Source organism: Pelmatolapia mariae, linkage group LG8, assembly GCF_036321145.2.
Source record: "Pelmatolapia mariae isolate MD_Pm_ZW linkage group LG8, Pm_UMD_F_2, whole genome shotgun sequence".
Classification (NCBI taxonomy): Eukaryota; Metazoa; Chordata; class Actinopteri; order Cichliformes; family Cichlidae; genus Pelmatolapia; species Pelmatolapia mariae.
The window spans coordinates 5,346,173-5,633,298 of NC_086234.1; the positions used below are offsets into that span (position 1 = coordinate 5,346,173).

The 287,126-nt window shown below is 40.9% G+C and overlaps 14 protein-coding genes across 28 annotated transcripts; 7 read left to right on the plus strand and 7 right to left on the minus strand.

Moving 5' to 3' along the window:
• Nucleotides 1-5,402: 5,402 nt before the first annotated feature.
• ndel1a (nudE neurodevelopment protein 1-like 1a) lies at nt 5,403-19,950 on the minus strand. Of its 6 annotated transcripts, none has more exons than XM_063482558.1 (9): nt 19,851-19,950; nt 17,727-17,823; nt 14,628-14,781; nt 11,502-11,650; nt 10,427-10,563; nt 10,123-10,296; nt 9,610-9,704; nt 9,374-9,510; nt 5,403-6,500 (listed from the first exon to the last, which is right to left on the minus strand). In XM_063482558.1, exons 2-9 carry the CDS (start codon nt 17,810-17,812, stop codon nt 6,410-6,412), a joined length of 1,023 nt encoding a protein of 340 aa, XP_063338628.1. In that variant the 5' UTR covers nt 17,813-17,823; nt 19,851-19,950; the 3' UTR covers nt 5,403-6,409. The 6 variants fall into 6 exon arrangements, with proteins under 6 accessions (XP_063338628.1, XP_063338627.1, XP_063338625.1 ...); XM_063482557.1 differs by having other exon boundaries at nt 9,610-9,707; XM_063482555.1 differs by having other exon boundaries at nt 5,404-6,503.
• Nucleotides 19,951-22,708: 2,758 nt separating this feature from the next.
• tex47 (testis expressed 47) lies at nt 22,709-26,153 on the plus strand. Its single transcript, XM_063482722.1, has 8 exons — nt 22,709-22,839; nt 23,016-23,088; nt 24,170-24,273; nt 24,361-24,425; nt 25,173-25,248; nt 25,447-25,581; nt 25,669-25,816; nt 25,979-26,153. The coding sequence occupies exons 1-8, from the start codon at nt 22,738-22,740 to the stop codon at nt 26,014-26,016; spliced, it is 741 nt and encodes a 246-aa protein (XP_063338792.1). The 5' UTR covers nt 22,709-22,737; the 3' UTR covers nt 26,017-26,153.
• A 7,707-nt stretch (nt 26,154-33,860) lies between these two features.
• On the minus strand, nt 33,861-128,257 carry LOC134633642 (rho GTPase-activating protein 44-like). 3 transcript variants are annotated; one of them, XM_063482561.2, is made up of 25 exons: nt 127,983-128,257; nt 72,223-72,292; nt 68,109-68,148; nt 67,379-67,498; nt 65,719-65,795; nt 64,936-65,047; nt 64,257-64,333; nt 62,058-62,175; nt 60,967-61,035; nt 60,785-60,866; nt 59,244-59,371; nt 56,997-57,108; nt 54,355-54,436; nt 54,178-54,258; nt 48,813-48,926; nt 47,868-47,959; nt 47,572-47,752; nt 43,100-43,117; nt 40,761-40,952; nt 40,225-40,281; nt 39,475-40,008; nt 37,958-38,073; nt 36,009-36,392; nt 35,632-35,684; nt 33,861-33,971 (listed from the first exon to the last, which is right to left on the minus strand). In XM_063482561.2, the coding sequence occupies exons 2-24, from the start codon at nt 72,285-72,287 to the stop codon at nt 35,677-35,679; spliced, it is 2,859 nt and encodes a 952-aa protein (XP_063338631.1). In that variant the 5' UTR covers nt 72,288-72,292; nt 127,983-128,257; the 3' UTR covers nt 33,861-33,971; nt 35,632-35,676. The 3 variants fall into 3 exon arrangements, with proteins under 3 accessions (XP_063338631.1, XP_063338632.1, XP_063338633.1); XM_063482562.2 differs by lacking the exon at nt 72,223-72,292; XM_063482563.2 differs by lacking the exon at nt 40,225-40,281.
• A 5,851-nt stretch (nt 128,258-134,108) lies between these two features.
• On the plus strand, nt 134,109-144,150 carry stx4 (syntaxin 4). The gene is made up of 10 exons (XM_063482564.1): nt 134,109-134,283; nt 134,634-134,726; nt 137,048-137,147; nt 137,311-137,385; nt 137,465-137,535; nt 137,865-137,973; nt 139,099-139,172; nt 139,485-139,622; nt 139,703-139,813; nt 142,819-144,150. Exons 1-10 carry the CDS (start codon nt 134,254-134,256, stop codon nt 142,897-142,899), a joined length of 882 nt encoding a protein of 293 aa, XP_063338634.1. The 5' UTR covers nt 134,109-134,253; the 3' UTR covers nt 142,900-144,150.
• A 1,196-nt stretch (nt 144,151-145,346) lies between these two features.
• Nucleotides 145,347-185,450, minus strand: srcap (Snf2-related CREBBP activator protein). 3 transcript variants are annotated; one of them, XM_063482565.1, is made up of 33 exons: nt 184,909-185,450; nt 183,420-183,496; nt 179,252-182,169; nt 178,015-178,278; nt 175,901-176,086; nt 175,617-175,757; nt 174,254-174,443; nt 172,531-172,700; nt 169,590-169,683; nt 169,373-169,462; nt 168,945-169,118; nt 168,560-168,783; nt 168,262-168,439; nt 168,023-168,159; nt 163,190-163,359; nt 161,630-161,959; nt 161,285-161,471; nt 161,022-161,191; nt 160,703-160,854; nt 160,409-160,621; nt 159,683-159,847; nt 158,911-159,066; nt 158,485-158,817; nt 157,995-158,170; nt 156,408-156,721; nt 156,122-156,324; nt 155,404-155,573; nt 155,083-155,279; nt 154,360-154,474; nt 153,776-153,901; nt 152,112-152,288; nt 151,914-151,997; nt 145,347-151,744 (listed from the first exon to the last, which is right to left on the minus strand). In XM_063482565.1, exons 3-33 carry the CDS (start codon nt 181,793-181,795, stop codon nt 146,879-146,881), a joined length of 12,696 nt encoding a protein of 4,231 aa, XP_063338635.1. In that variant the 5' UTR covers nt 181,796-182,169; nt 183,420-183,496; nt 184,909-185,450; the 3' UTR covers nt 145,347-146,878. The 3 variants fall into 3 exon arrangements, with proteins under 3 accessions (XP_063338635.1, XP_063338637.1, XP_063338636.1); XM_063482567.1 differs by having other exon boundaries at nt 158,758-158,817; nt 184,909-185,449; XM_063482566.1 differs by lacking the exon at nt 158,911-159,066.
• A 1,698-nt stretch (nt 185,451-187,148) lies between these two features.
• Nucleotides 187,149-213,989, minus strand: fbrs (fibrosin). 3 transcript variants are annotated; one of them, XM_063482571.1, is made up of 18 exons: nt 212,187-213,989; nt 208,962-209,129; nt 208,670-208,696; nt 206,834-206,863; nt 206,608-206,656; nt 204,600-204,924; nt 204,276-204,484; nt 202,144-202,379; nt 202,010-202,054; nt 201,792-201,902; nt 200,309-200,374; nt 200,119-200,160; nt 199,638-199,709; nt 199,404-199,542; nt 198,228-198,308; nt 198,003-198,086; nt 192,935-193,151; nt 187,149-190,114 (listed from the first exon to the last, which is right to left on the minus strand). In XM_063482571.1, the coding sequence occupies exons 1-18, from the start codon at nt 212,487-212,489 to the stop codon at nt 188,566-188,568; spliced, it is 3,753 nt and encodes a 1,250-aa protein (XP_063338641.1). In that variant the 5' UTR covers nt 212,490-213,989; the 3' UTR covers nt 187,149-188,565. The 3 variants fall into 3 exon arrangements, with proteins under 3 accessions (XP_063338641.1, XP_063338639.1, XP_063338638.1); XM_063482569.1 differs by having other exon boundaries at nt 202,144-202,382; nt 204,276-204,481; nt 212,187-213,988; XM_063482568.1 differs by having other exon boundaries at nt 202,144-202,382; nt 212,187-213,988.
• A 4,177-nt stretch (nt 213,990-218,166) lies between these two features.
• Nucleotides 218,167-219,934, minus strand: mrm1 (mitochondrial rRNA methyltransferase 1 homolog (S. cerevisiae)). The gene has a single exon (XM_063481987.1). It carries the CDS (start codon nt 219,772-219,774, stop codon nt 218,644-218,646), a length of 1,131 nt encoding a protein of 376 aa, XP_063338057.1. The 5' UTR covers nt 219,775-219,934; the 3' UTR covers nt 218,167-218,643.
• Nucleotides 219,935-220,638: 704 nt separating this feature from the next.
• Nucleotides 220,639-224,760, plus strand: chmp2a (charged multivesicular body protein 2A). Its single transcript, XM_063481915.1, has 6 exons — nt 220,639-220,791; nt 222,016-222,183; nt 222,266-222,445; nt 222,549-222,679; nt 223,735-223,796; nt 223,875-224,760. Exons 2-6 carry the CDS (start codon nt 222,016-222,018, stop codon nt 223,994-223,996), a joined length of 663 nt encoding a protein of 220 aa, XP_063337985.1. The 5' UTR covers nt 220,639-220,791; the 3' UTR covers nt 223,997-224,760.
• A 1,699-nt stretch (nt 224,761-226,459) lies between these two features.
• Nucleotides 226,460-232,912, minus strand: msl1b (MSL complex subunit 1b). Of its 2 annotated transcripts, none has more exons than XM_063482573.1 (9): nt 232,509-232,912; nt 231,305-231,976; nt 231,003-231,199; nt 230,365-230,678; nt 230,154-230,218; nt 229,985-230,052; nt 229,362-229,486; nt 229,203-229,275; nt 226,460-228,151 (listed from the first exon to the last, which is right to left on the minus strand). In XM_063482573.1, the coding sequence occupies exons 2-9, from the start codon at nt 231,899-231,901 to the stop codon at nt 228,061-228,063; spliced, it is 1,530 nt and encodes a 509-aa protein (XP_063338643.1). In that variant the 5' UTR covers nt 231,902-231,976; nt 232,509-232,912; the 3' UTR covers nt 226,460-228,060. The 2 variants fall into 2 exon arrangements, with proteins under 2 accessions (XP_063338643.1, XP_063338642.1); XM_063482572.1 differs by having other exon boundaries at nt 230,323-230,678.
• A 1,254-nt stretch (nt 232,913-234,166) lies between these two features.
• Nucleotides 234,167-237,511, plus strand: gip (gastric inhibitory polypeptide). The gene is made up of 5 exons (XM_063482574.1): nt 234,167-234,248; nt 234,395-234,474; nt 236,831-236,962; nt 237,047-237,137; nt 237,428-237,511. Exons 2-4 carry the CDS (start codon nt 234,401-234,403, stop codon nt 237,135-237,137), a joined length of 297 nt encoding a protein of 98 aa, XP_063338644.1. The 5' UTR covers nt 234,167-234,248; nt 234,395-234,400; the 3' UTR covers nt 237,428-237,511.
• Nucleotides 237,512-238,345: 834 nt separating this feature from the next.
• snf8 (SNF8 subunit of ESCRT-II) lies at nt 238,346-242,690 on the plus strand. Of its 2 annotated transcripts, XM_063482578.1 has the most exons (9): nt 238,346-238,449; nt 238,617-238,688; nt 239,091-239,141; nt 239,660-239,798; nt 240,486-240,590; nt 241,061-241,133; nt 241,278-241,419; nt 241,868-241,942; nt 242,197-242,690. In XM_063482578.1, the coding sequence occupies exons 2-9, from the start codon at nt 238,638-238,640 to the stop codon at nt 242,332-242,334; spliced, it is 774 nt and encodes a 257-aa protein (XP_063338648.1). In that variant the 5' UTR covers nt 238,346-238,449; nt 238,617-238,637; the 3' UTR covers nt 242,335-242,690. The 2 variants fall into 2 exon arrangements, with proteins under 2 accessions (XP_063338648.1, XP_063338647.1); XM_063482577.1 differs by having other exon boundaries at nt 238,354-238,688.
• A 1,009-nt stretch (nt 242,691-243,699) lies between these two features.
• calcoco2 (calcium binding and coiled-coil domain 2) lies at nt 243,700-254,408 on the minus strand. 2 transcript variants are annotated; one of them, XM_063482575.1, is made up of 15 exons: nt 254,306-254,408; nt 253,624-253,804; nt 253,437-253,539; nt 252,624-252,784; nt 247,744-247,869; nt 247,516-247,641; nt 247,348-247,440; nt 246,701-246,798; nt 246,540-246,609; nt 246,113-246,277; nt 245,839-246,027; nt 245,071-245,208; nt 244,844-244,973; nt 244,482-244,498; nt 243,700-244,183 (listed from the first exon to the last, which is right to left on the minus strand). In XM_063482575.1, exons 2-15 carry the CDS (start codon nt 253,789-253,791, stop codon nt 244,028-244,030), a joined length of 1,740 nt encoding a protein of 579 aa, XP_063338645.1. In that variant the 5' UTR covers nt 253,792-253,804; nt 254,306-254,408; the 3' UTR covers nt 243,700-244,027. The 2 variants fall into 2 exon arrangements, with proteins under 2 accessions (XP_063338645.1, XP_063338646.1); XM_063482576.1 differs by having other exon boundaries at nt 254,282-254,377.
• Nucleotides 254,409-262,594: 8,186 nt separating this feature from the next.
• Nucleotides 262,595-279,757, plus strand: ttll6 (tubulin tyrosine ligase-like family, member 6). The gene is given in 14 exon segments (XM_063482287.1): nt 262,595-262,743; nt 265,054-265,094; nt 265,922-266,040; nt 268,411-268,541; nt 268,930-269,086; nt 269,176-269,319; nt 269,621-269,706; nt 269,796-270,021; nt 271,356-271,534; nt 271,633-271,821; nt 277,109-277,268; nt 277,547-277,840; nt 278,819-278,901; nt 279,523-279,757. Coding segments are annotated over 14 exon segments (2,193 nt in total).
• Nucleotides 279,758-284,576: 4,819 nt separating this feature from the next.
• On the plus strand, nt 284,577-286,127 carry hoxb6b (homeobox B6b). The gene is made up of 2 exons (XM_063481916.1): nt 284,577-285,027; nt 285,871-286,127. The coding sequence occupies exons 1-2, from the start codon at nt 284,577-284,579 to the stop codon at nt 286,125-286,127; spliced, it is 708 nt and encodes a 235-aa protein (XP_063337986.1).
• Nucleotides 286,128-287,126: the final 999 nt, after the last annotated feature.

Below are 287,126 nucleotides of genomic sequence, written 5' to 3' on the forward strand. Positions count from 1 at the left end.
CCACCTGTACGTAACAGACATGATGTACGTGACATGTGCACATGCAAGTGTTTACCGCACACCTAAATAAACATGCAGCTCCGAAAGAGCCGATCAGAAGTGAAGATTATAAAAGCAGCACGACTTCGCTGTTAAAAGGTACTACAGGGGAAGCAGTACGACTGCGTATTATGCCCATTCTGCAGTCCTTTAGAAGTTAAAGAGAAAAAGCTTAGAATTTTAGAAATTCGGCAGACTTACGAGAAAAATGGATAATTTACTAAAAATAAAAGAAGTAAATTTTTGATGAAAGAAATGGGCAAATTTACATGGAGAAAGCATTCAAAGTTAGGAGAAAAAATGCCGAATAAATGAAAAATAAATGGCTAGTTTATTGTTTTAAAATGGCAAACGTATCAGAAAAAAATAGCAAATTTACCAGAAATAATGGAACAATAATGAGAAACAAGGACAAACTTATTAGAAAAAAGGAGCAAATTTATAAGGGAGTAACATGCTATATATATATATATATTAGGAAATGAATGTCAAATTTCTGAGATAGCAATGAGCAAAGTTCAGACATATTAAATTACAAAATCAAAAAAGGTAAGCTTATTTGAAAAAAATAGGACATTTTAAAGAAGAAAATGAACATATTTCAAAGAAATTAGCAAAGGATACATTTAAATTTAGATCATTATGTTTCCAAGAAAAAATGAGCAAAGTTCCAAGATAATAAATACCAAAATCTTAAAGAAAAAAAAAAAAGACACATTCCCAAGGGGGGAAAAAAACAAAAGAATACATTTCAGAGAGTCTGGCGGAGCATTTGCGAGCGAGGAAACTCAGTATGTGGTGATGTCCATGGACTCCCTGACTGACAAATAAATTTCTAGTTCCCATTTCCCAGCTATGAAGATTTGCTTCAAGGTTATTACGAGCTCTCATTAAGTAAAATTATTGTAAGAAATGCCGACAACGCCACGAGTAAGGTGTAACAGGACCTAGAGCTGCTCTGTCCCCTGTGCAGGAGCGTTAAAAAATTAGTTTATGCGATATATTTCCTTATGATTTTGTATATTTGGTGTATTTTGAATGCAGATTTATTCTCCTTGTTGTTTTTGTATTGCTGTTTGTGCATGATTTCTGGTAAGCCTGTCTGTAAACCAGGTTTAACGGCAGGAACAATAAAATGACTGAACTGAACTGTGAACAGCTGTCTGTGTTGGGCCTGCAGCAGACTGATAACCTGCTCTGTAACAGCTGAGATGGGCTCTAACCTCCTGCCTGGCTGTATCTAAAATGCCTTTAATCATATTTAAGTCATGTTAAAGGTATTGAATTTGCAGATGCTGTTTTTAAGACCTCTAGAAAAGCCCTATCAATACAATTAATTTCAAAGGTTTTTTCATTAACTTTTAGTACCACTAACTCGTTCGTGCTGTTAGTGCACCAGAGATTTTACAGCACAGTAGAGAAGCTCTGCAAATTGAACAGCTGTGTTTTTTCTGACCAAAAGTCCAAAGAGAAATCTTTACTGTTCAGTGCTGTGTTGTACGGACTGGACATTTTGACACAGCTGGTTGTTTCTTTTTAATTGACATCCCTAAAAGCTTTGAAGGAGCCCTGAAATAACCTCCTTATTGAAACTTAGTGGAGGAAGAGCTTCAGTAACGACAGCAAGCAGACTCCTGCGATGAGTGTGATTAGATTTCTTGTGGTTGAAAACGTGTTTAATCCTCACTGTTGTCTTTAGAATCACATCAGGTGACCCAGGAACGGTGATCTGATGTGTTTAAGTACTTTCTGTGCTTTTATTCATGTCACTGCTACCACTTATAGATTTTGTGTAGATTTAGAGTTCATGGGATGAATCCTGATGATTCCGGTGATTCTTTGGTCAAAAAACAAAAGAGAAAGAAAAGATGAGTATTTAGTTACACTGGACAACTGCTTGTTTTTTTATTGTTAGAAAAATGGAAACAGAGTAGGTTTCCAAACACACTCTGGAGACTAATTGAAACAAAACTGAGAGAAAGTGAATATGCAAAACATTTTCTTTGGTAAAGCTATAGTTTAATATTTTTCCGTGAAAGTAAAATCAAAATCTGTTTTTTCACACTGAACCACCCACGTCACATTAGAAGAAAGGTTTTACTCTTACCATTTTTTTCTGGTTCTCTAATTAATTCTCACTTGTCATTTGTTTTCATTCGGTACTTCTTCTGTTGCGCAGACACAGGTTTTTCGAGGACGTCGTTGAACTCAGGGCTCAGGAGCGAGCGCGCAACGACGCCAAGAGGTTGGAGGTCCTGGAGAGGCGGCAGAAGCAGATCGATGAGCTGACCGAGAAGAAGCAGCAAGGAGGGAGCGGGTGAAGGCGGCAGCAGCCTGAACCTCAGTGCCTCTGCAGCAGACTGTGATACAGAGCAGGTCTCCACAGGTGGACGCTGCACATGTCCACATGTGCAAAGATGGCTTTGCTGAATATTTTTACTGAGGCCTGCTTACAGTAATGGATTTATTGAAGTAACCCTCACAGATTTGTATAGACATCTGGGCTGGACACAACACTGTCCAAGACGCCCAGTAAATGAGCTTAAACAGCATCTTTCTTGTACTTACTTGTTTTTCCAGCAGGGGGCAGAGTTGACTGCAACCTAATGGACTGTATGAATGAAAATCTCTTTAACTATAAATTATTTGTGATATACATTGTTGAAGATCATTTATTTAAAATGCAGCCGCAGAGGTTTTCATGTTTATTTTATTGGTGTGAGTTTATTTTAATCAGGATTAAAAATCAAAGCACAGACGCTAATCCCGTACAACAGACATCAGCTCTGCCTTCAGTTTTTGCTCAATGAAGCAGGAAAATCAGACTCCTTAATGTTGGGATGTATTCAGTTTGATGGATGCTAACAAGTAATAACTGATGCTGAACAGTTAAAATAAAGGTTTTAAATTCGCTATCAGTGTGACATGAAATAATTATTCACTCAAATATAAGATCTGTAATCTGTAACTAATAACTAAACATTGTAGATAGAGAGAAAAGGCCATGTAGAGCTAGTCCAGCATTCCACCGTAAAGAAGTACAAAATTTTAAATTCTCAAGTAAAGGTTTCAGAAATTGTGCTTAAGTTCAGTACATGAGAAAATGTGCTTGTTTGCTTTTCTCCACTCTAAAATAAAGAAAGCTACTTTCAGTTTTTCCGTTATTCACAAGGGATCAACACAGCAGGTAGCGCCGCATATTTGATTTGGCAGATTTTTTTATGCCAGACGCAACCCACCAAGGGATTTGTGTCTCCTCCCGGGATCCAGCTGGGTATCTTTCGCTTGTGTACATCAGCAATTATGATAGTTAACAATAGAAAATAACAGATGCAGTATAACCATAGACTGTAAATACAAAACATGGATGGGTCTGCCTGTGCAGAAATCCCTTGACCAGCAGGGGGCATCTCCTCTGAAGAAGGCAGGCTGCATGGTGCAATACCACTGATTTCCTTTCTGATCAGACACCAAGTCAAATTCAGGGTGGTATGGACGTTACTGATCCGATGTCGATACTTTGTACAAAAACTTAATCTGTTATTGTATTTCAAATTATAGCTTCATAGTAATTACAGGACATCAGACTACTTGTTCTCATTGTTTAATTATGAAGAATTATCATATAGAAATAAAAAACCTAAATTTGTGTGTTAATTGATGCTGTTTGAACACATATATCTTGTCATTTAACATGTATGTACTTGCCTGGACGTTTCAACAAAAACATTCAACATTCACACTTTCCCTCATTCGCAGTGCTGTGCCACACTACAAATGTTGGTATCGATCCAATACAAAGCAAATACAGGGCCAGTATTGCCGATATCAGTACCAATAATTTTAAGTTATTCAGGCAGCTAACTGGGGGAGAGTAGCGTGCCATGACTTACGAGATGAATTCTCAAGTTTCAAATTCTGAACACATTTTAATCACCACTATGTCACTGTGATTGTTACTTTCCACAATAATTAGTTAACACAACAAAAAACACCTTTCAGCTTTTCATGTGTTTTGAAACTTGGTTTTAGTGTTGGTATCGATACTATCAATATTTGGATCGATCCGCCCACCTCTACTGCATACAAGTCTAATACTCACTGTGATGATAGTGATCAGTGTTCTGAATTTCAGTCACTAGTGTTAATTCTTATTGTATTAGGGTACGTACAGGGCTTTTCCCTGGTGTAGTGGTTAAAATAGTTGCCTTGCATGCAAAGATCCCCAGTTCAAGACAGGTAGGATACATGATATCCCTAGCTGGGGAGGGTGGTTAGGAATGTCATGTGGTGCAAAACCTGTGTGGCCAAACTTTACCTGTGTTTTCTAGTCTAAAAACTTTTTAATAAGCCTTTTGCATTACGTTCCACAGAGTTCTGCTATTCGAGAACACTTTAACACACAGCCAAGGGGTTTGAACCAATGACCTTCTAATTAGCAGACAACCTACACTACCTGCTAAGCCACAGCTGTCCACAGGTTCTTATCTACATCAGATGTTATGTCATCATCATGTTTCCTAGGAACAACCTAGTAACCAGCTAAAAGGACCTATTTTTAGCCTTTACGCACTTGTCACACATTTTAAAAGCATTGTAGAATTTTAATTTCATGACATGAAAATTAACTTTCAGCCACATAAGTTGAATAATAAAAACACTAAATGAATCTTATATTATAAAGCCATCGCATTGCCTGGCAGCCACATAGCAAGAGGCCAAAATGAAACATTTTCAGCATAAAATATCTACAACCTATTTCTTATTTATTCGGGGTTTTTTTTTTTGTTTTTTTTTAAACTTTTCCCTGAGAGATTAAGCAGAGACGGACCAAATCACTATTGTAGCACGGGCATGTACTAGTAGAATAAAGCAGGGTAAGATTCAGGGCGTGGCTACGAAACCTGCGACATCACAGTGGTTACTTGTATATTTTATCTGAAGTTCATTAGTATAGATATATGTAAGTATCTTCTTAGAGTATTTCTAGTAGTGGAACAATTTTATTTTATTATTTTTTATTTATTTATTTTTATCCAGAGAAATAATTTCCAGTTTTCAAGTCTTCTACAATCTTTTTAGACTGACATAAAAATATAATTTGACAGCATCAACACATTTGAGAACTGGGTATGGGTGTTTTTCCTGACTTATAGATTCAGTCAAATCTGATTTAAATAACATCTTCAGTTTTCTTGTTTTTTTTCCTGGACTACCAAAACAACACTAATATGGAAAGCTCACCGTATTCTAATTTCTAAACTGATACAACAGAAAAACAGCAAAACATTAATATTTGAGAAGAGAATGAAAAGGAGTCTTTGCCTTGAGAATAACTTCAAGAACCAAGTAAAACATAATCAGTGTGGTATAATTACATCTTTTATTGAAACATGCTATAAAAGAAATTTAAAATAAATTAAACCCACAAACAGGCAATATTGCACTCGAATGAAAAAAAAATGGAGGAAAAAACAAAAAAAAACAAAACAAGGTCAAAGTGTTTCACTTGCAACTGAGAAAAGTTTGTGCATCAACTCAAAGAACAAAATGTGGATAAAACGTTTCGACTACAGGCTGTAAGAATGCTGGTTAACTGGTCCGAACACTATGACAGCACTACTTTAACTGGCTGCCTGTCAATAACGATCAATATGACCAATACTGTACACGTCATGTCACACGGTTCAGAAGTTACATGGTGTGTTTGGCTCACTGAAAAACTCCCCGACTTTGTGGAACTAAATAAGAAGTCAAATACAAGCGCACGAGGATGACGCCAAAAGCCAGAATCACCCAAAAATCACTACCTAGACGCCAGGGATGATGCTTAAAACCGGAAAGGCTCTTGGAAACCTCAATAATTGATGGAGTCACAGGCCACATGGCACACAGTTATTTAGGACATCTGCATCCAATAAACCTACTGATTTTTATAATTAGAGGGTTCAGCAGTGGTTTAACTGAAGTAATTGAAGTTAAAGATCAGTGAAAAGGCTGCTTAGATTTAAAAACAAAAAAGCAACATTTGGAGCATCTCATCATCATTTCCAAGACTAATTGCATAATATTTCCCTTTCCAGATGATATGCTATTCTTTGAAACCACCTCACATGTCAGGGGAGATCCTCGAGGAATCAAAAGCAGAGGGGGGCTTTACAAACTGTGAGCAAACAGTGGATACAGTAACACATCATATACAGACAGGATCCCTATTTTACAGCAAACGAAGCACAAGTGAGGACAGACAGAGAGAGAGGCAGCGCGGGAAGACGAGGAGATGAGCCACAGTAACAGCAAGTTTTACAGTATTAGCCTTTCGTGTTCCCTCTTTTTGCGCCTTCTCTTCCTGTTGCGTTTCATGTTGACGTCACAAAGCCAGGGGCACTAAACCAGGGGAGGAGGCGGCGGGAGGCGCGGTGATGGCCATCCGGGTACCAGCTTCGAGTCCGTTCACGGTCCTGCTGTAAGAAAACAGACTTTTGAAACAAAAGGTCCCCGGAAGCAGATACACAAATCCACCCGTTACCAGCCACCGATCAAAGCCTCCACACAGTTAAAGCCGTTTAATTTGAATGCAAACAAGGTGGTCAGTATGGAAGCCCATTGGTGCCAGATCATGAAAGTCAGGAATCAGATATAATAAAAATGATCAGTCATGAAAATAAATAAAGATAGATCAAATATATTTTTAAAAGCAGCTGAGATAGTCGATATAAATGTGTCCAATAATCTGTATGTTCTCAATCATAAACATAAAAGTAATAATCATCAATAATCAAAGGGCCACCTGGTTGGCTGAAAAGGTTTTTAGCTTTCACTTAAATATGGATAAAAACAGCTAAATTCATGACATATGTCGGCTGGCACACTTTCTATGTCAGGTGCTACAACTAACATAAATACAAATATATTTATAAATTTGGTAGAAATGTAAATAATAATAGCAGTATCTCTCATCCCAGTACAAATATTTAATGTAGCTCTAAAACACATGATTAAGATTTCTCTACATCTACCTGTTATATACCCATCCACCTATAATTTCCTCCCGACAGCTGTTTTTAAGATGCACACAATTAGAAGAAAATTGGCTCAAAGTTATGGTGGCCCCAAAGGGAGAAGATGTCAAATAAATAAAGAAATGAAAGCTTGTTTGAGACAGAATGAACAGACACGCTGCATCAATACTCGGTATAAAATAAAGACAAATTATTTTCTACTCTAGTAGAGTCCAAGACTAAAAATATGGAGCTATAAATCAGTATAAGAGACTTAAGTATATACTTACTAAACTACTGTATTCAAGTAAAAATGTATCTATAATACAGTAGATAAATAAGGGAAAATGAGATCAGATTGCTTCAAAGCTTCGGTCGGTTTTACTTTATCAAAAACTGCCAACACAGGTTGAAGCACCGACCGGCACAGCGGGAGGTGGCTCTGTCCTCATTATCAAACGCCCTTCATCTCACACAGGACAACAGCTGCATAGCAGACATGAGGCACTATTAGCAAACACAGGCATGTGCTGCTAAAAATAAAAGTTTAACGCAGAAACTGGGAAGGAAGCAGGAGAGTCACCCACAGTCATCCAACTGGTTTCACCGCGTTCTTTTGTGGGTCACAGTTGGGGCATGAAAGGCATCCTCTGTGTGGTATGAGTTTGAAAAGCACAGAAATATGAGCTTTGGAGGAGTGCCAGTGAAAGTACATTTTCAAGACTGGGCTGGGCATTTTGTGGAAGTTTTCTTTACTGGTATCAAACTGGTGTTTCTGTGTATCCAAGTTCCTGTGTCGACGGAAAAGCACATTTCTGCATCAACGTTACACAAAGTTTTTCCACGAAGAGTCTGAATAAAGTTACAAAAGTTTGTCTGAATTAGGCCAAAAAAATAAAAAATAAGTCTACAACCCTAACTACGATGTATTGTCAATTATACCACCTGACACTTTTTACTTGTCATTTTTAAATAGATCTTGAAACAAAATGACTTTTATTGCAGCTCCGGTGATTTCTTGGAACTTCATTTATTGAAGTATAAAGTCATTTCTTAATAAAATGGCTGAATGTGATTGTACTCTTCATAAGACCTCCCTGCACTTAAGTCACCCAGACAATGCCCTTGTTGTGCACACATACTCTGCCTATTTATATTTCTCTCGCACAGCAGAAACACTACACTTCCTCTCGCTGCCAGTCGCCACAAGTAAGGCTCTGTTGGCAACAAGCATGTAGAGCAAAAAAATTCAAGCTGAACAAAACCGTTGTCATCATATACAACAATAAACCAACACCTGGATCCTATTAGCAGGTATTTCTGTGCCCAGTGTCATATTTATTTCTGCCACGGATCTCAACTGTTGCTCCAAAACACACCACAACTCCAGAAATGTAGATCTCAGAGGATGATCGAGACTCCGTGTACTCCAGTTGTTGTTGTGGTGACACTACACTACCTTGCATGCTTTTCACCTGCTTTCCTGACAATAATACAAATACAGAAAGAAACCAGCCTATTTTAATTATACTAAATCAGTCACTGTGTTTGTAATTTACTCATCCTTTGAGAGGTCATTTTCTCTTGGGAAACTGCAGGATGTGTTCTGTAGCAGACCTGGAAATTCTCCAGGATGAGCCATGTCTATTAGCTCATATTAGGTACTGCTTACTAATAAGATTCGTGAGCCACTTGTGGCTATATTTCCCATCTTCATCAGGATGTTGGTTTTCATTTTATGTTTGTTGTAAATTAAATGCTTAAATATGTACACATCCATGTGGGTGGTGTTAGCGCCCTAAATAAATTCAATCCGACTGAAGATTTAACCAAAGATTCTCTCGTGAATCATCTCCTGAGGGACTTCCAGCCATAAATTAAAACAAATAAAAAGGTATGGCAAAAAACTGACTTTGTTAATAGCATTACTGGTTAGATCTGGAGCTGAAAACAAACACTTTATACTAGTATAGACAAGAAAAACATGAATCAGGTCACTTTAGAGTTGAGAGATTATTCCAGCAGCACCACGCCACCACCACTAAATGGTTATCTAGCCCACACTTATTTCTACGAGATGGGAAAAGAAGCTTGTTAAAGAGCAGCGGCAGCATGCATGGCCCTCTACACACTCGCATAACAGGTGAAGGAGCTACAATTACCCCAAATTAATGCAGGGAATATGACCATCTCAGTCCTGCTGGGGGGGAAAAACAAATGCACACCATCTCAGATACTCGTCCTTATTTACGCAACAATACAACCATGCTGTCCACACTTACATGTGACAGTAATGAGCAATAAAACTACAGACTGAATGTGCTTTCACTCACGCTTTATCAAAATATGACGTATGGAGCGCTTGGGAGTAGTTTGCATTCAGCGCGTTGCTGTTGTCGAGAGCGAACACCTTCCGAGCTTTCTGGTCTTTGGCAAAGTTCCTGCAGGCGGCGAGCTTCGACTCGAGAGCCTGTGAGGACACAAAAGATGAAGAGGAAAGATAGAGGACTTCCGACATGAAGCCAGAGGTGGAAACGAGAACCAGAAACAGGAAGGATGAAAGACTCACCCCAACTTTCCGGAGCAAATCACTGACAATGTTGAGGGCTGATATTCTGGCCGAGGGGGTCAGAGGTGAGTTACTGCCATAGCCATTTGATAGCACTACTTAGAAAAAAGTAAAGAAACCAATTTATTCCTCCAATTTTTATTTTATTAAATCTTTCACAGAGTTCAAAATCATTACCCTTTTTAAGCAATTAGTTCCCCCTGTTTAATAACCTCTTGGCAGATTTCAGACACTTAATTATGAATATTTATTAAATTAAAGACATTAAAATCAACTGCTAATCTGCTATATTTTTATAATTGAGCCAAAATATATTAAAAGGTTTTCATGGGGTCTTTGCTGCACTTTAACTGCACAAGAACTGATTATACACCTGGGTCATTACAGAAATAAATGTTTTCTGCATGCAAATATACACGTAGCACAACATTTAAATAAAGAGCTACATGTCTGTACTTGCATGTTGAGGGAAAAAAGGCAAAATGCCTTCCCGGGAAGATGTTTTGCAGCTACCTGTTTGGTTGGCAAAGGCGTTGTCCAGACCTTTGCTCAGTGGGGTAGCCGGCAAGGAGAGGGAGGCCTGCACAGCCGTGTCCATCTTCACGTTGTCCTGTGTGGGTGAACTCGGAGCGGACATCCTGGTTACGTCTGCCTGCCTCTCTCGCACGGCAAGCTCCTGCCGCAAATCTTTTAAAAAAGAAAAGATAATTGTAACAAAAATATAGGAAAACCCAGATTTTAACCTTCAGAGGAGAAAGACTGCAGCAGCTGCACATTAATGAGCTCGCTGATGGTGAGTTCATGAGTGAGTAATCACCTCTGGCTTCATCCTTTAATCTTTGCACCGAGACCAGCAGCGACTCCTTCTCATCCAGCTCGCTCTCCAGGAAGGCATTCCTCTCAATGGCCTGGTTCAGACGCTGCTCGAAGTTCTCAAGAGACACGATAGTTGCTCTAGAAGAAATATTTTAAAAAAGAAAGAAAAAAAGACTTCATTAATTATGTGCAAATAACCTCAGAGGCATGTTCTCTGCAGACACTAGTGCTTGAATAATAATGAGTAAGTAATCAATATCTGAGGCTTATCTATTGATTTTAATCCAGCTCTGTCCAGCAATCAATTGACTTGAAGCCATTTGTTAATTGCAATGAGATCCTAGAATTTTATCTCTTGCAATTTTTTATAAAAATGTAACCAACATCACAAAGTAGGTAAGAAATAGAAATGTGTTTGCACTTACTTAAGGTGGCATCATTTGTTTATTATGCGGAATATTCTACATGATCCCAGCAACAAAGCTAAATCTTAAAAATCAAGTTGAAACTTTCAGAGGCTGAAAACAAATGAAGCCAATGTGAAGTAGCTACAGCTGCAGTTCCTCTGAAGGCCACTGGAGGCTGGCGCTGAAAGAGTCATTTTCTTGGCTATGCCGAACTGAACCATTTGACCATGTTTGTGGTGTTTATGCACCTTTAATGAAAATATCGGGCAAATAATACAGATTACTGTGCATTTACGTGCACTACTAGACCACCCAGTCATGTGCGCTTCAGTTTTGATGAGCATGAGTCATAGCAGTAATCTATCTCTGGTACAGCTTGCTAACATCGTTTTCTAACTCCACCCTCTTCTCCAAATGTGGTAACTCCAGCTAAAAAAACAAAACAAAACAAAAAACCCCAAAACAAAATAAAACAAAAATCACAACAACATCATTGTGGTATCCTGAAAGTTAAGTCATATCGTGATAGTTACATCCATCTTTTAAGTACAGTATATGATAATAATATATCACATCTAACGGTAAAGGGTGAAGCTGCAAAGAGCAGTGCACAAAGGAAACTTTCAGACTGTTTTATTTATTTAGTAAGTATTAAGAGTCCAAACAGACCTTTTGGCTCTTTCCAGATCATCGTTGGACTGCTCGAGCTCTCTGACGTATTTGTGAAGCTGCTCCTTGATGCTGCGCGTTTGGCCGAGGTCGTCCTCCAGCATGGAGATCTGCTTGTAGCTCTGAGAGTACTGCTGCTCCAGCTTCTCCTGAGGAGGAGGGCAGACAACATGTACTGAACATCTGACTGCATGCATTTAAACACATGATTGAACAGCTCCCAAAGCACGCCGCCATACATTTTTCAGTGCTCCATTCATTTTCCCTTTCCATTAAAAAAAAAAAAAAAAAAGAAAAAAAAAAAAGCAGCAGTTGTGAAGTGTGACCCATTTATCCACCAGCTCTGAGACAATTGGCATGATAAACACCACCGGGCCTGTCTGCGTGTCTGACCTACATCTGCTCATAAAGTAATGACTGAGCTGCAGCCAGCCACAGAAAGGCCAGACAGTCCTCTGCTTGGTCTCGTTCAGCATGTCCAATTAACAGAGTTTAAAAGCACAAACGCTGAGATAAATCTGAAGCTCTGATTTGTGCAGCAGTCTACATGCACAAACACAGCACGAGAATATTACTCACAAATCAGAAAATAACACTTAAGATTAGGTTATGTTTCATGAACATCTGTAAAGGACGGCTTTCTTAATCAATCGTTTTTAGAATGTTAGTATATTTTCTGAGATGTGATGCATTATGAATGCTTTTAGTTCACCATAAAGAGTTTGATAAATGTGCATTTCTAAAAAACGTACTTGGCCCCTCACCCAGGACCAATTTGCTTTGAGATAATCTGTAGAAAATGGATGGACGCAAGGAAAGAGGAGGATTATCCAGGATATGTTTGTTGACTTGTCCATTAAAGGTTTTTAGCCAATGAGCGTGTGCTCTCACGCTCGAAACTGCTTCCCACTCCTGCTTCAAACACCAACACGCTCAAAGAGTCAGGGATTTCAATCATCACTGGGTGGCATCGTGGCACCGACATCTTTTCTTACAGTCTACGATAAATATTCACAACTTTATTCAGTTAGTTTTGTGTCGTTTATCTTTGTGGTTTGTTAGTCAGTCCTAGGCCATTTTCTTTGTACCCGTGTTATTTTATAAGGGTTCTGTTTTGTGTCCTTTTCATGTTTTAGGAAAAATTCTATTTCTACATCCTGTTTTGGAAATGTTTCCTTTAAAGCTTTGTTAAGATACAAAGCTATGGTGCAGTGTGTAGTAAAATTAGAACCGTGAAGACATGCCCCAGTGTTGCGCCAACATCTCACCAGTGCTGCATTTCCTCCAAAAAGCAAAGGTGTGAAGTCAGCGCTGCTGAAAGTGAAACCTGTCAGACACCTTGGCACAAACATGTTTTCCCTGCAGGTGGTTCGACTCACCCGGCTTGAAACACGGACTCAGAAATGAGCCACTTGGATTTGGTAATTATGGAGCGAGAATAACAACGAGACACGATCCGATGCATTATTTATGAGAGTCGCACAGATCAGCTGCATCAGTATACAGCCAGATTAGGGCAGAACAGGTGGTGAGATTGGAAAGATATACCTCAGATACCCACTGCAGCGAGATTACCATTTAGATTGCACTTTAAAACATCTCATCTCCAGGACTGTACTCAGTTTTCATGGAGGCCAGTAAACTACAGGATAACGTTACAGCTAGAAATCCAACAAAGGCAGAGCCACAAAAATAAGAGGTGTTGTTCTTTGAGAAGGCAGCCAATAAACATTTATTCTGCAAGACATCGGCCATGTGTGATCGCCATATTCCCGCAATCTCTTACATAAACCACAAAGACAAAGCAAGCGCTTCTACAGGAGCAGCAGCTGTTACAGGCCCACTTCTCTTCACTCCCAGGAGACTACACTCAAGGGCAGGAGATGATAGATGGCGACGAAAAAAAAAGCCCTCATATTTATTTCAAGGATACGCATGAAGACACTTGCCAAATGTCTTGTTAATATTAGAAACATATATACATAATGCTGGCTTCATCATAAATGCAGAGTGAGAGAGAAAGTCACAGTCACAGTGAAGGTCTTCTTTAGGTTTACCACATAAATCTGAGAAGCTTAATGAGATACAGTTAGATTGTTAAAACAAGCCATTATGGCTCAGTAGCAATTATTCTGTCAGGTTTTTAATTAACCAATTAAAATCAGCTTGTTCATAAAATGCCAGAAAATGGCACCAAAAGCTCACAAGGATTTTTCCTGACCACATGGTGGCACGGAGTGGCACCGACATGTTGATCACCTGATTCTCAGCTCTGAAATCTAACCCATTAAAAACATTCATGATGACTAAATTAACTTAGAACATGACCATTTATGGTTTAAATAAATAAACTAGATTAAGAAAAAGGTTTAGAGGTGCTGGTTGATAGCTAGCTTTAGCATGCTAAGCTATGCTAAACTGCCAGGTGTTCTGGGAATCCATCCTACCTGACAAACCATCCTACCCGTTTCTGCACATGCGCACAACACAAAATTCAGTGCCAAACCGTTCTACATATTGGAATTTATGCTAGAATTATTGTGCGACAGCGGAAATGTCCATAAACCACAAACGGTAGGACGGTTTGCCAAAGTGCGAAAGTAGTCAGCTTCCTGACTGAACAGCTTCATTTGTTTGCAGGTTCAGACTCTAAGTAAATATTTCTCTGAAAGATTGATTAATGGTGCCAGTTTACGTATTGTGTATTCTAGCATGCAGGCCTCACGGTGAGCACAACGACCTATCAGATAAAGCAGTTACTCTATATAGATATTAATTACGTGGTGTCATGTGTATATTGCTGAAGTGTGGTCGGTCACATTGGACATGATTACAAGGGGAAATTGTGCATTTCCTGATGGGTTGGTGCGGTGAAATTGGTAGCGCTGCACCAAAGCTTACAGATTGCAACCCCCCCCGCCCAAAAAAAATAAAAAAATACACTGCTGTGCCAGATTAGGCCCCCAGGGCTTTAGTTTGACACAAAATAATGGATGTAGCCCATACATTGCCACCCACTGATTAGTAAAAATCACATTATGATGCCTCAAAATATCTACGTTGGAAGTCATGTCCATCTTTTATAGAGTCTATGGTCAGCTTTCCACAGGCTGTAGCAGCAGTTACCTTGAGAGTTTCAACCTCATTCTTGAGTCTGTTGTTCTCAGACTGCAGGTCCTTCATTCGATGCTCGGCATGGCCGAGCTGTGCTTCCAGCTCAGCCTCCAGCTCCCTGCTCCCCTCCTGAAACTCCAGCAGCTCCTCCTGAGCCTCCTCACAGCTGTGGGCAGACACACAGAAAGCCATTAGACGACAAGTCGAGACAGAAAGAGGTAGCCGTGCAAGCCTGGGAGACACGGCTGGTGGGTGCATTCATCAAACTTTACAGCTGGATATGGTTTTATTTTTATCACCGTTGCATCTCCTCTGGGCACTCGAGATCTGACCCAGATACAATTCCCCAAACTCGAATGCAATTTGTGTCACCTACTTTGTAAAGGGGGTGTTTTAAGGGTTTTAACCCTTTAATTTCTCCTAAGAGATGAACTGCTATAAAATATTAACTAAGGAATTAATATTTAAAGACTAACAAACAGTTGCTTTTGTGCAAAATTTACTTCTGCAAATAGTGACCACTTTACCCCACATCCACACACCCGAACTATAGCGTCACTATAAAAACTGATTTATTCCCTGTACTTTGCTCCTTTTCTGAAATCTCAGATTCAGCTTTTGTCTTCAAGACTTTTTAACTGGGGCAGTTTTTACTCGTCCTGCACACAGTCTTTATGTTTATGAGACAAGGGTTGAGAACAAGACTGAAGCCCATCCATCCAAGTACAGAAACTCTTGCTTGTCAAGTCAATTTTTTATGTAATCTAACACAACATAATTTACCAGAGACGCTCAATCAGATTAAGATCTGAAGAGCTTTCAGCCCATGGATCTGAAATGTTTTTGATGATCTCTGAGTCACTTAGTTATCACCTTCTCTTTGTGACATGGTCCTCGATTGTGCTGTAAAAATGCAAAGATTGTCACCATATAGCTTGAGGGTTGTTACAAGAAGTTGAGGATGTTTTTAATATAGTCAATCTTTAAAAAGCAGGCGGACAAGAAGAATCCACAAATGCCAACGAAACAAATGGCAACAAACCCTGGTATGCTTGGAATTGACGTCACTGTTGAAGCTGTTGCTAATTTATTACCATACCTTGCGAGTCTGTAACAGTCAATGATTTACCATCTTTACAGCTTTACAGGCCGCTGCAGTCGATCTTGTCTAGTAAAAACAGCTGACACTACTGTGCCAACTGACATGCTGGCAGTGAGGTCAAACTGAAATTTGTGTTTTAACCAAGAAGTGCGTCTCCGACTCTCCGATGTAACCTTCAAAACATACAACGAGCCACATGATCCTGGACCAGCTTTACCACAAAGTGCTGATTATATAAGTGTCTGCTAACGTGGTCACAGAGAGATGGATACACGACACACACACAGCTGTCTAAAAATGGCATCATGGGAGCTGAAGTGCTCGGGGTGGCACCGAGCCAAGGCATCCATTTGTTTTCAAAGCCATCGCGGTAATGTCGAGCCAGGCCGGGCTTTGAACTGGTTTCGCTCTGAAAAGGTTGGCTGTCACACATTTGCACACTGGTGCCTCCTCTTTCCCTACATTCAAAACCAGACAGCGTGACAAGGGAACCCTTTGTGGGCCAAACGCACTCATATCATATTGTTTTGCTCATTCAAAGTTCAAACCCGAGGTCCTCTGTGTTATCGCTGTACAGTGGTGCAGAATCATTTGCTACGTAGTGCACAGGACAGCACTGCTGGGCTTTGTGAACAGCTACACAGAATAATACAATGCACCTCAGAGACACAAACTGGGAACTGTCCTTCACTTATATGACCCAAATAAACATGGCCTCCACTCTGAAGGAAGCCCATTGTCTTACATAATCAGGCGTAGGACTGAGCTTGTTTCCTGTAGCACCTATTGTTGACATTTCAATCAGCTGATCTTAATCAAGCGGCATATAGAGCACAGAACGAGGTTTCATAAAAATGCAGCGATCTTTACACGATGAATGATGCCAACAGTGAGAATCTGCACAGAAAAATCATTCAAAGATGGGACAAAGAGACGTGGGAGCCTTTTATGTTTAATGTGAAATATGAGCTGCCGCTTTGGGAAGAAATTGAGAAGGAAGATTTCACTGCTTGTCTCACAAGTGTCACCGGAGATGCCAACAGCGGCTGCTAATTGAAAGTCTAACTGACAGATAGCAGATAAAGCATTTCTCCCACAGACACAAAGAGCTGACTGGTTACCATCAGATCTTGTGATTCAAATGTCGTTAACAAAGACGTCTCTCAGTTCAGAAATAGCTGCACAGAGATCATTTACATAGGTTAAAGGTTGCAGCACAAGTAAGAAGTAGTAGGATTTCAGCTAATGACTGCATTACACTTGACACAATCACATTTATGCAAGAGCTTTTTTCTATACTTAAGTGCTTTCAGCCTAATTTTAACACACTCACACTCTGATGGATGTGTCAGGGGTAACTCGGCGTTCAGTCCCTTGCCCAGAGATCCTTCAAAACACAGACTAGAGGAGCCGGGGATCAAACCCCTGGCCTACTGACTGGTAGACGACCTGTTCTGCCTTCTGAGATATAAAGGTGTATGTATAAAGATAAAATAACCAGTGCTAATCAACTGTAAACTGAAGTTTAATGCTCATTGTTTTACTTTTAACAATAACACTCTAATCAATCATATTAACTAAACGTGTAATATTACCAATTAAGTTTGTCATTTTAAAATTTTAAAGAATTATGAATTATATACATTATACTGTACAGCATCGCCATGCTGGTGATGGTACTTGGGCGTCAAGGTGCAAAATAACCAAATGTACCTACAGTTAAAAGATTAAGTTTAGTGCATTTTTCCTCCTGTCAATGCATCTTCTACCACAAGTAACTCTTGACCAAAGAGAAGTTAAAGCCCCAAACGCTGAATTAGCAGAGAGCAGAAGAAGATGGAAAAACTAGGCTGGACTTCACCAGACAATCTTTTCATGAGATTTGTTGATTATGAGTAAAAAATACAAAGCTATACCTGCATTATTATTTAACTAAGTGTTTCCAAAGGGCTGAGGCACTGATGTTACTGAAGGAGAAACAGAGCCTGCACAGTGTGTATTGTACATACCTTTTCTTGTACTTGAGGGAAAGAGCCTTCCAGAAGTCGATTTCCTCGTCTTTTGAGGAGAATTTCGGTATCATATCCATTTCCATGGCAAAAAAATCTACACAGGAGGGAATCGGGAAACAAGCGTGATTTCAGTGGGATAAAGACAATCCTACAAAAGACGAAAGGTTAACAGATGAAGTATAAACATTTGAGAAAAACCCATTTTCTTCTCATAGTCGTTCTTCTAAGCCTTAAAGCTCTCTCAATCCCCAACAAGGCAGCAAACATCTAAAGACACAACATCAAGTGAGAACTAGACTCACAAATCAATGATTCAAACTACAGCTGGGAGTTAATCATCAAAAGGACTCCCTACAGACTGCAAGAAACCCCACAGAGGCAACTGCAGAGCACACAGCATTCAAATGTGCTTTCCAGGCTTTAAAAAAAAATAATAAGAGCAACCACTCCTGAAAAACAGCATTTTTAATTTCATGTAGAGCCTTCCGTATGATTAAATATATCATAGATTGGCCCAAATAAGACTCCACAGGCTTGTTTAGGCTGTGTATAATGCCTCCCATGTGTAACAGTGTAGCACCCGATGAGCCTAGATGTTAATGCAAAGCACAGTTCACAGAGGTAACAATGGGACCGGGAGCCTCATTGATCAATTTTAGGGGGAATTTAAATCCCCAAACACCAAACCAGTTGTGAGCAGGAGCGAATGGGAACACTAGGCTGCAGATCCAGCAAGAACTGGACAAATGATTTTGGAGGATAGTTTTGCTCTCGTGAGATCTGCTGAGGTCTAAGTTAATCAATAGCCAAAATCAGTGAAAGTACCAGTCCAATTCCAACTCTGTCTCACCTTCTCTTAGAACATGAAGAATACCCGATGCAGACAAGAGAACACAGTGATAGTATGAAGCCTGACATTTTTCACAGGGGTAGCACAGCTTCTCTTTGGTGCTATGGATGTAATAGCTCCCACAGTGGGTCTACATTTCTAGTTTATTTGCCACATAAGGGAACAGGAACTGCTAAATGAGCATCAAAGCTCAAATTAATCTTTAATCACTCCTCTGTGCTCGACCACTGGGACTCACTCCTGAGATTCAAAACCACTGCTTTAAGCTACCCTTCTTTTTATTGGCTGCCGCTCATAAACAGAAAGGTTGACCGGTGAGTGGGTGGGTGGGGCTTCTGTGTCCAAGATTACCATATTAGCGACATCTGCTCTCTTTGACATCAAAGAGCCAAGAGCAGGGAAATAACTGTCTGAAATGAAGTGTTTAGAGCAGTGTGAAGTCTGGGCCATATCATATCTGGGCCAGCAGGTGGTTAGCTTAACTGAGGGAAACATCTGGACTAATTCCACTAAATCTAACAAATTAACAGTAAATTTCACATTTTGAGTAAAATAACAGAATCTAATCTTGAACTAGGGGATGCAAAAAAATAAAAATAAAATAACTTGAAGGCCATTCAAGCAGAAATCCTATTAACTTTTTATAGCACAGGATGCAAAAATGTATTCTGTCATCCTTTGAATAATTCAGCTTTATATTATAGCCAACACTCACGGCTCGAAGGAGAAATTACAGCCGGGGAACAGCAGCACACACTGGAGCCGCTGTTTTCTAAATTAATGGGATTATTATTTTTCATTTAGTTTTTATGAAGTCTGTCGATTTAATTAGGCTTAGGTGCAAACTAAGGGTGGTTTGAACAGGCCACATCACTGCAGGGTGAAATATTAACCTTTAAATAACCTGATCTCAATTCCTCACTCAGAAAAATGACCCTGTTGAACACGGACCATATGTCGAGCCAACCACAGCCCGCCGAAGGTGATAAAATAAACATTTTCACTACAAGAAAAGCAATTTAAAAAAATCCACCTCAAATTAAATAATCGGGTTAGCATTGGAAACATAACACAGGATTGGAGATGACACCAAGCTTGGCGGCTGAAAACGTGCAGATGATGATGAGGATGATGATGATGATGCACTCAGCTGTCAAAACTGGGTGTGCAAAGGAGCCGAACGAACCGACGACACGCTGCTCTCAGTGTTTCACCTCCACTGGTTTTCCACTACAAAAATAAAATAAAATAAAAGATAATGAAGTCGGTACCTGAACATCGCTTCGAACAGAGCTGTTTATCGGTCCATCCTGCACGGCTGTCCGAGCTGCCGAGGCCGACCGTCCCCTCCAACGTCTGCTGATCTCTGCTGCTCACAGGAGCGTTTAAAGGGAAACACACCCTCCACACAGATCCTACTTATTTCCGCACCTCAGCTATAATTTGGATCCTTATGCCAGAATATTCACAAGGCTGAGAATATGTGGAGAATATTTTACTGATAATAATAATAATAATTAATATTATTTTGTCTGTGAAGTGAAAGATCCTCATATTCAGTGAATAATGAGTAGATCAGCTCAGATGATAAAATTAAATATTTAATTTCTAACACAGTAAAGAGCTGTGTTTTTTGGTTGGCTGGTGCTTATATAAAGAAAAGAAAATACAATAAAAAATAAAAAGTAAAATTATGGTTTAGAGTGGATTTCATCAACTCGTGCCTTTCCTGCTCGCGAGCTTCACTGCTGCTCACGAACTGCGCATAACACTCAGTTAATGTTAAATTATCATCACCTGGCGGCAGTGGGCTAGAACAGCAGTCTGTGTAGCCTCTGACTTATGCCTAAAGTTATCTAAAAATTAATGCGTGCATATAATTAAGTATGCTTTTCTTTAGAGATATAAGTTATGTTGTACGAATAACTTGGGGGCCCATGACCCTCTTACGGGACACGCCCATCTGAGACTTTCCACCAGTTGCTCTTAGAACTGAAGAAGCTTCTGGGATGAGAGATGAAACGTCTTCAAGAAACTTAAAGAAGTGCAGACGCTTTTCTTTCCAAGCTCCTTAGTCTAATAGTTTACAGATTAAAATGAGAGAGAAGAAAATAACTTACAGATGCAAAATTACAACACAGTTCCTCAAAATTATTGCATGGATCAACGTTTTGATTCTGCAAGTTGTTTTTTTTTTGTTTTTGTTTTTTTACAAATAAATTAGTTATTCATTGTACTAAAACATTTTGAGATAAAGAAAATTACACTTTGTCACTTATGTTTTTCACTCTAATTAACAAATAAGAGCTGTTGAATGTAAAATCATAAAATAACAGCTTTTTAAATGTACACACATCTAAACGCTGGAAACTATGGTGGAGGGGAGCTCACAGACTCAGCTCTGCTGTCAAAAGGAAGCTTACAGGAAATAACAGTTTAATGTCTGCAGAGTCCACACTTTAGTCTGTTACACTGAGACATTTGACTGTTGTCTGGCATTTGCCTTATTTTAGTAAAACATTTTTATTTACTTTTATTTAGCTTTAATTCACATGTTGAGCTATTTTTGTACGATTTTTAAAATATTTTGCTCACATTTTCACTTGTTTTATTAATTTTCTTTATTATTTTATTCTACCCTATGTATATTTTCATTTATGTTTATGCTTATTTAAAACATTGCATGTTAATTAATGTGAGCACTTAAGAAACATAAGCAACATTTTAACTTTTTATTTTATTTTGTCGACATTTTTGTTTACATCCATTTCCTTCAGTTTTTTGTTGTTGTTTTTTTCTTTTTCAAATTCAGGGTCATATTTTGGCTGCTCTAACGGGAAGCTTGGGACAAATAAAGTGTATTAATAAGCGAACAGACTCTAGTAATTAATGACTACGTACACGTATCTGTGCCTACGTATGTACTGACGTCAAACGTATGCTGTAGGAGCGTGTTGCGATGGTAACGGACAACACACCGGACAAGAGCCGCTAAACAGGGTCGAGATGACCATGTCGCAGCTGGATGTCGACGGTTTTCCAATTTCGTGGAAAGATCCAGAGGATGCAGACACAGTATCAATGTTTGATGTGATTTACGGCAAAGTGAGAGAGGTTTGTGTTTTTAACGGACACGTGGGTGATGTGTGAGTGAAAATGAAGCTGAAAGACCCCAAAACATAAGCAGCAGTATATATACACGCGTTATGCTGTGAAATCAGTCATTTACATGACATCACACAGATGAAGAGTGAAGAGTGAGCTGGATAAGATTTAGGATCGAAAACGAAAACAAAGATTTAAATAAAGACATTTTACTATTTCAGGAAAAATATGATCTAATGGCAGCAACAGGTCTCAAAAAGGGAAGGGGGAAACAACAGACTGGTCAAGTAAATGGGACTAAAAAGAAACAGCTGGAGTAACATTTTACAAGTAATTAGGTTCATCAGTAACGTTATTGGGTATAAAAAGAGCAACTCCGAGAGGCACAAGCTCTCAGAAGTAACGGTGGGCAGAAAACTACATCTACAAATTGTGGAACAGTTACAGAATATTCTTCTTCAGTGATGGAGTCAAAATGAAAGAGTAAGTCACAAGGAAAGAGTATGAATATCTCATCATCTACGGCAAATAATATCATCAAAGAAATCTGGAGAAATCTCTGTGCATGAGGGACAAGGCTGAAAATCAACTTTAGCACCAAGGGAAATGGCAGCTTGCACATCTGGAAAAGCAGTGCTGGAATACGTATACAGGTTTTAGTGCAGCATTTACACCCATTCAAATGATGCTTTTTTAGGGAAGGCCTTGAATATTGCAGTAAGACAATGCATCATCAGCATCATCATAGTATAGATAATAAGAGTGTGTGTACAAATCACCATGTAGACACCTGCCATCCCTACATGCACTGTCCTTCTTCCTGTTGGGGTTGAAGCACCCTGATTATGAGGCTGTGCTGCTCTGCGATTGGCTGCTGTGTTAATCGCACCAGTGTGTTTTGCAGCAGGCTTTGTATAATAGGACCCGCAGAACAATAGGTTTCTAGGATATGCGCTTTTATAAACAGTGAAGGCGGGCAGCTCGCTTAGCCCTCACTCAGTCAGTGCTTCAATCGGACGGCGAAAGAAGTCAGACGGAGATTACAGCAAAGAGATGGAGAAAAAGGGTTTTGAGGAAAAGAAGGAGGAGGAGGAAACTAGGACTAGTTTATTTCACCACTTAGTGACACGGAGGAAGAATCTGGGGGATGATGCGGTTTGTATTTAGCTTAATATGGAAAGGAGCTCAGGTTGTAAATATTGGCACACAGCCTTAAATTTTAAATGTGCACCTGATAATGATCCTCCTTTTGTGCCTGGATTGCATGTCAGAGCTTATTCTGTTGTCACTCTGCAGGCTTTCTAAGTCTCCCCCCCACCTTCTCCCCACAGAAGATCATCCTGCAGCGGCTGATAATGATTTCTCGGCTCCGCCACGACCTTGCTGATAGGACAGACCTGGGAGGTCAGCCAGCAATTACCTTAGAGCTACAGAGACTGAGGGACTGATCACCTGATGCCAACTGAACCCAGTTTTTCTTTAGGGGAATGATCCTGTTATACTGGCAGGACAAATTAATACTCCTACTTAATTTGCTGCCCTGAAATACCGAGGCTTCTTGTTGAATCTGAACAAAAGCAGTGAAAGACTGTGTCGGTTCCTGTGTTTGGTGCTTTTATAGCTTTCACACCTCCATGTGTGAGTGAGTCTGCAGGCCTTCCCTGTAAAAAAGAAATAAATTCTTTGACTAAAGTTAGAATAGAAAGCCCACAGAAGCCCCCAAGAAAGGCTGTACCTGTGTGTCGAAAACAGAAGGAAGCCTGAATACAGAGTTTTTAAAAACTGTGATATTTAAAAAAAAAAAGCAGACAAATAAGGTCTTAATTTTTTTAATGATTTTCCAGTAATGAAACAAATAAATTATAGCAAATAAGATTCTTTTTGAAAATTATTTTTTTTAAAAACTTTTAACCTCTTAACCCTCACCAGAAGTGTGTGCTATGAAACAACATGAATGGGTTTGCTGGATTTGTTATGTTGCGATTAAAGTCAGACTTCTGTGCCGTGAAGGTGGCTCTCTTATTTACCTGGCTAAATCACCATGGCAACTGATTCTGAACACATAATTTGGTTCAGAGCAGGTCATGTTCAGAGTTTAAAATAATCTGAAAGTGCCATATTTTCTACTACACTTCTGGAATCGCAGCTAAGAGAACACGGATAAGACGTTTAATTAGTCTGTCTGAAGGATATTTATCTGAGAGAATATTAATCAGTAAAATCAATTTCACTTTGATTTGGCCAAAGACTCACCCCAGATCAAAGTGACTTCTTGAATCTCTGTTCAGTGGCCTAAAAACTGAAGAAATATGCCATGTTTGGTCTTATGCTTAGCTAGTAGTTGTGGCTCGTTTGTAAAAGGCTGAATATAATACATAATTCTGTAATTATTAGGTCTTGAAAAGACTTTAAAGGCATTCATTTTGCTTTTTAAAATGATGAACACTAAAAAAAGAGGGTTTTGTCTTCTGTTGTTTCCACACAGCTCATTATGAAAATCTCAACTTTCAGCTGAACAAACAGTACATATGGGATCACATAACAGGCCTGCTGCTGATTTATCCATCCTACCTGCTGCACATCATTGAAGTAAGTTCTCCTGCACAGAAATAACAAATGTATGGCTGAAGTTTGTGAAAGTGTGTGCTCAAAGTTTGCTGTGCCTCTCTCTTCCAGTCGTCCAGGGATATTCTGACTTCTGTTTTGAGAGACGTCAAAGTCATGCAACAACAGCCACACCGGTAATCTTTCTCATACTGCGGATGACTTCTATATATATATTATACGCTGAGATACGGTGCATCCCATTTCACTCATATTTATTGCTTGTCTGCTGTCTGTTAAGAAATTCATGCCACAGCGGCCACAGAGAAGGCAAATATAATCCTGTGGTTGCCTTGCATCAGTTCAGATTCACCAAATGTGACAAAAGCTCATGATGATGTCTGAGCAGTGGACTCCTTGCAGTGTGTTTTAGCATAAAGATGGAAAGCTGTTGCATCTGGGCTTCTCTGCTGCCGTCATCTCGCTCAGAGTGTCTGACCATTCCAGACTTTTTGTGCTTCCTACTGTTCTAACATGTCAAAACTAAGCTTTTGGTATGAAAAACGGCATTTAAACCTTAACTAAGTATCATAAATACATGTCTGGCATCTGTAATAATTCAAGCTGCATGGCAATTAGTACAAAATTTAGAAAGTTCTGGACTGAAATTATGAGGCGCTGCTGCCTCGCTCCAAAACGGCCACCACATTGACACATCCTTCCAGTCAACAGCAGTGACCAGTGTGGCATTTATGTGTATATTTCTATGAAGCAGCTCTAGTGGGTCGGCTGTTGCCAGTGTGGCAAACCCCCACAGTGCTTTTGTTGCTTTAGACCAACAGCTGCTTCTTCTGGCTGCAGGCAAATAAATATTTAAGCTTTCACACTCAGCCTGCTGTTCTGTGTTGTGTGAACCATAGTAATTATTAGCACATCCTTTTTAGCACCTTGCTGGAAGTAAAGATTGTGTTTTTGGATCACAACCCTCAAAGAAGGCTGTTCCAGCAGTGGAGCTACAAGGTTAGCTGTCTTTTATCTTTGCACTTGATTGTTTGAAGTATTTTAATGCATGAGAGGATTATGAGAATACAAACGTTTTGTTACATAAATGAGACATAATAAATACCTTGAGTTGTAGTCATATCTCATGTTTTTAAAGTTCAAGACATTGGATTCTCTGATTGTCTCCTGCGTGTATGTATTGCTGTGTGACTGAAGGTGCTGGGTGCAGATCAGGTGATCAGGGATCCTGCAGTTAAGGTACTGGAGGATGAAGATGTCAGCGTAGAGACCCTTGTATGCAGCGTCCTGTCAACGCTGCAAAATCTGAGCAAAAAGCTTGAAAAATCTAAGGTGTGTTTCTTTGCAGATGATCTTTTTCCATTTTGAAAACCAGAACTTTCTCAGAGTTTTTCTCTGACTTCCTGATTACAATCTAAGGCTCTTCCTGGGTCAGTGTTGGATGAGGCACCGCAGCTGATCGTCCATCAGAAAATTCTGGAAAGGCTTTTGGGTCGAGAGGAACTCCTGAGCCCGCAGCAGTACCTAGATATGTACAAATCCACCTTAAACATCAGTATTGAGTTTGGTAAGTGACAGCTTCCAGTTGGTGTAAAGATTTATAAGAACATTTCCAATATGAAAATATTAGAACTTAGTAAATACACACTGATCCTTGTGTTGGATCAGATACATATGAATGCAGATATGATACATACGTAACACTGTCAATGTTCTGATGGTTTAACAGGACAACTGAATCCAAGAAACCTTTTCTCCGCTGTTTAACCCCCTGAACAAAATGTCAAAGGCCAACTGTTTCCTGACTGACTGTTTCTCTGTAGTGTTTTTGGTTCCTACACTGAAAATATTTGCTGCACTTACTGTTCACTTATTCTAGTGATACTTGTGGTCGTCAGACATCCTCTGCCTTTCCTGTCTTTTGTGATAAATAGTATGTGTCCAAAAGATCCATTCACTCTTTGCTTCCCTTTTATTGTCTGTGTAGCTAGCCATGTATTGCGATCTAATACTGTGGCATTGTTTTTCCCTTCTAAAATAAAGACATATTCAAAAAATACATTACTTATGTCTTCCAACAAGTTTTTGTATTATAACAATCCAGTCACGTGCAAATTGTCATCTGCCACAGTACAGTGGTCCACTACATCCTCAGTTAATAAATGCCAATAAATGAAATGCTAGCATTCTGCTAATGCTAACACATACTTGTGCTCAGTTAAAGATTTATAAGGGCACTTCCTTGAATCTGGATTAGTTAAAACAGATTAGAAGCTTTCATGTGTGTATAAGAAGCTGGTGGTTATGCAGGTTAAGAAGGACAGTTAAGGCTTGATTATACTTTCCGCCGCTGTGTCTGCCTTGGTTTGAATGACATTGTGAAACTGATCACATGGGTTCGTCTGGACTTCTATGTGCCTCCCATCTTTTTGCGACCATAAACCTGTAGGCAGAGAATTTACTTTAAAACACAGCAGCTGCAGGTGGTGGAGTTCATGCTTGGCTGTGGTGTCTGCAGCTGTCCATGTTCCTTAAATCAAAATGGCAGATGCTGTAAAGAGGCTCCTGATGCTGTGGTGTCCCGAACACTCACAGGAAGCTGTTTTACTACAGTCAAAGGGGTCTTCATGTTTTGTCTTGAGCTCTTCTAATAAAAACGTGAAGAAAAAGTTTACCTACAAAGTTTCCAGTTTTTGTTCTATAGTTCAGCCGAAGAGTATCTTACAGGCTCCCTGAAACCGAACATCGGTGAGCGGGAGTGATATTAGAAGTTCTCTGAAATACCCCGTGAGGATTTAAATGTCCTTTTTCACTGTTGTACTTGCCTGAAATATTTTTTGCACTCCTGATATTCCAGAAAGCCTTTCTGTCATCAGTTACACCGATTTAAATGACATTTATTTGGAACAAAAAGCACAGAACATCCGAGTAATATAAAAAAAAACATTTTTAATAGTTTCAACATTCGGATGAGGATTAATTTAATTTTTTTCTCATTTTATCTTACACTGTGTTCCACTTGGTGACTGAGAGAAAGCAAGTCCAAGAAAAGGCATTTCATCTGTACTCCAAACTTTAAAGAGTCCACAGCATCACTACAGTTTGACACAAAGAACTTTTAAAAAAAAGATTCCTTGATCGATCACGTTTTCCCTTTTTGTTTTGGCCCCCGTTACTTGGAACTTTAAGTTATGCAAAGAAAAGGATGAATGGAGATGGCTGCATGCACCACAGTGTAATCTACAGACTGCGCGGGTCCATGTGACCCTACACGTCACAGTTTTTTTCTCATTTGTAGTTGATTTTAGCAGATGTTCAGTCCTCTGAAAGTGAATTATTCTGTCTTATCCTCCATGTTGTTTTGTTGTTGGTCTGTTTTGAGTCTGATGTGCTTTTCTTGATTTGCTATAGATAAAACCGGTGGAACATATGAGGATACGTGGTGAAAGCAAACAGGAAATCATGAATGATTTAAATAAACTCTTAGCAGAACTGATGGGGGAGCTTGACTCAAAAAGGTCAAAGGGCAGCACTGAATTTTCTTCTTTTCTTGCAAAGGTCGATCTATTCACTTATAAAAAATAAATACAAGCACATTTAAATAGGACCAAAGATGAGACGCATTTCATAGGCATGGTTAAAAAGCATGCTTCCGAGTTCCACACAGCACAATGTCGATATTTGATACCCCTGCACACTCTTACTCTTGAAACTATGTCACAACACACACAATCCGCCTTTATCACAACCTATGTGGTGGACATTGTCTATCAGTACATTCCACCGATGTAAAAAAAGGCCTTCGAAGTTTAGTGCTCAAAGGGCATGCTTGCAAAAGCTGCAATACTGAAAACTGTCTCTGGAATCTCTTGCCGGCTGTCTTTGCTCGACTGGGTTATTGTTAATAAAGTCGTGTTTGACGTGTTCTGTATGTACAGGCTTTGATCTGAGACCCTTTAGTACAAAAACGAAGAGCAGCACATTGTAACATAGAAACAAAGACAGGACAGACCATTCACCTCAGCACAGCCTAACTGCAACAGCAAATTTGAAAAAGAAACTTTTTTTAAAAATATTAAATTTAAATTGCTGTATTGATTCAAAATCAGCTTGAACAGCATTTCTTTTATTGCAAAAAATAAGAAGTTGGTAGATTCAAAGATCATTTGAGTACCAGGAAATTAATCTGAAACTGTTTTTATCAGTAATTAAATGGATTTTCCAAACATAACAGAGAAATCTGCTCAGAATTGACAACTTTTCTTGGTGCTAAGTGATAGAAAGCTTTCTTTTTCTACAGTTTTTGGAGGAAGCTTAATTTATAGTCCTGTGGTGAATCAGCCTATGCTAAAAGAATCAAGGCCCTGAAAATTTTAAATCCGGGCCACACATTTATATAGGTTCTTAATGTTCGGCCTGGCCAGTGTTCTTTGTGGTCTGCACAGCAACAAGCGTCCCATCAAAATGACATAGACAGGCAGACATCCACAGCACCTGCAAGCTAACAAGCTAGCCAACGAGGAAAGCAAGAAAGGGCTCGGTCTCGTAGTAATAGAGCTGCTTCATTCACTGTTATGTGCATCCAGAAAGGCTCGGCTATGGTACAGGGAAACAACACGATCAAAGATCATGATCAATCTACGTCTCATGACATGTTGACGGCTTTATGTCCACAAAGTGAGGAGGCTATATGAGTGATACATTATTAATTAAAACTACAAATTAAAAATGTCTGGACCCTCATGTGATTTCTCTTTCCTATCATGGTCCTTTAGTGACTCCCACGCCATAATGAGTGGCGTGGTTTTACATTTATACTTGTGCGCTGTTGTGTCTGCAGTGCTCTGCTGTGTTGGACTTGGAGCTGATAAATGCGGAACAACGGGAAAGAGAGAAAACTTCAGACTGTCAGAGCTGTGAAAATAGAAAAACACCACACGATTACGGTGGTAAATCAGACCCAGCGTTGCTTAATCTTACTGCTCTCATCAGCGTTGGTTCAGACTAGATCTCAGAACCAGTCACTATGAGATCACAGTGGAGCATTTAGCATCTTGACAGCCAGACATTCCTCTCAGGAGGTGGTGGAAAGCGGAAACACAGGTAAATAGAGAGCAAATAGATAAAAAGGAGCCAGAAACACCTGCCCAGCTGAATGGCAATGTGGCTCCGCAGCTACTGGATGTGTAAAAACCAACTGTTTAAAATGTCCTTGTTGGAATTACAGTCGTAATATAAAAAAAATAAACATGAATGGAGTCATTTCCCCAATATTCAATTCTATTAATTGTCAAAATGAGTTGTTTTTCAGTGTTACATTAACACTGGGTAATGAATTAGCACTGTGAGCACACTAAATGCAACTAGAGCCTATTACACGTTGGTTCACAGAGGCATTATCCTTGTAATAATCAATATACATTTTTGAGCATATTACCGCCACTGTAGGCTGTGTTGCCACAGCAGCAAGGTGGATGCCAGGCTATGCCAAAGAGGATACAGGGTCTCTACAGGTTAATGCAGCACTATAAATTAAGCTTTAGTCAGATAAAAGAAGCATCTTGATGGTTTGGATGACCTCCAGTATTTCTTTTTTGTACCAATTTAAAATTTTCTGCTTGTAAAAAAATCTGTTCTATGCAAACCGTTGTTTAACATCTGTTTTTTCTTAAATATATAACCTGTGTTGCGTTGCTGTCTGGTTCTGCTGTCTAAAAGACAGTAATGCAGCAGTTTCATGCAGAGTCTGTTTAAACCTTTCAAACTGTGATCGATGCATCACTGCAACTGCAGCACCCCACAGACACTTATTTTTATTTCTAAAGAACACACAATCACATTTCCATGAATCTCAAATATACCAGGAAATGTGCTCAAAGCTGCACGAGACGTCTTGAATTTTCACGTAGCTGCAGTGATGTGTTGCTGTTTTTTTGTTGTCTAAAATCAAATCTAAAAGTTCAAGAGGTTCATTCTGAGGTCAGAAACTGCAAAACAAGCACTAGATTTGACCTTTCAGTCTGCTGTACCATGTTAGGCTTCTGTGCGAAGTTTACTTGATGTTACTTGGTGTGAATGTAGCATTCTTGTGCTAGTTCCAGCAACATTATAATATTATACATATAGTATGGATGTTCATCATCATTTATCCTTTTCAATACAGTATTTGTATATATCTATGTATTTATATATATATATGAATTTCTCCCTTCAGTATATACAGAACAAACTGTATAGAGGCTTCGGTATTTACAAGAGTCCTGTGAGTGATATCGCGCTTTAAAGAAAGACACAGGTAGAGCAGCACAGTGACTTTGAGGCCATGTGTAGTGGATGTTCTCAGGACAAAAGGAAAGTCGTATAAATCTGGATAGGTCACAACAAAAACCCACCGCAAGGCAAATAGCAAACTACTGCTGTCGTACACAAACCTTGTTACTCCAGTTTAACTGATTATCAAGTTTCCTCTTAAACTGAACCTGCGATTCCTGAAAAGGTTTTGATGCGGCAGCAGAGCAATTCTGGTCCCACGTTTGAATACTTTAAAAAAAATTCCTCAGATTCATGTGCAGCGGAAACGACCACAGCTCCTCACACCTAGTAAAAAGTATTCAGAAATATATCTGTATAAATACTCTCATCAAAATAAACACATATACACACATATCTTTGCACTTGCCTCTGGTTCACTAAGATAGACCAAAAATATCAGCATCATCAGGCAGGGTTCCTATAAACTGTAATGTGAATGTGGCTGAAAATGACAGAAAAACTGTGCTTATTTATAAGAGACCAAGCACCTTTTTTCTGAAAGTGTCTCTAGACTGTTTTCTGGCTTTGCTACGATATGATAGGATGTTAAATGTGTCAGGGCTGTTGCTCTGAGAATGCTTTCCCAAGAATGGTTCAATATGTCAATACAAGTTTGCACTGTATGAATCCTGGAGTGTGACACAGCAGGTTCATAATCTCTAAAATCTTTGTTTTTTAGCATCTTTCCACCTGTTGTTTGCGTTCTGTGTCAGTCTTACTGGTTTCATCAGTGTTGTTTCAAACAACATCTGCTACGCTAACAGGAAACACACAAAGTTAGCAGCTGGCCGGTGCATTTAATGGAGTGTTTGGCACCTAAAGGGCCAGATATGTCTCCCTCATGAAGTGGTGGAGACCAAAAACTGAGCTAAAAAGAGAAAAAGTATAAATAAAAACAGATGAATTGAATGATATTACTTGCTAAGGGTGTACGGCAATCACACATGCCTAAATATGACTGCCTAGCAACCACTGATCGCTAAGGAAAAAGTTATATTGGCCGAATCGTTGGAGGTGAGTGATTGACGCCGGGTGAAATTGGTCACAAAGAGGGTGTTGCACCAAGAACCACCTCTGATCTAAATTATTATTGCATGGCACAAGCATGCAATTGGGTATCAGAGTGCAGTGAAGCGTATGCTACTTCCTATGTGAAAAGGAAACTGAGACTGTTTACCATCAAAGTAAAAGTCGTGCCTTACAACTGCATCCAACACCTTTAAAAACATGAAACTTTAATTTTTTACTTCAACTGTTTTGAAGGCGAATGATCTCTATTTCCACTTTGCATCCCACTTTCCACAGTTTCATTACTGCTCAGCAACCGTGGCAATCTGCAAGCAACCAAAGCAATCACAAGGTGGTCTTTGGTGCATTACCTATACCTCTTTCTGACCAATTTCACCTAGAGACTGCCAGCAATTTCTAGCAACCATTTGGCAACCAGTTGGGGAATACAAATTTTCCCTAGTGACCGGTGGGTACCATGGGATCACTGACAGGTCTTTAGGCCTGTGCAACTGGGACCTTAATCTACAGATAACTGCCAACTCAGGTGGTTTGATTATGATGCCTCCTAAGTGAAGTGTTGTCGGCATGTCTTACTGGGAGGTGACCTTGGCCCAAACCCAGGAGACGCTTTTCAGATTTGAGCTCTCGGCTGGCTTCAGAATTCCTCGGTTTCCCACCAGAACACCTGGAAATTGGGAGATCTGGGCATCTCTGCCTACCATGGCCTGAACCCAGATAGGCAGCAGAAAAATAATGGATGGGTGGATAGCAGGTCCAAAAGTGATACAATATAAAATGTTTAGGTTTGCCAAATTATTTAGCATAGTGTTTGAGGACAAGCATCGAATCGCTATCGAGCTAATGCTCTGACCAACAGTTAGTGGGAACAGCACAGCAATGAGCCCAGCAAAAGTAAAGAGAGACCAACTACATGCCAGCAAACTGCCAAGTGAACAATGCAAAATGTTTAATATTTAATAGGTTTCTGTCTAATGTCTCGTGACAAAGGAAACACACAAGAAAACCCCACAGGGCACCCCACCCACAGAGCTGGCCATTCAGAGCCTCCGCTACTGCTATGTGGATGAAGCTTATTTTATTTTTAAATTAAATAAATTTAAAAATGTGGTTATGCACTCCAGGCTTCATAGTTACAAACTTGTACATCCTTGAAACTGAAATGACGCCTAACTCGACAAAGAAAAATGAAAGATCTCATGCGGCTTTGTGTCCTGCCAAAAAATATTTCTGAGTAAACACAATTGAGTTTTTCATTTTTCATACTGGTGGACGTTTCATAAACTACAGCATGTATCTCATATACTTTATAGCTCCCTGACAGCATCAACTATATAGCTCTCCCGTGGATACAAAATATGATCTGAGTTAGATTGTTAATCGTATCATACACTCTGAAAATGTACAGTATAAACAATAAATATCCAGTGACTGATATCCTGACTGAATGCCTTGTTATAAAGAGAAAGGAGTGATTGGGCGTTTAACCGCTTCCCAACCTGCTTAGTTAACTTCTAAACATCTAAAACATTCATTCCTGTTTTTGCTCCACGACACCAACAGTGCAACATCATATAATACAATTACCACTTCACTTAACACGTCACACACACTAGCAAAACACACACGCGCGCGCTTTCCAAAACATCACACTGGCACACTCACAGTGAACGCTCAAGTTGGACTGAAATTCGGGGCCAGAGGCGTTTCAAGCCAAGAGGAGATGAACGGTGAGAGAAGGAAGTCAACAGGACAGATATACAGCACTGTGTTAGTTTGTTCTGAAATTCACTCATGAAAAGCAGCAGCAGCAGCAAAGAGCACTCATCCTCCCAGCAGCCTGTTTCCAGTCTCGTGTGAGTGAGGTTAAAGGCAATATTGCAAGTGAATCAAATAAGGCAGAAAGAAAAAGAAAACATTAAGTTAAATTAAAAAAAAAAAAAACATCCAGCCAATGCAAAATGTCAAATCTTCCCCTGACAACACTGTCGCCAAAACCGTGTGTATGTGTGTTCACCAGATTTTTTTATTTTACTGTATAGAAGTGCTTTTTTCTTTTGTACGCGCTGGCCCCTCTGGATCGAGCACAGGTGAGGCGTGATGAGGAGGTCCAGAGGTGGCCGCTGAGGCTGAAGTTAATGCAGCTGGAGAGGTGAAAGGTCAATGAATGATCGAGACGGCGCAGCAGTAGCTTGACGGAGAGGGTGGGGGAACTCGGTGGCGTCATAGCACTGTGCTCTCAGACTCTTCCTCTGAGTCCTCTTTGCTGTTGGCCGACTCCAGCTGTGCCACTGAGTTCCTGAAGGGGGAGATGTGGGTCAAGTCAAAAATACTGTCCAGTTCCATGTTAATGACGGGGATGTCCAAGTTGCAGAGGGAATCTGGCAGAGCAGAGAGAACAAGCAGAGGATAAGCAGACAGATAAAAACCATGCAAACAGAGAAAAAGATCCTTCCAGATGTGATTCATCAGCGCTGAATGATGTCACACACAGCAGACGTCCAAACCAAGGTTGGAAGCGTGAAGAAATAAATTAAAAATGCATGACAGGGATTCACAGTGTAAAAAGTGTATGTGGCTGTTGAACATCACCATTCCCTAATGGTGGGCAGGGGTGTCAAACATGAGGCCCAGGGGCCAGAATTGGCCCAGAGAAGACTCCAATCTGGCCCGTTGGATGACTTTGAAAAATGTAAGAGCTTGTGTCTGTGTGGAGCTAGCTCTGTGTAGAGGGGACAATGACACAACAAACACTAACAATCGATAAAGTTAGATCATTTTGACCAAACTAGCATTTTATGCAACGCAATTAAGATTTCCTGTCACTGAACCCTGTGGCTATTTGTCAAAATCAAAATCCTGCTGATGTACCACATGGACTTAATATATGCAGACAAAACAAAATCCAAAAAATATCTGTGCAGTTTACAAGCTCTTTTTATCCACTTCAAGCAAGCAGGCAACAAAGGGTCATGGCTTCTGAGGCAAGGCAAGTTCAGTGTACCCAGGATCTCTTTCTGTTATCTGGATTCACCCTAACGTCAACAATCAGGCTAAACCCCGGCGTGTATCAGTCTAACTATTAGAATCTGACCAGACACTTTTATCAGTAAGACTGGAAAACAATTGCTAAAAAAAACAAGGTTTAGTCTATATTAACCCACAAAAGAAAACTAAAAACTCAGACTGTAAGGCTGACAGTAAAAATTTGATGGTTTACAATCACGAGGCTCAAGGAAACATGATGCTATTTTACAGAGAACTGATTGGTCAGTAGGTGGTGACTTCATAACTGTTAATGTTTAATTTTAAACATTTTCTGCTTCGATCCAGGTTAGGTCTACGCCATGTTACCATGGTAATATACCCTAGTAAAGGCAAACAACCTACATAATACTGAAAACCCCAGGTTAGACCTGAAGTTACCTGGATAAGCTGAGCTCTCCCTTCATATATTACAGACCTTTGGTGCTTGTGCTTACCTACCTATATAATAGTATATAGGTAGGTAGAAATTTGGCTAGTATGCCATGCAGTACATGTGTACTTATATAATATATTACTATAATATTGACAGTGAAGACATCTAGTGTACAACATGTGATGGAAAACTGGTGCAGACAGGAAGTGCACTGGCTGAGGGACAGAGGTGGAGTCGGTGGGAAGCGTGAGGGGTGTGTGGGTGGGGTGACTAATGAAGCCAGGGAGAGGAGGGGCAGCTGGAGCAGGGCATTATGGGTGGGAATCCTAAGCGCGGGAGAGGTTGGGATCGGTGGACAGTCCGGTATGCACGCCCATGTAAGCCATGCATCAATCTCAGCCACCATGCAAAGGCCAACAAAATGAGTAAAAGGTGGACTGAACACAGCACCTGTATGGTCATATGAGTGAGGCTGCCGTAGAGCAGCGGATAATCTTAAACCTGCATCTACTGGCAGCTTCACTGTGTTGTGAGCATGTCAGCGGGCGGCTCCATGTTTAGGGTTTGAGGGTACCGAAGAGGAGGGGAAGGGAAGCTTTAGCACAGAAACTCCTGCTTACCCTAAAAGTCCCTCTCACACACAGAATCACACTGAACCTCTCGCCTCATACCGCTGCAGGTGAGACGATAAGAGGGGAAGAAATTACATGAAAATCATGATTAGAACCTGCAGGTGATGGAGAGGCAAACAAATGCATAATACATGACTCCTCTCCTGATGGAGAAGGACACCAAAGGATAGTCTGATGTTATCCTACATCTATCATTATTTCCAATAAATGTCATGAAAAGACCAAAAACAGTGCATATACATCCAAGTACATGAACTTAAATAATAAGAATTCATAATATTTGTCAAACTATGGCATATTATTTATAAAATCTACATATAGCAAAAAAAGTGCTTTAAAAAAAAAACGGTCAAGTTTAGCATTACCAGTGGACATGCTTTCCCCAGGAGAAAGACCGTCCAGGAGCCCTGATGAGTGCTCCAGAGGCTGGGGACTAGTGCCAGGTGTGGATGGAGGCTGAGGAGGAGGCAGGTTGGGTCTCTGCCGGGGCGGCTTGGGGGTCGGTCTGGCCTTGGTGAGAGTCCCAGCCAACGAGGGCGGAGAGGACAGAGACGGGGTGGTGACCGTCTGCAACTGACCCGGGGAGCCGATTGTGGCATATCCCTGCGGGTAGCTGAAGCCATATGGGGAGGGGGTGCTGGGAGGAGTAGGAGACAGGCTGACTGGAGACGGTTGACCTGTGGACTGGTCGGACATGGCTCCCGTTGGGCAGTAAGGGCCTTTAGGCGGGATCGGAGCCAGCTTCTTTGCTGTAGAGAGACCACCAAGAAAGAACATAAGATGATCAGGGTCTGCAATATTTCCAAAATAAAAGCCCCCGAAGGCATTTAGCAATCTGCTAGCATGTCTGTTTGTCAAATTAAAAGTGTTCAGTTTTTATAGAAATCTGCGGTGATGCTTTAAAGTACCAGATTTTCAACATAAAAGAAAAAAAAAATCTTTGACATGCCCATTTTTCCAAAGTAAAAGAAATTTGCTTTAATTTGCCAGATCTTCAATATAAAAGCTGACAGTTATATAAAAAAAGTTACCATGATAACAAATGTCTCTATATTTCTGAAATAAAAGCAACCAGTGTGCTTTAAGAATAAACAAATGTTTTGACATGCTATTTCAAAGTAAAAATCACTTTTTAGTCATAGAAATGTATCCGGATGCTTCATAGTACCAGATTTCCAACATAAAAGCTCCTTGTTAGCCACGAAAAAGTTATCAGGATGAACCAAAGTCATATTTCCAAAATAAAAGAGTTCTAGGAATTTACCAGCATAATCTGACATCTTTGTTTTTCAGTTAAAGTAATTTAAAAGAGTGTGGGAAGCTACGAAAAAGATGCCTAAATAAAACGTTTAACAGGATTATCACATTTGTATCAGTTTTACAAAATAAATGCAGTTATCAGGATTGCCAGAAATGTCAGATTTTCAAAGTACACCCCCTAGTTAGCTTTTATAACTTAGAAATATCATATTTCTAATGCGAAAGGATACATTGTCCTGGTGTGTTAGTGTGTGGTGCTAAACCAAAGTCAGTGTAATTCAAATGTTTAACATGTTCTGGCCATATTAACAAATGCACTAATGTTTCTGCATCGTGACCTTCATCAGAGCGCGACCTCTTGTCATTCTTTTCTTCTGTATGAAGCTGTTTTTTGGTCATATTTCCCACATATCAAATCATAGAAAACACAATTTCTTTCACAGGCCAACTCTGACAAGTGATGTGTGAAATCAAAGTTTAAGTGTAAAAGAGATGCTTGCCTCATCTTCAGTCTAATAAACTCTGAAGTTCCCCAGACAAATTTACCCATCAAATTGCTCATTAATTATAATACCTGCCTTAATTAAACCCTTCAATCACAAAGCATCAAGTCAAGTTTATTTCTTCAAACTAAACATCGCCCTCTTATCCTTCGAGTCTGAGGATATTTTAGCAGATAAAACTCTACTGCAGCCGTCAGTCAGTTATTATGTGGTTTTCCAAGGACCTTTTCCCCTCTTTTGTGCAGCAACCAGAGTGGAAACAATGAAGGAAAACACACTTTTGCAGATTTACATCCTCTCCACACGAGAGGTTCCACTGTAACTTAAAATGACCTAATTCACAGCACTGACTAATAGATTAGACAGATTCTTTTAGAGCCTGAGAGACAGCTAAATGAACACAGTGTGCTGCATCTTTTTTTTGCTAATGTCACAGTACTGGGCAAGGTGCAGAGTTTTTAAATCCCCAAAAGACATTACTTTTACTATTTTTACCATGTTTTTGAGACAAGCTGAGATCCCTGTCATACATGCCCAGTTAGTTGTATTACCTCTCCTCAAGGTGTGCGGACTGTGGTCAGAGAGCTGTGACTGTCCACTAGAGGTCACTGCTCCCTGGAGCCCCTTCTGTCCAATCACTGGAGACAGCTCCTTGTTCTTCAGAGTACTGAGGAGAGAGTGAAGGACAAAACACACAAACACACACATTACGATATGCTTTCTTCTGTAATTTACTAACCCTGCCTCCATAAATCTCTTTGTTTTATAAAAAATAAAAAAAGGAAAATATATGAGAGCAGCCATAATTCAAACTGTCCGGGTGACCACTGTTGCAGATGGACATGTAGCTTATACAGTTGAGCAAAAAAAGAAGGAAAGAAAATTCAAACATATCCTGACAGCTTAATAAATTTTCCTTACTCCTACAGCACAGTGTAGCCAGAATGCCAATGGGAAGAAGGTCTTAAGGTCAAAACATAACCAGTTTACTCTCTGATCGACTGAATCTCCTCAGCTACGCCTCAACACACTTTCACTCTTCAGCAAACGAGGCATGGAAGGCGACTGAAGCAGCCGGCATTCAAAGGGAACCTATTATGCCGATACGATATCTGGATTTTCATATTAAACATGGCTAAAGTTTCAAATTAATGAGGTCAGCATATGTAAAAGTAATATCTGTGATACTACTACTACTTACTTTCTGCCCTGTTTCAGCCAGTTTTTCCTGCTCTTAGCTCTGAATGATGTCAGAGAGAGTGGACAGACCACCTGCTGTTCAAATCTGTTTATAAGCGGCAGAAGATAGCAATGTTTTCTGATATTTACTAAGATGTATTTGACTATTCAATACCTCCAAACATCTCTTACAGGACTGTGACCTCATCTTTTTTAAAGGACGCTTTATGAGACTGTGGTTGTCTTTGGTTTTGTCTGACATGTGGTAGTTAGCAGTGTGTACTTCCTCCCTCTTTTAATGGTTGCTGGTAATCAGCTTGTAGATGTGTAATGCAACCTTATATAAGGGGAAAATATTTATTCTCTATCAGTGCAAATATGTATACAAAAAGCAAAATAGGTCCCCTTTAAACTCATATTAACATGTTGCTGTAAACCAAAGCAGATGTTTTTTGGGGTTTCCTTAAATATCAAACAGTGCTGTTTTGCTCCTGCATACATCATTGCCTTCGCATTCAAAATCTCACTGACTCATTAACGCTGACTTTTATAATCATTGACTGAAAGCTTTGGATTTCCTTTGTTGCCTGGCAACAGGCTCCTGAATACCCTGCTCACATGGAAAGTTATGGATTGCATACATGGCAGCAAAATTAAAGATGGATGTGATAATGGAATCCTTAAAGCGCTTTGATTTCTATAACTGGCAGCTGCAAAACAAGCGAGTTAATAGGACACAGAGTAGGGTGGCACTGAAGGGAGTTTCTTTTTTTCTTTTTAAAAAAAATCACCCCTCTCTCGTGCTTCCTTGTCCCTGCGGGGGCCTCTCCTTATTTGTGTGTGATTTGTGTTGTTAGTGGGAGTGGGTTGAGCAGGGCTCTGTATTTACCTCGTCAGCTTGGCTCCTCTCTCCCGGCTACAGGCACAGGCTGCCCATGGAGGTGGAGCAGGGAGAGGGGTGCTGGGGGTTTTCGGGGAGCCAAGGAAGAGATCGTGACGAGTGAGAACGAGCGGGGGTTTGATGTAAAGGGAGGAGCCATTCGTTTCGGACGGGGGCCCATGTGGAGCAATAGACGGGGAGGCCGGTTTGGGCAGATGCAGGGAGTTAGGTTTGGGGTTGGAGTTGACGTCAAGCTGCTGAGGGGACGGGCACAGGGAGTGAGGGAGCGGGGGCGAGCTGTACCCAGTGCGGCGGGGTGGAGGGGACGGGCCAGGGGGTACGGATTCGGGGCTGGGGGCAACGGGACGCATACCCGGAGGTGTTCGGGTGCGGAAATGGCGGTGAGGGAGCGAGTAGGAAGAGCAAGAGGAGGAGGAAGAGGAGGAAGAAGAGGAAGAGGGGTAAGGGGGAGGCGGCCTCTCCTCCTCTGGGGAGGGGTAGGCGTAACAGGAGTCCGACCAATTGGAGGATGCATCGTCTGAACTGCAATGATAGAAATATCAGTGATTCAAGCGGATGAATTCATTAGTTCTAGGACGAGGGTTGTGTGGATTTGAAACTTTAAGTTTGGTCCATAACGAGGGAAAAATCAGGGGGGAAAATCAGGTGAGGAGTAATCGTTGTTGGGACAGTGAAGTGAAGGCTCCAGGAGGGGAAGAGCACAAAGAAAACAAAATAATAAAACAGAAAATCAGCCACCTCATCCATTGCAGGCTCCTGCGACAATGGACCGTTATGCTGCTAATGATGCTCGGACTGATGGCAAAAGAAAAATAGAGATGTGATCCATGCACATGCAGCAATAAATCGTTTTCTACTGAACTGTGGATGAACCTTTCAACACATTTTGGTTAAACCCAGCTCTAAGTAGAAGTGAAATCTTCACATGATATGCAGTATCACCACTCAGGCAGAAAATTAACTCCACGCGTGACTCAGGAAGTTCAGGGGGTGAGGAGATGTTGAAATGAAAAGAAGTTCTAAATGACATGCCTCATCAGGGTGGGTTCACACAGAGGTGAGGATGAACAACAGACAAGAAAACAAGGGGTGGAGGTGGGGTGGGTGGGGGTTGGAAGGGGCAGACAGCGCAGTTCGGGTGTCATTTGCAGGGCGCGGCAGCAGACGCGGTGACGAGCGAGCAGCGGCAGCAGGTGTGTGTGCGGGCGTGGAGCAGGAGTAAAGGAGGGTGGGGAGGTGAAACAGGAGGACGGGTGGGGCCACAACTGCCTTACCTGGCTCGGTCGCTGCTAGTGGGAGGAGGGGTGGGGGAGGGGGAGGCTGAGAATTCCCCAGGCTGCTCGGGGATGAGCGCGTCAATGGGTGGGGTGGGGGGGTGCACGCTCGGTGGCGTGGACAAGGATTTACGCGTAGACGACGATCCCCTGCGCGACACCCAAGAAGTGTCCATCACCCTGACACCCATGCTGCAGTGGGACAGAGATGCACAGCCAATCAAGTCAAAGGGCGTGTTTGTGTGTGTGCAGTTCAGGGGTCAGGTTTCCACACCCAAAACACATCATCCGGGAGGGTAAAAGGGATCGGCTTTCCTGCTTCTCATTTATATCAGTGCATTTAAAAAAGCCCGACCCCAGACGAGCAGGATGGGTCGCTCAGCTTCACTGACATGATTCCCAGCATGCAACAACACACATTCTCCTGCAACATGATGGAAAATAACTAATATATATTTTAAATAACTCAACAAACAAAAAGTAGTTTGGATGAAACAGGATGTGCGTTTCTGTCCTTTTCATTTTAAGTGCAAATCAGCAGAATTAATTGATGGCTGCATGCAAGTGAAAACATCTGGGACTAAGGAAATGAGGCCAGAGCAGGACTTCGCGAAGCAGTGTGTGACATCACAGTTGCTACATCCATCTTTTGTACTATCTCCTGATGAGAACGGTATGTTGTTTCAGGGCTTCAACTTATATATAATTCAGACGGCTGGTGCTAATCCAGTGAATTCTGCAGGGTTTTAATGCATTTATCCCACTGTGGGCTTCATTCTGCTAACTGAGGAAAACAGTCATTGTCAAACTAATTAATTACACATGTACTTTCCAGTGTCATTAAGACAGAATTCATCGATCTCATATAGGTCTCTTGGCTGTCTAGAGTTTGAGGAAGATCGATGCCACACTTAAGGTTTGTCAATTCTTCTTAGGGTTTGAGGTAGTTTAACTTAATATGGCACAAAGTCTGTTGGAACAGCAGGCCCAAGGTAACCAAATCCACCCACCACTCCCTTCTTAGCTGTTATCTTCTTCTGTATAAAACCAAATGTGGTTTTATGTATTTTATATCTAAGGTGACCCTTGCCTGGAAACAAATGCCTATAGAAAAAAAAGAAAAAAATGTAATTGAATTCAAAAAATGAACGAAATCTACACAAGCCAAGCCAAGACAAACAAAATAAATAAATAAATAAAAATAAAAAGATGGATATGAAAAGATATTAAAGTGAAGCCAATGCATCAGACCTGCATTCTTTCAAATGGCCAGCAGGAGGCGACTCTTCTGGATCCAAACAGAAGTCAGATTCTATAAAAGTAAAACCTTTCCTCGCAAGTTTATGCTTTGAATCACTTTGTTTCTTAGCAAATACAACATTATTTTGTAAATTTTGGCCCTATTTAAAGTAAACTAGAGGATAAACCTTGGTACATTACCTACTGTACTTCAAAACTACGTGTGATGTCAAGGTGACTACTTTAAAGTCAATAACTGTCTCAAGTTGGATACTTTGTCTATACACTTACCATAAGTACACAAGTATACTACTACTAGTGTAGTAGTAGTGTTGTCTTAAATCGAACACAAAAGTAAACTAACTTTTCAGGGCGATGCTGCAGGTCATAAATCACTAAACCTCCTGAATTTTCCTTTGTTTAAAAGAAGTATCCTCTAATGAGTCTAAAATGCGTTTTGGACAAATGAATATTATCAAGAAAAATTCCATCACATGTAGACAGCTGACTCCGGCTGATGGAGCAGAGCTGTGCTGGAGGGCTGATCTAATTAGGAAAAGCTTTTTATTTAATTACTGAGAGGCTGCACACTGTACAGATGGTTGACCACAAGCAGCAGACGTCCCCCTACCCAATCTGCACTTAGACAATAACACAGATAATGCAAGGTCAGTAAAAAGTATAGTGTTTTACCCCAGCTAAACTAACTGGCTTCCATTTCAAACAGATTACCACAAAAACCCCTCAATTAGTACGATAAGACAAAAACAGTAACTGTAACTATGCAGTCAGGTGAGATAAGCAACAAGAGGCTATTGTATCCACAGGCTGAACGAGTCAGTCCAGTATCAGAAACTGCAAAGATGCCTCTTACTTACGTAAACAAAGAGAAACAGGCCTGTTTGTTCACGTCCCCCCACTCTGCTGAGACACTGAACTACAGGAGTCCAAATATATCATCTCACACACACCCCTATGAAGCAATACACACTCAGACACATGACAAATGAGAGACAGCTCCTTTCAACGTGCAGCTGAGACGAACAGATGATGAACAGAGTGACAAGAGGATGAGTGGAGGAAAAGGAGCTATACCGTACCTTTGTATCTTCCTAATGCTGCAGTGTTAAAACAGAGACAAGCACAGTGAGGACACGAGCAGAGACCACGAAAGACTCGTCCGCTTGGACTCGTTAATAGCATTGATATCAAAGAAGTGAAACAGGATAACACTTTAAGAGAGGAGAACAGTGAAATATTGAGGCTTTAACCATGTCGAAAACTAAGGAGGAATTTAGCTATAATCAGGTCAATGTTTCCCTGCTGGATACAGTAAAATCCCCCAAAACATGCGAGAGGTTTCCTGCAGCTGCAGTGAGTCTTTAGTAAGTGTGGTTTCTCTGCAGTGGTAGAAACACAAAGTAAAAATGACTGGCATTTTGTCTTGACATTCCTTTTTGTTGGTCTCTGATTGAGCAATAAGCATTTCTACTGATATTACCAAGCGTGTACACACAGCCTGGGAAGAAACAGGTTTTATGAAGGATCTTTCAGTGAGTTTTGCACAGACTTTCACTCCCAGTCACAACCAGCAGTGATTTAGTGTAGTTCACGATAAAGGACGTGTTTCAACAGGCAGCATTTCTGAACTCTCAACATCTGTTTTCTATAGAAATCCAGCCAGCAGTCAGACCCTTTGGCAAGTCTGTCAATGTCAATTCTCTCATCAAAATCAAGAAGTGAACAGATTTATATTACCAACACTAAATATAAGGGTGGCAGAGAAAACCTTAACAAAGATGATTTTGTAACCCATAGCAACGATTTGCTATAGGTTACAGAGACCCTAATGCAGCATCAGTCTTTCTTATCAGTTTACACGAAATGCAAATGTTATTTTGAGATTTTTGTAACAGTTTTCCTAAAAATGAACAACTTTCCCAAAAGATCCCAACAAGTCATCAAACATCAGTAGGGGTTAAAGTGGGATTTGGCAGGTGGAGGAGTCCTAAGATCTGCTGTAACAGGGCAGCAGGAGACTTAAAAAGGCATAAAATCTTTATGGATTTAACCGGCTTCATCATACAATATATATAAGCAGATGTCAGAAGAGCCATCATGGCTGCTGTCCAACCCCTGGCCAGTATGAAGCCAGTATAAAGGTGCAATTTGGAAATGTTGCTAAAGAGCATCACCAGCTTAAAGGACTTCAAGCAGTTCTTCTGGGAGCAAATCCTGCAACTCGGCAGATATCATGAAGTACCTCTATTTAGACCTCAGTAGAGTGAATGAGTCCTAAAACCTGGAAATGAGTTAGCATTTTGCACTTCTAGTTCCCTGAACTTGCAGGCAGTGGGTTCTAAAAATGTTCAGGGTTTTTTTTTTTAATGCTTTAATACATTCTGTAGTAGTTTTTGTAGCTCTGAACATTTTTTTGTTCTATTGCAAAAATTACGTAGTAAATACCTGACTCATGAATTTTGAAGCTTTTACTTCAGTCAAGCAAAATTAACATTCAGGATAATCGTGGTGCACATAGAAGCTTAGTGGTGGTGATTTAGCATTAGCGTTGCACTTCTTGTGATTGATTCAATGAATGAGTGCTTTCAATCAGGTTGTGTTGTGTAACAAAACATAAGTATCATAAGTTTTATTTTGCAGTGCGCCGAATAAGCGCACTGCAAACTAGTCTAATGGAAGCTCCACCCACCTGCTGTTCAGACCTTCTGTTTGTGTGGCTCAGCCAATCAGAAGAAGATGGGTGGAGCTTAAACTGTGAGTTTCAGACCGAGGATGAAGAGAAGGGCTGTAGCAAGGCTGAGGTAAGACAAACTACAATTATTTTGAACTGTGAATGTCATGCAAAGCTACTCCAGGAGAATCCAAAAATAAGATTACAGGGCTGGAAATGGGTGTAACAGGTCCCCTTTAAACTTACACTTTTAACATTAAGTGAATATAATGATTCTTGCTTTTTAATCCAAGCTGGGATCTAATTTGTGCTATCAGTGTCAAAGAAGAAGAATAATGTTGGGCTATTTGTCTAATCATCACCTGCTCTCCCAGAGTTGCAGAGAAGTGCCGCAAGTTTAGTATCTAAATATTAATTAACTTATTAGACTGACATAAATTAAGTAAGAAATTAAAGTGCACTCATGTCTGGTTTTGAGTGTAAAAGCAGACTTTCTTTTAGTGGAGCAACAGCCTCTGGTTCTAAGGACTGTTTCTACTGAAAGTTGAGCTCTATTGATCCGACCCACACGGTCCAGGTTTAATTAGTCGGGCTACTTGTGGCCCCTGGGCTGCAGAGCTCAGGCTCCCCCCAGGCCCTGATAAGACCATGGGTGTATTAAAGCATTAGAGAAAGACACTCAGATTCAGACAGTGAAAGAGAAAGAAAGCGACTGACTGGTTTTCAGCTAATCCCTCTTCACAGTTTGAGGATTGTCGGATTGCTCATTTCACAGACTAAATGTCAGCTCACCCTCTGTCTTTTTCTTTCTCACTTCCAGATGTCTCAGTGAGCTGCAGAGAAAAGTTTTGAGGGCAGGTCCTGTAGATAAAGAGTGAAACTGTATCGTTTTCTGTCCACCTCAGAGCGAAACTGAGCTTCTCACTGAGGTCACTTCTCACGGCAAACTTGTGTAATCGTTGGGGAATTTTCCTTCTCTTACTTCACACGTCCGACCCTGTCAGGAAGCAGTCGTGTGGAAAGTTTATGAGCCTCAATGTGGCCTTGTCTAGAAAAAATGTCTCTAGCTGTCAGTCAGCTGGATGACAGTGTACGCAGGTTACAGAGAAGACTGCTAATTAATTCAGAGACAGGTTTAAACAGGTGGAATCAGTGGAAGCTTTAGACGAGAAAGCCTATTTTTCCACTATTTCTTCTGCTTGAAGAAACTGTTTTATTTAGGGAGTCAGTCTGTGCACATATAAACCGTTTATATTTGTTTGCATTTTAAAATCATACTGCAACAGACACTCACCAGCCACTTTATTAGGCACACCTGTTTAACTGCTCATTAATGCAAATTATCTCATCAGCCAATCATATGGCAGTAACTCAATCTATGCAGGCGGGTAGAGATGCTCAAGATAATCTGCTGAAGTTCAAACCGAGTATCAAGAAGAAAGAACAAAATTGTGACTGACTGACAGAGAAGCTGGTCAGAGTATTTCAGAAACTGATGATCTTCTGGGATTTTTCCACACAACCATCTCTGGGATTTACAGAAAAAGACCAAAGACAAAAAATATCCAGTGAGCGGCACTTCTCTGGGCAAAAATGCCTCGTTGATGCAAGAGGTCAGAGGAAATCGGCTAAGTTACTCTGAGCTGATAGGGAGGCAACCATGAGGGACACAGAAGAACATCTCTGAACTCACAAAAGGTCAAACCTTGAAGCAGATTGACTCCAGCAGCAGACCACACTGAGTGCCAAGAACAGGAAACTGAGGCTACAATTTACATCAACTCATCAAAATTGGCCAATAGAAGAACAGAAAGATGTGGTCTGGTCTGAAAAGTCTTGATTTCTGTTGCATCTTTGCAGTAAACAGCACAAAAGCATGGCTCCATCCTGCAGGTCAGGCGTGGGGATATTTTATTGGCACACTTTAGGTCCCTTAGGACCAACGGAGTGTGATTTAAACACCGCATCATACCTGAGTATTGTTAATGATCATGTCCATCCCTTAATAATAGATGTCAGGTCACAAAGTTCAAATAATCTCAAACTGGTTTCTTGAACATGACAGTGAGTTGATTGTACTTAAAAGGCCTCCACAGTCACCAGATCTCAATCCAGTAGAGCACCTTTGGTGTGCGGTGGAACGGGAGATTCACATATTGGATCGGCAGAAACTGTGTGCCTCTATCATGTCAATATGGATCAAAATCTGAGGAATGGTTCCAGCACTTCGCTGAATCTATGCCTTTAAAAATGAAGACAGCGTTGCAAGAAAAAACAGGGTCCAACCGAGTAGTAGCAAGGTGTACTTAATAATGTGGCTGGTGAGTGTATATTCTGTACTAACCTACACTTTCATAACTTGCCCAAGCCAATCTTTCCAGATCTGCAGGGACTAAAAGTACATTGTAACCCTTCTATCGCTTGTTTCTAAGATTATGTGCATTCTTACTTTAGGCCTAATCCCAATACTGTTTTTAATGTGCTAAAAATGTACTGATACTTGATTTTAAGGCCGATATCAATATTTGGCGATTTAAAAATCGAATATATTTGCTATGTGCAGTTATCTATGAATCTATGACAGTACAGCTTAAAAGTAATCTCGTTCTGTGAATTATTTGTTTACGTTCTGCTTGGATCAGCTGATTGTTGTGTTTCAAACATATGCTGCCAGTGGGAAGTTGCAGAGCGCTTTCTGAAACAAATCATACAAAATCAACTCTCATAACATGCTTGAATGGTGTTTCTCTTCTTTACTTTTTAAATTTTCATCTATCAGCTGTCATAAATGCCAGTACCAATATCCGCAAATAGCTCATATCTGCCAACATATCGGTCGGGCTCTGAATTGCATCGCTAAGAGACGCAGAAGAGTCATACCCGTCCTTCTTATAAAACTCCAGCATCATGTTGTCTGTGGCGACGCTGAGCGGCCGCCGGCTCTGGTCGTTCTGCTTGCGATCCATCTGATCCATATCTGGAGACGGCATCGAGCTGTAGTTGGCGTTGTGGTTGGTGTGGACGGGGCTGCCGTAGTTTCCTGTGACATTGAACTCGATCTCTAACGAAGACAGAAGAAAACAGGAACAACTCAGTATTTTATTTTCTAAAATGCCATTTTAAGACTTCAAGAACAAACAAAGCAGGGCTGTTTCCTCTTCTTTTTCCCTCCTCACCTCCTGGGAAGAACCAGTCGGCGTGCTGGATGATGGGCTCGATGATGCCGACGATCTGTAGGGAAACTGTCGTCATCATCTCCGTGATGTTCCTGGAGCAAACGGAGAAGACAGACTTTTTTTTAATTGGTGGGGAGAAGTGTCTGTCTGTCAGTAAGAATTTCACACAGAGGGTGATTAGCACATTTTCATGATATTACCAAAGCATTAAAATGAGAAAATTAAAATCATTTCAGAACTGTGGGCTATTAAAGTACTAATTAAAAGTTAAGGGGGATGACGAGTTTGTAAGATTTACACAGAGATATAAAAGGAGATGTCCTTCACCCTATTCAAAACTGCCAAGTCATCATCTTTCTCCTAAATATATACGGTATAATAACAGCAGTCTCCTATGGATGAAGTTGTGTGTCTGCAGGCCTTTTTGTTAGTTGCAGCCCATGTTTTCGATTAAGGAAAAAGAGGAAGAGAAAATGAGCGGCAATGAGAGAATCCCTTTGAGTCCCTCCATTCGTTGTCTGCCGCCTTTAATCACCAAGTTACTGCATGAAAAAGTGATTTTAAGGGCCGAGCAGGAGGCAGTGCATGATAAAACCTGCAGCAATTACAATAAAACTAAAGTGACTTCACTCGCCTCTAATTAAATCTGGCCCTTGCTTTTGTTTGTTTAACTTCATAATTAAATTGTAACTGCAAGTCATGGTATAGAAGGTATCTCAGCACATGCATAATTCATGATGTGAAAATATTAGGATGAGATAGCAGGATGAAATAAGTGCACAATAATAATCAAATCAAACACACGGCACAACTCTTCCTCTCATCATGAGCTGATTTGTTTCCATGGTTCACTGGTACCAAGATCCAGCATTTTGTGTTCAGCTATGATCACACAGAAGAGGATAAGGTAACAAGCCACATGTATATGCATCTGCTATAACTTACCCGTCATTCTGAGTCCACAGCAGGTTGGGTCCAAGGACAATAGCAATGTTTCCAGGCGTCATCTTGTTCACATCCTGGTAGTCAGTCAGTTTGGACAGGAATTTGATTAAATACCTGTTAATTAAGGTGCAGAAAACAGATTATTCAATAAAAACAGAATTTAAATGTACATTCAACCTCTCTATTGTCTTTAAGACAGCTCATTTATTTCACTCACATGGCTGCTATCTAAACATTTAGACCATGAAACTGTTACTACTATAAATATTCTGATACACCAGCTGTCATAGGGCGAGAGGCAAACCCTGGACAGGTTGCCAGTCTGTTGCAGGGCTAACACACAGAGACAGACATCCATTCAGGCTCACATTCACACATATGGGCAATTTGAATTAATCAATTAACCTATCCCCACAAGCTGCATGTCTTTGGACGGTGGGAGGAAGCCGGAGTACCTGGAGGGAACCCATGCAAACACGGGGAGAACATGCAAACTCCACACAGAAAGACCCCGGCCTGATGGCGGAATTGAACACAGGACCTTCTTGCTGTAAGGCAACAGTGCTAACCACCGTGCCACCGTGCCGCCCGCATTTGTAAAAAATGTAAAACATAAATTAAACATTACTAAAGCAAAATTATTATTTAATCATTTAATTTAAAATAAAAACACTATTTATAAATCAACATTTTAAAATGAATTATTAATCCATTAATAAATACTTCAAAAATGAATTTCACAAAAAAAATATTGAACTCTCAATAAAAACCTCATTTCAAAAACCATTTTCAAATTCCAAAGTCACAATCTTTTTTGAAATACAATTGAAAAAAAAAGTAAATGGATTCAAAAATTAAATACTTATTTCTGGCATTTAAAATGGAAATTCTGCTCATTTGAAAATATATTTCCTCACTGCATTTCCCTTTCCTGTGAGCTCACAGATTACCTATTACGTTAGCAAATGGATAAGATTTGGTCTTAACTAGTGGATTAGCTAACAGATTATCTATTGGATTAGCTATGTCATTTCCAAAATCTCGAAGCAATCCAAATTAGCCACGAGGTGTGAAGGAGCTCACTGATTGGTTGGACAGACACCGGCTGGCTGCCTCGATTTTTCTACACTGCTGTTTTGTGCTCATAGCCTTGCAGTGCTAAGAAGTGTGTGTGCTTGTATAAAGGCACGGATATATGATGAACGAAGGGTGTGCGCCTGTGGACTCACCCTGACCACCTGTTTCAGGTAACGTGCTAACACGGCTAACGCTAGCGTCACCGCATGTTAGTGAAGAGTTAGGGGCGTGGCTGTTTTGACTGATTGGTGCTACTTGGTTGTAGTGATGGGATTTCCGACTCTTTTTAGAGAACCGACTCTTTCGGCTCGCCTCACTAAAAAGAGCCGACTCTTCCGGCTCCTAACCGCCTCTTCAGGTTGTTTTGCTGCTTTAATTAATTTATTATTAACAACAATATAAAATTATGCACAAAAGGGATTACTAATGTAAAAAAACAACAACGTGGTTTTATTTATATATGTTTATATATAAATATATACGGTGGCCCCTAGAGACAAAGCACGTACAAACTCCAGAACACATTTCTAGCGTTAACTGAACTTCCAAAACAGAGCTATCTAGAGCACTTAAATTACACAATTGAAAGCATATGTGTATTGTTTGTGTATTTATACACAAGCACTCATATATACTCAAATAATTTAAAAAAAAAAAGTTCATTTACCTGTTACTACCACACACCAAATCCGGTCGTTGGTACTTCCTGGCTTGTGTAGCCACTAGGTAACAAAAGCTTAACACTGCCCCTAGCATCCTGGAGCACTTCTGTTGTGTTTGTATGTGTTTTGGAGTTTGTACGTGCTTCAGGGTTTGTACGTGCTTCGGGGTTTGTACGTGCTTCGGGGTTTGTACGTGTTTTGGAGTTTGTATGTGCTTTGTCTCTAGGGGCCACCGTAAATATACTTTTATTTATTCACTCCACATAAAATGTAATAAATAAATCATATAATCCAAAAACCAACTATTTACATTTCAACTTTTAACTATTTAAATTTTCAGCTTTTCCCTTTTAAACAAATTTAAAGTGAAACAACACTAAACACCGCAAACCACAACACAATTAAATATAAATATGAAAAAATATGAAAACAAAAAGAAGATACACATTCTCTGTCATATGGGCCTGCATGAATAAACTTTCTGAATCCTTTATCATCCGCAACTGAAAATAGTTGTGGATGATTACTATACCTTTCTAATGTGACGTTGTTGTCCCTGGCTCTCTTTCTCTCTCTCTCCCTCCGGCTCTGTTCCTGTGCTACTGAGAGTGTAACTACTGCCCCTCCCCCCCTCTTCCCAGCGCAAAGCACAAGGCTCGTGTGCGGAGTGAAGCGGAAAAAAAGTGCGAGAGAGAGAGGGTGAGAGAAAGAAAAAAAAAACAAAAACAAAAACCCACGGCTCGCGTCGTTCACTTCAAAGAGTCGACTCTAAGAGCCGTTTCGTTCGCGACCGACACATCACTACCTGGTTGTGATACAGGCAGCTGGAGCCAACTGAGATGTGCTAACCCTCACCTCTCCTTCAACTTGGTAAGCTGGACCTCGTTTTGATGCCTTTTGGAGCACCTTAAAGAGTTTCTGTGCGGGTTTCAGTTTTGGTGTATTAGCATTATATTAGCCTATATACATGTTTCTGCGCATTATTCCCACACAGTTTATGGATACAGCTGTATCCTGCATGCTGGCATTTGCTGATAAGTTAGCAGTCCACGCTCTCATCCAAAATATGATCACTTCTGGCTCAAAAAAACATAATGATGACTACATCCATCCCAATATGTTCCGGTCAGTTTCAAACAACTGTAGTGTTACAGCTGCAGTCTGAATGATAACTGCGTGCCTGCTGAATGCACGAACCACACTGAGGCAAAGCTTATTATTGCAGCCAACCATTTCTGTGTCTGATGTTTTCAGAAATGGATGGGCTGGTGGATGTCTGTAGCTGAGCTGAATGACTCATCCAGAGCTGAACATCAGGCCGCTCATCACGGCAAGCAGCAATCATCTGGACAGGCCTGACAGGTCTCTTCAGAGGAGCACCGTCTAAAAATACGTCGCATTTGTGCGATTCGATGATGATGCTGACAAGTGCCGCTGCACCTCGCTCTCCTCATTTCTGTACCATCACTTCCTCCCTTCCTTTTCCCCGTCAGGCCTTTCCACTTTCTTCTTTTGATCAGGAGACAAGCCTTTCAGCATTCTGCATTTAATCCAGCAGCCAACACCTGGGATGCAACGCCTCTTTCTCCACACTGTTTTATAAAGGTCAGAGTCTCTTTTCTGGCAGGTGGTGATAAGTAGCGCACAATGAATCAGCCTCCTGAAAGCTGGAAATCATTTTTGAGCTTTCAGGAAGCAAACAGATACCAAGAAGTGACTGAAAATGAAAGAAGAAAAATCCTCGAGAATCAATAGAGGTAAAGCGATATAGCTATGAGTTATTATCTCCCGACTCCACAGCTACCCTCTGATCTACAGAATGGTATTATCTGTATTGTTTTTGGTTCACGCTCAAGTTTCTGAGGAACATTATTCCAGTGTCAAAATAAATAAATATAGTTGCCAATAGTGAAGTGATAGAAGGAGGCCTAATCACAGATTGTTGGTTTAATAGTCTGGCTGCCACCATCTCGGCTTTCATTAATCTGAACCTGACCTTATTTGAACCAGTACTAAAGCTGGCTAGTTCAGGTAGACAGTGATATCAAAATGGATGCTAATCACGGCTAAAAAACAGGTGTGAAACAAAAACCTTTGCATCTCCTCTGAACAGTTGACTCCTGTCAGTGTTATTTAGAAGAGAAATAAGCATATTTCACAGCCTGCTACAAAAAATATATTTGGTTTTGCCTCTTTTGCCACAAGCGTACTGAGGATGTATGTCATAAATCTCTAGTTTAGAAACTACAGTGCCCCCACTTCACACACTCACGCTACGTTCCCATATCACGTTTTTTCGATTTCTGTGTAATCTAACGATAAAGTTTGTTAAATCTTATCACTGTGTCCACATGAGTCTGCTTGTGGGTTCACTCCCATTTACTGGCCACTGTGACAGTAAACTAGGTCTGGTCAAAGAAGAGTATAGTCTAGTGTACTCTAGTTTAGTCTAAACAAAATGCTCCCAACCTGTTGTCCTCAATAGTGCATAACTTAAAGCCTTAAAACTTCAGTAAAAGAAATGTGTTACTGGCGGCAAAGACACTTATTTCTGCTCTAAATTTGGGCATTTTGAGGGGATTGATCTTAGACTGTACCAAAAAGATGGGCTTAGCCTCTGTGATACATTGTGGAAGTGTTTGGTCACCATGATGGTGGTTTGGAGCCAGAAGTGACCATATTTAGACAATAAGTTGCACTTCTAAATTATCAATAACTAGCTTTTTTTTTGCAAACTGCAATCATACTCATAAAATCTACATAAATATGTGCGACACATAAACACACATACCTGCTAATTAGCCTAAATCACATATATACACTGGAATTTCAGTAACTAAATGTGAATTACAAATGTCTCGGATGGTCTATTCTTCACAGCAAATCAAACAGTTTGTCAGATAATTCCATTAAAATGTTAAAAAAGGCACAAACCCTCTGTAAAAGTCCAGTTCATTGACTAATTAGCAGCCATGAGGCTCAGGAGAAAACAACTGGCAACAACTCCTCACCAATTAAAACCACTAAGCTGCCCTCATACAGTTTTTATAACTGGGGGAAACTGTGCCCTGAGACCACAGCTGGTTGTAAACATGTTTATTCCTGCTTTAAAGTTGGGCATTTTAACATGGGAGTCTGTGGGGACTGACTGCCTTTTGGCATTTGCCTCAAGTGGCCATTAGAGGAACTGCAGTTGTTGGCGCTGGCTTATTTTGCTAAGCCATTTTGATTAAGGCTTCTCTAAAGATTTTTCTTTGAACTATTTTACACACTAGAGATGCAACAGAAACACTCAGGGACAGTCAGCAAAGATACAGGTGTCAGACTGGGGACTCAATGATATGAACATTTGGCCCAGCTATTTCTGACCATCAGGTCACTTTGTCATGTCTTTGGTGGTTTCCTTCAGTTAAATGAACTCCTCTTTATAGGCATAGCCAGCCAGTCTTATATGCAGTTATATAAGGAGGTAAGGCAGAAAACAGACCTGACTCCTTCGATATGCAGTTAAAAAACCCAAAATGAGCCTGACTGGGATGTTTCAGCTGGTTAACCAGATTATTTGGCCCATATATGAAAAAAAGAAAGAACCAGGAGGGGAGTGAAACATGGAAACGCTGACTCACTTAAAGTTGGTGTTGTTGGCTGAAGGGAGTTTCTCACAGGCATTGAACAGAGCCTGCAGGCGCTTGTCTTGATCTTGAATGCTGCAGGACGACATGAAAGATTGGTTTGAAAACAACAGTAGAAGAAGAAATGTCTTTAACATGAAGATGGCAACATTGGTCTGAGATGATACACACTTTGAGGCTTGGATCCAGTCATTGTAGAGTTCAAAGGTCATTAATGGTTCAGGGAGCTCGCGCAGGTAAGACTTCAAAGCACCTGGAGAGAGCACGGCAAGAACCATGGTAAATACATGTCTGCACCTGTGTATTTTAGCACATAGAAGCAACCGTAGAAGGAAAGAAAGAAAGGGAGAAAGATGGAAACAAAACAAGAAAATAGAGAAGTAAGCAAAGAGGAAAAGCGAGAAAGAAAGTAAAAGGAAGCAAGTAAGGAACGAAGATAGCAAACAGGCAAGGAAGGAAATGAAGAAAGGAATGAAAAAAAGTAAAGTTTATCAAGAAATAAACAAACCACCAAACAAAGAAACAGAAACAAAGATGATAAACGTTCTGAAGCAACCATCTGCTCCATGATTAGTGCTTCAGCGTGGACTCTGTCTGATCCAGCCGAGCCCAGATCTGATCGTATGTACTGCATGAGAGTGAGTGTAATTTCCTGCAGCTCACTGCACAATGGCATTAAATCTGCTTTCCCTTGCCTCCATCACTAAAACCTGCTTGTGATCACACTTCAAATGTTTAAACGAGGCTTTACAGAGAAATTGTAATATTCAGCAGTGAAAACCATCTCCTACCTGCTATTTTCAGTAAGATTTCAGATTAAATCACTTTATATAGGAGCACATCTTTTGTGATGTATATATTCAAATTCCAGGCTGAAAGGCCTCCTTGCCAGCAGTCTCCATTACTCTGGTCCCCATGACAAAAAGCCAGTGGGATTTTCCATAATTACAAACACAAGTATGTTTATTCAGAACAGAAAATCAAAATCAAATGATTGTTTTCATGACTAGAAAAAGTTCATGTGCCTGTGAAAAGTCTGTCTGTGCACAGTTTGTCCCATCAAGTGCTCAGAAATGAGTCCCACTGCTCTACGCAGCTATCCTGTTAAACTAAACAAATCCACATCGAGCTTCCGTCTGACCAGAACTGAGTTTTCCTTTACTGATGAGGAAGGACACAGCTGACCGGGTTTCACTGCGACGTGTCGTCTTCTCTCTTTGGTCTGCCGCTTCCATTCCCCAGAGGGATGGACGACAAACAGCTGTGTATACATATGCATATATATATAGGTGGTGCACTGATGGTGCAAAATAAATGCCTGCAGTTACACTGAACCAGGGCTTCCACCTCCACAGTGGGACGAATTCAATTTGCTGGTGGAGCTGACCCAGTTTAATATGGGACCATTAAAGGGGAATACAGCGCAGAATAGGACATTTTCTCCACATGCTCCGGTGAGCTGTGAGTTAAATTGAGATTTAATGCTGCATTATTCTGCACTGGTTGAAAATGACTCTTTTTTTTCTGACTTTCATACTCGGCTGAGAAATTAAAATCTTCACTGTGCATCAGAGAGGTTTTCAGTTTGTTTGTGAAAGCAAAGATTAAACAGTTTGGTCATGAAACAATTAAGACACATTTTTCCAAAAGTAGTACAACAGCTAGGCGACCAAAAACAGACAAACAAACACAGGACTTAAATGATCTGGCTTATATAAAAAATAAATCAAAATAAAAAACTGCATTTTGCTACAATATTCTGTTGCAAAAAAACAACCCAAAAACACAAGGACATCCGTAGAGTACGGCGGTTTCCTCAGCAAAGAAAACCAAAGAAGCCACTGAACATAAAACAAATGTTTTTTAAAACACACTGACAAATAATTTACTACAAATGCTGCAGATGATTATAACTGAGAGCCTCGTCATTTTAGAAATAAAAGAAAGATTACTAGCGAGACACCTCTCCGTGCTGAAAGGATGCTTACCATTAAGTTTTATTTTTCAACAGAAAAATAGTCGGTGTGATAATTGTAATAAAAATGCACTTGTTTTTAAGATAAAAATATTTTCCACAGCTTGTAAAAAGCTTTTCATTTGGAGATGTATGGTTTTCATCTGACGACAGCAATATGCTGCTGCAGTAAAAAATAAAAGATCAATAAGAGCATCATAAAAGCTTGAAAGCTTTTCTTTCTTTTGTAGTTCGTCACAGTGCAGATTTAAAAGCTAATACGTGACAGAAACAAAAAGACGTGAAGAAGAAAAAAACCCCAACCTTTTTTTTGTTGCATCCTCTCCAGAAGATGAAGAATCTGTCTGACACTAATCCCAGTTATATTTGGAATTTATCACTGGGCATTTCTTGGATAGTTTATTGAAAGTGGAAGAAAAACACTTTGCTTTGTCTGCAGACACGCGAGCAGTGACCACAGAAGCAAAGTGAATCCGAGCCTAAAGTTCCTGTGTCACACCAGCGTAAGGCTTTCAAAATAACCTTTAAGAGGAAATTTACTGCAAACAGCAGCAGGAGAAACAAAGACAGGCAGCAGAAGGGATTAAAAATGTTCCTTTGATGCGAGCAGCCTGATTATGATTGTATTCATTCATTGACAACAGGAGGGTAGCTCAGCATAAGGAAAATAACAGAAATGTACAGAAACTAGACTCCAACAAGCCAACAGGGGCCAACTCATAAATCTACCCCTGTGAGGCAAATTTCAATGGATGATCAGTTGTCATGGGAACACATGATGTACAACCAGGAGGCAGGGAGAAGGTCTAGGTATGTGGCAGCGTTGTTGATAGCTCACCTGCGATGGCGTGTGGGTCTGCGGAGTATTCTTGAACGTCTAAAACCCCGCAGTCCAGAGACGCCTTCAGCTTTTTGAGTTTGGAGGCCGAGGGAGCGATTCTGAACAAACCCTGAGACACAGAAACGAAGCCAAGGTCACGTAACTCCAACAGCAGGAGAATTACACAGGCTGAATTTATTATGTGTTGTAAATGCCTGATTCTCTTAGTAGCAGAAGAGTGTAAAATGCTAAATTAAAAGTCCAGCTTTCAGAATTAAAGGGCTTATTGTTCAGTATGTCCCATTTCATCCATCCATCTATGCTCTACTTCTAATCTGAGTCACAGGGCAGCACTCTGAGCAGTAAAGGCTTCTTCCATTTGATACTGGCGCCCTCCTAAAACACCCTAAAGCCCTGGTGCGGGGTGGTTGACCCATAGTTTTGAGTTTTGGGCTTCTAAGTTCTGTTCTGTAGTTATCTTCATGTTGTTTCTTAGTTGTTGTGTTTTTCTGCTTTGTTCCAATTACTTTTATATCTATGCTAGTCCTCTGTTCAGTTTACTCTGCCTCCCTGCTGTTCCTCGTGTATTGTTAAGTATTCGTCTGTTCCTCTGTTTAGTTATTTCCTGTTTTATTTTGGTAGCCTTTGTCTTGTGCATTGGTATTTTGTTGTGCTTTTCCTGTCTAGTTTACCTGATTTGTTGCAGCTGGGCTCCCTGGTATTTCCCATCTCCCTAATTACCTGGTGTGTTTTTAATGTTACCCTCTCTGATGGTTGTGTGTCTCCTTGCCTTGTGTTCACTGAGTTTTTGCATGTTTTGAATTTCCTGCTCTGCATGTAATTTGACTTTCCCTGTATTGTAAAATACCAGGATTAAAGATGCATTTTGAGTTCATTTCTGGATTTGTGAGTGCATTTGGGTCCTGGCTGCTACACAACCAAACCTTGTGCTGGGCCTGCTGCGAGGTCTTCTGAAGCTTAGACATGTTTGAAAGACCTTGTCGAGAAGGTGTCCAGGAGGCATATTAGGAAGTTACCTGAATCATCTCAGCTGGTTCCTTTCAATGCTCCTGACCCTAATCTCTAAGGCAGGTTTGAAATGTATGTGTACACACAGGCTTTACCCCTAATACCTGATATGTCATTAATGGGTTACCTGTAGAATTTTTGAGTCGCGTTTTCACTTTGTTTCTAGTAGTTTTAATGAAAAGTTAAACTTTTCAATCAAATCACGTCATGTCATATTCAGGAAGTGACGTGGTTGCTTGTGCAGTTTGCCATCAAAACAAAGGAAAATTGATGTGATCACCTCGCTGTACAGGAACAAATATAGTAACCTGCAGCTAGCATGGCTCAGTTAGTTTGTCTTGTGAGTGGGTGATTGTCTGTATCACTTTATTCTCACTTTTCTCTCTTTTCCTTCACCCTCACCATCCAGCAGGTCACAGCATATATTTAACCCTCCATGAGCCTGGTACTGCTGGAGGTCTCTTCCAGTTAAATGTGGGTTCTTCCTTCCTACTTTTGCCAAGTGCTGCTCATTAGGGGATAATTTGATCATTGGGATTCTCTCTGTAATACTCTATTTACCTTACTATAACAAACACCTTGATGCAGCTATTGTTGTTAGTTAGATAGCCCTAATCATCTGGCATGTGTGAGTACTGCCCAAGTGAGAGCCCAGACATCCTTAGCACCCTGACAAAGCCAGCCTCTGCAGTTTCTCTTGTTTTTTTGAGTCACCCACCCACAGTTTATGGTCATAGATGAGAACAGGAACGGATATTGACCAGTAAATCCACAGTTTTGCTTTCATGCTCAGCTCTTTGTTCACAACAGCAGATGGATACGATTTCTGCTGCACCAATCCATCTGTCAGTCTCCTGCTCCACTCTCCCTCACAAGACACTGAGATCCACTTGGTGCAGCAGCACTCGGAGTGGGTGCTACATCCTTTTCCAGCTGAGAGAACCATATACTTGGACTTGGAGGCGTTAAACCTTGTTCCAGCTGCTTCATGTTCGGTTTCAACCACTGAATCAGTCGCATTTCAGACATATGACATTACTCAATTATACCTATGGATGTATTAATGTGTGAGCATTAGTTTAATGTTCCAGCTGATTATTCGTTTCAGGCTTGGCCCCCGATTAGATTTCCCTCTGGTAATTAAGACTGACTTCATCTCCGTGGTGACCTCTGCAACATTTCACACCCATAAATGTGTTTCTTGTGTGTCGTGTGAAAAGCGGCCGGTTTGTTTACCTCCTCCTGCATGCCACACTCCAGCAGCATGGTCACACAGGCCTCGATGGGAAAGGCAATATCTCTCCCGCTGAGCGCTAAGTGCTCCTCTAATGGCTTCCCGTAACACGGTTTCTCCACCCAGGTCTCTGTGAAAACACACACACACACACACACACACTTAGAGTTATACACACACAAATGCCCAGATCATTCTGCAGCAGCTCTGCTTTTATGATCTTATGACTGCAGCGATTCAGAGTTTATCAAATATTTTTTTTCTAGACTGCAAAGCGATGCCAAAACAAAGAGACTGAGTTTGAAAATGTGTTTTTTACTCACTATATGCAATAGTTTCCAACCCTACCATTATAGAGTTATACTGTGGATGCCATAGTTAACAGAGACAACAGTTATTTGACATTTTTTACTGGTAAAATGACAAACTGCGGTTACAACAAAGCTAACAAAAATGCATTCATGGATAACATGACTCAACCACTCGGTCATCCACTCTATCAATATATAAAGATTTAATATGATGTTGCAGAAAACAACACAGTGTTTCACACACAATTACTGTAATCACATTACATTTTCCTGTTATGTAGTAATCAAGTGCATTAGAGTACTAATTGAAGTTATTAAACTACACTTGGTAGTCACAATTATGTTGTTACTTGAGTTTTACAAGTTCTTTTCCCTCCATTGAGTCATTTAAAACCAGACTTATTTTACCTTTGAGTCTCTCGGATTTGCTCATTTCATCTCCTGTGACTTTTCAGCCACGACTGTGTATGTTTAGCATACACATGTAGTTGACTTATTTCTTATCTGTTCTGTGTTTTGTGGAGCACATTTAACAGCAGAAACTACTCTGCTCAAAATAAGTTAGGGAACACTTCATCATCACATTACAACACAAAGCCAGTTAAACTTCAGGGACACCAATCTGTCCACTTAGGAAGAATAAACCACTGTGGACCCATTTCCGCTGCCTTTGGTGCAAATCAAAGTGACAGCAGGAAGATTTTCCCTCTTTTTCCCTCCTGGCTGATTTTTGTCTAGTTTTTGCTTTTTGTTAGTTTCTTGTCTCTATGTCTAGGGCTTTTATTGTGAAAGGAAACACATGCATATCATCAAATCAGGTTTCTGCTACAGATTGGACATTTTGGTTTCTATTAAAGCAAAACACTGTACAGTGTATCATCAGAAATGTAACAATTAACAATTAAATGTAACAATTTATAAAAATTTAAATTCTTCATGTTTAGTGGTATATGTGAAGTGAATGTGGCGACACTACAACTTCCATCAGGCATGAAATAACTTCAGTTAATGTTATAAAGAAATTCTCAGCAGCGTCAAAACAGAAAACACAATGTAGGTAAACGGGTGATAAAAGCACTTGAAAGGATAAACAAGCACCACTTTCATTTGTACAGCCCTACACATTGTGTTTACCCATTGTCGCTGTAATATGGACTATAGCAGAGGCAAAGTAAGCAGTTAGAGAGAAAGAATAACAAAATAAGACTGCAGCATGTTGGTCTGAGACTCACCCTGATGAGCTTTGATCTGAGGCAGAACACTCTGAAGCAGCTCTAATGACTTCCTGTGGTACTCTGCCTGGACTTCTATCAGCTAGACAGAGACGGACAGAAAAAGGCAATCTGTAGGGTGTGTTTCTTTTTTTTGTCTGTTTTAGTCATGCGGCTGTCTGAAGAGACGTGAGTGCACTTACTGTCTGGAAGTAGCTTGCATAGTCAATTTCTTTGGCCACAAAACTGTACATGTCTGCTGATAACTGATCCTGAAAAATGAAAACACATTTTGAAGCACAGAACGCATGAAAAACAAAAAGAGACACAAGGCATGTAACAGTCTGAAAAATGTATTTTTGCAGTTCAAACTTTTGTCTATTTAGAGCAGGTGTATTATTATTATTATCATTTGATATACTGTCACATTAAAGAGTCCTTAGAAAGCATGGTAACTCAATTAATGTAGCTGAGAAAGAGCCATTAATAATGCCATTAGATGCACTGTCATACAAATCAAAATATATGCTTCAAAGTGTCTAAAATAATTATTAATATAATCAAAGTACTCTCATATTTTTGGGAATACCTAAACCCAGAACTTCACACTAATTTATGGCCACTTGAAGCCAGCTAATAGCTAAAAGTGCTCATATCTGTATGTACAGAAGTTAGGTTAAAAAAAATCTCTCCTCTTTTTTCTATTTGCTCAAAGTTTGAAAAATTTTGTTCTATATTCTTCTGCTGAAAGTGGAAAGTTTGTCTGTTCTCACCTCATATCAGATTCAGTTACACACATTTGTGCAGCGTTAGAATACCAATCAGGTAAAGCGGCAAACTGTGCTGAGCCAAAAAAGCCCAAAAACTCGATTTTGGTTTTGTAATTTCATAAATGACAAATTTCACAAAACTTTTGCCTTTCTTGTCTACGAGAAATAACATATCATGGCTTACTAGGATGCCTATAATGACGCGAGTCATTGCTTATTGTAGTAATTACACATGGTTTCCTTGTTTCCTGTATATTTTATACATAATAGGTCAAACGGTCCGTTAAAAGGATGTATATGCACATGCAGGATGTGGAAGCTTTAACACTCTTGGAAGCAAGAATGGGCTGTTTCACGACATTTATAAATGTCCTTGTAGGCTCACTTTACAAAAACAGCAACAAAAAAAAGATGACAACAATCTACTTGATACATATAACAAAAGCCTAGATAGATAGATAGATAGATAGACTATGACTGGCGCTATGTTAGTTAGTTTATTGGGATAAAAAGTGATCACTGACTCGACAGATCTCCATGCGGTTGGCTGCCTCCTCCATCTCTTCCCTGAGGTGGTCGGCCTTGGCTCCTGTTGGCTGCAGGTTGCTGGACAGTCCCGAAGATTTGGTAGACTGAGAGTACCTGTGAGCAGAACGTAGGTTTCAGTAAGAAGTGAATTTGAGTCACAAAAGTAGTCAGGATGTTTTTTAGGGCAGCATGTTAAACTGTTAGAAGGCATTTTTCTTTGCCTTTAGCAGATCTAGACTTTTGTTCCCGAGTGAGAAAAGCGTTGACAGCGAGACCTGACAGCTACTTTAACAAAGTGACTCACATAAACAAATCAAACTGTTGAAGGCAATGGATTAAGTCTGTGGCTGACAAAATACTAACACTTGTCTTTCTATATACCCTCATTTATTCAGCTTAAGCTGTTTTGTCTTTTAAGTATTGCTCTCAGACTCTCCTCTTCCCCCTCCATCCATCTGTCTGTCAGTGTAGATAATATGTAGAACTGCCAGAGGAGCTCAGCACACAGCAGCATAATGGGAAAAATTGCTTTAGATCTGGGTCACTAAAAAACTGGCTGGCTGGACCGCAGTGAGGAAAACAACATTTCTGCATGTCACTGCTCAAAATGGCAGTGAATCAGCTGAAAGAAACTGTGGTAATTGCACATTTCAAACAGGATCAGGCACTACTGACTTTATTCTGCATCAGCTAGACGCCATTAAAAGTTAAATTTACCTGAAAGTTAACTGAAGTTAAGAAATAGCTGCATAAAACCCCTCAAAGTTACAAAGCCAGTGCAGCTGTGAGACATCAGGCCAATCCTCTGCAGAGTAAAATATACATTTTAACGGATTATGTGGTGAGTGATTAATGCATGTATATATAAAAGGTGGATGCAATCGACTGGTTTGAAAGGCCACATTTACGAAGCCTCGAACAGCTGCCACCTTAGCTTTTTGAAACCAGACATCACGAGCCAGAAACCGTGGAACAGTCCATGCTCATATCGTGGACATACCTTGCTTTACTGCCTTTCTGGACACTAATGGGGACCATAATTTAAAAACTGAAGATGATGTTGTACTTATTAAGATATGACAGCAGTGTCAAAATGCATCAAGATCACAGAAGCTCATCGAAGTACATGGAGGACATTTACAACACACACCGCCTCAGCAAAGCCACCAGTATCTGTGTGAACCCCACACATGCATCAGCCTATCTGAACCCCTCCTCGCGAACACTACAGAGGCTTTAAAGCCCAGAGACATACGAGTGCTTAATAAGCCCATCATGTTTGGACTACCTCACTGCAGCCAATAAAGCTCACAATCACAGCCTCATCTTCAACAATTTACACTATATGAGCTATATTGGCAGATATTTTATATATTTTTTTACATTTTAATTAGTTTACCAAGTTTCTAAGGAGAAGTTGCTTTTGTATCTCATTGGACTATAAATAAAGGAATTATTTAAATCCATAAACTAATCAGGAAAACAATTCCTGAGGTCACAGATCAAGGGAGTCTATGGTTGCTTTCCCATAGACTTCTATACAACAATTGTCTTTTTGTAACCAGGGGAGTCGCCCCCTGCTGACTATTAGAAAGACTGCAGGAAGCTACATCCATCCTCTAATTTTATAATCTGATATAAAGCACTCATTATGTCAACACGGCCATAAAATCAGGCTTAGAAAGCCTTTTTTTCTATCCAATTTTATCCACTAGCATTTAGTTCTAGTCAAAAATAATAAACAGCACCCTCAAAATAAAAGTCCGCTTCTACAGCAGCTCAAGAAGTAAAGGTTTCATTTCAGTGTTTGAGCCTATTGCTTTAAACACCTTCACACTGATACACAATCTGTTTAACAGGAAGTGTGAGGAGGAATCAGCCAGTGGTCAGTGGTATTTGAAGCACGAGTTTAACAGCTACAGACATCAGTATGGAGGTCCACACTGAGTGTGTTCGTTACAGAAAAAAAGGACAATCTGGTTTAAAGTGAGGTTTTCACACACGGGCAGCAGTCTGCGGTGTGAGACAGACGGCAGCGTCACGGTGTGCAACAAAATCCCAGTGACATTCAGTGGGAAGCTGCACAGCCAGTCCATTCACAGCTGATGGAGTTTCTCCGATAACAGCCAAGCCTCTCTTTCACACACACAAACAAACACACACACACACACTCACACACAGAGAAACACGCTCACCGTGTGCGTGCAGAATCCATGTCCAGGACCAGCTTCGCTAAATGTTTCCTTTGTTTCTGGATATTTGGGATTTCCACCTGAGAGGACAGAGCAGAGATTTTCCTTCAGTCTGCTGTGTTAGTGTGAAAGAGGACAACAAACAGCCTCAGTATTGTGAGAGGCTTTGCACCTGTAGCAGCAGAATCAGTCTGGGCAGCACTTTCTCATTCTCATGGAGATTAGCTTACTGGCTAAGTTGCAGAGCAATAAGTAGAGTTCATCAGAGAAGTCCCGTGTTTGGGGACTGGAGGCAGGAAGCTCCAATCTTCTTGCTATCAGTTTCTAACTTTTATCACTTCAAAGTATTTTATTCATAGATACAGGGCACCTTAATGAGCAAAACTACACAACAGTCCTGTCATGCTGAAACAGCTCATACCTCGTGTGAATTACTTGTCGCCCCCTTTCCTTCTTTTCTATTTTTCGATTTAAAAAATAATGAAAAATAAACCATTTTTACAATGTTTTTCTGCCCTGTTGAATTTCAGATACTCTATAATCATATCACAATTATATTTCCACTTTTTCTTACCAGGACCCATTTTGGACTCCTTTTCTAATCAGATGCTTGCTGTTACTGCTGTTAATGTGACTGGAGCTCATTTATTAAACAGTTAGTCACACGGCATTGTTTCTGTACCTCTGCGAGCTCGTACAAGGGTTCGGTCACGTCCCTCTCAATGGTGAGCTCGAACAGGATGAGCTCCTGAGCGAGCTTTTCCTGCGTGTCGCCGCAGAGCTTCAGCATCTTTCTGCAACAGGAAACATCACAGCGGATTCACCGAGTGCAACATATGTAGGTCAGTCAGTGTTACAGCTCGCTTCCTGGTTTGTAATATTGAGGTTTCTCTTAAATCACTGTAACAATGATAACTACGGTGAAGTGCAGTACTGTGAAAAAGTCTTGTGTCACCCCTCATTTCTTTGTAGTTTGCTTCTAAAATATCTGTAGTTGGACACTGGCTGCTTTTTCACTCATGCTCAGTCCAGTTCTTGTACCTAACCATTTTCAAATTGTTGTTTTAAGTCACTTAAAGTGATTCATGACTCAATCACGCAATAAAAATGCAACTCAGACACTAAACCAGTGATGTATCTGCACATAATAAACAATTTAGCAAAGAACCAATTTTAAATTTTATCTTTAAGCTTGTTGCAAAAGCACATAATTTCTTCCCATTTCTTTAGTTGAAGCCGTCTGAAAGGCATAAAATACTATTTTTGCACCAACGAGGTGACTTCTAAAGAAAGTCATTATATATCATTACAGATATTATTATTATACTCAGGATGTAAAAAGCAAATCAGTTCTGGGCCATAAAAATGTTCCTCTCTGCATCAGCGCCTTTCCAAAGAAAATGTTTCCAATCTCATCGATTATCAACGATAATGTAAATTACTATGTGTGTGTGTGTGCGTTTACCCTAGCAGAGACTCGTCCCCGAGCACAGCTGCCCCCTCCACCATACATTGTGCTAGCGTTGCAAGCGGAAGCTTTTTCTGCACAGAAACACAAACAGTCGATGAATCAGCTGCAGTTCATAAATAAAACCACAAACACAGAGAAAACACAATAAAAGCATTTTTAATTAATGAATTTTAAAAAAGCTTATTTTTCTCTTTTTTTTTCCTTGGCCTTCTCACGAGTTACTGTCTTGGTTCCATCTTAAAACATCTTCATCTCAGGCTCCTCTAAGCTTTAGGATGAATACATTTTTAATCCAGTGAAGGATTAAAAAGATTAACTTTCCACAACACAAATGGCACATTATTGTGCAGCACTTGAATATTTTGTCACTCAGACTCTTGGTTTGCAGGAAAATAGTTCCTCTGTGTGTGTGTGTTTTTTTAACATTTACTGTAGGATGAAACATGCTTTCCAATATCGTTGCTAATCACCCGTCAGTCTCCTTCTGTCCTCTCTGAAAGTCTTAAAATTTAATTTGTCATTGGGAAAACTTTCAGTCTGAGTTGTTATGAAATTACTGAGAGCACAATGAAGAAAAACTGGATAGGCAGAAAATAATTCATTTTCATTATATTCCATTAAAATATAACAATAAATATTAAGTTGTGACTGGTATTGATTAGCATGCAATGTTTTTTAAAAAATCAATAAAACAAATGAAGAGCAGCCGCATACTCTGAATGTAGAAATAAAGCGTAAAACATGTCCAGAAGGCAGATAAGTCTGCTGTTTACACCAATCCTGGAACATTTGACTTTGTATACAAAGGTTTAACTGCATAAACTTCACTGCAGTATAACAACTATTGATCGATTTATTCAATTCATTTGAGCGTACACACAGGACTCGATTTGCTTTTCATGTGTTACTAACCATCGGTCACTAGTGGACATTCCAGACCCCCGGTTGCCTAGGTAACCCTCTAACGCATTTACCAACTTGTCGTATGTCCGTCAACAGTGTTCTTTGCTGTCACTGGTCAGTGATACCCAAATTCTTACGACCTCTCTGCCCTTTCATACACATAAATGTAAAGCCAGATGCAGAGAGACCAGCAGCAAGACCACAACACAGAACAGAGCAGGCATGAATGACAGCAGATGTGCCACTGAATTAACCAGCATGAAAGGATGAGCTAGGTAGAAGGTGGAAGTGGGTTGCAAAGTGGCCCGCAGATAACCATTAACTGTATGCAGACTAAAGCTGCCTAAAGAAGCTGCCCTACGTGAGATTAGTCAGTAGGATATGTAGAAAGGTGTCAAATGAGCAATCAGTTTCTTCTAAGTTTCAGTTTCTTCTTCAAGTTTCTTCTAAGTCCCGTCGTTGTTGGACTTTTGGATGAGTTATAAAAAGATTCACGTCTTCTCTGAGGATTGGACCTCCCAGTGATCGTTTATTAGTTAGGCAAATGTGTAAACCTACCCCATCATAAATATGGCTCCAACCTAACATGGCCAAAATACTAAGGCTGTACAAAAAAATATGTATATGGTTGTACATCATGTGATTTGTACCTTGATCAGCACACAAGCCCACACTGGTACGGTACAGCTCAGCTAAAATACCAGATGACAGAAAAGGTTTTATCAGATTTGTAGTGTTTATTTTCTCTCACCGAGGGCGACCTGACAGACTTCTTGTCCACGTCCACGCCCTGCTGGCCCTGCAGACAGGCGGTCAGCTTCTTGTGTGTGCTGTGGGAAACCTGCTTCACCAGCTCCAGACGTTTCTCCACCTGAAACACACACAGAAGGGAAGGAAGACAGAAAAGTCAGGGCACAGGCCTCAGCCAGAACCATGCACACACTGTGAGCTCCTTCCACTAATGCACAGTTTGTGTCAGCTTCAGTTACAGACATGCACTCAAACCTCAACCCAGAACAGGGTTAGATTTAAAAATAGAAACTCCATCTTTCCATCAGAGCTTTTCCCCACTAAAACAGCATCATTCTCAGTTGGTGTGAATGACGTCGCACCATTACCTGTTGGGCTTCAATGCGTCTCATTTCATTATTAAACCAGCTTAGTGGAAGCGATGTGTCTGCCACTCAGAGCATCATTAATCTGATCAATTACAATATCGCACCCCAAATCAATCAGCGAGGACGTTTTGCTTTTTGTCTCGCAAAGAGGTTCAATTTCAGCGTTCGTTAATGTTGCCCGAAGGCAGTTCAGAAAGCCATTAAAAATAACAAAATATATAAAAAAAATTTCATGCATGCTGAATATTTTGCTCCACTAATGATTTTTCTTGTGAGATTTTTCTTGTGAGAAGCAGCGAGCATCGAGCCAAAGAGGAAAAGCATTCGCACAAACACACAGATTCGAAGAAGACTCATTAGTACCTGCAGCAGATCTTCACTCAGCACTTCTGTTTTTTCAGCCCTGGAAGAAAAGAGAAGAGCGGCTGTTAGGATGACAGAGAGAGGGAAACGTTAAAATTACAGAACTTGTTATTGTGGGAACTTGGCAAGTAACGCACAAACCACTCAATCACTGTAATTGCATCATTTGCTCGACTTCTGTGCAAGAAATATAAAATGCTGCAGCTGCCTGGAGCTAATCGTGTAAGAGGAATGTTTATTTTCACAGTTGCACAGGACTCACGCTGGTCTGGTTTAATTACAAAGTCCCAAGTTGGAAATGTGACAGAAAACAGAGACTGACTGACACTTACAACATTTTTAAACTCTTTGACTTATCTTCCAATTATTTTATAGGTTGGGAATTGTTCTATCCTAATAACTAAATAAACAAATCTAAAATCTGGCCTATAGCTGTCTGCTAGGCCTCACCTCTGTCAGTTTAAGCCACTGAATGTGACCTTTCAACCACATTTGCACTGTTAGTTATTATTAATTAATACGTTTCACTGTCTTGGTGATGCACCCATACAGCTTTTCGATTCAGCTTGCTTGCGTTAGCTGATAACTTAGCACTCCTCTATCTGGATCAACAAATATGCAATAAAATATTATAAAGACTCTATGGTGGTGACTCGACAGAAGAAACTACCGGCAACTTCTAGTGACAACAAGAGAAAATAACCCTTTACAGAGGCAAAGTGGACAGTTCCCGATATTCTCAACCTTAGAGTGCAGGACTGATATTAGTGAAGGGGATCTGAGGTCGTTTAAGACGTTAGAGAGTTATCTAGACAACTGCGCACCTGGCATGGCCATCAGCCACCAGCCAGCTATGAAGCGACAATTACAGTGTATGTGTGCAGGGCTTAAAAGTCAAGTCACAAACCGAAATGCCAATGTTACCATAGAAACATGCTCCCAGTGGCAATGCAATGTTACTGATATTAAATTTGTGTACTGTTGATTATGTTCAGTGAAGATGAAAGGATGTAAGGAGCAGAGGTAGTGAAGGTGGATGAGTTTAAATACCTGGTGTCAACCATTCAAAACAGTTCAAAAGAGAGGTGTAGAGGAGAGTGTAGGCTGACAAAGACAGGATACTGGATTATTTTTACATTTCCAGAACTAAGTATTAAAGTATTACCCCAATAAAAATTGATTAAAAAATGTTAATGTTGCCTCTTTCAGAGTCAGACTTTCAGTTAGTATGCATCAAAGTAGTAAACATATGTATACATATTAGGATGTTTCTTATTTATCTTTTCTTCTTTTCAATAAATCCCACATTGACAAAAAGAAAGAATCGCCTCCTCAAGCTGACAATGGTTCCTACTGAAGACGCAAGCCTTTAAAAACAACCCACAAATATATAATTTCATTTTCTAGAAAAAAAAGAGCTTAGTATCGCCCTAAAACAGCTGCTCTCCGCAGGTTTCAGCAAATGTTTCTCAAACAAGAAGAAATGGAGCTTTTGTTGGAGACTATTATCTGCATCGCATTAATGTACACATGGTACTCTAGTGAGTTTTTAGGCAGCAGGATAGTGTGTTTGTGAGATTGAACCATTATAAACCAGTGTATGTGTTCATGATAATGAAGAAACATGTCACCCAGTGCAACACTGATGTGTTTTTAATAGTTTCTGCACAACAATGAAGCTCGATAGCACGCAGGAATAAAAACTCTCAAGCTTTAAATGTGCAGACAACACATGGGTGTTGTTGTTGTTCGTGGGTGTTGTTGATATCAGGCTTTAACTAATGATGAATGATTTTAATCATACCAACGATGTAGCATTTAGAAAAACATATTCTGCTCCATTATTTGATCACCAGTTTCTTCAGGAAGCCAAAGCGCGATGCACTGAAATAACACTAACAGACTGCAGCACTGCCTTCAGCAGCAGTTGAACAGCTGATGGAGATCAGTGTGGATATTTCAGATGCTAAGATGACCTGTAGGTTAATAACAAAGACAGCCTCTGGAGGAAAACGTTGCCTGGAGTGTCAGAAAGCCTTTAGACAATAGAGCTGATAAGATGCATAATAATAAGCTGCAAATTTAAAATAAAGTAAAACCTGCAATTACTGGTCTTATCTCACCTGGCTAACGTTTGCAGAGATATTTATCTATTGGCATCTTCTTTTAACGCTAATAAGGAAATTTTATGCATTTTTTAATTGTCCATTTCTTGAAAGTCTCTTAACATTTATGTCTATCTGCTGGTTTAGCATTGCTTACTCCTGCTTTAAAATCACGGGGGTCAGACAAAGACATCCGTGTCCAGTAAAGATGCACAAACCTACCCGTTTGAATTTCAAAATCAACCCAAACACCTGCTAAAACCAAATTTTTGCTCTTTCAAAGTTGACATGAATGCACGACAATTCAGTTTAAAAGATCAATCCTGAGACGAAAGACATGAAGGTTACAGTAAGTTTTTCCCCCCACATAAGTATTTTATTATTTTTTGACAGTTTGAATGCGTTACTGTTAGATTTCCTCTGATGGCTGTTGCAGTATTCCTCTATTGTTGTTCATAAGCAAACACAAAAAGTCAGAGTGTATAAATAGCCAAAATGTTAATTTTTTGTTGCTGTTAAAACTAAGCAATGATCAGAAATAGATCCAGCAGTTAAAGATGAACCACAGCATCCTCACCGCCGTACAGTTTCCTGAATCAGGTTCTTTCTTGGGTTACCTTTCCTTCTCTCGCTATCTCTCTTGCACATTTTCCCCCTGACAACCAGTTAGTTTAACAGAGTTCAGAGAACAGTTAAAACAAGTCACAATGCAGATACTCAGAGCTGTAAATAGAACAGATGCAGGCAGATGAGTAGATATAAAAACAGAACCAACAGCATTAAAACTACACACACACAGCTACAGCAGACATTTCTTCTCTCTGTCTGCTGCCATTTAGCCTCACACACACGTCGATTATACATCAGGCATCAGTTTCCTAAAAGCATCTTTAGAGCGCTATAATGCTCAGAGAGAAATTATGTTTGGGAGCTCTGGTTTCAGACTGAACAGCTGCAGACAGAAATGATTGTAGCTTCAGGAAAAAATCAGAGTACAGCAATGAACCGAGGAACGACTGAGTGGCTTATCTGTCACTTATGAGTAGCAAATTTGGTGGGATCGGCTTAGCAAGTGGTTTCAGGTTTCAGATCACCATGTGTCTTAGTGGATATTTTCACGTGTATTTAACACTGTGCACTTGTGATCTGATAGCCACGGATGCACTTGAAAACCAACTGTAAACAGGGCCAAGATAAAAAGACTAACTCTGTACCTTGTTAAAGTTTTTGTTCTGCTGAATTTTATCAGCCCTGATGTTACTCTCTGCTCTGAACAGCCTTTAGCAGGTGTTTCAGTTTGTATTCAAAATATCAGTAGCAACACTGATAAACAGGTAAGTGTGAATCACCTGCGGTGCACTTCCTTCACCCCCACAGACAGAGAAACCTGTTATTAAACAGGCAGATTAGGTTTTACAAGGTCACCTCCAGAGCCTGGAGTCTTAACTACAAGACTAATAACATTTCTGCTATTTTACAAGGTCATTACCTTAATGCCTAATGTATCATATTTGACAAGTTGAGTTTTGTGAATTTGACATCAGTGTCACAAAAATTAAAATTCAATGTACTGAATTTACATAGTTGGAATGTACTTACAGACCAGATTTGTGTGACTAAGGTCTTAAATAAAAAGTATTATTTACAGTTTTCCTTCACAGTAGATTAAAACTGTGTCAAAAGCATCAGTGAATTAAATGTCAATGCCAACTCTGTCTAAATGCTGGATTAGCAGAAACTGTTTGATGAATAGATGAAAATATGTTATTTTCAGTGTAACTAATATATAATATTAAGTTAACACATTCAGCAGCCCTTTGCTTTCTGACCGAGAACACGCACCAGACCAGTCACACCTACCTTACCTGCCTTTCTAAGCAGCACAGACACATGTTCCCCTGTAAATGTACCTACTGCCACATACCGGTATACATTTCACTCAAATTTAGCTCAAATTCAAAATAAAAAACAAAACACAGAGTGAGCCTGCTGTGGCCCAGTGGACTTACACAACAATGCTTTTTCTGCTCGACCTCTTAGTCTTGCGAGAAATCTGCAGCTTTCTCCTCCACATCCCCCCTGCTCACAGAAAGGAGATCACCTGTTTTCAAGCAGGAGTTCTGTGACAATAACCAGCCAGAAAACAAAGAGGAGAGAGGAGGTGGCGAAAGTGGGAGGAAGAGAGGGAGGGGAAGGGCGGCGTAAAGAATGAGACCTGACTATCTGGTCCTTTCACTCACTCATCGTCACCAGCCTCTGCTTTATTTTCCCCTCTGTCACCAGATTGGACTTTCAAATATGTACACATATGTACACATTATGTGTTTATGACTGAACAGACACATATTCATCCCCCCCCCAACACACACACACACGCACACACACATCCCATCTCCTCTGCTGGTGTCTGGTCTGCTGTGAGCCTCAGCATGATGGGTCTCTTGTTCTTTTCCATTCACTGCAGTTCTCAGCTAATGGAGCTTATTGGAGAAAGTGAGTGCTTATTTTAAGAAGTAGCCTCGCAAAATAAATAAATGAATTAAAAATCTATTTCCTAAGTAACACATATCTTCTGAGCCTCATGTTGAACTGATACAAACAACTCAAAGTATGTACAAGTGCTGGCTGCTCCATTTAGGGTTTGTCAATCTGAAACTTGTTGCTTATCTCGGGGATCTTGTTTTTTAAGATTCTCTCGAAAACTTTATCCTGGTTCAACAAAGTGAAACAACAAACAAACAAAGGTCTAAGCTCATGCATGCAGTAGTTCTTTAGGCTATTGAACAGAGGGGGCCAAACAGGCTGTACAGAAAGTAACCTTTACCATGGTCATGTTATTTTAAATATAATTAACTTAATATTGTGCACTGAGCTCATTTATGATAAATATGTGCACATTACATGAAAGATTTAGGTATTAGGATCTGAGGATGGACAAAAAGCCTGAAAATCCTGCTCAAAGTTTTCAAAAGAGATTTTCACACCAGATTTATTTCTCATTTTATTATTTCCACCCAAAGTACAGCTAACAAGAAAAAGTCCTGGAAGCACCCATGCTAAGACTAATGGTAAAAAATGCACACACACGTAAAAAGACCCATGCTCTGCTTTTATAAGCTGCGCTCTCAGATTCGTACCAGTGGGAACAAATTTATTTTTTCAAAGAACACATGAATGAATTTGACACAAGAGGATGAAACAGTGAGGAAATAATTTAAGAGAAATAAATACACTCACAGGGATGACATTAACACATAAGAGAAACACTAACAAAACAAAGAATCACATAGAATATAATTCCAATAAGCCAAAGACACCGGGCAAACTGAGTCAAGACTATGGCAAGAGCCATGCTAGCAGTTCTGTGAGGCTGTACTTAAATAAAGTTGCGCTATTAAGCCTACCCTTATCATGCTAACATGCTCACAGTGACAGTGCTAATATATCTTATGTTTAGCAGGTATAATATTTATCTTGTTCCATCAATTACTATGTTAGGATGCTAACATTTAAGCCAAGAGATGTAATCTCTCCAGCGTGTCCTGGGTCCACCCTGGGACCTCGTCCCAGCAGAACATGCCCAGACACAGGAGGACACAGGATGTCTGAATGTTTCACCTCAGCTGGCTCCTTTTTATGCAGAGGAGTAGCGACTCGACTCTGAGGTGATTGATGGAATTCATCACCCGTCTCTAAGGAAGAGCTCACGGAGAGCTAATTTCTGCTGCTTATATTGGTGATCTTATTCTTTCAGTCATTACTCAGAGCTCGTGACCACCGGTGAGGATAAGGGCATAGATCAAACCGGCAAATTGACACCTTTGCTTTTATGCACAGCTCTCTCTTCAACCCATCATCCTAAACTCCCACTCCCCTAATGCTCCACTGTGACTCATCACCTCAGTGTGGTGGAAAGGTTTGTGTGTTTCTGTCATTCCATGGGCTTTTATGTTGGTCCCCGTGACAGCTGAAATAACAAGGGACCAGTTTAGCCTGCCCAGGAGAGGGTTACCTGTGCCCCACACTGGAACCAGACCTGGGTAGGAAGCTTGAGAGAGAGTGCTTGGTGGTCTTAGCCCATGGGGCCTGGCTAAGCACAGCCCAAATGTGTATCGGACAGCAGTCAAGACCGGAGGCCCTGATGGTCCAGTCCCTGGCTGCTGATGCTGGCTACTGAGATTTACAGTTGGGATTTAATGATGTCTCCATGACACTGTGGTGCTGAATGACAGTGTTTCTGTTTGCAGTCACAGTTTCCTGTTTCAATAGCAAAACTGAACTTATTTCTGACACAATATGTACAAACCCAGGATTTTTTAAACTGACATTTAAAAAATCCTGAATTTGTAACCGCTGCTCTTTCTCTCTCTGAATTCGTCTTCTCTCTGGCAATAAAGAAGTCTAAGCAAGATTCACAGTCTCTGGATTTAACAACGAGATAATGATCCTTATGCAAACACAGAGATACACGCACGCACACTAATGATGAGGTTAGCAATTACTCACCCGTCCTGGAAAGCCAGTTGCTGCAGAGAGATGGAGATTAATGCACGTGCACACATTGAATCCAAGCATGCCCAAATTCAATGCACATTGTCTCATTCCCTTTCCTCAGTGACAGTTGTGTAGATTTCACCCAGGTACACACACAAACGTACACATCCACTTTGTCTCTTTCCAGGTGTGACATAATTAATGTGAAGGCTAACACAAGCAAAACAAACTGCTGTCTGCTGTCACGGTAAGTTTTTAAACCCAGGAGATAAAAAATTCAGACTGTGTGCATTATGTTTGCAAAAGTACCTGCATAACTGAGAATAACAACGTCTAACGGACAGTTGAATAAGTCTTCAGTTTGAACTGTCATGTCCTCAATTACCAGAAGGAGGCAAGATTCCATAATACTTTGACCACACTTATCCCAGATGGAAAAGGATGTATTATTAACTGTATATTAAAGCTATAATGTGCCTGCAGTACGACTGGACACGTGAATTTGAAGGTAGCTTTCTATAATGTGGGTTCGGTAACTACAGCAGCAGCAGAGCAAGCATACGGGCACACACCAGTCACCTTTCTGCAAATATAGGGGAAAAAGAGACATGTTTGCACACCAATGTGATCAGAAATGCCCTTTGAAGCATATCCATCTCCATCTAAAGGTTTAATTCTCCAGTTAAAATCTTGTAATTCCCAGGAAACACGTGTGCTGCTAGCAGTTCCTGATACTTGGCTGCGACTCTGCATATCTGCACGTGTAAGGAGAGGAGAAGGTCAGCTGTTTATGTTGTGCTGACGTTTCCACTCGGGGGATTTGGGCCTCGTAACGCAGCATGACTGGGGTCACAGCTGAGGAAGGGAGAGGCTAACAAACACATGGTTCATATTTTGGAAATGCCTGACTCAATGAAATAAGCAGCTACATGTTGTTGACGGCCGTGTTTGCACCAGGAAAAAAAAGTGGGCAAACAGGAGAAAGAGAGCCACGTATGATGAGTCTAAACCTCACTCGTGATTCAGCTTGCTCTTCTACCCTTCTCACTACAGTTTTTTTTTTGTTAACTGTTTGACACATCAAGGGCACTACAGCATCCTGAATCAAAGCCTCAGCAACAGAGTCGGTGCTTTACTGCGGCATCAGCTTCTGGCGTCACAGCCGGGATTCCCACCGGCACAGAGAGGCAAAGAGGGGGAGGCAGCGAGAGGTGATGAAGAATACAGGAGCAGAAGAAGATAACAGATGTGTAAAAGGGATTTTTCAGTCATAAATCTTGTGAGGGGGAGCTGAAGTGACAGAGGTTGGGAATACAGAGTGTTCTCTAAAATGACTCAACTCTGTTTTCCCCCATCTCGACAAAGAAAGTCTGTCTGAACACTTTTTGCAAAGGTAGTGCAGTAAAAAGAGTTTCTCTGAACAGCACTTGAGTTAAGTTATATCGCTAATAAAGTGCAATAACAGAAAAAGGGGTTTTTGGTATGAAGCAAAATGCTGATTTGTTTGAGGGAGTGAAAATAGAAGCATGTGGACAATTCTGCACAAAACATTTACAATGTGACATTTTTTCTCGCTTTACTGGAGTTGTCTTTAACTGCCTGAAAAATGTGAAAGCCCAATCCATCAGAGTCATTCAGAGCATTAAAACTGTAATGAAACAACATAAGCCTTGTTTCTTCCTCAATTTTTCTCCAGTAAATGCTTCCAGGGGAGCTTTTTTTTTAAAGCCTTTGTTTCTCTTACTCAAATATCTGTCAACATGCCAAAGCAGCAGTTATGTGTCAGCGCTGCTCTTAAGTTCTTCAATCAACTTTACAGAGCTTAACACTTGATGTGTTTTCACTGGTGCCGATCTAAACCTGCTCAGCAAACCAACGACCTTTTTATAAACAGCCTCAGTGTTGACATATTAAACAGTAATGCACGCTGGAGAAAAAAAGGAATTCAAGGCCACATTCAGCAGCTTTGACTCATAATGCCAAGCCACGCCATGTTTTCATCACTGGATTATTAAATTTTATTGAGGTTAATGTTTAAGCTACTCAGATCTTAATTATACCTGTTTGAAAATACATTTAAGATTAAAAAAAGTGGTGTAATGGAGTAGAAGTCTTAGGCTACGTCCACACTAGCGCGGCTCTATTATCCATTTGAAAATTTAAGATTGATTATTTTGTGTGATGATTTTCAAGATTATTTTCAAGATGCTTTTTAAGACAAAGTCAATCAGACTTACATTTTTTGTCAATTAATCAAGTGCATATGATTTCATTCACTTTTAATTCCTATAGAAGCAGTAAGACTATACTTAGTTTTTCATAGGACTGCACAGAGTCCTGTGAGGACTATAGAGGGGAAAACACATAAAATTGGGTGCTTGTATCCACAGCTGCACAAACCAGAATCAATGGCAAAGGACATCGTCCTTATCAGGATCTAGAGTCTATCCCAGCTACCACTGGGTGAGGAGCAGGGCACACCCTGGACAGATCATCTGTCTGTTGCATTGCGAACACAGAGAGATAGACAACCGCCTCACACTCATGGGCAATTTATCATTACTAATTAACCTAACCCCACTAATAGCATGTCTTTGTACTGTGAGAGGACACACAAACATGATGCTAACTCCACAAGGAAAGGCCAGATGATGAAGTCCAACTTGGACCTTCTTACTGTGAGTCAGCATTGCTGACCACTGCGCTGCTTCCTCATTTGCTGTGGTCAAGTGCTCTGCTGCTTGTGTTTAGACCCACAGACCCACAGCTAAAAGTTAGAAGCTGCTTATTTGTGTGGATTAGTTTATAAGTGTAGCTTATAATTATTAAATGTTTTCCCAATAGAAAACAGAAAAATACTACACTAACCTTTGTTGTGTTCTTATTGAAAATCAAGAAACTATTGCTGTGGTGATTTTGTGCTTTCAGATCAGTCATTCAGAATGAGATGATTTTATTCAAAATACATCAGCAGAATTTTCTCTGTAACCACCAGCGAGTGTTAACGAGTAAACAGGTGAACTGAGCTAAGAAATTCAAAGATTAGATTTATAAACTGAGAAAACATATCAGCGTTATTTTGACAGTTTGTGTCCTCAAAGGTGCTTTTTTTTTTTTTTTGCTTCTCGCTCTTCTCCTGCTGGGGAGTTTCCGTCAGTGACACAGAGATCCGACACACAGAAGCTTCAAAGAGGAAACTGAACAAGTCATCAACAGAGATTATTGTCCAAACTTTGCCTGTAAATAAGTCACTTTGCGAATGTTATAAGACAAAGGAAGTGCATTTGGTAGGCCTTGGGGATGTACACGATACTTTGTGAAAAGAAAACTGAACCTGGAAAATATAAATACTTGTAGTTCCTCGACTCTTATTGTAAAGGTGTTTCTAACACAGTGTTCAAATTCAGTCTCTACAATACACACAGTGAATACTATCAGCTAAACTACACTTCATATTCTAGACAACTCTATCAAATATTCATATTCATCATTGCAATTATACCTCAAAAGGCTACTAGGCAGAGACAAGCCATGTTTCTCTCCTTTTGTGTATCTATTATGAATAACAGCCATATATATATGGTCATATATGCTTTATCAAAAATGAAAGTTTTAAGCCTAATCTTAAAAATAGAGAGAGTGTCTGTCTCCCAAATCCAAACTGGGAGCTGGTTTCACAGAAGAGGGACCGTAAAGCTGAAGGCTCTGCCTCCCATTCTACTTTTAAATGGTCTAGAAACCATAAGTAAGCTTGCATGGGGCCGGATGCTTCAAGACTTTTCATGTGAGGAGAAGGATTTTAAATTTGATCCTATATTTAAGAGACATATGATGAAGAGAAGCCAATATTGCCAACAACGACGAGACGGCCTATAGAGAGGAGGTGATGGCACTGTACGAGTGGTGCCTGGAAAATAACCTGACTCTCAACATCAGCAAAACTAGAGAAATGATAGTGGACTACCGGAAACGACCAGTCAGAGAACACCAGCCCATCCACATCAACGGTGTCAAGGTCGAAAGGGTCAGCAGCTTCAAGTTCCTTGGAGTCAACATCACTGAGGACTTCTCCTGGACCCTTCACACAGACACTGCTATCAGGAAAGCTCGCCAGTGGCTTTACTTCCTGAGGAGGCTGAGGAAGTTTAGCATGAACGCCAACATCACCTCAAATTTTTACAGGTGTGCAATCGAGAGCTTGCTGACGAGCTGCATCACAGTTTGGTACGGAAGCTGCTCTGCCAGCAGCCGTAAATCACTACAGAGGGTGGTGAAGGCAGCAGAGCACATCACTGGCACGAGGCTTCCTGCCATTCAGGACATTTATCTCCAACGATGCCTCCGTAAAGCACACAGCATCATCAAGGACCACAGCCACCCAGCACATCAGCTGTTCTCCTTGTTACCATCTGGCAGACGTTACAGGAGTCTGTCTGCTCGGACTACAAGACTTAAAAACAGTTTTTACCACCAAGCCATACGACACCTCAGCCACAACACTTAAACACACACAACACAGCACTCAGAAGCTACGCTGCAGCTTCACAAGTACTCTGTTTAATCTGCACTGGTCACTTCACTTTATTGTTATTGATATTTATATTTAAAAAGTGCAATACTGTAATTGTCTGCTGCTCGTTCCTGTGCAATATCCCATCTGCCCTCCTGTCATATTTCTTTTCAAGATTTTCTTATTTAATCACTAGTGTACATATATTTATATTTATAGATACATATATATTTAGTCATCTTTTCTCTTTTACCATGTCTCTCTAATATTTTGCTCTTTACTATTTTTCTATTTTTTATTTTATTTTATTATATTTTATTATATTTTCTCCTACTGTATCATGTTCCTGAGTGACTGCTGCTCGTCAAACACATTTCATTGCAATGTTGACCCTGTGCTAACTTGCATATGACAAATAAAACTGAAACTGAAACTGAACTGAATATTGGAGAACTATGCTCCCAGTCTGCATAATATCTCCTACATGTGTATACAAAGCCCCTTTTTATACATAATACCATAAATAGTAACTTTTCAGCTTTTTATTTAATATCGCTGCAAATCAAAACTGTACAAATATACTTATTCAAAACCGCAGACTGTATATAAAACATGGACAGGGCTTTGAGGTCAGGAATGGAAGTCCTTAAAAGTGCATTCATTCTAATGGCCAGTAGGGGGCGACTACTCTAATCCGCCGCTTTCTTAATCTTTGATCTTGAATTTTTACCTTAGCTCAAATGGGAGGATAAAGCAGGTTGTGATTTAAAAGCTTTACACCGAGTCTTTGCCAACTATCTTTTATACACAGTTTAAATTTAAACATATTCTTTAGTCCATTCCCTGAAAGCATCACACAGTAAATATGCACAAATGTCTGAAATTTAACAAACTTTATGTCTGTAGATATGGGATCCTTTAACACGGTCCAAACAGATGAGCTTATATTTGAAAACGTCTTATATGCTAAATACTTAATTCAGTTCACCTCGGGCAGGAAAATTGGTGTATGATGAAGGAAAAATGGTTCAAGGACAGAAAAGTCCCCGAGGAGAAACGTTTTAGGTGAAGTCAAATTACCCAGCATGCTTCTCTCTCACTGCTAACCAGGGTGGGGGTGGTTTTGGGGGTTACTATGGAAACGGCAGAAGGATCAAGCGTGGAAGTGAAGAAGGAGGGTGAAGATGAATGAATAGCTGGAGTAAAGCGGAATCATTCTTCCACCGGCAGCCCGAGGTGCGGTGCCGGCGGTCGAGCTGTCGTTTGTCACAACGGCAGAACCAGCCGAGATGAGATCTGTATCTTTATGTCTATCACACACACACACACACACACACACACACACACACACACACACACGCTCACATCTTCTTTTGGCTTCAAGGTCATTGCCTCTACTCTTTTGGTGACTGTGGAGTGGGGGTGGAATAATAAACCGCCGTGAAGCCTTTGAACGACGAGTTCCTGGTGAGCTGACGTCTCACGAAGATGCAAATCTGTGAATAAAATGCGGGCACATGTGCCGTACGTGTGTGTGTGTGTGGATGAATAATAAACTTGTCAGAGAGATTCTCTCTCTGCAGATGAAAGCAATAAAAAGATCTTTTTCGACCATATTTTATTTATAGATGGCTCTATTTTCAGCTATTTGATCCACACTCAATATAAAACACTACGCGAGACAGATATTTCAAATTCAGCAGTCTTCAGAGCACAGTCAGTCTCTGAGCATTAAACATGCTGAACATTATCCACTGATTATTCACTGCTCCTTACTGCATGTTCATTAAACACAGGACTGCATATGGCAGGAAGAGTCAGGCATGAACTGCAACAGTACTGCTGGTAAAAACAAACAGTTTGTTTTTTCATGATGAATTTTAACATTTTAATTTGAAATTTAATCCTCTTGAAAACTCTAATGTCAGCTAAACCACGTTAGGACTTTGTGAAGTTTGAAAACTGAAAAGTTGTCTTCTCAGATGGTGGAAATGACATCCCTTTACATCTAAGAGGCAGAATTACTAAACGGGGTATGACTGCAATCCCCAAATGAAGCCTGTGTGTAAGTTCACTAAGGAAGATCTGTATTCACTCATCTGTCTTCTTGTCCAGGTGTTTGGCTGCTAGTATGTTAATTACATCACTTCCACTTTCCCACACTGTAAAACTCAACGACGACATCACTTCTGTATCTTCAATCAGCCTCCACGCTATAATCACACTCCTCATCTTTCATTCTCCCTTGCAGTGTGCTTTGTGCAACCCACCTCCTCACTCCATCCAAGCCTCCATCTTATCTTCATCACCACTGGCATCTAGACTCCAGGGGGGTCTTGCAATTCCCATCACCGCTGGGATTTCATTCTGCTGTGATGGGCCATCCGAGTCTAATCGCCAAATAGCATAACTGAATTCTGTATATCAATAAATGACAGTCAGTTCCTTCTAATGATCTCTCCGTATTGAGACAGCACTCATAGGTGTGGTGAGTTTTACGGGATTTTACAAAAGTTGTTTAACTGTTGGATGAAAGCCTCTGGGTAGCTCATCATGATGAAGATCAGGTAATCCTGATTCACATATACTGGGGTCACTGGTTTTGGGGATAATTATTACCAGGAACAAGAGATTTTTTTAGATTAAAATAGATACAAAACAAGACAACATGAGTAGTATTGCAATTGCAATTTATGCAGCAAAATCTTTTAAAACCTAAAACCTTTTTCTTTACAGGCTGTTCGGGCCTAACTGAGTAATAAAATTTAGTTCTTAGTGGAAAACAAAACAAAACACATGATGATATTCAGCCTTGTGCTGTCTACACAGACCACCTTGATTCAGATGTCCAAGCAGTGTTGCATAGTAATCAGTGGCCACACAGCACAGCACAAGATAACAACACACAACCGAAGGGGAGGAAAAGCCTGTTCCTAAGAGCACAACCCATCAAAATGCTGCTCACAGCCAAAAGTTTCGAACGCCCAGGTCCAGCTCTCCGGAGAGCTTTCTATTTTTCTCAAGGAGCACTAAATCCCTCCAGCTTCTCTCCGCTGAATACAATGAAATGGCCTGACTCATTCCAGATTCACCCGGAGTACCTCGGCCTTGTTGGCCCTCACAATTGACAAGCCAACAAAACAGAGCAAAGCCTGGAAAAATAAAATCCACCACAGGAGGTTGTGAACTGCTTTAAAGCTGCCAAAGATTCACTTTTCACCTCCTCTTACTAAATGTTTTTGCTTTTAAGTAGCACAGAGCGTACACACCTCTACTTTTAGGGGTGAAGGAGCCGAAAGCCTATTATACACAGCGCGCAAAGATGGATTAATGTGGTCTGGAAAATGAAGGTAAACAGAAAACGTATTGTGAGTGAACAGGAAGGAGGCTGAAATTAACATAAAAATCTCTTATTAAACTTCTAATTAGGTAAAAAGATGTGTTTGTGAAGGAAATATAACATTTTCATTCTTATTTCCTATTTCTTGCATTCTTGTATGTTCAAATTAACTTTGTAATGAACAAATAATTAAAAATAAATGTTGGCAGTATAACAAAGAACAGAAATATACTGTAAATCACTGCATTGTAATCTGTATTTCATCCTTATTTTGGCATTTGTGATTATACTTTTGCATAGAAGGACCTGGTCCACTGTTTATCACTGATTAATGTTAAATTCGGCCTTATTTCTATGGTAATACAAGACAATTTAAACCTTTTTTTCAGACCAAAGTAATATCTGTACACAGCTCCAGTAATAAGTCTGTATAAGAGGACAAATTCAGGGGCAAAATAAACCACACGGACTAGAGCTTGTAATAACTTGGATGCTCATTTTTTTTTAAATTATAAAAGTTAAGAAAAGTAGGTTTGTGGAAACTGAGGGGGAATTTTAAACTCTCATCCACCCTTCCTACCTGAGATTTAAAGGTCTTTATAATATGATCTTTTTAAAATGATTTTTTAAAGAGCAGGAATCGCTCAGGCAGAGGAGACTGAAACTTTAATGCTTCATGCTTTAATGGTATCAATATTGCAGCACAGCTAAAAATACAGTCATTTTAACATAGAAGTGAAAGGCTGGGAGCTGTAAAGATAAACCTCTGATAAATTGCTTTCTCATTAAATTACCTATTTATATATAAAATGCCAGAAAAAAATCTCCAAAACCCAAAAATAATTAATTAAGGTATAAAATAGAAGTGGGAAGAAGCACAAATATGTTTGCTGATGATTACTGAATACGCATTTCAGCTCTACACATGAATCACAAGCTTTAATCACAGATAACTTTAGGTTACTTTTGTAACCCTGGTTCTCCGAGTTGCATAATTGAGATGTCTCACCAGACAGCTCTTTTTGCTGGAGCAAAGTGATTAAAGGAGTTTATTTTGATTAATAGTAACACAAGTAACACTATGTTACTATTGTGTTAGTAACATAGTAAAATGTTACTTTGTTACTAACACTTTAGTAGCATAGTAACACGAGTAACAGAGAATAGTAACACAAGCTACCTAATAGTAGGAGGAACCTGCCCGACGTGGTTGTCTCAATCATACACCAATCACATGTAAGAACTGACATAATAAGATGAAAGGTTCTGAGCAATAGGCAGGGAAACGTAGTGAGACACTGAAATGTATGCTGGGAATGAGAACAGAAGCATGAATTAGTCACTCAAACTTCTTTTGTACCTTTTGTACAGTCATGCTTTCCAGCTAAGTCAATTTCAAAGAAAAGGAACAGAAAATAAACTCGATGGCTCTGTGGATCTCTGCCTAGGACCAACAATCCACTCTTCTATGAAAGTCAACAAACAAATCATCAGAAAGATCAAAGCTTTTTTTTTCTTACTTAAAATTATAGTAAATTCCCACAAAAATGTGAATGATTGGTTTCCACTGACTAAAGTGTTGCTAACGGGTGATCGCATTTCCTGTTTGGCAACTTTGTTTGCCACTGATCGACTTTTGAAAAGCAAAAATCCACATACTCTAATAATGCTCAGGAAGCTTTGTCTGACGATCATCCGAAGTCAAATTTGGTGAAGTCTGAAAAAACTTTTGGTATGCAAAAAATATAGATATGCCGTCCTAAAACGCATTTGTGGCAGAACACTGTGATTGAACTTGTTTTCATGTGAGAAATGCAAAAATAACTTAGTTCAAAAATTGTATGCATAACCCCACCTAAATTAGTCCTACTTGCTCAAGGCAGATAAGCCAAAATTTAAATGAAAAATGAAAAACGTTATGATGTGTTTACTTGATGTTAATTGGCAGCTCAGTGGTTCACAGCAAGAGCGTGTGAACCTGCCCAGAGCACGTCTGTGTGAAGTTTGTGAGCTTCGGGTTCCTCCTTGGTGGAGGTGACAACAGTAGTAGATAAAAGACAAATAAAATAATTAGTATACTATTAGAAAAAAGTGTTTTAAGCTTCTTTTTCACATTTCCAGCTGTTCTCAGTAAGATTTCAGCAATTCCTGATACAACAAATCAGCCTACAGCCTTGACTGCAGTTGACACACCATCTCCTCACACACGCATGAATGTGATGTGCGAACCTTGCTGTCACTGCGGCCACCCTGCCTGAACTCTCCCACACTCTGCATCTCCTGAGCTGTGAGGAGCTGATGCACACACAGAGACTGCGAGCCCTCCGACCCCATGGCTTTATTTTCATGTCTTTACACAGCTGGTCTGAACAAGACCGGTGGTTCTTCCTGTCACCAGAGACCCTGAAATATGTTGAAACGAACAGGCTGAGGACACTGACTACAGACTGACTGACTGGACATCTGTGTAGTGACGTTCTCAAAGCTTTTTCTAAAACACAGAAATCCTGTTTATTCCTAAGAGTTCCCAAATGTGTAGATTTCAGGATGTTTTTTTTTATTTTGGCTGAATGTGTAGCACTGTTTTATTTCTCTATCACCTTTCTTTGCTAGTAACTTACAAGAAGTTTTTATTATGTATCTACTGACAGTGTTGCAGACTAACAAGAGTGTTTGGTGGCATGCAATGTTGGGGTGTTTAGACACACGTGTGCGAGGTTTAAGCCAATATCATACATGCAATACAGCCCAGGACTTATCTAGTCACCGAGTGTATAATAATACTGGTTTATCAAATCTACCAGGTCAAGGTTTCATGATGAACGATTACTATAAGAGCTGGATTTGAACTCAAACCCACAATCTTTTCATAAACCTCAATCAAGAGATTTTTAATGATTCAACCAAATAAAACCAAATGGGATGTGAACCACTGGCTCTTAGCATATAAACCTACTACAATGTGACCGCTCCAACCAAACGTAGACTTTTATTTCAGAGGCCAGTATTGCTTCTGCCAATGCAGCTAATTATGCTTACTGTTATTATTATTAATACTATTAAACCTGTTTTTAAAACAGGTAGAACCATTGAGGTCAACTATGTAACAGGCTTATGATCAGTTCAGTTCAAGAAAATCGGGAGATCCAACCAAAGTCTTAAGTATCTTCAGCTTTATAACCATGTAGGGTTTGAATATGGACCATGAGTTGGATACTTTTAGGTGACCTTGTGAGAGATTTCTGAAATCTAATAAAAGCTGACTGCATATTTGCCACAGCTAGATTAAGGGAAGCAGATATATTATAACAGAGATAATATTGTTTGTGTTCAGGGTGAATAAAAGAGGTTCAAGTATGGATCCCTGTGGAACACCTGAACTAATGGAGACTTTACCTGAACTCTTAACACTCTACTGTCTAAGACCTGCCAAGTAAATATGAAATCAATTAAACAACTGATGATCTGAACTGATTGCTAATGCCAAAAGACAAACTGATTATTTGACAGCCCGAAGTGAGAACATGTTCTATTTTTTTCTGTAATTCAGGTGCAAAAAGTTAGTTTCATTTGAGGCCCTTCGATTTGTTGGCCCCTTGCTGAGAGGTGCTGCTTCAGAGAAGCAAAAGCAAACCTTTAAAATGTAAGACTAAAACACTTTGTATCTGATCAGGTGAAACCCCACTGAGCTATTAGTCTGCAGCTTAATTTGATGTTAACAGATCCTGCAGGGCCTTTCCTGGATAAATCTGAACATCTGGCGAAGTGGCTGTTCTTCAGAGAGCTACAGACATGTTTTGTTTATCCTGCCCCCCTCCAGCCACCAAGTCCAAAAGGAGTTGGGTCACAGCCAGCGATGGGTTCCACAAGAGCCTTGCATATTTTGGCAAGCAGGTCGACGCTCTGCTCTGTTCACTTGTCCTCTTTCGCTCTCATTTTTTTTATTTTGTTTGTTTAGTTTTTTGTCAGCTCAGTCCCTCCCTCCATAAAATCAAGCCATTTCTCTCTGAGCCTCTCGTCCCTCGTTGTAGCTCAGGAAACACACAGCCGGGTCTGGCAGCCGGGCTGAGGACAGCCCATTGGACTGGTCTCTGCAGGAGCGCTGATTGAGCAGGGGAGGCTTCTCTCCTGCCAAGTTCTCATCATACTCAGCACTTACAGGGAATGACTAATAGCTGTGAGAAGAGGACTGAAGAGGGAGGAGAAAGACAAGACAAGCACCCAAAAAGTTAGAAAATGCACTAAGGGTGAGAAATTCCTTGCTTGCAAACACGCCTTTGTATTAATGCTGCCATTGCCAAAGCTGTGAAATAACTCAAGCAGGTGACAGGCGGGACGAGACAATATGCTGCAGGGACCTGGAGCAGGAGCCGCATTGTCAAGCTGACGCGAGGTTTACAGTTTTAAATGGAGTGTTTTGTTGTTCATCCCACTGACGGCTAACAATAACGATGATCTGCGAGAGAGCAGGGATGAAAGGAGTCGGACGCTCCCTGAGCTTCCCTCCCTCCCCTCTCATATCTTCAGACTGTCTCTGTGAGGTTAGGCCGTCGCTGTGGATACCATTGACCTCGCTCATCCTCGGTCAGGCTCAGCCTTTTGCAATTTCACATTTCTCGCAGTGACATTTTATGATGAAAATCACTTCTGAGGACAGCAAGCTCTCGTGCAGGACCACAGTCCTAGTTTTCTGCATCCAAGCTGTGAGATCACTTCCTGTCACTGACAGCTCTGATACTTGTGAGCCAAGCATGAGCATACAAGGGTGTTGCATGGCTGGCAAATGTATCTGAAATGTTGCATCTGAAATGTTGCCAGCACTTGTAATCTAAGCGTGAGCTCACAAAAGGCTTTTGGCAAATTGGCATCTCACAGCATCCAGACTCATGAGTTCAGAAAAATAAGAAAGAGACTGGTGGAAATCTATAAACCTGTGCTGTGATAGGATCCCCCAGCGGCTCTCTGTGATTTTTAAACACATTAAAATCACCACAGAGGATAAATCGCACTCACTGCAGCCAGATACCCTCTGAGTAACAGCTTTTTCTATTTTCACGGTCAGCTTCTGGGTCTTTATCATCACTCAGACACATTTTAGTTTTTAATGTTATCAAACTCGAGCAGTGCAATAAAAAATCTGTACCATGTTATTTGTAACATATTAAAATAAATCTCTCAATCTATTTGTGTCATTTCATGTTTTCATAGTAAAACAATAATTGCTGGCAATGGTTAAGCATCCTTACTAACTCAAGGAGTGGCAACGCTGTGGGGTATAAAAGTGTGAGAGCACATCAAAAATATGAAATATTTTCATCTAAATTTAGAAATTATCTGAAACTTGTGAGAATTAAGAAACATAAGCTCTGACATGTGGAAAATGGGGGACTGTGGCTCACATCAACGAGGCTCTGGGTTCAAACCCAAGCAGGTTCACCTGTGTGAGGTTTGCATGTTTATCAATGGAAAATTCACTTACTAAACCATTCCTTGCTCAGGTCCCATCATTGCTCAATTCCAGTTCAATATTTTTTGTCCTTGGACTTAAGTAGAGCAGATTTTCATGATTTATAGCTTAAAATATGTATTTTTGTTTTGTTTTTCTTCGACCTTGGTGCAGCCCTGAGTTCATGCTTTTTCTGAAACATCAGCCCGATCTCATGTGGATGAACAACAAAACACTGTTCATGAACACAAATCTCTGCAGTGTGCACGACAGTCATCATGACTTTGTAAGTAACGTATTTAGAAATGAGGCATTTTTTATTATTTTGTCCAGACAAAGTGGGGACGTGTTACCACAGCAACCAATAAACCCATACAATAAACCAAAGAAGTGGCTACAATTGTATTATAACAAAAAACATGAGATTTTTCTAACCTTATCCAGTGATTTTAATGCTTAAACTTAACCGAGCAACAGTTTTTTAAATAAAATAATGTATTTTAAAAGATATTATACAAATGAAGTGTTAAAATCTTTGACGTGTATACATGAAATGTGGGTCTCTGGTGTGAGCTTTTAAATGATTTGGCCTGACACCATCCCCTCCAGCCTCCAACTGAACACCTTTGCACCTTGAAGACGTGGAAAATATAGGGACACACAAGAAAGGTGTAACTTGAGTCCACAATCATGGATCAACAGACCAGAGATCGTGTCTAAACTATGAAGCAGCCAGGCAGGAAGAAAAGAGGAAGACCACAGCAAAGGTTCATGGATGAGGAAGAGATGCGGAACAGAAGCAGGATACAAGGGTGAGATGGAGGCTTTGGTAACCCCTAAAGGGAACAGCTGGAAGAGACGGAGGTGAAAGATGAAGAAGAAGAAGGATGAAGAAGAACAGTGACAAAGAAGGAAGAAGAAGAATGAAGAAGATATTTGCCACGAGAAAGATGATATTTAAACTCCTTCCTCTCAAACAGAAGGGGTGGAAGCAGGTGGGTGGAGCTTCACAGCCAGACCTCTGTGCCTGAGATGCCACATTAGCGAATATTCACTATCTGACATCACAAAGAGCCAAGAGCAGAAAAAAACATCCAAACAAAGGAGTACAAACGATGTGTTTTGTGGTCACATGTATGTGGACACTTGAACATCACAGTTAAAAACTCTGCTGCTCTAATAGCCAGATGTTCAAGCAGATGTTGAACCTGCTGCAGGGATTTCATCCACAGGAGCTTTAGTGAGGTCCAACACTGGTGCTGGGTGATAAGCACCGACTGGCTCACAGTTGGCGTTCCACTTCATCCCAGAGCTGTTGGACAGAGTTCAGGTCAGGGCTCAAGTTCATCAGCACTCCAATATTATCAAACTGAAACAGGAAACTACTACACAAAACAGCATCATGAGCACTTGAGCCAAAAGCTCAATGAACTGATTAATCATCAGAGATAAAATCAATCTGCAACCATTTTAATTAATGTTGAAATATGTCAAACTCTTGCAGATTTCAGCTTATTGCACACCATAATTTTCTGTTTTCTTTAATATTTATGTAGGATGTATATGTCATAATACATATATGTGGGAAGAAGCTGAATATCTTTGGGATTTGGGGGAAACAAATGACTTAGAGATGTCAGTTTGGACATTTACCACTGAGAAAATAGCTTACATGCATAGCTTACAGTGAAAGCAGCTCCTGGCTGTGACCCTAACTTTGTGCTGCAGCATGTAGATTTTCCTTAAATTCAATTTAGCCTCAGACAGCCTCAGACTAACAAAAGCTTTTTGTACAATACAACTGTAGTAGGAAATCAGCTCTGGCATATTTTTCTCTGGCCTATTTTGAGGACACAATATAAAACATATAGAAATAAAATGTAATTCAAGTCAGTATTAAGTGAGAAATGTAACTGCTATCTTCTCATTTTTCCTCCATATATGATGTCAAGCCTGTTACTGAGCAGAAATAGATCTGAAGGCAGGGATCAGGAGACACAGATGCACAATTACAAAAACTAACACACACACACACACACACACACACACACACAAACACACACACACACACACACACACACACACACACACACACACACACACACACACACACACACACACACACACACACACACACACATATATAAAATATGTTTAGTATGCAGTCTCTGAAACGTCCTTGTGTGCATCGGACTAATAGCCGCCTTGGGAAATCCTCCACTCTTACACAACATGAATCTGTGCCAGCAGCTTTGTTAGCACTTAACCAGCCCCTCAGTAACAGCTATGCAGAAATCTATACATATGCATGTATACACACAGGCTCAGAGTCACACACACGTCACACTCATGCACACTCAAGCAGCAGAAAGCTGCTGGGGATGAAACTTAATGGATTTACAAGGCTCTTCACAGGAATGAGCAGTTTGGCCAGTTTGTATAAATACAGATCAACGTATGTTAGCAACAAAATAATATTTGTAGAGCACAAAACAAGTCTGCTCTCTCAGCTTTTTCCAGCTGTTTTGGCAGCTTCTGAACACCTGAGACTGCAAGCTTGACTGTTTCTAATAGGACCCACCCACACCTGGAGGCCAGCCAAACGCCAAACGAAGAGAAAAAGTCAAAAGTCCCAAAGGCAGAATCTGTATAAAGGACAGCATGTGATTTACAGGTTTGATGACGGGATGTCTCTTAGTTTAGCTTCAGTTGTTATGGATCTGCACTGTCCACTGTCCACCAACATACATATACAGTGGCTTGCAAAAGTATTCGGCCCCCTTGAACTTTTCCACATTTTGTCACATTACAGCCACAAACATGAATCAATTTTATTGGAATTCCACGTGAAAGACCAATACAAAGTGGTGTACACGTGAGAAGTGGAACGAAAATCAGACATGATTCCAAACATTTTTTACAAATAAATAACTGAAAAGTGGGGTGTGCGTAATTATTCAGCCCCCTTTGGTCTGAGTGCAGTCAGTTGCCCATAGACGTTGCCTGATGAGTGCTAATGACTAAATAGAGTGCACCTGTGTGTAATCTAATGTCAGTACAAATACAGCTGCTCTGTGACGGCCTCAGAGGTTGTCTAAGAGAATACTGGGAGCAACAACACCATGAAGTCCAAAGAACACACCAGACAGGTCAGGGATAAAGTTATTGAGAAATTTAAAGCAGGCTTAGGCTACAAAAAGATTTCCCAAGCCTTGAACATCCCACGGAGCACTGTTCAAGCGATCATTCAGAAATGGAAGGAGTATGGCACAACTGTAAACCTACCAAGACAAGGCCGTCCACCTAAACTCACAGGCCGAACAAGGAGAGCGCTGATCAGAAATGCAGCCAAGAGGCCCATGGTGACTCTGGACGAGCTGCAGAGATCTACAGCTCAGGTGGGGGAATCTGTCCATAGGACAACTATTAGTCGTGCACTGCACAAAGTTGGCCTTTATGGAAGAGTGGCAAGAAGAAAGCCATTGTTAACAGAAAACCATAAGAAGTCCCGTTTGCAGTTTGCCACAAGCCATGTGGGGGACACAGCAAACATGTGGAAGAAGGTGCTCTGGTCAGATGAGACCAAAATGGAACTTTTTGGCCAAAATGCAAAACGCTATGTGTGGCGGAAAACTAACACTGCACATCACTCTGAACACACCATCCCCGCTGTCAAATATGGTGGTGGCAGCATCATGCTCTGGGGGTGCTTCTCTTCAGCAGGGACAGGGAAGCTGGTCAGAGTTGATGGGAAGATGGATGGAGCCAAATACAGGGCAATCTTGGAAGAAAACCTCTTGGAGTCTGCAAAAGACTTGAGACTGGGGCGGAGGTTCACCTTCCAGCAGGACAACGACCCTAAACATAAAGCCAGGGCAACAATGGAATGGTTTAAAACAAAACATATCCATGTGTTAGAATGGCCCAGTCAAAGTCCAGATCTACATCCAATCCAGAATCTGTGGCAAGATCTGAAAACTGCTGTTCACAAACGCTGTCCATCTAATCTGACTGAGCTGGAGCTGTTTTGCAAAGAAGAATGGGCAAGAATTTCAGTCTCTAGATGTGCAAAGCTGGTAGAGACATACCCTAAAAGACTGGCAGCTGTAACTGCAGCAAAAGGTGGTTCTACAAAGTATTGACTCAGGGGGCTGAATAATTACGCACACCCCACTTTGCAGTTATGTATTTGTAAAAAATGTTTGGAATCATGTATGATTTTCATTCCACTTCTCACGTGTACACCACTTTGTATTGGTCTTTCACGTGGAATTCCAATAAAATTGATTCATGTTTGTGGCTGTAATGTGACAAAATGTGGAAAAGTTCAAGGGGGCCGAATACTTTTGCAAGCCACTGTAAACAATCATCAATAACACTGGTTTCAATCAGCGGTGTAATCCGCTCTTCATCAAATTAAAAACACTTACATTTAAAGCCCACAGAGTCTTTGAATTTGTTTCAAGCGTCCACCGAGAGAAAACGATGTGTTTAATACCAAAATGACAGCATCACGCTGAATAGAGCAGCACTGTGGAACAACTGCACAGAGGAAAAGAAAGCCTGTTTGTCACTGCATAAGTTCACACAACATATATAACATTTATGACAACACAAATCTATGAATATGAGGACAATTTGATTTGAATTTGGCTTTTCTGTTCTGCTGAGTTCTCTCTGCTCATCTGGATATGACTATTGTCCATTATTATTGATGTGCACAAATATTCTGTGTTTTTAAATTTATTATTATTGTATTTATTAATTTTGTATTTAATTTTATTTATCTAAATATCTAAAAGCAGTATTCAATTCAGATTTAACTGGGTAAACTGTTTTCACTTTATAAAGACAAAAACTTTGATTTTATTGGATGTCAGACATTCTCCACCATCTTTAAGCGGAGTACCGGCTGTAGTCCTCCTCCTGTCACCAGCTGTAGTCAAACATATGGAGCTGTAGAGCATCCTCGGGCTGAGAGACTCACTGCTCAGTTATTCCTCACAAATTAATTGGTAAATAATGTCATTTGGAGGGGAGAGACTTGTAACTATAAGAAGAATTAACCCACCCCACTATCATTGCACATGAAAAAAAATGACACTCAGTGCGCACGTAATGATACATGAAGAAGAAGAAATGCCCGTGTATTTGCTGCTTTGGTGCCACATCCCTCCTTAAACTGTCTTCTTCCTCAGTGCAATAAATTCCACCACGGTGAATCATGAAGCTGCTAATTTTGACTTTTTGAAGTGTTAAACACCTGCGTGTGTAATTAAAAACACTGATATCCAACTGCAGTGTATCGACGATTGCTCAATCACAAGAGAAAGTAATAGGAAGTATTACAATAAGCAGTACTTCAACCAGGGTCTTTGAACATGTTTTTTTTAATCTCATGCTATTCATTCCTCTCTTACTGCTCTGTCTAAATTATGTTATTAAGTATTAAAATGTTTCTGTTTGAATTTTGCCAGGTGTCATTATACCCTCCCCTCATCTTCATATTTCAAATAACACAAGTAAACATCCGACTAATTGAAATATTGAGTCCACAGGCTTCTTGAAAACAGCCATTAGTCCTCTCAAATATGCTCTGCCACAGTAATTACTGTAGAGAGAGGTTAATCTCTTTCCATTACTGCCACCCTGACCAATGGAGACACGATCTCACAGCATAACCAAACTGAATTGGTTTGTCCTGAGAAACGGGAGACTTATAATGGCGGTGTGTTTTGTTTGTTTGTGTTATGAAGATAAGGGGGAGGCTTTGCCAAGGCCTCGATTTACTATGTGCAAATCAGAAATGTGCCAGCAGGTGAGCGCGACACACTGTGTGAGATATGGCAACCACGCAGGTAATAGGAGGAATGCGGTTATACATCCCGCTGATGGAGCCAGAGATGTGTGCGTGCGGGTGTCGCCCGTCCATCCAAAGATTTAAATCAGCCTTCACAACAACAGTGGGTGGAGCTTAACAGCAAGCTCTTTAATAATCGTTTCATCTGTGACTGTAGTCCTTTAAAAATGTGGAAAATGGGCTTTTTGATTAGTCAGAAGTACAAACCAACGTGGCTATAATATCATTTTGACTGTTATAAATAATAATTACATGTGTCTACGACTTCAGAAATCTAACTGTTACCAGAGATTTTTTTCCTCTTTGAGCTTACATGTAAACCACTAGACTACAGAGCCAATTACTCTAGTCTAGTTGAAAAACTGATCCCAAACCTTTAAGCGGGATTTAAAGTTGCACAATTGTGTGTAGAGGCATTTCCAGACGCACTCCTTTGCAGTCCTTCGAAATCCTGACCGCGCATTGCTGTCAGCAGATGATGTAAGCATCTTCCAAATGCTGATTGGTTGACTAGTGTGCCAGAATAGAGCAGTGAGCAACAACGGAGTTCACTGGGAACGAACAAACTGTGAAAAAAACTTCAAAGATCAAAAAATATAGAATGAAAACAGAGACAGTGACTGCAGTGGACACTTTTCATTGGCTTTCACACTCAGTTTGTAACCCAGACCGCCTTCACCACATCATTTGTACACTGCCTCCATCTGACAACAGCGCTCACTTCATCCCCGGAGCAGAGCGGACAGCAAACGTACTATCTCCGCTGGACCATAAGTCCCACTTTACTCACTCTGACAGACACAAAAGAAGAAAATGAAGCTTTTATTTTTTTAAATTTCTTTCCATCTTCTGATGATTCACTCGTTCAATGTGGTTCCCCATCAACAGCTTTGCTTTCTAAAATCAAGTTCTTTCCAACTAATCATGAGATATAAGTTCAGGATCAAAAATAGCTCCGAAAAGGAAGAACAATAAAAAGAAAATAATTTCTAAAACAACACGGATTTGTTTCATTAGTTCCGTTTTTTAAAGGTGAATAGTTGTAACTAAACAACAAAACTTTAATCCAAAAGGATTTTCTCCAATAAAATCTGAAGAAAGATGTGTCTAAAAAAAGAGCCTCCCACTCCCCACACACACAAACACACACACAAAAGGACATGAATTAAGATTTAGAGTTAAAAAATAGGCCTGTTAAATGTACATTTAAGAAGATGCAATTCTTTATAATTATAAGCAACACATACCATCGTATGTGTCGTAGTGCACAAAGCACCAGAGGCATTTTCTCGAGGTGCAGAAGTGGATTAATGAGCTCACCACACACTGGCACAGCTGGGGTCTCCGACTGCGGGTGCAGAATAAATTCGACACATTTGTTTTGTTCGTGCTTTAAAGTTGGCCTCAAACCTGATGAATGACCTCTTTTTACGTCCATGGAGACACGTGGGGAACTTCCCAAAGTCTGGCTTTCATAACATTACACGCTCCCAAATCAGCGTTGCCCTGAGTGCACTAACCTGTTGTTACCTGAATAAGTAACGCAAGCTTGGTTGTTACTGCAGTTACTTATCAGCAATGTGGGTGTTCAGCTTTGTCATTACTGTATTTACTTATAGTTGTATGTCAAAGTATGTCAAACTCAGCTGAGGCCAAACCTTTTTGGATTGGCCTGCATCCCCGGGGCACGCCAATAACACTGACGCCGATTAAACTGGAGGTCATCAATGATATCGAAACCAAAGCTGGTATTGTTACTAGCGCAATAGGATTGATACTTTATTTCTATCTTCAAAGTTCAGTATGTAGCTTAGCTGAACTGTGTTTTTTTAAATGTCTGAACCTTTTTGTGTTAAAATGGCACATCTATTTTATTTATAAATCACACTTAAACATCAGAAATTGATCCAAAGTGCTTTAGAGACAGAAACATTTACATTCCAGGTATCCAAAAAACAAAACAGCTTAAAAATACACGAAAAGCTGAAAGGTGTTAGTGGTCATTAACATGTGTTCAGAATTTGATAATTAATGATTATTCATCCCAAGAATCATGACAGACTGCTCTCGACATAAGCTGCCTTTGTAGCTGAAAAATATCAGTGTTGTTATCAGCACTATCGGCCCTGTATTAAAATTTGCAGTATCTCACAGCACTAGATTAAAACCAGACAGATTAGGATTATAAGTACATCTTATCTGGTATGTTTAGCCTAAAGATTAAGTCATATAAAACTTTAAAAGATGATATATTTCTAAGTGAAATTAAGAATCATTTTTAATAAATTTTTTGTAAATAACCTTTCATAGCCCAAATTCTTACTGTAACCGAGTTAAAACTAGTTAACATGGGTTCATTAAACTACCAATAATGAGTGACCACCAGAGGTCATTGTGTCTGTTCATGTTCATCTATTCATATTACGATTTATAAATACATATATGTAAACATATATATAAACATAAAATAAATACATATAAAAAATGGACGCAGCTTTCAGGTCTGAGAAATTAAGCTGAAAATGAAAATGTTCATGATGACTAGCAGAGGGCGACTCCGTTAGTTGCAAATAGAAATTGTACTGAAGTCTCCTGCCGGTTTGACCTACGACCTCAGTAAACACTTTCCTGATGGGTTTTTGGTCTCAGTTACTAGTTTCATGTTTTATTGAATGAAGCGTAGATTTATTTTTGTGAAATATTGTTACATTTAGACAGAAACAAACAAAAAAGCAGGGCTTGCTTTGAGGCATGGGGTTGCAAAGCCCCTCTGTTTCTCTGTCATATCCTCCCCTCACTTCAACAAACAACTTCACTAATAAATGAGCGACACCCATCTTTTCTATGCAGGCTATTGTTTCACCTGGACTCACCTTTATAAAAGAAAGAGGCATGACTAAACCACTTTCAGCTCTCCGCAGGCAGCACTATCAAAGGAGTCATGTGTGCCTTTTACACAAGAACAGCACAGCACGAGTCTTCCCCCTTTATATTTTCCTCCTTTTCTCTCTCTCTTTGCATTTTTTTGACACAAAGGTTTTTTTTTTGCTTCTTTCTCATTTTAAGCAACTCCACAATGCCTGGTGAAACAAAAACAAGAGATTCTCTGCAGATGAAGTAACTCCTCGCCTCAGGCTCCTCCGAGCTCCTCTGGGTTTCCTTGGACCTTTTTACTTGTGAGCTGCACAGCCCTAATAAAGCACAACCATTAAAAACCAGAGAGAGGGAGATATTTATGGCGCTCCCCGCAAGGCCTCGCTTCCTCGCTGCGACCCACATTCTGTAACGGTGAAATATTCATCGGCGTTATCGCTGCCGATCAGGATGGAAGCCTCGAACAGCAGCGTATGTTGTGTTTGGCGACGCCGCATCAGGCAACACTGAATATTTTAACAGATAGCGACCAATGTGTTTGTTCCTCTGGATTATGCTCTCACGTCAACGTGATAAATTTTCAGCATGATCTGCGAGAGACGTGAACGTTGTTAGAAATCCATTTACGAGCCAGAAAAGGTCACTGGAGGAAAGAAGGGGAAACAACAGCGTGGAGGAAAGAAAGAGGCAATGATGGAAGGAAAGGGTGAGAAAATTCAGGGCAAACATAATCCTTCAGTTTACTTTATGCTTCTTCTGCAGGGTGTGGGGCTTTTTTTCTATATGTGAGCTGTGATTAGATCAGGCGCCGTGAGGCAGCAGATGCCTTCTGAGGAGAGGCCCTCAGGCCGCACACACAGACTCCATCTTCATTCAACACTGCAACAACATGAGGCAAAAAGGTGAGGCTGCTGTTCTGCAACCCAGTACCAATGCAGAGCTTATTATGGGTGGAGGCATGAAAAAGAAAAAAAGACAGACTGCATTACAGTCTTGGGAGGAAGACTTTGAAGAGTAACACACCACAGAAAGCCTGCTTCACTGCATGAACAGGGAAGATCACCTGCTGTGTCATTCGGGAACATATGCTGCCGTTCTCAGCTACAAGTCAGTCAGGGAGCGTCGCTGCAGGATGATTTGAGAACAAGTGTTTCAAGCCAGAGGAAGCCATCAGTCACTATAAAAAAGAAAGTTGTGTGTTCGAAAGTGCTGCGTGAATACAGACATTTAAGGTATGCACAACCAAACCATCTGCCTGTTTTTGAAATGCTGAGCAGATTTATAAATTTGAGGACTGTTTGATTCACAAAAGAATTGGAGCTAAAATAAAAAGCAGCTTTAAAGAATCCTGTTTGTAGGTCTCACATCACCTTAAACTTGCCCTGTTTTCCTGCTTCCTCTTCTCATCAAATGGCAGTGCAGAGAAATAACCATGAGACGCTTTTCACTGACTGAAGCGAGGCAACACTTAATATCTGATCAACTGATAAGGACCTAACAAACAAGCCTGCAAGTGTGTCGCTGCTGCAGAACAGCAAAGAGTGCTGGGAAATCCTTTACATCAGAGCTCAGAGTCATGATACTAGACAAGATTCTATAAAGAACCACTAGTACAACGCTTTCTGCTGAAGTTATGTTTGATTGCCTTAAAGTAAGGTCCTTAGATGCAAAGAATATCCCACAATTTGTTTAGGAGACATTTCTACAGCTCTAATATACATTTACATACATAAAATCAAAGGAAAATAGGTTTGGCCTAAGTGCAAAGGCTTAAATCACATACTGGGATCACAACATTTTAGGTTTCCTCTCTGTCTACACCGACTAATGAAGGCAAAAAGCTGTTAAAACATCAAAAGTAACAAACTTAGGCACAGTGTTGAGTATGCGGACAACTTAGAATCACCAATTAACCTAACATGCATGTGCCTGGACTGTGGGAAACCACAGAACCCACAGAGAACCCAAGCAGGCACAGGGAGAACCGGGACAAAAGGGAAGAGGACCAGTGAAGTTCCTAAGTATCATCCCGAGGAGAAAATGAATGTCTGCACCAAACATTATCCTAAGCTGGGAACCCATCAGCTCATCTCATGGTTTAGCATCAAGGGCAGCAGCCAATATTTGGCAAAAACATATGGTTCACACTTCCTATTCTGGTCATTCCTCTGTTCCAATCACTGTTTACCTCATCCTTTCTTTCTTTTTTTAGACACCACTTCCCCACCTGAAACAGGGTGAAAGGCGGAGTAACTCCGAACAGGTCACCCTGCCACCATCACAGGGTGCATTTCAGCCAGAGTGCATTTCCTTTTGCTATACATACACACTGTTTACCTGGTGGCAACCAGAGCCTGCTCAAACACGATTAGTCAATACTCCTCAGATTTCTGTGAACTGAAAGCTGAAAGCTTTTGATACCTGCCTACAGATGCTGCATCTGTAGAGATTACAGCATATGGCATCATTGATGTTTTAGTGTGAAATATGAACAGAAAGGCGAGCTGGTTTAGCTCAGCCGTTAGCCCACACTGAAGCCCTTTTTGCACAGGATCAGTTTTACAAGGAGACCTCGTGTTATTTGAAAATGTCCCCATAACATTCATGTTTCATGCAGAGCATTCACACTGCATCAGTGAAGTCTGTGTTTTACTGACTTCTGCAGTCAGCAGTTACAAATCAGATCTTATTATTAAGAGGCTGCAACATAAAAACTGTGGAGACGGCAGCATGCTGCTTACCAAATGCTGCCATGCATGTCATCCATCTCATCTCAGCATCCTTTGAGATTTCACTGTGCTGATAAATTTCACTTTATTCTTCCTCAATATAAATTCATGCCCTCCTAAATGTTAGTCAAACCTTCTTTTATGATTTCCAGTAAAAAAGCTGAAATCACCAGGATGCCATTATCACAAGGCCTGTGTTTCTGGCAAAATATGGTGGGTAATGTTTAACTATACATATATTATGATCACAGTGACCTCTGCAGTTATCGCACGGGTGGATTTCTCTGAGTTTTAAAAGTAACACGGAGGAGAGGATGCAAGTGCAGGACACTCGGACACTACATAAAACTCCAAAATGCAATTCTTTAATCAGAAATAAGCAGTGGGCAAACAATCAGCAAGAAGTTAGGTCATTAAAAGGTCATGCACAAGAAGACAATACTGGAAAAACATGAAAATCACTGGACATCTTGCCTCTGTTGAGGTAGGTGACTGACTGAATGGACACAGGTGAGTAAGGGTCAGATACGCATGAAACAAGACATAGGTGAAGCTAAAGAAGGCGTGTCAGACAACACAAACTTGTCCCTTGCAAACTTAAAATGCAAGCAAGTTTCTCTTTTTGAAAACAGGAAAAAGCTAAATGAGGCAAATAATTGATCATCTAACACGGACATGCGGCGCTTCGAATAATAACTCAATTTCTTCTGCAAGAAATCTCACATTGTTTTAAAAGCCTAGATGCGCACGTAAGCGTGCGACAACAAAAACACACACAAGCCGAAGCCTTTTCTGTCCTTTTAATCAAAGGAATTCCTGATGATTATGAGGAGGCAGATAAAAGGGAAGTGCTCCTCTTATCTGCCAGATAATCAATTTACACTTTCCAAATGTTCTCCTCTGTCACTGGCCACCTCGCAGAATGGATGTCATTTAAATCATTTTTAAAAACTGAACCATGCCAGTATCTGAGAGCAAGCCTCCACCAAATCCCAGCATTCAGCTCATGTATGTAACTTCGATGCAAACAGGAAGGCATGGCAATAATATTTCCAGATACTGTCATTTACCTGCATACTGTAAATACCAGCCGTGTGTGTAAGTGATGTGCTCCAACGTGAACTCTAATTTTAGCTTTGATGCAGGAGAGAAACCTGCGGCGAATGTGCAGGAACCTTTGTTCTCCGGAGCGATGGAACTAATTGCTATTTACTGTGTTACATAAATGACATTTTCCATTATGTGTGTACGCCACTGCTTGAGCCAGCTGCGTGGGACGATGCAGCTCGAAACACGCTGCAGAAATCCATCCTGAGATGTTAAACTGAGGCGAGATGTAACGGGAAAGAGGAGGGGGGGGGGGGGGGGGGGGGGGGGGGGGGAGAGGGAGCGGGGAAGCCTGGCCGGGTGAGTCATCACCTGCATCATTTACCTCCAGGCGGCACGGACACTGAGATAGTCTCAGACCGTCTGCAGAGATCCACCCAGAGACTTAAAGACACAGTCCAGGAATCCTTTCAGGTCTGATTACGTGCATAAATAAATGCTACATGTAAGATATTAGGAGGTAAATGGACATTATATGAATTTAGGTGAAGGCAGTTTAATAATGTATCTATGAAAACAACAATCATGGTGTTCAGTGAAAGTGAAATAACAAATGACGATGATACTCAAGATCATGTGTAACTGGCGATGTTTGCACGGATATTTCAGAGGTTACATTACAGTAAAGTACCAACCGATCCAAAGCAACATACAGCGCGCAAGAGAGACGGGTGGAGACGGGTGGAGACGAGTCTCAGGGGATTTGTGGCAGAAAGTGAAAGGGAAGGTTTACGAGATGACTGTGAGACCTGCGATGATGTACGGTTTGGAGACGGTGGCTGTGACAAGTGAACGACAGGAAGCTGAGGTTTTCATTGAGAGTAGAGACGATTAGAAATGAGGACATCAGAGAGACAAAGTTGGAGAGGCAAGGTTGAGATGATTTGGACATCGGAGAGGAGGGACAGTGGACTCCCTGGACAAAGGAAGATGGAGCTGTCAGGCAGGCGGAAAAGAGGAAGACCAGAGGTTCGTGGATCTAATGAATATTAATTGCACATAAGCAAGTGTGAGCAGCTCTATAAAAGCAGGATTTTACCAGTGTGCTGGTCTGGAGCATTCAGGTGTGTGTTAACACAATGTCACAATCTTCTCAGCAAATTCACCCAGAGGTCAGACCACGCTGTCAAAGCCTAAGTTAGAATGTTAAAGGTTAAAGTTCATCACACTACAGTGGAAAAAGAGTTGCTGGGAGAAAATCTCTTAAAAAGACAATCAAACACAGGATATCAGCATGAACACCTCGCACTAACTGTCAGCACAGGGGTGATGATCTGGGCACTTTACAGTCACTGAGTTGACCATGAACTCCTCCTCCTCTACACCAAAGTACAAGTCAAAAGTCAGGCCATCTGTCCGATAGATAAAGCTTTCCATAAACTGGATCCTATGACAGGACAATGATCCCAAGCACAGCAGCCATGACTGAAAAAGAAGCGACTCATAGTGCAGCAATGAGTCCACAACTCCAGAGAGCAGTATGTAAACAAACGCCTGCAAACTTTAATGAAATGAAGCAACATAATTCAAAAGAGTTATGAAACAATTGCTGCACAACAATGCGAGAGTCCGATAAAGTAAAACAGAAAGACATTACTTTAATGCTGCTAGAGGTGGTTCTGCAAGCTGCTAAATCATGGGGTGACGCCCGTGAGACGTTCTTATAGATTATTTTTAATATTTGCTGATCACTTTTTGTAATTTGCCAAGTTTTTTCAGGTGAATACAGGATGTGATCTACATCAGTCACGCAGTAATGGCATAAGCATTTCCCCCCTAAAAAGTGCTTCCCACCTCTGTTGGTGCACTTTAAAGTACTTAATCTGGAGTTCTTCAGGGATCTGTCCGAGTGAATGGCCGTTTGAAGAGCCGCGAAGGCTGAGTACATGTGTGAAAAGCTGGAAACCAAAAACAGAGAAACCCACTTAGCCGCTCATCAAAGTGGGTCAGAGTTTTGTTGAATGTGACAAAGAAGCTGCCTCGAACCCGCACAGGGACGCTTTACGCAGGCTAGAACAAGGTGAAACAGAAAGTGAGCAAACTTGTGATTAACACTATTTCCAACGCTCTGTTACCTTCAGTGAGACTAAACACACCAGCATCCCGCTCACTCATGACCAGCACCAGCCTCAGGGTCGTCCTGCATCGGTAATGACTTAATGCTTCAGAGATGAAGCCGTTACGTACACAGAAAGACCTTGAAGCCAACTTCTGACGACACACAGAGACAGTAAATCAACTCAACAGCTGCTGTCACAGTTACAAAGGGTTGACAAAGAGCAGGATGGAGTGACATGAAACCTCTACGCATGATAAACAGACTAGCCCAGCAGCTACGCTGGCATCAATGAACCAGAGATTTGTCACTCCTGAAAGGAAGAGGAGAGCCTTTTGCTGCGAATAATGAGGGCTGAGACTCATTACACAGCAGGGTGTCTTTAACAGCCGAGATACACTCTTTGTTTTGTTATCTTCAACTCAAAGCAAAGCCGGCGCTGCAGCACAACCAAGGACAAAACTCACAGCGGCTGTCGGTTGAACGGGCAGGTTTGAAAGTTGGAAGTTTTAAGGTTTAAAAGCACGCAAGAGGCACATTTGGTGTGGACTTTCGTGGTTTATTATCAGGCTAATTATATGATGTTTTCATATTTGGACCATGTGACAAGTAGTGTGTGATTTAAGGTGGCGCGCATAAGCGTTACCATCTGATAAAGAGCAGGAGTGCTTGAGATGTTACGTTTTTTGCTGTGCCCGGTAAAGGTAAACCTGGTGGCTGCAGTGTGAGAGTCACTGGTCTGTTTCTTTTGTTGTGTTTTGTTTAAGTTTGCCTGGAAAAAACAAGGAAACTTGATCATTTGAGCTAAAAGAAGAGGCCTAATGGAGAAGCTTAGGTGATGGTGCTGGTTTGAGCTTGTTTGAGCAGAGTCCTGCACCACAGAGCAGGATTTAGGTTTATGGCTCACTTTGTCTGAGCATACATCACCATGGTAACCTACCTGCTCTAGAGCAGGTTATGAATCACTAAGAACAGCAGGTATGAAATCAGCACCTAATGACAGCATCGCCATTTCTGTAAGATCCCTCGGACCTCTGAGCACTGAAGTCTTTCACTGATGAGGGTCAGTTAGAAATATGTATTCATAGATTCAGTGTTTTTGTTCTATCAACCTCACTGTATGATCCTAAGACGAGTCAGTTATTCTGTTTTTACAGTTAGTCTGTGCTTGCTCTCACACTGTTTAACACCACCAGGCCTGCAGCTGAAAGAATAAAAACTAAAACTGCCTGACACACATTTAAATATTGAACTTAATTATGTTTAAATAGCTTCAAATAGGCTAAAATTTATCCTTTGGAGCTTTTTTACTGTCTCACTGACCAAAGCACTTAAAGCAAACACACATTCATGCAGCACTTTTAATACTCTCACGCTGCTGATGTTTCTGCAGTAGCTGTTGCTTTCCGTTTTTATTATGAGTTTAAACTCTTCGTATTTTCACAACATTAAAGCTTCATCTTCATTTCCTGTAAAATCAGCTGCTCCGCTGCTAGTCAAATACTGCATGTCTGTGATTGGTCAGATAACACTCATAGCTAGAGGGATCCTGGTTTGACTATGAACTACAATGCTACAGTTCAGGTTTCCTACAAAAATGACCTGCACACACAAAACTGTTGGGCGACTGTCTATGCAAAGCAGCTTTATCTCTCTGATTTCCACAGTAATATAACTGAACCATGTGATGTAGAAGAGCCAAAGAAACACGTTCAGAAACACTTAAAGTGATAACAGATTACTGTTAATTTGGTGATTCCAGAGAGAAGTTTGAAGTTTTCCTTTTCCTCTCTTCAGCAGGGCTGGGGTGTTTCCCAGCGACGGCCAAGTATTATAGGAATTCCCTTTTATGACTCATCTACTGAGTCATAGAGTACCTGCCAAACCACCTGCTCGAGGTTTATTTTTATCCTTTCATGGATTTAAATCACACAGAAGACAAAGCATCCATGTAAATGCTATGTTTATCAACATTCTCTGCATTAGTGATAATGCTAATATAATAGTGTCGAGCACTCAGGGCAAACCGTGGACTAGAGCAGCAGGTAAAGGCTTTTACTCATTTTTAGGGAAATCTTTCAGGGGGTTAAATGCAGTTTTAAGATTCAGGTTCAAGTAAAACTGAAATTATTACTTAAATTGTTTAATAATCTATATTTTTTATTACCAAGAATTCACAGCTGCGTTTTCTAAACATGTTACCTCAATTACATGTTCACGTTCTCCACTCGTGTCTTTATGTATGTATGTATGAATAATCTTGCCTATAAATTATTTTGTAGATACATCAATAATCAATAAATATGACAAAAAAGCTCATTAGAGTCAGTCCCATGTTAAATTGTCTGACTGTACAGCAGCACGTGGTTACAACCTACTACAAACAAACAGCGCTGGTCTCTGGACCAGTATTTCCGATACTGTTAATACGAGCAAAGATTTTAAGATATTTCTGTTGTTTAAATGTGCTGTAGGCTTTAAAAAAAATAGATGTGACAGTAAACACACAAAGGTTCAGAAACTGAGTGGGCCAAATACTGAACTCAAAGATAGAAATAAGTATTGGTCCTATTGTCCGAGTATCCATCTGATACTGATACCAGCATTGGTATCGATACTATGGATATTTGGATTTATCCACCCGCTTCTACTTTCAACCTCCAGAATATGGTGACTTCTGGGAAAACCAAACTTCAAAATGCAGGGTGGGGATTCATCTCGTATATACTCGCTCAGAACTTTAGGCCAGTATAATTAAAACGTGAAAATGTTAAACCCCCAGCTCCCATAAAGTTAATATGCAGGTGAAATTAACTACAGACCCCCCCAAACCATTCTTTGTAGCCCCTAATAACCATGTTTAATGTTGCTGTTGGAGATTTTACATGTCCTGACTTTTGGAGCCAGCCTCAGTTGGCTGTTAAAGGAACTGCAGCTTTTGGCTTATTTGTCATCTCAGGAGGTTACACTTACCAGCAGACTAAAAGAAGCTTTTTATTTTTCACAAAAAATCATTATTATATTTCATCTACGCCTTAATATATCTGATAATCTTTAGCCTTATTATCTACCATGTATTATAATACAGACATGTTCTTTTTCTCCATCAGATCTTAGCCGCTGCTAAGAAAAAGCTGGCCACCATGTGAAACTAAATGGCAGCAACATGGAGGCACATTAATTTCTGAGGCTCAAGAAGAGCTAACATGGGGGCTTACTGCACCCCTGTAGTGTGACAGCTTGTTTCAGAGGCATCGCACTATCAGCAGTGACATCTTCATGCATCTTATCACGGAGCTTCTCTGCTGATTGCTCTCAGACAAAAATTAGTTTTTGAAGAGAGGGCACGCAGAGTGCATCGAGCTAAAATAAGAGGTTAGCTGTCAGCGGGGGGAACGCTCACGCAGGGGGGAGTCCATGATGGGTGTTGCACAGCCTCTCTTGCTGTCTAAGGTTACCCTGTGTGTAAAAACACCCTCCTGTGGGGAGCAGTGTCTCATCAGCTGTGTGATGATACACCTGAATCACTCTTGAAGTGCTCGCGTGTTCTGGTTTCAAACTGTATTTGACTCCGTGCAGCAGTCTGGGTTTGACGGTTCACTGCAGGAAGCTGCAGGTTTGCTGCAGTGCATTAAAAGAAACACGGTGCACAGAAATGTGTGATTCACATATTTCACAGTTCAGTCACATGGAAACAACCAAAGAGGCAATGCATTTAACAGACGCAGCAAATTTCGGACAAAAAAACCACTCATTTTAGTTATTTATTTACAGCAACACAAGTCCGTGTAAACTAAAATATGCAGGCAGCTATCTGTGTGCTTCACTGAGCAAGCAGTGAGAGTATGTCCACCTTTCAGTCTGCGCTGTCCTACTATAAATGACTTTAATTATTAATTACTTTGAACAAGCCATGAAATTGTATTTGTACTCCTTTAAAGCGACATATTTCTTGACGATGGACAGGCCAAATTATTTTAAAGATTAAACAAGAGGAAAAGTAGTTGGACAAAAGCTAGAAGGTCAAATAATTTTTAATTAAGGTGGTTTCAGCTAAGTCAGGAAAACTAATGTCTTAGTAGTAGAAAGGTGATTTTATTTGTAAGAGAAGTCAGATTTAGTGGCACGTTAGAAATTCATCTAATGGGGCTAAAAAACAGCATCTTGTCTCCACAGATCCTTGAGTCAGACGAGGGTCAAAAATCCTTTAAAAAGTGGTAGATGGTCATATTAAATATGGGCAAAGCTTCAAATAAGGGCAGTGTACATGTGTAAGTAAAGTATAAAGTATAAGGATGTCAGTGAGAGGGGAAGTCCTTATATGTTCAGAACAGAAGCCCCACCCACCAGTTGCTCAAACCTGTTGTGTCTGTGAGGGGCAGCCAATCAGAAGAAAGGCTTAAAATAAAGCTAATATTTTAGGGGAAGGAGCGTTAACAGCTTGTTTCAGATATTCAACATAATGATATAAATATAAATAAGGATCATTTTAAACTATGAGTAGATATGGAGCTGGAAATGAGGGTTTAAAGGGGAATGTCAGGAGCATCCTTCCAGGATACACAGATACACATTAACATGACAACATTTTTCATCTTCGTTCCTCAAAATCTTAAAATGTCTTCATGCATTTATAAAGTTGAGCTACAACGCTTTTAAAATGTGTTAGTCAACCCTGAAAAACCTAAAACCCGTGCTTACTTGGAAACAGAGGAAACAAACAGTAAACACAGCACTGAACCAGCAGTTATTCAGTTATTGGGAGGTTTTGACCACCTGATGAATTCAACTCTAATATTCACTCTGGTAGAAATATTTGGCTCCACAGTTCATCTTTTCATGTGCCTCCTGTTTGCTGCCTTTTTGTTAACATCACTTCATATCCTTTCATGTTAGGCCCTAAACACATGGGCTTAGAGACCTGCTGGCGATCATCTGGCAAGGAAAAACTGACCGACCGGTTGCTGGCAGTTTGTGGTTGAAATCAGTCGCAATGAGGTATACAGTATGATGCTGCAGAGGCAAACTTGTCTGCTAACACTGCTTGCGAAGCAGCACAGAGACTGAAAAGTGCAACTCAAACCGGAAACAGAGAACATTTGGCTTCAAAGTAAAAGTTGCACCTTTTGAAATGTCTCAACTTTTACTTTGAAGGCAAACATTCACCATTTCTGGGTTGCGTTGCCCTTTTTCAGGTTTCACTACAGCTCAGAGAGTAAATGTTTGCAGATAAATCTAATGCTGCACACTACAAGCAATTGTAAGGACTTTTTGTGCAGGATTCTCTTTGGAACCACTTTCAACCAGTCTAAATCAAGGTTTCTCACCCCCCAATTCATCACTAATGGACTCAAAATAATAATAATATTAATTTAAATGTAAAAGCCATAGAGGAATCTCCATCTTTCAACCTACAGGCCTAATGTCGGCAAGGGGCATATCTGCACCCTAATCCTCATCTGTTCCTAAACAAAACCAGCAGTTTTTGGTGCCTAAACATAACCAACAAGTGAAAATAAAAGTAAAGAATAAAGTGGGTGAAAATAAAGCTAAACAAATCTGTCTCCTGACAGGCAAACCCGTGACTCATGAAGCTGTTTCGCATTGTTTTCATGTTGTCAGTGTTCGTACAACAATACGAATAACAGCAAAAATGTGAAGCACATTGTCAACATTGCCATCGTTAAAAAGAAAATCTTAATTGTACTGTGGGTCTGTGTGAGGATGCCAAATTCAGTCCTGCATGAAAGCCTGTTGTGCTGCTTGTGTTTGTCCTCTGGGTGTTTATCTGCACAGGTTTGTGCAGCTTGTCAGCTACCCTATTTATAAAAACAATATTCAAGCTTACAACATGGGCCATTAAAGACACATCACTGGGTAAATAGCTTCAAAACAGTTAAGCTGTGATATGAAATTAAGTAATTATATCTTACACTACAGTAATGGCTTACTCATTACACAGAAATTATTTTGTAACAATGAAAAATGCACTTATTTTTAGACTGAGTGGGGCTAATTTAACAAAAGGGGAATGGCTCAATGATAACTGTGTCCCTCTTGTTTGCTTTAACAGTAATAAAGTTTCATAAAAGCTGCAGAATACATTTGCATTTTGTGTGAGGGAAATCAGCTCCATTCACCTGCCTCTGGCCCATAATCACGGTTACGGACAGCTGCTGTGGTTTGGCGTGAAAAGCTCGGCTAGCACATTAGCAGCTTTGGTGTTTAAGAGGTGAGCAGAGAGGACCCCTGCAGTGTGGAGAAAAAAAATAGATTAACTGCAGCTGGAGCTTCTGAATAACTGCACAATGAAAGCCTCAGAGCCTTAATAAGCAATCAGCATCGGGTCCAACTGGCAGTATTATTTTATTTCAGGAGCGTGATAACACGAGGAAGGACAAAAGCCAGGAGCTCAGGTGTATGAAAAGCTGTGCCACAGATAAAGCCGAGGGCAGTTTACCCCAGACGCCTCAGCCTCCGTCATCACTACACTCACTGAAGTTGCCTACACTCTCAGCGTGTTTACATCATCACCCCAGCAGCTCCCCGAGTAAATGACTCAACTGTTGCCATGGGATTCCTGCGTGGAAACGAGGCCGAGTGGGCGGCGGCCTGTTAGAGTGATCTATGGCTGATGAGGCTAATGTGAGGCAGAGGAACAGATGCTGGAAATGAAGGTGAGAAAATGAAGAAAAAGAGAGAGCAGATGCTTCTGTAGATCATCACTCCTCTGTTCCCCTCAGGCAGACACAAACCACGTCACCCTTCATCCACAGTGCTGTGGAGACCATCGTGTGCCATCAGCACAGCTCTAATCCATCATAAAGGTAGACAAAACATAACTTGAGCAAACACAAAACAGTTCATTATAACAGAACGTGCAACTTTTTTAGCTCAAAAGGTTTGCTGATTTACTGTTTTCAGAGTACAGTGCAGCTTTAATCCAAAACGTGCCTCTTTAATGTGGCGTATTTCAAAATAAAACACTTCCTGGTGCTGCTGCTGTGTATGAGGAGGAATGTGCGTGCTTCCCAGCTGACACACAACATCCTTGTTCCACCTGTAATGAACAAATAACAGGATTACGTCCTGCGACAGCATCCTGGCGCAGTATGTGGAAATCAGCGATGTGATATATATGTGGATAAATAGCATCAAATTTGCATTTCAACAGAATTTTTTACATGATAATATTGTTTTATTGAAAAACCAATCAGCAACATCTGTCACAGTCAGCCAAAAAACAGGTCACATGTGTATATTATTTCATTTTTTGCAGCTTTTCTTTTAAGTTGGGACTGTTTTCAGCTGTGGATTAATACAGCTGTGGTACTCTGCTGTGTACCTGGAGATAAACTGTGCATCTTTCAGTGTTTTAAACAGTTTTTGCATAAAGCACAGTTGTCCATCAGCCTTTTAATTGGATTTGCTGAAGGTGAGAAAAGAAACTAAATATAGCCAGACATGAAAACGCATGCAGGTGAAAATCTCCTGCTCTTTGTGTCCTCTTCACCCCTGCCCCTCGTCTCACACCACCGTCAGCGAGGCAGCGACAGTGACACCTGAGCTCCGAGGGTTTGACTTCCCATTAAAGTTTAACAGACACAGATAGGAGTGGTGGTAACAAGGCAACAGGAACAGTGGGAGGAGGCAGCACGGCTGCTTGTGTGACCACACCTCCAAACAGTGTTAATCTGTTGATTCCACGTGGATCAAATGGTCAGGTGGACTTTACTTATAAACGCCGAGGAGTCTTATGGAATCACACAGGAGCCAGTTATCCCATCAGACTGCATGGAGATGATCCTTGCTGACTGGCAGGTGACACAGTAATTTCTCCACCTTTCTACCCAGTCAGGGTATTTGTTTCATGTTCCACAAGCAGATTTTAGCCAGAATAAAGGAAAATCACCAGAACTGTAATTAAATTGTTTTTTTAACCACTTTATTTAGACTGAAATGGTTTCAAACAACAACAAAAAAATTGGAGATTTGTTGAATAAGGGAATGCAAACTCATTGCTTTCATTATACGATCATACAACTGGAGTCCCTCCTGTTCCTGTTCTCAAGTTCAAGATTAAAGAACTATTCCCAGTACACCTACTTGCAAGAGAAACAGTGTGATATTTGTGTAAATATTGCAGGGATTACCGTCTCAGTTTGCATTAGGTCAAGCAAGACACAAAGTGCAGCTCAGCATAAGCCCGACAGAGTTCAATGCCAGCCTACATCCACCGATGGCTACGCTGACAAGTAGCTGCAGATCTTCAAGCCATTCCAGATCCTTCTTTCCATTCTGTATTTCTCTCCACATCTGCAGTTTACATGAACGTGCAGGGAAGGGTGGGGAGGTCGCAGAACACGAGCTGCATGGCCTCAAGCTCAGCTGATCTCAGCGTCAGCACACATCAGCTGATGGCTCAGCTAATACTGTTTTACAAAATTTCATACAAGACGTGCTATTTAAGATACATCATGTCGAGACAAGTATTTAGCCACACTTTAATCTTTGAATTTAGGTGTTTTCATTCTGGCTCTCCAAAGTTCTAACCAGCGTCTACTAATTGTCCCACACTGAGGTTAAAACCAGAAGCAATCGTGCTTTTGAGGTTGTGTTGCCCAAACTTTGGAACAGCCTCAGCCTATCAGGTTGGCTGATTCTGCTTAATCTTTTCCTTTTATTTTGGGCCGCAGTTTTCACCTAAATTATTTGCACGCATGGAAATGTGTATGTTGGGATTAATATCTGACCGTATGGTTGATTATGTGTTGGAACATTTATACTAATCTTTAATGTGTGGCTTTAATTCAAACTGTGAGACGATGTCAACAGCTGTTCATCTGATGATGTCGCAGTTAGCTGGGAACGCGCAGATACTCTTTAAATACTGTCGTCTTAACTGAAATCTATTTTGAATGAGTAAATAAAATCATGGCCGCTGTGTCTCTCATATGAAGCCAAAACCCTCTCCCTGCAGGGAGGGAAAAAATCTCTCTGACAGCAGAGCGAGGTGTAAAAACCTCTCCCCATTAGACACAGAAATGAATGAATGAGTCTGGCTCTTTCTGGGAGAGCCGGCTACACAAGATAATGTGTAAATAATGAGGAGGGTTTCTCTACTCCATCAGCCCGACTGGTCTTTTGAGATGGCCGGCTCTGAGGTTCATTGTTTGATGTGAGCACGGCTGAGAGGGAATGTGCTTGACAACAGAGGAGAGCTCAAACAGAGCCGAGGTTCCAGACAAATCCACACAGATTTGTTTACATTTCTGTGCCGAATAAAGCATTTCAAATTAGCTACTGGCAGTTTTTTGGTTTTCTTCTGCAATGCACCCAAATGTATACAGACAGCCTTTCCTGGATTAGACTGATACTGATGAAATATAAAATTATTTGAATATTCTGAGGCAAATTCTGGGGTTAAACAGCGTGAATGAATACTGTCTGTGTGTTCAGCTCATGGATGTTTGTAGAGAGTTAGATATGTTACCTTCAGCCTTGCTTGAAACGTCCCTGTCCCTTCTAACTTCTGAAACATTTCGCCTTTATAAAAGAAACTTGTCATCCCAGAGGGTTTTATCAAAAGCTGCTGAGGGTCTCAAAAGGTGCTGTGATGCTTATAGTACAGCAAAATTGGAGAGCAATAATCTCTCCAGTAAGAACTGATAAGATTACAGAGAAATCGAGACAAAGGAAAAGTTATACGGGCCATAACACAGTCCATCAGATGGCTCTGATCCTCTTTTACATAGTTACAAACTTCTGAGGTTAACTGAATGTAACATTTTCATAATGTGTGTATGATGTATAGTGCAGGACGTGAGGATTTGTGAGATTATCCTCCCGCACCTACAACACAGGAAAGAAAAACTACTTTTCAGGTGAAAGAAACAAAATTAAAGCTAAAGTTTTAGAGTGACCTGTAAAGGTCCACAAACTTGGAATCAGCTTCAAAGCACTTAAAAATGTTAATCTCTTTTTCTGTCTTCAATCAGAAACATTTGCTACTAAATCAGAAACATTTGCTACTAAAATATGTTTGATTTTGAACCCTGAATGGTGAGCATTTGTTAAAACTCGCAAAAGTTCTTTATATGAGATTCATACTATTAGTTTCTCTGCTACTGTCTTATTTATGTGTTAGGATCCTTGGGATAATTTTAACTAGTATGATGATGTGTGTTGGGAATTATATGTGTCTTTGGTGCACATCATCTGATGGTTGGGCAGCTATTCATATGCTTTGAGTATCTTTTCCACAAATAACTATTTTATATATTCACCAGCTGGGTTTGACAGTGTTTTAGTAGGTAAAGGTGAAAGGCTTGGACATAAATTGAGCTGTGGTTTGGGGAAGGCCTCGAAGGGGACTGGCGGCGACTCCCAGCCCTGGTAGATCCCCATGTACTAAACAGAAGTTAAGAAGGGGAGGAAGGGTGGGGCACGTAAATGAGAATAAACAGGTTGTAGAACTGGGGGAACCTATATAGATGAGAACCGGAAGGAGGGTTTGGAGCCGTGGTCCCGCTCCTGAAATTTCAATACTTAATCTCCAATTATTATGAATTTGTATTTTAACTGATTTGTGAATGAACTAAAACTGAAGTAGGGTTTGAGACTGGTGTGAATCATTCTTAATGACCACAGTATCTTCTGATAGCGGCTTCTAGCAGGATAAACCGCCACGTCACAAAGACGAAATCATCTCAAACTGGTTTCTTGAACATGACAATGAATTCACTTTGCTCAAACATCACCGGATGTGGTGGAACAGGAGATGACGTGGCAGTCGACAAATCTGCAGCAACTGTGCGATGCTCTCGTGTGAATACGGATAAAAGTCTCAGAGGAATGTTTCCAGCAACGTGTTGAATCTGTGCCACAAAGAATTAAAGCAGGAGGGAAGGGAAAAGGGAGTTCAGCCTGGTACTGGCAAGGTGTCCCATGAAGTGCTTGGTAAGTATCGCTGAGCTGCTAATAAGGGGGAATTAGTGCATATGTTGATACTATGATGTCTGTGTTTGTGTAATATTGCATGTTCTGAACTTATTATATCTCTCATTTGATGAATAAAAAAACCAAAAAAAAATATATAGATACACACTGGAAACTTGAGCTCAGAACAATAAAAACTTGTGTAAACTATAATAATGATGTTAATCATGCTGCAGTGTTTGAAGGCCTGTGAATAAAAACTGTAAAACCTTTTAATCTGTGACTGTGGAACCGCTGCAGATGCAACTGACTTCTTGTTCCATTCACCTCATGGTGAGTCAATGCATCACAGGTCGCGGCACAGAGAAAAAGACAACAACCTATCTTCATGCTGCACTCTATCACAGTTCAGAAATGTTTACTTGTGGGCCCCCTCAGACCGTCCCTCATCCACATGAGCTCTCCTGTTTGCATCAGCGGGTGACAGGGTGTTGACGTGATGTATTTTCTCAGGGATTCTGCTTGGCAGCTCGGCTACGCTCAGCTGCAGAGCTGTGAAAGAGACATCAGCGTGCCTCCACCTCCTGCAGCCACTTCAGCAGATTTCATCTCACAATTAGGTTCAATTACGACTGAAAATATTTGAGGAGCTCTGGGAGTACCCGCTCCATGGTGACGTAGTTTCCTGTTGTGTTCAGGCTCCTCTTGGTGTGGATGCCCGTCTCTGGTTTCAGCTGAGAGTGTCTAATAGTCCGCAGAGGCTGCAGGCTGTTTTTAAGAGCGGTGGAAACCGGTGTCAGCTGAGCTAATGTTTCCAGGATGAGTCAGCTGTGCCGGGTGCTCGTCATCACACAGGATAGGTGGAGTATGGTCGTAGCTGGGTGGATAACATCGGTGTCGACAGAGCTGAGGCACCCCAGCTGCTTAGGCAACATGGGTGCGTCACAGAACGCCATTTGGGCGCTTGCACCCAGGAGTTGTGGGGAATTGGTTTGTGTGCTGCCAACTGAAAGTTATGGAAAACCCATCCTGTTGTTTCTGATGCTTTTAGGAGCCCTCAGTTCTTTTGAAAACACTTTTCCAACATGACGAGAAAGACAGCCCGCACAGAGCCCCGACATCAACCTCATCAAACTTCTTTGGACTGACTGGAACACCAACTGTGAGCTTTATCAGCCGACATCAGGGTTAGACCTCGCTAATGCCCCGGCGGCTGATAAGGGAGGAAAAATCCCTGCAGCATCTGGTGGAAAGACTGAAACCAGAAGAGCGGAGCAGCAGATTAACACCCGTGGTTTTTCAATAAGATATTGAACACAAATCTCTCTATGGGTTCAGGTGTGTATGCACAGATAGTCCCAGAGCCTGAGATGACGGCTTAAGCTGTCGGGTTTTGTTCAACCAACAGCGCCACCCTGAATATATTCTATCCAGTCTGATAGAAAGCATGAGAAAATCATTTTTACCTTTGCTTTTTCCATGTTTACTGGACGAATTAGGGAAGTAAATATGAAATTAAATATTCACTGAGAACTACTGGACTATTCATCAAAGATCACCCTAACTCTTATAAAAGACTTCTGACTATCTGTCTTGGTTAAGTGGACACCTTTTTCTAAATTCTCACCATCTCCCGTATCCACAGAGCCAAAAGATGTTCAGGTTAGTCAAGCATCAGCATTACGGAGGGCCTCAGGGGTCCAGCCCACCCAATAAAGACACCTCAGCTACAAGTTACAGCAATTCATGCAATCTGGTAATGAAAAACACCCATATTACTGAATTCAGAGCAGCTAATGTTTCTCGCAACTGTTGTCAAAACAAACCGCTGCGATGGTGTGCTGTCATCCTAAGGTGTCAAGTACTGTCACTGTGCCAGAGTCTGACCAAAACACAGAAGGGCCCTTTGGTAGCGTTCACTGACCCACCAACCACGACAATTATTGGACACAAAGAGCTATTGGAATATTTTTAAATGCTAAATACTCCACAATGCACCAGCGTTACGGTTTCCACACAAAGATGAATGTGGATGTCTTCATGGCTGTCCATTAGTTATCACCACTGCAGTATTCTCCTTAACGATAAGTATCACCACTCAAAGTCTCCACATCTGTACTGGTACAGGAGAAGAAGAAGTCAAACCCCGAAGCCAAGAAATCACAGAGTTTTTTTCCAAAGTGAAAAGTCTCATCTTTTCAAATATGTGAATCGCTGACCTCCTGTCTGTGTCATAAAAGAAACCAACACCATGATTGTACACTCTTGTTTTCAACTAGGGAGCGGCGCCAGCGGCAAAATGTGCCAGTTAAAGAAATTGAGGGCTGCATAACCCTTTCACACACACACACATTCATACAAGCACTTTTTTCTAAGTCTAAATGTGTGCTCACATTCCAATGACATTTGGTATCATTAACTTTAATTTTAACATGCGAGGTCATTGTTGTAAAGCAGTGTAAACAGAAATCAGGATCCCAATTCAGTTTTGATGCCTGAACTTAAATTCAGTTTCATTTGTATTGCACAAAATCACAACAACAGTCACCAAGAGGCACTTTATTTTGAAAGGTAAAGACCCTACATCGATACAGAGAACAGCCCAACAATCAGACCTCCTTCTATGATCAAGCACTTGGCAACAGTGGGAAGGAAAAACTCCCTTTTAACCGGTAGAACCCTCCTCAGGGAGGTGCAGCCATCTGCAGTAACTGGTTGAGGGATTACTAATGACTAATAATTAAATTCAAAGAGATGTATGAACATTTAGAGGGTGAAAAGAAACACAGCAAAGAGCCAAGACACGTCATCACTGCCTCACCCTGCGTGTCCTTACGCCCTCGCCGCACTCTACTGCTGAAGGACAGCTTATGCATTTTTGTGAGGCTCCGACAGATGTGACACAACAGCAGTATCTGACATTCTGGGAATGAGAACGGGCCTGCTATGAATAAAGAAAACACCACAGCAGCAGTGTCATCTGCAGTCTTCTCCTATCTGTCACCTCTCAGATATCTAATAAATATCCAAATGAAAACAGCAACTGTTCTCAGTCAAACCTCCCTGAAGGTAAAAAAGATGTAAAACCTCCTCCCTGCTAAGCTATTCGAATAACTAAGCTGGCATCTAAGCAGCATGCTGATTGATTTCCAAACTTTGTAAATAAGAAAAACAATTTTCTAAATGCCAGCTTGTGTTCAGCAGCAGAAGGAGCAGAGCTGAGGAGGTTGGGCATCTGTTTGTCGGCTCCTCGGTGGCTCAGCAACAACCCAGAGCAGCGTCTCCATCAACACACTCCAGTGATTTCAATAACGCTCCACTGGCAATGACATCTCCCCAAGTAACTCCGTCAAATTCACCCAAGTACCTGGCGTCTCAGAGGAGCATTGACAGACAGGACCAGAGAACGTGTCTGTGGTTCTTTTTTTTTAACTCATATTTGAACCTAAAATCTTCACTTTTTTCAGAATCGCAAGTAATTAAAACTGATACACGATCCAGTTCTGTGAGCTGGAGGAGAATATCTAATCAGCCGTCGTGTCAGACGAGGCTATTTTTGTCAACAGTCCCACCATATCATCTCCTCTCTCTCTATGCTAATTACCTTCAGGGCAGAACTGTCAAAGCAACATTTCAGAAGGTGCTGCGCTTTCACAAAGTAAAGTTTAGGCTAGAGGACTGAGGGGCTGCAAAGGATGTCAAACTAACAAGATGGTGAAGACAGAAAGAGACGGGGCAGGCATGGAAATGAGCACGAGAGACGAGCAGAGGAAAAATACAGTCAAGGGAGACCGGTAAGGAAAACCAGGAGGGCTGGGAATGCTTCTGTATCCTGACATTAACCACCTCTTTATTAATAAAGGTTTAGTTGTGTTGAAGTCAAAGCAAATTTTTCTAAAAATTAAATAATAAAATAATCCTGAAATAGTAATGTTTCAGTTTGAAGCATTTTTGCATTTCATGTGGAGAAATAAAGCATACTACTTAGAATACTGTCTATAAGTGACAGATGTAGCTTCCAGGTTTGAATGAATTTCAAGGCGGCTACATCCATCTTTTATATAGAGCTGGTATGTGGTAGCATCACAGTAAGATAACAGAACCATCCAAACACGCTCCCTGAGCCCCTGAGTTTAAAAAAATATATATATTAGATAACCAATTTTCCTTAACTTGGTTTTTATCCAAATGTAGATCAATTTTTAACTGAATTTTCAGAAAGCTGGAAAAAATAAATGTACATTAGGTTAAAGGTGCTGACAAACCCAGCTGTAAGAGTCTCACCTCATTCCCAAAACAAAAGAAAATCTGTGCATTTCCCAAACTGCTCCTTTAACTGTGTCCTGTTCCCTCTGCAGTGTCACAGCTGCTACTGTGTCTCATAAATTCGTAAGAACTGTGAAGGTAGCAGAACGGGTCAGTTTCCAACTGTTTGTAGGAACCCCTCATTAATAGACTTTCATCATGATCAGTGAGGAAGACTTGGACAGGTACATGAGCCCACACACACACAGATTTTTACGTATATGCGCACACACACAAATGAGCCCACACATGAGTGTGCACTGGTAGACAGAAATGCCTCTAATGATGCTCATAACAAACCTCTCCGAGTGCCAACACCTCAGAGGAGCCTGGAGAGATGCAGCACTTCACGCTGTAAACATAATGCCATCCATGTCAGTTCCTCTTTATGCCTTCAGCTCATAGCTACCATCAGCGCTAACATTAATTATTTCATTTTGCTTTCAGGTCAGCATATTTCCACTGTACACACTCTGCAAAGCAGCCTGAAAATGTAATTCTGTTCAAAATAAAGGGCGATCAATTATCAAATCCAGAGGATGATACAGCTCCATGTTTGACAAATGGGCTCATTAACTTTCAACTGGATGGTCTGGCATGCGAATGGGATGGGAGAGAGGCATTAGCATAATTTATGTTCAGCTCTATGGAGACATTTGTACAAACCCAACATACACATGCAAGATAGGAACGCTCTATTTGCACAACAACAAAACACAAACTGTAAAACACATTTTAGAAAGTGGCCAATAAAACACGGAAGTGTGCACAGCTGGATTTAGCAGCCACGAGGAATCCTGCAGCCGCTTACAGACACATGGAAGTCCAAATAGACAAATAATCAATTGTTGGGGCTTCACTGAGCTCCTCACAAGTTTCCCAGAGATTGCAAAATAGATCTGACAAGATTCTGTATATTAAGAAACGCAGGGTGACAGCAAAAAACAACAAAAACAAGAAGCAAGCCTTTCATTGGCTGATGGCAAAAACATGAACAGAGCACAAAAAATTCCAAAACAACTCACAGAGCAAAGGTTTCAATTAAGAAAATTGCCTTAATGCAGCTGTTTTGCTGATTTCGGCGCTATATAAATACAATTTTTAACTGAATAGCAAAATTCTGGAGAACAGACCAACTGTTTGAGGAGAAATGAAACAAAGATGATGGCGGGATGAAGAAATGATACAAAAGCAACAAAAAATAATTACTGAAAATGAAAAAGGACAGCAACGCAAAGACACATAGAAAACAAAGGTATCCAAGGACACGTGGTCCACCGGTTTATTTGCAGGAACAATGTGCTGTATATATACATATTTATATCTTATACCTGCATCTACCTGCAACAAGTGCACAGGTATACATGCTGAAAATGTCATGTACAAAAAAACCCAACCAAGACACTGAGTGAGCCGAAAAACGAATATTTTCTAAGAAAAATCGAGACATTGTCACGTGATTATCTTCTGATCTTCATTTTCTAGAAGCTAATAATAGCTGCATTCATTCCCACCTCATTTATACACATTTATTTCATAAATGCATTTGTTGTGTGTTGCACTGAATTACTATGCAACTATGAAACAGCCTCGTGTGTGTTAACACCACAGGGTGATAGCAGTATTTGCTGAAGCACACTTCATTACAGTCACAGCGTGCTGTCTTTAACAGACTCTGCTCATGTGCTGATCATAATTATTGATAGCTTGGTATAATAAGTAGCCTGGTTTGCAGTTGCACTGTTGTCTGCATCACTGTTTAGCTTTCTCAAGGTGTGACAACAACAAAAGTGGCCAGTAGGTGTCCCTGTGGAGAAAACACCCAGGTCACATGACCATGGCTAACTGAAGTTTAGCAAGTGAAACAATCATGTTAAAACCAGATCAGTTAAAATTAGTTTTGGTTATATAATGCCGAAACAGAACAACATTAAGGTTTGTTTTGCTTGTGCAATACTTGTCTGTGTAATAGCATTATCAAAGTATGATGACAGCAAGAGTGGCCAGTAGGTGTCACTGTGGAGACGGCCGTCAGATTGTTTTGAAACCTCGATAAAATTCAAACGTTTCAGATTTTCACAAAGATGCTGAGGCACTAACAAGTGACTCAAACCACCTGATGTAACAGCATGAGGAGGGAACAGGGTGTGTTTCTATTTTATATTCTGTTCTATTTTATTGTAACTTCCCCTCATTCAGTTTATAATGGTTTGATCCACTCGTATATCGATTGCTCTGATTTGGTTTGGTCAGTTTTTGAAGTATGGAAGCTTGTTTCTCCCACTTGGGAAGAATGTTTTTTACCATCAACAGGTGAAAATTTCAGGTTAGAGATCTCAAAAAGTTGACCTGGTGATGATTCAATTATGGTTCAGGCTTTACAGTGTTAAATAGAAATTTTGAGATAATAGCCCAAAACATTTTGACTTATGGAAGGCAGAAGATTTTTTTTTGGTTTCGGCTTTTTAAGTAGTATTTTTTTATTTGCAGGCTCATTTGTTCCTTAGAAATATCCCGTTTTTGAATTGCTCTGTACCTGTAGTAACATTACACCTGAACCTGTGTTACAACCTCATAAATATTTTGATTATGGCTTTGTCTGCAATCGTTAATATAAAAGATTTACTTTCACAGTGATGACAGTGCAGAGATCTAAAACAGACGGGAGTATCAGAGGACAGCACACAGATGAAGGGAGAAGAAAATGACTCGCTTCTTTGATGAATCTCAGCGTCAGGCTGTTCAGCTTCTTGCTCCGACAGATCAAACCGTGTCACGGGCAGCAGCAGAGGTCTGCGAGCCCGTCAGCATCACCACGGGGCGGCACATCGCGCCATCCTCCCTCCTGCCGTCGAATAAAACCTAACAAGCGTGGCCGGGTACTTTCTCAGGTTTCATCAAAGGGAGAACAACAAAGCACAGACATCAACAGCGTGCATGCAGTCCACAGAGAACAACAAGAATCACTGGTCACACAGGTTCAGCCATCAATCACAAACTCACTATTGTGTCCTGCAGCTCAGAATATGACAGGGAAAATAACAATGCATGAAATGAATAACCAAAATAATAAAGGCATTAAGGGCATGTCTGTTTTTTTATTTTGGGTTTTTGGGGGTTTTTCGTGCTGTGAAAGAAATATAATTTACCTGGGCTGACAGGAGGTGATGGTTTGGGGACAAAAAAATAAATAAAATGGAACAAATACAAACAGCAGTTTCTGAGGTTTGGTGACCTGAAGCCTGAACATTACACAGTGACCAAAGGAAACAATTTCCCTGCCTGTCGATGAAGATTACGAATCCATTTTTCCACACGTCTTTAACAGATTTTTTGCGGTTTTAGTCTTATCTCGCCGTGACATTCTTCAGCCTCCTCTGCAACGCCTCAACTGAATATATTTCTTTTTCTGAATACTAGAGGGACAAATGTTTTTACAGAGTCATTTTGTTTCTGTCCGCAAACCCCACAAGGCAAATAACCAGTCGGATTCATTTATCACCGACACAAAAATGTGAATGAGTAGATGAGTTAAAAATACTCTGCAGAAGAAGTGACGGCGCCAAAAGAGGATTAAGCCCGTCGCCTTCCTGCCATAACCTCGCTGTGCTCACAGAGAGTCACACATTTTCATTCAGGCACACAGTTTACGCAGCATTACGCAGGATTAATGGCGCAGACTGACTGTTTTAGAGATGATTTTAACTGTGTCTGAACCTCTCTTGACCTATATCCTTAACTGGAGCAATGCAGCAATGTCATCCTGGAGGGAGATGCTTCATTAGTTCGAGGATGCCCGTGTGCCTGTTTCCTGTGGTTTTTTTGGAAGCTGCAAATGCTACTCTAATGCCGAAGACGAGCAGAAAGGAAAAAGATAAACTACATATTCCATACATAAGCTTAAATTGCACTACAAAGCAGATACATACTTAAATAAAATGCAAAGATATATGAATAATACATACGAAACACATTAGCCAAGCTTGTGAGAGGCTCACTGTATTGTGAAGTAAGTCTACAGACACAAAATTGGCAAATAAACATGTTAGAAGTGAATTAATACTAATAAATAATACATGGTATGAGCTTAATCTTTCCCTTGGTTGCTTATGTTGCTCCTTACTGAACTGTAAAGGATGAAAAATTAAATTCAAATGCTTTACGGGGTAAAATATGCATTCATATCCAGACTGAGTACAAACACAAATGAGTGTGCTATGTGTAAACAAAGTCTGGGATCAGATTTCCAGTAAAATGTTAACATAGAGAGACAAGGCACTTTCACTTCTGTTTACATGAAGCGGGAAAAACTGAGCTTAGGATTATAGACTCTGCACAAAAGATGGAAGCAGAGAAGTCATTGTGGCAGGGGCTTAAACCTGCATTTTTTCTGATGGCCAGCAGGGGGAGAAAACTGCTCTCCACTCCCTATTGCCTGAGTAAACCCAAAGCAGACACATTGGAGTTTAATCTGGGTTACTGATGGCTTTCTCAGGCAAAAGTTAAGGTCAAATTTGGCCCAAAGAAACCACAAACATGGGTCAGATTTGGGCCAAACAATTATTTTGTGGGAAAACCTTCCAGCTGACGTCTCAGTCGCTTCAAGTCCCACTGCGTACAAAATGTTTGCTTTATAAATGATGGTCACTACTGCAGCTAAATGAAGATTAAAGCAGAGAATGCAAGCCTACCGTGTAACTAACACTACCCTCAGTTTCACAGTGACATGCAGCCCTGCTCATGACACCAAGAAAAGCTTGTAGCCTCAAAGTAGCAGTTTTCACTTACTCAGAAGCAAACATCTTTTCTAATTGGAGGCTTATCTGTCATTTGTTGTGTCTGTACTGCAGGAACTGGGGCCTGTTGCAGTTCTCACAAATCTGTATTCGGGGTGTTAAGCAGCTCCTGCTATTGAGTAGGTCATAATAGCGTCTTGGGTGAACTATGATTGTTCAAACACACTTGACGCAGCACAAGCAAAAAAGCCACCTTCAAAAAATATTAGTGTAAGATTAAGCAAGAGCTCTTTACGTTACGTTATTGAGCCTCTATGCAGCAGAGTAAATACACAACACAATGCAAAAATCTTTGCTAGCTATTCTGCTCAACTTGCTAAACATTCACAACGAAGAGAGAGTTATGGCGCTGACTGCATCTCTCCACCAAGGATGAAAAGTCCCTCCACACCACTAAGTATTTTCATGCATCCACAAAGACATCTGAATCCAAATCAGCCTGTGATTTTTTCATGTCAAGAAAATGTCTCCCAATTTCTACATCATTTCAGTGTAATATTTGTCAAAATGGGATTAGAAATGTCCAGATTTTTAGCATTTATTGTGATAGAGCAGTGGAGAATAAACAGGAAAGCTAAACAAAAAACAAGCAGGAGCGACATGATAAATGACCTCAGTGCAGATTCTGACCCGGGTCGCTGCATTGACCTTATGGGATATGTGACAGTTGATCTACTCAGTAAACTAAACTGGCACCACAACACCAGACCAGAACTGACCAGCGTAATCTTCATCAACAGACAAAAAACAAACAAACGGATAAATACAACCAATGAAATGAATTACCAACCTCTCGCTGGCTATGATTGCGCTTCAGATTTCTTATGCAGCATTCCATTTGAAGTCGGGGATTGGAATTTCCAAAGTTGGAGCTGCCCAACCAACCCCGATTTAACAATCCCAGGTGGCGGCAGATAAAACTGAGAAACTAAATAAGCCGTATGCAGCGCACTGACCAGGCTCTATCCATGAACGTGCTGCAAAAAAACAAGCACTGCTCTGTATTTCTGGCGATGCATTGATGGCTCTACCTTACTAATTAGCAAAAAAAAAAAAAAAAAATGCAACTTTACTACTGGAGTGCACTTAACTTGGGAGTGACATCACTCCCAGCTCCATTGGAACGCAGTATTATCAGCAATGCCAATGCAAACAGAAAACAAAGCTTTGAATTATTTATTACCTCTGCAGTTTGTACTCACCCCCAGGTGGTCCCCAGAACTTCTAAAAACAGCTTAACTGCTGTTGTATATTGATTGTTGAATACTGAATTGTTTCAAATGGAGTTAAACTGAATATTAAAGGATCTGGAAAGCAGTATTGGTCATACTTTCCCTTCCTAACTGTCTTTTTACTTTCTCTTAGGTAGTTTTGGAAGCTCACTACCTGGTTATGAATGCTAACAAGATGTTATTTAGACCCTCAAGCAGCATGTGCTTGAAAAAAGCTGGCCTCAAATCTGCAATTTCACAGCTGAAGAATGTAAAAAATAACTTGTCAACATTAGTGCACGTTTAGGGGATTTTAGAAGCACTAATTGTGAAATGATAATTATGAAGCGGACAAATTGTCCGTGTAGTTTATGGTCACTGAGGTCAGCAGCAGCTGATGTCTGCAGCCGTCAACACAAACCGGGTGATGCAGGCTGCCAAGGTCAAGGAGAAGATCTCAGCAATTACCTGTGTGGCCAGCCGTCGGGCAGCGTGTTGAGTCTCTACCCTCTAAATATGACTAATTGCCCCTGCTGTTCTGCTTCTTATGATACAGGTTAGAACTCATTACCAGAATGTTCCGCCTCACTGGGCTCTAGAGAAGAAGAAGAAGGGAAATAAACAAGCATCTAACCTACCACACAGGCCTTTTTGTGTCTGCATACTTACCAATAACTGTTTGGTTTTATTTGGTGAAGTGCATTAAAGCTTTTGTCCCCTCAGGCCCAAGTAGGGCATAATTCTCGTAATTTTTTCGTAATGGGAAAATGTCCTCCGGGGATTTCTGATACCTCTACCAAGCTCACTTTGCTTGGCATTAGCTGCAGTAATACCTTTTTCATTGATTTGTATCAGCGCCTCTGCCTGCACTCTGTGTGTAGCCGAGTAAGATGCTGCATAAAAAAGTTTTAGCCTCTAAAAGTAAATTGAGGATGCTCATAACAATTTGCCTTAAACCGGCTGCAGCTTAGTGCAGTTTTTCAAGGCACGTAGCACTTGGTCCCAGCATCTAGGGGAACTTTTTGCAAGTTTATAGGGATTTAGGTTTTTCTTCATGAAATCATTTATGATCAGGTGGTTTGGGGCAGGTTTCAGATCTCTGGTGTCTTCTGTCACTTTAGGGAACCTCAGACTCACTGCATGATGCTAAGCTGAGGATTCTGGTTTTAGACAACTTTCAGGCTCTACTGGTTTTGGACTGGATAAGGACCTGGGTTGAAGACTGATTTTGAACTTTGGACTTGCTTTAAATTTGTTTTTGAGGTTAATCTCGGTCATCATTGGTGGCTGGTTTGGACCTGTTTTGGTTTTTGGTTCATTTTGGACTTGGTTTTAGACAATCTCTTCACGTAACCCCGTAATATTCAGATCTGGTTTCTGTGGAGAAAAACTCATCTGCTGGGGGACTGTATATTTTGGTACTCTGCACTGCTAGAGAAGAAATTTAGGATGATGAGACGACTGTATTACTGTATAATCTGAAGTACTAATCTACAGTAAAAGTTTTGCATGCCATGAAACCTTGTCTGCGTGCCAGCACTGTCAGTTAGTGCTGTCAGCCAAGCAAAACAAACAGGTTTTACAGTACTTACATCACCTCAGCAGTGTACACCATAATGCTTTATAATAAACCTGGTGGAGCTGCAGTTAACGACAGGCTACAAATCACCCCACGTCCTTATTAGACAGGTCCTGTTTGCATATACGACAGTGTTTCTGTTGTAAGGTTATGTAATAATTTTAATGGGTTAAACAACACGTCAGAACACAAGACAAACTGCCAAGGGTGCAGTATTGACATATGACATTTATTTTCAGTTCAGCTATGGGTGTGGTGGGAAAAGAGAAGCAGAGACAAAGTCTTCACAACACCTATTTAGAGAAAAGCTTTAGCTACACCTATCTTAACCGGAATTTAAATATGATTCCTTCCTCTCTAGGCTTGGCCCGAAGGCTTAAAGAGGCTACGACACCCGTGTCCTCCTACATGGATCAAATAGCACTTTACACTTGATTGAAAACATGCTCAATATGCTTCCTCAAACAATGAAAGCTAAAATGAACTATATACTTTCAGCAAGACTCAATCTTGACTGAGAGATTAACAAACTCCAGAGTTATCTGCAGCATCAGGCCTGGCAGGAAGAAAACAGATGCACTGATAACAAATAAATCACATAAACCTAAACACATTAATCCTAAGTATTTTCACATTTGCATACTATCTGATGCAAATTTGTGCAGTCAGGATTTACTAAGGATTAATCACTTCTGCATTCTTCCACTGTGTTTGAATGGTGAGGCACTTCCAGGATTAAAAAAAAAAAAAAAAGCTCTTCCTGAAGCTTGACACCAAACACTGAAAAGTAATTTAGACAATAGGGACCTACCCTGGGATTTCACCATGAATTGGATATATAGGTGAAAAAGGTGGAGTTACATGTTATAAGCTTTTGCACAAAAAGGCCAACCTGCCCCACCTCAACAAGGACAAAAAATAGAAATGGAGCAAACACTTGAACTCTGAAAGACTCAAATGTTGTTTGAGATATTAATCAAAGACGAAACAGCAAGAAAATTTCCCAATTTCTAATGATTTCTCCCGTTCTTAACTGAAATATGCAATTTAAAAGCAATAATTAGCCAAAGAAATCCAATACAGTTAGTGAAAATATTCTATTTTACACACCTGTTACAGACACTTGTAAAGTAACATACACAAAAGGTTTTACAATCATGTATTAACTTAGTTACCGAGTTGTATTAGTATTGGAGTTCCTCAGGGCTCAATATTTGGTCCTTTTTTTTTTTCTTTTTTTTTTAGCATCCATATGTTTCATTAGACCAAGCTATGTAAAACAGTTAAATGAACAATGATTAGGGTGACAGTGACTACAATCCCTCAGGTTCTGTTTCCAATCTTTATGGTAAGCTAAATTACCTGTTTTTGTTTTATCAACTGTTTTGGAACCATTATATTATATTCAGGAACTTTTCAAGATGCCAAATCTTTCTTAACTTGTGCAAACACAGATGATGAACTCTATTTCAGGATACAAAACAACATAATGCAAGACTGAAGAAATTGTAAGGTGAATTCTTGCCTTGTCTGACCACTAAAGACCAATCCAGGCACCAGAGATAAACTACAAGAAACAAACATGTGAGGAAACTGTGGTGTGACTACATTCAGAAATGCCTAAAAAATTAGAACAGATCAAATCATCTGTTGGTCCAGCTATGGCACCACTGGGGCAAATGGGCTGTGTGGGTAGGTAGAGCAACTTGGTGAGATTTTGTGAGGCAGCACTGGTTGCCATTGTGACAATATTGTGTAGTCCGAATGACTCACTGGGAATTCCCATCTCGAATTCTTCCTACTCAGCCCATCTATCCTAGAACTTCTTTCGAAGCTCAACAGACACAGCTGCAGTTTTAAAAATATAACTGTAAAATGTTGGGATAAAATACTCAAACGATTAACATCACTGCAAACCCCACCCCAAAACTTCCTGCACTTTTATATAATATTACTACGCCCTAGGCAGGGACTTGGACCCGGTTACAGCAGGGTTTTAAGACAGGTCTTTGAATGCCTCGTCAAACATTAAAAAAAAACAAAAAAACAAAAACATATTTCACCAGTTAACATCCCACAGATCACCCGCTATGCCACACTAATTTGATTAAAAGACGCCTTGAGCATCTTCATAGAGGCTGTATGTTGACTCCCCTCCAGCAGCAGGATGCCTTGAAGCTGCCCTCTGCTTTGATTTCATTGGTCAGTGGGCAGTAGCCCAGCTTCTTGGGTACCATGTCAGTTCCCTGCTCGTCTGCGTGCGGGTACGCTCCTCCCTGCTGAGCTCAATCAATCACACCCCGTTCAAGCTGCAAGTGTGACCTACACTGACACTGACAGCTAATGCTTTGTGCAAATCAAACCAGCTGAGCAGCAAAAGCCCGACGCGTGAATGACTGAATACTGTACACACATACACACACACAACCGACGAATTCCTGCTTTGGCCGCTTGACCCAGAGCCAATTAAAGCGGGACGCATGCAGCTCGGTGTGGCCAATCTAACGCGCCGTTTCACGCTTACCTGCCCACTGTTTGGTTGGCGAGCTGTCTCATTCGGTTGAACTGCTTCTTCATCTTGTGTTTTTCTGCGTTACCACCGAGCGGTAGAGCCACTCCACATATCTCATTGATGGGATAAAGTCAGATGTCCGCGCTGGTCTACAGCAGGCGAGGAGGCTTTAAACATCCACGGCGTGCATCGCGGTGGGAAACACACGGGAGACAGTCGGCGCGTTAATTCCTCCTCATTTTGCTGATGAGGACTGCGCGTCTCTGTATCCGCTCCGCTCCGCCGCTCCGGAGATGCTGGACCAATTTCTCTCTCCCCCTCTCTCTCTCGGCCGTGACAGCTCGACGTTTCCAACCAGTGCATCCTGGGAAATGTAGTTTACCTACATTCCTCCTACTGGAGAGCGTCATAGTCGTGCTAAGCCATCACATTTATATTCCTGTTTCAGGAAATGTCCTTGCACTGTGAAAAGGGGACAACAGGTACTTAATTTTTGCCTATAACTAAAATTCTTCATATTAAATTAAAAATGTTCTACCTAAAACTTCTCCTCAACAGCCTTGATTGAAACAATGTTTTCCCTTCATATCATATATACACTCACCTGATACACGTGCTCCTTTTTACAAATATCCAATCAGCCAATCACATGGCAGCAAACTCAGTGCCTTGTTGAGAAGACTTGCTGAAATTCAAACCGAGCTGTTGGTGCCAGGCCTGAGTATTCCAGAACTGGTGTTCTACTGGGAGTTTCCCACACAACCATCTCTAGGGTTTACAGAGAAAGGTTCAAAAGAAGGAAAATATCAGGCGAGCTAATACAACAACATGACCATCATAACCACTCATTACAATCGAAGCATGCAGAAGAGCATCTCTGAACGCACAACACGTTGAACCTTGAAGTAGATGGGCTACAACAGCAGAAGACGACACCAGGTGCCACTCCTGCCAGCTAAAACCCAGAACATTTCAATTTCGTTTTAACTGTGAGCACTTTTTCATTTTTTCAGCAGTGGTGGTTTGAGGGGAACATGTGTATAAGTAATCCTCACGAGGCAAAACTTCAGGCTTCAGTCTTTAAATGCTCATTTTTTGTCTAGCTTAGGCTTTGTATCATGTTAGAGAGAGCAGTTATCACTAACATGACGATCCCAGGGATCCAGCACCAGCTCTGAACTCAGAAGCCCCACCCACCTGCTATTCAAACCTTCTGTTTGTGATGGACAGCCAATCAACGCAAAGAGTGCATGGTGCAGGGTGAATGTGTCAAAACAGTAAAATAGCAGCGTCAAAATGTGCCATTAAAATATTCTAAAAAAAATTACAAACTTAATTTTTAAAATATTTGGGAGGAAAGGTAGCAACAATCTTATGTTGAAAGAAACAGTTAAAAACAGAATTTATGTGCTCATCAAAAGTAAAAGTGCTCTCTGAGATCACTTAGGTTCTTGCAAAGTTTGTTGTATAGATAATTACAAGGCTGTACGATGGAGGTCAGGGATTATAAACAATATTTAATAGAAGATTTGATAGATATTTACCTGTGTGGTTCTGATTTGGTTCTGATGGGAGGCTTAGGGAAAGGCATGACCTCAGAGATATGTGTGAGTGAAAGAAAGACAATAAGAGATAAAACTATCAGTTGTAGCAGCTCTGGGGAGCTCATTAATGTTTTAGTTTCAGCATTTGATGTGTTCAAATCAAGATAAGACTTAAATAAGGATGTTTTTGAGAGTTCTGTAAGCATACATTTTCCCACTCTTTATGTGGAAATGATCTCATCTCTGCCTTTGCTGTGTGTCTGTGAACAATAATACATCAAATGTTTTTATTTCTACAGTCACAGTTTCTGTGCAAGTATCAGGAATGGACAACTTTACTAAAGGTTCAAGGGACAAAGATAATGTTAATGTTGGATAGTTCATTGACTGAGTGTTTTTCAAGCCTGACACACACTGATAAAAGCAGGGATGACAAAAATATGGCTTGGGGGACAGAAAGGAGTTGCCAAAGGGTCCAATCAGACTCATGGGAGGACTTTACAGAGTGCAATGAGTTCCAGAGGACTGATGAATAAGTAATCCCAGAGCCAGATCCCAGGCTTCAGACTGCTCTAAGCACTAGACATCTTTTTCTACTCTTGTGGTTCTCAAACTTTTGTCTGAGTCTGAGAAAAAATAATTTCTTGAAAACAAAAGTCATATCTATTCAGCTTAGCTTCATCTCATGGACCCGTGTCCATGTTCCACCTGTAAGTTTCTCCACACACCAAAATTAGAGATCCACTGGCTTAAAGGAAGGAGGCAAAAGGCTTATTTTAAGTTACATCGTGCTCTTAAATAAGATCTGTTAATCATGCGGAGTTACTTTAGCAGAGCAGTCAGAAATGAGCATAATAGGACACCCTTAAAGACATACAATGCTAAATTGGGTTCATTCTAAGGTGTAATATCAGAGCCACTTATTTCTTATCTGGTAAATGGCCTGTATTTGTATAGCACTTTACTAGTCCCTAAGGACCCCAAAGCACTTTACACATTCAGTCATCCACCCATTCACACACAGGTGACGGCAAGCTACATTGTAGCCACAGCTGCCCTGTGGCGCACTGACAGAGGCGAGGCTGCTGGACACTGGCGCCACCGGGCCCTCTGACAACTACCAGTAGGCAACTGGTGAAGTGTCTTACCCAAGGACACAACGACCGAGACTGTCCAAGCCGGGGCTCGAACCGGCAACCTTCCGATTACAAGACGAACTGCCAACTCTTGAGCTCCAGCAGATTTCAGGCACCATATCACAGGTATTCAGAAGAGTGCAGTCTTACATATACCTCAGATGCTGTGCAGAACCTTCAAACTGCCAGAGGGTCCTACAGTACCTTAGCCCAGTTCTTCTCAACCACCAATGGTGGTGTCTCCTAACGGTACATATGCAGCACAGATGTTCTATCCCAGTCACTCATTTGTGCCTGTCTGTGTACGCCAGAGGCGGGCAACTCCAGGCCTCAAGGGTCGGTGTCCTGAAGGTTATAGATATCACCCTGCATCAACACACCTGAATCAAATGATTAGTTCATTACCAGGCCTCTGGAGAACTTCAAGACATGTTGAGAAGGTAATTTAGCCATTTAAATCAGCTGTGTTGGATCAAGGACACATCTAAAATCTGCAGGACACCAGCCCTTGAGACCTGGAGTTGCCCACCCCTGGTGTACGCTGTCCAATAGTCTAGAGGGCACCTTTGGACCCCCTGCAACTTTGGTCCTGTCAGCCACCTCTGGTCTCTTCCATCATTATGTCCATACTGCTCACCATTGTTCCCAGTGTGCTGTAACCTCTGGATCTCCAGCTTCAACAGTAACCATCTTCTGCTGATGTTATTGCACTGAGCTGCCAGGTCCTTCTAGCTCATTGTGGATGTTGGTTTTCTACTGATCCCACATGTGCTGCACATAACCTTTTTTATTGTGTCAGCTGGCATAGTAGCATTCCACCAATTCCATATTTTCAGTCCTTCTCCATGTTTGCATTGTTCCAATAGGCAATGATATTTAAAGGTGAGCTTGAGACGCTGGACTAAAGCTTTCCTGTATGAGTAACATTTGGTTACTCCTAGGTTAGGAGATTGTGCCACCCTGTGGACAACCAGCAGTCATGCAGCTCAAAGAACCAGCTGCTGCAGGTTATTTTACTCATTCAACTTAACAACCATATCTTAACAATGCATCTGCATGATAACAGTTGGTTTATTGATATAGCAATGTTTACTTTTACGAGTTGTTTTAAGATTTTATGATAAATTAATGTGAAAGCAGTGCTCTACAATTTGACTTAACATAAACAAGTTTCATTGTTGGGGCGGAGGTCAAGTTAAGGCAATCATTTATGCTCTTTTAAAAATCAAGCAGAATTTCTTCCTGATTATTCTTTTGATTACTGAGATTTCATTACTCTGTTCATCAAATCATGAGTCAGTCACTCACTTTCTGCTTCAAGGTTCCTACAGATGCCGCCCTCGTCCTGATCAGTGCACAGCTATGAGCCTGTCCTTCTCCCACAGGGATCTTTGTTCTTGAAGGTTTCTTTGGCATTGGGTGTCGTAGAATTTTGTAACTAAAGTCTGCAACACGGAAAGAGCTGTGATCAAGCTATTTATTACTGTGCGCAGGAGAGCCAACACACATCAAACTTCACAGTTCACAGTCATGCCATCTCTGCCCTTGGGATGTCTCAGCTCCTCTTTTATACCCCCCACACACAACTCTGTGTATCTTTTAGTTACAACAGGTTTCTGTCCCACGGGCTGTGGCTGGACAGAGGACAACTCCCACTATCTTTTCCCAGGAAGCTCCTGGCACTGGCCATGAGTTTCATCCTTCTGAGCAAAACAGTTAGCAGATAACATAGTGAAACATCGTTAAGCAAAGCTAAGCAGTTTTCACAAGGTCACGCTGACATATACACATACTTCATCTGAGCATACAAAGGTTATACAAAATCATACAGTGAAGTTCTAACCACCTAACTCTACACATGAGGATAAACTAGAATTTTTCCATAACATTGGGCCAGTTCTGCCTGGAGTTTGGTAGTTTCCTCTTAGCGCTAAGAAGTTCTCAGTATTCTTTTTCTTTTCTCTTTAAATGCTGAGAGCTGTTTTTAGTTCATCCAATTTTTGGGAAACATTTGTGTGCAACTTCCCCATTCTTATAAACTTCTACTTAAAGAAATACACTTGCTTTTTCTGCCTCATCTCTTTGAGTTTTACGCAGTCCTTTTCCACTGCTCTATCTCCATGACTAAGGCAGCATGCTTTTCCTCTAGGGCTGTTATCTGTTCTGCCTCATTGCCCAATGTCTGACTGAATTCAAAGTTCTCAGAAACATCCTGTAAAATTCACTGCTCGTGTTTACAGGCTCTAAAGCAGCCTGTGGTTCTTTCACTGTGGTGTCACTCAGCTCAGGGTGAAGAGGTGGACCAGTTTGGAGAATGTGTGGTGTTTCTGCAGGCAGTGGGCTTCAGTGTTGGTGCCACAGGCTGTGTAGATATTTCCAGCAGTTAGTTTAAGAACCGCTGCAGACTCCTGGAGGATCACTGTATACTGTGGTCATGGAGCTGCAGCAGACTCCAGTTTTGATGCTCTTGCAGGCTGTTCCATAATTTCAGTTCTTGATTTTCAGCAGATATTAGAGCTGTTTGTTTGAACTCCTCACTTTCAGCAGGGATCAGGTGTTTCAAACGTCTTTCGGGATTTGTAAAGCAGACCTTTCTTGTTCTAGTGCAGTTACCTTCACATAATTTGGATCTGAATGAAAGCACTCTTCAAATTCAGAGGCTGCAGTTTTCACACCAACTCAGGAGACAGCAGATTTTACAGGGTTTTACTTTCAACTTGTTTGGACTGCACCAGTAAATTCATCACTTATAGCGAAATCTGAATTTTTTTAGGTATTAAAAACAAGCAAACCATGGACTGAATTGTTTCTGCCTAGTCTACAATTGCATGGTATTACATTACAACACCCATGACCAAAATATTGTTGTTAGTCTTTGTTTGCTTTTCCTGTTTATTTTTTCCTCTTTTCCTTTACTTGTTGTACTTACTTACTAAGTTGTACTTTTGTATTTTCTTACTCAGTTGTATATAGCATTTGTATTCTATTTTATTCTATTGTAAATATTATTCTATTTTATTCTATTGTATATAGTATTTTATTTTATTTTATTTTATTTTATTGCATTCCAGTGTTTTCTCATTTCTGCTACATAACTTTGCACTTTTGCTGTAACGAAACAAATTTCCCACCTGTGGGACTAATAAAGGTCATCTTATCTTATCTTATCTTATCTTATCTTGTCCACTAAATTATCTATTCTCTTTTTCTGTGCCTCCTTAATCTTAATATCCTAAAGTCACGACCCTTATATCTCCACTGTATCTTTACAATATGTGTTTATTTATCTATATAAATATTCGCACATATTTTTTTTATTTATCTTTATATGCCTAGATTATTCTACGTAGTGAGTATTTGGGAAGAAAGGAAGCCTACGATTGGAGCCTTTCAGCAGTTCCTCCTGCTATGACAGGGGGCGCCAGTGAGTCGATGAGTTGAGTATTGAGTGGGCCGCAGAAGAAGACGCGCTGCCGCTGGAGTTTACTAGTTGAATGACAGCGGCGGCGTGAATTTTGCGGATATTACGCTTTGGGAGCGGCTCGCTTTATTTCAGTGCAGCGTTTTTTTTGCTTTTGATTTCTTCCCTTCGCTTTTGGAAAAATGAGGGACCGGACCAAAGAATTAGGAAATGTGAGTTTCAAAGTAAACTGCTAACATTAGCTCTAGCTCCGCTAGCGTGGCTAAGTTAGCCCAGTTCACTACTTTACCCGAGTTAACCTAAGAGTCTCCAGGGACAACTTAGACGAGCAAAGGGAATCAAAAAGTGGTTAAGTGGGATTTTTTTGCAGATATTTCTCTTTATAAAAGTTGACTTTATTAACGTTTTACTTCCAACTTCCGTTTCAGTCCTTTCTCCATAAAGGATAGGGCAGGCCGGGACAGGGCAGGGCTGCAGGGCTCATGATTCACATCCTCGGACAGCGAGAAAGCACTCACTGTTTTTCTTCTGTTTATGTTATTTAAAATCAATGTGACTTCAGACCGCAGAGGCTTCGGATGACGATGAGGAGGGCAAAGCGCTGATGAGCAAATCTGGAGGCTCAGAGAAGGAAAATGAAACCTTTTTCAGAAAGGTGAGGCAGAAACATCACACACTTCTCTCTGGAAAATCCCCCAAAATCAAATGATCTGCACTGTCCTCCTGTTACTCATACACTTTGGTAGTTTGCACACACTTCTGAATATCACATTTGTGTAAAAGAGAGACAAAAATGCACCGCAGAGGCTTAAATATCACAGACTGCTCCTGATGCGTTCTTAGCCTGTTTTGTCAACAAATCATAGTCTGCTAAATCCCTTCTCTCTCCTTGTACCCGAACTGTCACGAGTAAGGAACCAGAGTTATTCACCTAATATCACAAAATGTGACTATTCTCTGCGCTGATCTTAGGCCTCTGTAGTAATGTGTTTGAATATCTTTTGGTTTTGATTTAAAATGGTTAGAAGAAACTGCTTACTTTATGCATATCCACCTTTTTGTCCTTGGAGCCTTATTCGTGGATTATGAAAACTCCCCCTGGAAAGTATTTTAAAGGTCCAAAAAGTGTGACTAATATTTCAGGAATGCCTTAGATATTCTCATATTTCAAGATTCAAGACGTTTACAAGCAAAACACAGTTTACAGGTTAATATAAATGTACAAAATTGCAAATGTGCAATTATGAATAATTAAAGTTCGACAGTTCATCAGTGATTCAGCCTGATGGCCCGTGGATAGAAATTGGTTTGTTCTTTGTTTTTATTGGTCCAAAGCAAAAACATGGAAAGTACGAGACCTCTGAGTCTGATCCACTTGACCTTCTTGCCACTATAAATTTTTAGAAAGACATTTATGTTTGTGACACCATTCACCAACAGGAGGAGAGAAGCTGGAGGATAAGGACCAAGGTTATCTGGGGAGAGGACACAAGGACGTAAGGGCAGGGAGCCACAGAGGTTGGACATCCAGTGTCAGGTTAAATAGATGTGGAGTCAGAGCAGTTTAAACTGTACTGCGTAAATAAGTGGGTTAACGGTGCTGTATGCAAGTTTTTTATTTTAAAAAAAATCAGTAGTTGTTCAACCAGCATGATTAGTCTAGTTATAAGGCAGATTAATTGGTTAGTGAGCCATACTGAACCTGAAGTCAGTTTCAACTGTCATGAAGGTGGCTTTTTACTTGGCTGGATCACTATGGTAACTTAGACTGAACACATGACCTGGTCTGCAGAAGGTTATGTTCAGTGTTTTGTTTAAAAATCGTCTGGAAATGTGCTTTCACTGATTGAGAATATGTTGTAAGTATGGTTATATTTTCCATGCTGAGGAAAGCTGAGCAGCAGTGTAAACAGGGTACAATCATGGAAGCTCGCTCACTGAAGAACTTTTTTTCTTTTTCCATCCATAAGTCAAAATTTGTAGCCGGCGTCTTAAAATTTTGACTTTGATTTGGCCACAGACTGAAGTGGTTTCCACACCTGTGTCATCGAGCCATGGTCCATTGTTATTCCTGAATTCACTGAATATTATGATGAATCAAGTTAAACATTTCACAGCTTTAACTTGCAGCTGTCGCGTCAAAAACCTTTATTGCTTCGGCAGGAAATAAGAGGGTAAGTAGCAGCCAGGTGCTCCTAATCAAATGCGTAGGAAAGCTACGTCATAACTTGTGACATAACTGGAACCTCCTCTTAACCCCATGCCATAATCTTCCACGTGTTGTGGGCTGCATCGACCCAGCATGTAGTTATATTTCTTGGGAGGTGCACGTCAGGTTACGGCATAGGGTTAAGAGGGGATCTGGTTACACTGCAGATTTATTCATGCATTACTTTACAGGACTGGTGTGACTTTAATAGAGCTGTGCATAAGCAAATGTCTGCAAACCTCAATGACCTGAAGCAGCGTTGAGTTGCTTCCAAACAAGAAAATGATTACCTCGAGTTATGGGTGCTAAAGGTTTTTCTACAAGCTGCTGAATCGTGAAGCGGGCTTAGTTCTTCTTACAGGACTGCAGAGAGTCCATTGGAAACTTTCTTTTTTCATGTGATGGTATATTAATTCATGAATTCACAAAACAAACACTCTTCTGCAGCACTGCTTCTCTGAATTATTTGCTGCACCAGTATTGCCTTGTTTTGTGAGTGCAGTCAGAGCCTGAAGCAGAAAGCCTGTGTGATACCTGTTATTGTCTCTGATGGGGGACTTTAGGTGTTGTTGAGCCAGCTAACGCAAAGAGAGCTTACATATGTTGACATTGCTTCATAGATATCAGAGGGAGCTGCACCCATTTTAGCTATAAGGACCGATAGAGGGAATAGGATGATGTTTGCTTGATATATGAGATAAATTGAGCTAAAAAAGTAGTTCTTTTGTTCCCTAAGAAACCTAAAATTCTTTCCTTGTCATCGTCAGACCCAAGAAATTCACGTGGGGCTCCAGCAACTCAAAAGGATGGTGTCTGACCTCGAGAACAAACAGAAAACTGTGCTGGGCGAGGCGCTACCGAAGGAAGGTGCGTAAGCAAGTTTCAATGCTCGTCATATATAAGGTGTAGTGGTTCACCGAAAGTTGCAGACAGAAGCATGTTAGTAAACTGTCAGAGGAGAGGGGGCGATCAGGTTGTCATATTCAAGGGTTTTGTTTGCTAAATTTACTGTTTTTGATCTTTTGCACAGATATGAAGAAAGAGCTCCAAACTCTTCGAGACGAGATCAAAACGCTGGCTGGTCAAATCCAGAGAAAGCTGAAGAGTGAGTATCTTTGAGCTGCCGGGGGAAAAGATTTATTATTTTGTTCAGCGTGGCTTGACTTATGGCCATCTTTCCACAGGTATTGAGCCCAAGAAGGGAGAGGATGATGGGAAATACATACCCATAAATACTCGAATGCAGCGCACACAGGTAGCACCCGAGACTTTTTATAATCAGCTAAAACCATAACGCCCCTCTCTTTCTATTTTCTCTGTAAACAGCATGCCATCGAGGTCATGTGACTGGTGTATGATCAGTTTTAATGAGCTTTATAGCCTTAAAGTGGAAATGAATGCTGTGCTGATAGTTTAGACTTCGGTTATTGATAACCATTTTAAAAGCCACTAAATCGTAGGTGTTATCTGTAATGGCCACTCATTGTGAAAATGACAGCTGGCTTTGGGGAAATTTTGAGGGAAATTACCACTACATTTGTTTTTTCACTCTGCTTCCTTTTTCGTTCACTCTCCTTTCGCCAGCACGCTGTCTTGTCCAAGGAGTTTGTGGAGCTGATGGGCTACTGTAACACCATCCAGGCTCAGTACAGGGACAGAAACGTGGAAAGAATACAGAGGCAGCTGAAAATCAGTGAGTAGCACGCAGCACCGAGGAGATATATCTGTCACCTTGTCAGATTTTTGTGGTCTGTGGTCTCACTTGGGGAAATCAGTTTTACCGATCACTTCCAAACTACGGCAGGAGGTTTAAAGTCAGGTGACAACGCCGTGCCGTTTTCTTCTTTCTGTCACTTTTTGTTTTAAAATGACACAACATATGTTTAAAGGGGGTGAGATGGATATTTCACACTAATGTGCAGTGTGCCTCTACTAGGGTAGCTTTGCATGATTCACAATTCAAAATAATCCTTTATTTTATTTTTTAATCTTGTACTATACCAAAGCATGTTTAACTCCTCCCCTTTTTAAGGCAACTTTCTCCTAATTGGCTGCCCCAACAAACACAGAAGGATTGGGTGGCCGGTGGGTGGGGTTTGTGACCAAATTAGAAATATCCCCTCTCTGTAACGTCATACTAAGCCAAGACTAGAAAAACACAGTCTGAAGCCTGAGCTTTTGGCTCACAGGAAGTACGCGTACATAAACTGATCACATTATTTTAAAATTTGATCATCCACCTTTAAAACTGGACGTGAATTAAAGGAAAAGCATAAGTTCACTTTAAAAGAATTCCGATACCATGCTGGTGCTTGAAGCTAATTTGACTAAAGATGAGTCAAAGGTGCTCGGCTAGCAGCTCTGCACAGCTTCATGTGTGGTCACGAATGACTAGAAAGCACTGCTGTAATTTCCTGTCATATCCTGCAGTGGTGGGCGTTCCTATTAAAGAAACCAAACTGTCAAATAATGAAGTCAGTTTAGGTACAAACTAAAAAGCTCAGGCCTTGAACTGCTCTAAAATGTTGATGTATGGATATTACAGTGACCTAAATGGGACCTCTTATCTCGAAGCTCACCCACCCAGCTCCACCCGTCAGTCAGAAGAGGGTTGGCTAAAAGGGGAATGGCTGAAACTCCTTCAAGTTTAAGATAAAGACAGATTATTTTGAACTGCTAATCATGCAAAGCTACTCTAGTAGAGTGTGAATAATGCTAATGGGAGTGCTGTAATCAGCTGTAGACGAGGACAAAACAATATCTTCACTGTTCTGCGCGTTCCTCTAAACGCTCTGATTCGATTTTCTCCTGTCTTCAGCTGGCAGCAACGTGACAGATGAACAGCTGGATGCGATGCTTGAGAGCGGGCAGACGGATGTTTTCACCCAAAATGTGAGTACGTGTGAAGTTAACAAAAAGGAAAGTGTGTTTCAGCGTGAGAAACCACAACACAGACTTCCCTGCAGCAGATGCAGGTGTTCTGTGGCTGCAGGTTTAGTAACTTTCACATACCTCTCTAACTGCTCAAACAGGACTACAGATATGGTAAGAATATCCTGTGCAGCCCTTAGCTGTGCTGTAGTCTAACTCAAGTAGCTCGTGCGAAGAATCCTGCAGGTTTTGTGCTGCTGTTCATAGATGACCCCCTGAAAAGTTGTGCCTGGTTCTGCTGTCCACGATTTCCCTAATAAATCTGGTGTCCAGATCCTGAGTGATACTAAAGCTACGAGGCAAGCTCTGAATGAGATCGAGTCCCGGCACGATGAGATCCTGAAGCTGGAGAGCAGCATCAGAGAGCTGCACGACATGTTCCAGTACCTCGCCATGGAGGTGGAGGCTCAGGTAACGCAGCGCCGATGAAGTCAGTGGAGCTGGTTCGGGCTGCGGATGGCGTTTGATTGTGATGTTTTTGTTCACCGCAGGGGGACATGGTGGACAGGATTGAGAACAATATCAAGCAGTCTTCAGACTACGTGGAGAAAGCAAAGGGCGAGCTGGAGAAAGCGGTCACGTATCAGCATAGATCACGCAAGGTACTCGCAGAGAAACCCGAATGACATCATGAAAAGGACAGTTTTTTAATCAGTCGATCTAAGTGTCACTTTTACTTTCATTACACTCACAGCAACAACGAAGCCAAGTTTTCTCGCAGCTCGATTACACACACAATCTAAACAAGAATACAAATCGATGCAAAGCCTCTTAGCCAAGAGACTGTTTTCCCACATTTACATTAAGGTGGTGTTTGCTCGTTTCTGCAGGTTCTCACTTTTCTCTAAAATAAAAACACAAAGGTAAACTTCAGGAGGATCAGTCTGTCCAGTTAGGAAGCAGAAATGTTTATGATTTCAGCTGCTTTGGTGCAAATTAAAGCAACAACTGGTAGAGAGGCAACAACAAGGAACTGCCAAACAGGAAATGGTTTTACAGTCCGTGCTCTCTCCTTATCCCTCCTCTAGTTTTGTTTCGCTGCTACTGGCATGAGATAGTACCTGTACCCCTTTCAGCTCCTCCAGGATCTCCACAGTGTGGAGGAGAGAGCAGGAGCTGGTCAGGCTCATAGCAGTGAATTGACTGGGCAGCTGCCAGAGCTCTACATGTACATATGTCAGAATCAGACTCAGTGAGGGTGGCATGATGACCTGAAGTCCTTTAGTTGGACCTGTGATCAGAGGCCATCATCGGCGTGAAGCTGTTGTCATCTGAGAACAGAACACAGCAGCTTCACACTGACAGAAATGAGAGTGGAGAGGCCTAACCAACTGTCATCAAGCATGATTGTTGGTTACTTCCATGCAGACATTCCCTGACGTTAATACATTGGGAAAAAAAAGGATGAGAAATACTTATTTTCCAATTTAGAGGTCAGAGTTACACAGACTACACTCAGTGAAACTGTAAAATCTATGAAAATACTTCCTTAAGCTTGTTGTTGAAACAGTAATTAATTTAATGGTTATCATTAAATTTGGAAAACCAGAATGTGTTGATGAAGAGATGGAAACACGACTCGCTGTTTTCCTAATATTCTCTTAGTGCCTTTTTCTATAAATATACCAGCTTTCCTAGTGTAAGCAGTTGTCCTAAAATCTCCTAAATTAAAAACTAAATCAGAAACAGCAGAGATGCAAAACAATAAAAGGACACTTTGTGCTGCAGAGAGTCGTATCCTCTTTTGGTTTCATGGGTACTTTACAGGGAAAACGAGGAGAGGGCTCCGATCTTCTTTGTTTTTCTTCCTCCTCCGTGCTGTTATGAGAGAATACGCTCTGCCCTGTATTCACATGAGTGACGCAAGGTGAAACTTCCTGAAACGAGTTTCCTCATTATTCTGCTTTGGAAAATGCTGCCTTGCAGAGAAATACTGTTTGGATCGCCACTAAAACTCGATCACTGTGCTAAACGTGCAGAGGAGCGGCCTCTGTGCTTAACGGCAGCACGCTCCAAAGTCGGAGAGTTTGTAAATATTGACACTGGAAACTGCTCTAATGGAGGAGAACAGCAAATAAATTAAGCTTCTCAAATATTGTGGTAATCCTATCTGTTTGGTTCTATCAGACTCTCGTTAAAAAGATTAAAAATCCTAGATTGTGTGATAAGTGAAGTGCTGCTTTCTTGGCCAGCAGGGGGCGACTCCTGTGAAGTGAGGCTGTATGAAAAAAAAGCCTTTAATATATAACCTGAGCAAACACTTTCCTGATCAGTTTTTGCTCTGTTTGTAATTTTGCACATTAGGGTCTCATGTGAGGTAAAAGCTGTGACGAGTCCTCTGCGAGACCAAACCCACACCTATTAAATCTGTTTTTTAAGAAACAAGATGGTCTACGGCCAAAATACGGAAGGGTTTTTTTTCCTGTATTAAATCATGTTAATTTTTTCCTCATTTTTAAGCCTTCATAGCTCTTAACTACACAATAAGAGATGAGAGCCAAAATTTAAAGTGCTTTTTCGGTAACAGGTGTCTGGTCAAAACAAGCTACAGCATGTGAACGTCTCCTTTTTGATACCAGGCACATCTTCTAGCTGTATTTTGAATGCTGGGATGCTTTAACGCTCCTGAATGTTGCTTATGGTTATGGAATGGAGCGACTTTAGTGTTTACATGACACATCGCACTGATCAAACAGCTTCAGGTCAACTTTAAGCTCACAAATGAGACCCTCTGGATCAACAAGATCCAGATTTGTCCCACCGGGGCAGATGGCCACCCATCCCTGAGCCTGGTTCTGCTGCAGGGTTCTTCCTGTTAAAAAGGAATTTTTCATTCCCACTGTCGCAAAGTGCTTGCTCAAAGGGGATGGTTTTATTATTAAATACTGATTTTTTTTATTTTTATTTTTTTAAAGTAAAAAGCACTTTAAGGAAACTGCCGATGTGATTTGGCGCTATGTAAATAAAATTAAATAGAAGTGACTAAATCCTGGCTTGAGGTTGAGCCCTTTGCAGGAAAACTGCTTTAATCTTGAACACATTATCCCATATAAAATCAGTGAGCATCTCCCACCTGACCCGATCACGATCGGGTGATTTTCTATATACAGCAACTTTAGCTTGTTTATTAAAGCCATTCAAAAGTTGTGCAAGTTACAGGCCCTGAAAACACAATAGCTCGTCTTTGGGTGTTGACTCTAAAAATTAAATCCCCATCTGGTCAGACTTTATGGCACCAGCTAGGCTTCACAGCCTCATGATGATCAGTTGGGAAAGCTCTGGTTTTATGACGTGATTTAAAAAGACAATGTGTGTTGCTCATGCACAAAAGAAAGAAAAGGAAACAAAAAACAAGGTTAACTTTACAAACCACACCTTTGTTAGCTAGAAAACAAGCCTGGTACCACATGTTGGGTAAAAATGAGACCTCTAATATGCTGTAACTTATTATAACCAGCGATCTATCCCACAGAAAAAGGGGCTGCTGTACTTGTTTCTGTGTGTCAGAGACTTTTAATTTGCCCCACTCTGAAACCATGATGGCATGGGGGGATTGATTTTTCTTTCCTGGAATGACTCTAACCTGTGTGCTTATCTCCCGCTGCAGAAAAAACTCTGGATTGCAGTCTGTCTGGCCATCCTTCTCCTCATCCTCATCATCGCCTTGGTCACCACCTTCTCATCCTAGCAACACCCTGAGGCGCGAGTTAGCAGAAGCACATTATGGATACCCCCAAATCAACACATTCATGCGTATACATCAGCTCACCGGATGTACAGCTGAGCGGAGTCAGTGGATTTCAGTTTTTTTTTTTTTGTTTTTTTTTATTCCTCTAACCCTCCTGTCCGCCTAACGGTCCTACTCTCCACTTTTTCTGTTGTATGGAAGAGATGTGCTCTCTCGTTTAATCTCACAATCTGTGCTGCGCGCTCGATGCCGGCGCTGCACGTTTTCTGTCAGTTTCTGTTCTGCAAAAACAAACAGCGGGACTCACTGTGGACTGTTACACCAGTCGATCCTTCCCCTCCTGTGTTTAAAAAACAAAAAAAATAGAAAAAAAAAAAAAGAGGAATTAAGTGACCTTGAGTGGGGCACAGAGCAGTATTGATCAAACACTGGCACTCGTCATACTGTACTCAGGAAAACTGTGTTGTAACGTCGATGCTTCTGGATGAATTGGAGACCTAAAGAACAATTTTATAATGTAGGCCTTTTATAGTCGGATACAGGAAATAGACTAATATAATTGTACATAACCGATGTTGCTGGTGATAAAAAATTTATGCAGATGATTTTTAAAACTTCAAAGGTTTTTTTTTTCATACTGCGTACATGTAACAAGTGTAAATACAGATTTTTTTTTGTGTGTGTATGTGTGTGTGAAATAACCCCTACCCTCCGCCCTTTCCTCCTCCTCACTTCTCTTTACATTTGCATAAGGTGTCTCAACACTACAGGTCCAACGCTTCCTTTCCTGTGTCTTTCCAGTTTGCATTTTTGACTCAAAACGTTGTGCAAGCGCGTGCTTAAACAACACACACGTCTTCAGAAACAGTGCCTTCTCCTTTGCAAATGTGACGTCGTGCATTAATAAAAAGGGATGGATGTATTTTAGACTTTAATGTGTTTTGTTCTGTTTTTTTTCTCATCAGTTTGTCCCATTATGCAGTTTTTTGCTAAATTTTGGAGTCAAAATACACCAAGGGGACAAACGAAACCCATTTAAAAAAGAAAAAAAGGAAAAATGAACCAAAACTGAGGCGGCTTCTCGCTGACGCCTCGTTCAGAAGCAGAAAAGTTGCTGTGAAAAAGGCTGGCAGAGGATGGAGGGGAGTGACACTGCTACTGTGTAAAATTATGGCTGTTTAAATTTTGCATTGCTCATTTATTTTATTATACATTTGTTTTTAAAATAAAATACCGCCATGTTCCATTATCCTCAGTCTGCCTTGTATCTTTTTAAGATTAGCAAGTCTTGAACTATCAGCTGGCCCTCTAAAATAGCCTGGAAGCACCTCGGGATCCCCAGGAAGAACTGGAAAACGTTGCTGGGGAGGACAAAGTCTGGAATACCTGCCTAACCTGCATTTTTATGATCTGTTTAATGCACAGGGTGTACAGTGGTTTGAAATAATTATGAAGAACACTGTACCTCACAGGAAAATGGAAAACATCCCTGAAAGCTTTAAAGTTGGCAAGCTTGTTGAACACTCAACTGTGGGGTGTTTCCATCCTGATTGGTGGGAGGAAAAAAAGTCAGTGGGCAGCTTTCATTAAAATAAGTCAGGGTGACCTCCCTTCCTGTTTTGTTAGAGAGCAGCTGTTGGCTTTGTAGCCACAGGGACAAAAATGCAGGTTAACACAGACCAATTTTGTATTTTACCAAACATTTCATTTTTATGATTGAAAAAAGCTGATTTGAAACCAGACATGAGGTCAGTGAGAGGTCAGTCTAATTGTGACACTGAAACTCTTTAGCTGAGTTATATTTAAGAGCTAAAACTAGTGATTGAGCCAATAAACTCACCGCAAAAATGTTACAGGTGAGGTCATGAATCAGGTGAGCCGAGGGCAGTTATATTCTCTAGTTAATTTTTATTCTATTTTAACTTTAATTCAGTTTAGTTTTCATTGGTCTTAGTGTTTGCCATCCATACTTTCACAGACTAATGTCAGAGGCAAGATTTAGGGAAACAAGTAAAAGTATTGCAATAAAAACAGAAGCGCTTCATAAAAGCAGTTGATTCTCTGTTACAGATACAGAAGATGTTTCAGACCTGACAATTTTTCATGGTTCAGGATTTAACCTCAGCTAAGTTGGTCTGTTGGCTTCAACTGTTTTTTCTAGCTCCAACTGCATTTTTGGAGCTAGAAGTCATGATATTTGGAAGCGAAGGCATTAAGATTGCATCTATAAACAAACTAATAACCTCTTGAATGGCTTCTGCTACACAGCAAACCATATTTGTCAGATAATCCATTAAGAGTTGGAGTTCGGTAAGTCGCACTAATAGAAGGTGAAGCTCAGCAGACGGTCGCAGAGCTCCAGCTCTTCTTTCTTGTGTTGGTCACAGACAGAAATAAATCTTCATTTGAAAAAAAAAAAAAGAATTCAACTAATTTTTGGTCTTTTTATTCAACTGTAATTGCCATAATTTTCAAGTAAAACAATGTGGAATTACAAGGATCAAAGGAATGCAACAAAAAGAGACAGAAATCAAAGTAAGACCATCACCATAAACTACCCCCCCGCCCCCCCACCAGATATCACGTTTGCTCAAAAGTAAATCGACAATTTACAGTCATCTCAAACTGTACCAGTAATTTTATTCACATATTTTTTTTATTTTGTCCAAGTATACTTTTTTTCTTTTTCTTAAACATGAACCAAAATCGATGATGTGAGAGACAAGGAAAAAAAAAGTTCAGGTGAAAAATAAAACATTAATTCAGTAGCACTGATGCTCGGGGTGTTTTTCCTTACTTGTTTCATGTAAGGGTTGGATTTTTCCCCACGTCATTTTTTGGATTAATTTGTTTTTTTAATAACTGAATAAGAGAAATGTAACACCCCTGCTTCAGGTGCTTCACAAGGCAATCTGAGGTTCAAAACCATTTGGCCACAGAGGCACTCTTAAATTCAGTTCTCAACATTTACTTGGCTCTTTGTGACAAGTAATTTTTTAAACTGCCTTTAGGACGTTTTGGGGGGATGAAAGCTGGATTTTGTGGTTTGACTAAAGATAATACATTTTCCAAACTGGAGACAAACATCGTCAGGTACCAGGAACCAATTCATCGACTTCAGTTGATGAACAAACGCATCACAACACCACGGTGTACTGAAAAAAAGCCGAGGGCCACGTTATTAAAGATGTGCAAAAGAGAAATGCAAGGCTGGATTTTCGAATCCGATGAACAGAAAGTGACATGGAGAAAATAAAAAAAATTTAAAAATAAACAAAGAGGGGGAGAGGAGGGGCCAAACAAAAAGACGAGCTCCAGCATAGTGCAGCAAAGATCACATTGACAGATCTGTTCTCTTCCTAATAACCTGGAAGAAATAATAAAATATGCATAACTTATCAACTGACTACAGAGAAACAATAGTCAGGACAGAAAATCTCAAAACCAAACTTTCTAAAACCTTCAACTTACAATACAACCGCTCACTTTTAAATGTCACACAAATTACTTTTCATGGGTAACCCCAGCAGAGGGCGCCGTTTAACCCCGTCTTAACAGAGCATCTGAGTGTTCCAGTCTTTTAATGATTACAGTACATTATGTGAACTAACAACTTGCACCTTTTGTCCCACCCACGCCCCACCCCCTCCGAGTCCAAGTGGTGAGTTTTATCCACAGCATGTCCACATATCTGGACGCTCGACAGCGGCGCCACCTGTTTACCGTCAGTCCAGCGTCCCTGAGCCTTCCCCCAGCGCTCAAAAGCAGAGCTGGCGCGCCCCGACTAGAAAGGGAGAGGGCCCGAGAGGCGGTGAGGTCCCTGGCTTGTGCAGCACTCAGTTTGCTCTTGTCTTTCCTCAGAGTGCAGACAAAGCAGCAACCTTGGAGATCACGCCATGCTCTCGTATCACGCTCTGCCACACCCTCGCTTCTGTTTTTTTTTTTTGTTTTTTTAAATTCTCCCCTTTTGGCACTCCAATCATGTCTTATTGTGACGCTGTTGGCTTGAGGAGGAGCGGGTGCTTGCGGCCGGTGACCGGGCCTGCACTGCAGCGAGTGCAGCAACACTCCGTAGCACCCTGTCCGGCGTTGACCCCTCAGTTCCCGAGCTGCTGGTCACATCCTGCGAGAGCTTCTGGGACCTCCTGCTGTCCTTGCGACTATCTCGCTGTTCTTTCTCCTTTTTGTCACGGCTCTTTGCCCGCTCAGGGCTGCGCTCCCTCTCCCGCTCGCTGCCGGAGGAAGTGGCACGGGAGCGGGAACCTCGGTGCTCCGTGTTCTGGGAGCTGAGGGTGCGCTGGCTGCTGTTGCTGCTGCTGCGGCTTCTGCTGCTGCGTCCGCCGCAGTCGCCCTCGCCATCGCTGCTCATGCTGCTGCAGGCGCTGTGGCCCCTTGACGACGACCGCGTCTCTCCCTCGCCTTCCTTGCCCCTCGAGGACTTCCTGCTCCCTCTCTCTTTCTCCTCTGGTTTAGGCCTCTTGTACTCCACCTCTAAGGGTGGAACCAGAGAGCCAGGGCACTGTCTGGTGGAGCGTGATGTAGATCGGCTCGCCTGATTGGGTGTTGAAGGTTTGCTGCTTTTGTTGTTGGTCACAGAGTTGCTCTGAGGAGAGGCTGGCACACTTTTACTTTTAGGCTTTTGGTTTTTGTCCGAAGGGGCAGTGGTGGAAGTCGCAGGAGCTTTAGGGGTGGAGTCTTTCCGAGGGGTGTGGCCTGGGGTGTCCACCCTGCCTTTCATAGCTAAAAGCTTGGCTGCTGCATTTAGTGCAGAGCACCTTTTCCCTAGAACCTCTGGCTCAGGAGGTAGCGAGGGCGTGCTGTTGGTCAGCGTTTTAGTGTCCTGTGGCGGCTGTGATCCCGCAGACTTCCTGGTGATCCTAACAGAGGACGTATCGCTGCCCGACTCTCCTCCCGTGGACGCATTGGCGTTGTTTGACGCGTTTCTGTCCGTGCTGCGTGCTGGTTTGTCTCCCTTCCTGTCCTTGGTGCACTTTTCCTTCTCCTGATCTTGGAGCCTGCGTTTTGCTGAGCGAGTGAGCCGGTGCTCCTTCCTGCTGTCGCCGCTGTCAGAGTCGGAGGAGGAAGAGGAAGGAGACCTGGAGCGCCTCCTTCGAGAGGCAGTGGTGGGAAGATCTGTCTCACTACCCCCTTCTATCTTCTCCTCCTCCTCGCCTTGTTCCTCCTTGTCCTCCTTCCCTGCCTCTGATGTAGGATCCACTCGCCTCTTCTTGGTAGGATGTCTGTTCTCGTAGGTCCTCTTGTGGTGAGCATGGCGGGTGAGGGTTGAGGTAGAGCACCCAGACGATGGCGAAGAAGAGCGAGCAGACTCCTGGCTACTCTGGCGACTAAGTGACCTTTTCTGGATAGCAGGTTTCTGATCCTCAGTAGTTTTCTCTTCTTCCCAAGGGTTAGCTTCATCTTTCTGAATGGGGGTTGTGGTTTTTGTTTCTTGTCCCACTCCTTGGGGCCTTCCTGACTCTTTGGTCTCAGAGGAACTCTCCACCTTTCTTCTTTTAGGCTGAGACTGGCTAATGTCTGACTTTTTGTCGTCGTCTTCCTTACTCATCGCAGCTTCAGTCTCCATTTCTGTCACCTCTTCTTGGTCGCTTTTAGAAGCTGACTCTTTCTCTGTTGATGGCTCTAAAGATGGTGCAACGAGGGGAGTGGATGAGGGAGCAGATATGGGAGCAGGTGTGGCTTCCTCGGTCTGAGATGGTGCAGGAACACTTGTGGATGAAGAAGTTTGTAGCTGAGAGGAAGTGACTGCAGAGGTTTGTGTAGTGGACACCGGTGGAGCTGTTTTGGTTGTGGATGCTGTGACTGTAGCTACTGAAGCAGGGGTGATGGTTATGGTTGTTGACCCTAGGGAAGTAGACTTTTCTGGTGATGATGTAGCTATGGTGACAGACAGTGATGCTGGTGTTGTAGCTGTTACCAGAGGTGGTGTCTTGTCAGTCTTTTCTGCAGTTTTGGGAGGAGAAGAAGAAGAAGTGAGGACTTTGGAGGTCGCTGCAGTTGAAGGTGTTGTTACTCCTTCTGCTGCTGGAGGTGATGAAGCTGCTGAAGCCTTCTTTGCCTCTGCAGGTGTAGCAGCACTTGTGGATGGTGTAGTTGGAGGAGGCGTGCAGACTGGACTTGATGTTGAAGGCTTTTCGGGCTCTACGTGTTCCTGAACCTCTGCAGTTGGTGATGCTTGTTCGGTCGGGCTTTTGTTAGCAGTCTCAATTGTCTTTGCTTTGGCTGGAGGGGAAGGTGGAGCTGTATTACCAGAAGATGGTGCCACTGTTTTGACTGGTGGTGATGTACAAGTCTTGTCAGACACGGTCTGGATTGAGTCTAACATACTGGTTTGTGCTGTTTTTACTGGAGCTGTCACAGTTGTAGCAATAGCTGGAGGGGTCTGATTGGGCGAAGGTGGAGCTGGGGAGGTCTGCATGGGCGAAGGTGAAGCTGGGGAGGTCTGCTTGGGCGAAGGTGGAGCTGGAGGGGTCTGCTTGGGCGAAGGTGGAGCTGGAGGGGTCTGCTTGGGCGAAGGTGGAGCTGGAGGGGTCTGCTTGGGCGAAGGTGGAGCTGGGGAGGTCTGCTTGGGCGAAGGTGGAGCTGGGGAGGTCTGCTTGGGGGAAGGTGAAGCTTGAAGGCTCTGCTTGGATAAAGATGGAGCTGGGGAGGTCTGTTTGGGGGAAGCTGTAGTTGGAGGGGTCTGCTTGGGTGAAGCTGTATCCAGACTCGATACAGGATGACTGGAGGGTGTGGAGGCTAGAGAGGCTTGTGGCAAGTCCTTCACAAGAGAAGAAGTTGGAGGTGATGCCATTGCAGTGGTGACTTGTGGTGTAATACTAACTGTTACAGACACTGTGGTAGCAGCTGTTGTGAGTGTTGGGGTGGGGTCTTTAACAGCTTTGGAAGATGACGTAGTGGGTGGAGTGGAGTGTGTAATTGGTGTGGTTGTGGTGGTGGTTGCCTCCACAGCTGGTTGAACAGCAGCCTCTGAAACTGTGGAAACCACAAGTGTTGGTTTAACACCTGGAGGAGGAGGTGAGACATCGCTGACAGGTGGTGACGGAGCTGTGTTGCTGACGGGGGTGGAGGTATACGTGGAAGAAGAGAGGACTGGTGCTGGGGCTGGACTTGGAGCTGGGGCTGAAGCAACCACTTGGGGAGAGGCAGGCTCAGAGATCAGTGAGGTCACCTGGGGTGCAGGTGAAGTGGGAAGTGAGATGGGTGTGGAAACTTCATCTGACTTTGTTGAGGAGGCTGGATTTGGAGGTGGGGCCAAAGCCTCAGTTTTAGTGTCTGTCTGATCAGCTTTGGTCGACTGTGAAGACTGAGTCATTTCAAAAATAGCAGCAGGAGGCGGGGTCTCTGAGATCGTCAGTTCTGTCCTGGAATCAGTTTTTGATAGATCAGAGTTCTGGCTCTCATTAACGGTCTCTAGCGTGGTCGTTGAGTCCTTGCGGGGACGACCCCTCTTACGTTTAGGGGACAGTGGCGGGTTTCCTTCCTCAATTGCTGAGATGGGATGTGGGGATGTGGTCGATGCGTTGTCAAGTTCAGGTAGTCTTGTGGGAGTCTTAGGGGGCCGGCCCCTCTTTCTTTTCAAAGGTGGCATGAGAGAGTTCACGCTGGACTCCGCAGCAGAGGCGGAAGCAGGCTCTCTGCCTGGTGGGATGTCCGTTTTCTTGGACTGGTTCACTCCCCGTCCTCTCCCTAGATGCTGCTCTCCCATCTGGGCAGCCATACGAGATTCGGTTTCCAATCTGCGCCGCACGGGAAGATTCCTCAGCACTGGCATGTCAGGAGACAGATGAGGAGGGGAATATGGAGGATAGCCTCTGACAGGCTGAGGGTGCACAGGCGGACTTGGGGTAGCGTCTTGGTCCAGAGGGGATTTGGTAACAGTCTCTTTAGTTTTGCCGTCTGGGCTCGGTGAGGTGTCCTCTTTGTTTGGCTCGTCAACAAATCCAGCACCGCTGTCCTCCGCCGTTGCCTCTTCTGAAGAGCAACCACCTCCTGTCCCACTTCCTCGCCGCCGCCTCTTTCGTGGCTCTTTCTCTTCCACCACTGTGACTAGCCGGCCCGGGAGCTTCCGCAGAACTTTGGCTGATGGTGAATCTTCAACCAGTCCCCGCAGCACTTCACCGTCAGCTGACTGCCGCTTGCGAGGCGACCGTGAGCTGGTGGAGGGAGGAGACATGACGCAGTCTTTACTGTCATCATCCTTAGTCTGATGATCCGCCGGACAGCTGGACTCCAGCGATGACTCAGACGCCCTCCTCTCATTCTCCACCTCCTTCTCCTCCCTCCCTGTTTTGGAGATTTTACTGTCTGTCTCCCCAGCACACTGCTGTTTCCCACCAGGGGGCGAGGCTGTAGGAGGGGAAGGCACTGGGCTGGGATGGGAGCGGTTTGGTTGAGTCCTGGTTTTGGCGTTCTGGTGATCTCTGGCGGGAGATGACGCTTTCGAAGATTTGGAGGAATCTTGAACCCGGGTGGATGATGACGTTTTGTGGTGGTCTGTGCGGAATGGGATCGTAGACACAGAACCTGTGTCTTTGGCAGCTCCTCGTCCTCTCAGACCTGAGCGGGATCTTTCAGGCACTTCTCTGGGAGTCGTGGGCTCAGGCTCAGTTTCAGGCGAGGCCCCACGGAGTCGGCCGCTAGTCCTTGTAGAAGTGGCAGTCTTGTCCTTGGGTTTACGACCACGGCGGGCTGGAGCTGGATGGGCAGGTTCGGCAGAAGTTGGTGTTGACAAAAAGTCGTCCTCGTCATCATCAGATGATGTGTGGAGCTTCAGGCCCTCCTCCTTTGCCTGGTCCAGACCCTTCCTGGCAGCCTCCACCTGTTCCTAAACACACAAGAGGAGAAGATTTTTTTAAAAGTTTTATCAAGTTAAAAATGTTTGACTTAAACCGAAATCAAATATTTTCTAGTTCCTGCTTTTCCCTTTATTGTCTAAATTACTTTCAAGTATTAATCACTAATTATTAAGCTGAAGTTGAAAGTTGTGATTTTACCTCAGCCTGCTTCAACTCCTCTTTGCACACATCTTCTAACGAAGCTTCCAGGAAGTTCATGGCGTAGCGTTCAATGGGAGTGAGCTAAAGACAAGCAGAGGAAAAGGTGCATTTAAACAAACTGTAATTCAAAGATTCAGCAGAGCATTAATATTTTATTATATTATACATTTTTATAGCCGATGCGTTTTTACTCACCTGCTCCACCAGTGCGGCTATTTCCTGCTCGGCTTTAGAGAGCTCCTCCACTTCCTCCTGCTCCCCGCCGTCATCCAGCGGTATGTTTTCATTGAACTCCGCCAGTTCGGCCACCTGCTCTGCTTTGGCCTGAGAGGCCGCCACTATATCCTCCTCATCCTCGGCACGGCACAGCGCCTGAAGCAAACAGATGGAGATAATCAGGTAAATGTCCACAAGCATGATAAATGTGGCAGGAGTAAAACTTTTTCCTGACTCTTTTGAATTATGTCTTCGTACAAGGTGTGAAATAAAGTTGAGGTTTTAAAAATCAAATAACTTAGCCTAGTCAAATTGGTCGAATCTCCGAAGTTATTCTGTTGTATTCTTTTCAAACAGTGGTCCAGGTTAGTGAATGGAATTGGAGGAGGGGAGAAATAGCAGCTACAACACCCTGACCAGATGGAGGAGTTATTATAAATTTCGTCTCCTGCAGAGTTGGAAAAGGATGAAACTATCCATAGAGTCCAGAAATGTTTTTGTACTGGTCTATAAACGGGTTTAGTCCTGCTGTAAATTTGGGCATTTTAACACCATTGCCATCCTCATATACATGTTTACATGAATAAGGGGATGGCTTGCTTTCAAAGCCAGCCTCAGATGGCTTCATTTTTAAGCCCTGGATGTCAGCAGAAATGATCTACACTGTGGTGTGTCCCAGCACACGGCACAGTGCAAGAACATTTTTGAAAATGTGCATTATCAAGGCTTTGACACGCTGGAGGAGATCAAGAGTTCAAGTACAGTCAGGGCACAAGTAGAGGAGGAACACGACAGGAGTTCTCGTGTTAGATCAAGCGACAAAACTGGGAGCCATTAGGGATGGGAATCGAGAACCAGTTATTGAAGAAAACCAGTTCAATTACGGTTCTTGCACAATTAGCTGATTTCAGTTTGTGTGTCAGAGGAGGAAAATAGCGAAGCAGTCTAGAGCATGGATTTGAACATTTACTTTTATTGTACAAAAGGACAAGATGAAAGGTAAAGTGGAAACCTGCATATCCAGGACAGAAACAACCGCATTATGGTGCTAACACAAAAAAGCCAACAACGGTTCTTTAAAAGAATCTGCCCAGACAGCATGCTAACGCTAAGCTAGCCAAGAACGCAGAGTGAAAGTAATGTAACAAGTAGTATAACAAATTACTTTTTCCCGGGAGTAATTAAGTCATGTACTGCATTACTTTTGAGAAAAGTGTTCTGTGTAATAATTACTTTTTTGAGCAAAGTTTCAACACTGATCACAACAAAGACGGGAAATACCTCAACAAACATTTGACCCACAGTATACAATTAATTTGCATGAATGTAATTTCTTTGTTTCTGCTTAGCTGTCAAAACAGAGCCAATGAGAACCCAGTGTCGATCGATTAAGAATTGAATCGATGAGTAATGTCAATAAAGGAATCGCTAAATTCTTGAAAAGTCCTTGAAACAGTCCAGAAGTTCATAAGAAGATCATCTTTAACAGGAGATCATTTTTTTTAAGCTTTTCATTTCAATAGGCTGAGAGCAAAAACCTGATTCAGTTTATATTGCATCTAAGACTTGCAGTAAAAGTACATTTTGTTCCTGGTAATCACCAAAAGGTGGGTGGTAATTATCCAGTACACCAAGTTTCTAACCTGCTCCAGGATGGTGGTGCTCTGCTTGTTGACGGCTTCCTCCTCCTCAGCCTGGGGCACAGACAGCTCCACCGCCGCCTCCCTCTTCTCCCCCTCATTCACATCAAACAGCTCTCTGATGGTTTGCTGAGGAACAAAGTGACAGTCGGACACATTTAGCAAAGGCAGAACGGGTTATGTGTGCTTGATGAGACAGAGAAAACAAGAGGCACTTGAACTGCTTAATGTCATCAACACACTAAACTCAAAAAGACCAATTAGAAGAAACTCCATTATACTTCAAAAAAAAGAAAAAAAAAGCACAAGTGGTATTTATATAAAAGACAGTTTGAACAAATTTAATTAAAAGGGGGATGAGGTCTCGGCCTGTCATCCAGCACTGAAAAAACATCCCTTCACATGATACCAGTGACTGTATTCAATTATGCACCAAGCACCCACCCACATGTTTGAGCGCCTTTCGACTATTAATCATGCACAGATGAATCACTGAGCTTATCCAGACACAAAAGAAGAAAGAAGGAAAAAAAGGCTTGACTGAAGGGCATTTATTTTACAAAGAAGGCCCCGTGTAAACGTGATACCTGTTTAAAGAAGGCCGTGGTGAAGTTTCCTCCTTCGATAGCCATATCTCCCAGCATCCTCTTCTGGTTTGCCTTCTTCAAAATGTTCTCCTCCACCGTGCGCTCACTGATCAACCTGAGGAGGAACATAAAACTATTTAGTCTTTTAAAATCACATTTCTATTTTTCACTGGGCCAATGATTATCGGGTGTATAAAACCTCCCCCTACACCCAGATGGGTTGGTGCTGACCAGGTGGTGTGAAGCGTTTAACCAGATTCTGCAGATTTTTAAATTCAGAGACTACTGAGCTCCAATTTCCGTTTTAAACTTTAGATTTGTATTCCTACTTTTTTTTTGTTGTTTTTGCTTCTGAAATTATGCAAAGAACGTAGGAGATGCTCATCAGTTTAAGTCAAACAAGATGAACGCTCGTATGTGTCAAACAGATGTTGACAACATTTCTTTTTTTATGTTCAATGCAGCGGCTCTGTGCTCTCAGCTTTTTGTTTCTCTTTGTGTCTTTTGTCTGTGAGTCCAGTCTCTATTGTGTATGCTTATTTATTGTATGTCTGTCTGTGTTTCATAGTATTGTGTCTGACTTTAAGCTGAGAACTACCACACGGAATTTCATTATGTGACTACATAATGACAACAAAGCATCTTAAATCTTAGCTTTGATTTGGGAAAGTTTTTATGTGAGGATTATTATTTTTTAGTAAAAGCAGGGAAAAAGAAAGTCACCTATAGATGTGGACGTCGCGGGTCTGGCCGATTCGGTGGCATCGGTCCTGAGCCTGAGCATCCATGGTGGGGTTCCAGTCACTGTCGTAGAACACCACAGTGTCGGCCCCGGTCAGATTGACCCCGACGCCGCCGCTGCGGGTTGACAAAATGAAGCAGAAGATGCGTCGATCTGCATTGAAGCGCTCCATGAGTGCCTGGTGGTGGCGTGCAGAAGACAAACAGAGGAAATGAGCATCACAGACAGACCACAGCTTTCTCGTTCTTGCCTGGAAGCGGAACAGGTGAAGATTACGCTATCAAAACACCATCACTGCTGACCTGTCTCTGCTCCACCCGGGTGCTGCCGTCCAGACGGAGGTAGATGTGTCCGTGGTAGTTGAGGAACTGCTCCAGCACATCCAGCATTCGAGTCATCTGAGTGAAAATCAGCACCCTGTGGCCTCCCGCCTTCAGCTTTCGCAGCAACGTGTGGAGAGTCTGAAGCTTACCTGAAAACAGGAGACAGAAGACACAAAATGAGCCACCAGCAAGCAAAACAAGCTGCAGGAGCATAAAATTATTTAATAATCGCACATGGAGTAAACTCTTTGAAGCAGCCTTTTATGCATAAAAGGCTGCTTCAAAGAGTGGAAAGAAAAGACTAACCAAAGGTGGAAAGAAAAGACTAACCAAATACTATTTCAAGAAAATTTAGTGCCAATTTTGCAGTACAGTCGAGAGTTTTGCTAAAGTTGTTGCCATTGTGCATCTGGGATCGAGTCAGTGATGAGGGATGAATGGGATCTAAGCTGTGGGTGACCCCCACCTTAGTAAATGACAGTCTTATCAAACATCCTGTCAAAGGCTAATAGGTGAGGATGGATACTTAGACAGTCCTGCATTTTCCTGCTTTGTGTCACCCCTGCAAATCAACACCGTTTGTATTTAAACCTTAGATTTTGTGATTAGGAGTACCTGATGTAGGTGTGGATTGCCACAAGGTGCTCCATGGTTTTCTGCAAAACAAAACAAAACAAAAAACACACTGAGAACTCACCACAGTCGTACTGTATGAGCCTCAGGTCAGGGAACTGCGTCCTCATATAGGACTGGACGTGGTGGAGGCTGCGAGTGAGCGGCGTGACTTCAGCTGATAACATGGAGGAGAAGACTGCCTGCTTGTGGTTCAGAGATGGCGGAGGATGGCAGCAGTGCATGGAGATGGGTGGAGCCTCCACTGGAGGAATTGCAAATGTGTACCTAAACAAACAGAGAAGTTAGCTCCTTCTCCTTAGCTAAAGCTTTGTAATATCGAATAACCAATCGACTGTTAAGCTAAGTACCGGTCTATGATGTCACTCAGCAGCTCCAGCCGTCCTTCGATGCTGTGGATGGCCTCTCTTACAGCGTGACTGTGAAACCAGTAGTCATGCTCGTTTTGCTGCTGTGCATACAGACAGCTGCTCTGGCCAGAGCGGCCCCACTCCCCCTGAGGGTTCAGGGCAGCAGGTGATGGATGACGACCGGGCAGGAAAGTCAGGAAGTCCAGAACCTCCTGACCGTACATGGGCTTTGCTCCACAGTGGAGTTCGTTGACTCGAAAGATGAAGTCCAGCCGGCTGTCGTGCTGCTGTTTCTCGGAGTCTGCAAGCCATGACTGTTGAGGTAAAGAGATACAAGTAAATGGAGGCTACAGAAATCAGGGCAGCGTTGACAGCATATTTAAGAAAAACGTGCTCGTATATCAGGCTCAGTCTTGTTTAAATGTACAATTGAGAAAAAATGATTGTAATTGATTTCCTTTACCAGTTGGGGGCAGCGGAAATAAACTGGAAAAAAAAATCTACTTTGAAGTTCACATGACAAACTTATTGCTCATTGATAAACTTGACCACCGTCTGCACCACAGGAGAGGAAAAACGCTGACACTTTATTTCAACCTGATAAACTGAGCTGAATGTCATCCGTTTTCTGTTCTGGTGTTTTACTGCACTTTGTCAGCTTTTTTAATCCAGTTTTATTGAGCCTGACATTTTATTCTATAAAACCAGTTTATTGTAGTAAATTTATAACAGGGCCAAAATCCTGAGTAACCCAATCCCTAACAGTGGTCACTGTTCAGCTGATATTCATCCTATGTCTACTAAACAAGGTAGGCTAAATCATTTATTGCTGTATGCCAATGGTGATGAATGAATTTCAATTTTCTTTTTAAAAATTGCCAAACTGGTAAACTGGCATCAGAGATGTATATAATTTATTGACATGCTTCAATTTAACCAATAAAATTTAAAGATCATAGATTATGGTTTTTAATGTTCCCATACCGCCTTAATCTAAACATTGTGATCCACATAAAGACCTCAAAAACACTTTTACAAGTCGGCTACTGCAATGCAACAACCTGTTGGAACAGCTTGGGTATGACAGCTATGAGTATAACAAACTTATCCTGATGTAAAAGCAAAATAATGAACCTTTAATTTTCTTTGTGGAAGCTTTTCTAAAAGTCTCACGGAGCCAGTATCACAAGCCGGAACATGTCAAATCCATACCAGTGTGTAACGGTGAAACATCTTTGATCATGTAGTTTCATTTTAGTGAGCTGAGCACCGCTGACTGAATGCTATGATCAAACTTGTCTTTACAACTCCATCGCTCTGAGATTTGGCACACATAAAGTTTGGTTTGTTTGTTGTTGTTGTTTTTTTTAACTGATGTTTCATGCATCTTTTCAGTTTAGAAACGTCTCGGTTCATGTCTCCATAGCGCTGATGCATGGTTCCAAAATAACAGGACATTAAATTGTCTCAGTACAGGGGGGCATTTATTTTAACTAGGTGAAGAAGTATTGGGTAACACCTCAAAAAAATGATTGCAGATGCTTTAAATATATAAAAGGTGAAGTCCAAGAGGGACAAACTGCTTACCATGTAGAAAGGCGAACGGGGAGCGGGACGAGGCACCTTCCTGGGTGGAGGGAAGGCTTTTGCACCCAGATTGGACTTTGACTTTGTGCTAACTGCTGTCTGACTGCTGCTGCTACTTTCCCGCGGTGTTGCTGAGGTCTTTGGAGCAGAAAAGGAGGCGCTCACCTGAGCTGGAGCTGCAGAAAGACAGAAGAGAAAACAGCCTCCTGTAAAAAACTCAATATGGATTTGTTTTAAAGTCAATTTCACTTTTATTTCTTCTTCTTTTGCATCTCTGTGTTATTCAATTTAAAATCCAATTATTTTCATTACTTAAAAATACCTTCTTGCATGCCTGTATGTTTCATTATACATTAAATTTTATTAACTTGCAGCAGGTTGTTAGAGGAAAGAAGAAATAAAGCTTAAAAACTGGACCCAGCTCGGTTTGTCATGCAATCTTCATGAATTTCAGCTCAGTGAGAATAACAGCTCAAGCCCGTTCTCTCACCTGGCTGTTCTGTGCTCGATGGAGGAGGAGGCTGCACTACTTTGAGGACAGGGCGAGGGGGTTGGGGCTGGTTCGGGGCTGAGCTAGGGTTTCTGGGAGGAGCTATGGTGTAGTGGGCGGTAGCAGGACCAGGGGTGCGCTGGGCAATTTGCAGTGGAGCGGTGTTCCTGACGGGGGTCGTGTTGGCGTGTGAGTGCAGGGAAGGGGATGGCTGGGGAGCGACACGAGGGGAAGGGGCCACAGCCAGGGTGGGCACAGGCCCGCCCTCCTTGCCTGTTGACTGACGCACAACGATCTTCACGACCCCAGGGCTGCTCACCATGGTTGAGGACACTGAAAAACATTAAATATACAAACATGGGTTACATATATCCAGCAGGAAGTCTCATACTTCAAATAAAAGGAGGAGAGAGAAGGATTTAACACCTTGAGAGGTGGTGTTGTGTGGCAGGCGATTAGCAGGGGGGGCAGCAGAGGGATTGTTTGCAGGGTGTGTGCTGACTGTACTCTGGACAGCCACCTGTGCAGGTTGGCTGATGAGGTGATGCTGCACGCCACCGGGGACCAGGTTTATCACATTACCTGTAGAGTGACAGTGAATCAGACTGTTATAAGGACTTTAATTACTCCCTAATTATGGGACGGGATGGGATTTATGTAAATAAGAAATCAATCACAATTACGGGAGAATAACAGTCATCAGTTAAATGAAGCAGACCAATGTGGATTATCTTCTGATTGAAGGATTAAAAGACTTTGGCATAACTGAATATAAAGCAGTCCAGCTGCAGTGGGATTCTGCAAAAATCCAAAAACATATAATATCTTTAATCTTTAGTCTGATTTCAAATTAGATAAAAATGAAGTCAAAGGATATCCTGGTCCCATTTAAACTATAACCACAATAGATAAATGCTATCAAACTTCCAGGGCCTGTATGGCTAAATTTAGCACATTTACATGATTGCACCCAAGTTTTCTTGTTAATTAACATGCATAGAATATTTTGACTCAGGAAGTAATCCTGGCATCAAAATGTAGGTAAAAATGATAATACAACTTGTTTTGAGCAGCCCCCTATCCCAAACAGCAATATGACACTTTGAAGTTCAAACGAAACGAGGTATTACACCTTTTACTAACCATAAAATCTGATCGGTGAAAACTAGAAACCCCACAGTTAGTGGGAGACACCAACCTTGAACTGGGCGTGAGGAAGCTGCTGGAACTTGGTGGATCTGTGCTCCAGACAGAGTCAGCTTGTTGCCCTGAAGCTGGAAGGTGACGGGTTTGCTTCCTTGACACGACGACACAGGCCGACCTGCCAGAGAAGCCAGCTGGGCTATACTTACTACCTCCCCAGCTTAGGAAGAAAAATAAGAGACATGTAGGTAAGAAATAATAATTCATTCACTTTACCACAAATTAATTTAATTATGAATGAATGACAGAGGACAGAGACCTGTACTGCATTTAGTTAGTAAAAATCCCCCCCTTTTGTTTTCTTACTGAATGGCCGAAAATAACAGAACACACAGACTCATGTAACTAAAAGTAGACTAATCCCTTTCTTGTGTGTTAATGGTTGATCCATTTTTAGAAGTTGCAAAGTGTGTTTGAGATTTTCTAAGCACTGCCATCTTTATTTTTCACCTGCACCTTAAGAAACAACCTGAGGCACAGTACACACTGTGTTCATGTGTGGTTTTTACCCAGCAATAAGATATTTTGAAAATGAGTAAAGAATCATTTAAATTGAAATCTAAACAGAGACGCTCAAAATATGCTTCATCTAAAGAGAGAAATGGACGAGACTTTTACATTTTGAACAGGAGCTCATGAAACTGTCCCCAGGCTCAGAGTTTTAATGAGATAATACTTCAACAACATCACAGCTTATCTGCTTTGAAATAAATGTACTTACAAGGCAACCTAGCTTGCATATCTGGACTAAGCAGGACCCTCTGGGGCATGACATTGCTGGGGTTTGGACTCGGCTGAGCTGGGATAGTGGCTGTGCAGGGAGCAGTGGGAGGCCGTACGGTCAGCATCGGTTTTGGAGCATTGGACCTCACTGCAGTTTGAGCGGTAGGATGAAGAGATGGGCGAGGAGGAGTGGATGCGACTGAACAGACCACTGAAATTTAACAAAAATGCATTAGAGAAATGTGCAAAATTTATGTTCCACCTTTTTAAGGGTGTTTCATTCCTTGCTTACCCTGCTGAACTACAGGAGCGGGTGCAGGAGCTGAGGTGACTTCAGTGACTAGAGGTGGTTTGGGGGTCTGTGCTGCAGGGGGGACGGAGCAGGTAGGTTTGTTCATCAGGAGAACTGGGCGATTGTCACCTTTAGGAGGCGGCTGAAACATTCTGAAAGAGGACACACATTAAGTATGGGAACTACTGCACTTAGGACAATAATTATATCATGTAATAAATGTCACAGGTATGGTAACACAGGTAACGTAGAAAACCAAAATACATGTAAATTTGCAAGTATCCAAATCTGCATTTTTCTTTTTTCTTTTACCCTTTACCTGTTGACTTTCATGCGGACTGGTTTGGGCCTTGGAGGAGGTTCGGGGGACTCCATGATCTCCTGGATTAGTTGGCGGCTGACCCTGTAGCGTGGCAGGAAGACATCTGCCTGGTAACGGGACACGCGGCTCTCCAAACCAACAAGGTCAAACATGGAAACGTCGCAGCGCTGAGAATGGAAAAGCAAGTTAGAATCGATTAAAAATCACGCCATCAGGCTCAACTTTCTGAACAAATGAAAGCTTTTTATTTTCAGGCTTACCTTCAAAGGAGAGACCTCCAGGGCGTCATGCACCAGAGAGGCTGTGTGGAAAATAATGGGTTGCATGATGAAGGGAGACTGGATGGGTCGAGGGTCAAAAAGGTTGGGATGATTGCACACTTTGCGAAGCTGCATGAGGATGTTAATCACAGACATGAAGTGACCACTGGCCAGCGTTTCCCTGGTCCTGTAAATCAGATGGTTTAGGGTCAAATTCAATTACTTTTTTTTTTCCAGTATCAAGTTTCAATTACATACTTCTCACCTTCTTTTGGTGACTACGTTTCAAAACACAAAATAAATTTACATTAACTTTGAATTCCTCCTGCTGAGTCAGTAACTTACGATGCCTGCGCCATGAAGTCATCGTAGAGGAATCGCTGTCTCTTGGACAGGCGGCAGCGCACCACATGCTCGTATTTCTTGGGCATCTGCTTCTCCACGTCAGCCTTGATCCTCCTAAGCAGGAACGGCCTCAGGACCTTGTGAAGCCTCTTAACCAGGCCTTCGTTGTACTCCTGACTGCCCTCGATCATTCCCGTCAGCGGGTTGGAGAACCACTCTTTGAACTCGCGGTGGGACTGGAAGACGTGGGGCATGAGGAAATGCATGAGGGACCAGAGCTCCATCAGGCTGTTCTGTAGAGGGGTTCCCGTCAGCAGCAGTCGCCGGTGGCTATGATCAGCACAGACACAAGGAGAGACGTAAATAAAAAAGTCGTATCATTCAAGCTTCAGGTGAGTACGGAGAGGAAAATAAGAGTTTTCAGCTGCTAAAGACATCAAACATGCTTTAACTCATTTTTAGCCACATGGGTGCAGCAAGCTGAGAATGCAATCATCACCCCATAAAGAGTTTATAACATCCATCAAACGAGAATAACATAACCATTTATTTGGAGTCGTGTTTCTGTCTGCTGGAATAATCTAAATCATAAATTCAATCTCTTTTTAAAACCCAAATATGCCACAGCATTAAAGCCACTGACAGGTGAAGTAAATAACACCACGTCCTGCTGGGAAATCCTGAGGTTCATGTAGAAATTATTTTTGGCGGTTACACCGTCGGCATGGCTACGCTCACTCAATTTAGATTATAGATTATTTTAAAAAAGCTTTTAGTGCACAATCCACGCTGAAGTGTGCATCTTGCAGCACACTTTATTTGCTTTTAAGCTCACAAACCAACATTTTGATGCTGAACATGAGAGGCACTCTCAAACTTCTAACTGATCATTTTTTATATGCTGTGCAAGTATTTCTCTATTCAGTCGGTACTGTGAAACAGCCTCATACTGATGATGTTGTAATCTTGATGTATCATCGGAGCGAATCGCTGCAGCCTGTATAAAGGTGTGCATTCTCAGAGCGTGCATCTATTCATGTGCACAAGCGCCAGGCTCCAGTGCTCTTTGGAGCGCCACACAACAGTGAGAAATTACCACCAGCTGGCCCCGGCCACCAGCCAAATGATGACAATCATTTTGAAAAGAACAAACACTTTTAAATGTGAAGATATTTACACACAACTGTGGCCTGTAGATTAACAGTTCAGTGCATTTCAAATACATTCAAAGTCAAATGGTACTGAGTGACACCATGTCTTTGAAAGCATTATAGAGAAAGGAGGATGATTTTCTTCAATAAGAATCAGAAGTTGTACATACAAATATTCATGTTTGCTGTCCATGAGTCTAAATACCCCCAAAATATATCTATAAATCTTTTTTTTTTCATTAAAATGCAAAAAATAGATTTTTTTATTTTATTTATTTATTTATTTATTTTTTTTACAAAAAACAACTTCGAAATTTAGTGTAAAAAACCCAGAGGGCATGCCTCATCCACTGAGCCTCAGGTTTCACTCTCTGATGTGGGCCGATATACACAAACAGTCTCCACTGACCTGTTGAAGTTCAGCAGACTCTGCCAGCGCTGGGACTTGAAGTTCTTGATGTTCTGAGCCTCATCGAGGATCAGATAGCGCCAAGACTTCCGCCTGAAGGCCTGGTGATCCTGCAGCACCAGCTTGTAAGAAGTGATGCAAACGTGGAAAGCGTTTGGCTTTGTCCAGCCCTAAGAAGAGAAAGTGTAACAGAGTGGCTTATTATTTTCCACCCTACAGTTTTCCAATTTATACAGTATCTGTCAAACATGTCAGCAGTTGCTGGAAATTAGGAACGCGTCAATGCGAGACAGGAATCATATTGGTGGGAAAAGTTAAACAAATCAATCCATAACTGTATAAAGTTATGGAACTGAAAATACCAGAAGACCCCAGTGTATGATGTCAGGTTTAACACTTGTAGGGAAGCTTTTAGTTCTTTATTTTAAGTTAGCATAACCAGTTGTGTTAGAAATGTTTAATTATTCGTTCGAGCAAGGAACTCTGCCACCTACACTCATGCAAGCCACTATTTCTCTAATTTTTTAAAAAGGCAGAGACCCACTGAGCTGCACATCCTATCGGCCAATATCACTCCTCCCGGTAGACGTTAAAATTCTTGCAAAAATCCTAGCCCGGCGACTAGAATCGATTATGCCCTCAATTATCTCAGAGGACCAGACGGGATTTATAAAAGGAAGACATTCATACTCCAACATAAGAAGACTTCTTGGTGTCATTCTTTCTCCATCATCCTCTAACGTTCCAGAAACCATAATATCTCTTGACGCCGAGAAAGCCTTCGATAGAGTGGAGTGGGCCTATCTTTTCTTTTCTTTAAGACAATTTGGTTTTAATAATAATTTTGTTATATGAGTCAAATTACTCTACTAATCTCCTTGCGCCTCTGTCTGTACAAATAATCAATGCTCCACTCCATTTCCACTTTTTCGGGGGACAAGACAGGGGTGCCCACTCTCCCCGTTATTATTTGCATTAGTGATTGAACCACTCTCAGTAGCTTTAAAAATGGTGAAAGGATTAGGAGGGATTGATAGATGGGGTATAAAACATCAGGTGTCGCTCTATGCAGATGATTTGCTTCTTTATGTGAATGATCCTCTACTAAATATCCCACACATTTTATCAGTATTAAATTCTTTCGGATATTTATCGGGATATAAGTTTAACATCTCCAAAAGCGAATACTTTCCAGTTAATCAAATGGCTGCAGACATACCTACATCAACTATACCCTTTAAAATGGCTAATTCGGGGTTTAAATATCTCGGAATTGCAATTTCACGATCTCTGAGATTAATGTGGGAACAGAATATTACTTTACTTACAATGAAAGTTAAGTCTGATCTTCAAAGATGGAACTACCTACCGCTGTCTTTAGCTGGTAGGATTCAAATTATTAAAATGAATGTATTACCTAGATATCTATATGTATTTCAAAGTTTGCCCATTTATCTGCCTAAATCATTTTTCAGAACTATAAATGACGCTATTTCATCATTTATTTGGGCCGGTAAACGTCCAAGGGCTAGTCACTCGCTTCTTTATAGGGATAGATCAGCTGGAGGATTAGGACTGCCTAATTTAATTGGGTATTATTGGGCATCTAATATGTATAATATATTATTGTGGTGTACGTCTCCCTATACTAATTGGTGCCAGAGTGAAGCGGGTTCCTGTTCCTCGTCATTACGTGATACCTCACAATCATCCCTATTAAGCCGGTCTTCCAACCCACTTGTCACTGAAACATTAAAAATTTGGTCACAAATAAGACACCACTTTGGTTGGCTCACCCTCCCTCTTGCAACCCCGATCTGCAACAATCACTTATTTGTTCCAGCAAAGATGGACTTAAGATTCTCTGTTTTAGAACATAAAGGACTTGGTACTCTAGGTGATCTATACGTAAATGAGGTTTTTGCAAGTTTTAACAAACTAGTTACTCGCTTTAATTTCAATAAATCCGATTTTTTTCGGTACTTCCAGTTGCGAAACTTTGCAAAGAAATGTTCAACTTTATTCCCACAAATCCCAACTTCCAGTGGAATAGATTTGGTTCTCAGAGCCAAAACTTTGGTAAAGGGTCATATTTCTTACCTTTATAAACTAGCTTCTCCACCTAGTGAATCTCTTTTATACAGGACCAAGATGAAATGGGAGTCAGAACTCCATAAGAGTTTTTCTGAGTTGTTCTGGGAGGGAGCGGTAAGGGCCATTAATTCATCTTGTAGTTGTGCCAGACTTTCATTAATACAATTTAAAGTTTTCCACAGATTACACTACAGTAAAGAAAAACTGTCAAAATTATACCCAGATAAATGTGATGATAAATGTAACAGATGCTCACAGATACCTTGCAATCTTACTCATATGTTCTGGGCGTGCCCTAGGTTGTCTGAATTTTGGCATCAAATCTTCAAAATAATTTCGGATATATTGGGTATAAAATTGACTCCGACTCCACATATCGCTATATTTGGCAAACCACCAAATAACCTTCATACTACAGCTATTCAAAATAACCTTATTGCCTTTGCTTCTCTCATTGCTAGAAAAAGAATTTTGTTGCTGTGGAAATCATCTCAGCCACCATTAATTAAAGTCTGGCTACAGGATATCTTAGGACTCTTAAAATTGGAGAAGATAAAATTCTCCATCAGAGGCTCATCGGGTAGATTTTTTACTCACTGGAAACCATTACTTAAATACTTAGAAAAGTTACCAGCACGAGAAATCTCTCTGTAGTCCACCATATGACAGTGTACAAATTTTTCTGCTATTCCCGGCAGTGGCTGTTCTACCTTATAAGAATACTCTATTTTAGATATTCCAGCATTATTAGTTTGTTTCGACCGAGGAGCAAGTAATCATTAATATTCATATTGTTACTATTGTTAATATTGTTTAAGATTTATATCAATATTGATTAATGTTAAGACCTTGTTTTTTGAGGCTAGCAGATGTTAATATTAAACTATAAGGATACGCACTCTTATTGTTGATTTTTTTTTCTTGTTTTTTTGTTGGTTTTCTTTTGGGTTTTTTTGTATGGGTTTTGTATTTTTTGTATAGGTCAATTCATTTTCTCTGTAACATATTCATTTTTACATTATTGAGAGGGAGTGGGGGGTATTCAGGTACTCATCCCATTTATGTTTTTTTTGTATGCTATAAAAAAGAAAAAGATTATTACTTCTATATGTACCTACGTGTTTTATGACAGTTTGGTATTGAAAAATAAAAGAAAGAAAGCATAACCGGTTGTCGTTAACTTGATTAATACAATCTTGGTGTCGCTCTGGCAGGAGGTGCACAGACTGTAAATGACAACAATATGCAGTAACGTCTCTCGTGTTGCAGTTACGGGTGACGTATTGGCATCAACACAGTAACCAGTAAGCACTTAAACTTGTGCCTCGCTGTAGTCTACCCCTAAATATAGGCAAATATAAATAAATGCCCCAGTCTTAGTGCTAAAAAGGAAAAGGAAGAAGTGTGAACAAGAAACTAATTGACAAACTGCTGCAGTATCTGCACTCCTGAAATGTAAACAATCACTGAAACATTTGTGTTGTGGCTTGTATCAAAAATGAAGACAAACTGTTGAAGCTGAACTAAAGAATGCAAATAAATTAGGTGAATAAAATAAACAGTCTTTTATTTTTAGTTTATTTATCCCATAGTTCCACGCATCATCTTAACCACTTATCAAACTTGGGGGCCTAAAATCTGCTGCAGTAGAGAAAAACCTGAACAGGTCAGCAGTCTATGACAGGACATTTATGCTTACATCCTCATCTACGACCAATTTAGAATCAACAATCAACAATTAGCATGTCTGTCTTTGGATTTTAGGAGGGCCATGGTACTAATGGTCCCACCCTGGATTATTTTACTAATTAAAACCACTCCAATAAATTTAGATTATTTGACATTTTAATTTATTACATTTTGTTTTTTAAAGTTAGGAATCCCAGAATCTTCTGTTGGATTTCCTCATTAAACTCCTTATTGGATTCTAGTTAGATTTTGGTTGATTTAAAAATTTACTTTATTGCGCTAGGTCAGGGGTAGGCAACTCCAGGCCTCGAGTGCTGGTGTCCTGCAGGTTTTAGATGTGTCCTTGATCCAACACAGCTGATTCAAATGGCTAAATGACCTACATGTCTTGAAGTTCTCCAGAGGCCTGGTAATGAACTAATCATTTGATTCAGGTGTGTTGACCCAGGGTGAGATCTAAAACCTGCAGGACACCGGCACTCGAGGTTTGGAGAGGCCTACCCCTGCGCTAGGTTGTTTTTCATGCTTTGGCTGCTCTGAAACCTGACTGAGGCAAGCATAATGTTGTCTTTCACATAAAAGAGCGATTGCCGAATCTCTTTCTCACAAAGAGAAACCCAGCTTATTAATTTAAGACTGGTATCAGATCAGTGCTCGTATCAGCAGAAACCCCAGATATCCAAACTTTAAAAAAATAAAAATAAAAAAAGCTGGATTAGTGCCTGTTTTCCTGGGATACACACTAATCTACATCACTGTAAATAAGCCACAGTCAAAATTAAGACAGCAGCATGTAAGGAGAAAGAAAAGGATTAAGAGTAAGTCAAGCAGCAGGCAAACTAAAAACAAACAAATTGATAAAAGAGACGACTCAGCAGATAAGTAACACAGGGAGTTAAAGACTGACAAGAACAATCTGCAGTATATCACAGATGGCAGCGGTAAAGCCAGGAGGGACAGACTAAAAGTAAATGAGAGCAGACAAAGCAGCACATCACACTCGTCTAACAAAGGAAAATGAGCCGCCTGCAGAACCAGCAAACTGAGTACCTGTCTCTTTAACTTTCTCTCCTTTTGACTGCCAAAATACGTAAGGATTTTAAACCCTGGACACCAGCGCTTCAGCTCCATCTCCCAGTTTAACATTACGCTGGTGGGGACGATGATGAGGTGAGGGCCCCAGTTACCTAATAACACCAAATGAAACAGGACAGTGTATTAATCACAAATAACACTCCAATAACCAAAGTTTTGTAACTCGGTACATATAAGAAGCCGCAGTCTGTTACCTTTCTCACAGGCGAGGTGAGCCAGCAGAGCAATAGTCTGGATTGTCTTGCCAAGGCCCATCTCATCAGCCAAAATGCCGTTTAGCTTTTTCTCATACATGGTGACCAACCAGTCGAGTCCGATGTGCTGGTACTCTCGTAATGTGCCATGAAGCAGAAATGGAATGGGGGTCTTGACCTTAAGTTGTAGAGAAAGTTGAAACAACTGTGACCCAGATCTGCAGAAGAGTTTAATCTACACTTTTCCTCCATCTGATAAAATGACTGAAATATACATTTTTAATATTTAAGGACTGACCTTTGTAGTAGCTAAAGTGTAGCCTTTGGGCTGCAGGCTCTCTGCAGTAGCAGCAATGTGACTGATCTCCTTCTTTGGCCGTGAGCCAGAGGAAGACGGGCTGCTGTCTCCCTCCTTCAGCAAAACCTCCATCCCTTCATCTCCACACTCCTCTTCGTCTTCCTCCTCACTCTCTTCCTCATCCTTCTCGCTCTCCTCATCTTCAGCACTGTCGCCTGGTGAATCTGAGAGGAGAACATTTGAAATAATTAATGAATTAATCATAAATTAAAGCAGCAAAACAAACTTGAAACAGACGTAAGAAGGAAAACATTTTCTGAAAGCTTCCGCTCAGAGTGGAGGGAGATAAACAGTTTATTTTGGGTCTTTATGAGCAGTTTAATACCTGAGGAAGAAGTGTTACTTTCCACATCACTCTCATCTTCTTCAGTCTCCACCTCCTCATCCCCAGACACCTCCGAATCAGAGCTCGCTTTAGAGCCAGAAGCAGACGGGACCTCAAAGTCTGAGGCATACGCTCCTTTGTACTTCTCCAGCAACTCCTCCATGCTCATATCGCCTGGAAGGGAAGCAGAGACACGTCAAGGATCCGGTCTGCAGACTCTTATTTTAGACCAGGGAGCAGCTAGTAATGAATGAAATTTCATTCATATGTACAGAATTTTAAAAAAGGCAGAAAGAGAGCAGCAATGCAGAGGTGTCATCAAGCTTGCTTTCCTCTTTAAAAAGACAGAAAGCTCTTCAAACACTTCATAAAACCTCAGGTCAATGCAATGAATTAGCACCACTTCCAGTAGAAAATAAAGCCCTCACCCTCTTTGGCTAAATCATCGAGTTCCTCTGCATGATCTACATTTCCTTCCACCTTCTCCTGAGCTGCTATCGTGTCCTCCTCATCCTCAGCTGTGAACACAGAGGAAGAAAAACAAATTCTTGACAATTAAAAATGAACTCGGATAAACAAAAAATGAGCAGAAAAAAATCCATAAAAAATCTGTTTTTATGGAGGTTATATTGGGAGCAATCTCACCATCCTCTTCGTTGGCAGTGAATTCCCCGTCTTCTTCCTCCCCCGCCTCTGATGAAGATGTTTCATCAGAGCATTCTTCGTCCGAGCCCTGGTCCTGTGCAACACCGTGATTCAGTGATACATGAAATTCAATCATCTGTGGTCAGTATTAAAAACATGCGCTTTTCTTCAGCTTTTGCAGATTATCAGCTAACCTCGTTTTAACAGAGGTGTCAGCGTGTTTACTCAGGTATAATCATCCCATAATTAGAGTTGTAATGAGTTATAAAAACAAATAAAGCTCAAGTCCTCTGTGAGATGACAGCATCTGGAATTAATTTGAAGTGAAAATGAAGGTGAATAATTATACAACACATTACTGTTAAATCAAATGCACAGCTACAGCTCAGCTGCTTGTTTATGTGGGTGATAATGTCAGTGTTTACCAACTGTTTCGAATCTTTCTTAAATGAATTAAATCATTTAATTCACATGTTTCCTTTCTGAAAATACTGAACTGGCCAAGCAGTTTGTGACACGTAAGTGAACAATATGATCAGCTGCTCTCCTGCAAATATTCCAAGTCCAAAGTCTCAGACTGCAGCAGGTAACCGTAGTCCTTGAACCTCCTCTCCACCTGCTGCAGGTACTCAGCAGAGCAGGAGGAAGACTACTGCTGGCAGCTGTAGTACAAGACAGTGGAGTTTAAGGATGTCCGGAAAAATGGGACAGGAACTTTCAAAATAAGACAGAGGAGGCTGTCCACCTGCATTAATCACCCACGTGAGAAACACTGAATCTTAACTGTTACCTTTTTTTCTTATTTAATGACTCTTTAGATCCAACTATGAGATGCAGCTCAAAATAGTCTTTAGACAACAGCAGAAACTCAGGTGCTGTATCTGGACGCCTTGACTCAGCTCACTTTTTACGTGGTCCATAATTTCAGCTGTTTGTGGAGGAAAAGTTTCCAAACTGCCTGAATTTGTACCAACACTGAATCAGATTAACTTACAGTATGTTTAAGATTCAGTGTCATTTTTACATAAAGAGAAGATCATCATAGTAGATCATTATTCTCGGTCCATCATTAGCTACTCACAAGTTTGCTTGGAAACCATGGAAACTTCTTAAAATGTTTGTCTTTTTCAAATCAGTCTAGTTGTTTAGTAGTTGTCTGTATATCCACTAACAGATTAAAAACCGGAACTACTAATAGCTCATTTTTACTCAAATGTGAACAAAACATATACAGAGTAGAGATGGCACGATACCACTTTTTTATGTCTGATGCCCATATCATACATTTGGATATCTGCCGATACTGATATGAATCCGATATAGTGTATTTTGTAATCAATAAAACTGTTTTTTATAAATATCTTGCTATATTTTGTATAAGTTCATACTCAAGTTTTAAAAAACAAAACACTAAAGCTATTCTATTATACTTGTATGCAAAAAATACACTGCACCCAAAATATTTTATAGTTCAGCAAAACTGATCAATCTAATACACTTAAACCTGCACCATCATCCCTATTCTGGTATCTTAAAGAGCACTTAGCAGAAATATTAAACAACCTAACTAATAGGGTTGCCAACTCCCAGCAAAAATATTAGGGAACCACCCCCCACCTCACAATGTTTAATCTACATAATCAACTTTAATTTAATGCACGTATAAAACAAATTCACAGAAATCAATTATTTTTCTACAATAATTATATAGATTCAACATCTTTCTTCAACAGAATTGCAGACTGCACAGATGGTACCTTCCCAAAGGAAAAAGTACTATAGCTTACTAGGGTGTATATTAGACTTAATAGTTACTATATACATTAATGGATTTCTATACATTTAATCAGATGACCACTTTGGTTGTAAGATTCAGATAATTATTTATTAAAAGTTAGTCATTTTAAATGAAATAACAAACAAAAGTATTTTTTGTGCCTACCCTTTCCCTGTTAATGCCCTACCTGGTCCCCTAGCAAAACTTTGCTAGACCCGCCCCTGCACAGTTACCAGCTGTCAGCTACGTAGAAAAGGATCCTGGTGTTATTTGTCTCTCAGAAACAGTTCATAACTTCAAGTCATTCACATAAAAGGTAATCCTGTTTGTCCATCACTGTTCAGCTGATGATTCAGTAAGAACATCTCCTGGATTCATTTTCATGTTTCCCTCTCACCACATATCCAAACGGTGGGCAATAAACAAACAAGAGAGACGGGACTTGCGACAGAAAAGCCAACCAGCTGATCATTGATCAGTTTCATGATTGAAGTGGCAACAGGGAGGGAGGGGGAGAGAACGAGAGAAGAAGAGGCAGCTGTGCGGCAAAGACAGAATAACTCCAGCTTTGTGCCTTTTTTTTTTTTTTTTCCATTGTAGCTGAAGTACGGGACAAATCGCTTCCTTTTCACCTCAATATGGAACTCCGATGGCTAGTCCAGCTGTGGCTCCATAGATCAGTTGTTAAGCTTAAAGTGGAAGTACTATGCAAACATTCAGAGATGCACTTACACACCTGCTTTACTTCTCTGGGATAGTTTTCTCTGAGATGAAATGCCGCGGTTTGGAAGCATGTAGCGAGGCTCCAAATGGTCCACCAGACCACCGACAGGTCTCGCAGACAACAGCCGCTCTATCATGAGGTGATTTTGTGATACTTCGGATCGGATCACATTTTTTATTTCTCTCCGATATCCGATCCAGGAATTTAGGGTCAGTATCGGACCGATACCGATACGTAATATCGGATCGGTCCATCTCTAATACAAAGTAGCTCAAGTTGTAGGCTGTTCAACTTTTCAGATATAAATATTTAAACCACAAATTTAGATAACCAAGTTAAACTGAGGACATCTGTGAAGTTGGTCTGTTTCTGGATGGTTGCAGTACTTTTGTTCTTTTCAGAAAACAATCCAATCACTGCCCTCTGGTTTATGGACCTACCTGAGGCAGATTGAGGCTGCTGAGCAGCTGGTCCAGTGGCAGCATGCCCTCTTCCTTCAGCAGTTCAATCTCCCTCCGGTGGCTCTCAGCATCATTTCCCTCCTGCTGCTCCTCCACCTCTATGGTCTCTTCATCATCCTCCTCTTCACAGGGAGGTTCAAAGTCTCTGTCTGCATGAAAACAAAAGGGTTTGGTATTGAAAAAGACTTTAACTGCAAAGTCAAAAAGAGAAAAAAAACCACCACCTCAAACATACACACTGAAAAAGACTGAATTTCCTCTCATATACGCTTAAATATACTAAGTTTTTAAATCCATAAGTTTTTATGGATTATTTGCATTTTACAGATGGTCTGTGAGGATAGTTGATGAATGGGAACCATGCAGTCCAAGCATTTTGCAAACTGAAACAAGGATTTTACTTTTTTTAAACCCTCAAGCGAATATATTTCATACAGGAATACTTGTTTTCAGTGGCTTTATTTGTGTATCATACCCACTTATGCAGTTTTCTCTGCTTTGAAGCTTCTGCAGCAGTAAATGTTGCTACTCTCAGCCTGTTAGTCATGCAAAACATCACAACAGATGTTTAACTAATCTAAATACAAGTCTGCAGAAAATACTTTCAGTATTATAAATCCAAAAAACAGAAGTTTGATTTAGACTAAATTTGAACAGAAGCATAAACGTGTCAAATGGTTAAAAAAAAAAAAAAAATTGCAGCCATTTTAACTTTTTTTTAAACATAAAAATGATTGACAGCATTTTATATACATTAGATATCTTTCAGATCATCTGTCACAGATAAAACAAAACAGCAAAAGTATGATAAGCACACACTGTTTGAAATATAACATGTTATTTTAGTTTCTAGAATAGGCTGATGTAAATCCATGTCTTGATTAAGAGCAGCAGTTTGTTGTGTCTGGTGGGTTTTTTTGTTGTTGCTCCATTCCTACCTATCTATCTCTATATCTATATCTCTCTCTTTTTTTTTTTCTTAACTAAAGACTTATTGGTTTGTGTCTCCTATTTTGATTTTAACACACAAAAGCCACAGCTGGAGCTACTGCAAGGCTTCAGCTACAGGCAGAAGGAAAATTTAAGTTTTGGTCTCAGTGCTGTGAGCTTCTTCACAGCTAAGCAGACTGTGTTCGCACTTTAGCACCAACAAACCCGTATTTGGTAATGAAATGAAGGTGGGATCAGAACCACTGCTACGTCTGTTCCTCCTCTGACTGAAACACAGCTTCAGATTAAGCTGCTCACCTCAGTGCTTCAGAAATAAGCTGCCACCGGTAATACTGGCAGCAGACAAGTCTGACAGGTTTGATGGGTCTCAAGTCTGACAGTTGCCAAAGAGCATTAGGTACAGCGCTCTGGATGTGGTTCACCCCCCCCAAAAAATAAAAATGTGTAACTGCTGTGACAAATATTTGACTTCTCATCATGTTAAACCAAGCCGAGGTGCATCAGTCAGAGAGGGCTCGCAGAAAATGCAGTTTAATCTTACAAAGATGTAGTGACCTTGACGGTGAAGAACGCTTTTTGTTCCTATGAAACAGTTTACCTCTGAACGCTTGAGAAGATTTGCTCACTGGTGTGTAGCTATGACAACGTCCCAGTCTGAACCAGTGAATCAGCTCTGAAAGCCGTCTGCGACATGGTGGCAGTGAGCACTAACGATAAGAAGAAGGTTTTCTTTAAAGGGAAAACTTCTCACCATCCTCCTCGACAGGATTAGGCAGGGATTTCTGTGGAGACACGACGGTCTCAGCAGGCCTGATGGGTGCCAGGGACTTGCTCAGGAGGTCCGAGTATTTCTCCGTCTGGCCAACAATGAAGTCCAGCTGAAGGTCCAACGCCTTCTTCCGCTTCTCCTCCAGCCTGGACTGCTGCTTGTACTGTACCACCTTCAGGTTCAACAAATAAGACAGCGTGTGAGAACAGCTGGGAATTTCACATGATTTTAAAAAAGTAAACAAAAAAACAAACAGAAAAACCCCACATAAGCAGAAAAGTTGCGATGCTGGGTAAAACGGCATAAAATCTCAAATGGGTCTCATATTTTAATTGAGTTTACAACATAAAAGTTCATTTCAAGGTTTCAAGCTGCATGTTTTAACATCAAGAAGAGCCGTGTAGTCGGATTACTCTGGGTGAAATTCAGCCGAAATTCTTGATGATTTAGATTTACATACTGTATTTAGTTCAAAAATAACAAAATTTTAAAAAAGGGCTATTATGAGCTCTGTGGGGGTCTTTTTGTTTGTTTTAAAAAACAAACAAACAAACGATTAGACCATTAAAATAATGTCAGCAACACACATTAAAGGTTTTTTTGTGTGTGTTTTTTTAAATTAGAAAAACAACACTGGAAAAAAAAATGCAATACTAAAGAAAACACGCACTAGATCAGTTCATAACTAACAAGGTTGAACATCCCAGAAAAAGATGGAATAAACTCTTGTGAATCTTCCAAGTGTTTGCAAACTACATTTTACTTTACAAAAAGATGCATCTACTGTAAATTAAAGCTTTGCTTATTTTAGCAAAAAAAATACCAAACCACATTCTGCATTTTTACAACAACAATAGCTCAGCAGGAAAAAGGATCCAGGTGCTGAACTGACCCAAGTGCACCAGTGAAAATATTAAGCTCGTTCTGAACCAAAGAAAATATGACGCGGGACGAGCAGAGCGGCTGAAATCATGAGATAGCGAGCATAGATTAGAAAACCCGTTGGTTTTCCCCTACTGAGGTAATTGATATCCTCCATAGGTTCCCAGAGTGTTGTTAAAAGAAGAGCCCAATAAAAACTAATCACTTTGTGTGCAGTGAATTTTGGTAGGAGAGTGACGAAACCTGCAGTTTCGGAATCTGTGCGCCAAAGCCTCCTGATCCCCACCTCGTTTCAGTTTTTATTCAGCTACAGCCTTGAACATTACACTGCCACGTTTTTGGAAGCAGGACTGCACTTCATGTGAAAAGTGGATGTTATTTCTGTCATAAACCCGAACAAACACGGGTGCTGAACAGAGAAACAGAATGGTCTGTTTGCTTGGTTTCAGGGAATCATCTGTACCTTCTCTACGCTGCTCCAAAAAGCCCGGACTTCCTTTGCGATAGAAGAGGCGACTCGTCTGATTTTAGCATGCTCGTCCCGCTTTGCTTTTTCTTCCTTTTGCCTCAGCTCCTCATGGTGCCGCATCACCATCCGCACCACCTAACAACAAATCAACAGAACACATTTAGAACATATACAACATCCACCATCAAAAATACAGGAGCGCACTTTTCACCCCTGTTCTTAGCATCATGAATGTGTGAAACTTCAAGCAAACCTCTGCGATGATTTGCATGTCCTACCTTTCTGGCCACGCCTCTCTTCCACCGCCTCTCTTGAGCAAAGTCAGCCGAGAGCCACTGCATCTCCTCACACAGGTAATCCCAGTGAACTTTTGGCCGCGGTGGCTCCGTCAGGCGGGTGAGTCGCTTCATTGACCAGAAGCCCTCTCGCTTCAGTGCCTGTGTTCGATGCTCGATGTCAGCTTCCTGCAGCACAAAGTGAAGAACAAAAAGTCAGTAAAATCCTGGCTCTGAGACAGTAAGGTGGGGGTTAGCTGATTCAGAAATGCCAAATACTGATCTCCTGCTACACTGCATCTTCAAAGGTGCTTTCAAACCGGAGGAACCTTTTCTTAGTTCTTGCAACTCTTAGAGGCGGTCCCCACTTTTGATGTAGGCTCACTTGGTAGAAATGGGTCTATCAAAGCTTTGAGAACCCCATTTTCAGGTCTTTTTAGATACTAGTGCCATATCTTGGCATTTTAAGGGAAATAGAAAGATTATATGGAAAGAGAGCTGAACAAAAGGCAGTTTGTTTATGGCTTTCACCTTATAGGATTTCACTTAATGGCATCAATTTGTGAAGATTATCTTCACAAATTGACCAAAACATTTTTTTAACAAAGTTTTATGCAATAACACTAAAACAACCTTGAAACAAAAACAGAAAAGAAATCCTACTTGGTGTGTGTAGAGGGAACCATGGTGGTGCCAGCCTCCGGGTTGGCATTTAAAAAAATTAAAAAAATAAAGGTTCTCCTTGCACCTCTCATTTAGGTACACTCTGGATTCATTACTTCATAATTATCTGTCTCAGTAACAAAAACATAAAAAAATAAATAAAAAAAATAGTGTGGCACTCTGGTGAATGGCTCTCATCGGTCGGAGAAAATAATTGTTTAATTTCAAAAGAGCTGCACCTGTGCAACATTTTCGATAACAATATCCCTCCCTAGCACTCAAACTGCAGCAGAGAAGCTGTTCTACACACCTCACACTTTGTCTCACACAGTCACAAGGCTGCAACATGTTCCATCTTTTTTCTCCTGCTTTCAAATCCACACACTTTGCTGCCTTGTCCTGTTTGTCATATATTGACCTTCATCAGCAGAGCTTCACTTGCTTCACAAAAAGGAGGAGCTGATTGAGACTCTGTTTCTTCTTAAATCGTGATGTTCCCAAAAAGTAACGCAAGTAAACAGTACAAAGGACAGAGCTCTTTATATTTAACACTTGAACACAACAGTTTTTAAAGATTGTTCACAGCAGAGCGCTCCAGCATAATCATGTAAAGTATACCATCAAAGTCAAAAGGATGTCAGGGGAGTTTTTAAAAAGTGCTGCGTTTCTCCTGAGCTTTTCTTAAATTACTCAAAGCAGACATAAAATAACAATTAACTACTTAACTGCCCGACAGCTAAATAGGGAAATGGATCAAAAGCTGCGTCTATTCACAAAACTGAAATGTCTTTTTAGTAAAAAAAAAAAAAAGGTCCAATTGTCTCTCCTTTAAGAATCCAGAAGGTTAAAAAAAATGCATGTTGTGCCATTCAAAGTGATTTGTTTTGATTATTTACATTTCAGACTCCTGGAGCAGCCTGTTAAAAGGCATCGGACATGAGGCAAATAATCTTCGGATGTGCAACTGCTTTCGTCAATTTGAGGATTTAGTGAGAGGCTGAGAAGCAGTGATTCATATACAATTCATAAGATTTCTGCCTGGCACCATTTACTGAGGGACAAGAAACAACCTACAGCAAAAAAAAAGTTAAGATTTTACTTGGATTACGTGGAAGAAATATAAAACTGTAAAGCATGATAAACAAAAAAAAAACCTTTCATATGCAGGACGGTTACAAAGATGAAATATTTTATATAAAAATATCAGAGCCCGGTTTGAAAAAACAAAAACTGAATTGGGAAATTTGAAGATAGATGAAAGACAGGTAAACAGAAGGACAGACAAAGGAATAGGCAGTCAGAGAGATTGATAATAGATGGATAGATATAATTAGATAAAACTCCATCTATACAAGCAGAAAGACTGCTAAAAACACAGACGGAGAGACAGACTGGTCGACTGTCCCGCGGACGTGTGGAAGAAATGCTGAACATCCTGAATGATGCTCACTCACATGTTTAGCCAGCTCTGCCATGTCGGTGTGACGCTCACTGCGGGACCGCTGAGAGGAGCCCTGGTCTGGCGGCGAGGACGACGAACTGTAGGCACCGAGAGAGGAAGGTGAAACAAACTTTCCGTGGGGACCCCGGAGAGGCGAGGACCTCTCCCGCCGTGGTGTGGACCAGTCAGGTGTGGTTGAGGATCCGGGGTAGGAGAAGGTTGAGGGTGATCCAGGAGAAGAATTCCCGGTGACCCTGTCTGCAATCCACTGGCGTACCTGAGAGTGAAGGGGACAAGGATGAAGAGGATTTTTTTTTTTTTTAATTTTTAGAAAATGAAACAAACTAAGGTGAAAGCCTAAGCTTCACTAAGACAAAAGCATCATGCATGAAATGGATTAGAGCATTTAAGTGTTTAGGAAGCGTGTCAAACTGGCCACGAGCGAGTCTGTGGCAGCCGTCTTCTCATGCAATCATAAAAGAGCTGAAGTCAAAGAAATGCCTGCTTGAGTTAAAATTCTCCTGCCTGGGATGTGCTCATGAATGCCCTGTTAAAATGAGCCTGTCTGGGTGTCTGACAACCACCACTTACCTTAAGAAACAGTGCCTGTCTGTCTGTCCTGCTCTGTCCATGCTGGAAAACACACATGGCTTAGCATGCGGCCAACTTAAAAGAAATGAATCACTGTATATAAGAACACCGCGCACACACGTGTTGCATTAACCCTGGAGAACCCATGGGGTCAGAGCCGACCCCATGGGTTCTCCAGGGTTAAAGATGGACTACATGCGGATAAAATTAAAAAAAAAAAAAAAAAAGCATGCCAGCGTATCTGATTACCATTTGATAACTAAAACTGCTTTTTGTTCTTAGCCAAGATAAAATATTAACGCATCTCTTCAGGACTGAATTACAGCTCAGAAAAATGATTTCAGCAACAGTAACAGTGTTGCACATCACTAAAAAAATATTCTGTCATACCCAGTTAGGAAGCAAACCTCTCTGAAACCCCTAAGCTCCTCACTCGGATAAAAAGAACAAAAAAGATCCAATAAACAGTTCATCTCATCTTATTCACAGCGACAAGATGTCCGGATGCAGATTTAGCATTTATCAGCTGTTTTGCTTCAGTTGTGCTCGTGTTTTGTGGACGTCTCTTATACCTTGGCAATAACTCATGACTATGAGTCTTAATGCTATGTCTAAGCTATGGTTTCTTTGGTTTCCATTTTTTTTAATGGATTAAATACCTTGTGTGGCGAGCTAGGGGTGGTCATCTCGCTTTTTTCGCCGTCGGGTTCGTCATCACTGCCTTCCTCTGGGCTGCTAACCTGTCCCGAGTTGCTCTCCTGGACCTCAGTTTCTCCCGCAGGGTCGTCATGCTCAACGTCCTCGCCGTCTTCCTCCCCGTAGATGGAATCGGGTTGGCTGGGGAAGTCGCCGGGGCTGGTGGATGCTGAGACTGAAGCTGTGAGCATGCTCGAACTGTGCAGCGTAGCGGCTGCTGTGGAAACATCTTGGGATAAAGTTCTGCTAACGGTTAAGGCCTCAGGTTTGCTTATAGTAGTTGTTGAGGGGGTGGCAGGTGTAGCCGGGTCGGGTTCAAGAGAAATATTACCACTTTCTAGCTTGACAGAAGCTCCTGCTGCTGCCACCACTGACAATTCCTTGACAGCCCGCTGCGTCTGATTGCTGCAGCTGCTAAGAGCGGAGACTGTTTGGGGAAGGCACTCCTCAGACACCGTGCCAGACCAGGAGCAGGAGCCGTGGGCATTGGCCAGCTTGCCGTCTGCATTCTGTTGCTTAGACACTGAAAAGGAGGGTGGGTGTTTCAGGAGAGGAGTTTCTCCCGGTTTGAGAAGGAGCAGCTTTGGATTTATAGCCCCAGGAGCGGCACGGAAAGACTCTGGCTTGCTTACTGAGGGCATGGCGACATTCTGAACAGTCACTGATGCCGTTGTGGTGACAGCGGGGGTTTCTTTGGTCCCGTCACGAGCAGAAACACAGACCTCAGGCTTTGCGACACTTACAACAGTGACTCCTGGGGTCTGATTTAGGGAGGGTTGGTTTCCTATATGAGAAAGTGTAACAGCAACAGGCGCCTGCATCCCCAAGTTTCCACTGGTAATAGTAACCACTGGGGATAAGAGAGATAACGAAGCAACTGTTACTTCTGCTTCCTGTTTTGGGCCAACGGTCTGAAGCACAGCAGCACCGCTCACCTCCGTCTGGTCAGCACCGACCTGTGTCCCGATTTGCGCGCTGGTGTCCGCCTGTTCAACAGTGAATGAGTCAGCAGTAACGGCCGCTACTTCAACTAAACAAACCGCACTTGAGTGTGCCACTTCGACAGCTTGGTTAGCATCTAACACCAAATGCTGTTCAACTCCGGCCATGCTTGTGTTTCGTATGGATAAATTACTGCTACAGCAAGCCTGATTTATATCACTTGTTGAACGCAAGGGCTGCTGGGAGATTATGATGGTGTTGTTTTCACCAACTGTGTGGATAGATGCTTCGAGGTCCTCAGAGTTTTCTAATAAAGCGTTGAATAAGTTCACCTCATATCCAGGAGAATGAGGCATCTGTGCAGCACTGCTGGCACAGACCGTCTCCTCTGCAACCTCCTCCACCAGACTGCAAAACTCGTACACTTCCACAGGTTGAGAGCCCAGCTCCATCTGCGTCTGAACGCTTCCTGTGTACAGCTTCGGCTCCCCAGCGGAGATCTCCGAAGTCAGCTCGTTGACGATGGCGGCTTCGCAGACGCTGCCATCCTCTCGCTGCAGAAGGTAACTCTGATTCAGGTGCACGGTGGGCCAGGCCCCGGTGATATGAGCCTCCTCCCCGACAACCACAATTTCCTGAGTGTCGGCAGAATGCACAATCTCCGCGATGAGCTCTGTTGAGGCGACTTGGTCAGAGGTGTGAGATGTTTCAGCTTTTATAACCTCTCCCGCCTGAAGCGAGACAACTAGGCCTGTGTCAAACAGAGCAGGTCCGGTGGAAGGTTTTGAGGAAATCTCTTGCAGCACTGTGGGGCCTGACGAGTCAGCTTGCTCTTTGCTCGTGCTACTCTCCACCTGCGCTCCTTCAAGGGGACCGCAGCTGGACGCCGAGCTTCCTTTTCCAGTCGAAGTGTATATTCCAGGGAGCAGCTCTCTTGCCTTTGCGGCCTCGAGTATTTCAGCTGAATGAGGCTGCGTTTCAATGTGTTCAACTGACTCCGAAAAAGCCATTTTCTGCACGTCTCTAGCATTAGCTGAGATCCCCTTGATAGTTTTGGGTTGAGTTTTTGACAGGTTAGTTTGTTTAATCTCTCTATTTTCGGCTGAGGACAGAAGGAGTGCAGGCGATGCCGAGTCCTGGAGACTCCCTGCTTGCTCTGCAGCACCTGACGGAGGTATATGGCTGCTTTGATTTGTTTGGACAGGTGGAGTCCTGTCAGACTGCTCCACAGCCCCACCCTCCGTGGCGTCTTGGACAGAGAGAGATGAGGCTGTGAAACAGATCTGAGATTTGGGTTGTTGTGGGAGAATATTCCCACCTGTGTGCTCTTTTCCACCAAGTTCCATATTTGTTCCAGTCTCTGGTTTATAATCCAAGGTGATGGACCGTTTTTCCTTTGTTCCCGTAATAACCACAAGTCCAGCACCTTCTCTAGGAAGCTGGTTTGTCTGACTGTTTGAGTGGCTTTTCTCTTTATCAGTTTGTGACCCGTATTGCAGCTCTTGCACTGTTTTGTCAATCTGTGAGGGGACAGGAGGACAAAGGGAAGCTGGAAGCCTTTGCATCTCAGCAGAGGAACTGCAGTCCTCAGTGAGGGACGCTGGCAAAGATCTTGCAACTCTGACAGCGCTCTCTTCTGAGATGATGTTACCACTGATTGGTACAGTCTCAGGCAAGGTGGTCGGAGGGACGTTCTCCGTGCTGGCGAATGTTGGGGTGTTGCTCTCCAGCAGGGGCACAGTGGACGGATCGGTGAGCGGAGGGACTGGGTGCGGGGCAGCTGCGACCGGCTGCGGGGCATGCCGAGGGGACTCCCCAGCCACATTCTGTGCAGCCTGGGGGTTGCCACCCAGCACATCCACAGCCGGAGAGGCGTGCTGCCGCGCCGCCTCCTCCCCAGAGCGTCCTTCCTCTGTGCTGCCCCGGCTACACACTGCACCTGCAAGGGGAGAGACACAGGCTGTTAACAGGGGTGTCAGGCATGAACTGGTCCAATTGGCTACTGGATATTTTGTAAAGAGTGAGAATTGCAGTGAAGTCATAAATTACTCAAATTTTTCGATAAAACTCCTCATTTTTTGTGGTATGATGGTACTAGCTTTACACAGAAGTATACATCTCTCTATATAAGTGGGCTTTAATCGTTTTATTTAAGTTTATACTCACTTAAATTTTGATTTTACTTCAGTTCTTGTACTTACTAATGTACTTGTTTTACTGTGATGTATTTTATTGAAATATATAGCACTGTACTTATCTTATGTGCTTATAGCTTGTATTTGCAGCAATAAAGGGATTTCCCCACTTTTGAGATAAGTAAAGCAGAACTTTATCTTATATTGTCACTATGATTTATCAATTTTAACAAACACATGATGTAAGGAGACAAAAAAAAAAAAAAGAAAAAAGAAAAAATGAAAACAAGATCTGAACACTTCGTGTCTGGCTCATTTTGAATCCAGGGATGTCTTTCTGTTAACTTGTCCAGGTGAATGTTCTTTAGTAGCACTGGTTTTACTAGTCAAACTGGGCTAATGGGCCAAACGTGGCTCATGAACACCTCTGGTATAACTCACTTAACAGGTAAAAATGAAAGTGCGACCACATGTCCCTCTTTAAACAGGAAATTTTCATCCCCCATGTTTTTTAATTAAGTCTAAAAATAATAACAACAACAATATAATTGCAATGCACATTTGTAAAAATCTCAGGAAAAAAATTTCCACAATTGTATGTATATCTTTAAAAAGGTCATTAATATACATACACAAGAAAGGGAAAATAAAAGACGTGAAACCAAAAACCAAAATAAACAAATAAAAACAGGGATCTCTGGATGCTCCACAGACTAAATAGTATTTATACCAGCTAAATAACAGAGTACCTTAGATTCCATCTAAAAGAAGCAAGGTAAATTTTAATGCAAAAACATTAGCTGCACAGCTCATCCGTGTTTACTTTTTAGACTAAATATATCAAAATAAAAACCACAGTCTGTGCACTATATTTTGTTTGATGAGTTTCTTTTCATGGGGACTAAGTACAATAAGTTTTTGCTAACAAAATAATAACATAAAGAAGTCTATTTAAATGTCTAAACACTGCTGACTTCACAAATAATTACTACACATGATATTACAGCCACTTGTGAAGCGATGTGTGTGTGTGTGCAAAGCAGGAGCCTCTCACCTGTCTGTCGTGTAAGACACAGATCTTCAGTGCTTTCTACTTCCAGGATGCTGAAATTAGGGTCCCCTCCACATATTCTGAGGAAGTGAGGAACAGAAATCGGGTGGTAACTTTATTTTTAAAATCAAATAAGCAGTTTAAACTCACTATTAGTAACTCTACTGCTGAAACTGACTGGTCTTACAACTCTAACAGCTATAAAAATGAGCTGTGGCAGAAGCTTCACTTGGTAAACAGAGATATATGAATGTGTGGGATGATGAGTAACATGTCACGTAAGGAGCGCACAGCTAGGCTAGCAAACTCCTGCTAGGACTGTGGTGTGTGTGCAGCGGTAATAAAAATAAATAAATAAAAAAAAAACCAGCCAGCTCCTGGTTGCATTTGCTGCAGTCGCCCACAGGAAGATGTTAGGATTTCTGCAGCACGCGCTCTCTCGCGCTAAAAGCCGGCGACCAAGCGCGCGGGCCTCCGGTCAGTCATTCAATCCGTGCTCTCGTGACTGTTTTTCTTTTTTTTTCTTTTAAATTGTGAGTACCTGTCGCCACATGGGGGTTAAAGACGACCAAGAAATTGTGTTTATTCACTAGTGATGTGGCAGCGGTGATACCTTGAAACATGAGCCGTACCCATATGAGAGAACTGCAGCTCGATAAGCTTCATAAAACACACAATTCAAAGGTTAACGCCTAACGTTGCCGGTTAGCTCGCTGGCAGGCTGGCTAACTAGCTAACGTTAGCTCCAGCAATAACAGTTAAATGGGGGAAGCCTGGTGCTAACTAGCCAGCTAGAAGAGTTAGTTAGTAGGGTGCGTTCATTTGACGCGCAGGCGCCCCTCATCCCACCCGCAGTTATGTAATGCTCAGGCTTCAAAGAAGCCAGTTTATGCCGATACATTTTAATGCGTTGCTGTACGTTGAGGACCCCAAAATACCCCCAAAACATCTGAAAAGTCGCATTAAAAGCCGCTTCTGCATGCACTACAGAGGGAGGGGGGAGACAATCACTCGTGACGTCATTGCGTGGGGTCAAATCCTCTTTTGCGAAAATAAATGGGTTTAAATTATTCAGTTTTAAAAATAGATAGCGATTACTTTTTAGTTAAATATACGAAATGTCTAAAAAACAGTGTTAGAAAGTTCCATATAAATTTTGCAATGATTACACGGGGGACTCAAGGGGGCTAACTACGTCCCCACGGACCGCTCTTTAGAAACGACCGCACGAAAGTGACGGTTTATCACTCCTTTTTTCTTTTAGAGTAGTTAACATCCGAAGATATCCCATGTCACTGTCTACTGTTTTGTCATCTTGGTTTAGGTCAGTGTTGTAGGTACATATTTAATCGCACGCCGCAGAAATCAACCCAGCAAATGAAACGCAGTCTGATTGTGGCCTTCCAGTTGTCTGAAACCCCCCTTGAATCCCCCTTTACTTCCTCCTTCGCCCCCCTCCCTCTCAAGGCCGCCATCTTAAGTTCCCACCTACCTGAAATTTCCGACCAATTTTCTTTTACTAAATTCTCGTTGAAGGAGTCGTCATCCGCGAAAAATCGCACTCAATCCGTAATGCCAGTGATCCGAACTGTCTCCCGGTACCCAACGAGGTACCCCTAGGTCTGTGGGAAGAAGTTAAATTACGGACCGGGAGAGACTGGGTTTCGGCGCAGAATGTAGCGGTCGCGGGGAGGAGACTTTACGCAGCGAAATGGTGGAGGACCGCTGCTGACAAAGTACAGAACGCACAAAAATCTCGCGAGAAGTCGTCAAGCGCGCCACTTGAAATGCTGACATTTGTGATAGTTTATTTACCGGCGTTGGCGAGCGATTAATATAAAGACGAGTTAATTTAATTGATTTACTGCGGTGTGCTTGGAAGAAATGGTGCATGTTGAATCGGCTTGTTCGGAACTATTCATTATATTAAAGAGAATTATATCAACGTGACAGCAAAACTATTTTAATTTCCCTGTCGGGGTTTGTTTACACTAAGTAAACGCTATTTCGCCATTTTCTTGGTGATTTAAATGTTGGATTATTTATAAGATATAATCGCAGCTATTTTTAATACACAGATATTTTTAATGCACTCTAAGTGTAAATGATTATCTGTATGATTGTAAGTGATGTTATGCATAACATGTTATATTTGGTACCTGAAACTTGTTGAATGGTGTAAATAAATACTATTGTTTGCCACGTCCATGTCTGTTTCACAGAGGAGCATTTATGACTATTTGCATTTTAATTACAATAACACTATATTTTTTGTTACATATGTAAAATTATAGAACAAAAATACAAAAAACTATCATTGCAAATGTATTTTTTTAATACAAGTACAACAGAATTGTGAAGCAAAGGAGAAAAAAAAGTCTATTAAGCCTGATTTGAAGTATATACTGTAATGCTACACTGGTCACTGATGGGTACCAGTGTTTCTGCAAATAACCTAAATTAAAAAGAGCCTGTTTTGATTATAAATATCAAAAAATCTCTTTTAATTGAATTTTTCCTAAGGTCCAGCTACACGTTTAAGTAGTGAAAATAAATAAACCTGTCCTCTGTCTGAAATTCTTAATTTTCCTCCATGACTATTCATTTCTGGGCCTTTAAATTCATAGCTCAAGGGATTCAGGACTAAACATTTTTGCACATATATCCATGCTTGCCACCCCAACTGAGGTTCAGAGAAATTAAGATAATATGCTGATTGTTTCCATGATTGCTCCATTAATAATGAATTGTTTAGTTCGGGGGGTGTGAACCTGGACCATCTCCAGTGGCTCCCTGTGGCTTTGACAAAAAGTATATAAAGATGAACAGTGGTTATTTTTTTATATATTCATATTTTAAATGTGATTACTGTAAGTCATTAATTATATTTTCCTATTGAAAAAAGTATGTAGCCTGTATCCTTTTAAATAACAATCACTGGCTTTTTTTTTTTCTTGCTTTTTTTTTTGTTACATACACCTGTTCCGACTGCTCGATAATGCAAATGTCTAATCAACCAATCACATGGCAGCAGCTCGATGCATTTGGGCATGTAGATATTGTGGAGACAGCCTGCTGAAGTTCCAACCAAGCATCAGAATGAAGGATTATTTGACTGTGATGATGGCATGGTTGTTGGTGCCAGATGGACTGGTCTGAGCATTTCAGAAACCGGTGATGTCCTTGAAGTTTTTCCCACACAACCATCCCTTTAGACCATTCACTGTAAACCATAAAGAGCTGCACTGAGCAGCAGTTCTCTGGGTCAAAATGCCTTATTGATGGCAGACTGCTTCAAACTGATAGAAAGGCAACGGTAACTCAAACAACCACACGTTGCAACCAAGGTATGCATAACACATTAAACCTTGAAGCAGATGGGCTACAGCAGCAGACCACCACACCAGGTGGCACTAGTGTCAGTTATCAACAGGAAACAGGTTACAGTTCACATAGGCTCACCAAAATTGGACAACAGAAAAATATCTCAACTCCTGCTGCAACATTCAGATGGTGGGATCAGAATTTGGCATAAAAACAAAAGCACAGAGCCATGCTGTCTCACTGTTCACCTGCTGGTGGAGGTGTAATGGTGAGGGGGACAGTTATCTCGATTAACCTCTGTCACAAAGAAGCAGTTCTGAAGGTAAAAGGGGGCGAGGTGGTTCCTACCTAACGAAGTGTACAGGAGGTGTATGTCAAGATTCAGGACAAAAGACGCACACAACAGTGTAAACAACAATTCATTTAATAATTATTCTTTGTGGTCTCTAGGGGAGGGGTTCGAAAGGTATAAAACGGTCATATTAAAATAATCGACCCAGTCTTTTCCCTCTCAGGATACCCACTGCTAGTTGTCTTTTGACAGTCCTTATATGTTTTTTTTTCCTTTTCAGTTCTTCAGCACACGTCCCATTTATCCGTGTATATAACTTACTTTTGTTGAAGAAACAACTCGACAGTTCAATGTACAAGGCTCCCATACTCCCAAATGGATATAACACACACAACCAGTGAGACACACAGGCAAACCTCTCTCTCTCTCTCTTAGCATTATAGTCACAGATGAGATCCTTGAAGAGGCCAGAGGTTGCGATGGATGCGGCTTTAATGTTCACAAGCACTGAAGAGTTTTCTGTGAAGCAGGCCTTTCTGCATGATTTGAAACATTACTACCCGGGGACAGAGTACTGGTTGATACCCAAAACAATGACAAATAACATAACAGTGAATATATTTATTATTATAGAAGATAATTAATGTTAAGAATAATAATTACAAAGGCAATTTCTCTAGACTACTATAATCTGGTCCTGCTCGTATATTCAAGAGGAGACTGGGAAACACTTACAGGAAGCTCTAAAGACACTGTGTTCACAGTGTAGCACAGTTCATTTCGCCATTCATCCTTTGAAAACCAACAAAGAAAAACAAAAAAAATTTTTCAAAAAAAAATGTCAAAATTGAAGCTGAGGGGTCTGAAGTTGGATTTGGGGGGGGGGGGGTAAAGCAGAAAACTGAGGTACGATGCTGAATGATCTTCGTGAAATGGTCTCATCGGTAATCTGTCTTTGCGCAGTGACACACCGACAAAAACAGAAGAGAGGACCACTTTACCACTGTATTTCCAAAATAAACGCTCGCCCACAACACATAAAAGCAGGGTTGATACATGTAGCGGAGGGCTTTGAAGTATCCCATAAATTAACCAAGCCGTGGACAAACAAACCCCTGGGCATTTATCCCCTCTGGAAGTCGTTTCCAAATCCACGTGGAAAAGGCTTGCTTAAAAAAAAAAAAAAAAAAGTATGGAAAATAATTCACCTGACAAATGAAAAAGCTGTCCTCTGCCTCTTCTGAAAACTTTCAGTATAAAATAAAAAGACACCAAGGATGCACAGAAACCATGTACCTTTAAATTGCACTGATAGAACCATTGGGCTTATTCCATGCCTTGCTTTTTCCCCTTCCTACCATCACCTCCTTCCTTTTTTGTTTTTTTTAAACATTGTTTGGAGGGGTGCGGGGGTGGTTTGGTTGTGTAATTGGAAGGTCGGGGTTTAGTAGTCTGCAAGAGGAAAAGGGGCAGGTTGAGAGCAGCACAGTGATCCTGACATTTCCCTTAATCTCCTCCAGTGTTGTCCCTGTACTATCTGGATTCTGCGTCTTTGTGGGCGCTGTACAGTGCCAGCTCACCTGGACCTGCGAGTCTAGAGCTGCGGGGGGGTGTGGCCGACCGATTGGTGACGGACGGAATGAGCGGAGGCGGCGCCCCCACCTGAAGAGGTCCCACCAAGCCCGCCGTGGTCTTTGCCAGGATACCGTTGGCCATGTGGGGTGGGATGAGCGGGGTGAGGCGGGAGTAGAAGCCCGGGTGGTGCTGGTGAGCACCAGAAGCTCCCGGAGGGAGAGAGTGGGCGAGAGGGTGAAGCTGATCCAGGTGAGGGGCAGTAGCAGCGTGAGAGGGGCTGGACAGGTGAGAGCCAGGAGGGAGGTGCAGGTGCATTAAATTACGATAGTCTTCCCTCAAGATCTGGATCCGCTGCTCCTCGTCCATCAGCCCACCTCCTGGGTGTCCGAGCTGAGGATGGCGATCGAAGGGATGCGCCATGAGGCTGAAGTCGGGGCGAACAGCAGAGGAGGAGGCATTAGAGGTAGAAGGCTGTGGGTGGGGCACCACTGCTGCGGCTACAGCGGCCCTTTCTGCCTCAAAAAGGCGCTGATGCCGGAACAGCTGAGCCAGGTGATGTTCAGGTCGCAGGGCTAGGTGATGGTCTGACCGAAATGCTAAAGCCTCCCTACGATGCTGATGTTGCTGCTCCCTCCACGGGTCCCAAGGGAAGCTATGTGCGCCCTGCGATGGTCCTTGAGGTGGACCGTGGGGAAAACGTTCACCACCAGGACCGACTACCAACCCTCCAGGACCCACTGCGCCCCCCAGATATGCTTCAATGGTTCTTGTGCGTTCCAGCAGGGACATCTGTTGGTGCGAAGGTGGGTTTGGAGTAGGTGGTGGGAGAGGGACACCTGGAGTAGGAGTCAGAGATAAAGAGGAAGAAGAAGGGGTGCCAGAACTGGGGTGGTGAGGATGGCTGTTGGGGCGGTCAAAGCTGTGGCTGGGTGCTAGGGGATGGTGGGAGATGGGGATGTGCTCCGGCTCCTCCTTCCGCTCCTGTTTCACTTGAATTTGCATGGAAGGTTTGGACTGGGGCGTCGAGGTCCGATCAGGCTTCTTGGTCTGAGACAATGAAGAAACAGAAGAGGAAGCAGTGGAGGAAGAGGGAAGGCTACCGTCTCTTTGGGAGTGCGAGGGCTCGTTGTGGGAGTTGTGCGGTGTGGAAGCCACTGAGCGGGGGTACAGGTCCAAGGGAGATTGGGCTGAGCGGTTAGAAGGTGGGGGAGGAGTGAGCACAGAAGATGAGGAAGACCGCGGCCTGTCCCTGTCTGCTACTAAAGAGGAAGATCCAAGAGGAGGCCCCCTTGAAGACGCAGACAGCACTGGCCTCTTCTCCACATCTCTGTCTCTATCGCGGTCTCTGTCTCTATTTAAGCTGCGTGTCAGGTCCTCAATAGGTCCAATGGTCCCCCCCAGGGTGCTGCTGTGGCCATTGATGTGTGAGACTGGGGTGCTGCTGCGGGGCTTATAGGAAGGACCGACCGGAGATATCCTCACAGGTCGGCCGTACAGCATGTTGTCTCTGCAAAACAAAAAGCATACAAAGTTCAGGGCATGCTAGATTTTTAAGCAGCTGGAAGATATTTAAACAACATTCAAGCTCCTGATATTTGTATTTTTAATATTAAAACTGGAGGCCTGAAGCAGTAGAGCTTAATACCTGCCACACCAGTTTTCCACATAGATTACAATTTAATTCAGTTTCCAGTTCTGTGAACGTTACACTGCAGCAAGTTTGCTCACTTTAAAAGAAATGAACTGTCTCTAATTTTTTGATTCTTTTATTCTAGTGGAGGGAGACACAAGATTGGAAAAAAAGTCCAGAAAATACGCATTCAACAAAAGTATAGATTGTTTAATAAGTATTTAATCCTCAAGCAAAACATGACTTAGTACTTGGTGAAGAAACCCTTGTTGACGAACACAGTGGTGTTTCTTGTAGTTTGTCACCAGGTCTGCACACATCTCAAGAGGAATTTTGGACCACTGCTCTTTACAGAAACTGAAACCAATAGGTGTCTTGGCTGCTGCCTGAAGCTTCTACTCCCTCCACAGTTTTTCTATAAGACTGAGGTCTGGAGACTGGCTAGGCCACTCCATGACCTAGAGTGGCCTAGCTACAGCTGTGGCTAAAACTGTAGCTTGCCTCCACCAGTGTGTGAATGTGAGAGTGAATGAATAGTGGAATTGTACAGCGCTTTGAGGGCCCCGAAAAGCGCTATATAAATGCAATCCATTATTATTATTATTATTATTATTATTATTATTATTATTATTATTATTATTAATAATAATAATAATAATGTGCTTCTTCTTTGGCTGCCTTGGTGGTACGTTTTGGGCCATTGTCATTCTGGAAAACCCATTTTCAGTCTTCTAGCTGAGGGAAGGAGATTCTCGTCCAAGAATTTACAGTACATGGGTCCACTCATTGGCCACTAAGTGAGGTGAAATCGTCGCATACCCTTAGCACAAAAAACAGCCCCAAAGCATAATGTTTCCACCTCCGTGCTCAACTGTGGGGATGGTGCTTTTTGGGTCATGGTGTAGTGTGTTACCAATGGTGTTTTTGCTAACTGGTCCCAACTGCTTTCAGATCATTAACAAGCTCCTCCCGTGCAGTTTTGGGCTGCAAACATATTTTATGTTTCTTCCATTTCTGAATAATCGCACCAACAGTTCCCACCTTCCCACCAAGCTTCTTGCAGGACTACAATCTTTCCCTGACATCTCTTGACAACACTATTTTCTCACCAATATAGTGTAATGGAAGAAATTGAACGTGTGGACACGTGTGCTTTATACATAACAAGATGAGGGCAGGAGTATCTGTAATTGATTGACTGGGATTACAATCTATGTGAGCCAGAATTCTGCCTGGGTAGTTGGAGATCAAATACTTTTTTCACTCAATGACATGCAAGTCAATTTATTAATTTTTATGTAGTGTGTTTTTTCTGGAGTTTTGGTCAAGTTTCTGTCTCTCTCCACTTAAATGAAACGACCATAAAAATTAGAAGCTGCTTATTTCTTTATGAGTGAGCAAACTTACAAATTCAGCAGGTGATCTATAATTATTTCCCTCCCCTGCACCTGCTGGTAATGGTTTACACTCTTCTCGAGGTAAATAACTTGTCTAACACAATAAGAGAGACTCCCTTCCCACGACCTCAGCTGTTAAAGGGCGCTGTGTTCACCACTGTTAGAATAAACAGCTGTCTGTCTGTGGTTTTAATGCAAGCTCAAACGTGTTCAGTAATTTAGTAAATTCACACACTCAATAAAAGTTTTTCCTCTCTGTTCCCTTCTCTGCCTGCTGCTGGCTGGCCTGCAACGACTCACGGTCAAGCATACAGATATATTTTTTTTAAAGTAGTTTAAATAAAGGCAGCACTGAAATGTGTTAAACCTCTGTGGATCTCCTGGTAAGTCAATATATGCAACTGTAACTTGACTCAAGGTATCGGCTGTACTGTTTGTTGTTTGGTTGGTTGTTAGAGGCGAATATTTGTGGGTTTCCAACATGACTGTATTCATGCATGTAAAATAAAACGAATGAATGAATCTTTTAGCCATCGTCAAAGACTTAATTGTGCATTTGTATCTTATGTCATAGGCACGTGTTTGGGTTTGTGAGTGAAAGCCAAGCAAAACAAGCAGGACACCATGGAACAGGGAAGTCCAACATATGACCCACCATCCAATCGTGCCCAGTGGATAGCTTTGAAAACGAAGGGGACATAACTTTTTGTACTTGCACTGCATTGATCCCCCTGAGGCATCTTACTGCAAGTCAACAACTTTAAACCAACTCAAGTTTTACAGCCTCTTTACCATCAAAGGCATTACCTACAGACTACTATATCCAACAGGGGTAACACAGTTAAGCCCAGCAGCTGTCCAATCTTTGTAATGCTTCATTGTGGAATAAAATGCTTTTAGTCTGGCCCAGAGTGATTATTTTTGCATTCTATTTGCAGAGACGAGATTAACACTAAATAATGCCACACAATACAGAAAAAATGTATTGTTTTATTTATAATTTAGCCTTAAAGGCTTAAGTTAAAGACAAATGAACTTTTAGTTTCGTGAAGACGATGAGCCAACCTTCCCATCAAGTAAATGATGTAAGAATAGATCTCAAGACTTGTAGATGGCTGGTAATTTATTTAAAGGGTGAAAGACTCTCAGGACCACCTCCAAGGTGACAACCCCTAATAAGCGCCAAATACCTGAGACTCCCCATCAGAGAAGTCCAGCTGCCTTAACTCAAGCAGTTAAGATTCCCATGACCTGGATGACTTAGAACCTGCACTGACTTAAAACCAGTTTAATTTCATACCTGTCCTTTTCATCCTTGATGTGAGGGATGTCTCTTCTCTCGCCTTCCTTCACTCGTTCCCTCTCGTCCCTCTTATCTGCTCCTTTAGCCCAACTGGGTCCGGCGGAGAAACCAGGCGGGCCACCGTGGAGACGGTTCCAGGGATCATGATGGTTTGGGGTAGACAAGCCCCCGACTACACTGGCTGGTGAGTCTTTAGGACCAAAGACGGAGCCAGCTGCAAATGAAACACATTTTTTTGATGTTAGAAAACATTACAGGTTGACGTAAAGGCAAATCTTCACCTTTGACTTTCACATTAAATATTTTATAACACTAGTCCTACAATCTACTGGTTGTAAAAACACATGCTTTACACCAAGTATTATTGTTAGCATCTAATATTATTTTAGAAAGCAGCAGTTCAAACTGAAAGCAGTAAAAACACCTCTCAGTAACAAGTCCAGTTATTTAACGCTTAACTTCCTTCAACACCCTCTTCTGCAGCACATACAAAGGAAATCTTCAAAAGAAATTGACCCTTGCTAAACAATCAAACCTCTTGTAACCCTTTAATTGATATAGTTTAGTACTGGGTACTTTGATTAACTCTCCCAGCTTTGTCTAGTTGATCAAACACAACTAAACGATGGGACGACCTCCCAACGAACCGTGATTGTTTTCCAATTGGACAGAAATCCATACGTTCATGGTGGACTTGACTTTCTGGTTACTCAAATTAATGCATCCAACCTTATACTTGCATATCAGTGACAAAGCCCAGCACAGCATGTCTCTGTGACATTGACTGCTGAGCTGTAGCTGTGCTATGAGACAGGAAAGAAAAGCATTAAGAGGGGAGAAAAGCATCAGGTGATAACAAACACCTCGGCCCGAGCTCGAAGACAAGTTTACCCTGCTCAGAAGCAAAAGGACGGCTCAGGGTTTAAACTCTAAACTTTTGGCTAACACCCCAAAACCTGTACTAGTAATGAAAGTAAAAACATAGGGCTGGGGATGTAATCTCTAAACCAACCAAATAATATCCAAATAGTCTGGTATCTAAAGCTGATAAGATGGGTTTTCAGTTAAATTCTTACTTAAAGCCAGGGTAGGTTTTGTTTCATTGGATAAAATGTCCAGAAATAATTTTTTAAATTATTTTAAATTCACATTGTCTGAGAGGGAACAAGGCTCCTGCACCTCCTCTGGACCGTGACGGTACACTTCGGCCAAGCAGGACAGGAAGAATCTAAACTAGAGGAAGTTGTGTGAACTTTCCCTCTCCAACCTTGTATGAAGCCAGAAGTCAGCAGTGACTCAGCTGTAGCACATGTAAAGCTTAGTCATATGCCTAGTCTCAGCAAGCTTTTTTTTTCCTTTTACATTTTCTACAGCTTCAATAATGGATGTGGTAATATCTAATAGATATGAGTGTTCAGTAATATTAATTGGCCTTCCTGCAGCCAAATCCACACAATATATGGGTTGAGTCAGTCAGCCAGTCACCAAGCGTCCTTCTACAGTCTGTTTGTACGCTTACAATAAAGTTTAATCAAAAACAGATGCTGAAAAAAGTTTGTGCATCTCTGAAGCTATAGTCAACTTAATTTAGGGCATCTCTAAATGGATCTTTCTTTAAAGTTTACCTTAATTTATCTGACTTTACAACCCCTCAGGTGCACTAACAATCTTTACACTTTGCACAAATACATTACTTTTTGCACCAATAATGAGCCTAAATTTAAGTTAAATACCAAACTGTGACCTTTGAGTGTTAAAAATTCAAACCTGGCCAACACTCAAAGCTGTACTGACGGAGAGTAGTAATGAGAGGCTGGGTTACAGGAGCTCAGTTCCCCAAATTATACCGACTGGCTTCAGGGAAGGTAACCAGGTACCATCATAAATCTCTCTTATGAGTGTGTCAGGCTATGCTGAATGTTTATCAGCCACCTCCTCAGTTTCTGTTTTTACTGAAGCTAACGGCTAGCCTAACACCCACACCACAGGAGCAGATAGACTGTTAAATATAAATATAAAAGAAGTAGCAGCTGCAGATCAAATCAATCAGTAAAACTTTAGGCAGGGGAGGCCACCTCAGGTTAGAAAAGGCAAGCTTATATGCATGAAAACACAATTATGACATAAAGAGAAGCTTCCAATCAGAGTGAACCAGCAGTCGTGCAAATCAACAAGTCAAAACCATCTCCTCCTCCTCTCATCATCATCATCATCTCACTAGCACAGGAAATGCCCCAACACACCCAGACAGATGTTTTTACAATTTAAAGATTAAATTAATGTTACGTGTTGCAGTAAGGGGTGGCACGACAACGTCACATTTCAAAATCAAAAATCCAAATGTGACTGAAGTGTCAACACTGCACAGCTGATCTACTGTCAGTTATTGTAGGCTTTACTTTACAATATAAAGCGCCTTGAGGTGACTGGTGTTGTGATTTGGCGCTGTATTAAATAAAATTGAATTAAAACTGGCCACACATACCACGCAACCACAACCGTGCCACATGTAGTTAAAGCAAAGAGTCTTTGTTAAGTTGTTTGTCTGGGCATTAACCTGATATTTTTAGACTTTTGATTGACCAAAAGTATTTATGCTTGAGCAAATTAAAGCCCATTAAAAAAAAAAAATTATGTATAAATGTATAAATACATAATACTTCTGGTTATTTTCCTCAGAAGAAAGATGCCAAGCATCTTGGGTAGTTCTCAGTTTTTGGGTTTTTTTATGTTTTTTGTTTGTTTTGTTTTTTATATACACACACATACAGGGGAAAAAACCCAGTAGTATAATTAAGTTTAATTTGTTGGGATAAAAAAAATGTTTTTTGTTTTTTTTTTTAAATTAGAGTTTCACTTATTTCAGAATAAAATACATTTTTGTTTATTAAACAGTCAGAAATAAGGAAATACAGAGACATCTGGTAAGTAAGGTTAAAAAAACCCCCACTCAGTTCTTTAAAGTAAAAGTAACTTTAATTCTTATTTTATTTTATTTTATTCTAAGTGTCCTTCATAACTTTTGCACTGTCCACTTCCTGCTGTGACAAAATTCATTGACTTCATTGTATTTATTTTGATTCCAGATTTGTTTATTATTACCATAATATATAATACAGGTATTTGTGTTTTATTGTATTCCATTTTATTGATTTTTATATAATTTTAATCCTTATTTAAGCCATTTTGTTAAGCTTGTTAGAATTTCGTTAGAATTTTTTCCCCCATATTCTGATAGCACAAGGTTAGAATAATAACTTAGACCTAACAGCATTAACAGCATCCAGACCAGTCGTGCTTTCATTTACAGTTGGCCCTCATCAGGCCAGTTTTCAGCCTGAAAGGCTCTAAGCAAAATTACAGATCAATGTGGCTGATAGAATTGCAATGATGTGACTTTTTTTTAAACTACAATTGTCCTATAGTGCTTCACATCCTTCAACGGGAGACCTCCAGACTCCTCCATCCCGTGACTTTACCTCTAGCTGACATGAAGTATCATGACAGCCCCTCGCTGCACTACATGAGTGAAGACTAGTTTTGGTCTGTCCTTAAACTAAACAATTAAGACGTTTCTTTGGCAATTAAATTAAATCATCACAGACTCCAAAAACTCAGTCACCCAGGTGGAAACACCCCACACACCATTAAGAGAGCTCACGCACTGAAGCAGGACTTAAAGGATCAGTTTGGATTTAAAAACCTGTTTTAACACACATGTCACACATATGCTGAATTGCTGCTGACTATAATTATCCCACCTGTCTACATGAGCCATTAATGTGAGACTACACTATAAAACACAAGGGGGCAAAATCTACATGAATTTCCAAGTTTATCTTCAGTAGTTTGAGATAGCCAAACAGATATTTGGCAGTTTCCCCTCTACATGCTTCCCCAAGCAGCATTTCCCTGTTGAGGCACAGAGCTGAGATAGTTCCTGATAATTTCATCAAGTTATCAGCACACAGTACCTGTTGTACAACAGCCAGGGAGAAGACATCCAATTCATTATATTCATCTGACTGCTGAAGTGTTGTTCGAGGTTTGCACAAACTGTGGATTTTGAACCCTTTAGGAAAAGATTACCTAATGACCTGTGTGGTGAAATGGAACGATTACAGTGACCAAAACGCAGCTCCGAACAGTTTAGCTGAAGAACTAATTTAAGAGGCCAACATGCTGTCAAAGGAATCCAAGAAAAGCAACACCAACGCTCATCGAGTTAGTGTTTTTGTTTGTTAGGTTTTAGACTATTACTGAGCATCGGTTAAACCAACACTACCATTAGTGAGGTGGAGCCCAGCTGTATATGTCAATGTTATAAAGGTTCAAGTGGCGTCAACAGTAAGCCACGAGAGGTCAATGAAATCCAGCAAAACTATTACTAGTGACGGGAAGAGGGCAGGTCCCAACGCTCAACTCTGAGGTGAGTGACTAACGGGACAATGAATAGGAGTGAAGAATATTCCTGATTGACGTGAAGGGTGGTGAATATATTCCGGGTTACCTATGCAGTTAGAGACTAAAATGTCTGCTAGTAGCCAACCATCAGCTACAAAGCGGTGTGCGATGAGCGAATAGCTTTGTGTGCGGGGGTTTTAGTTTGCTAAGAGAATTATAAATAAACGCTCCTTTGGTCTTGTTGGGGTTTTAAGGTTGATCTGACTGGATAGACTTCCTTTTTTATTCAATACGACCTGAAACGTGACCTGAAAGGACCATTTTCCTCATAGACAATGGCAAGGCTTCTATTGGCCCGTGAGAAAATGTTGTTAACTGTTGTTGTAATGTTGTTAGACCAAGTGTGAACCATCCAAAAAACACTTTCCCCACACTACAAGGACACCGAGCTGTGGTTCAGTTTTATCTGGACTGAGCCAAACTGTGGACCAGAGGCACTTTTACACCTTTAATTTTGATTTGGAAGTAAGAACTAAGAAGCCCACAGAAACTCTTTCAACATCCGTGTGACATGTGAGGGCAACATTCAGGTAGATTTGAAAGACTCTGAACTGATCCTTTAAGCTTTGCACATCAGGCGTAGAGATGCTGAGAAACTGACCCAGTGTTGGACTCCCAAGTCCTCCAAAGGCACCAGAACCCAGAGCTCCCAGCGGGGTGAAGGGCGGAGATCGGCCATACAGATCTAAAACACAAACACAACCATTAAAAACAGTTTTACAACAACAAGCTAAAATCCTGGTTTCATCAACTAAACATTTATAAAAACCGTTACTGTTCATCATGAGTTAAAAATAAAAATCTTTCAAGTTTGAGCTGATTTTACCCAAGTGTGGAGTCGGTGCGAGGAAAGAGGAGTGTGGCGCTGATGGAGAGATGAAAGGAGCTGAGGGTGGATTGACTGGACCTGAGGGAAAGAGATAATAAAACAAAACAAAAAATATGTCAAGAATATTCAAATCAAGCTCAACATGCTACTCACACACCAAACAGCAAAGCTACAGAAGGACACAAAGTCAAACAGTGATCAGAGACATCAGAAGAAACCGATCACATCTTTGGCCCTGATTTGCTGATAAGCTTGAAGAAGTATTCTTAAACTGACCACAGAATCACCACCATCATCCTAAAGCTCACTCTTTTGGTCCCAGTTATAACATTTAAAGCAACAACTACTAATAACGCAACTACAAAAAACAAAACTAAAACAAAACCTTAAAAAAAATAATAATAATAAAAACTAAACTGAAATGAGGAAACTCATCTCAAACTGAATTTTAAAAAAAAAAACAAAAAACTTTTGATTGCTGCTCTGGTTGCAAACAGTGACATCATTCATTTAACATTTTGTATGGTATACTTTTAATATAATTGTATTATCAATAAGGAATACAACATTGATATTATCTAGGAAAACTAGTATTCATTTTAAATAATTAAATGCACCAAGCTTTGATTGTTGTTTTCATTTTAAATCTTTTTTCTTGATTTGTTTTTTTCCTCTCCAGTGTTCATTGTCTTGGACTTATCACCACTGTTTGTGTTTTTTGCCATCTTGTGCAATTCCAGATCAGTACTTGCAGATGTTGCACATACTTTGTTGACTAGCTTCAAACCCATTAAACACCAATACAGCTGCAATAGCAAACAAGTTGTAGTATTAGCAGTATTTACTTAGGGATGTGACTGCTGGGATTTATTATTTTTGTTTATGTAGTCTGATGTAGTTTTAAATTTCTTGGCAGAATACGAGAAATTCAGTTGTGAGGATACTGAAGAAGCCTGGATTTGTAAATGCAATGTTCACACGCTAGTTTAAAGCACAGATTTGTACTTGTTAACCATTAAATCCACAAAGAATTAAGATTTTAAAGACAATGACAGCCTGGATCCTGTTTGTCTTCTTGCACATTATTTACAGCAACAATCTGTGCACAGACATAAATAAATAAATTAATTACATTTTACCAGCTGGGACACCGAAACATTAAAAGGCATGCACCTGCAGCTGAGAACAGACTGGGAGGTCTGGTCAGGTCATGAGCAGGAGGTAAGGGCAGTGGGCCCAGTCCGCCGGCTCCAGAAAAACGGGCCAGCGGGTCACTGCGGAAGTCCAGTTTGTGAGGATCAGCCTGCATGAGCTGAATGAAGGGCAGAAGAGTTAAACCTCATACTGTCATCTTTGCATAGTCGCAATTAAATCTCTCCCCACATGATGTCAGTAAGAGACACTCACCTTTACTTTTCTCTGATGGTTGTGGATCATGTAGGCCACCTGAACATGCATAGCACACCATTTTCCTGGTTTCTGCACAGCACAAAAAAGACACTGTGTTATTCTACAAATCTTGAATCTACAACTTTAAAGCCTTTGTACACAGAGGCAGATCCTGCAGTTCAAGAATATCTTTTCTAACCTCTATACAAGGTTGAGGTTTTGCAGCAGGAGATAAAGTTAAAATCTGGGGCCCAGCTCAAGTTTGGTTATGTATATATTTTTAAAAAAGGAAAGGCGGTGAAAAGAATTACCGCATACATCACAGCATAATTTCTAGGTCTGAAAAATCTAACCGAGTGTGCAAGAGCAGAAAATAGACCAGTAGCAGTCAAGATTACAAGTGAGATTAGTGCAAAGAGTGCGTGAAGCTGTGAGACAGTGATGCAGACTAAAGAACTGAAAGGAGCAGGGGGATTCAAAAACATCTGTTTCTGCTTACATTTGTGATTTTCAATGTTGATGTCCCAAAGTGTTCAGTAAGCTACAAGAGAAGAGAAGTGTAAAACCACTTTTAATCTGCACATCTTGCTCTTTCTCAGGAGTAGTTTCTGCTATAGTGACTGTGCTGCAGCACATCCTAGCCTATACTGCAAATTTGCCATCGTGAGAGTAAACCGCAGTGTCCTTACCCTGGGGTCTTTGGGCTGCAGGTGGGAAGGCACAACCCCAAATCGTTGTATATCAGGACCCGTTCCCTGAGGGACAAAGAGGCTATCACTGACACAGCACAAACACATGAGCCACAGCCTACTGAGCTATTAAGCACCTGGCGTTATTCTTTGCTTTCTTAACGCTACCATTAATGTATTTTTACTCTAACTAATGCAGCCAATGTTATTTTTTTTATACATCTAATTTTATTTGAAATATAGTTCAAAACCAAAATTGTTTGAGTGGCTGAGAGACAAATTCACAGTGCACTGGATTTACTTCATTAACACCACCTGGATGTCCTTGGTAAGGTTCAAATTAAGTTCAAGTTGTTTCCTTCTCATAAAATGAAGATTTAGATTTGTCAAGCACATGATCAACATTTGGCAATGGTTGCAAAAAACACGTTAAGCTCAACAGGCAACAAATACACATAATTTACATGTAGACAGATGAAAATGACCAAAAAACAGGCTTCAGGAATGCTAGTCTGTGCGCATGGAGAAGATGTCCACAGCCATTTAGTGACTAAATTAGCAAAATGTCAATCAAAATTATTAAAAACAAAGGCACTTAGATTTAATTACTTCATAACACAAATTTGACATTTCTTGCTTTACAGGAAATCATCTGCCTGCACCTCTACGCTATGACAAAACATCCTTTTACAATTCATTTTAGCGGTTGTACCACCACCAGCTTCAAATGGGAAGATGAAGTTGCCATTTCCCTGCTGGGACATGGCACACATCAAACACATCGCACATATGGGTCAACAGTGAACTAGTTTATTCAGCATCTAACTCTTCTGCCTGTGCAGAGGTTAGCTGCACACGTGCCATTTTAATCAGGTTATGGGTTCCCAGGTTGCACTGAAAGTGTTGAATTCTATCAAACAAATTCTGTCAAATAAAACACATAAGGACTCAGTCACACACTAGGGAACTATCGGTGACGCTCTGGCTGCAAAAATGTGCATCTGGCCAGTGGTTGCTGGAGATTTCTGGGTGATCCTGGTCAAAAAGAGGGCGAATCACCAAAAACCTGGCACCTGTAGATTGTACAGTTGACGTCAAATTGTTTGCACTTGCTTTCAAGCTACTCTCCAAACAGTAGGGGATCACTCACACAGACCTCTAGACCTGGTGTGACTGAGCCCTAAGGCAAACGGATGCATTTATTATAGTTATTCCAACTTGAGTGTGATAGGTTACTGGTCGAAATTACTGGAGTTTCTGGGAGAAACAACAAAACGAGGAAGCTTATATTTTAAGCTTCCTTGTTTAAACCTGGGAAAAACTGGATTGTTGGCAAATATGCCTCTAGTGCTTGTGACACTGTGACATTGTCATCGCAGGGAGCTCAAATAAACCGTCACATGGAAGTTATCGCCTGAAAAAAAACAAACAAACAAAAAAAACCATCATGCTAACACAAAGACACAAGGAGAGTTTTCCTCACCTTTGGCTGAAATGCCCCTTGCAATGAGCTGAAATGCCCAGGAGGAGGAGGAGGAGGAGGAGGAGGAATCTGAATACCCTGCACTGAGGGCGGCGTGTATGTTGGGTAGATCTGGCACAAACACAAACACAGCTTAGTGGCTGGTACACAACTTTCAAAATACGCCTACAGTTTTAGTTCCCGTTTCCATGCCCTGACAGCTATTCTCAGATACTCACAGTGTGTCGGTACAGCCCATCCATTTTGCCTGGGTACTTATCGAACTAAAAAGACAAAAACAGTTGAGATGGGTCAACACATTCCAGCTGCAGTGGAGTTTAAAACAGGAGTAAAACAGCAGAGTCTCTCTCACCATCGGAGACGCCGTAGCTGGGGTCAGGAAGGGCGTGAAGTGTTGATGCGTGTGCGTGTGTTGGTGCTGGTGGTTGTGCTGATGGAACTGGAACGCCATCGCCGGGATGCTCGTCTGGTTCTGAGACGTCCGGCTCGATGAACCCTGCGTGGAGCTCGGCGCTGCTGGGCCTCCTGGAGTGGAGCGGCCCGCCGGGTTATTTTCAGCCCCGGGGACGCTGCGTCTGCCCTCACGCTCTGCTGGAATAACGAGGCAGTAATTAGTGGAGGGTAACAGGATAAAACAAAGAAAATAAATTAAAGAACATAAAATTCTGTTTACACTGGCGGTTAAGTTCAGAAATTCAAACAATGCTTAAAAGGGATGTGTGGAGGTACTTCCATGTGTGGAGGTAAATCTTCTGATCTGTGAATATTTTGTTTATCAAGCACCAAATTATTCATTAGCTGCTTCTTCAGGGAGTCTTATCTAGCAGAAGAACTCTAACTACACCACCACAACTGCATCTGGCGCAGGTAGCCCTTATTCTGCTCTGTAGCTGCTTGCAAGTTCAGCATAGACGCACACCAACCAGTCATCCACAAGTTCAAGCTCTAATCAAGCTTATTTAGACTTCTGCCTTGAATCTATGCGGAGCCTACGACGTAGCTGACTCTTAAGGGTCTTTTGCGTGAGCTTGTGCATCAAGATATAAATTAATCAGAATTTAAGACACTAAATTGCTTCAGTTTCAGTGGACTAAAGGTCATAAGCTTATAGTAGACTAAATATAAAGTTTATTCAGTTAATATAAAGTGTAAAAGTTTGCTGTGTTTTTAACAGTGAGAATTCCTCCATAGAGTTTCTAAAGTCTTATTTTCCTCAGCATCAAATACAAAATGTGTCCATGTGTCATTTTGTTGCATTTTCGTGAGAAACAGGGAGCATGGGCGCTAGTTGAAAAGATTTCCTGAGGGCAGCTCAAATGTACACGTCTAACCTTACCACACAAGCAGATTACTTCTGATTGGATCTCATCTCTCTGCCACATTTCATGTTGCATTTCGTGTTTTCGTGCCATCATAGTTTTTGTTCTCCCACCTCAGTTTTTATTTAGTTATTTGTCTTGTTGATGTCAGGGAAAAAAAAGGTTGTTGATAAAAACTATGGGTGGAAATAAACACTTGTTACAGCCCAGGTTTTCTCAAGGGTTTGCACTTATATCACAGAGTGGACAAGATCCTCTTTGTGGAAGCAGCTAATAGATACTGATGAAAGCTGCAACAGCAGTTGCCCTTACGAATGGTCAGGCACACCAAGAGTGACAAAAAAAAATTAAAAATATGCAGGTGTGCACCAGGCTTTGGTGTTATGTTACTGCTAATTTTTACCGGGCTGAGACAAGTGTGCAAGTTGGTCAGTCTTTACTGTCATTTGAATTCTATATCAAGACAGGAGTTCGGAGAGATTATAAGAGGGGGAGATACTGAAACAACAGCTTTGGGAAAAAAAACAAAAAACCCTCTAATCATTCTGCTTCCTGTTTTGACTTCTTCTATTCCTGTGTCAGTATTGAAGTTGAGGTTTTCTCTGAGTTGTGACACCCATCGTTTAGGAAAAGACTGCCAGGTCTGTATAAATGGTTACAGAGCTGTGAGAACAATGATAATTGGTGTGCACCACAACCAACACAGTGGCCATAAACAAAGCTGAAAACATGAGAACGAAAGGATGGCTCAACTTTCAAAATAAGAGCTGGTTGCTCATGATTTCCTTTTTCCAGATGAAAAGAAGAAAAAAAAATCCTAAAATTGTTGCCAAATACTCAAAGGTTAATAAACCAGGTATGTGTGTGGGAAACACAAACTAAAGTTAATCTCACAGATACATGAACAAAAGAGTTACAACTACTGAAGTGATACTTACATGCAACTTCTACTTTATGCAACACATGCTGTGCTTATGAGACCCGATCTCAGTTCATCAATACACAACTTCCTCAACACCCCAGACAAACCCAGACAACCGCCTGGGGAAGTCTGGGTTTGGTTTATTTTTGCAACACATTAGTCATCACATTCCCATAAACAACTAAAACGGTGAAATTAAGCATTTCTGTTTTGCTGTACCCGCTTCTGTCGGGTGAGCTGTACCTTGCAGCAGAGGTGGAGGCGGAGGAAGGCCAGGTGAGGATGTGAACAATGCTCCAGAGCTGGTTCGGGATGGGGGTCGGAGAGGCCCTGAGGATCCTGAGCCCCTTGAGAAGGGCAGAGAAACACTGGCGGAAGGAGCTGGGGGAAGAATGGAAGATGAGGAAGTCCCGACAGATGAAGCAGACGGTTGAGGCTTGACTGGGGTGCTGCTGCCGCCGAGAAAACACAAACACAAAACACAACAGTTGAGCCAAAGAGTTGTAGAAGACGACATCAGAGGGATGAAAGAAGAAATTGAGCTTCAGTTTTCAGTATGTTTCATACCTGTTGTAGATGGATTGAGTTCGAGGGGGCAAAGAGGGCTTGGGTTTGGAGAGCGGGGGGCTGCTGTTGTGGCGGCTGCCGTTGACTGGGCTGGACCGGGGCACTGTGACCGGGGAGTGGGAAGGCAGGCCGGGGAAGAAGGGGGAAGAGGTAGAAGAAGAAACCGGCTCAGGGAAGTGTGGCTCCAGGCTTTTCTCCTGACTTCGCTCCAGGCCAGACACCCGTGGAGTCACCATTAACCGTGAGACGCCACCAAAGCGCACCGGCAGAGATGGGCAGCTTTTGCCCACAGATGAGCCCATGTTTGAAGGGGCGGGATCAACAACTGAGAGAAGAGAAAACCAGTCAGCAATTTCTCAACTCCCCCAGGAAGGACAAAGGTCTTCCAAAGCAAAACACCCTCAGAACAGCCAAAACCGGCTTAACAACTTGAGTGTGATTAAACCCAAAGTTAAAAAATTTGGACGCAACAATCCGATGTTCCAACCTGATTAAATACTTTTTGCCCCCACCTCCACTGTCAGTATGAATTCCTGCAAACTAACTGCCATCTCAATGTTTTAGCCTCATGTTCCTTAGAAGTCAAAGACAGAGTGGTACACAGTTTTTAATAACCTAATCAATTAACCATAAAAACATGGACCTGGATCTGAGTATGAAGCAGAAAAAAAGATGATCAGCCGTCTGCCACAGGCGGGTAAATGTTTGAAACTAAACAGTCATATATTAAAAATCTTTGCTGCGTCTCTAACAACATTTCTGTGCCATTTATGGGAACATCTTTGGGAGATGGCGTTTGTCCTGCTTGCTGTGTTGATGGACACTGTTATGTCCAAGTTTAGTCAAGTTAATTTAACAAAACTGGTTAAAAACATAACCGTTTTCTTGGCTTTTCTTTAATTCCTGTCCAGAACAAGAATTAGCATGGTGTCTCTGCCGAAATAAGTCATGTCATGAAACTAAACAGCAAGTATAAGTTATGACAAAATGATTTTTTTAAATAATATTTTACTAGTGGTTGCAGAAATGCAGTTTATTATATCCTGATGACCATTTAAATTAAAGTTAATTTAAATAAGGCATCTAAATAAATGTACAGAAGGGCTGCCAGGGTGGCTGAACTTGTTTCTAGAAGGACTTTGGATGCACCCCTTTCTAACCTGTGACTGTGATACTGGGAGTGGAGGAGTCTGATCAGGACCATTAAGCTTCTGAAAGGTTTACAAAGCATACAAATTTATGTTTATAATTGTTTTTATAATTGTTCCTTTGATGAATACATTAGTAAATACATCCAACAAAACTGAATAGCCACTGATGGGTTTATCCATCCATCCATTTTATATCACTTTTCCAGGTCCGGATCAGAGTCTCAGTCTAACACAGGCCCAGACCTCCTCACCCAGCCAGCTCCTCCACTTCTTCTGGTGGGGGATAAGAAGGCGTTTTCTGGGTCTCCTCCACAGCAGGCATGCGTAAAACGCCTCATTTAGGAGGTGTTGTCCGAGTCAGATACCCAAACCACCTTAAGCAGCTCCTTTTAATGCAGAGTAGCAGTGGCTCTTTGTCTTCTTTAGTTTGTATTTAAGATGGTATTTTCTTATCTTAATAAAATAAACTGAGGTAAATGAAACAAAAAAGCCAGTGGGTTCTATTTTAAATCTAACAATACTTTTGCTGGAGATTAAAAGAAGTCTCAGACAGTGACGATACCCTCTTCTATACCCTCTCCAGGTCTCCAAAATATTTTTCTAACGTTTCATTCCACCTCATGTTTCTGTATATCTATGCAGCACATGTCTGTATTCTCTCATTTCATTATCTGCAGATTTTAATCAGCTCCACTTTGTGTAATAACAAAAAGAACGAAAACAATTGAGCCTGTTTAACTCGTTTTCTGTTAAGATCTAAGTTTAGCCCTGTGGGAGCCCACTGACTGACACATCAGTTCAGCGTTTCCTGAATGTAAAGCAGCAGGAAATAAATGGCAATAGTAAATTTCTCAAACCTTTCCTAGTGCTGACTGTGAACACTGGATCCATGTCATTGTCGGAGGCCTACACGGGAAAACAAGAGGAGGATTTTATTAGAATGAGTCTCCATTTTAATCAACACACATTTTTTAAGATTACAACCGAAGAGAACATGACTGTGGTAGGATCCCTCTAATAATAATAATTTTATCTACACAAACATGGAAACTCTTGATAAGAATATTGGTAAACAACACACACCTTGTCTCCCGTGTCACTCTCTGTGTCACACTGAAAGAGGAAAATAAGGCAGAAGAAAACATTTATGTTTATTAGAATACGTCAGCCAATGAATGTAAACCAACTTCATCACAACAGTGTTTCCCCACAGAATTATATTTTAAAATATTAACCTAGTGGGTTTTTTCTATTCTTTTGCTTATTAATTTTCATTGTTGTAATTTTTTGCCTTGATTCCTCATATTTTACAGTCATTTGTTTTATTTCCCACCATGTTCCCGGTTTTACATTTTCTAATTCATTTACCATGTTTTTAAATTAACTTTTTAAATCACAGTGGCATGACTCGAAAAGTAAACTATATTTGTGGGGCACACATTTTCTTAAATAAATTAGATTATATACACGTTATGATAATAAATAGTAGAGCGATAATAAACTGCCTCTCGTCCCACAGATGGACTCCAGCTTCAATTTCAAGCCAAACTCCAAAGTCTTGTTATCTCAGGATAAAGACACTAATCATTCTAAATGACAATTCTTCTTACTTTGGCTGCTGCTTTTAAGGGTTGCCACAGCAGATTATCTGCCTCCATCCACCCCTTGAATCCTCCTATCACACCAACCCTCTGTGTGTGTGTGTGTGTGTCCCCTCCTTTACATGAACTTCCTCTGAGCTCTTCCTCTTTTCCTCCTGCCTAGTATACCCACTATCCCTCCTCTGCACATGTCCAAACCACCTCAGCTTCACCTCTCTAACTCTGGTTACCAAACTGCTCAACCTGAGCTGTCCCTCAGAAATACTCGTTTCTAATCCTGTCCATCCTGGTCACTCTTAGCATCTTCAGTTCTGCCTGTTGTATTTCTGTTATAGTGTCACATCATAACAGGTGTCCAAAGAAAACAAACATTTAAAGTCCTTTCTACCTTTCTCGTAATACAGGGACAGGAGCTAGAGTTGGGGCTGTCACAGATGATGATTTAGACATCAGAGGGATTAAAATGAGAGCAAGCAGGATTGTCCTCATGTAAATCAATCATCCCATTCTCTCAGCGTAAGTCTATTTTTGGCTGCTCCCCTATTCACAAGGGACCTCCCCCCCCCCCCCCCCCCCGAGCAGGTAGCTCTGCATGTTTTTAACACTGAATGGCCTTCCCAATGCAACCCAGAAGGGATTTATATCAATAAATCTAAACCCTTTTTTTTCCAGGGGAAATGCCTCCAGTTATATCTCAAGTTTGAGTTTTAACAAGCTCAACTATTTAGACTGATCTTAACAGGAAGAGATTAGATCAATCTAATGGAAACTAAAACCTGCTGGGCATGCTTTGCAACACATCAGTGGACACAGTCTGCACATACACGTATGCCTGTGTGCATGCAAGCAGAAATACATGGATTCCAACTTCTTTTTTTTTTTTTTGCTTTTTACATTTATATTTTTTACTTCACTATTTGTTCCATCAAGTATTATTGTAATAGTTTCAGAAATTTTAAATTATTTTGTCTCCTTATTACCATGTGGACCATATGATTTTTAAGTCTATGACATAAAGATGTTTGTCATGAATGATAAAACGGATATTTTCATAACATTTGATATGTTCTGTGTTCTAAATAAAGCGCAGCCTTTTCCTTTACAGCAGTGCACTCATGGACAGAGTAGAGAAAGATTGTTATGTCAGATTATTTATATAAATGTTATAATTATGACACTGTTAATACGCTAAGAAATAAAAGTGTGCAATTTAAGTAATGGCAGGCTATACTGTGTAGAGCTTCATGTCTAGTAAATGAGGCATGCCCAAATAAAGTCTGTGTGGGAAACACTGGATATTAGCAGAAAAGAAACTTACAATATAGCCAGTCTCCAAAGGTTGCCCCTGGGGGGAAAAAAAGGAATAAAATAAGCTTCAGTGAGTTTCAGTTAGCTCTAAACCTTTCATGGATGTGATTAATCACTCTGGACTGCCTGAACGATAGGTGTTGTCAAAATTCGTGCAAGAGCGTGAATGTGAACCTGTTTTACAAGGTCATTTTCTCAATAGCAGGATATACAGGCGATTACCGCTACAGAAGTATAAACATTGTGTGTTTGATTAGGAATTATCTCAGTGACATCTAACATGGTAGTAAAGTCAGTTTCACCTCTATCTTTCTTCTCTTATTTCTACTATTATTCCAACAGCTGCTGGGCGGGGCTCCTTCCTCGGGCTCTGACAGCGGCCCTCCGCCGTTCTCCTCCAGCCCTCTCTTCCCCTTGTTCCTTCTTCCCAGCATATCAGTTCGCTGACTGGGCTTCAAAGAACAGTCCATCTGATAAGGAGGAAAAAAAAAAAATGTGGATTTAAATGTGGATAAATAAGCATTAATGTGTAAGCCTGAGGCCAAAGACCCAAAGGCAAGCTACAGGCTTACTAAAGTCCTAATTTCTGCTGTTCATAAAAATAGAAAAAAAAAAAAAATGATGTAATGAACCACAGCCAGCATGAGGATATTACTGGAGCTGTTTGTGTGTGGACTCAATAATATTGCTTGTTTTGACAATATATTTAACTGAAGCATTGTACATGACCTCTCTTTCAAAGGGCGTCTTTTACCTGTGGTGTCCAGCTCACTCATACAGAGTTTTACCAAATGGTCAAAAAAATATAAGGTAATACTTTTTTCCCTCTTTATTACATGCGACCCAATCATATTTAGGTATGCAGTCACCCCCCAACAGCACATTTTAAGCAAATAAAAACTCTGATATGCAATAAATAAATATGTATGAGATTTTTCTTGGCTCACAATAAGTCTTTCAGGAATAACTACAGGTAACAACCTTATTTGACTGAAATATTTGGACCATTTAATGAAGAAAAACGTCCAAATCGCTTGAGAAAAAGAAACAAATTGTTAAACTGGTTAAAAGAACTTAACGTGTCTTTAAGAGCAACCAAAATTTCTCTATAGGAGGAAAAATAAAACTGATATAACAACTTACAGTCTAAACAATTACTCAAGAGTTTAATCAATACCTTTCTGAGAAAAATCTACAGTAAGGAGTGTACATGGTTTCCCATTTTTCTTCCCTACTTATATACCCCCAGCGGTGAGAAGAAAAATCAGCGGAGCCGTGAGACGAGTAACGCATCTCCGCTACAAACAATCATTATTCAGCCTTTTCGCCTTTCTTTGACGTACTGCTGGAAAGTATCAGCCCTCAAGGCAACGACAAATTACAACAACAAAATTATTTAAACAGGGAAAAATGACTCTTTCAGAAAACCGCTGATAAATTTAACCAGTTGGTGGAATGTCACAAACAATATAAAGGTCAAAGAGAGTCATGGTGAAAAGGTTCAATGGAGCAAATCAATCAAATTACATTGAAAGTTGATGTTGATTTTGCTTTAAGTTGACTATTTCTTTTTAAATCTTATTTGACAGAAATAACCATTTACAGTCAGTCCTAAAATACAGGAAAATCTGCAGACTTCTGTTAAGTATGGTCCCACAGACTCTTTGCCTTAACTACATCCGGACCGATCACTGTTAGTCACCACCAAAGGCACGTTTTTCAGAAGGCACAACTCTGATATGACACGCATATGCAGGATATTTCTCGTCTTTCAGGAGTGACTGCAAAAAATAAGCATGACTGGTTCACCTATGCTTACCGCAAAAGGTATGCAGTATGTGATTTTCAGCTTCAGAAAAATAAAAATGCATTTTAAACTGGAGTAAATTAATCCCACTTATAAAAGTTTAGTTTATGCTGATTTTCCTTCACCCAAAAGAGCCACATTAAATATACATTTCCTTATACCTGAGATCTAAAAATTGCGAGGTTTTTTTTGTTTGTTTGTTTTTTAACATTTGACTGGCATACAGCATTGTATGTCCCACATTTAAAACATTAACGAGTTTTATTTTATATTAGGCCCAACTTTTATTCAAGTTTAAATATATTTGTGTTTTCAATGGCCAAAATTAAAAAGAAAACTAACATATTAGTTAGTTGATTAGTAAAGTTACACAAACTGTGTGCCTTAACTACAGACCAATCGTTATTAGTCACTTCCATGGGGTCATTTTGAGCAAAACTACTTAGATTACGCTTAAAAAGGCAAATAAACTCAGCATGAATTGCAGGTAAATTCATGCAAACTAGCACAGTCTGTTGGTCTAATTTGGAAAAGTCCCCTTTTAAAAATGTTTTACAGAAAAACTACAGACAGGATATGGCTTCTTTTTTTGTTAACAAAAGGGACTTACGACGTTTCATTGGTATAGAGCAGTAAATTTTTTGGCAGGTCTCTTTCCTTTTTCTCTGTTAGCAGTTTCAGATACTTCATGGGTCCATTTGACTGTAAAATGAAGTTACCTAGAAGAACAGTGGGGCTGTATGTCTGTGAATGGGCAGTTTTACTGCGGGACCTATTGGCAAATAATTTGCTTCCTCAAACTGATGCAGATGTAAGACGCACGCAAATGACATCAGCATCGGCACGAAGGCAGATTAAACTACTATCAAAGATTATCCACAAATTACCACATGCCAACATCTTGTAAATAATTAAATGTAAACTGTACATGCACTTTTTTTGCTACATATAAAAAATTGGTCTTCCACCAAGGACCAAAACAGTACAGTTTTTTTGTAAGTTGGGTTTAACTTGATCTAGCTTTGGCACATGCTTTTTATCACATAGGGAAAAATCAGGAAACGCATACACTTTTTATGACTATATGGGAATCAGTCATGCTTATGCGTGTAGTCACCCATCAAAGGCCCAATTTTGAGCCAGAAGACCCATCAAATACATATCAGGGCCTGTTCTTCTCAAAATGGGCATTTTGGGGTGACTTGGGGGTAGAGAGTCGGTGTTATCTGCATTTACTGGTTTATTTAAGACCTTTAGAATCAAAACTGGATTCAATATGAGGTACTGACATCGATATGCGTCCTGACATTAAATCTTGAGTGTCTGAAGAAAAGCTTTGTGACAACACAAACTCAGAAAATAGGTAAACTATCTTTTCTTAATGTATTTCTTGTTCTTGCTTTATCTAAAAAGGCCACTTCACAGCTCATCAACACCTCTAAAAATTAGATCATGAATAATTGAGGCCTCTCCAGGACCCATCAGAGGATTGGGGAGTGGATTGTTGTCACGCTTTAGGGGCTCAATCTGCAGCCCTTCACACCCTTGGATGATTTAATTTAAGAAGATGAGAATTAAAGCAACCACCTACGAGGATGGTGATTATTTAATAAATTAGAGGAAAGGAGGGTGCCAAATCCACACCGAACACTAACGCTTTAAGTACACATGAATGACAGCTGATAGTGGGGTGTAAAAAACACCAAATTATGACAATCACCTCCAGAGCCTCCAAGCTGATGAAGCTCGCAATAGCGAAGCCATCAATGATTTCTTCCTCGCAGGACACAGACTCCCTCTTCCTCCGGCGTGGAGGCCTGTGTCTGCCAAACCCTGGTCGGCACTCTCTCCCACCGGGACCCAGCACGCTGTTGGTCCCACACGCCTCCCGATCGGAGCCCGAGGACAGGGATGTGGCCCGTTCCTCTGCCAGATCCACTCGCCTCCTCCGCCGCTCCCTGTCGCGCTGGGAACGGGATCGCCGGCTCTGCCTGAATCCGGTGCTTCGGCTCGGGCCCTCCATGTTCAAACGCCACCTCCTTTTCGCAACTTCGGTGAGACTCCCAAAGGCACTTTTTTATGCAAGTCCCGGTCCGGTGGAAGGTACCGAACCGCGAATAAAAACACCACCACACAGGCCCTCTCCGAGAACCTCTGTTAAAATGGCGTTAATGGAAACCAGTGGCTATTATTTACCGTCCTCTGACAGCAGTGTGCTGCTGGCATCAGTGCCGTTTTCTCGGCGAAATGTTAGTGTCATTTCTGAAATCTGAAAACAAACTTACATCCACATGGGAATTCAAAACATCGGCGACATTAACGCGAATGTCAGGACATCGCTGATTGTGTCTCGTTGACGGCTAACGTTAGCTAGCGTGCTAGCTAGCAGGAAATCCAAGCGATAACCACACAAGTTGTAAACATGTAAACAATAAAACACAAGTCTGGTGTGTTACACCCAAAGCAGGGCCAGATTGCCTCCGCAGGAGTAACAGAATGAAAATAATGTTGTTTTCGGCACAGATTAAATCAACAAACTGTTTGTGATTTCCTTAATTTCTGCACACGCTGACAAAATCAGTAGCAAATTGATTAGCTAGTTAGCCAGGCCTGATAACGACTATTACGAGACGTTGCATATTACTGTGAAACTGAACGTCTTAATACTGACAGTTACTCTAATTTACGCCTTACACGAGGAATAAAAAGAGCTGTCTGCTTTACTTTAAATAGTAAATGCTGCTGTTAGCGAACGTCAGTTAGCCTATACGCGGCTAATTCAATTTATAATAATATAAGCCCGACAAACTAAGAATACAACTTTATTCTTAAAACGTTTCTGTAAACACTGATGAGCCGGGCTGTGGAGTGTGAATATAACTAATAATCAGCAGTCAAGAGGGCAAAATCTCCTCCTGTCGGGTTGTTGATGGCCGATAGTGGTGGCTGAGTCGCATCAAAAGAAAGACGTAACATTAGCATGGATGCTAGTCAGCGTTAGCCAATCCAGCTGTTAGCAACAACCAACTATCTCAAATTTTTTTAAGAGGAAGCAGGAAGAATACGGAAGCGGGTTTTTATTCTACGAATCATCCACGAAATAATATCCCTCTCCTTCACATAAAACTGTTGAGTCGTTCCACCTCCATCATAAAGGAAAAAAACCGAGGCCCAAGCATCAAAGCCTCGGGGTCGATTTCCATAAACGAGGGTGTCGGCCGAGCCCCGTTGGGCTGGGCAGCTCCTTCATGCAGCCTCTGTAATCCAATGTTTAGGAGAAGCTTGACCAATCGCCGTCGTTTCCGGTCACCGAATTCTTTTTTCCCTCGCTAAATCCAGTGTGTAGGTTATAAAGAAAGAAACAGGTCGGTTCCACTGCTGCCTCTTCGAGAGTTTGTACTGAACTGGAGATTTATCGCGAAAACCAGGGAGACACAACCCTTGTCAACCGTGCAGTGCATTGTGTGCTCCGCTCTTCTTCCTCAGTCATCAGGCAGGCTGATTGGTACCTCCGCTGGTACTGCTACTCCGCTACTGCCACCCTATGGAGACCGAGATGTCCTGTCAGGTTTTTAGTTTTCATAAAGAACATCCACACCCAGAAGATTTTTAAAAAGCCAAATTATAATATATAATATTTCTTTCAATGTCTACCACAGAACATTTTTGCAAATAAAGAGAAGAAAAGCGTCTTCTAAGGACAGCGCGAAAACAGTAAAGAAGGAAAAATAGCCACCTATTTCCTATTGGTGGAAACGGCAACACGTGGGTTTCGTACGATTAGGAAGAAGGGGAGGTTTTGGGTGTGATGGCGGGTGTCCAAATTCACAGGCTGTGAATTTGGACACCCTCATAGTGGTGGCAGCGAGACAGAGCGAGTGAGAGAGATAGAGAGAAAGAGAAAGAGCTTTGAGAAATAGTTTTTTGGGGGTTAAGATTTTTTTTTAGATATTAGAGTTAAGGTATAGTTAGTGTGCAATGTAAACTGTCTCCAGGTGGAAAACCAGAGAAGTGAAAGACCTCCTGTTTTCAGGCCTGCAGCCTGTGGTTTTCTCCTCTGTCTTTGTACTGGCAAAAATAATTTGTGGGACATTTTATTGTAACACCTGATTGTTTTCTCGTTTTAGTTATAGTAGTATTTTTAAATGGATGTACAAAATTTAAAAAACAAACACCAGATGTGTTGGCTGCATTTTTAGATAAATAGTTGCATATAACGTTATTGTTTACAAAATGTATGCATAAGTTTTCAAAATGTACAATTTATATTTGCATTTGAAGTTGTGAAAATAATTTACTAAACATGTTTGTGGTTTTTACAGTAAAAAAAAAACTACTACTAGGATTTTATGTTTTTTGTGTGATTTCAGATCAGTTGTGTTAATACAGTATGTTAATGAAAAAATAACTGTAAATTCAGACACGTGAGGTTGTGCTGAAAAGAATGATGCCAAGCAAGGCAAGGTAAAAAATAAAATAAAACAATTTGAAGGTGAAATACAAATGTAAAATCAAAAGTAGTCAAAAATGGCCAATTCTATTTTGGATCTTAGAGGGTTAACCCAACAAATCATGAAAAATTAGGTTTAAATTTTTGTTCATGACAGTGTAATTTTTTTTTCCAAAAGCGAAACTTAAGTTAGTCCTTTCCTTGTAAATGAACCGCCCCATGTTGTGTTGCTTTCTGGATTTTATACGTATTGGGCTACATATTTATTTATTATACAGACTGTACAGTGCATAAACTCAAAATTCACATGTTTTATGTAACTGAATGTTTAACTATCTGGTCTACATAACATGTGTATACTTACTGCATTTGAATCATTTTAGCCATATGTAAAACCTGCATATGTGTTTTGTTTTTTTAAAAAAGCTTTGATTTTGCCACCCCATCTGATTTCCATGCCACCCTCATACCACCCTGACACAGTTTCTCTAGATCCGCCCCTGACCCTTATTTAAAAGGAGCTACAACAGCAGGTCATTCTATGTGGCGGTTATGACAGATTTTTTACACCAGACACCCTTCCTGACACAACCCAAAGGGATTTGTGCCAACTCCTGTAATGAAACTGGGAATCTTTCGCTTATTTGCAAATATGTTAAACCACTATTTTATTATGGGACAGTTTTAAACATTTCATCTGTTCCTGACAAATGCTACCCATTACATAATAAAGACAAGCTAAAACGATCACTGAAATAACAAAAAACACAATTAAAAAAATTTGAAGCACTTAAACTAAAATGAGGAAACCCACACTGGTGACTAACCTACGTTTAAGTGAACTGGAAGACAAAAATTCTAATCAATATAAATTAAAACTGATAAAGTCTGATCATATTCTGAAATTTGATGTTGAAGAAAAGCAGAAAGTATAAGGGTGAATGTTAAATTCCTAAATAAGATTTACCAAACTAAGTCCGACCTCTTAAGAGTGAGGATTGGTTTGGATGTAAATAGCTGTTATAGTGAAAGCTTGGAAAGCTTTTAGCTTTCTGGAAAAAATGTGGATCTTGGTGCAGTCCAAAAGGACTTAATTACCACCTGATGAAAAGTATAATCTAGGCACAAGTCGAACCTCCTGAGTAAATCACTGATGTATGTAACTGATATGAAAGCCATCATATGAAAATAATAATTAAAAAATACTTTATTTATACAAAAATCTAGGAAATTACTGTGTTACAGCAGTCAGAATATAAAAAATTAACTTTTATGTATCTGTTTTGTTCTAGCTTTCATTATATATTCTTCAAATGCTATTTTTGCTAGATAATGAAAGTTGGTTTGTATTTGCAGTTTTAGTTATAAAGGTTTAAACAAAAAAAAAATTAGTATATTTCCACAAACTTTTTATTTTTTCATTAATTTGTAAATGTCACTTTAAGTGTTCAGTTTCTACAAAAAAAGGAAAAGTGTTTTTTAAATGGAGATCTTATCTCAGTAACATGACCAAAAGTATGTAGACATCCCCTACTGTCTTTCCTTTATTCTTAGGATTCTTGTTAATAGAAGTGTAAGAACTGCTTGTTTTTCCTGATAGTAAAGAAGAAGACAACACTCATGGGAACACGCCTGTCACAGGAGATGAGCAAAACTATCAACTTAAAACCTGACAACCAATAAAAATTGTGCATTTGCCCTGGGCTTCAGTAAATAGTTTTACAGTTTGGTGAGGAAGGACCTGACGAGCTTGCATGGAGCCCTGACGTCACCCTCATTCATGCCTCCGAGATAAACTAAAGCAGCAGATGTGATCAACACCTTATCAGCCAGTATCAGTGCTGCACGTCACTGATGGTCTTGTGACTGATAAATTCCCCGCTGCTGTGATCATATGTTCACAAACCTTTGGACACGTAGTGTTTGATGTGAAGCGTAACTGCAGTCTTCTTTCCTCAGCGGACAGTCGGCATGTCTTAGCAGGAAAAGCACTGGTTTATTAATCAGGGCTGCATTCCACTTAGGGGAGGTCCTCCTACTGTGCATGTCTACTCATTGTCATGGTGTACTGGGGCAGTAAATGCACATGAGTCATTATGGTGTCACTTATTCCACAGGTGTTTCTTTTCTTTGGTCAAGGGTCAACATGTGTACAATAAATAATGTGTAAGGCGAAGAAAAAAGACAGCAGAAAAAGAGAAAATTGAATTAGTTCGCTTTAAATGTAAGTTATATGCTGAAACTTGTGTATATATATATATATATATATGTATATATATATATATATATATATATATATATATATATATATATATATATATATGCACATTTTTGGAGGAATAGTCCGAAAAGTTATCCATCCATTCCCTTAGCCACTTATCCAACCTAAAGTAGCGGGTAGGGGTTGGAACCTATCTGTTGTGATGGGAGACACCTCTGAGGTGGATGAGAATCTTGTGGGATACACAAGCAGCTGCTGGCCAACCAATCAGAGATAGCGGTGATTGAAAAGGAGCAGAAGACAGCAGCTGTGATAGATTTGGCAATAGCAGCTGACAGTAGCATTAGATAGAAGGGATATGAGATAATCAAGAATTCCCAGTGACTCAAGGAACAACTGGAAGGTAAAATCAAAGCGTCCCACTGGTAACAGGAGCTGGAATCATGGCTCCAACAGTCTCTGGGAACAACATCAGAGGTCTCTGTCCAGGAAGGTGCAGCCGAACCATCAAATCCTCAAACATCCAGGCCTCTGGAGGAGGACCAAAACTTAAACACGAAACACTGTGTTACCAAATATTTTTTTGCAAATGCAGAAAATCATAATTAATTAGATTTACTGTATCATCACACAACCAAGGGTCTGTGAGGAGGACAGCAACATTTGTGAGGGGGATAAAAGAAACCTTGTGTGGAGCAAAACACAGTAAAAGTGTAGCTGTCACGCTTGGTCCTCATGCTTCAATTGTGCAATCAAAAGTTCCTCAAACTGACAAATGGAGGACATTTTGCATCTTGAAACTTTGGCGTACCCAAATCCATGTTTGATTATACAGAAACCTACCTTAAAATGTGAGCAAAAGACATAAAAATAATAGACACTACAAAGTCCTGATGCTGGGCGACCAGGACGTACTCCTGTACTCCGGTACTGAATCAAAACACACATGGATAAGGTTTGAAAATGTGGACGTTTACCTATGTTTAGTTTATTTATATAGCACATTTAATTACAACAGTAGTGTTGGCTAAAGTGCTGTACAAAGATACAAATTACACAGGCAGATGACTTAAAACATTGATATCAAGTAACAAGTATCAAATAACATCAATGCCAAATAACAGATAGCAGAGAAAATATATAGTCAACAAATCTCAGGAAGCAATCACGCAGATCTGTAAGACTCGGCTCAGAGCCTGTTGGTTTCCACTGACAACATCAATTTTGAAAACAGGCAATAAATAAATAATGTGTATTTATTTTAAAGGCTACGTAACTTGAAACAGGTGGGTTGTGGTTTTTGTTTCCAGCAAATGCTACTCAGGCCCGTTTTCAGGAATAGTAGTTTTTAGACACAACAGCAGAAAAAAGTATGAGGGCTCTGGTTTGGTCTTCTATGAATTTGTACTCAGGATTACACTGAACTATTTATTCCTGTGGTTGGTTGTGTTGTCAGTGACCTTGCATCTTCATTTGGGAGGATATTTGAGGTTGCTGTCATGTGGTCTAGCTCCTGGAGGACAGCAAAGAGTGCAGCAGGATGCCTGTGGCTACAGAAACGTTGAGAGACTCTATGCCAGGCACCAGCTCCCTGCCCGCTGGGATGGTGAGAAGTGTCTGACACGTGGAGAGCAGCTCCTTGGAGAGTCCTTCTCCCTCTCCTCCCATCAGCAGCAACGTGGGTTTGGTCATTTTAAAGTCTGAACACTTGGTGATGGGCATCTGAGACACTTCTGCTTCCTGTCCCACTGTGCCAACCACCTGCCAGCCCTGCTCCATCTTCAGCTTCAACATCTCTGCAACGTTTTCATATCCATACACCCCCATCACCTCCATAATGCCCGAGCTCGCCTTGCTGACCACTGGAGACAGCGGGCAGGTGTAGCGAAGACTGCTGGCGACTCTGTCCACCCCGAGGAAATAAGCAGAGCGCAGGATGGCGCCAAGGTTCATGGGGTCCTGGATTCTCTCCAGAATGAGCCACAGAGGGGCATCTTTCCTGCTGGGTGCAGAATCCTCGGTGAGGTAGCTCAGGGGACTGGCAAGCAGGCACACTCCCTGATGGACTCCCCCATTGGACATCTTGTCCAGCTCCTTTCTGCTGACCCGATGGACTCGAACTCCTCGCAGATGAGCCTCCTCGCACACCTTCAACACAGACGCCCTGTGAGAGGCCTCGCCGTCTTTTACAAACAGCTTATGGACCCTCCTCCTTCCCTGAGTGAGAGCCAAGAAGCAGGGAGCAACGCCAAAAACAACCTCGCAGTCCTTAGATTTAGCCTCAGGTGCAGGTTTCTGCTTCACCTGCCTCTCCCTCTCTGCAGGGAAATCTTCCAAGCACAGTTTCCTGAGTTCAGGTGACACTCTGAAGTCATCTCCCCTCATCTGCTTCTGCAGCAGTGAAATCTCACTTTTAAACACTTTTCTCTGAGTTGACCCCTCATGCTCCTGCCCTTCTGCAGGCTTGTGCTGGACCCTGGAGCGCCCCCTCACTACAGGGCTGACCTTGCTGTCCTTTGGGCTCAGGTGTGAAGCTGTTAAGTGGTAAAAGGCAACCTGGGAGGCTGAAAAAGGTGCGTGAAATCTTCTGTTCAATACAAGCAGCAACCTGTGCTGATTTGCAATAAATCCAGCCATATTTATACAAGGGGCAGCCTCTGCACTGGAGAAACTCGAATCAGCTTCCCGAGAAGTCCATCAATCCACAGATGTGTCAGAGACCTTCACTGATAATCTGTCACGAGGAGTTAAAGAACCAACTTCCTATCTCAGCAGACATGCTTGTAGCCTTTATGCACATGTGCAATTCAGTCTCAGCAAGCAGCGGATATTATGACCTGACGTGGAGTCATTTACCCTACAAAATAAAAGCCTCAGACTGCTAGTCTGATGACAGGCGTCACCCAAAGCTGGAAGTGTATGGAATTGAAATAATACATTTCGCATAAATAACATTTTTCTTACGGGGTCAAGTCTGACATGTACTTTTGTTGCTGTTGTAATATTTAGTTTCATTTTCGTACTGGTCATTAAATATCTATTTCTATGGATAAACTGTTTAATTACTTTTCTGTTGTATTATCTATTTGGTTTTATTTATATAATTTTATGGTTATTGCATTTTTTGCTTAGCTTTAATTTTAATCAGTATATTTTTCTAGATGTTCTATTTCCCAACTTCCCAACTGTGACAAATATTTAAAAAAAAGACAAAAATCAAAAAGAAAGAATTAGGGTGGGGCCAATAGCTTTTTCACAGCACTGTATAGCTGTAAGATTCCTTTGTTACAGCTTCCTTTGTTAAGAATTAAGTTAAACGCAAAAAAATAAATAAAATAAATAACAATAGCTTGTAGCTATCTTTTTAGCTATTTTTTATAGCACTGTATAAAAGAGTTCTCTAGCTTTTATTTTGAAATGTCTGTCTGTCTTTCTCGGTGTCGATTGTGGGCACGTGACAAATGTGACGCCATGGTAAAACTGACGACTGCCTGGGTGTGCGTGATGGCGTAATTTCCGGGAAGTAAAAGTCTAGCAACACGGAAGCGTAGGAAAGAAAACAAATAATCGTTTAAATTTGTTTCGAGCAGAAGTTGGAGTTGACGCCTCTTCGCGCCGTATTCGCCGTCTGGACCCCCGTCTCCGCCGCACACGGTGAGATTTAACCGCCGGCCTCACGCTGTGGTGGGGTTACCTGTTGGTTTTTGTCGCCCTGCCAGAGGGGGAGAACAACCGAGCTAAACAAGGCTGGATTTAGACTTCAGGCCTTTGGTCACATAACTGACTGCTGAGTAACCGTCCAGTAACAGGGGCTTATGACAGCCTGAGACGGCTTTAGAAACACGTTTATATGTGTAGAAAATGTCGCTGTAAGTTGGTTTAGAGTGGGGGTTTTATTTGTACGGAAGGCAGAGAAGTTCAAATGCAAACCCCCGTCCTCGTATTCTCACATCCACCAAATGACCAAATGTCAGGCATTTATTTATCAATTTATTGACACAGTAATGATGAAAAGCGATTTTAATAATTAATAATGTGTTTGTAAGCCGATGGAGTGAGCACAGGCTCAGGTTTGAGTCAGGATTATGATGTCTGCTATTTCAGGCTTAAAATAACTATTAATGTCCACTGTTATTGGTGTAAGTTTTAGTATTTTTAATTTTAATTATTTATATATTTACTTGGGGGTGGGGTGGGGGACTGGTGATCAGAATAGACACCACAATATAAACACAGGAGTTTTTGAAGGGAGCTGATTCATAGTCATGTGGTCATCTCAGGTCTCAGGAAATGTGAAACAAAGCCTCACCAGCCTCACCGAGACTAAAACTACAGACTCCATTTTCATGTAATTTCAGTTTGCGTTTATCAAAATTTTAGTTACTTTTATTTTTCCCCATTTCAATATTTTTTTTCCACTTCTAATTTTAAATTTTTATTAATCTTTTGTTTTTGTCACCTGTTTTTGTTACCTTGACCCACATGCATTTATTTTAACTCCATGTACGACAGAGAAAATCATCAGAGAAGAAGGGAAATCCTTGACATTTTTTGTTTTGTGCAAGACTGTTAACTGTTGATCAACTGAGTGGTTAATCGAATAATGGTTCACTTTGAACCAGAGAAAAAAGATTTAAAGGCACTGGCATATTAGATAACCTATAGATAGATAGATAGATAGATAGATAGATAGATAGATTCACTTTATAACTGAAGGTAGAGGGTACTTTTAATGGTTCCTGTTGTTTCTTACTCAATCGCAACATCATATGGCTACTGATCCCAGAGGACCACAGGAATAAAAAAATAAAAATAAAAAGGAACCATAACTGATATTTGTTTGACCAAATTTGATACTCTGCTTATATCCGCATCCAGATGGATTTCCTGTTTGGAAGGAGGAAGACTCCGGAGGAGATGCTGAGGCAGAATCAGCGGGCACTCAACCGAGCCATGCGAGAACTGGACCGGGAGCGAATGAAGCTGGAGCAGCAGGAGAAGAAGATCATCGCTGACATAAAGAAAATGGCCAAACAGGGACAAATGGTGAGGCCGTGGGGCTCGTGAGCAGGGGTTCTTTTGTACCAGAAGAATGTTCACAGTGATTTTATCGTTTCGATCTTTGCAGGACGCCGTCAAGATCATGGCCAAAGATTTAGTGCGCACTAGGCGCTACGTTAAGAAGTTCATCATGATGAAAGCCAACATTCAGGCGGTCAGCCTGAAGATACAGACGCTGAAGTCCAACAACAGTATGGCGCAGGCAATGAAAGGCGTCACCAAAGCCATGGCCACCATGAACAGACAGGTCCGATAACCAGCAAACATTCTGTGATCCAGATTTTAAAAAATAGTAATGCACCCTGCTCAACATGCTGACAGACTCTCATTTATTTATCCCATCCCCACAGCTGAAACTGCCTCAGATCCAAAAGATCATGATGGAGTTTGAGCGACAGAGTGAAATCATGGACATGAAGGAAGAGATGATGAACGACGCCATCGACGACGCCATGGGAGACGAGGATGACGAGGAGGAGAGGTGAGGGATTCTCAGAGCGTCGGAAGATGATCAGACCAAAGTACTGAGCTGCTCAGTCTCTTAATCTTGGCTCTCAGGTGTTTTCAGTCTCAATGCCACAGGTGTATAAATCAATCACCCAGGCCTGTGATTTATTTTTAAAAACTTTTGTGAAACAAAGAGCTCAATGAATTCCAGCGTGGTACTGTAATAGGATGCCAGCATGGCACCAAGTCAGCTGTGAGTGGTATTATTGCAAAGTGGAAGTGTTTAGGAACCACAGCAACTCAACCAAAAAATGAAGCTACGGAGTGAGTCTAGAAGTTGCCAACATTCTGCTGAGTTCATAACTGGAGAGCACCAAACTTCCTCTAGCATTAACATCAGCACATAAACTGTGTGCCAGGAGCTTCCTGACCATGAATTTCCAAGGCCAGGAAGCTCCTGTAGTTGTGATCTTTCTTAAATTTTTAAAACATTAAAAATGAAACTAATAAAATACGAGGGATGTGTAATATTGGACATTTGGAATAGACAGTTTCTAGTATATCAACAGCAGTATAGTACAGCATTTAAATCAAAGTACAAGATAAATTATGTGGAAGTAGAACCTTTACATCTTTTAATTTCATCATATTTCCCATCATCTTTCGCAGCTGTGTAAAAATGAAGCTACAATAAGCAACTTAGCTGCTAATTTACATCCGTAGTGCCCGCCCCGACAGGTAGCATGAAACGAAACTTACAGATGTACAACAGAACACACTTACGGACAAAAGACAAATATGAGCTAAAAGTGATCACAGATCTGGTGTGTTTGAGATCTAGAGCACTCTTTTATTCTATTATTTTTTTTAAAAAAAGGTTGGGTTTTTTTGGGGGGTTTTTTTTTTTACACCTTTATTGACAGTAGTAAGATACCCTCTCTGGTGGCCCTGCTGTCCTTTGATTTGATTAGATGATTTATTAAACAGTCTTCTTTAAAATCATTTAAAGAAGAGGTTTATCTGGCACTCAATATCAATATGACTGGCAGACTTCCTGATTTACCCTCCATGTCTGTGCTTCCTACACAGCGACGCCATTGTGTCCCAAGTGCTGGACGAGCTGGGTCTGAACCTGTCCGATGAACTGTCAAGTAAGAAGAAAAAAAAAAAAAATACATTTTTTTCTTTGACTCTGGATATTTTCTTTTAACGCCACGTGTTTATTTCAGGCTTGCCGAGCACTGGCGGAAGCTTGTCGGTGGCAGGAGGGAAGAAGGCGGAGCCTCAGGCGGCCTTGGCCGACGCAGACGCAGACCTGGAGGAGCGTCTGAATAACCTTCGGAGAGATTGAGCTCTGTGGCGAAGCCTTTAATACAAACATACTCGAATCTCTGTGTCTAGATTCTATTGGAAGTAGAGCCAGCGGTACGCTGGTTTGTTGCAGCAGGACTGGGGTGTATGACAAAGGTGTATGGCTTTCTGTTTGAGGTGTTTTTTCATTATGTGTAATATGTATTTTATCCAAAAAAAAAAAAAAGCAAAAGGGTCATTATCCTTCATAGGTTTGGCAAATTGTTGCCTCATTTACGACTTTGCCAAATGACACAAGCTGACTTTATGTCACAGTCTGTAAATACTAACTCCTCCAGGCATGACGTTTTCACAAATTAAATTAACACTAATTATAAAAATGTTTAAGGAAATCCAAACGAAAGCTGGTAATATCACAGAAAATGACATTTTATATGGGTGACGTGAAGTTTTTCTTTTTTTTTTTCTTTTTTTTTTTGTAAATGAGGCTGTTTTGGTGTTTGTATCACCATAATCATAATAATAATACACTTGTAGCCTTTTTCTGATTGTTTAGTAGATGGAATCTGCGGTTTGTCAGGGTTTACCTGAAGATGCTGTGCAGGAAGTTGAAATATCAGCATCTTTTCCAGCTACATTCACAGATTTTACAGATTATATTTGGAAGAAAGGTGAGGTCAGCTGACTTGGCACTCTAAGATTTATTTCACCAAAATGTTAATAAAGAGTCAGTGGTGTTTATTTTTGACAAACTGTCCTGTTTTGTTTTTTTTTCTCTATTCAATAAACATTTTTTCCAGATTTAAATAACTGGCTGTGTGATCAGAGTGTTATTTTTAGCAGATTCTACCTGACCATCTCAGACAAAATTCCAGGGGAAAGATAAACTTCTTAATGTGAATTAAATCACAGCTGTTATTCGTTTATTTCGATTATTCAGTTTTTTTGAAAAACTGCTTGAGATAGGCTTTCAATATCTGCTACTAAGGTTCTATGAATATGTGTAGTTAGTTTAGAGAACTGAGAAGAAGTCTGAAGTCTTGAGCCACGAATCATTTCTTTCTATTTTCCTCAGCCATAAAAGGCTGATGGGGTATGTGCGTCACCCCACTGGGACACCTTAATTTGTGAAGGCGATAACTCGAGAAGGAAGTCACTTAGGATTTTCAAATTGATACCACAGGTGCATCTACTACAAATCTTGGACAAGTTCGAATCTCACTGACCTTGATGGCAAGGACAGAAAAAGCTTTCTGAAAATCATGTGAATGTGATAACTTGAGAACAAGGCAATGGAGGATTTTCAAACTGATTACTATAAGTGTGTCTGCTGGGACATTGAGAGGCAGCACTGGTGGTTGCCAGTATTTTTTAGTGTTCTTCAGCTCCAGTTCTCCAGGCCTTTCTCAATGTCTTTTAAAGTTTTTCTTTGGACATTGGCTGCTTTTTCACTCATTTTGCATCCAGTCCTTGTACCTGATCAATTGCAGAGGAATGTTTCTTCCTTTGTTCACCCACTTAACACTGACCTATGAACCATGCAAGCATAAAAAAAAGTCTCCTGATTCAGTGTTTACACAAAACACACAACAAAGAACCGGTTTTAAATTGTATATTTAGGTACTTTGTTACTAGCAGTCATAAGATCAAAGACTTTGCTCCCATTTCTTTAGCTGAATCTACAAAGTGCCAGAAACAACAGTTTGAGTTATATAAAATTTTATACCAACAAGGTGATTCCCAAACAGCTACCAGCTGAAAACCTGGCATATCTGGGCATGGTGTGCAGCGTGTCTGTAAGAAAAATGAGGAAAGTGGACAAGTGGCGCACAAAAGATGAAGTGGAAGGCCTAAAAATATCTGGCAGATAAAGGGAAAAATCCACCTGATGCCGGATCTGAGAGATGAATCTGACCCTTCAGTTGATCCATCTACTCCAAGGGAGAAAAGGCGGATTACACACGAACTGGGCTCAAAATCAGCAGGTCGTCTTACAGAGCGATTTTAAATATCTGAAGTTTTAGTCCAGAGTGAGGTACAAGTGTGAGTCTACAGTTATCTGGGGATGAATTTCAGACAGTGGCATTATAAATCTTGTGAAAATTGATGGAATTAAGAAAAGTACAGTCATTTTTTGATCCATGCAATATCACGTAGAACAGCTTCATTTGTAAGCATGACAATGATCCCAAACACACTGCTGGTGCAGTAAAACGACCAGCCAGGGGTGGGATGATCATGAGAACGAACAGCCCAAAACTACATGGGAGGAGCTTGTTAATGACCTGTTAACACCTGGAAATTTTCAGTTATACCTCCTCTCTACTTCAGTCATCAGGATCACAGGTACAGATAAAGGAGATGAGGCTGAAGTTGTACACAGTTAAATCTAAACAGTTTTTCTGCTATGTATGGAAAAAATAGCTTTATGTATTTTTCATAAACAACCTCCTAGTGTACATTTGTACCCACTTCATCCCTATCAAATAACCACATCCACATATGATAGACATATTCATTTTATTCCAAAAAAATGTTTTACTTTCAAAACTGTCAATTTGTCAACTTACAATCATAGAACGATATTGATGTACTCAACACTTCCAACATTAAATAATAAAAAAATAACAGCAATGTTTTATGTACATTTGTTTCTGAAAGCTATGTACAGAAAAACAGGAGAAAAAAAAACCAAAACAAAAACTGACTTTGTATTTCCAGAATGTGCCGCATGTGCAGGTGCACACTGAGCAGCTGAAAGTATTGAAGCTGCAGAAAGCTGTTGCATCAAATGTAGAAGAGGCTGAGTGAACACAGCGAAGAGGAAAACCTGCAGAAACCAAACACTGCGACTGCGACTGAGATTAACTCGCAGAGGGAGAGATTAACTGGCAGCGTGTTAAAGAGCGCACACAGACTACAGCTAGAAAGCTTCATTTTCTAAAACGGCTCCCGTGAACGTCAGGAGTCTGATGCATACACCTAAATCGTATATTTACTGGACACAAGCTATTTTGGTTTTTTTTTTGATTGGAAACAAAAGAGAAAAATCAAGATCAAATATCAAAACTTTGTTATCATCGGATCGGCCGAACTGAGCGGCCAAAGGTCATGCTTTCAAGACAGTATTTTTGTAGCCCAATGAGCAGAGATTATTCTCCATTTTGGGGCGAAAACATGCTAATACCTTTTTATTTTTTATTATTTGGAAACAGCTAAATAGAGTCCATGCATCTCACATAAAAAAGGAACTAACAGAAACAAAACAAAAAAACCAAAACAAAACAAAAAAAGGGGACAGGTCACTGAATTCGACGCCAAGTTTACCACCCGAATAATTTCCTATGCCTTTGTTCTCAAACCCAATCATCTGATTGTTTACATTTTTCACCTTACACTGGATTGGCTCGATTATTTTATATATATATGCATATATATGAAATCATGCTGGCTCAAAACTCCCAATAACCACACCTAACATCGATAAAATCTTAATGCAGTCGTGTGCAATCGATATAGGCAATACACAGCACGACATTGATGCGGGTAGAACAGGCGCGGTGACACGACCCAAAGCGAAAAGGATGCAGCTGCATTGCTCGCGAAGCTCTATTTTCAGTCAAAGTGGCTTTAAATCGTTCCCTCTACACGTATTCACAAAGATTAGAGCTCCTCAGCTCGTCCCTTAATACTACCGACCCCATATAACACGACAGAAACACCACATCTGTTTGATTAAGTCTACGGGTCTTTTTTATGTCTGTGGTGCAGATCCACCAAAAAAGTATCAGGACATGCATGTAACTCTTGGTAAATGTGTAATTATGAACAGCTGCTGACTTGAGGGCTGTAATCTTCTGGCATGGAGGGCTCAACCTCTCTTTTAAGAGACCGAAAACATCAAGGACACCCTGCCCTGCAGATATCGCCCATCCTTTACCGAAATTCAGGAGAGCAAAAGCAACAGTGACAATTAAACAAAGCGACTAGTGATGCGACTCCCTGCCACACCAGCAATTTTTTTGTTTTGTTTTTTTAATCTGGGTGTGGAGCATCATCATAATCATCTTCTTCTCCCACCACTGCTGCTGTTTTTTAAGGGCTTCACTTCCTGCAGGTCCGGTGAGGCGTGTGTTTCTTGGGAACCTCAATGCGGCACCGGCTGCGGTCATCCAGCCAAGGCAGCTCAAAGTTCCTGGAGAGAAAACAACGGACAGTCGACCCTCAGTTCAAGAGTAAAGACGAGTGAAAATAACTGGAATGCTCCTGCTGCTTTTTCTCATTTTATATCATATATATGCTACACACACAGAGTTACAATGACAGATGCTGATATTAAAAACAGCTTCAGGTTCTTATAAAAGCATCGGCGTATACCAAACTTCAAACCTTTTGTTTACGAAGGCCAGACAATATAGTGGTAAAACTACAGTATTTATTAGAGACTAAATGTTGAAAAGATGAGATATGTGAGTGAATTGCACATAAAACAGATGATTAGTGGCCTTATCAACATACCAACACTGAATAATAATATTAAACCTTCTGGTGTCTGTTCATTTTTCACTGGAGTGGGGTGAGTGGTGTCCTTTAGCAGCTTTATTAAAATATAATTTATTTCTTTAAAGTTTGTTTGTTTTGTTTATAATAATTATTTAACCCCTGGCTCAAAGGGAGCTTGTTTCAAACTGATGGGCTGTACCAAAGCCCAGTGTAAGATAAATAAGGATATGTAACTGTTAATCATCAAAGCTACTGTGATAGAGTCCAAGAACAAAAAAAATATGGACTGCATTAGGTTCCATCTAAATCATTTTATCCCGACTTTAAATGAATACAGGCCTGCAATAAATTACAGAAGAAATACAGTGGGGGAAGAGGTGGACTGTGAAAATGGCCTTCACTTCATTTGATGTTTTGTCTTAAATGAAACTCAGACTACACAAAGATTTTAGCTATGATGTTTGTTTAGTTAGAGACAAATTTCTGTTACCATGTGAGCTAAACAGGCAGGTTGAACAGCAGGTGAGTGGGGCTGCTGTGCTCACACAACCATATTAAGGATATATGGCCCTACTGACAAAGAAACAAAGTAGTGCCTGATCTTTAACCTCACAGAGAGCACTTGTACATATGCTGAGCTTATTATTGGAAGCTTTGGCCATATTTAAAGAGAATCCACCAATATTATTAACAGTTTGTATATTAATAAAGGAAAAGCCCAAAACAAAAGACCTCTAACTTACTGTTGTGAGAGTTTAGGCAGAGGCCGACCAAATGCAACCACAGGCAAGAAGGGAGTGATCACTATACTTTCAACTGGAAGAGAATTAAGAATTAAAATTAAGAATGAAAATCTCCTGGTTTGATTTAAGAATTACACTGCTCTAATACTGAAGATGTACCATCTTCGGTGTCGGGATAGAAGGACGACAACTCCGGCTCGGTCTCCTGGACAACTTTCTTCCTGTTCATCCGCTGCTGCAGACGCTGGAACATGCGCTGCTCTCTGATTCGCTGGATATCCCATCTAGAAACACGCAGGATTCATTTACATGACAGGAAAAGTAAAGAGTGAGGTACAGGTGGTAGTGGGGCTGCTCAATTATGGCAAAAAATAAATAAATAAATAAATTAAAAAAAAAAAAAAAAAAAATCACTATTTTGGTATGCAGATTGTCATTATTTAATTTGATTTATATAAGCATTAAAAGCTCAACATCGCTGATAATATCACACCTTCAGCTTTCATTCATTAAAATGGGGTGGGGGATACTTTGGCATTCTTCAACAATGAGAGCAGAACAGACCTTGATGTTTATTGATACTCTGGTCTTTAACATTTAAACCCAGGGCTCAGTTTAAACCAAGTCTCCGAAAATGCTCATCAAAACTATTTAATAATCAAAATTTAGATAAAATTTATCCAATACAGGTTGTTGCAGTTTACTCCAGCACCCATACCTCTCAACACTCAAGAAATGTATTTGTTAAAATCTTAAACCAAGTTTAAGTCAGGGACCGGTACCTTTTCCTCCTCTTCTCATCCAACTCGAGCTTTGAGTGACGTTTCAAAAACACGCCGTCGTCTAGCGGCTTGAGGGGAAACAGAAGTGAATTGTGAGTTAAAAACTCATTTGGATCTGATGTGAGTTCATTTTAGGAGGTACAAGTTTCTTTTCAGATGCGTCTCTCACCTCAGGGGGGTTAAAGGAGGAGTCTTCATTCAGCGGCTCTATTATATTTTCCCTCCAAGATGGGACTAGGAGGTGAACAGAAGCAGGGAGAAGAGTTTATTCATAGATATTTTGTTCAGGACACTTTGAAGGATAAAGTGATTGAAGGTGGGATATAGGTTAGGCTTACAAACAATCAGCATATCATGTACTACATGAGGAGTCCACTCACTGGCCACCTCTTCCTCCTTTTTCGGGGAAGTCTCACGCAGGGGGGACAGAGGAGGTTGGTTCCAGCAACACAGATACATCTCTGTCGTTGACATGAAGGGGAGATCCTCCATCTGGCAGCTCAGTTCAGCCTCCTCTTTGCAAGGGAGCAAACCGTCCCTTTCTGCTCTCGCGGGAACAGTCTTCTCTGGGGTTTCCTTGCTGCGTAGCTCTCTCTGATTAGGAGAGCCAGGCTCAATTTCGGGCTTCTGTGGGCTCAACTTGGCACTTTTACCTCGAGATTTTTGCACTTTTGTATCACCAAAGCAAGATTTCCTAAAAATGAAAGACATAAAATGGAAATTGGCCTTTGGAAATGCAAGTGGTCTACATACAGTGCAGGCAACAAGTCTGCGGCATCTTATCTAACAGTATCAATTCCCCATTACTTCTGGACATTTAGGAAATAAATAATGGCAGTTTCCCTTTGGAGGACGGTTAAAATCTTTTTGGTCTTTCGTATGCAGAAAAATGTCACCTCATTTTCCTTTAATAACGTAGACAAAGTCTGAATAGACCAAATTATACAGAACATTTTTTCACTTTATTATGTGGAACAGGAACAAACACTTGTGCTGCCTCTGCTGGCGTTTATTGTACCTTTTATGACCTTTGCCACCCCGACTGAAGATGAGTGGCGTGGCTGGGTCAGGCTGTGGACTCTCGAGCTCCAGATCCCACATGTCCTCTTTGTCAGGGGTCCACGGCTCCAAGGGCTGGAAAAGGCGCTTATCACGGGGTGGGTCCTTCCTTGTGAGCTGAAGGCGGCGCTCCATTCGCTCAATACGTGCAAGCAGCTGCAAAAGAAGGAAGACGTGAGTGTGGAAAAAAGCAACGTTTCTGGCATAAAGAAGGAAAAAGTGACAGAAAACACATTAAGACGGGCCAAGACTTTAACGTACTGTCTCTTTGTCTGCTTTGAGCTCATCTATCTCCTTGTCCTTGGACTGGAGCTGTTGTTGCTGTTGTTCAATGAGGTCCAGCTGGAGGAGGAGAATCTGTCGGAGGCAGTTGGCTTGAGTGTGAGGGTTGGCAGGGGTCTTCCTGATGTTCCTCCACTTACCCTCAGACGAGAGTTCGATGGATGCGGTGCCAAGCACTCCAGGTACAACCCCTTTCGCACTTTCATCAGCACCGGCATCCTTTGAGTTATTGTTCACAGCCATCTGAGGGTTTTCCATATTGTCAACAGAGAGGGGTTTACCTTTCACCGGGGTTCCCTCACCCCCCATTGGTCTGACAGGGGACAATATCCCCACAGGTTTAGTGTCTCCTTGAACTACCTCTGCAACAGTGGCAGCGAGGGCAACCTTGCTTGTCATGTAATTCTGGTCTAAGTCCTTTGATTTGATTGGGATCTCGCCCCTCTGCACGTCATGAACATCTATAACAAAGTCGCAGGACTCCCTCTTGAAGCTCACGGGACTAACGGTGACGACCCCGGCATCAGCGTGCTGCCTGAATCGCGTGTTTGGATACAGCGTGGACCTCAGAGTCATGGCGAACACAACGACGACTTTTCATCCTGAGATTCAACCAGCAGCAACTTCACATGTGAACTCGAAGCTGCTGTCCTGCAAAAACAAATGACAAATTCATCTGTCTGGCTCCTCCTGTGTGTTTATTTCATAGAGTACACAGTCTTCAAGCTTGGGATAAAAACATACACGGGCTTGGAACGGTTGGACAAATCAAAGAGGACTGCACGGTTAAACTGTGTATGATTTGGGGGCACATTTTACAAAAAAAATAAAACAAAAAATGCTCGCCGGGTTTGAAAACTGAAGCTAAGCTATACTAGCACAGCAGTGCAAACACAGACACGCTGGTTTGGTAACAAAGTCGTGCGTTTGATGGGAATTTGACCCATAAATAATGCACCTGGGTCGACATTTCAGTGTGCAGGCTTCAAACAAGGACTCGGGAGTGGCTGTGTAGGACACTGGCATCAGCCATCTCCTCCATTTTGGTTCTCGCGGAATCACGAAAAAACAATAACAGCTAGCTAGGTGGCTAACGCTAGCCGGTTAGTTAAACGGACAAACCGCGCGCCCGCAGAGGGCCGGGTGTAACGTACGCATTGTGATATTCATAATTCACACGTACCTGCTTTTTACCAACACGCTTTTATGCGTTTTCAGCTTACATCGACTATTACTCAAGTCCACCTGCAACTGTCTTCACGTTCCCTCCTCAAGACTTGTTTTAAAGCGCTGACTACTGCGCATGCGTAATTTGTTTGATGGCCATTTCTTATGTTTTGGAGGTTTCCATCGGAAGGGCACCAGTAGGGGGCGCGAGAAAGCACAACGACGCTTTATACGTGCATTAAACCAACATTAGATAATGAAATGGCGACATTTCGAGACCATTGTTAAACATTTTTATGTAAGTCGTTATAGACGCCCAGCCCATATTATTTGGAAGTGCATTTAGTCAAAGAGTAACTACTCCCTTTAGAACTGCCTGAAACGTCCCCCTGGATATTTAAAAAATGCAACCGAGCGAAGCAACCGGAAACAACGACTGAAGGGGCGTGTTCTAGTGTTACGTTGGTGTCACGTAAGAGGTCAACGTGTTACGTCCGTGTCCATGTTACGTCCGTGGTTGGACGTCTATTTTTCAAATTCAAGCTGATAGAAACACTATGTTCTCTAAGGACTGTCTTTTGTTAAACAAACAAACAAAAAAGATGATAATTCATTTTAAATGTAAATTACAAAATGAATATAGATTACAGTTGAACACCATTTTTAAAATTGTTTCTGACAGACAATGGTTATTACTTCAAGTTTCAAATATGTATAATAAATAAGAAATTCCTGCCAGCAGATAGGCTGCTTTTTGCAAACAGACATCATACAGAGCAAAGAGTAGAAACAATGTCTAAAACAGAGCTTTTAGAGCACTCTGAAGCCTGAGTTTTTGACCCACATGATCACATGATTACCTACACAATTCAGCTTTTACACCACTCTGCATTAGTTATTATTAATCTCTGGCTCTGTTCCACAGCGTTTCTTTGTCCTGTCTTCCTCCTCTCACCCCTAACCGGTCGCACTAGTTGGCTGCCACTTTCGTGAGCCTTGTTTTGCTGGAGGTTTCTTCCTGTTAAAGGGGAGTTTTTCCTTCCCACTGTTGCCAAAGCGCTTGCTCACAGGAAATCGTCTGATTTTTGTGTTTTTTTCTGTTTTCTCTATATTATTGTAGCATCTGTACTTTGCAATATAAAGTGCCTCGAGGCAACTGTTCTTGTGATTTGGCGTTATAGAAACAAAATTTAAATGAAACTGAATTAATATACTAACTTAATATGTGAAAGCATCCACCCTATATATGATAGTAATTGGCCTTTTTTAAGCTATAATTTCAGTGTCACTGTGTGAGGGTCGCAGTAGCTGAGGCTAAGCTGTTTTGTGAGAGGAGCAATAGGTGTCATTACTCTGGAGAAAGTGTCATAGAGCACAGGTTTCTCATTTTACGATAAGCATCAGTCAAACATCTTCACCGTATTTTCAACAAGCTTTAATTTTCACATTGTCACTTTTTCATTAGTTTAATGGCCCATGCATTTTCTGTTGCTTGCCAAGTTTTTAGGAAAGTAAAATGAATTCCCATTTAAAGTTTATTACATCCCTCTTTATCAGTAGTCACCTGTGTGTGTATGTGTTTCATTAATGACTTAATGTGTTGGAACTAAACTGTTTTTGTAGCTTTGGCTCATATTATCTCAGTGGAAACTATATAAAAGCCCATTTTCTGAAAGCAACACATTGTAGTAAGCAGTCTACAAATTTCTCCGGAAATTTTTCCCCTCTGCCTGCTTTAAAGACGTTTTATTCAAAGGTGAGAAAATATACTTGAATGGATTTCATGTAACTGCTCACACACTTGGTTTGAGCTGCAGAATTTGCTCACCTTTCCTCCAGGTTGCTTAAAGTTGTTGAACTAAGTGTGGACCTTTCTCCAACAATCTCTGTTTTTGCTTTCAGGTCATCATGAAGGCTTTGTTGTTCAAACTTCTGATCATCTGCCTGCTGGGAGCCCTGCATGCAAAACCAGAAGAGATGGCGTAAGTCTCACTGTATGCTTTACATGCTTGTTTCCCCTGAACATACTGAGTGATAATCGGATTTAACAGCAACATTTATAAGACAAAGCTGCTCAAAATTCCAATGATTATAAAACTTTTTTACTTGCATTTACTTTATATATTTAATTTTAGAGAATTTTATAACATTGAATGCTTATAAATTAAACTTTGGGGTAAACTGTAGACTGTGTATAGTCTACAGTTTTGCTGTATCTGAACCTCACTGTCCTATAGGACAGTGAGGTTCAGATACAGCAAAACTCATATTTAGCTTGACTTAAAATGTAAAAGTTGGGATTAATAAAAGCAAAAAAGATATGATTGTAAAATTGTAAAAATATTCATATATGTTTGTGTTTGCGGAGGAAAATAAACGTAAAGGCTTATAGTGGGGGATTATTTATCACAATATAGTGCATGGCAGGTCACAGCTGTGAAGACAAATCTTAAATGTTAGAAAATATTCTGATAAAAAACATCTTAAATTGGAATTTATACTTTTAATTGACTTGTGGGTTAAAAATTTTAATGAATACAGTCTGAATGTGACAGTGTGGGGTAGAAATGGGTTACTGTGGGGGGTACTTCAATCACAAAAGATTGGAAACCTTGACTCAGTGCAGCAGGAAGTCCCTTTATCTGCATAATGAGCTTGAATTTAATATAATTATTTAAATGGCTTCCAAACTTTTCTCCGTGTGCTTATCTGACTATTTTTCCCCCAGTATGTCAACACAATTTATAATAGCATGACTCCTTAAATACATAACAATAAGTACTTTATACCACATTTTATTATATCTTTGATAATTCAATTAAATTCAGTTCAGTTTTATTTATATAGTGCGAAATCACACGAACAGTTTCCTCAAGGTGCTTTGTATTGTAAGGTAAAAATCTCACAATAATACAAGAAAAACGGAGAAAATCTAACAATCATATGACAAGGAAGCTATCAGGGTCCATATTCTGCTGCTATAATACAGTACACTGTAATAATGTGGCTGATGTGGACAATTTTTATGATTAGTTGAGCCGCTTATTAAGCAAATGTACAAAAAGGAAAATCCTCTGCTTCTTGGATGTGAGGATTTGACTCTTGGTCAGATAGAATTACACGTCTGGAAATCTTTTCATCATTTTCTTTAACTTTAGCAATCAAAAGGTTGAACAAATAACCAAAAAAATATAACAATAACAAAAGTCACCTCGAGGGGCCAAATATTGTGAGACAAAGATCCTGCAATATTAGAGAAAAAGCAGAGCTGTGAGCAGAGCTTGGTGACAGTGGGGAGGAAGAATGTGTATCCCAAACTGGGGAAATTCACTTGTTTGAGCAGCAGAAGGATCAGGAAATGAATTGCAGATATATTAGAAAAATAAATATGTTTCTACTAAGCACAAATGGTTGTATATACATACAGAGTAAAATACACTAGAAGACATATCACTGAGATTTTTTATAAGTACATAAAGTGCAGTGGGAATGATGATATATACACATGTCGGTAGTTGGTGGGGTGGTAGAAAAAGTAGAGCACAGTGAGGATAAAACAGAAACTACAGCAGACAAAGATAGACGTTAATGATACACAGTCATGACATATAAATGGAAGGGGAGTGAAATGCCGGGAGTGGAGAGGAAACGTTCAGTGGATCACAGGAAGTCATTCAGCAGCCTGAGGCTACAGAAGCACAGTCATGTGATACAACTCTAGGTATAAGTTAAATGTAAGCATCAAAAGGACATTTCTAGTCTTAAAAGCAGAGATGGTTAATAGTTTAGATGATTTTAGAAACTCAGGGAACCACAAGTGAGCCAGCAGTCTGAGAGGGAACAGCTCTGTTTGGATTATAAGTAGACGTGGGCAGATCGATCAAAATATCGATCATACCAGTGCTAGTACTGGTATTGGACTGATACTAGCACGAGAGGATCAAGGCTTTGTTTCACTGCGCATTATGACAAATGTTTGAACCTTTTTGTGTTCACTGTCGCGTCTATTTTATTTATAGCCTACAGCACAGTTAAACAACAGAAGCTGACCCAAAGGGATTTAGAGACAGGCAGATTTACAGGTCTCTAAAAAAACCAGCTTCAAAGTACATGACAAGCTGAAAGGTGTTACTGGCATCAGCAATACTGACTCTGTATTTACTCGGTATCGTTTCGATACCAAAATTTCCAGTATCACAAAGCACTAATAATAAGATACTATTAAGTCTTTAAGATATGACAGGATCTGACTACTACACATATTGAGTATGAGGAGAGGGAATAAGAGGGTCAAGGAAATAATATGATTTTTATATTTGTGTCTTTGTTGCCTCTCAGTGAAGACGAGCAGAACCTGAGGAAGAGGTACGCTGAGTCTACCATCGCCAGTGAATTCAGCAAAATCATGGATTCAATGGTGCAGAAAAACTTTATCAAGTTCCTGCTCAGCCAAAGGCAGAAGAAAACCAAGTGAGTCAGTGAATGAAGCACCAGATTAAAAGCAGAACAAAACAACAGATTTATTTGATTAATAGGTATTTTCTGTTCTCTCAGGCCCGCTGATGCTGGGAAGGCTTTAGAGGAACATCAGTACAACGACTTGCTGAAGCTCAGCCTGCAGGAGAAGCAGGGGAGAAACATTTAGGTGTGCTTAAACTTATTCACGTGCAGAGGCACTACCTGTATTCTTTTCAAATGATGATGTGGCACAGACAATTTGAATATCTGGTTAGAAAAAAGCATAATTCTATAATAAACATAACAAGGCTCAATGTCCCAGAGCCTCGTGTCTTCATGAGGGCACAGGGCTCTGGGACATTTGAAGCAGCTTTTTCTCTCTATTTTGTGACAGAACAATGAATTAATTAAAAATAAAATCCAAAATCAATTTACTTTGCTGTGTTTAATATAAATAATCTGTCACACTGTTCTCAGGTTGTGAGGATCCAGAAGGATGCAGTGGCACTGTGGAGACATCATCTCAACTCTTCTTCATCTTTAACTCTGTGATGGACAATCTGTAGGTCTACTAGTGTAAAACTGTGAATATTTGTCCCGTCCCATTTGTGTAACGCAGTCTTCACATAAATGAATAAAGTTATTATCTAAAAATCACTGAATCACTGAATTGTACTTCTCAGAGTCTTTGAACCTGAAATGCTGGAGATACTATAACTATAACACCCTGATAACTGTTGCTCCGTTTCAAAATAATTGTAGTCCTAAATCAATCAACACACTACTAATATCACGCTGTAACTCTTTACACTGCAAAACCTGTCACCTAACACCTGCTGATTGTTTTTTTCCACTCTATTCAATAAATTTTATTTTTTCTGCTTTATTAAATGTCATATATTTTATTTTCTATGTTCATTAAAACATCATTAAAAATAAATATCTGTGTGTGAACTTAAAATAAAGCTGGTAATCTGTACGGTGTATTCTTTCTACATATCATTATATTGTATTGCTTTTAGAGTTTTACTTACTTAGGCTCCTTATTTTATTTTATTTTAATCATTTTGTTATTTAATTAAGCTTCTTTTTAATTTTGTGTTTTATGTTGTTCAGATAGATATCTATATAGCTGCTCCTTTAATTTTTCTAATGCTATTTTTAAGGTTTTGTCTGCTGTAACAGCCAGAAATTCTTAATTTATAAGAATTTCTAATAAATAAAGTTAATTCTTCAAAAATATAATATAAAGGGATCTCATGATGCAAAGAAGCAATTATTATTTGCTGAAGAGGATAATTGTGATAATAACTTTAAACGGATTAACGGCAACAAGCTGCTATATCCTCCCCAACACCAGGGGGCAGTGTTCAGTACACTGTTCAGCTGTTTACTTCCTTGTAAACAAAATGGAAGCAGTTGCAATCATTTAGCGTGAAACATCCCAGAAAACTTCACTTTTCAGCCCTTAAAATCGTCAGGAGTTACAGATCGGTGATGTAAGAGCTACATTTGTTCTTTGAGGTGAAATCAGGAAGAATTTATGAGCGACAATGCGTTAAATTAGGATTAGTTTAGCTTAGGTCAAGATTTTTACCTTAAAATTGTGCAGAGGAGTCATTGTGCCATAACCTCGTAGTTTCGAGTTTTAACCTTCCTCTTACAGTTTGGGACAGACATCACCAAAATGCGGAGAGGTGTCGGCGCCGGGGCGATCGCCAAAAAGAAGCTGGCTGAGGTAACGCTGTAACTCAAAGCGGCGATTCAAGAGGAGTTAGAGCCTCACATTAGCCGTATGTGTATTATCTTTATTCCAGCTGGCAGGAGGTATTTAACAGCCAACGTGAGCCGCAGATATTTTTTATTGCCGTGGTTTAATTTTAGCACAATACACCTGCAAAAGCCATTTACTGCTGCTTCATCATTCAGTAATGATGATACCAGGAATTAGTTTGTAATATGCAGGTAAATGTGGGCAAAGATATCATAAATATCTGTAGATCATGCCAACCTTTATTTAAATGCACTTGGTAAGCAGTTAACCCTTATTTACACACATTAAAACCGCCTGCCAATGATGAGTGTAGAAACTGGAGCAACATTTTTCTCATCTCACTTGTACTTTGTTTTGTTTGTTTAGGCCAAATACAAAGAAAGAGGAACTGTTCTGGCTGAGGATCAAATAGTGCAGGTGAGTTTCTGTGAGTTTTGTCCGCGAAGTGAAACCATTATCCGTAAATTAAACCATAAATTGTGTGATTATTTGTTTTCACTCTTGTGTTAAATTTAGTATATTTATTTATCTTACTGGCTTACTGACACACTCCTTGAATGCAAATTGGTGGCCTCAAATAGCAATAAATGCACTTAATTTATTCGAGATTGTCGCCTTTTGCTTACTGATTAATCAAAACATATATAATAATAATAATAAATAGTTTCTATTCTTTCCATTGAAAAGCTTTGCTTTTTTGGCAATATGTCTTTTTAATTGAATATTTTTGTTTTGGAGTTTTTGTTTCATTGAAATCAGATGGTATTGTAGTTGGTTCAGATTCTGTGACCTTGTGGTGAGCTATTTTCGAATGTTTCACAGACTAAAAGATATTTTGAATATGAAATTTGCTATCAGTACTAATAAACTATGAAAATAAGTCCCAATTGAAGCCCCAGTTTTACAACTGAACATTTTTTTCCCTTTTTTGTTAGATGTCCAAGCAGCTGGAAACTTTCAAGACCCACCTTGAAGAATTTGCCAGCAAACATAAACAAGAGATCCGCAAGAACCCACAGTTCAGGGTCCAGTTTCAGGAAATGTGTGCCACCATCGGCGTTGACCCGCTTGCATGTGAGAATGATTTGAGATATAATCAGCATATGTTTTGGCATATTAGTGGCATTAAAAAATAAATAAATAAGGGACTGGATGGGGATCCATTCAGAGAATATGGTCAGAACTTTAGAGATCAAAGTTGTAAATTTGAATGAAAAAAAAGTGAAGTTCACGATACAAAACTTGGAAAATTATGTTCTTTTTCTACATAGACCCAAATTAATTCACTTTACAAGTTTAATTTGGAAAAAATTCATGTTGTATGAGAGCAAAGTTATTAGTAAACATGTATCCTTCATGTTTTTTTAATTTGAGGTGTTTCACTTTGTAGATAATCTCCACACACTTCTCTCACAGCCTGTTTCTGCCACTGAGACAAACATTTTTTTGACATCCATAAGTCAAAAGTTTGGGTTATTATCTCAAAATTTTAATGTAATAAGGTTATTTTTTCACATGTTTGAGTTAGTAAGTCGAAATTTTCATATAGCAACCTGCAGTGAAAAAACTTGGAGCAGTGGCTGCCTGGTTGTAAACGTAAATATGTTAGTGACGAATCAACTTTGACAAGTAAACTGATCGCAAAGAAGGAAATGATCACAGCTGGAGTTAAAGTTTTCAGGCTGTTTCAGGTCTGTTTTCTTCTGCTTATCCAAGTGACGTAACCTTTTCTGTGCTGTTTTAATTTTTTGTTTTCCACAGCCGGTAAAGGGTTTTGGTCTGAGATGCTCGGAGTTGGTGACTTCTACTATGAACTCGGTGTGCAGATCATTGAAGTGTGCCTTGCCCTGAAACATAGAAATGGAGGTTTGTATGCAGAGTGGCTGTGAATAGTCCCCCCCAAAAAACTGTTTTCCTCAGCCTCAGTAGAAAACATCATGAGGTCAAGGAAATATCTGAAAGAGAACTTTTAAGGGCTGAGAGAATAAGACTGCACTTACATAAGACTCCTTAATTATGTTGGGCCTGCTTTCATAAAGGCTAGCTCAGTGTATCCTCTGCTAAATGCGGTAAATAAGAAACACAGAAGCACCTTTTCCTAGTATTTAGAGGATTCTTATTACAGCTGCAGATACTTCTGGGTCACTCAGTTAGGACCCTTCCTATTCAACAGTAACCTGCATCTTTATTTACCTGCAGCAGTCTGCTGGCATTAATATCTTAGACATCAGAGGTAACAGTGAATTGCAGAAAATCAAATCATGAACTGAATCCGGTAATTATAACCCAGCTCTGAAATCACTAAATAAAGTCCCAATGTGTGCATTTTCTTTCAGGGCTGATTACTCTGGATGAGCTCCATCAGAGAGTACTGAAAGGACGCGGTAAATACGCTCAGGACGTGAGCCAGTAAGTGTAACCAACCAAACGTGTTGTGTAGTATAGAAACATGTGCTACTGATTGACATAAAATGCCTTAAAGGTGTTTATTTTTGGATTATTTAATGGCTGTACATCAACCTTAAATTACGTGGCTGAATATGTGCTTCCCAGGGACGACTTGGTGAGAGCCATAAAGAAACTGAAGGTGATGGGGAATGGGTTTGGGATGATTCCCGTTGGTGGTTCTTACTTGGTCCAGTCAGTCCCAGCTGAGCTCAACATGGACCACACTGTGGTTCTTCAGCTGGCCGAGGTAAGACGAAGCCAGAGTTCAGCATAAAGCGATCAGCAGCCTTGAAAAATAATCAAGTGCTTGTTTTTACACCATCCTAAGGACTTCTTGTACTTTATCCTCGATCCTGAGGTCTTTATTACATTTTGGTTGTGTAACTTTCATGTCATTACATAATTTTTTGGACAAACTCTACTTTGTTGCATATCAAACAAATCTCACGGCTAAAACAAACAAAAAAAAAAAGTCCCATTTTTATCTCCATGAAGGCAGTCTGCCAATGTGATGCAGTAAAATAAACCTCCAGCCTGAATTTTATTTTATTGCCACCATGTATTTAAGGATCACAGCAGGGAGAGGTAAAAGGACAATGTTGAGGATTTTCTGTCTGAGAAAAGGGCTTTTATTCTGAAAGGTGAGATCCTGGCTGTTTCTGGTGCCCTAATGTCAGTCGTCTTTTTGTTTGCAGAAAAAGGGATACGTCACAGTGAGTGAGATCAAGGACAGTCTAAAATGGGAGAAGGAGCGAGCGTGTCACGTGCTGGTGAGTACACATCAGCTCACTTTACCTGTGTGAAAGCAGCCAGGATGGAGATTATATATCAAGGTCGAGGTCTGTGAGGAGCAGGGCACATCCTGGCATTTGGCTGTTTCTTCATCTTCCTTTAGTCCTGCGGTACTTCAAACTAATCCGCTGTATTTTTTATTTGCACCAACATCTCTTTGGACCTCAGGTTCTAGAAGTTTCTTTTATTTGGGGCCTAAAATAACTGTTTCACTCTCCTGTCCTTTTTCCAGGATCACCTGCTGAAGGAAGGCCTGGCTTGGCTGGACTCTCAGGCAGCTGGAGAGGCACAGTACTGGCTGCCAGCGCTCTTCTCTGAGCTGACTTCCCGTGACGTCACACCGGAGGAGGCCAATCAGATGACACCTTAAGCTGTGGGAGGCCCTGGACCAGCAGCTTGAGGCTTGTTGGTAAACAAAATCTGCCCTGTGGGAAGAAGGTGGCTCGTGTGACGGAGTTGGCTGGGTCTCTGGAGCTGGCGTGCAGCATGGACTCCCTGAGATCAGTTTTTGGACATGTGGAGGGGAAACTTTCCAAAGAGTGCACTAATATTACCGCAGAGTCAGTGAAAGGGAGCTCCAGCACACGGCAGAAGAATTCAGCTTATAATATCAAGGTTTTTGGGTGATTAGAAGAAAGTTCTTCCAAATGTATAAACGAGATCATTCTGTTTTGTTGCACATTTTTTATTATTCTGCAATAAAATGCACTTACATTTATTACTTGATATGACTTTTGACTCAAACTTGTTACCAATCAGTTTACATGTTCAAATCATCAGAAACCTGGTTAAATAAATGACCTGGTTATAACTGATCATAATTTCCTCTTACAGATAAGTGCAAAGACAAATGAATAACTCTGGATAATATATTTAATATTTCATAAAGTTTCAATATTAAATCTTTTGAACCTAAAATGCTATATTCATCAACTGCAAGGATCATTTAATAAAATTACACACATTTTCTGATGGCTATATTCAAAAGTAAAAACTTTAAAACTGACTTTCAGTGTGAGAAACTAAAGACTACTAAGATTTTGAGACAAAGATGGGATCTTAAACTGCTAGTGGGGTCATTTTTTTTAAGATTATATCACATCCCGCTCGTGCTGGAAAGAAAAACGAGCAAAAAACGGATACAGCTTTTGTTTTTTTAAAATCCTCCCCGATGATGTTCAGGCCAGGTAAATTAAGGTTCTTTTTCAGACTTTTATCCATCATCTCTTCAGCAAATATGACAGAGTGGAGTCTTTATCATAACTATACTTCTTCCATTATACATGACTGATATTCTTTCCTGATTTCAGAAACTTAGAACAAAAACGACATACTCTGATAGCACAATGTTAGGGTGACCACCAATGAGACGGGCTATCTGCCTCGAGGCTTCTGCAGCAGTGAAGCATCACATTATGATTACTGATTAGAGGACCGTTACAATACAGTTAAAGCCTATAATATTAAGAAACTTGAATTTCCACACAACTTTCCAATTTCTTTGCCAAACCAGTGCCTGTGGAAAAACTTAAGAAAAGTGGGAGAAGTAGACTCAGATTTGTGGTACGAAACATTACATGTTCTGCATGTGGCAGGGCTTTAACATCAGTGTTTGTGTGCCTAAATAGCTCCCATATTCATAATGTTTAGGATTTATTCACTAACCAGCCTTTAAATTCATGTGAAACCACCACGGGTGCGTCTTTATAATGTGTGTGTGAATTTTTCAGCGTGCATTCAGAAGTTTGCATGTCCTAAGTAGGTTTTAATGAGGCGTTTGGCTGTAGTCTAGTTTAACTGACTTGTTTGACACTTCGTGTGTTAATACCAGCAGCAGAGCCAAATATCTGTGTGCACTTGCCAAAATGTAAGCAGAGAAGTTGTGCCGTCTACGTTTAAGTTTTTATATTTAAATGCAATAACATAGGCTACGAAGGATTACGTAACACAGGCAGGTTTCCAGTGTCTGCAGGCCAACATGTTGAAGCCAAGAAGTTACTTTTAAATTTATAACCACCCATCTCTTAAGACTTATTCAAACCACGCTGCTGCCGCTCTCTCTCCTAATGGCTGTAGACGTGATCTTCAAACGTGGCCTGGTCCATGTCGTCGCAGAGCATCGTGCAGAAGGGGCAGACGCGGTGACACTGCTCGTGTTGATCCAGTTCGTCCTGGGTGATGCCGGGGAAGCTCTCGCGGCAGTGACGACACACCAGCGACTGAAATGGAGACGGCAGCACATCAGGGGTCGTAATGGAATAGCGAGCGGATTAAGTTTTAAATCCGCTTCAAAAATAAACCCTAAACAGCCGAGTCACTCGAGGGAGGGGCGCTTTTCTCATTAATGTGTTTTGGAGGGGAGAGATGCCACGGGAGTCACTCTGTGGCAGCTTTGGTTAAGATATCTGCACCAAGGTTATCAGGAAAAAATAAATCCTAAACTAAAACCACTGTAGGTGTGAAGCTGGACTGAATTAAATATAAAAACTTAAATAAAAAGCAAAGTATTTGACTCACCTCCTCGTCCTCTGGTCCTGCAATGAGACAGAAGAAAAGCAGTTAGTGCCATAAAAGGAGAATTTTTCACCTACACAGTGATACGAATCTTTAAATGAAAGCACGTTACAGGCATGAAATAAGTGCAGTTCTTAACAGAGCTTCATGATTTCATGCAGGTATGTCCTGTACACATGAAGTTTTGAGGGCTTGGAAATGCTCGACAATTAACAGGAAGAACCACACTCCAAGTCGCCCCTCAGAACTTAGAGGGGGTGTAACATCAAGGTAAAAGTTTGTGTAAATAGCTAAATATACTAAAGTTAGTATTTTCTTCAGATTTGGTAGGTTTTAGACAGTACATGTGTGAGACCATTTCCCACCTATGGTTTCATAAACGTGGGTTGAAGCAGGTGGTGCGTCGTCATCTGGCTGCAAGTACAAAGGTTCTGCAGGAGTCGTAGGGGGCTCTGTGTAAAGTCTGCGCAGGTCCTGAATGTTTTCTTTGAGAGTCTGGCAAAATAAACACAGTTGAGGTGTCAACATTTTTTTTTTAAAGTGATTCTGAGTCTGAACAGCTACTGAGTAGAGCCAGCGTTATTGTGTGTACCTGGTTTTCTCGAGCAAGCTCCTCCTTCTCTTGTGTCAGGAGTGTGATCTGATTGTCTTTCCGATTTATGGTCGACTCACTTTCCTCTATGGCGATGTTCTTATCTGCCAACACTTCATTAACTTCATGGATTTGCAACTGAAAAAATCAAAGAAAACCAAGTTCAATTTTCAGAAACGTCCAACAGACAAACTGCAGGTCAAAAATTCCAAAATGATAATAAACCACAGAATTAAAACAGCTCAAGTCTAAAGAATTTCCAGCCTGTGTCGAACCCGCTGAGAACTATAATGAGGTCCAATCCAAAGGTGTCATATGGAGTCGAGTTCAGGGGCTCTTGGGGTTTGATATTTGCACATTTCTCACAAAGTATCAGATCAGCTAAATATTAAAAAATAATAAGCTGAATTTTTAGTCTGTACCTTTATATTATATCATGAGTTTAGGCACTTAATTTCATGCACTCTGGACAGTAGCTCAGAGTTCAATATGCACATGATAAATATAGCATCATTTAATTTAATTTTCTCAGCGTTTCTTCTATCTTTATTTATTTATATGTATTTTAATGACTATCAGCTGATTTTTCTTGCTCATTCTGATTTAGGTGGAGCTTGAGCAGGAATCCCTCCCCCCAAAAAAACAAAACAAAACAAAACAAAACAAAACAACAAAAAAAAAAAAAAAAAAAAAAAAAAAAAAAAAAAAAAAAAAAAAACACCAGATAAAAATTAAATCTTAAAAGCTTAAAATTTCACATAGATTCACCTCAAATTTGCTGCTCTTTCGTTTTTCGACATCCAATGCTTTGCACACGTTCTCCAGCTGATCCCGGATTTGTTGCATCTCCTTCTCCAAATACTCATTACGTATCTTGGTGTTTCTGGTCTCCTCCTTTTCAGCTGCCAGCTTGGCCTGAGTCTCCTGTAGCTGTCTGGTAAGAGTCTGACACTGAAACTAAGGAGGAGATGCATCTTTAAGCCATGAAATTAGATACTTTTTTTAGGAGGTTACGATCCCCTTTTTTTGAACCTGTTCGCACCTTTAGGTCATCCGAAGGGCTCTGCTGAGTCTCCTGCACTGAAAGCCTCCTCTGTAAGTCCTGGTTCTCTCTCTGCATTTTGTCCACGTTGTAGTTGAGGCTCTGCAGTCTTTGCAGTTCTGCAGCGAGCCTCTCTTTCTCTTTCCTGCTGCTCTGAAGGTCCACCTGCCAGCATACAATATATATGTCTTGATGCATTCTCAATCATCCAGGAAAGTAAATCTCCAAAAGTTGATTCTGTTCATCTGGACGTAGCGTTGACATCCAGAAACGCTACGTCCAGATGAACAGAATCAACTTTTGGAGACATACAATATATATTTTTGTATTTTTCTGGTTCTAAATAAATGACAACTGAATGGATGAACTCTGAGGCCAGCCCATTTAAAATGATCACAGCAGTACATAAAGTTAACTAAAGATTTACCTCGATGAGCTGGATGCTGTCCTTTGCTTTAAACAGCTCCCGTTCACCTTCTCGGACCTTTGCATTCAGCCTAAAACGCACAGACTTGAGCATCAGTAAGCAGAGGAAAAAAAAAAAAAACAAGTTCTAAAAGTTTTGGTTTGAAGTAGAAAACGACTCACTTGGAGATCTCCTCACTCTGGGCCTCAATCGCCTCCTTCAGCTTTTCACGCTCGTCTTTCAGCTGGTTGATCTTCTGCACAGCTCGATCGTATTTCTCCTGTAAAAACAAGGAAGACGTTACTGTAAGATTCAGATCGGGGGCATAGGAGAAGGGTTCACTTGACATGTGAAACTAAGATTGAAAATGATGAAAAAAGGAAAGAAAAACAAATATTTTACAAAACTATGACTGTGGTATCAAGAATTTTTTATTTTTTATATCTGCCATTAGAGTGAAGTGTGGCAGTTAAAAAAAAAAAAGAAAAAGTTTGCTTGCACACATAATTTGCACAAACACGGCTTGCACTGAGCAAACTGGCTCTACAGACTTCTTTATTTACTTTTAATTTAACCGGGAAATCATACTGAGATCATCACTGAGACCTTTAGAACTCAAAGCATATTAAAAATGCAACATAAACATCAAATATTACAGCTTATTACTTCAAATCCAGCATAACGCGATTTTCCTTTCAGCACTTTGGGAGCTGGACAGTGGATTAGTCCACATGTAGCCCAGAACCAAACATTGGTGGTGTTCAAAGCTCCCACTTAACAAAGCTCACTTACTTTAGACCGTCTAACAGTGAGACAGAATCCATCTTACCTCGCTCGTTCTCGATGAACTCCGCTCCCTCCTCTCAGTGACGCTGCCCTGCTGTATCTCCATCTGCTTCGTCATCTGGATCACCATCTCCTCCTAACATCAAACATAAGTTTTTACACCGATGCCGAAGTGCTGAGTTTAGATGTAAAATGTGAAGCGAGGGCAAACCTTCAAGCTGTCATTTTCTTTCAGCTGCTGCTGCAAAGAGCTTCTGACGTTTTCAATCTGTTGCTTGGTTTGATCCAGTTCAGTGGCCAGTTCAGCTTTTTCTTTCTCTTTTTGCTCATTCTGCCCCTGTGTGAGAATCAATAACATTGAGTCAGCTTACCAAAGTTCAGCTTACACTTTACTATTTTCTCTGTTGCACAAGACAAATGGAAAATAAGATAAGCGGACCTTTAAGCTGGCAGCTTGCTGCTGCTCCCTCAGTAGAGCACTCTTCAAGGTTTCGTTTTCAGCTCTTATCTGATCCAGCTCTTTCTGCATTTCAGCTTTCTCGCGTAAGCTCTGCTCGACTTGGTCCTGGAAAAAGGAAAAAACAAACACGTCAATAAAAAGCTCCGTTTACTTTTCAGACACTGCAACCTGCTCTCATGTGTTGTTGGAGAGACAAAAGTCAGAAGCAAGCACTGCATTTAACCCCTCTGAAGTATTAGAAGTATAATGGCGAGCAAAGACCGCTCAGGGATCACAGATACGTTTTTTTTGGCTAAAACAAACATCTTCAGAAGCTCTTCAATAGCCCTGAATGTACACAGGGTTGAAAGGGGTGCAGGTGGAGATAAGGTGGGGAAGACGCTCACGCAGGCGAGAATTCAGACAGGCAAAGATGAGACTTGGGCTAGAAAAATAAAAACCCTCAAGGAATTAGGCTAAAAGACAAGTCAGTTCACAGGACAACACATAAATGAGATCACTAACCAACAAATACAATACAAAACCCCAAGAATGACAGTTCTGGATGTACAGGTCAGACCTGCAATTGGCCCCAGATTTAAGTAAGTGTTACGTTCCCCTAAAAAGGTCTAGGGGATGAGGGGAAGTAACAAAAAGTATCCGGGTTGAAAAAGGAGAGAAAGAGGTAAAATTGTTAAATTAAAAGGTTTTATTTACATTCCAACAAAACTCAGAGACGGTCAAACTGCTATCACCATTAAAAAAAAAAAAAAAAAAAAAAAAAAAAAAAAGGAAGAAGAAGAAAACAACGAAACTGAGTAGTTGGTCAAAAGCCCTGAAAAATTAAGCAAAACAAAAGGTTAATCACCAGACCCACTCCTCTTCACAGAGCAGGAGTCAAGCAGCACACACACACACACACACACACACACACACCTTCATATCCTTCCAAGCAATCTTCCTTCTCTCAAAAACTTAAAACAAAGCCTGATAACTTTTATTCTCTGACTCCTTTTGCAATAACTTAATAGAGACAATTTCATTTTAATGTTACTGAGACTTTGGACCAGTTGTCTCCTCTCTACCTTATACTTCCAACACTGCAAAATAACATGTTCTAAAGTTTCCTCCTGTCCACAATAACCACATTTCCCTGAATTATGTTTCCCTATCAACAATAGTGTAGAATTCAATCCTGTATGTCCAAATCTCATTCTTGACACCACCACCTCCTCTCGCCTACTCCTTCTTGTGGCTCTCCTTTCTCCTACCCCCCTTTTGAATTTTATATAAGCACCTTCCCCTCCTTTCTTCTTCCCACTGTTTTTGCCATCTACCCCTCATTTCTAGCTTTATAATACTCTTAATCCGCTTGACCAAACCTCACCGCCAGATCATCTATCCTATGATAAGTGGCTTCCTTTGCCAACCTATCTGCTTCTTCATTCCCCCTCACCCCATAGTGAGCCGGGACCCATGCAAACACTACTACCAGACCCATCATATGTATTCTGAAAAGAGTTTGCCGAATCTCTATTAAAATATCTGATCGACCTTCTGAATGATCGCTCTGTAGACTGAGCAAGGCTGCTCTTGAATCTGAACAAATAATTGCTTTCAATGGCCTCATCTCTTCCGCCCACTGAACCGCTAATAGAATTGCTATCATTTCTCCTGTAAACGCAGACAAGCCATCATTTATTCTCTTCCCAATTTCTACCATAAAATCCAGAATCACCACTGCTACCCCCGCTTGACTAGCTGGATTCTTTAAAGCATCCGTATATACTTGCACATACCCATCATACTGTTCAATGTAACCCTGAACTGAATGGGAGTCTAGACTGGCTATCCTATCCTTACTCTTCTTGTCCAATAATGCAAAATCTATTACTGCTTCAGGAAGTATCCATGGAGGGATTGCAGGCCACGGCACTCGTTGACATATGACTAACTGATCCAAATTAAATTCTCTAGCCCCCCCCACCCATCCAAAGTTCTTTAATTCCCTTCTTTCTTTCTACCAGCAAGGTTTAAATACTTCTAGTTTAGGGTGATCCTGCCCCAACCCTGTAAATTTGCCCAATAATTCAATCTAAGATGTTCTCTCCTCAATCCTAGTGGCATCTCCCCCATCTCCACCTGCAAGGCTACAGTAGGCATTGTTTTAAATGCCCCAGTACAAAGTCTTAACACCTGATACCAAATAACATCTGATTTCCCAAGAGTAGTGTCTGCTACCGAATTATATGCCACACAACCATAATCTAACATTGACCTCACCAACCCAGCGTATATGGCCCCCAAGGATTCCCTATTCGCTCCCCAATCCCCCCCAAACTAAACACCTCAAAATATTTAAAACCTTTTTACACTTACCCACCAATTCCTGAATGTGTGCACCCCAAGTTACCCTCCCATCCAACCACAAACCCAGAAACTTAAATTTCCTCATACTTTCTAATTCCACGCCGTATAGCTTCACTTTAACTTCCTCACTGACCCTTTTCTTTGTAAAAATCATTGTCTTAGTCTTATCAAACTGAAAATTTGAAGCCCCACTTATACGACCACTCTTCAACTTTACTAACTTCTTCCTGCAGCTTCTTTACAATAAATTCTACATTCCTCCCTTTCCTCCATAAGGCTCCATCAAAAAGTGAACATCCCACCCCACGCTCTATATCATTAAACACATCATGAATCATTAGAGAAAATAACAAGGGACTCACTATGCTCCCCTGAGGAGTCCCGTTCTCTACAGAAAACCTCTCCTGAATAACTGTCATGTGAAGGCTGTGTGCAGGCAGGAAAAGGACCCAAAATGCAGACTCACGGAAACAAAAAGGGAACTCAAATACAGCTTTAATGCTGGACAGCAAAACAGAAAACTGGCTGAACTACAATACAAAATAAACTAACGCGGCAGGCTGGCAGACAGAACACACAGTACAATATGATGGTAGATCGCGACACTGACACAGAAACACAGGGCTTAAATACACAGAGGGGGCAATCAAAAGATGAGAGACAGGAGGGAAACACAGCTGGGACAAAACAGGGCTGACGAGACAAAGGAAGCAAAACCAGACGCATTAACATGAGATACGGACTTTCAAAGTAAAACAGGAAACACAGACTGAACTTATAGACACAGACTCACAAGCAGGCACTGTAACAGAGACGTGGGAACAGGGCAGACACAGACACTGACTGGACACAGAATAGAGGGAGTATGGAAACCAAAACCTGAGAACTACATAATCAAACACCAAGAAGAACTGGGGGAAAAAATAGAAATGCAAAACAGAAACCAAAACCTTCACAAAAATAAACTAAGAAGAGAACACAAATAAAGGGTACAAAACAGAAACCACTGGGTCAACGACCCAGGAACCCTAACACTCTTTACAATTCTCACTTGTATTTGCGTACCCTTTAAAAAAAATCCAAAATCCACCTATACATCTGCCCCCTAATACCCAATTTATGGATTTTAATTAACAAACCTTCTCTCCACATCATATCATAAGCTTTCTCTATATTGAAAAACACTACCACCACACACACTTTATTTATTTGAGCCCTCCTAGTTTCATGCTCCAAACACAATACTGGATCCATAGTACTTCTCCCTCTTCTAAATCCACTTTGATATTTAGATAAATCCTCTACTTTCTACATAATACATTAATCTTTCATTTATCATTCTCTCTACAACTTTACATATATGTGATGGTAAAGCTATCGGTCTATAATTACCTGGCTTGGTTCTGGCCTAGAGCTCACCTATCCCTGGCCTTAAGTACCTCTAACTGCTGATGGGAGTCAGCTGTACCAAACGGACGGCACCTAGGCAGGGGGGTGAGAGACCACACCCACTCCAGGACAATGTCAGGAGGAGACCCTGCTAGGAGGCCCTGCTAGGACCGTAACAGTCTTTTTAAAGGCTTTGTTATTAGAATGTATAACTTGTTTTTACCAGCTTAGACAGCAAAGCTTGTAATGTTTTCACTTTGAGTCTGTGTATGCATCATCATAACAAAGCACCTACTGCAGCAGGAAATGCCACAGAACTGGTTTAAATACTTCTCATGCGTTCATACTGCACGTCTGGGTGTCTGTGGCTGGATTTTGTCAGCGTGATGGCGTTCCAGATGAGCCTTTTACATTTGTGAGGCTATGAACTCGCTTTGAAGCTTGAAGAAGTAATTTGAAAGGTGGCGAGTGTAGGTGGGCAAAAGGCTTTCTTTTTTTCATGGTGTTTTAAATTTTTGATTCATTAACGTGGCATATGAGGCATCTTTATTTGCTGTACCGTCACAAAGCTGAGCTCCATATTTTAAGATGGTTTTAAGGTGGCCTCTTGTTTTTTGTCTTGCAGCTTCATTTCTGGATGTCAGAAAACTTCCTACAGCTTAGTTACTCCAAATATAGGTACTTTTAGCTTTGTTATTTCCCACAGCAGATGGATTCACAAAGATTTTACAATGGTTGAACCCTCCCCATTTATCCAGCCTTTGGAATGGCACTTATGAACCTCTGAGGCTGTAAACCCTCTTTTATTTGGCCTTACATACCTGACCTGCAGCTTGGAAATTAACGTCAAAAACCAGTCCTTCAACATCAAGCTCCGCCCACCATCTGGGTGCGATCTGTAACTCTCTGACATACATATCAACAAGGTGACGCTGCCATGCTTTCACCAAGTGGAAAAATATTTCAAAAGTTATGCATCTTTTTCCTTGGCGTCATCTGCTGTAATACCCTCTAATCAGAGTCTCGAAGCCTATCTCCAGCTTGTTCAACACCACATCACTCCTCACTACATTACCCTGGCTACCCTGCCGCTTCTTTTATGTCTGGTTTAAGTCACTTACCTGTGTTGTGATAACCAGGAGGTCGTCGTCCGGGCTGCTCTCCAGGCTTTGCTCCGCAGGGCTTCTGAAACAGAAAGGAGTGCTGGCTCCTCGCACCTGACCGGTGCTGTCGACGTAGCAGAACTGGTAGAACTCGATCTCATCTTTGGGCAGGTAGTAATCTGAAGGAAACGGATAGCGAGATCTTGATGTCATGATGAATCAAAAACTCTCACTGCTCTTTGAAACGTTTATTATTTTGTTTCTCAATCAATAAAATGCTAAAAAATGTAAAAAGATCCATATTACATTTTAAACTCCCCCAATAAACTGAACACACAAAAAACCCTGAAGATGCCAGAATGATAGATTTGTTTTTACATGTTCTTGTAAAATTGGCTAAAAATGGTTTCTGATTGACAAGTTAAAAAACCAAATATCAAGAAAAGTTTCATTATTATGAAAATAAGGCTCTGTAAAAGCTTAGATTTTGGTTATATAACATTGACTTTCTTGTGTGCAAAACATTGGGTACTTTCACCTCTTTGAGGCATAAAATATGTGGATACTTTATTGTAAAGCTGAAAAACCGGTGATGGATTGTTTGAACTCTAAGCTTCTGCCATTTTAACTGGACAAAAAACAAAAAGAAAAATATGAATCTGTGTGTGAAACCTGGATACAATCATATCTGTCTGTGCAGATCATTGTCACAGCAGCTCAGGAAAAACAGATTTAATCCTAAACTGTTTGCATTTAAGACACAACTAGGGTGTACACTACAAACACAGCCAAACACATTCACCTGGAAACAGAAGTGAAAGCATTTCTTACCCTTAAAGAAAGCTTGCCTTGTCACTGTCTGTTCCCCAACTACATCCATACATGGTTCCACCCACACAAAGGTATGATAATCCTTTGTTGTGGTCCACCCCACCTGGAAAAGGGTAGAAAAGCTTAAGAAGGACATTCTTTGATTTAACATTTATAAAAAGTTGAGGATTTAATTGATCCAGCCCACCTTAAAGATGCCCACCCAGTCCCTGGGGTTGGGCTGGAAGGCCGCAGTGAGGGTGTAGCTGCAGGTGACGTGGGTGGACGGTGGGTATGACTGAGGGATGTCGATGAACACCACCTGGGAGAAGGTGCGCGCCGAGTGGTCTGCTACCTCTGTAGTGCTGCTCTCCATGCTGAGATGCAGTCTGCCAGAAAACATATAAAGGTCGATGATGAAACATTTCAGGACGCTGACAGATGAGAACAGGTGCAGCAAGCTCTCGGTGTCAGGATAGAAAGCAGTACCGGTGTTACAGGCCTCCTCCTGATGTTGTTGCTTATTTGCTTTTGCGCACTTACCATTGTTCTATTCTTTGACTGTTTACGCTCCAAAAACGGTCTGAAAATCAACTTTCCTACAACTGAAATGACTTAAATGCTATTTTTAAGACATCCCCCTTGCCAGCCGATGACCTTAAATGTGTTTTATAAACTTTTGAAGGCCGTAAACTCACGATAGATCATTAAAAAAAAGAAAAGAAATCGAAAGCAAAACAGCCTAAAAGACCGCACCCTGGACTTAACCGACGTCTTCCACGCATACAAGATAAAAACTACAACAGAAACTCTTCTAATAATCCTAAAATCGCAGTCAGATGTTCGACTAAACACATAAAACTCACATATTTTCTGTCAGTTGTCAGTACCTTGCTCCGACGTCTGCTGCTCAGGGAACTACCAGCTGAGTGCTGCCTTCACATGCTCGTCGGATATTTGTTTTGCCAGCACGTAAACGTTACAAACCTCATAGTGACGCAGAAGGGGCTTTTTTCGGGCATGTCACGTAAGAGCTGAAAACAATCTTTTAAAACCTCATGCCTCGGGGGGAAACCCAGAAAAACTTTTAAAGCTCTTTGCAGATGTCAGATATGAATGATTATATGTTATATTTGTCTAGTCCTGAGAACCTGAATAGTGCTTTAAAAAATAATATTTATTTAAACAATACATTTTAAACATTGTTTTAACCCTTCCCTTCAGTTTTTCATATTTTGTAATTTGTACCTCCTCCAGGCTTTCTGAAGGTCTTTCAAATTGGATGCTTTTGCCCTGATTTTAGTCCAGTCCTCGTACTTGATCATTCCTCATTTAGAGGAATGTTTTGTTTATTAACCCACTTAACACTGACCTATAACTCATTCAAGCTTGAAAGAAGCATGTAGCTGAAGTGTTGAACCCATGTTGTCTACAGATAACAGAAAACTGAGCAAAGAACCAATTTTAAACTGTATCTTTAGGCACTTTGTTACCACCGCAGAAACACATAATTTCTTGATATTTCTTTAGTGTAAGCTATGAAAAATACCAAAGATAACACAGTTTAACAGGTGTAAAATAGTACTTGTGCATCGACAAGGTGCATATCTTATTGTGGTTTTCTGTATGTCACTTAATTTGAGGAAAGTGGAAAAGTGGAGGGTAAAGGAGACATAGCAGGTCTACACAAAAAAGATCTGACCTTTCAGTTGATTCATCTACTATTTACCGAATCCTCATCAGAAATGGTCTCAGTGTAAGGATGGCTGTCAAGAAGTCGTGCTTAATAAAGGGAAAGTGGGAGGAAGGGCAGAGGCATGCCAGATTACACCAGAACTGGACTGAAATTCAGTGTTGACAGGTCTGATGAATCCAAACTTGAAATTAATGGACACAACCATTTGTAATACACAGTGGATGCTCTGTCATGGTTTGGCGGTGGTGTTGGGATTTTGTCATCATTGTTGGAATTATGAATGCAAAGAAACAAGGTCAGATTTTGACTCACCATACAATACCATCTGGAAAGCGTCTGATTGGCAACAGTTTTATTTTTCAGCATGTCAATGGTCCCAAACACACAGCCAATGCAGTAAGACCATACAAGGAAAGAAAAATCACAGAGTGGAACACCATCACTCATGGACTGGCCTCCATGATTCATGGCGCCCAGACCTCAGAATTATTGAAGCAGTGTGTGATCATTCCGACAGAGAACAGAGCTAAAGGCAGCCAACATCCAAAGAACAGCTTTGAATGTCCTTCAAGACATCTCTAAAAATATTCCTGAAGACTCCTTAAAGAAATTACAAGAAAGCTGCATAAGTGAGTCAAAGTGTGTGTAAGAATAAAGGTAATATAAAGTGTGTGTGTGTGTGTGTGTATACTTTTATAAGGTTACAAGTTAAGATGAATAAAAACTACGGGCTGAATGCAATAAAATTAAAAATACAAAACTACCGAAGCAGTAAGACACACAACTTATAGTCAGTATGCACAAAGGCTTGGACCTCTTGTTTCAGATTATCTGTGAAGGCATTCTAATGATGGCTGCATCTTGGGAAATGTAGTCCAATTTTAACACTTTGCTTACAACTAGAGATGGAAACACAAGAGGGAGCCAGGCTCTTTTTCTGTAGTTATGACTTTAAAACCTGCAAGACTCCCAACATTTTTACTACCTCTTGTCATACTTTTAAGAATTCAGTGGGTTTTCTTTTTAGCTTTTGCCACACTGAAATGTCTGTCTTTTACAAAATAACATTTCCTTCAAAATCCTTTTTTGCACATCTTTTTTAAAAAACATATTTTTTGCTTTGAGTACCTAAAATGATTAGAATTATACCGAAAATCTTCTATTATGTATTGTGACTGAAAACTTTTCTGAGTGCTGCAATAAAAACAAGAACAAAAGAAAGCAAAACAAAGATTCACAGTATTTCACGCATGGGATACGTGGTGCACCTGTTGATGCAGTTTTCCTCATCGGTGAAACAAACAACCAATTAGAGACGAGAACTCTCACACCCCTGACTTGTGATTGGCTAAAAGTCTTAACAGGGTCTTCGTCTTCTCCTCGACTCATGTTTACATTTGTAGGTTATAGGGCTCCTCGGTCCTCCCAGCCAAGACCAAGAGCAGGACACGCCAGCAACATTAACAATACGGAAGGCTGCTCGCTTAGTGTTACTCACCGATAACAAGAGGATACCACATCCATCGGTAAATTCACATTTTGTTTCCTTTTTAAAGCTTTTTAAAACTGACCGAGCTGGGGAGAGGTCGGCGTTGTGTTGCCATAGAAACAACACGTCTAGCGTCAAGCTGTGCGGTCAGTTTTCTTTACTAGACGTTTGCTTGATTTTAAAAGCACAGATAAACTTCTTTTGTTTTGTTTTTTTACTGCACTGGGAGAAACACTCGCAACCTGTCACTGAAATTTAAATTTAGAGACGTTTTTGCGTGAAAATGGCTTGAGGATGGTTCCGAAAAGAGAAGCTCTGTAAGCCTGTGCCTCCTTTCTGCGTGAGCTTATCGTCACATTTCAAGTTAGCACCTCAACACCGTGGGTAGCTTAAATTAGAGAATAAACTTGATAACATACAATACTGTACCTTAAAGAAAATCTCTTTGAAGTCTACCAATGCATTTTCTTTTGAATACTTTTTACTTTTGGGAAAAAAAAAAAAAGTAATTTGCGCCCTTTGTATCATGCTAACCTTCAAAATACTTTCTAAACGTTACTGTGCCCGATCCACGCTTCTTTGCTACAAGTATAATCTAGGTGACATTTACCAGTGGGAGTGCAGCATTTAAATGGTAATTGAAGGAATCAAAATAGTTACATTTGGTGTAATGAAGCAAAACAAAAATATCTGTATCTGCAAAGAGAAACAAAAAGAAGCTAAAGAAGATGCAAAATGAACACAAACGACTAAAATCAAATTATAACTAAAAAGAAACCACAGCAAGATTAGACAGCCTAAAAGGAAGTGCAAAATGAACATAAATAGCTTCAAAGAGAACAGGAACTGACTAAAAGTTACAATAAAGAGTTTGGTCAAAATATATATAGTCCTTATCAAAGCCACATTACAAAAGTGCTTTACAGGAGCAGCATACTAAAGCAAGCATTGTGGGGAAACAGCATATGAAGACCAATCAGCTGTATGAAAAATGTACAGAAATTGTTTAGGGAATAAAAGATGTAACTTAGAAAGAAGTGACTGGCTTTTTTGATTTGATTTTCAGATTGTTCCAGAGACTCTTACTCTCATTTAATACAGGTCAAATCCAGCCCAGTGGATGGGCATTGGTTTTTACTGAATGTTGTGTGGGTTATTGCTAGTTTTGCAGGCCCTTTTACTGACAAACTGAAGTAATATGCTTCTGATAAGGAATCACCCTAAAGCTTTTCATTGTGATAACAGCAGGCTGACTGAATATGGAAAAACTCTTTATCCTTTTTGTATTGTAAATGTATGGACCAGAATTTATGTATATGTATTTCTTTGGTTTTATTGATCCACTAAAATTGGTTCCATGTGGCAAACAAACAAACAAGCAGTTCGACACCCCTGCATTAAACTATAATTTCCCATGAGGCTCACACACACACATATCAGTTAAATACCTGGAACAGCGTGTGCAGTCACGACTCGTCAGTTCAGTCGCTTGAAGCTTAGCAGTAGATCTTTAAAGCATCATAACAAAGGCAGGACATAGATAAGTGAGTGTGGAAGGGAGTAAGATGTCAGCTGATTATTAATTAATGTTGATTGACTGATTAATCAAGGCGTCTGATCAGTGCCAGCTTGTAGCCTCACCAGATTTTGTGCTACTCTTTCACCTCATCATTATTGTCCAGGCCCGTTATGTCTAATTAAGGCCTGTTCAGCAGCAAGGTACAGTGTCGCGTTTCTACTTTTTATTCTTCTTTGCCAAATGTTTGTCCTACATCTTCTCTTCTGTCTTCATGCTCCGGCTGAAGGTGCTTCGTTTCAGCTTGGCCAGGAAGATCGATGTCCAGCCTGTTCACTTACACCACACACTGCTGCAGCTCTTTTCAGCACAGATTTAAATTTAACAAGTCGAGGCGTTGAAAAGCACTTCTCCTATTTCACCGAACAAATGTCAGGGATTATACCTCTCCACTTGCTCCCCACTAAGATCTCTCAATCTTTTCAGGAGGGATTGGGTTTTTTATTTTTTGTCCCCACTGTTTCTAATTGGTCACCAGATCCACTGCTTGAGTCAAACTAAGTAAGTCAATCTGAGCTGATGATACAAATCTGCTTTTTTAAGGCTCCAGAGGTACAGAGACGTGGCTCACCTGTTTGCTTGTTGAGGAGTGTGGCAGTGTCTTAAGAAGCTCTTGAAGCTGAGATCCCTGATTCAAAGAGGTGTGGACAAAGGGGGAGCAACACCCTCTAATATCGATGACTTCACCAGTGCAGGTAAGTGAGAACTTTATCAAAGGATGATGAGACACTATTGAGCTGTCAGTTTATCAGATACACTGACATAGAACTGAAAACAGTCAAATGCAACAGGTTTTGAGTGCTAAAAGCCCAAATATTAGTTGTCATTCAACAGAACCACAAACTTCACCTTAGAAATGACAAAAACTCAGCAGATTGTGCCAAGATATGTCCAATCATAATCAGGAAAGGCAAACTAGAGGAAAGGTAGACTGCCACTCTCAAGGCCTCAGGTCTATGTCAGGGTGACGGACAGAATCATATGTCCCTTGGACACGATTGCAGTTTTGTCTCAGCCCTATATCCTCTCAGGGCTGTCTGAGGGCACATTAGACTTTGCCCAACCCATCTATGTGAGTTTTGTAGGAAAAGACATTCAACCACATGCCTCTTTGTGGGTTGTAGTTTTCGTGAGGTATTCAACCCCTGTTCCATCACAGTAAGAGCTTGGTTTGGATTAAATAAATTGGGGTTTTATACAATGATGTTCTGTTGGTTTCGTAGAGCAACAACCTGCAGCTTGTACTGGGGTGGTTTATAAATTGGCTGGGATGAGAATTAACACCTCCAAGTGCTAACAGGATGGAGTGTCCACTACAGGGCTAGAAGGAGTTTATGCTTCCAGTAGAGCAGTTAAAGTATCTCAGGGTCTCGTTCACAAGCGAGAGGAGATGAGAGCAGGAAGCTGACAGATGGACTGACACATTTGCAGTAATGTAGATAATGTACTGATCTTATGTGATAGAGAAAAGTCAGAAAATTGAAAGCAAAGCTGTCGACTTACTGGTCAGTCAAGGTCTGGGTCGACACACGACATAGTGGAGAGATTATGTCTCTCAGCTGGCCAGGGGATTACTTGGTATCCCCTCAGGAGAGCTGGAGGAGGTGGCTAAGGAGAGGCAGGTCTGGGTGTCTTTGTTCAGTCTGCTGCCCTCATCACCTGGATAAGTGTCAAAGTGTCTGAAAATGGATGGCTGGATGGATGCACGGGTGAATTATCCCAATACTGCTGAATTAAACTGGGTTAGTTTTAGTTACCGTTCACCACCGAAATTAGTCAAGTGACAGAGTTCCTCTTTGAATCTTTTTGAACTGTTAGCAGTTTTTTTAGACTTGGATTTATTAGCTTGTGCAAATGATATAGACTTAATTTTGCATTTTTATTAATTGAACTGAATTGAATTTACTTTATTTAAACAACTTGATACAATTGAGAAAGGGTTTTGCAGCCTGCTGCATGTGTATATGTGAAAAAATCCATATGAAGTTGTAATTGTTGTATGTTTTTTCTATGTATAGTTTTTCTCATTTGCATTGCATTACATTAGTGTCAAGTTTTAGACAATACAGTGTATCCCCTCTAAACACTGTGCTTAGTGCTGCATAGTTTTAGTAAGTGTTAGCGTGGCATGTCAAAGTTTAGTCTGACATTTAGTCTGATGTTACGTAGTGATAATTACCAGTTAAAGTCCCACTTTACTGGAGCATGCCATTGTTTGCTGAGGATTGGGGGCACAAAGGTGCTACTTATGTACCTGCTGTTGTTGAACACTGAAGGAGAGCCTTGGAGAAATCCTTCACGGGGCTGTAACTGTATCTGGGCTGAGGTCAGTGGGGTGTTTCGAGGCAGTGTAAAGCTCACAGTTCAGGGTCAGGATTATCCAGATCATTGGATCCGAGTGCTGTTACCTGGCACCGTAACCTCCCACTGTGTACCTGTGGTGTCCCTCTTTAATGCCACCAACCCGCAGTATTCTGTCACGATCATTACCAGGAGTTCACTTGAACTCACCTTGACCCTGTAAGACACCAGACAAGAGTCAGAGGCGAACGGCTGAGACGCTGCTGTGACAGTGACTCAGTTTAGGTCAGAATGCAGAAAGATGTTTACACAAGAACACGTAAATAACCCGAGTTAAGACCTGTACGTTGTCTTTGTGTATTTCACACAATGCCACACTAATAGGCTAGAGCAGGGGTGGGCAATCTCAGTCCACGAGGGCCGGTGTCCCTGCAGGTTTTAGATGTGTCCTCGAACCAACACAGCTGATTTAAATGGCTAAATTAGCTCCTCAACATGTCCTGAAGTTCTCCAGAGGCCTGGTAACGAACTAATCATGTGATTCAGGTGTGTTGACCCAAGGTGAGATCTAAAACCTGCAAGGACACCGGCCTTCGTGGACTGAGATTGCCCACCCCTGGGCTAGAATTATCCACGCTAAATGAATCGTATATTGTATACTGGGGACTAATTATAGACAACAGAGGTGTGTACTATGAACCAAGTTCAACATAGTAAGGCTTTCTTTTCATTGGCTTTCTTGATTAAAAAAAAAAGGGGTGAGATAACAGGTTATCAACAGTTTGTACCCCTCCTGACTGTTTCAAAATTGTGATTAAAGTCATAAAAACGACAATCCTTTTGCTATCAGGATGCGTCAGAACACTCTTCCTTGAAGAGATAAGCTTTTCAGAGTCAGTAACCAAGTTTAAATCACCTCTGACTGTCTGATTTTAGTCTTATATTTTTAATCTTTATGTTTTGTAGGTTTTTTTTATATGTGTAAATTTGACATTTGGCTGTCTGGTTAAGTCTAAACTATCCTGCTTTCCGTTTCCTTCAAAGCAAGTTGTAAACCCTTTTAAATGTACTGCAGGAATAAAGTAAATTATTATTATTATTATTATTATTATTATTATCATTATCTTTTTTATTGTTATTTTAGATCTGATGAAAAAACATTCAAAATGTTTGCTGATTGCTTTAAATTAGTAGTAGTAGTAGTAGTAGTAGTAGTAGTAGTAGTAGTAGTAAATAATTTTCCTCTAAAAGTTATGTTTCTATGCAGCCTCTTTGCTTTTATTAAATTTCCCCCATAGATCTCAGTTCAGGATTCTGAGTGCCATGTCTCTCTGCTTATACTTGCAGTGATACCTGCTACTTATATAAAATTACAAATAAGTTTAGTGATGTTTATCTGGAAGAGTGTGATCATTGGTGATCATTTCAGTGTGGTCATTTAGTAAAAGTGCTTTTAGGCTCGACAGTTTCCTGTCAAAAAACTTGATGATCAGGGTGATCGAGACAGCGAATGGTGCTTTGTGCTGCCTTTCTACTCCCAGTCGAAGGTAGGATGTTGTTGAGGAGATAAACTGTATAATATAAAAAGATAAGTCTGTCACTTCAACAGGGAAAATGGGGAAGGGATACTACTAAAAGACAACATCTGAAGAATGAATAGACTGAGATATTTTCACTTGTGTCCATGTATTGCTTCCTTACACCACTTACGATGTGTCTTTTTAATTTACGTTATAAAAAGCAGTAAAAGTAAAAAAGTGTCACACTTTAGCACTTCTGCTTGCTATTAGGATCATTTCACTGTGGCTGTAGTATTGCCCACTCTCTGTATCCGTACTGCCACAATAACCCTTGAATGCCGGCCTGTGACAGCACGCTGACAGCCAGAGCACTCACCTGATGAGAGAGATGGAAACAGAAACATGATTCCACGCGTGCACTTACAGCATGTAGTTTGTTCTATTTGATTGAATTTCATTGTGTGGCTGTATGGCACATACCATTCAGAATGAGAGATATGAGTGTTGGAAAATTGATCATTTTTCTGTTTGTGTCACAATTTCATGAAGTTTTTGGCATGCCTTGCAGGTCAGCTGAGCACATGTTTCTCATTCAGGATGGGTCTACCTCTGGACAGCCCAGAAAGAAACACCGACACACATAAATGTGAGCAGCGGGGTGAGGGAGAGGAGAGCGAAAGCCAAACTGAATCTTGCAAATGCATGCCGCAGCCCGTCAACAAGCAGAGAAGGAAAAGCAAGAAGAGGTACTTTACTGCTAGAGCTCGTCCATTTGTACGATGGCAATTCTGAAAAAGTTTGAACGCTGTATAAAATGTGAATACGAGCAAATGCAATGTTTTGCAAAGATCATGAACCATTATTTTATTCACAAAAGAACATGAACTGAGAAAATGTGCCATTTTTAAGAAAAATATTAGCGCTTTCTGAATTAGATGGCAACAACATGTCTCAAAAAGTTGGTAAGGGGCAACAAAAGGCTCAGATATATTCTTAAATTGGTAATCTTTCCAGAATTAAAATATTTATTGAATTTATTGACTATAATTAAATGAAAAATTAATCTAATATGTATACAGATGATAAAATGATACCTTTGAAATGTTGGGTTAATTCTTTTCAAAGTTTTGTTAAGTGGGTGTAACTCACTATTCTGTAAAATTGGCTGCTTTGGCTCCTCCAACCAGACAAAATTCTTCCAAAAGAGTGTGTCCATTATTCAAATTGCACTTCCAACCTTACATGGGTTGATTGTGAACCTAGGAGTTTTTAAGATGAGAAAAGTAAAAATTAAGAAGTGTCAACTTGGTAACTGAAGTTAAATGTTAATTTCCTTATTTTTGTCATGTGTTAATGTGTAGCTGGCAGGGTGCAGACTCAGAGGCAGGACTGCACTCAAAACAGCTTTTAATACAAAAATACCAAAACTCAGACTAAACAGGAATTAATTATATGGACAATATATGCACAGGAAGGAATCGGGGCAGAGAGGAAACACCTGGGCAACACAGGTGAAGAGAATCTAACTGATGAGAGACACATGAGAAAAGGGACTATCAAAATAAGACATGAACCATAACAAACTCAGAGACAGAGGCCCAGACAAGACACACAAACTTGACACAGGAACAGAGTAACAGAACACAGAGACATGACTGAAAGAGGACACAAGACTAATCTGAAACAATTAACAGAGAGAACAGACAACCACAGAGAGAGAGATCATAGATGAGGATAACCCAATATTACAAACTAAACAAAGAAGATAAACAGATACACACTATGACCTTGACATGAAACTGGACACAGACCAAAGGCAAACAAATACAGAGACAAAGACTGACTACTCACAGATACAAAACAAGGAACAAGGGTGACACAAGAGTGAAACTAACACTGATACAGAACTAAGGACCGAAAATATAAATACCAAAATTTGGAAGTACAAGGAAAGCAACATTAAACTATAAAGACAACATGCCATGGAACAAGAACAAATCCCAAAATAAACCAAAAAACATAAAACACATCACCTAAAAACCTAGGATCCTAACAGTTTTGAGTTTGCAGTAATTTAGAAGGATGTCACGTGAACTCAATATAAGTATTTGATGCTAAAAAGAAACATTTTACAACTAATTAGCTTAATTAGCAACAAGTTGGTAACATGATGGGGATGTAGAGAGAGGCTCACCTCAAAAAAGCGTGTCTATAAATTGTGATACAGATATCAGGATATTGTTACAGTCAAAATCTACATTAGATGCCTGTGTGATCTTTGGGCCCTCAGGTGGCACTGCCTTAAAAACAGGCATGGTTTTGTCATTGAAATACACAGGCTCAGGGACACTTCCAGAAAACACTGTCTGCGAACACAGTTCACCGTATCATCCATGAATGGGATTAATCCATATGCTACCTATGTCCATTTAATTCCGGATCCCTTTTTGTAATCACCCAGCTGTGCTTGAATTAGAATATCCCCAGAAATGTGCTCTTAGATTTCCTTCCATCTTACTTTGTAATTTGAGTTGCAACAGCAAAATAGAGCCCCTAATTGTGCCAGAGTATAATAATCTTTTAATCACAGTAATGTAAGCTCTCCCTTGCTCTTTGCCAGTAAAAGAGTTTGAAATCTTATTCTGGGTTTTTCCCTTGCCAAGTGTAGCACAATAATAATTTCTCCTTATTTACTGAACTGTTTGTCATTTATTTCTGTTGAGTGTTTGGAATAGATATAACACGTTTGATATGTTTTCAGTGTTCTATTGTGAATAAAATATGTATTTATGAGATTTGCAAATCATTGCACTCTGTTTTCATTTAGATTTTACACAGCATCCCAACTACTTCAGAACTGGGGTTGTACTTTTGCTGTTATCTCCCTTTGCAGGTATATTAACTGCCAAGCACCCTGTCAGTTATGATTCTATAACTCGTCCTGGAGGCTCTTAAGGTCTCTTTTCTCACTTATCCTCATCGTTCAGGAGAGCAAAACGAGGCACTGTGCAGCAAAGCAGATGTCTGTCCCTCTTTCTGTCTCTCTTGTCTTTCAGATGACTGTGGATCAACCTCACCAACTGCAAATATGAAAGTGGTACGTCTGCTAGAGATCACTAAATCAAAAATGTCCAATTTTAAGTTGTTTCTAGCTAGACAAGGCTGAATACAAATACTACAGATGTCAAATAGATAAAAGCATGTGGACAGTGCTTTTTCCATTTGGCTCTCTGCTGTAAATCCTTATTTTCATCATATATACAGTATTATAGAGATGTATGATCATATTGAGCGTGGGCAAGTTTCAAATAATGAAGTCACAATGCACCAAAAGCTCACCCTGATTTAATCTTTGAGTGTTTAGTGTTTAGGGTTTCAGACAGCTCTAAACACTCAGTTTCATATTTTATATTCCTCCTCTCGGCGTGAGCAGGGAAACTTCAAATCTGCTATTTACGAGGGGCAGCCAATCAGAACAATCATGACTGAAAGGTTTCAGGAAGTTGATTAACTAAGGGGTCACACAAGGCTCAATATAAAATAAATATATAAAATCCCAAATGTGAAATGTGGAGTAATCACATGATTACTTAACAGACTTTGTAAAACACATCAAATTCACACAATACAAAACAAAAAGGTTCAATAACAGATAAAGCATCTAATAACGGCACAGTAAAATATCACCAATAAACCAATCCTACTTTTAAAACTGCCAGGAATAAAAAAACAAAACAAAAAAATCCCATCTAAATAATAACAGTAATTTTTATAAAGTTTGTCTCACTCTATGTATTTTATCTAAAAAAAACAGCTTTTTTTACAATACACTTTAAAACACTGTACAAGCAGAGAGGGGCCTCTGGTTGCCTGTGGGAAACAGATGGAGTGCTGTTAAGATGCGAAATGTTTGATTTGTCACAGTGTGGCGAGCTGCTCGTAGATACGGCCTCAGAGAGGCGATGGACGGTGAAGATTGGACGCTGTTCTGGACCGACTGCTCAGTGTCTCTAGACCGTGTTAAGGACATGAAGCGTTACCAGGTAATCAATGCACCTAACTAACCTAACACCTCCATCACTGCCATCATCAGAAAAGATTATTGGTGCTTCAATTGATTATTTATTAATTAAATGTGTGATTCTATTTGTGAAGCGGAATATTCATCTGTTTCTTCAAACTATGACATTTTTCTAAATATCTTTACCAATGAAATGATGATGTACATGTCCTTTTTCAGTCCATGCTTTCAATTTGCCATCATACTGGGTAATTCGATGCAGTCAGCCTGACTCTCTTTGACCATGAGTAATTTATTAAAGTAGATTTGTTAGAGATCTTTTGAGATATATATATATAACACCCATCTCGCCCCTGCGGGCGGTTTATCCTTCAAGCTCGGGTCCTCTACCAGAGGCCTGGGAGCTTGAGGGTCCTGCGCAGTATCTTAGCTGTTCCCAGGACTGCGCTCTTCTGGACAGAGATCTCCGATGTTATTCCCGGGATCTGCTGGAGCCACTCGCCTAGCTTGGGAGTCACCGCACCTAGTGCTCCGATTACCACGGGGACCACCGTTACCTTCACCCTCCACATCCTCTCGAGCTCTTCTCTGAGCCCTTGGTATTTCTCGAGCTTCTCGTGTTCCTTCTTTCTGATATTGCTGTCATTCGGAACCGCTACATCGATCACTACGGCCGTCTTCTTCTGTTTGTCTACCACCACTATGTCCGGTTGGTTAGCCACCACCATTTTGTCCGTCTGTATCTGGAAGTCCCACAGGATCTTAGCCCGGTCATTCTCCACCACCCTTGGGGGCGTCTCCCATTTTGACCTCGGAACTTCCAGGCCATACTCGGCACAGATGTTTCTGTATACTATGCCGGCCACTTGGTTATGGCGTTCCATGTATGCCCTGCCTGCTAGCATCTTGCACCCTGCTGTTATGTGCTGGATTGTCTCAGGGGCATCTTTACACAGCCTGCACCTGGGGTCTTGCCTGGTGTGATAGACCCCAGCCTCTATGGATCTTGTACTCAGAGCTTGTTCTTGTGCTGCCATGATTAGTGCCTCTGTGCTGTCTTTCAGTCCAGCTTTGTCCAGCCACTGGTAGGATTTCTGGATATCAGCCACCTCCTCTATCTGCCGGTGGTACATACCGTGCAGGGGCCTGTCCTTCCATGATGGTTCCTCGCCTTCCTCCTCTTTCTTGGGTTTCTGCTGCCTGAGGTATTCACTGAGCACGGTGTCAGTTGGGGCCATCTTCGTGATGTATTCATGGATGTTTCTTGTCTCATCCTGGACTGTGGTGCTGACACTCACCAGTCCCCGGCCTCCTTCCTTCCGCTTAGTGTACAGCCTCAGGGTGCTGGACTTGGGGTGAAACCCTCTATGCTTCTATCTCCTCCTTTGGCCAGCCTATTACCCCAGCAGGGTATCTGATCACGGGCAGGGCGTAGGTGTTGATGGCCCGGATCTTGTTCTTACCGTTCAGCTGACTCCTCAGGACTTGCCTGACCCTCTGCAGGTTCTCTCTCTCTCTCTCTCTCTCTCTCTCTCTCTCTCTCTCTCTCTCTCTCTCTCTCTCTCTCTCTCTCTCTCTCTCTCTCTCTCTCTCTCTCTCTCTGTGTGTGTATCTGTGTATCAGACTTGTTTAAAAGATGTAACTACTGTGATATCACCCACTGTTTAGTGATATCACCCACTGTTTAGTGAAGTCTTGAGCTGAGTGTTTTTACCATCAACAGCCATGGACACCTACGAGCTCACACACTTGGGATTATTAAGTTATAATTAACTTTTTCCTCCTTTATCGTTGGAATGGAAAGATACTTTGGGTTGCTCCTCTATTCACAGGGGGTCACCGCAGCAGGTCACTCTGCATGTTTGATTTTCTAGATTTTTTTCTTCCTGGTTGGGTTTTGCGTCTCCGTTTGGGAAAGCTTTCACTTGTTTAAACCCATCCCAAAAAGGTTCACTGAGGTCACAGAGCGATGAGGCCAAGGACTGTCTTCTCATAGACTTCTGTTCAGCTTGAGGTCTGTTTGCAGTGCGAGTCATCACTCCCTGCTGGCTGTTAGAAATAATGCAGGTTTAAGGCACTCCTGCACAGGGTTCACTGTTCAGGCTCTGGAGCTACATCTACTGCATCTGCTACACTGTTAGGTGTGTTCTTCTGGTGCTCAGTTGGGATCGGGGGAATTTGAAGTCTAGATCACAGATGTGGGCTCTTTGCCATGTTCCTCTTGATATTTCTGAGCAATATGTCTGAAAGCAACAACAACATAAATGCCAGGACCTGAAATTCCAAGCAGAACACTCCATGATCAGTGCTTGTGATTTTAAATTGGTGACTGATTGTTTAAAATATATTGTTGGCGACTGTCCTGTAATGCCGTGTAAACCTGTCTTTGCAGAAAATAAACCATTTCCCGGGGATGAACGAGATCTGCCGCAAGGATTCTCTGGCCAGAAACATGAACCGCATGCTGAAGCTCTTTCCCAAAGACTACAACATCTTCCCCAGAACATGGTGTCTTCCTGCAGAGTCAGTCTGCAGTTTCCACTCTGTTTTTTTCCCCCCAAAATCTATTTACCACATTTTTGAAAACAACTACAAAATGAAAATAAGAAAGACAAAAAAAAACCCCTCTAGTGCACAAATTCAACAAAACAAACAAAAACAGAAACAGGAGTTTTTGTTTTTTTTTAATTATCATTCTGGCTCTAAATCTTCCACGTATTTTAAAAAGGATCACCAAACCTTTTCAAACACCTCTTTTGTAACCTTCAGTATTAATATAATTCTTTCTCATCCAGTGCGTGACATTAGATCTGTGAGGTTTTTTTCCCCCTAAAACAATGTTGTTAATATTTAGGCATTAAAAAGATAATAGGTTCACTCATCTGTGTTCATCCTCTCTATCTCACTGCAGTTCCAGCGACTTTCATGCTTACACTAGGGCCAAAAAACACAAGACGTATATCTGTAAGCCTGACACCGGTTGTCAAGGCAAAGGCATCTTCATCACCAAATCCAGTAAAGACATCAAACCTGGAGAACATATGATCTGCCAGGTTTACATCTCCAGGGTGAGCAAACGGGTGCAACACATAAAACACCTGCAACAAAACGCACAGTGTATGATGCTTTTTCTGTTCTTTATAAATGACCTCTTCAGCCTTTCATCATTGATGGGTACAAGTTTGACCTGCGTGTCTACGTGCTCGTGACGTCATGTGACCCATTCAGCATTTTCATGTTCAAGGAGGGCCTGGCTCGCTTCTGCACCACAAAGTACAGCGAACCAACGCTCAGCAATGTGGTAAGAACTGTTAAAGATGGACTGACCGGTGCCAGGGCTGACTTATAGAGACACACTTATTTAGGTCCAGTTAACTCTGCATGCATCTCTGGAAGTAAATCTATGGAGGATTTTCAGAATAAAAGCCCCAAGTTAGTGATAGGAATTTGGCAGAATAGTTAAAATTGTCAGTTTATCTGTTTGTTTTTATATATGTATTTTGTATCATATTTTATTTTATTTTGATTTTATTCATTGCTGTATACGTGTTCCTGTGAGTTTAATTACTTAAATAAATAGTAACTAGTCTCTCTAACATTAGGATGACGTGTGTATGCATCTCACCAACTATTCCATCAACAAGCACAGCGAGAACTTTGTCCGTGATGAGGATTCTGGGAGCAAACGGTGAATACTGCTCACACTGAAGATAGTGCATGATGTGGTACATCGCCAACGCTCTTGAAAGAATCCATGTTCATTGTTGTTCCGTTCAGAAAGCTGTCCACCCTGAACAAGCTCCTGGAGTCCATGAACTACAGCACAGAGAAGATGTGGAGCGACATCGAGGACGTTATCATAAAGACTCTGATCTCGGCCCATCCCATACTCAAGCATAACTACCAAACGTGTTTCCCCAACCACACCACCGGCAGCGCATGCTTTGAGATCCTAGGCTTCGATGTACTGTTGGATCACCGGCTCAAACCCTGGGTGCTGGAGGTGACAGACCAGTTACACAATACTGTAAAACAAACATATATGTGATTGTTACTCATGCAGCCTCACTTTCTCGTGTTCTGGAAAGCCGTATGATTCTTGACTGAAAGGTTACAAAAACATTATGGTCTATATTCTCTGTCAGCTATCTCCAGGTCTTTACTGAAGCTTTATTCCATTAACTAAAATATAAGCCTAATGGAAATATTCTGCATGTGTTGTACCAAATATACCATTAATTTGTTGTCTTTGGGTCTTTGGTAACCTGATTCATGGACATGTTTTAATCCACAAATCAATACAGTCTCTCAAGTAGTCTATTGGGATGCTTTTGGGTTTTTTACTACTCATATTATTTTTTTTTTAAAGTCTGTCTTTTGACTAAGTAGCCTTTATTTATTTTTATTACCTATTAATTTTATTAAGATTATGTCCCAGTTATGACCAATTCTCTCGCAAAGATTTTATATGACAATTTCAAGTGGAGCTCAAATATGCTTTTCCCTATTTTCTGTCATCTACAGATAGGGACCGAATTATTAGTCCCCAATAAAAATGTAATTTTCTTTTAAATATTTCCCAATGTTACACAGCACAGGGACGTTTTAACAGTTGTAGCAAAGCTTTTATAGACAGCCTAATTTCATTTTGGATGCTTACAGAGTTTTACTTTGCGTGATTAAATCCTAATGCTAATAGTCGGCTGTGTGTCCTTTTTGCTGGATAGCAGCCCGCAGTTCTTTGTTGTAGTTTTCAACAAGTCTCACATCCACCTCGTAAACAATCTCAGCCCATTCTTCAATGGTCACTCTCCCAAGCTTCTTGAGATTTGTTCGTCTTCTGGGGACCGACCTTGGTCTTAAGTTCACGTCACAGATTTTCAATGTGATTCAAGGCTTTTTTCCAGGCCAGTCAATAACGTTCCCTTTGGTCTTCTGAAGGTAGTTCTTTACTAAGATAAGAGCCAGATGAATGCCGGGACACGTATAAATGACACAAACACATCTGATCCCAAACAAATAATAACAGTCAAATTCTGTAATTAAAAACAAACAAACAAACAAAAAAGTTACGGTATGTTTGTATTTTTGAAACAACTGGGTGTGAGGTCGACATTTGCATTGTGCCCTTTATAGATCTTTTAGATCTTGAATTAAAAAAAAGTTGGGTAAACATGAATTGGTGAATCGATTAAGTTAGCTTGAATTCAACCAAATTTGTTCAGGTGTGTGTGTGTGTGTGTGTGTGTGTGTGTGTGTGTGTGTGTGTGTGTGTGTGTGTGTGTGTGTGTGTGTGTGTGTGTGTGTGTGTGTGTTTCTGAATATATTTATGTCCAGGTGAATCACTCCCCAAGTTTTACCACTGACTCCCAGCTGGACCGCGAGGTGAAGGATGCTTTGCTGTACGACACTCTGGTTCTCATCAACCTGAGCGCCTGCGATCGTCGTAAGATTACTAAAGAGGAGAGACGCAAGGTGAAGGAAAGGCTGCAGCAGCACCGCTCCAGAGAGGCCAGGTACGGTGAACAGAAATGGTGTGAAGTTTTCCCAAGGTCACACACACCACACATCTGTAGTGAAGGTTAGTGTTTCCGTGTGTGTATTTTATCGGCAGGTCAGAGGAGCTGCGTCAGTGCCAGGCAGCCACGGTGAAGCAGATGGAGAGGTACGAGGCCAAACACCTGGGAGGCTTCAAGAGGATTTATCCCAGAGAGGGAGGGGAGAAATACGACAAGTACTTTAAACACAGCAGCTCGCTCTTCCACGAGACAGCGGCATCGAAGGCCAGAGAGGAGTGTGCCAGGTACCTCCAGCATGCTGTCAGTACACTCAGTACAGCTCAGCAAAGAGCAGGTGCTGCGAGTTACGCACAGACCGTTTCTGAAATCATCCACACAGACACAAAGAAATAAGTAAAATTTTTTAAAAAAAAGCAGAGGGAGCACTCCAGTGCAGGGAGAATTGAATTATTCTGCCTAGTTTCCATATAAATACAGACACTTGGGTAATAATAAAAATTTTTATTCATACAGCACTTCTAACATTTATACAGGAGAACTAAATTAACATCTCTGCTGTTATTTAAAGAGAGTACAGTGAGAAGACTATATAAAATAATATTAATTATAAAAAGACCACAAAGATCGCAAAAAGCTTAAATTTCTAGCTTAACCTGTGCGAGGTAATAATTTCTCATCTTGTGACAAGTGGTAGAAAAAGTTAGCTGATTAACAACAAACTGTAATTAAAGCTGTTTATTCATAAACTATTCCTCCTGTTTTGGTTATTTCTAATACTAACCAGCCCTGCAGCACTTTTTCAGGTACTTAATTCAGTATTTAACAGTGAGTTGAACCAAATTCTGTAGCGGACACAAATTTTGGTGACCGTTAAATTGCTAATGGGCAACATATGTTTTAAGTGACTGTGAAACAAATGCAAACAGGGAACATAACATCACATTTGTAGAGGGATGATAAAATGAACATAATAAGTAGGAAAATATAAATAATTAGGATTTATCATAAATCTTTTTAATCACTGTATGTGTGATGATGTCCGTGCAAAGTTTTTGTTCAGACTGGCTCGCTCAGTAACGAGGTATTAGGTTACATACAGGCATAGATGCATACATAGGCTGCAATCATTATAGCAAGATATTTCCTCCTTACAACTGATACATTTTTATTAATAATTTACATAAAAAATGCAAAAAGAATCTGGATCAAGTTTTTGTAATGTGAAGATCCAAATCATAATAAGTTTAATATTTTGTGATTTTGAATTGTTTGCTGGTAGATTTTTATGAGCTCTGTGAATTATTATTTTTTTTAAATTTACATTTCAAGAAGTAATCTTACAAATTGCTTGACTGATAAATAAAAACGCATATTAAATATTTTTGCAAATCTGTTTGCTGATTGGTAATAAAACACTGGACAAATATTCAAATATGCAGTGTGCTTACTTACTAAAATCTAAATTAAAGATAAATTGTGATTTTTCCAATGAAGGAAAAGGAATAGACGGCATTTTAAATATTTTATTTGGAATGTTGCCTAAAAAAAATGCATAGCAATTCATTTACCATATTTTCCACACTATAAGGCGCACTTAAAATCCTTTAGTTTTCTCAAAAATCGGCAGTGCGCCTTATACTCTGGTGCGCCTTATCTATGAATTCTGGCTGTGTTTACTGACCTGAACCGATTTTATGTGGTACATGGTGCTCAAAAATCTATCAAAAAATGTTTTAGTAGGACTTTGCTAAGCTACGAAGCCTGATGGATTGTCTGAGCCTTATGGCTACCATAGTCAGGAGCCTCGTGGCTCATAGTAATCTGGGTCCAAAACTCCGTCAGTGTCAGGTCTCTAACAACACTGTGTAAATTCTTTCATCTTTAATAAAATGATCAGTGTTGCTGCTTTACCAGGTGTAATAATTAAGTTTAACATCCAGGCATCCATGAAAACAGAATTTATTAAATTTAACGGAGTTAGAAGTTAGCAGGAAGGTAGCAGAAAGTTAGCTCGCTAGTTACCTAAACATGATATAGCACGTTCTGACTGAGAGATTTCTGGGCAAAAATAAAACGTACAGCTCTGCTATCACTTCCAACACGAATGAAGACAGAAAAGTACACAGCAGTGACATTTGTAGGGTTACTGAAGTTGGACTAGCTGCTATATAATGCTGTGCTAGTGATCGCTAGCGACACAGCTATGTTAGCATACCAAAGCATAACACAGTGAAGCTGGAGAATGAATGCTAACTTTTTCCACCTGTTAAATTTTCCCAATGTTTTTTTTTTTTTTTTCGGACAAATGCATGGAAAATTGATGTAAACGGAGAAAACTTCAGTAGGGGAGAACAACTGAGATAATCCAGCCACAATATGAGGTTAGTCATTAATGTAAGATAAGATAACCTTTATTAGTCCCACACCTGGGAAATTTGTTTTGTTACAGCAGAAAGTGGACAGTGCAAAGTTACATAGCAAAAATTAGAAAAACACTGGAACAACATATACTGTTGTTCCAGTGTTTATAGAGCAGCTACCAGAGAATTCAACATTAATGAATCAATGGTACGGAAGTGGAGGAAGCAAGAGGAATGAGTTGAGTAAAGTTTGACTTATCTGACTGTTTTGTTTAGTTTAATGCGCTTTATAATTCCATGCGCCTTATGGTCCGAAAAATAGGGTACTATGATTGCAGTTAATTTAAAGAATTTTTAAATAATCAAATGAAAATCTTATAACATGAGACTAAAATGTGCCCCTAAGTGGTTCTCTGGTGACCTTTTTAAGAAAAATGTGACTGCATTTACATAAACATAACCTTTTAAGAATGTAGCTTCATATATTTTTGTAGCTTGCATCAAAGCATTTAAACCCAGTTTTTCAGAGTTCAGTGTGAGTAATGAGATTGTTAGAAAGTCGTGTATTTAAATGTAAGCAGAACTAAAGAACAAGACATCTGTGATTTAAAAAAAAAATAAAAACAGAAGACTGTGATAGGTGGATAAAAAAACATGCACATAAGTAATATCACTAATAATTAAGCACAGACTAAACTGTACTACAGTACAAAACTACAGTACAGTACGGAGACTAGTAAAAGAAAAATGTGATTATTGTTTTCAGTTTTCTTAGTAGATGTTTCACATAGGTCTTAAAATATTCCAGGATCTTTGGAAGCCAGTTCAGGTGGTTGTGATCCTCAAATCATGACCTTGTTCTAAATCCAATCATTTTTATTGATGATAATAATAATAATAACAATATATGAATCAATAATGCAAATCTGTTCTTCCAAATGTGGATTAATTTTGCCTTTTTAAAAAGTGGAAAATATTCGTGTTCTGTATATAGACACAAATCAGTCAATCTATTACATACAGGTTGTCATGGCACCAAAATTGAAAGACAGCTAGAGAAAGTAATCTTATGTTCACAGTGATTGACAAAGTGCTCAAAGTTTTTTCTGAGACCATTAATGCAATTGGGTCCTAGTTTCTATTAATTTTGGTTCCCTATTGTATTACTTGTGTTTTTTGTTTACTTATAGATTACTTTAGTTGTAGAAGTTCCCTTCTTGTTCCCCAAGTCTCTTCTGTGTTTTTTCTCCTTTTGTGTCTGCTTTGTGAAGTCAGTTGTGTCTTTGTTTATCTTTTCAGTTGTGTTTATCTTTTTGTGTGTTTGTCTCAGTTTTAGGTTTCCTGTTTTATTTTTCTAGTCCCTTGTCTTACGTGCATTGTGTGTAGTTTTGCTTCCCTTTGTCGCATTAGTTAGATTCTGTTCACCTGTGTCTTTTTTACCCCAGATGTTTCCTCTCTCCTTAATTACCTCATCTGTGTTTGTCTGTAAGTCCTCAGTTTTACTCAGTTCTTCGCCATGTCCTCCTTATCCCATGTGTTCCCCCGGCGACTCCCTTGTGAATCCCTCCCCGCTGCTCTACATTAGTGTGTATTCTGTATTTTTGTCCTCAGCACTTCCTTCCTTAGGTCACATCTCTGTCTTAGGAGCGTTTGGGTCTGTCTCTTACCTCCCGCACAGATAATCCATGAAAGGCTGATGCAGAAAAAAGTTGAGGCCATCTCAGTTTTGATTTGTCGCTCCTGGAAATGATACGTAGCCAGTCGCTTTTTTGCCGGTAGTGTGATCACACTCAGCTGTACATGCAGACATGCCTCGGGGTGATTTAATATGTGCAAACATTACGGAATAATTGAACAAATTGAAGGATTTAAACCTGTCCTAATAAAACAGAATTTAATAGTGCGTAATCCTGCCACCAAATTATGTGCAGTCATGGAATAAATTTCCCTTTAAGACGCTGATGACACTCCGCTGCATGTGCCTGTAATTCTCACATTATTAAATTAAAAGGCCCCTGTGTCTGCCATGAAAAACTGGGTGTCACATCGTTTCCTGCTACTAACTATGATTAGCCAACAGTTTAGATAGCAGTTTGATCAAATGGTAGAGATTCTGGACAACTATGATTTCTCAAAGGGCAAGTGTTTGTCGTCGTGTTCGATCCTGCTCTCTGCTGTGATCGTCACATCGAAGAAAGCTCCACGACCACCTGTTTCCACCTACACGCTTACATCTGCTCTGCTGTATGCTCACGTTCATGCAGACTTCTCCGATATTTCCTAAAACAGTCTTCACTTGTCTTCATGACAGTTTAGTTGTTTTTGTGCAGCAATGCCATGGTCTGTGGAGTTTTTTAGTGCAGTTTTCTGGTTTCTGTTTTTGTTAATACGCTCAGTCCCATGTTTATCTCTCTACGATAGATACACCTTCAGCTTTCTTTGTATTTTGGGTTACTATTCCAGCCGTGTCTCTGTGTGAGTTTTTCACCTCGGTGTGTGGTTTGGTTCTTTTGTTATTTGGTGTTTTATTTTGGTAGTCATCATTTGTCTCCTGTGCTTTGTATTTTTATTCCTCCCTTGTGATTGTGTTAATTAAGTTCCTGTTTCCTGCATTTCATGATAAAAAGGAACCAAATGCACGATATATATAAATAGCCATTAAAGTTTTGCTTTATTTATGATTCCACCTAAAAACTAATTTAAAAGTTGAAAACAAACATCCTGTCTTTTTATTTATTTTTTTAACAAAATAAAAATGGAAGATGAGGTATCTAAAATGTAGAGACAACAGAGTGCATCATGGAGACAGTAGGAAAATGTGAACATGCAAAAATCTGTTTCAAAATAAAATGCAAGACGGGAAACCAAAATAAGATGTTCTCTGCATTTAAAAAAAAAAAAGAAAGGAAAAAAAAATAATAATAATACAGTTATAAGTAAATGTGGATGAGATTTATCAGATTTAACTGGTTATTTTACAGGAGTGATCACTGGAGTTAATTTAAGTTTTTATTTATTTATTCAAAATAAGATTAATGGACTTGCAGAGGGATCCGAGTTTCTTCTTCTACACTCAATATTTGTCCTCTGTGTTTTAAAAAAACATCTAAAACAAGAGTACCATAATAAAGCTAAAAAAGTGATTTAATTTGTTTAAATACTTTAAATTATTGTCAAAGTGATGCTGAAATGTGTGCTTTTATTCTTTTAGGCAACAGCTGCAGGAGCTGCGTCTGAAGCAGGAGCAGAAGGAGCACTACCAAAGGAGAGGCCGGAGGAGAGACTCGCAGGGGGAGACTGCAGGGGAAGGAGTCAAACCACGAAGGGCCCCATCATCCCCGACCCCCATTTCTAACTGCGACCCAGCATTGGTGAGGCTGTGTTTGAAGATGCAGTACCCACATGTAACCACAAGAGGGAGACACAGCTTCAGTCCGTGATGAATGGCTTTGACTGTGGCTGGTCTTTCTGTCAGAGTATTGTTTAGATTATCTAAATAATATTCCTGATCATTTTATTCAGTTTTAAATAAACAGATTTTATTTTCAGTACAGCAAACCAATGATATTCTCATATATTTTAAAAACCTGCATATACATCGAAGCAATAAAAACTACTTGATTTAAATGTTCTCCCCCCCCCCTCCCAGCCTCCTGTGTCCGGCCTGTCAGCAGCTCCGGAGTCTGCAGAGGTCCAAGAAGAGGAGCAGGAGCATCCGGATAAGGAGGAGAAGGTGGTGGTGGAGGAGAGGGAGGAGGAGAAAAAAGTGGTATTAATAGGCGACCACGAGCAGCTCAGCGTGCTGTACCAGAGGCAAAAACTAGTGCAGGACCTCGGGGTGGTGAGCCAGATCCAGCAGCTGCTGCAGGGCCACAGAGAGGGAGGGGGAGCAAACGACTTCTGCTCCCAGCAGCAGAGAAATCATCAAAGGCAACACAGGAAGGTAAGACCTGACCACCAGTCCATGCAAAATAAACCGTTTCTCATTTATTGTGAGTATTATTATCTGACAGTTGCCATCATCCTTTTTTATTTCAGTTGGATTCACTGACGCATTTTTGTCAAAGGACTAAAGAGCAGGACATACCTGTGCAGGTACTCTCCAGCCAAATTAATCCACTGCTCTTCTTTCTTTATTTTAAATCAGTGCTCATAAACTTAAGAAATTAATCATGTCAGCTGCCCTGTCTCTTTAACTTTCAACTTTACTAGGTGGTCAGCCTTTCTTCCTCAGTCTTAATAGAGAATTAAAGGAAAAAGAACATTTTCTATGATTGTTTTGTGGCTTCTCATTCCTCACCAGGACTGCAACAGCAGTTATTTTCACTGCTTATTTTCAGTTTTTAATTTAAAGATTAATTTATTTGTCAGTGTATAAAAATATTAAAAAGAATACTTTTAGTGTATTATTATATATGATAAAAACCCCAGCAAATTATCATTTATGAGCAGCCTGAACCAGTGAAAACGTTTTATTTTTACTCTTAAAATAATTAATAATTGATTAAAATCCATGATAATTAATGTTCTTTTGAGCAACAAGTTGATTTAATCCGTTATTCTTTGCATGTCTGTTTGTAACACTTAGTGTTATTCAGGCTTTGCTCTGGATTATGAGTTGAAGAAACATTTTCCTCGGCATGCAAAGCTCAGGTTGTTTGTAAATTTGATGGTTTTTACCTCTGAAAGTGATGAAATCCAAAACACATCAGCATCAGCGTCAGCGGTTCGGCAGCGGTTTGAATATATAATCATCAGAGAATGAATTGGGTTAACAGTTCATAACCCTGACTGATAATTCACTGCGCTAAATAATCATTATGGCACAGAATCTAAACGGCATCGTTTTATCGCTGTGTTCGCAGCAGCTCGGGTCCGTCATGACTCAGCAGCGTTTGCTCTGGCCCACTGTGCACCGCAGCTGCCCGAACGGCGAGTCCAAGAGCCACGGCAGAGCAGGAGAAATACGCCGGATCGTCAGCCCCCAGCATGCGTCCTGCGCAGGTAACCATACTGAGATCTCAGGTCAGCCACAGAGAGGTAACGCTGGTTCATTTTCAGCCTAATAGCCTTTCTCTCAACATCCAGCTCCTGCTTCCTGTTTACTGAGTGTAAGGAGTCTTTGGTACGACTGTAACACTGGAGATGTATAAATAAAACTGAATTTAATGTCTTTTCCCCTCCTGCTGTTTTCTGTTTTCTAAAACATGAACATCACTTGAAGAAAATGTAGAAATACATTTTTTTTAATCACCAAAAATGCATAAAAAATTAAAATACACGGGAGAAGTGTTTAAATCTACATAAAATTACCATCTACCATTAAAATTACCATGAAAATATTAAAACATTTATTTACTGTGTCCCATTTTGGTTTTTTTTTTAACATTTTTATAAATAAATAATCAGGCTGTGCTATTAGTTTAGGAAAAAATCTGCTGGTATTATTTCATTTGCAATAATTTCCACACACACATAATTAAAACATCAGAAAATACAGTGGGCTCTTGTGGAAATGGTAATAGCATTTATACAGAGATGTTTTTTTTTAAATATATTAACAGAGTGGGGGTTTTTTGTGTGTGTATGTGTGCGTGTGTGTGTGTGTGTGTGTGTGTCTCTCAGACTTCTTCTTCTGTTTTCAGTCAGCGGCTCTCTGAGCAGCTTCTACACCGACGCCCGGTCCCGTCCCGGCATCCCGACCATAAACTACATCTCCAAAGGAGGCCCTCGATGCACCAACGACATGTCCCACGACCCCGACGCCCTGCGCAGCCTGCTCGTCATCTCCACGTGCGTCCCGCTGCTCCGGAGGCCTGGCTTCCCTCACAGAGCGACCCAGCACGGTAAAGGGCAGTGAGGGCAGCGGGACCGCCGACCTCACGAAGCCCCTCCGAGTCCAGACCTGCAGCTCTCACCTCACACTGAAGCTGCTCCACAGAGAAAATGATTTTTATGCAAAGAGCCTTGAAGAGAGAAAATTCAGAAATACACGATGCCTTTGATGGACATTGATGTTTGTATGTAGCTTTTATACCTGCAAACCAGCTGCCTGCCACTGAATGAGCTCCAGCAAAGCCCAAACAGCATTACAGCTTTTTTTTTTTTTTTTAAATACTGATTCTGTGTGCTCAGATTTATCCATTAAATCTAACCTGATGCATAAATCTGAGATAGATGTTTAATATTTTGCTCTGAGGATGAATTATTTCAAACAGAGTGCCAAAATAAAAGCACGCTGGGTTAACATGATATTGAAATCTTTTACTCTGAAAGAAAAAAAATGTGATTCTAATAAACTCACTGATTTATATGAACATAAACTGGCTCAGCTAAACTGAAACTATTAAAGGTTCATTATTTAATATTAAATTTAGTTTGAAAAGCTTCACACTGGGGGACATTAAGGATAAAAGCCAGCTGCTCTCATGTTTGTGCAGTCAAGTATTGAAAATAACTTTATTTGCGCTGATGATCAATAAAATGTCTTTTTTTCAAGTGATTTAGTTTAATCGTCTTTATTGTCACTTTCTGCAAAAAATAAGATTAAAAAAAATCTACTTTTTAAAATTAATAAATATTCTTTCTGTGATTACATTTTAACACATTTTTTCTAAATAGTTTTAAATTTCTTTTTGATGGTGATTGCCTCCTTTCGTCTTGACGGCTTTCAGATAAGAGGCCATAAAGTTTTACAGCTTCTCTGGATCCGGTTTCTTTGTAGCTGGCTGAGAGCAAGGTACCAATAAACTAAAAAAAAGAAAAAGATCAAATGCGCTGAGAAATTATTCGATATTATTTTAAAATGTGAGGAAGTGTTTTCATTACTGATAAATATAAATATTTAGTATCGAGTCCGCTTGCATTATAAAGCGCCTGAGCTGTTTTCTGCAAGCTCCTGTGAAACTCGGGGGTCCACAGACGAATTTATTTAATTATAATCATATTTATCTTTTAAAAAAAAAGTAAAATCTGGGGGTTAAATTTAGGAGCTAATAAAGGATTAAACTATGGCCTAAATAAGACGGTACCTGTGGAAGTGTTTTTTATTTTATTTTAGACTTTAATGCAATGAAAACGTTAATTCATATGTTTTAACATTTTGTGTTTAAATCCTAGCTTACATTTTAATGAAAAAGCGCTATTATATTGGACTTTGCGTCTCTTTGAGGGAGAAAAATGAAAGCGATGGGGAGAATGTTTTGTATTTCAGGAATTTATGGTTTTATTGCGTCTATAAATGTCGGAAATCCTCTCTGTCAGTGAAAAACACCAGAATACCGACTGAAAGAAGACTTCAAAAAAATAACAACAAATCAAATCGGAAATGACTCATTAGAAACAACAAGAAAAAAAGATGAATACGTTTTTAAGGCCCAAACGAGGGAAAGTTTAATTCTGAAGTTGGGCTGTTTCAAGTTTTTCTGACCTTAAAATCCGCCTCAGGATGGCAGTTAAGCTCATTCCCATCTTTGGCCAATTTGATCTGGAGGAATTTCTCCACATTTGGAGAGATTATAATAGTCTTAATGCAAATAATCTTCACGCCTGGAGCCTTTTTATTTTAGAAAAATAAGAAGCCTCAATCACCAGCGTCTGCGGTTTGGAGATTACATGATTATTTTTTCCTGAAAGTGACAAATTTGACGAAATGCAGGAGAAAGGACTGGAGCCAGATTCACTTCCTGTTATTCGATTTGAATTTTTGGGTACGCGAATAAGACCACCGCCGTGGTTAGAGATCAATAAGAAGCTACAAACCTTTCCCGAACCAGATGGATCAGAACCGAGAGCGCATCCTTCCCCGCAGAACACCCTCACACCTCCACATCTTGACCCTTTTCTACCATATTGACGCAAAATTTAAACATTTCATTCTTTGGGAGAAAATAAAGATGGCGGTGAGGAAAGCGCGTCCAAAGCACAAAAACGGCCGCTGTTTATGAAAATTTACAACTTTGCCTTGGAAGTTTACGACTCGCCTGGCTCGGGGATTGGTTGCTGAGGGGTCATGTGGACAGCAGGAATGGGAACTTATTTCCCATGAGGTTATATTGCAGCTGCTGTTTTCCAACCGCTCGTTCACTTAACACTTACTAACACAAGCTTTTTCTGGGCTCTTTGCATGTGCAGTGAGCGTTTGGAGTGTTGGTAAGAACAGCCGCTCGCGGTTTCGTGCGTAATTCCCCCCCTCTCCCTAAAAAAAAAAAAAGTAGGCGATGGAGGCTCTGCGCAATTCCTGCGCCGTGCGCGCCTCGTTAATGTGGCTGTACTTGTGTGGCTTTATGTTCGTGAAAATGAGGGATCACCACACTCCTGGAATAGTGGGATTACTTTCATGAAATCACTTAAGCAAAGTGGGGATTTTTTTTCTTTGTGGGGCTGACAGGAAGCGAAGAGGAGCTGCTGCGGAGTGGCACCCACACTGGAAATGACGGATTATCAACAAAGGTAAGGGCACCATGTTTCTGATATTCCTGCTGCTGCTGCTGCTGCTGCTTCACTGTCACTGCAGGCCTGATGTTTACAAAGCTGGAAACGGGGAGATCTGTCTTTAAGAAAGGGAAATTACCCTCTCCAAAGCATCTTATTATTCCGCTTGCGCTGTTTGTGCTATTCACAACCAGTTGCTGCCCTCTCTGTTTAACCCCTGAGGTGCTGCAATTCCTTCACACGCCAAATATTTTCCCTAAAATGGTGAAAAAAGACTCTTTTGCCGAGTCTGAGGCCTGCTGGCGACTGGTGTTGTATAACCAGGTGGCTTCAGGCCAGGCAAGCTTGACTTTGATGATGATGATGATGATGGTGATGGTACAGGGCCTGTGCTACAGCTGAGTCATGTTTTTCTTGGGGGTAAAAAACAAAAAGATCTCCGGCTACACGTTTTTCACTCTGCTGATTGATTTATTCGGATTATTGTATATTTGTGCTTTTATTCTGAAGAAATCGATTTATGCTGATATTGCGCACCGTGTCCTAGTTGTATCTTTTCGCCTTTCTGCTTTTTTCCCCCCTCACATTTTTTGATGTAGCTTTAAACAAATATTCGCTCTGATGCATCCTCGTCCTGATTTTGCACAAAACGCGGAGTCAATAATCACCGCTGCTCTCTTTTATCGATTTATTTTCTATTTCCGGCGCCTCTGCAGGGTGTTCTGCGTCCTGTTTGATGCTGGGAGTTTATGGCTGAGGCCATAACGTGACGGGAAAACACGGGATTGCCTCTTTGTTAGTCAGTGTTTCTCCAAATGTCCAGCAGCTGTCCAGCACCGGGCTGCAGGGACTGCGGCCTGGCGGAGAGGCGCCAATCCAGCTAAAGATTAAGATTTGATTTCATCTCAATTCTGATCGAAATATTGAAATATAAAATGTTTTCAACGCAGACATGACGCAAACAGAAAATCTGTGGGTCAAGGGCGCAAAATCAAAGACAAGAGGCGGATTATTCATTCCTGATTATTATTATTTTTCCTCCGTCTATGAAGCTCTAATACAATTTATGCGTTTTATACTCACGTTAGAATACTTTTAAAAACTGCTTTTTTCTGGCTTTTATTCAGAGTTATTGGCTTTTTTAAAGGCAAACTAACTGAACAGAAGGCAATACAGAATAATTTATTATAAATGCATTTTCCTTTCTTTTTGAACGAAATTCTGCAAACTTTACATTTCGAAAAGCGATTTAGCTTCAGAATGGAAGCAAAATTTGTATTTTATTAATTATAACAATCAATCAATACGAGTTAAATGATGGACAGAGAAGAAAAACACAGAAGACTAATAATAGTCGCGTTAATTTCCCTCCTTGTTTGCTCTTAAATACAAATTAGTTCATGGGTGAAAACAAAGAAACGAAAAGCAGGCTCCAGGCACCTGAGACGTCTTTCAACCCTTCATACTTACCAGTTTTTTTTTTTAGTGTGAAATTGTTGTCCACTTCATCATGGTGTGTTAACGTGATGATGATGATGATGATGATTATGATGATCCTGAGTGCCGGCGCGTGTCCTCCCCGCTGCTCTCTGCACGTCTTCGTGGACTTCAGTCAGTCAGGGTTGAATCAGGATGAGGTCTCACCTTCGAAGAGTGAAATATATGCATCACTGACGCAGGTTTCTTGCGTCCATGTGGATCAGTTAGTGCTCGTTTTAAAGGGTTTACTGGCAGAAGAGTTTTATTCCAGACTTTGTTGGCTTTAGTGAATTATTAAAGGAGATGGAAGTGAAGGTTAGAGGCTGAGCGAGACTCAGGCTGTGCGTAAATGTTTTGCTTTTTTGCACCGTGTGTTTGTGTGTGACAGAGTGTGGGAGAGAGAGGGCTGGATTGCATGAAACTGGGGTTATATTTAGGCTTTAAAAAAAGTATAAATATATTTCTATGAGTCTTCGCGTCTGTGTGAGCGTGTGCGCGAGCGACAAGCTCGAGCGCTTCATTTCGATTCACCGGGGACTCCTGCGCGCAACAAGAGCCCCCCATGGGTGCAATAGTGCAAGCACAGACGGCGGTGATTGGCCAGAGGTTGATCAGATGGTACACTTCCCCTCTGTATTCAGTGGCACCTCACAACCCCCCCTTTCAGCAAAAACCAAATCTCCGATAAAGTAATGGCAAAACCACTTGGACTATAAAAGACAACAAATCATATTCCTCCGGAGTATATACACCCCGTTGTCCACCCAATGAGTTCCTATTTTGTTAACTCAACTTTTCCCGTGTCTCTGCCGGGAGGACAGGACTCTCTCCTGGGTCAGATACCGCTTTATTCCTCGGGATACACCGATCCGTTAAGACACTACTCCAACGCGGCCACATATGGAGCAGCCAACATGCAGGAGAAGGTTTACCCGGCGTCTTACTACCAGCAGACGGGCGCAGCGGCCGCGGCCATCTACGGCCGGGCCGGCGGCGGAGCGCCCTGCGACTACAACCCGGTCGGGACTTTCTACAAGGACGCGGAGGGCTCGTGCGCTTTCTCGAGCCGCGAGGACCAGCCGCTGTTTGTCACTCAGGAGCATCAGCAGCGCAAAGCGGAGTGCCCGGAGCAAGCTGTCAGCATGAGCAGCAGCATCGACGACAAGTCGTCCACGCTGATCTACCCGTGGATGCAGAGGATGAACGCCTGCTCCGCCGGTGAGTACCCACGGCCGTTAGAGGAGGCTACCTGCCAGGTGTGGAAAGCCTTTCAGATCATTGCGAGCAGCACAGCGCGCGGAGACAGAGCCGAGCGGGAAGTTTGTGTTTTTGGCGATTGCACGCGGAGATTCGTGCGCCTTCGGGGCTTTTGGCTACTACTACATCATCAGCACAACACAGGCACGGGCTGCATACCCGCGCACACACACACACACACACATTCACTACATTGCGCGCACGCACGCACACGCACGAACTCAGTGGGCCTACACCACCCGAGCTTCAACCCAAGAGCTCCCAGCTCGCGTCACATGGCCCCTTTTTGGATTTTTTAACGCGCCTTTTGGCTAAAAAACTTAATTTAACGTCCCAAACACGAACAAAAAAAACATGAATTTCACTGCAAATTAAAGGAGAAAACAAGCCTGCCTCTCACTGCACGTGCACAATGCGTGCTTTAGATGACACAAGAGAGCCAGTGCATCATTTATTATACAGAGACTGCGCTGTACTAATGACACTTTTCTGAAAGGCTTACTGTAACAGGCGCCATGTGGGAAGTTTAAGAGATATAATGGGCCTACTATCGTAATATGACATATATATGTGTAAATTTTTTTTAAAAAAACAAGATAAATCTGCACCTACAGAAAGGAGAAATATAAAATAAAAACATACATTTTGATTTTTTCGGACTTTTGCGCAGAACGGTTTTATTTTATTTTGTTTATTTGTATTTACTTAATTATTTAATTTGGATGCATCACTGCACACAGTGAGTGCGTTTTCCTCCCGCACTTAACATTTAATTATTAACACATGACTTCATTTTCATTGCAGGCCCGTTTGGCAGCAGCGGCCGCAGGGGCCGACAGACCTACACCCGCTACCAGACTCTGGAGCTGGAGAAGGAGTTCCACTTTAACCGCTACCTGACCAGGAGGCGCCGGATAGAGATCTCCCACGCCCTGTGCCTGACGGAGAGACAGATCAAAATCTGGTTTCAGAACCGCAGGATGAAGTGGAAAAAGGAGAACAAACTCCTCAACCCCTCAAAGACGCCCGAGGAGGAGGAACAGGCGGAGAAAAAGAGCTAAAAAGACACTTAAAATAAAATAAAATAAAATAAAAGGCATGTGTGTGTGTATGTGCACACTCCTGACATTAAAAAAACAATGTATTATTTCTTTGTAGATACAAAGTGCTGCCAAATCACATGTTAGAGACGTGTAGAGTTTATTCCAGTATCTGCACAGTGACTGTGTCCGCATTAGGTTAAAAATCAGAAACCAGGTCCTCCTCTGTTTGTCCTGTGTGTGCTCGTGCGTTTATTTAGGGGACTATGCAAAAAAACAAAAAACAAACAAAAAACAAACAAATAAAATCAAATAATAATAAAAAAATCCGCCAAAATGTAAATAATTTTTAGTGTTTGGTTCATGTTGTTACCTCATGATCGTGTAGGCCTACTGAGTTCCTTTCTTTGTTTTAATGTTGATTTTATTTTGACATTAAAAGAGGAGTTTTCGTCCTTTTAACTGTACATCCTGTGGCTGTGGTCGCTCTGTGATAGTCTGTAGGCTTGTTTTGTGCCATTAAAAAAGAAGAAAAGAAAGAAATTTGTACAGATGTTACATGTTATTTATTGTTGTCTTCGATGCACATCTGGATATTGTGTGCAATATTTTGTTTAGGAAATTGTACATAGAAATAAAGGCTTTTTGATGTATATTGGAAATTCTGGTTGTCTATTATTATTATTATTTGTACGAATATTATTAGCAGTAGCGGTGGTATTAGTAGTTTTAGTAGTAATGGTAGTGGCTCAGCGTCTGCTCAGCTTCTTAAGCCACAATAAAATCATATAATACGGGCGTAAAAGTGAAAATTTCCACCTTTTTTGGATACTTTTGGGTAAAGTGCGCGAGTTTGGCTGAGAGCTCGCTGTTTTGTGCTACCTGAGCCTTTTGTGGCCTGCGTTATGAGTGTTACATAAATGATGGATGACTCCGGGGGCCCTGACAGCGAGTCCCGGCGGGGTGCTACCGCAGCTGTCCGGAAGATGGCGCTCTCTGCCTGCGCGGCTCTCGGGGCGC

Coding starts and splice junctions, on each gene's coding strand:
- ndel1a (XM_063482554.1), bottom strand. CDS start 17,812: ATGGAAATGGATATGATACCGAAATTCTCCTCAAAAGACGAGGAAATC. Junction 14,782..17,726: donor TCCCTCAAGTACAAGAAAAG/GTATGTACAATA, acceptor GTCTGCCCACAG/CTGTGAGGAGGCTCAGGAGG. Junction 9,511..9,609: donor ATTTGCTCCGGAAAGTTGGG/GTGAGTCTTTCA, acceptor GTGTCCTCACAG/GCTCTCGAGTCGAAGCTCGC.
- tex47 (XM_063482722.1), top strand. CDS start 22,738: ATGGAGAAAAAGGGTTTTGAGGAAAAGAAGGAGGAGGAGGAAACTAGG. Junction 24,274..24,360: donor ACCTGCTGCACATCATTGAA/GTAAGTTCTCCT, acceptor TCTCTCTTCCAG/TCGTCCAGGGATATTCTGAC. Junction 25,249..25,446: donor TCCAGCAGTGGAGCTACAAG/GTTAGCTGTCTT, acceptor GTGTGACTGAAG/GTGCTGGGTGCAGATCAGGT.
- LOC134633642 (XM_063482561.2), bottom strand. CDS start 72,287: ATGTGGAGGAGAAAGCTGCAGATTTCTCGCAAGACTAAGAGGTCGAGC. Junction 64,334..64,935: donor CCTTGTACGAGCTCGCAGAG/GTACAGAAACAA, acceptor CTGTCCTCTCAG/GTGGAAATCCCAAATATCCA. Junction 40,282..40,760: donor ACTAGCAGCGACCGAGCCAG/GTAAGGCAGTTG, acceptor TTTTGCCATCAG/TCCGAGCATCATTAGCAGCA.
- stx4 (XM_063482564.1), top strand. CDS start 134,254: ATGAGGGACCGGACCAAAGAATTAGGAAAT. Junction 134,727..137,047: donor ATGAAACCTTTTTCAGAAAG/GTGAGGCAGAAA, acceptor TGTCATCGTCAG/ACCCAAGAAATTCACGTGGG. Junction 137,974..139,098: donor ACAGAGGCAGCTGAAAATCA/GTGAGTAGCACG, acceptor TCCTGTCTTCAG/CTGGCAGCAACGTGACAGAT.
- srcap (XM_063482565.1), bottom strand. CDS start 181,795: ATGCAAAGGCTTCCAGCTTCCCTTTGTCCTCCTGTCCCCTCACAGATT. Junction 168,160..168,261: donor TCACCTCGCCTGTGAGAAAG/GTAACAGACTGC, acceptor TGGTGTTATTAG/GTAACTGGGGCCCTCACCTC. Junction 151,998..152,111: donor TAGCCGCACTGGTGGAGCAG/GTGAGTAAAAAC, acceptor GCTTGTCTTTAG/CTCACTCCCATTGAACGCTA.
- fbrs (XM_063482568.1), bottom strand. CDS start 212,489: ATGGAGGGCCCGAGCCGAAGCACCGGATTCAGGCAGAGCCGGCGATCC. Junction 204,485..204,599: donor ACTCAATCCATCTACAACAG/GTATGAAACATA, acceptor TCTCGGCGGCAG/CAGCACCCCAGTCAAGCCTC. Junction 199,543..199,637: donor ACCATCAGAGAAAAGTAAAG/GTGAGTGTCTCT, acceptor CCCTTCATTCAG/CTCATGCAGGCTGATCCTCA.
- mrm1 (XM_063481987.1), bottom strand. CDS start 219,774: ATGGCTGGATTTATTGCAAATCAGCACAGGTTGCTGCTTGTATTGAAC.
- chmp2a (XM_063481915.1), top strand. CDS start 222,016: ATGGATTTCCTGTTTGGAAGGAGGAAGACTCCGGAGGAGATGCTGAGG. Junction 222,184..222,265: donor TGGCCAAACAGGGACAAATG/GTGAGGCCGTGG, acceptor CGATCTTTGCAG/GACGCCGTCAAGATCATGGC. Junction 222,446..222,548: donor TGGCCACCATGAACAGACAG/GTCCGATAACCA, acceptor CCATCCCCACAG/CTGAAACTGCCTCAGATCCA.
- msl1b (XM_063482572.1), bottom strand. CDS start 231,901: ATGACTCTGAGGTCCACGCTGTATCCAAACACGCGATTCAGGCAGCAC. Junction 230,219..230,322: donor ACATGATATGCTGATTGTTT/GTAAGCCTAACC, acceptor TTCACCTCCTAG/TCCCATCTTGGAGGGAAAAT. Junction 229,487..229,984: donor GATGAGAAGAGGAGGAAAAG/GTACCGGTCCCT, acceptor GCGTGTTTCTAG/ATGGGATATCCAGCGAATCA.
- gip (XM_063482574.1), top strand. CDS start 234,401: ATGAAGGCTTTGTTGTTCAAACTTCTGATCATCTGCCTGCTGGGAGCC. Junction 234,475..236,830: donor GCAAAACCAGAAGAGATGGC/GTAAGTCTCACT, acceptor GTTGCCTCTCAG/TGAAGACGAGCAGAACCTGA. Junction 236,963..237,046: donor CAAAGGCAGAAGAAAACCAA/GTGAGTCAGTGA, acceptor CTGTTCTCTCAG/GCCCGCTGATGCTGGGAAGG.
- snf8 (XM_063482578.1), top strand. CDS start 238,638: ATGCGGAGAGGTGTCGGCGCCGGGGCGATCGCCAAAAAGAAGCTGGCT. Junction 239,142..239,659: donor CTGAGGATCAAATAGTGCAG/GTGAGTTTCTGT, acceptor CTTTTTTGTTAG/ATGTCCAAGCAGCTGGAAAC. Junction 241,420..241,867: donor TGGTTCTTCAGCTGGCCGAG/GTAAGACGAAGC, acceptor TTTTGTTTGCAG/AAAAAGGGATACGTCACAGT.
- calcoco2 (XM_063482575.1), bottom strand. CDS start 253,791: ATGGAGAGCAGCACTACAGAGGTAGCAGACCACTCGGCGCGCACCTTC. Junction 247,642..247,743: donor AGCAAGCTGCCAGCTTAAAG/GTCCGCTTATCT, acceptor ATTCTCACACAG/GGGCAGAATGAGCAAAAAGA. Junction 247,441..247,515: donor AAGAAAATGACAGCTTGAAG/GTTTGCCCTCGC, acceptor GTTTGATGTTAG/GAGGAGATGGTGATCCAGAT.
- hoxb6b (XM_063481916.1), top strand. CDS start 284,577: ATGAGTTCCTATTTTGTTAACTCAACTTTTCCCGTGTCTCTGCCGGGA. Junction 285,028..285,870: donor GATGAACGCCTGCTCCGCCG/GTGAGTACCCAC, acceptor TTTTCATTGCAG/GCCCGTTTGGCAGCAGCGGC.